The sequence below is a fragment of the Melitaea cinxia genome, chromosome 2 (assembly GCF_905220565.1).
Source record: "Melitaea cinxia chromosome 2, ilMelCinx1.1, whole genome shotgun sequence".
Lineage (NCBI taxonomy): Eukaryota > Metazoa > Arthropoda > Insecta > Lepidoptera > Nymphalidae > Melitaea > Melitaea cinxia.
The window spans coordinates 15,792,773-16,041,501 of NC_059395.1; the positions used below are offsets into that span (position 1 = coordinate 15,792,773).

The 248,729-nt window shown below is 33.1% G+C and overlaps 9 protein-coding genes and 1 long non-coding RNA gene across 11 annotated transcripts; 4 read left to right on the forward strand and 6 right to left on the reverse strand.

Moving 5' to 3' along the window:
* The first annotated feature begins 1,434 nt into the window (after nucleotides 1–1,434).
* Nucleotides 1,435–96,636, forward strand: LOC123662111 (GTPase-activating Rap/Ran-GAP domain-like protein 3). Its single transcript, XM_045596998.1, has 24 exons — nucleotides 1,435–1,598; nucleotides 49,230–49,299; nucleotides 62,187–62,279; nucleotides 64,260–64,341; nucleotides 76,881–76,984; nucleotides 81,580–81,711; nucleotides 82,180–82,306; nucleotides 86,443–86,541; nucleotides 86,785–86,888; nucleotides 88,498–88,603; nucleotides 89,256–89,398; nucleotides 90,214–90,336; nucleotides 90,532–90,691; nucleotides 91,247–91,387; nucleotides 91,733–91,999; nucleotides 92,551–92,660; nucleotides 92,743–92,856; nucleotides 92,947–93,058; nucleotides 93,267–93,356; nucleotides 93,438–93,559; nucleotides 94,440–94,588; nucleotides 95,059–95,198; nucleotides 95,901–96,027; nucleotides 96,531–96,636. The coding sequence occupies exons 1-24, from the start codon at nucleotides 1,435–1,437 to the stop codon at nucleotides 96,634–96,636; spliced, it is 2,985 nt and encodes a 994-aa protein (XP_045452954.1).
* An 8,053-nt stretch (nucleotides 96,637–104,689) lies between these two features.
* On the reverse strand, nucleotides 104,690–109,364 carry LOC123662118. Its single transcript, XM_045597006.1, has 5 exons — nucleotides 107,815–109,364; nucleotides 107,608–107,668; nucleotides 107,258–107,382; nucleotides 106,144–106,352; nucleotides 104,690–104,945 (listed from the first exon to the last, which is right to left on the reverse strand). The coding sequence occupies exons 1-5, from the start codon at nucleotides 109,362–109,364 to the stop codon at nucleotides 104,860–104,862; spliced, it is 2,031 nt and encodes a 676-aa protein (XP_045452962.1). The 3' UTR covers nucleotides 104,690–104,859.
* Nucleotides 109,365–112,312: 2,948 nt separating this feature from the next.
* LOC123665881 (39S ribosomal protein L30, mitochondrial) lies at nucleotides 112,313–113,718 on the forward strand. The gene is made up of 3 exons (XM_045600115.1): nucleotides 112,313–112,581; nucleotides 112,990–113,116; nucleotides 113,358–113,718. Exons 1-3 carry the CDS (start codon nucleotides 112,469–112,471, stop codon nucleotides 113,652–113,654), a joined length of 537 nt encoding a protein of 178 aa, XP_045456071.1. The 5' UTR covers nucleotides 112,313–112,468; the 3' UTR covers nucleotides 113,655–113,718.
* A 36-nt stretch (nucleotides 113,719–113,754) lies between these two features.
* On the reverse strand, nucleotides 113,755–114,601 carry LOC123665860. Its single transcript, XM_045600097.1, has one exon. It carries the CDS (start codon nucleotides 114,415–114,417, stop codon nucleotides 113,785–113,787), a length of 633 nt encoding a protein of 210 aa, XP_045456053.1. The 5' UTR covers nucleotides 114,418–114,601; the 3' UTR covers nucleotides 113,755–113,784.
* A 6,132-nt stretch (nucleotides 114,602–120,733) lies between these two features.
* On the reverse strand, nucleotides 120,734–128,073 carry LOC123665889 (cyclic AMP-dependent transcription factor ATF-6 alpha). The gene is made up of 13 exons (XM_045600123.1): nucleotides 127,982–128,073; nucleotides 127,675–127,858; nucleotides 126,512–126,630; nucleotides 126,158–126,252; nucleotides 126,010–126,073; nucleotides 125,657–125,919; nucleotides 124,797–124,972; nucleotides 123,685–123,835; nucleotides 122,637–122,734; nucleotides 122,440–122,534; nucleotides 122,005–122,205; nucleotides 121,534–121,926; nucleotides 120,734–121,132 (listed from the first exon to the last, which is right to left on the reverse strand). The coding sequence occupies exons 1-13, from the start codon at nucleotides 128,061–128,063 to the stop codon at nucleotides 120,753–120,755; spliced, it is 2,301 nt and encodes a 766-aa protein (XP_045456079.1). The 5' UTR covers nucleotides 128,064–128,073; the 3' UTR covers nucleotides 120,734–120,752.
* Nucleotides 128,074–128,605: 532 nt separating this feature from the next.
* On the forward strand, nucleotides 128,606–186,626 carry LOC123665765 (probable E3 ubiquitin-protein ligase HERC2). Its single transcript, XM_045600029.1, has 89 exons — nucleotides 128,606–129,020; nucleotides 129,099–129,273; nucleotides 129,634–129,778; nucleotides 129,962–130,129; nucleotides 130,521–130,790; nucleotides 131,033–131,188; nucleotides 131,413–131,541; nucleotides 131,628–131,748; nucleotides 131,857–132,025; nucleotides 133,396–133,606; nucleotides 134,022–134,170; nucleotides 134,491–134,650; nucleotides 134,904–135,001; nucleotides 135,084–135,239; nucleotides 135,501–135,606; nucleotides 135,697–135,802; nucleotides 136,564–136,786; nucleotides 137,165–137,309; nucleotides 137,735–137,828; nucleotides 138,772–138,837; nucleotides 138,920–139,062; nucleotides 139,263–139,459; nucleotides 140,206–140,422; nucleotides 140,671–140,908; nucleotides 141,001–141,171; nucleotides 141,837–142,070; nucleotides 142,493–142,655; nucleotides 142,771–142,889; nucleotides 143,537–143,709; nucleotides 144,116–144,696; nucleotides 144,818–144,942; nucleotides 145,021–145,388; nucleotides 145,468–145,634; nucleotides 145,725–145,864; nucleotides 145,947–146,130; nucleotides 146,740–146,967; nucleotides 147,315–147,433; nucleotides 147,510–147,708; nucleotides 148,390–148,541; nucleotides 149,003–149,096; nucleotides 150,194–150,345; nucleotides 150,872–151,013; nucleotides 151,712–151,837; nucleotides 152,259–152,423; nucleotides 152,920–153,021; nucleotides 153,107–153,208; nucleotides 154,943–155,175; nucleotides 155,257–155,325; nucleotides 155,616–155,787; nucleotides 156,121–156,216; nucleotides 156,627–156,781; nucleotides 157,177–157,404; nucleotides 158,003–158,122; nucleotides 158,211–158,312; nucleotides 158,383–158,538; nucleotides 158,651–158,812; nucleotides 159,208–159,438; nucleotides 160,750–160,873; nucleotides 160,959–161,077; nucleotides 161,265–161,420; nucleotides 161,717–161,945; nucleotides 162,203–162,342; nucleotides 163,820–163,969; nucleotides 164,475–164,594; nucleotides 164,829–164,964; nucleotides 165,310–165,462; nucleotides 165,795–165,962; nucleotides 168,379–168,476; nucleotides 168,582–168,738; nucleotides 168,961–169,142; nucleotides 170,011–170,300; nucleotides 172,331–172,551; nucleotides 173,303–173,397; nucleotides 173,475–173,581; nucleotides 174,040–174,217; nucleotides 174,494–174,617; nucleotides 174,847–174,976; nucleotides 175,159–175,265; nucleotides 175,545–175,672; nucleotides 176,128–176,277; nucleotides 176,709–176,831; nucleotides 177,595–177,805; nucleotides 178,493–178,687; nucleotides 180,361–180,533; nucleotides 180,935–181,065; nucleotides 181,610–181,773; nucleotides 183,867–184,021; nucleotides 184,965–185,077; nucleotides 185,701–186,626. The coding sequence occupies exons 1-89, from the start codon at nucleotides 128,784–128,786 to the stop codon at nucleotides 185,858–185,860; spliced, it is 14,496 nt and encodes a 4,831-aa protein (XP_045455985.1). The 5' UTR covers nucleotides 128,606–128,783; the 3' UTR covers nucleotides 185,861–186,626.
* Nucleotides 186,627–188,081: 1,455 nt separating this feature from the next.
* Nucleotides 188,082–188,812, reverse strand: LOC123665898 (ATP synthase membrane subunit K, mitochondrial-like). Its single transcript, XM_045600132.1, has 3 exons — nucleotides 188,698–188,812; nucleotides 188,491–188,578; nucleotides 188,082–188,264 (listed from the first exon to the last, which is right to left on the reverse strand). Exons 2-3 carry the CDS (start codon nucleotides 188,575–188,577, stop codon nucleotides 188,190–188,192), a joined length of 162 nt encoding a protein of 53 aa, XP_045456088.1. The 5' UTR covers nucleotide 188,578; nucleotides 188,698–188,812; the 3' UTR covers nucleotides 188,082–188,189.
* A 4,241-nt stretch (nucleotides 188,813–193,053) lies between these two features.
* LOC123665850 (leucine-rich repeat-containing protein 57) lies at nucleotides 193,054–206,202 on the reverse strand. Its single transcript, XM_045600088.1, has 4 exons — nucleotides 205,827–206,202; nucleotides 194,630–194,773; nucleotides 194,304–194,471; nucleotides 193,054–194,112 (listed from the first exon to the last, which is right to left on the reverse strand). Exons 1-4 carry the CDS (start codon nucleotides 205,984–205,986, stop codon nucleotides 193,946–193,948), a joined length of 639 nt encoding a protein of 212 aa, XP_045456044.1. The 5' UTR covers nucleotides 205,987–206,202; the 3' UTR covers nucleotides 193,054–193,945.
* Nucleotides 206,203–212,206: 6,004 nt separating this feature from the next.
* On the reverse strand, nucleotides 212,207–235,489 carry LOC123665776 (PDZ domain-containing protein 8). Its single transcript, XM_045600040.1, has 14 exons — nucleotides 235,337–235,489; nucleotides 227,511–227,693; nucleotides 226,520–226,712; nucleotides 226,150–226,360; nucleotides 225,546–225,711; nucleotides 224,979–225,179; nucleotides 222,363–222,560; nucleotides 221,598–222,229; nucleotides 221,191–221,416; nucleotides 220,429–220,554; nucleotides 215,449–215,572; nucleotides 213,571–213,694; nucleotides 213,096–213,285; nucleotides 212,207–212,383 (listed from the first exon to the last, which is right to left on the reverse strand). Exons 1-14 carry the CDS (start codon nucleotides 235,487–235,489, stop codon nucleotides 212,231–212,233), a joined length of 2,880 nt encoding a protein of 959 aa, XP_045455996.1. The 3' UTR covers nucleotides 212,207–212,230.
* On the forward strand, nucleotides 213,191–215,970 carry LOC123665914. Of its 2 annotated transcripts, none has more exons than XR_006745122.1 (2): nucleotides 213,191–213,307; nucleotides 215,485–215,970. It is a non-coding gene; the product is annotated as an uncharacterized LOC123665914 (long non-coding RNA). The 2 variants fall into 2 exon arrangements; XR_006745121.1 differs by lacking the exon at nucleotides 213,191–213,307 and adding an exon at nucleotides 213,406–213,711.
* Nucleotides 235,490–248,729: the final 13,240 nt, after the last annotated feature.

Below are 248,729 nucleotides of genomic sequence, written 5' to 3' on the forward strand. Positions count from 1 at the left end.
TTATATGCAAGAATCAAAAAAAAACAGAAGTGTGTGGTTACGGCATCGAAGAATATAGCCACCCCCTCTCTTCCTGTGGGTGGCGTAAGAGGCGACAAAAGGATAACACAGTTCCACTACTACCTTGGAACTTAAAAAGCCGACCGATGGCGGGATAACCATCCAACTGCTGGCTTTAAAATACACGGGCCGAAGACGGGCAGCAGCGTTTTCGGTGCCACAAATCCAGCCCTGCGGTCACCAACCCGCCTGCCCAGCATGGTGACTATGGGCAAAACACATGAGTTCACGCCACTTTTGGCGTGAAATTTGGAGGCCTATGTCCAGTAGTGGACTGCGAAAGGCTGCTGTAATGATGATGATGATGTTGATGATTATGTGTGCAGTGTGCAGTGTATAATATGCAGTGTATAATATGTAGCGTATAAATAAATGAAATTACCCTGAAATTATTTTATAACAAATTTTAAATTATTTTGCATACCCCTATTTATTCTTTCTCTTGAATTAATAAACACTGATAAAATTTTATGTATGTTAAAAATATTTAATTTATGGATTCCTATTTAGAATAACAACACTACTGTAACTTTTCTAGTTACCAACTCATATGCTAAAGACAAAACTTGCGTCCATAATATATGAAACCTTACTAACAGATATGTAACACAATAGTAGTTTCCTAACAAGGCTTAGTAAGCTCCATCCATCATACTGAGTTCAAAGAAACCTGACATTGACATAAAAATGCTCGCTGAATAATACGGTGTAGTAAGGGCAGCTTGAGGGGTGTCATAAGGTTAGGTGTTTGTAGCGCTGACGATACGGCAGTTTTCAGTCGCGAAGGAGCAGTCGGCTGAGTCACATCTCGGCTCGATCCAGCCGAATTCGAAAACGCGGGAAACAAACTATAAAAATTCTACTAAACTATATTTCTCTTTAATATTGTTTTCTTGGTTCTTCGTCAGGAAGTAAAGACGTGTATTGAGAGTTTGTTTGACTGGTAGTTGAATTTTAGGATCATATGTGATGTAATGAGTTAGTTCTGTTTTCAAATACGATTGTTTTTCACGGTGATTTACAAACCTAGTTGTGAAATATATGTTTAAGTGATACCTAAGTTGCTAATGGTGTTTTTTATAGCTTTGATCGAAAATTTTCATGTTTTGATGATCAGAAAAAAACAAATATCTTAATATACTAGTACAACTTGTGTTGCAAATATTATTCCTATATTAACCATAAATCTTAACTTATAAATAACTTATAAAATAAAAATAAATATCAACAAATTGTATTAGGCATCCATACTGATTCTTCTGAAATCTGATGTCAAAAAAAGTACAAAAAGTGTTTGGCAATCGAATGACAGTCAGAAGTTAGGGATTGGTAATCCTTGACTAAGCAATCTGAGATTCTATCGAAGCCGATCGGATGGTGTGCGATGGTGGCGCCATGCTTTGCCTGGAGTCGCTGATGACGCGATGGCGTGAAAGAGGGGAGCGCGAAGGGCAGCGCGCGCGCTCCCACAGCCTCTGCTCCTCTGCAGCAGATGGAAGTCTCTTACAACTGCTGCACAGAAGAGCCAGTAGTGCTATGTAAGTTAAATAAAAAGGAATGTCAATATCCTAATATAATAAAAATTCTCTTATTTTATAGGATACGAATAGTGTAAATTAGTCCACAACACCGCTCCTATAAAGATTAGTGAATAAAAGTAAAAGTAAGTAGTTTTTATCAACGATTTTATCATGCGTTGCGCAACATTATAAATTCATCTGAATTTCCATTTGAATACATACAAAAATTCATTTTTATTGAAATAAAATGGAGAAATATTTGAAACATTGAATGTTATATAATAACATTTTTTGTTTCGTAAAATAAAAGAAAAAATATTGCAATTTTTTATAGTAGTATACCACAAAGAAAAAATAATAATTTAAGATAATATAGCAAATCTTTTTTGTAATAAAAAACAAATATATTCACATTTCTGTTAGAAACCGCATGGGTTCCAAACACATATATCACGGCTGTATCTCTTTCGACTGTCGAGATAGGAAAGGAACCTAAACATATATATTTTCTTTAAATAAAGAGATAAGTATTTGTAATTGTACTAATAAACAGTGAGTGCTCCATAAATTATTTAAAGATAGATTTTTGATTAAAATTTTAATTTAAATCTATACTTGATGAAAAATTGCATACTTTTATGATTTGAATTCAATTATGATCACTGAATTATTTCAAACTGCTAGCTCTGATGTCAAGTGAGAAGAATAACTGTGTCACAAGCCAACGCTTGGGCCGATCGTGCCTCTCTATCGCTTGTTTCGTGCTCTCGCTTGCAAGCTTAGGCTCAGGCGGAACGTGACACTTTTTCGGGCGTGCAGCTGGTGTTCATCGATTTATAAGACGTTATCACATCAAAAACATATTTGATTTTATCATATCCAATATTTTCACTAACTTTTCACGTATTCCGACCAATAACCAATTCGTTAAAACATCATTAAATAAATTGAAAAAGATGTTTTGTGTGTACAATAAACAAAATAAAACAATAGTTTGTTCAAAAACAAGTGAAACATCTATTGTGCCCATGAACTGCATTTTTGGATCGATGCGGTATCCGTGGTGCATCGCATCATTCTTTGCCATTTTATGAGTTGACCGTAAAATGATATTATACGTAGCATACAATCCTTATGCTATTCATGACTGGAACTGCAATATACGTTAACGATTCGATACTTTTTAGTGAGCAAAAGATTTTGTAAATAACATTTTTATTGAAGTTAACAAACAAAGCTCTCAAATACTCAAGGAATGTTTGAAAAGTTTTAAAATAATCCAGTATATGTGCACGCTGTTCTTATATAGTACCTAAGTATTTTTTTTCTTATACATGCAATCTAACTGGGACAAAATTCTGCCGTTACAATCATGTGACGGCAGTAGATCAAAAGTCGATTAATCACAAAATTTTCGATAAGTTCAAATGAGTGTATGAAATCATAATATCCAAAACAAGACATAATTTTTAATTGTCTACTAGGAAAACTAACTACTTACAACGAAAAACTTGGCCTAAAAGTCAACCATCAGTTATTGGAACACGTTCGAAACTACAGAGTTGCGGTCCTGCAAAGTTTTATGAAAAACGATCGAATAATACTTTTTGTTAACCGACTTCCAAAAAAGGAGGAGGTTCTCAATTCGACTGTATTTTTTTTTTATGTATGTTACATCAGAACTTATGACCGTGTGGACCGATTTCGACAATTTTTATTTTAATCGAAAGGTGGTGTGTGTCAATTGGTCCCATTTAAATTTATTTGAGATCTAACAACTACTTTTCGAGTTATATCTAATAATGCGTTTTTACTTGACGCTTTTTTCGTTGACCTACGTTGTATTATACCGCATAACTTTCTACTGGATGTACCGATTATAATGATTCTTTTTTTGTTGGAAAGGAGATATCCCGTTTAGTACCATGATAAGGAAACCAGGATCTGATGATGGGATCCTGGAGAAATCGTGGAAAACTCTTGAAAATCCGCAACAACTTTTTACTGGGTGTATCGATTTTAATAATTTTTAATTTAATCGAAAGCTGATGTTTGTCATGTGGTCACAGATAAATTTTATTGAGATGTAATAACTAATTTTTGAGTAATCTTTGATAACGCGTAGTTACTTGACTATTTTTTCGTCGATCTACGTTGTATTACTCGTCAATGTAATTGAAGTCGGTTTTTTTCGTTTGTGAGCAAACACGATTATTTATTTAAATGTCGACTACATTTGCTTCTGAGTCGGAGTAGCAAGGGCTAAGAGGTTTCACTTGATTTATGACAGTGATAATTTAGACTACGCTCAGCAGCATTTTATTAATCATCAACATGTAGCCATTATAAAAACATCTGTTGAAGTCGTGGAAAATGAGTTTACAAGCTGTTAACATTAATTAAAATAGACTCGTAATGTAATAACTGTAATGTATTCATAAAATTTCAATAGCCATACTTGTAAGACTATTTATTTTATTTTATTTTTGTGCTTCGTCACTTTTTTAACAAACCTAAAAATAATTTAATAATATATATATTTATTACTGCAATATATTAAAACATGTATGAGAGGTAGGCTGAAGTGAGAGGTATTCATGATTACTGGAAAATGCGATGTAACCTCTAAAGCCTTCAAAAGGTGAACTAAACACAAAAACAAACTAAAGGTAGACGGACTAACATGAAATTTCATTAATGCGAAAACTTTACTAAAAGATTATAAATTTTTCTCATAAAACTGAAACATATGTAAAGGTCGATAAAGTAAACGTATCTTCTAGAACAGTTATACAAACAATGTTGTAGCAAAACTCGTGTTTTCTTAGGAAAGATTGACACTGCGGTTTTTAATAGGTGCTTGGCCTACAAACGGATCATTCAATTGGAAATGTTGTTTTTAACTTTCTAGTAGGTTACTTACTATGTGTCACAACTTGTATGAGCAGATTTATTTACTGAACTTATTTTGAGGTATGTTTTAAATGTTTTTGAAGTAATGGTCATACATTATTATATATTAAATACATACATAAGTATTTCTTACTGGCTCCACTCTTGTGACTTCGACACAACGGTAACACAATTTTAGATCTTCGGATTTATTTCCCCTGGAAACAATTCTTAAGTTGACCCAGTAGTTTTTGATCCAAACATTATAAACTTTAAAAATATAAAAATACAAATGACTTCCTCCTTATAATATTATCGTATATAACATTTTTTACTATGTAAGCCTTTTGTACTTAGTAAGTAGTTAGTAAGTAGTAACTTACTTTTTTGGAAACACAAGCAATCGTAAAAAGTAATATATGTTACGTTACCACGCAAGTTTAATGTTTTGCGACGGGAATATTACAATTTTATACGTATTAATTTACATTCATACAATGGCTAAAAAGTCTACGGAAAAACAAAGGAAAGTAACGACATGTCACAATTGTGGCCTACTTTTGAATAAGGACAAATTAGGTCAGTCCCAAGAGATAGCCAATAAGATGCAACGGACACTAAACCCATACAAATCGAGAACATTCTCTTGGATTGTTACTTTGGCGCTCGCATAATGCGATAGGCGTCTAAATTATTGTTTTTTGAATACACTACTGCAGTATTTAAAGGATCTTTTGTAAAATTTAAAATTCTACCTCAATTTATGAAGATTTTCTATTATTTTTGTGATTTCAAAGACTTTTTTTTGGGTTCCGTACCTCAAAAGGAAAAAATGGAACCCTCATATGATCACTTTGTTGTCCGTCTGTCTGTCAAGACCTTTTTTTCAGGAAAGCGTGGAGGTATAAATGGACATATATGGATGGTGGACAGAAATTTAATTTAAAAATGCTGCAGCTAAAATACGTAAAGGGAAAAAATTTAAAGTAAGATAATTTTAAACCATATTTAAAACGCTTAGTTTTGAGTAATTTCATATATGAAGTTGGATCATCGAAAAAATAAATCCCTAAAAGTGTTCCTACTGGTGAATAATGTGTTACCTTTACACCGCTATCTCTGCACTCATAATTCACAAGTATTCTTAGCTTTATAATAACGAACATTTTGCAGGTTTTAATAAAAAAATCTAAAACATGTACATCCGGATGCAGGATCGCTTGGTAAATTAAATTCTAATTTTTTCTCGTTAAATAGCAACTATTTTTTTACATCAAATTTATTACTTTCCTTTACTTTTATCGGTTCTTCGAAAATTTCAAGATAGCCTTACAGCCTTAAATTTCAATTAAATTGTCCAATTACAATATTTAAATCTATTCAAATTGAAATATTTTTTTCCAACTTTCCTAAATTTCCATTTAATTTAACAGACCGTTTCAAAATGAATTATTTAAATGAGTTTATCTACATATAAACCACAACCTAAAAATCAGATATCTTTGACAACAGTTAAGCTAATTGGACAAAAGTGTTTTCTTTTTCTTACCTTTCCTAAAATAACTTTACACCTCAACGTTTTGTATTAATAATAAATCTTAAGTTATTTCAATATTATTATTCAATGTTGATATAATTTCAATAATTTAAAGTTATTTTAGTATAACCTGGGTTAGCTATTTTGGGTAAGTCAGTTTTTAAATATTTTTAATAATTTTCTCATTAAAAGTTATCTATTACGGTTTTGTCTAAAACTGGCGCGTCATCGACTTTTGCAGTGAAAAGGTTAAATGAAACTAAAATAAATATTTCAATAACAAAATACATTTACTTAAGTATACTAATCATAACACTACAACCGCATAACCCCTTAAGAGAATACCTCTATATCATAGAATCTCAATGATTAATATATCATATGACCTTAATTTAGTTATTCATGTGTACAAGTTTAGTAGCCCACCACTTAAACTCTAATTTAATCTTATACCTTTACCTTTCTTGTGACACGGTCTGTATTTAACAATAATTGTGTTTGGTAGCAAACGAAAAAAAAACCGTAACCTTAAAATATATTATAAAGATTAGCTTCATATTTTATGGACATCTCGTTCAGCTACGAGTTTTAACTAGTTTAATATTTTGTATGGTCTCTGATATTTTTGAATGAAATAAATCTTTCATTTTACAATACAAATACGCTGTACCGTTATTAAACGCATTATAACACTTTTGAGTAAATTCAGATAAGGGCGAAGAATAAATAAGAAATGTTATAATATGCTTATGACTAGCCTGTTGGTGCAGTTCGTAGTGATTCCGCTTTCTGCTCCGATGGTTGTGGGTTCGATTCCCACCCCGAGTCTGGGTGTAATATAAATATTTATTTATATATGAAACCCGTATAATATAATTCATATACCCGTATCTTTATCTTTAGACCTACTTACGTGCAAAATATTTTGACAAGCTATACTATAAGAAATAATAAGTACTATTGTTAATTACATTATTAAATCAAAACTAAAATAAAGCGATTATATAAATTTTTCTTTCTTATTATAAAATATTCTATAATAACGAAAACCGTTTTCCACCCTGAAAGACAAAAAATTCATTTGATTTAGTTTATGTCTAAAAGATAGGATATTTTTACAGAATTCTGTGAAATATGAAATTTGAGTGCGATCTGGTTACAAACTTTCGAGTATGTATACAATAGAACTGCTTAATCATCATTATTGAACATCGCTCTGGTGTAGTTTTGCGTGCACCGTGTGAGCACTTACACACCGCCGATTACGCGTTTGATTCCCGGTCATGATGGATATTTGTATTTGTTGTTGTATCCTTGCGGGTCTCCCCACCGTGCCTCGGAGAGCACGTTAAGCCGTCGGTCCCGGTTGTTATCATGTACACCTGATAGCGATCGTTACCATAGTAGGGAATATATCCGCCAACCCGCATTGGAGCAGCGTGGTGGATTAAGCTCTGATCCTTCTCCTACATGGGGAAAGAGGCCTATGCCCAGTAGTGGGATATTACAGGCTGAAACTAAAAGATACATTGTACACAAAAATATCTCTATCATTTTTTGTTTCTAATATTGTAAAATGTAATATTTTTGGAAAAAACAACTTAATTATTCAATAAAATTTATTGAATACATACATATTTGAAATAAGAAAAAAATACATCATAAATAATTCTGAGAAAGTTGCAAATGAAGAAAAATTATGTAATATCGCAAGACCATTAAATATAAAAATTATACATAAGAAGTGTAAAAGACTCCAAAAAACTTTTGAAACAATTTGACTGAAAAAAAAGTAAACGGAAAACTTCATTGTTAAATGTGATACTGCTACTGCGTCTGGATAACGTAACAGACGCAATCATATTATATAAACTCTGTATAACCAGAGTACGGACATTGTGCATTTTCTTGCGAAGTACAAAGTGTAGACGATCTATATCTATCTAGATTGGTCTATAGTCAATATAAATTAGTGCAATCGTCTATTGCTTTAACACAAATCCATCTAAGATTGAAGTTTGAATTTAAGTAGTTCGTAATGCAATTAATTAATCGAACGAACAATGACGTAGTTGACTTCTTTGAACAAGAATAACTTAATTTATAAGCCACTCTCATAACATACAGTGCTTAAAATGGTTGGTAAATCTAAACTTTAATTATAAAATACTATCTCACCGAAATATTTAAAATAAACATTAATTTAATCATAAATTGAGAATACTATTTAATTCAACGCTATATTCCTGGTTCAAATTATGAGATTGTTGTATGAAACATTTTATAAGGAAATAACATTTTACAAATGTTTGAAGATTAAGTTAAGTGACGACACGATATTTAAAGATAATTGTATTTGCTCGCAAACGAAAAAAAAACGACTTCAATTACATCGACAAGTAATACAACGTAGGTAGACGAAAATATAGTCAAGTAAATACGCGTTATCAAAGATTACTCAAAAAGTTGTTATCAGATCTCGATAAAATTTAAATGTGACCCGAAGATAAACATCAGCTTTCGAATAAATTAAAAATCATCAAAATCGGTACATTTTGTAAAAAGTTATGCGGTATAATACAACGTAGGTCGACAAAAAAATAGTCAAGTAAAAACGCATTATTAGATATAACTCGAAAAGTTGTTATTAGATCTCAAATAAATTTAAGTGGAACCAAATAACACACACCACCTTTCGATTAAAAATATTTTTGTCGTAATCGGTCCACCCAGTCAAAAGTTCTGAAATAACATACATTTTTTGGAAGTCGGTTAATAATCTCCACGAAACTGGGTTTAATGGAGCAAGTATATATAGCGCAAAATCCGGATATTGCAGCGTAAATTAAAATTTGGGAGCGTGGCGTATAAGCTTCGTTATTAGGTTTATAGATTTTTTTAACTAAACGCTTATTAAACGACGCTCTGGTGCTATTAGTTAGGTTTTATATAATTAAATATATTTGATGAAAGAAAGATACAAATATAATATTAATTGGCTATTGCTTATATATCTGGATTGAAATTGTTTATCAACAACTAATATAGATAAAGTTTTATCAAAATGAATCAGAATCTGAAAACTATATTGAATGCGTATTTTTATAGATAATAATAATAATAATAATATATTCTTTATTGTACACAAAAATATAAGCAAACAGTAGTAACTAAAAAAAAAGATCTACAAAGGCGATCTTATCGCTGAAGAGCGATTTCTTCCAGATAACCTTTGGGCACAGGACATGATATAGTAGTGACGGATAGGAAGTGTACAATATTCTTAAGAATGAATAAAAATAGTGTATGATAGATTCATTAATTCATACGCATAAACATATACAAATATCCACACATAAATAATCACAAATCACAAATACATAAAAGATAGATATAATTATGTTTCTCAAAATCACAAAACAAAAACCCGTCCTGACATTATAACTATCTTCAACTTAAAGGTAGCCCTATCTTTGTCTCGCCTTTAGTTACTCGTACTATAGGAGCCAGATATAAAGTTCAAGTTGTTGACCCAAATGTTTAAGCGGTTAGATCGTAAGATAACAAAGGTGAACCTATAACCTTAACATTTTTTTCGAAGTTTAGTTTTTAGTAAATTACTTAGTATTTTTGTTTATAGTTTTATATATGTAAGTGTATAAACACTGATGACTGTATGAAACACTTTAACTGAGGTAGGGCACAGCAGGAATTTCCTGCTCAAAATATGGAGAAGCCCGACTGGGGTAGTACCTCGACCTTACAGAAGATCACAGCAAAATAATACTTTTTCAAGCAGTATTGTATTCCTGTTGGTGAGTAAGGTGACCAGAGCTCCTGGGGGGATTGGGGATTGGGTCGGCAACGCGCTTGCGATGCTTCTGGTGTTAGAGGTGTCTATAAGCTACGGTAATCGCTTACCATCAGGTGAGCCGTACGCTTGTTTGCCAACCTAGTGACATAAAAAAAACACTATTTTATAAATTTAGTATTTCTATTGTGTTTCATATGAATGGTTCTCGTTCTAGAAAATTAGTACTAGTCCTATTGGTATTATTAGTAATGCGAGTTTGTGACGTTGAATGGTTGCATATTTTTTACTATTTTATGCAAAAAACACTGAACTAATTGTAATGGAATTTCGTACGTTACGTATTTCTCGTTAAATATCGAAGGTCAGTTAAATCAACAGATTTGAATTTTACCGTAAAATGTTAATATGATAAAGTAATATTTTAAAATCATCATTAATTTTTATGTAATCGCAAGTATTCCTTACTTTACTTTAAACTGTTGTAAATTATTATCAACACTGCGTTATTTTATTATAATATTGTTGAGCACTTTAATTTGATCGAAACCACTCTGACGATGATATTCATAAGTCTTCGGTCTTTAAAACTTTAATTATTTCGTATAGAATTTCGATAACTTGAAAACGTTACCTACAACAAAGGAGAAGATAAAGTAGACCCCAGCTTGTATTGACAGTTGTGAAATGATAAAATTAAATAAAATTAAATTAGATAATACGTTTATAACGACTAATATTTGTACTGCTACATAATAAGTAGTAATAAAGTCATAAATACGACACGCAAAAGTATTAGCTGTAAAATTTAAATAAAGCTCATATCCGTATAAACGCTTCAAGTCATCTATGAGTATGAGTAAGTCATATTGTGAGGCTAATGAAATGCAAAGGCTTGAAAAAAATAATAGCCGTTGTAATAAAATATGTCCTAGCGAATTTGCATTCGTAGCGCGGAAAACCACAATTAACACTAGTGTTATAAATCCTAAATCAAAAACTAGGTTAATTATACCTCTATACGAAGCCTTGGCGTTGGTATGTTTACGATTTTTGTAAGGTAAATTTGTTTCATTAATTGCGACCGAATACCGGTGATACAGTAAGAATATTAAGTTAAACAGTGTTAAAATTGCATAACATTATATTATAATTAATCAATAGCGTTTTTATACACATTTTTCATCGTTACATAGTATGTAAGTACACAAATGTCATAATTTTCAATTAAAACAAATAAAACATAGTTCAAAAACACAAATTATGTCTACTTTCTATTTTTTTACTGCATTTTTCTCAATATTGATAGATAATATAAGATAAGACTCTTCCATAAATTTGTATACGGTTAACATATAACGTAAATCATTAAAAAGCAATAAGTGATTAAAACAGACGTGACAAAAATAAGTATTAAGACGTGACTAATTTAGTATTTAAACTTGTTTTTTTAGACCATTTAAGATGTTATTGAATAAGAAAATCAATCAAACAGATATTATTGAAACGCATTAGAGCAGCGGTCACGGCACTATATGTTTCGTTAGCGTTCGCGGGTTCGATCCCCGTACATGTATGGGTATTGGGCATATAGATGTTTGTCACGGTCTGGGCATTAGTGCTTGTGTATTGTGTGTGTTTCCAGACCCCTGACACACTAGAGAAACACTAAAGAAATCTTACTGACGGCCGTTGAGTTGGAAGCGTTTATTTTATTTATCAAACACCAAAGATCAATATTTAAAACAACTTCATTTCTAATAAATAACGTTTAAATTACAAATGCATTAAGAATGAGAAAATCGAATATGATACATAAATCGTTACCTGCTAAGAAGTTCCTTTATCACAACCTAAATCTTCAATAAAAGAAATTACACTTTTATATTGAAATACATAATAATAATTCTATCCAATAATCTATTGCCTAATGCTAGCGGAACACTCAGACTTGATTACATCTGAATTCCATAAAAATAACGCTAATAGAGTCTTCGGTATACTGTTTTCAAATTAAGAGACATTAACATAATTACCTACAGATCCGCTATATATTCGGAACAATATTTTTGTTTACTTACAATACTTGAACTTACTTGTGCGAAGTTTGTTATGAAGAAAAAGTTGTATTATCAAACTTGACGTTTTGACAATCAACCCTGAACACGTTTTGACTAATGTCACTGTGCCAATGCTTGTGTACTCGTAGATGTACATAATATATAATTATTTGTATGAACACAAATATTTTGCCTTAACACTATAATTACACAGTTATAATATCATTATATAACCGTATAATGTGTGTACAATAGTGTACATATTATGAATACACAAAACACACGTAGTACACACAGTAATTTTTCGCATTAATATATTTAAGCTATTTCCATAGCCATGCTATGCCTTACGGTCTGTTACTGTGGAGTAATGTTACAGATATTGATGATGTATTTATTTTGCAAAAAAAGGGGCTATATTCGCGGCATTTATAATCTTGTACGATGCTCGAACTTCCTACTATTCCCTTTCCTTTCCAATCTCATAACAATCACCATTTCCTTTAATTATAGCTATTGTTACACTGAACGTTTTATTATTAAAAGATGTAAATTTGTCAAACGCGTTCCGAATTGGTAAACTCTAATCATATTCGATTAATATTTTCAAGCAATATATGACAAGCAATATATTTTATGTATGACTCTTTGTGTAGTATGTCTAATTGTCTATATTATATTTGTGTTGTACCTTGTAGTTCGTGGACGTGAAGTATTCTTGTAGAAGTCACTGCTTTTGAATGATCGCTTTTGCAACCTTTATAATTAAATTACTTATTTTTGCTTTTTATATACTTATGTATGTTCATGACAATTAATTTTAGTTTATATATAACATCCTCAAAAACTTTGGGCATATTGATGCCTAACTTATTAGAGTCATTATTTATATATTGCTCTTTAAATATTATGTCTCACTTCAAAGCAAATATTTTCTTCTAAACTTTCGTTAAATCTGTTCGAATAAGTTTAGAGACGCGCTTGTTCTCGAATGATCGCAACTATTATGTCTTATTAAGTGTTTATTACTCAATGGCTGACACGTATTCGTCCATAAGTTTAATCTTCTACAAGTTACTTTAGTATCATACTAAAGTTTAAAAATCTTTTATATTATTAAGTACTAGTCGACGTGCATAAACATGCGTGACTAATGCTTTTTCTTTGTAATTTATATAAATTTTTTCTGTTCAATCATCCTTGAAAAGTCATTTATGATAAGGTTCACTTTTTAATAATTGACCTTTTTTTTATAAATGTAACAACAATGTTATGACAGATTGAAAAGATATGGATAAGTAAGAAGCGATTTTAGCCTATACTTATTTATATTTTTTTGACCACGCGTTAGCGGCACGGTCTCAGCCGGCGCCTCCCCGACCAAAATGCCGCGCTAGCCGTTTTTTGTGCACTTTTTTGGAGCTATCTACTTGTTAATGGAAAAAAGAATCAAACTAATAAAAACACAGTTAAATTCTGCATAATTTTGATTATACAATGGTAGATTTTTTTTTTTTTTTTGAAGGAATAGATGTTAAATAATCTCCTTACAACGATACCACAAAAATGAGAAATAGTGATTGATAATATGCATCTCCTCGTAAAGTAAACATTATTTTATTTTGCAACCGACACCAATTGATAGACAATTGAATACTGAACAATACGTAAGAATTTTTTTTTTCAAAAGACCCAAATTTGAATTTTTATAGATTTTTTTCTAAAATCTGGGCGTATTCACTACTGTAACTCAAGCACAGGGTATCGGAATTCAGTCTGCCGCAAGGTTTGGAGGGAGAAGCTTGTGTTGTTTGTCACCGTGTCGGGTAGCGCACGCTCAATTCACAATATCAATTAACAATAATAAATTTATTAGCATCTTGTTAGCATTTATTGTTGAAGTTTATTTTAATTAGTTTTTATCTATGATATCTTGATGATTATCTATGATAATAAAATTTACTTTGTTTTTATTTTATTTCTCTACTTACACTGTCTGAATAATAAAGATAGATTGCTTTTTAACCGACTTCTAAAAAAGGAGGAGGTTCTCAATTCGACTGTATTTTGTTTTAACTGACTTCCAAAAAAGGAGGAGGTTCTCAATTCAACTGTATTTTGTTTTAACCGACTTCCAAAAAAGGAGGAGGTTCTCAATTCGACTGTATTTTTTTATGTATGTGGATATCAGAACTTTTGATTGGGTGGACCGATTTCGATAAAAAAATTTTAATCGAAAAGAGGTGTGTGTCATTTGGTCTCATTTAAATTTATTTGAGATCTAACAATTACTTTTCGAGTTATATCTAATAATGCGTGTGCTGTGTGACTACGGCACTAAGGGATAACAAGGTTCCACAACCACCTTGGAACTTAAGAAGCCAACCGATGGCGGGATAACCATCCGACTGCTGGCTTTGAAATACACAGCCTGAAGACGGGCAGCAGCGTCTTCGGTGCGACAAAGCCAGTACTGCGGTCACCAACCCGCCTGCCCAGCGTGGTGACTATGGGCAAAACACATGAGCTCACGTTATTTTTGGCATAAACTTGTGGAGGCCTATGTCCAGCAGTGGACTGTATAGGCTGTAATGATGATAATAATGCTTTTTACTTGACGCTTTTTTCGTTGACCTACGTTGTATTATAACTTTTTACTGGATGTACCGATTTTGATAATCCTTTTTTTTTTGGAAAGGTGATATCCCTAGTTTTGTACCATGATAAGGAAACCAGGATTTGATGATGGGATCCCAGATAAATTAAGGGGAACTCTCGAAAATCCGCATAACTTTTTACGGAGTGTACCGATTTTGATAATTTTTTATTTAATCGAATCTGATGTTTATCATGACATTTGATATCATCATATTTAAATTTTATCGAGATCTGATAACTACTTTTTGAGTAATTTTTGATAACGCTTAGTTACTTGACTATTTTGTCGTCGATCTACGTTGTATTACTTGTTGATGTAATTGAATTTTCGTTTGCGAGCAAATACAATTATTAGCAATAAGATCGCCTGGTTGAACAATTTGTTACCATAATTGCTTGTTATGTAAATTTTGTTCTTTATTTACATGTGCAATAAAGTATATTATTATTATTATTATTATTATAGATCTCGCCTTCAATCCAAAAAGTCAACACCAAACGAGTATCATGAATACTTATACTTCACTACATAGTATAAAACAAAGTCGCTTTCCGCAGTCTGTATGCTAAGATCTTTAAACCTACGCAACGGTAATATAATAATGTACTAATATATAATATATACATAATAATGAAATACAATATATTTTTTATATATTAGTATCTTTTCATCTATATATATTTTATATTTAGTATCAGCATTGCACCCGTGCGACGCCGGTACGAGTCGCTAGTATTAGAATATAATTGTGTTTGCTCACAAACGAAAAAAAAACCCACTTCAATTACATCGACAAGTAATACAACGTAGATCGACGAAAAAATAGTCAAGCAACTACGCGTTATGAAAGATCACTCAAAAAGTAGTTATCAGATCTCGATAAAATTTATATGTGACCACATGATAAACATCAGCTTTCGATTAAATTAAAAATTATCAAAATCGGTACACCCAGTAAAAAGTTATTACGGATTTTCGAGAGTTTCCCTCGATTTCTCTGTGATCCCATCATCAGATCCTGGTTTCCTTATCACGGTACCAAACTAGGGATATCCCCTTTCCAACAAAAAAAGAATTATCAAAAGCGGTACATCCAGTAGAAAGTTATGCGGTATAATACAACGTAGGTCGACGAAAAAAGCGTCAAGTCAAAACGCAATATTAGATATAACTCGAAAAGTAGTTGTTAGATCTCAAATAAATTTAAATGGGACCAATTGGCACACACCACCTTTCGATTAAAATAAAATTTGTCGGAATCGGTCTACCCGGTCAAAAGTTCTGATGTAACGTACATTAAAAAAAATACAGTCGAATTAAGAACCTCCTCCTTTTTTGGAAGTCGGTTAAAAAGTTGAAAGTATTCATTATGAACGTAAGTGTAGTGACTGAATTCATTACTAAAATTATTTACGCACCAAAAAAATAAATTTAATTTACTTTTTATTGTACACAGCAATATATTATATATTATACTAATATTAAATAAAACATATTATATATATATATATATATATATATATATATTAAAAAAAAATTTAATGAATGCCATGTCTACGGATTCCAAGATCTATATTTTTTACGCATATTCGTAAGTTGTTTACCAAATGGCGCTAGTAGTGTTTTACGAAGTATTGTAGAGGTGGGGTGCGGCAAAGAGGGAACGAATGCTCAAGGTTATTTGGTCAGGGTAGCGCCTTAAAGCCGTTGCGCTGGTGGTTGCGGGTTTGATCCCCGCACATTGCATACATTTATATTGGATGTATTAGCCTTGGTCTTTGGGAGCTGTTGAGTGTGAATCTTTTATTTATTCATTTATATTATAATTTTAAATGTATAACTAAACTAGACACCATGTATGAAAATAATAGATAAAATCATCCAGGTTTGTATTAAAAATACCGGCCAAATATGCGAGTTGGACTCGCGGGTTCCGTACAAGCAAAATTAATTAAAATATTTTTATGTAACTAAAAATTTATGCTTTTCGCAGAATTTCCTTTGTCTGTACTATAAGACGTTGCTTCGTACTAAATTTTAAGATTCTGAGTTCACGGGAAGTACCCTGTAGATTTTCATTCCATTGCGAGTGTCGAAAATTTGCAGTATAAACGGCTGTAACTTTTGATTGCGTTGGCTTTGAAGTTTGATTTTTTCACAGCTCCAAGGGACAGTAGATTTGAGCACTTGATATGAATTTCAGTTTGATACCTCTACGTGTTCTTGAGAAAAACGGTCTTGACAGACAGACAGAACACAAAATGATCCTATAAGGGTCCCGGAAACTTTAAAAATTGTTCAAAATATAATTTATTCATTGTTGCACACTTTATTCTTGATGCTCATAATTAAATCATTCAATCTCATTCAACTCGCATTGTTATACTGTTTACATTGAAAGGGTTCTAACGTGACAACGCCCAAATGTGATGGCGGCAATTTGACGCCACGCGGCAAAATGATAAATTCGTTTGACCCACTTGCTGATTCCATTTTCTACATTATTATTTGTAGCTGCACGCACGTTTATAAATAAAATATAACAAAACCACAATAGCCTATAACTTATTTAAAGCTGATCCTGCAAATAAACAATAACAAATAATATATTTATTTAAAAAATAATTACAAAATCGTTCCAAGTTTCAAGGCATTTAGGGCAAATGGCAGTAGGGAGAAAGATTATAGAGGAAAAGAAGGGAAGGGAGGTTTGCTGGCATCCGACCCTCTCATTAACCGTAAAGGACGGAGTATTATCTCATATACTTTGTCTTTTTACTTTTCGATGTATTTTTATGAAAGTTAAGCTACCTAACCGTTACACTAAAGTTTCCTTTGTCATTTTTTTAAAGTTGTTATTACACAAAAATAGACATTATCTGCTGCCGTGTCAGCTTGCTATTCAATTTCTACCGAAATTAAGTTGAAATAAACGCTTATAAACGCTTAACACTCAACGGCCCCCAGTAGGTTACCTCCTGTGTCGGGGGTCCGGAAACACACACAATACACAAGAACAAACGCCCAGACCACGACAAACATCTGCATGGCCAATACAGAGGTTTGTCACATTGTATATTGTTTTATAAAATATATATATGCTGTGTGGTTACGCCATTAAAGAATATCCATCCCCTCTCTTCCCGTAGGTATCGTTAGAGGCGATTAAGGGATAACACAGTTCCACTACCACCTTGGAACTTAAAAAGCCGACTGATGGCGGGATAATCATCTAACCATGCTGGCTTTGAAATACGCAGGCCGAAGACGGGCAGCAGCGTCTTTGGCGCGACAAAGCCAAGATAAAATTACTGTTGAAAAGGATTATATTTATTATTAACATGATTTTAATCTATAGAATGTAACTACTATTTTCGTAAGTAATCTTTTCATTTATTTATTGTTTATATATATATATATATATATATATATATATATTCGCCTAAAAAAAAGATTCTTTGATGTTTTGAAGGCGAAGAAAATTCATGAAATATTGTACTCTGCTAAGCACTAGAAAGAAATCGCCTGTTTTTGCCGAAAGCAAGAGCAAAACACTTATGCAACCACTTTACAAGTTCTTGTATAGGACAGAAGGATCACTTGTGTACAATTTCTTGCTCCAAATAATTTCGATATATTTCTTAGGCGAAACATATGACTATTATACTCCTACATTAGAAAGTAACAAAAACACACAACTACACAAGTGGCTTATATTTTTTTTTTATTGAATTTATTTTTTAATATTATATGATACTCTTTTTCTTAAAAACCGCTCTGGTTTGGTGGTTCGAATAGTCACTTAAAACACCGACGACTTCCGGGTTCGATTCCCGCTCGGAATTGTATTTGTAGAAATATTTCTTTCCGGTTTAGATGTCTGTCCTAACTGTGCCTCGGAGAGCACGTTAGGTCGTCTGTCTAGGTTGTTATCATAAATACCTGATAGCGACCATTACTCATAGTAGGGAACATATCCGCCAACCCGCAGTGGAGCAGCATGGCGGATTAAGCTCCAATCCTTCTCCTACGTGGAGAAAAAGGCCTATAGCAACAGTCTGAAAACATTTACCATAATATTATATATATATTTTGTTTACACCATCAGAAAGTAGTGATTTCAACAAACAAAAAGCCCACTGACTTTTTTTAAAAAAAGCTGATATTTTGACGTGAGAATTTTCGATTGAATATGAGGATGCTTTTTCGATATTGAGGTCAAAATAAGGTAAAAAAAAAATTAAATCAAAATAATTATAGTGTGTTTTGGACATGAATAATTGTGTTTGCTCGCAAACGAAAAAAAAAACCGACTTCAATTACATCGACGAGTAATACAACGTAGATCAGCGAAAAAATACTCAAGTAACTGCGCGTTATCAAAGATTACTCAAAAAAAAAGTTATCAGATCTCAATGAAATTTATATGTGACCACATGACAAACATCAGCTTTCGATTAATTTAAAAATTATTAAAATCGGTACACCCAGTAAAAAGTTATTGCGGATTTTCAAGAAGTTCCCTCGATTTCTCTGGGATCCCATTATCAGATCCTAGTTTCCTTATCATGGTACTAAACTAAGGATATCTTCTTTCCAACAAAAAAAGAATTATCAAAATCGGTACTTCCAGTAAAAAGTTATTGCGGATTTTCAAGAATTTCCATCAATTTCTCTGGGATCCCATCATCAGATCCTGGTTTCCTTATCATGATACCAAACTAGGGATATTTCTTTTCCAACAAAAAAAAGAATTATCAAAATCGGTACATCCAGTAGAAAGTTATGCGGTATAATACAACGTAGGTCGACGAAAAAAGCGTCAAGTAAAAACGCATTATTAGATATAGCTCGAAAAGTAGTTGTTAGATCTCAAATATATTTAAATGGGACCAATTGGCACACACCACCTTTCGATTAAAAGAAAATTTGTCGAAATCCTTCCCCCCTCAAAAGTTCTGATGTAACATACATTAAAAAAAAATATAGTCGAATTGAGAACCTCCTCCTTTTTTGGAAGGCGGTTAAAAAGTAAGTTTACATCAAATTTAGAAAAAAAGTTTTTTTCTTTTAAAAGATAATAATAAATAACCAAAAACTTGGGTTTTTTAATTTTTCACATTAATTTTGAGGTTATATGAAACAATTGTAAAGTTAAACGTTGTAGATCTTTTTAGTACTTACAACTTTGCCATTGAACTTTCTTTCATAGGACTTGTGGTTTAGCCGGAAATCGAGATAAACCGTTTTTTACCCTTAAACCCTACCATTTCCCGGCCTCAGATCGCCCGTAATTTATTTTTCCTTTCATTTTGGTTGTTTTCACTTTCTTTTACAATGGGTTTCATCCTACTATAATTTTTTTTGGATTCAAAAGCTAAATGCACTACTACGGTCTATACAAGTAGGTAAAGAGGATATAAATAACCGACTTAACTGTACAACAGTTTTTTTTAATTTTTCAAACTAACGTATTTTGAGTTTCGCGTCAGTGATTGAGTCACCTGTTACCTAAATTATGGTAACTCCTCACAGGGTGGGAGGCTTGATGGGGTAGACAAAAAGTATTCAATTTAAAACAGTAGTCGACGAACAGGACATTGGTCAATGGCAATACTTTTCGGTTGTCAAACCTATGCGCCATAAATACCAGTATTTTGTATATCTCATAGTCGCATAAAAAATAGAAGTCAGATCTGCCTAGATAGCTAGATCTCTAGTCATTTTTCACACATGTAGCGCCAGTATATGAATAAGCATCTACCAAGAGAATTGCGCGTCTCAATAAATCTTAATAATAATTTAATCTCGAGAAAGAAAAGATAATAAAAGGAGGATATCAAACCAGAAATCTCTGTCACATCGGTCCTTTAAAACTAATGCGCAAGACTGCTTGCAAATGTGACTCTTGTATGAAATATGTGTGCCTTAAATTCAACAAGCCTGTATGCAAAGAGTGTTTGTAAACCTTGATAATTCCTACAATTTGGTCCCTTGTGATTTAAAACTAAATAATTGATTGTGTGTTAAATTTTGCTTTTGATATTAATATTTAATGTTTTGTTTAATACTATAATCGTCATTAAGATAAATGTGATTTTTGCTGATTGTAATATAAATATTTATAATCAGTGATATTTGTTAAATTTACTATATTTTGTTTGATTTATGTTATAAATATCTAGTTTATAACATATCAACAATGTATAAAATCGTTTTTGATAAGAATATGAAGAAAAGTAAAAATGTTCGTTACTAACTCTATGGTGATCTACGTCACACCTCACGTCGGCACTTATGTAACTAAAATAGCACGTCGGTAATTAAAAGTTAAGTACATTAAATGCATTTAATTTCGACTGAAATTACAATTGTATAACTTGATTAAATATTTTAAAATTTATGCATACTGTGAACGAAATACAAACAAGTGTTTTAGTGAGTTTCGGAACATTGCTGATGAAATACAAAAACATATGTTAAAAAATGCACGACAAAAAGGAAATTATAAAATATAATAATTATAACGTTGAACAGATTTAATTCATTGTTGTAACAACTGTCTATGTAAATTACTTTTATGTCACTTTAACAGTATTCACATTTATTTATTTATTTATTGACAGAAAAAAAAATAGATACAATCTATGTGATAAACAGTGCAGCAAATACAATTAACAGTTTAACAGTGCACTGTGTTTCTAAAGTGATAATACTAAAGTACACACAATATTATATACTAATATAAAAATATGATATAAAGCTATACAAATAATAGATTATACATGTAAATATAATTGGAAAGAAAAAAAAATAACATCAAGTAGAGAATAATAATAATTATAACAAAAATAATAAATGCGGCCATTTCATTCTCTCTCTATATTTTGATCTAAAAAGAATTTTTAAATATATTTTTATAGTTGTTTTTTTTTTAATTTTTTCTTTTAAATTCGATAGCAGATTATTTATTAAGAAAGGACTAATATATTCAAGCGTACGTTTTCCATAAAAAATACTATGTCTAGGTATTTTTAATGTGTGATTTGTAATATTTCTTGTTAGTTTATAGTGACTCATTTTTATTTGAATGTTTGAATTAAAATATTGTGCTATTAATAATGTATATTTTATTTTAGTATGTTAGCATTACTTTGCAGTAGTTAAATAATTTCAAGGAGTTGGTTTTGTATTTATTTCTTATGTATATGGGTACAATCACAAGGGGGGTCAATTGGGTACAAGATTCGTAATTGGAGATGATAGATTCTATCGACTCATAAGTGACATGGTGAGTTATTGATTTTATCGAAAAATTTATTTTAAATATAATTATGTCATGTCATTCAGCTGTTGACGCGTTTTCACATGCCAACGAGAATTTTTAACCGACTTCAAAAAAGTAGGAGGTTACTCAATTCGACCGAATATATATATATATATATATATATATATATATATATATATATATATATATATATATTAATGTATGTTAGGGCATAACTTTGTCGTTTATGAACTTATTTTGATAATTCTTTTTTGTTGGAAAGGAGATATCCCAGGAGGATTTTAGAGAAATCGAGGGAATCCCTCGAAAATCTTAGTGACCACTGGTGCGTTTGTAAATTTTTTTCGTCTACTTACGTTGTATTACTTGTCGTTTCCGAGCAGACACAATTATATACAATGCGATAACTATACTATATTCAACAATATGTTTATGTATTTTTTATTACAATTACGTGCGTTAAGTTTGACGTAAATTTGTAACGATTATAACTTGACTGTTATGTATACGTAGAACCGAACTGTCTTATTGTTGGACAGGGACAAAGAGACAAAGTCCTATTAATTTAACCGCCACGATGCTTCTCTGCGGAATCGCTAATTTTTTAAAATACTCTCGAGACCTGTATAAGTTTTCAGGATGTTTTCCTCCGCCGAACACGAGATGAATTTCAAATAAAAATAAATGTTTCGCTTATTTTACTTACTTATTTTGACTGACGGCCGGGTCAGTGGTCACAACAATAGATAGCTATGTTATGACAGCTATGGGATTAGATCCCCACTTGTGAGGAATGTTTGTACAAACTAAAAAAAGAATTTATAAAGTGTCCGGTCCAAATAAAGAAAAAAAAGTATTTTATTGGTAACAAATATAGGTACAATTCACACATTTACAATTAAGGTGATATAAAGAAATGTATTCACAAATTAAAGTGCACCTGTTATCTGAACTAGTAAGATAACTGTATCTCAGAATAACAGGGTAGCTTATAGGGTACTAACTTATTACAATTATTTATTTAAAAAAAATATGTTTGTCGTGAAATCGTGATTTAAGCATTTTTGTTGTGTGTGTGCGTGTGTGTGCGCATGTGTGTGTGCGTGTGTTTGCGTGTGTGTGCGCGTGTGTATTTTTCAAAACGGTGGTTGTTGAGGGTGATGCATTTATTACTTAAAACTCTACGATGTTAGCCCAAATTTGATACTGATTGGAAATCATCAGATATTATCTATAAACTCGTATTCTATCCATATCCATTAAGGGGCTCCCAGACAAAATCGGCCGTTTTCATGTGCTATAAAGTATACGTTAAAGTTACGTTAAAAATATCAAATAAATATATGTTGTAACTCGGATTCAGCTTATTAATGTGACTGTAAGATAATTGTATAAAATTCTCTAAATAAAGAGAAATAATTGTTTATCTGAACCACCTTTCGCGTACAAAAATCGTATAGGCTTTCTAATTTTACTACTTACAATAGTGAATATTTTTTTTATTAATTAAGAATCCTGTACTTAATATTTCTACAGAAGGGTTTTTTATTAAGTGCAGTATTTTATTAGAAAATCGTAAAAATATAATTTTTGGTTATTTGCCGGGCGACAGGCGGCCCGCGGCAGACGGCCAGAGGCCTTTGTACGGGGAACTTGTGTCGCTCGTCATCGCACGCTGCTCTTGCTTACGCGCAAATCTATTTACTTTTTTTAATCCAAGATAGGCATCAAAATGTAACAGGTAGACAAACTTACTGTTGAATTTTGCAATTGTATTTACTTCAAATAAAAAAATAATTTAAATTATTAATTTTGAGCTGTGTAAATGTAAAGCTGCTTAGCTTGTGGTCTAAGATCCGAACCTAAAGTCGATCTTCACCGAGCCGATAATAGAATAAAATATAAATTTAGTATATCTATACAAATAAAATTGGAGCGGCTGCTTTTAATATTAAAATAACCGCTTTTTACTAAATTCATATGGATGTATACACGATACATACACAAAAATAGCATTTTGACAATTTTTGTCTGTCTGTATGTCTGTTTGTTCCGCCTAATCTCTGAAACGGCTAGACCAATTCTGACGGAACTTTCACTGGCAGATAGCCGATATAGTAAGGAATAACTTAGGCTACTTTTATTTTAGAAATTTATTTATTTTATAACTGCGAACTGAACAACAAGTAACAACTAGTAATTAATATAATTTTATAGCCTAAATGATCGACACGACAAGAAGAAAATTAAATAATAATTATGGATGATCACAACTTGTACGCAAGCTCTTGGTCTAGAAAACGGATCAATCGCATGTCCTAAGTAGTACAAGCTAGAGCCGGTAGATGGCCGAGTTTAATAACCTTTACGTAATACTGATCAGGTGAAGTGCGGGTGGGTGGGGTGTGGCAAAGTCTAAATGCTCAAGGTCATTGAGAAGGGGGAGCCTCTTAAGGTTTAATAAAAAAAAAAAAACAAATAACAAATTTATAAATATACCAACTAACAAAATTTCTCTGGATGTTTTTTCTTAGGTATTCCCCTGTTATTAACATTTGCACGCTAAAATGTTTTTTAAAATTAGTTTAAGCACTCTTTCTAATATATAACATATTTATGGCTTGATTATTATTCTATTTTAATAAGCAAATTTAAATATAAGTATATCTATTTCTGTTATTATTAGAGTTTTATTTAAATCGAAAAAATAAGGCTATATTAATGTGTTCTTACTAAAATTATATATTAGAAACCTGATGATAACGAATGATGAGGCTTTTGTACGGGATATATGTTATCTCACATGACTTTTTATCTTACATTTTGAGACAACTAAACACAAACTTCAACACGTACACGCTGTAGTTCCGCCAACCCGCATTGGAGCAGCGTGGTGGATTAAGCTCTGATCCTTCCCCTACATGGGGAAAGAGGCCTATGCCCAGTAATAGGATATTACAGGCTGAACCGCTGTAGTTGTAAATCATATTTTCCACACTTAAAACTGTAAATTTAGCCACAATCAAGTCACTTGTTATATGTTTTCAGAATAATTTTTTAGGTCTCAGATTCATGTGAGCCAACAGTCTAGCGATTTGAATCGTCGCAAACAGAAATACACAAATAATACTTTTACTTTTTAACTGACTTCAAAAAAGGAGGATGTTACTCAATTCAACCGATTCGTAAATATATATTTTTTTATGTATGTTCGGAGATAACTTCGTCATTTATGGACCGATTTTGATATATTTTTTTTTTTGTTGGAAAGGAGATATCCTAAGTGCGGTACCATGATAAGAAAACCAGGATCTGATGACGTGATCCCAGAGAAATTGAGGAAAACCCTCGAAAATCCGCATAATTTTTTACTGTGTACCGATTTTGATGATTTTTATTTAATCGAAAGCCGATGTTTATCATGTGGTCACATGTAAATTTCATCGAGATCTGATTACAACTTTTGTAGCAATCTTTCATAATGTGAATTTACTTAACTATTTTTTCGTCTACCTACGTTGTATTACTTGTCGATGTAATGGAAGTCGTTTTTTTTTTGTTTGCGAGCAAACACAATTATTATTGTTTTACTTTGAAGCTTTTGTTTAAAAAAATATATAAATAAATGCTTTACACTCTACGAGTAGGATTTTCTTCTGTATCGGTGGTCCGAAAACACACACAACACACAAACACAAACGCCCAGATCAAGACAAACATCTAAATGGCATCAACACAAATGTTTGTCATGTGCTGGGATCGAACCCACGAACGCTAGCGCAACAGACAATGCTGTGAACGTTGTGCGTAACGTATCGTCAAAGCCGCATTTAGTCTGTTAATGATTATAAACAGATATGCGACCTTAATTAGTTAATTTAATTTAAAATGTTAAATTAATGAAGTTTTCCTATTTTCCGAGACGCTATAGCCATATATTATACTAGAACAACCTCCAGTTAATCAGTTCGTTCCCCTTCATTTTTATTAGTGTGACCTCTTTCTCATTTACTATGAAAAGCAACGCATACAACTGAATGGTTAATTACACGGAAATTGGTGTAATATGCGGTCACGCACGTCCCGACAATAAACTTAGGACTCCGTACAAGTGAACGTTGTGTTCATTAAATCTTCCGCCCGACCTATTCAATTGTACTCATTTTAATAAGACATCGCTCTTGTTTGGTACGAGCGTCGTGCGACATCACGAATTGGCCATTGTGGGTTCGATTCCCGCTTAGGATGGATATTAGTATTTGTACAAATATTTCTTTCCGTTCTGGTTGTTTAGTCCTCGTCGAGGACGCGATGAACCTAATTACCGGGTTATTAATATAACAGAAGTAATTTATCGTGTAATTGCTGAATAATTTTTACACGTGTGCATAATATATGCTACTGAACGTACGTTATAGCATTTCTTGAACCACCCAGTCAAATATAATAAAACTTTTATGGTTGTCATGATAATGATTACAGTGGAGTATTATTTTCGAAAAGGACATCTCTGTGGACTCGAATTTTTTTTTATGAACCCTAATTTGAATTTTATACCTTAAACAAATATTCTAAAAAAGCAACGCTTTCCTGTAAAACAAATAAAAAAAAAAACATTCTTATGCTCGAAACGATTCCAATACGATGCTAAAAATAGGATTTAATTTGTTACACCTTTTGCTTGTATTTACTCGACCCAATGTTTATGGCGGAAAAAAACGACGCTAGACATTGTGGTTTTAGAATTGTTATATATATTTAATTAGGTAATAAGTATTGTGAAAATGTGCTATTTCCTAATTAAACAATAGTAATCTTACACTGACAAATTTTACTTCTACTTAGGTAGGTGTAAAAGAATACGTAATATTCGTGAAGGATAGAATAAAATTTATATTTTGGTTTATTCTTTATAATCTTATATTAATATCTTACTATTATAAGATATTTTTCAATAAGGATTAAAAGATGCATTATTTCATCATTAGTAAAATTAGACGCCCTGGATTTCTTCATTGTTATGTTACAAACGGAAAACCAGAAAACTCGAACAACACATAATTGTGTTTGCTCGCAAACGAAAAAAAAACCGACTTCAATTACATCGACAAGTAATACAACGTAGATCGACGAAAAAATAGTCAAGCAACTACGCGTTATCAAAGATTACTCAAAAAGTAGTTATCAGATCTCAATAAAATTTATATGTGACCATATGATAAACATCAGCTTTCGATTAAATTAAAAATTATTAAAATCGGTACACCCAGTAAAAATTTATTACGGATTTTCGAGAGTTTCCCTCGATTTCTCTGGGATCCCATCATCAGATCCTGGGGTCAAACTAGGGATATCCCCTTTCCAACAAAAAAAGAATTATCAAAATCAGTACATCCAGTAGAAAGTTATGCGGTATAATACAACGTAGGTCGACGAAAAAAGCGTCAAGTAAAAACGCATTATTAGATATAACTCGAAAAGTAGTTCTTAGATCTCTAATAAATTTAAATGGGACCAATTGGCACACACCACCTTTCGATTAAAACAAAATTTGTCGAAATCAGTCTACCTGGTCAAAAGTTCTGATGTAACATACATAAAAAAAAAAAAAAAAATACAGTCGAATTGAGACCCTCCTCCTTTTTTGGAAGTCGGTTAAAAATCAACTGTGACAAAAATACAACACTAAACATAACTGATTGACTTAAAATATGCGCGATAACATAACAAATTAACAGTTGACACTGACAAATATACGTTTCTGTGTACGCGATATTGTTTTGGTGTACATTATTGTATCTAAAACGGAACGTAAAGAACGAATGGCGACTGAATGATACGCAAAATCTCAATTTAGTTAAATTGGACATAATTTTATTATGAGCAACGCAACTTCGATGAGACTTAAGTTAAACTGAGTTTAGGGTAAAATCTAGTTTTAATAAAATCAAGGTTTTTGTAATTTTGCTGCAAGTGGCCCTTAAACTAAAATTCAATTTCTTTTACTTTTACTTTTATTGCAACAGACGTTTCGGGTCAGTTAATGGTTCATTATGGTTAGGCGTAGTTTCTAATAGTTTCTATAAATTCTCCTCGCTGCTGACAACGCACATTAAGAATAGGTGTTCGATAAATTGAATTCTGATAACAATTGCTGATTTGATGACTAGCCTTTGTTTTGACTCTAAATCTAAAGCTTTATTATGATGCTACGCTACTTTCACTATTTTGCTTATTTTTTTTTTCATTGGTATTAAATATAGAATAAAGTTTTTGAGTACAAAAAACGTGTCAGCTTTACATACTATTTAATTAAATAATTATTTATTAATTAAACGGACAATCAAACCAGAAATGCACGGATAGACCTCGACTCACTGGACTAGTCGCCTTGTTATTAAAATATACTTACTTTTTAATATTTTTTAATACAAGATTTGTAAAAATGTTAGAACTATCACAATATAGAATATAGTTTGTCATTTATTACATGGTAAAGCGTCGACGTACAAACATAAACATGGGCACGAAGTTGATTATGTAGGTCACTAAAGTACATACAATTGGATATTAAAATCATTAACTGCTTTTTTTGGAAATTTGCTCAATAGCATTCTATAGAATTTCTTCTTTTACAGAATCGGTAATATGGAAATTATATTTTTTTACGAATAAATAACTGTTTGATTTGATTGAACTAGAAAGAAAATATATTTTGAATGTACCGTTCATAATATAGGTGCTAGGTTAAATGTTGAAGGAAATGTTATTGTATATTAAATCGAATTATATAATACAAATGCGAATAGAACCGATTTCAGTGCAATCTGCAATGGAACGTCTAATCGTGTTTGCCATTAGCAACTAATCACTTTTAAGACGCGACGGTTTTTGTTTTAGGTTTTAATCTCAATCATCGCAAACAAATGTTAACGTCACTTAATGTGCTTATAGTTTTTTAAACAATAAAATAATGCCTGTATAACAAATGAGACAATCATTTTTCAAACACATTTTATGATTGTTACCGTATGGTGTGTTTTTAGTCGTGTGTTGTCTAGTCAATCACACGTTGCATATAGATTTGAAATTAAAAAAATAATGGTTATTTGTAAATTACGCCTGTATATTTAACTCCCGATGTTTTATTTCCTAAATAACAGAGCAGCATTTATATAACATATATCTTATTTAATTTTACAATTTAATTCAGTCATTAACAACACTGCTGACACATAGGCGTAGGTTCGAATAACTATCGTTAGATCGAGGTTGAATGGATTCACTGATTGAGTGCTTTGATATGTCAACTGCAAATGATATGAGGGCGATTTGTTTGTATTGATTCGATTTGTCATTTTATCGATTTTTAACCCATTTATGTCAAAAGACCTACCTAGTTGTAGATGTAATTTTATTGTTGTGAGTCGAAAACGTATACATTTTTTCGATGTTTCTATGATTCTAACTCTAGAGTGAAGATACACACGGGTAACACTTTCGGTAAACGCAGTAAAAGTACCGAAATTAATTCAGTTCGATTGTGTGTTACTAGATTACACAAATTGTATTTTTATTTCTTATCCTAATATTTACAAAATTGCATAAGTATGATTTCTATTATATAAATAAGAAGTTGACACTAAAATTTAGCCAGATAATCGTTACTGCGTACTAAATTAAAACTACTGTTCTTCCTTTAATTGAAATGTGTTTGCCAGTGAACTGTAAATAAATAATTTACTGTCGCTTTTCACGGAATTACGTACCAAAATTTAATTTATGGGAACGCAGGTCGATAACAGCTAAATGATGTTCCTAGTTTACAATAATCTCTAGAAATGTAAGGTAATTTACTGATGGGTAAAATCGATGCTAATGTTTTATACACAAGCTTGTTGAAGGTAGAGTCTATAAAATACCAGTTCGTTTTAGTTAGTCAATGTACAATTAATTTAAAAACATATTCATGCGATAAAAGGACTAAAAATATGTTAGGGCTATATTTAGTTTGAAGGTTAAATTTATATTTATTTCTCTACTAGCAGCGCAACCTGGCGTTGCTTGGGTAAAATATATCGAATGTTCAGTGGCACGAGGAGTTCATAATAGACACTTTTTTCATTTATTTAGATACTACAAATTTCTTATATACACACACACACACACACACATATATATATATATATATATATATATATATATATATATACAGAGATCTATATGCCATTAAATAATTATGGTGAGTATAAAGCACATAAATACAATTAATCAACAATCAAAATTTCCAGTACCAGAACACACTCGAACAATCAGAAAGTTTTTTCTTTAATATGTTCCAGAAAACACTCGACTTTGTTCACTTTTCACTTTTGATGTCGGCTGATCTTCGTTCGATTTATCCCAGAATTAAAGTGAAAAAAAAACGGAAAAAATAGAGAGTTTCTGCTTATAAAAAAATAAAGAAAAAAAGCTTATATGACCATGCTAGATTTGATCTTATTTACTATTATTATAACGCTTATTAGTTGCTATATATATATTTCACTTTTACTATTACTAAATTAGGTACTTGATATATTAAGCAAGGTCAAGGTTAGGTAAAAGCCTCCTCCAATTCACCCCATCACAGTGTTGTATGACGACAAGGTTCTAACATTGTAAGTTACTATATGTTTTTGTTGTGTTTTTTCTTTGTTCCTGCTCTTCGTTTCTATGGTATTTATTTTCGGGGGGGTATGGTCGTACTCTTCCACAGTGACCACTGGCTGGAAAATCATTCTGTTTGTTTCTTGTTTTTAGTTTTCTGTTTGTTTGAGTTTCTGCTTATTTACCATCAAAAATTGAAATTCGATTTCGGAAATCAAAAAAATTTCACGAAATTAAAAACGGTTTGTATATTCTGGATCATTTTGGATTAGTATAGAATATTCTAAAACGTTTGGGTTTATTCTAAATGATGGTCGACTATTTTAAATCATTTTAAAGTCTTTGAATTAAATTTATTTATTTATTTATTTGTACAAAAATCCACAGCTACATTTTATGTTTCTTAAACCAATACAGAACATCTAAACAAAAAAGCCAATTTCGGATTTTACATTATTTAAATTACGCAGTTAAGGTAGACAAAGTTAAATTAAGGTAGTAAAACACATTATAATAAAATAAGAAAAATGTAAAATATTCATGGTCAATAATGTATGGATGTGTATGTGTAATTTTGTGAGTGTGTATGCCTGTGTATTTGTATGTAAGTGGGTGTGGGTATGCATAAGTGACTGTGTAGATTATTCATACGTGCTAGTAAGTTTCTCTATTACTGCCCTTTTAAAGGAACTTCTAGATGTGGAAAAAAGGTCAATCTCAAAAACAACTTGTGATACTGTCGTGACAGTCGACATCTTATTGAATTCCTACTATAGTTTGAGCCCAAAGGGGAACATGAAAGAGATTAGTGTGCCTGGTACGTCTGCTAGGAGTATAAAACTGTAACATATCTGATGTTAACTGAATGCAAGTAATAGAATTAGAACAGATTTCATGTAAAAACATCATATCCGCTACGTTACGGCGATCTTCTAATGTGATAATTTTATAATGAGCACACGAGGTATCATATTTCGAATCCCTATGTCCAATGAGAAAATATAAATATTGAACAAATTTACGTTGAATTTTTTCCAAAACCTGAACATAGTTACATAGTGGGGATTCTATACGGAAGAACAATATTCCAGGAGACTTCGAACATATCAAAAATAAATTTGATTATTCTACATTATTTCAAAATATTTGAGAACATTTTAGAACGTTTAAGAGCATTATGGAAGATGAGCGACCATTCTGAAGTATTTTAGGGTCTCTGAATTAAATTCGATTATTGTAGACCATTCTAGAGAATCCTAGAACATTTTGGTAAAATCTAAGATTTCTTAGAAGTTCTCTTAAAAGTTCTTAGGTGATAGAAAAGGATAGACATATAAGTTTCAAAACTTTCTACCCAGACTCCTTTACTCACAGCAGGAGACCAAGGAATATCTACCCTCACAAAAGGGAGTAAATTCCAGTTGGTGGTGTATGAAGAAAACCCTATATGAACGTACATACTCTTACTATATATATGTAATGGTCAAAATATACGACTTCCTTTTATAAAATTTTATGGTAATTGTGTTGGAAACAATTTATGCAATGGAGCACCGTATCCGTTAACTGTTATGTAGTCTGCGAACTAACTTCAAGTTGTTTGTAACTCAATATGGCAGCACTCAGTCGGAACAACAGTCACCGAGTCCTTGATCGAAGCTTAATTCTTTGATTCAATACAAGCTTTTAAAATCTTAAGCCACTGTGCAGCAATTCCATTTGCATTCTACTTGTTTTTGATTGAACATATAAGTTTAATGTTTTTGACAGTTTTGACTGTTGTAATTCATACGACAATATTTAAAGTTAAAAAAATTGTAAGAAAATTGTCAGAAAAAAATACTAATATATAAAGTATTTCGTTGTTCGTATTTTAGCAATGTGGCAAATATACCTCAAACCCTTTTCTATCATAAAAGAAAATTCATTTCCCAGTAGAAGATCATTCTTTTGGAAATATTTCAGGCGCACGGTTATGTAGATGTACCTTGCCAGAGCACCTCTTATATTAAGACAAAGTAAAATTTAAAAATGAAACTTGGATTTTTTCTATGTGGAAAGTGATATGTAACACCTACAGAACCCCTCGTTTGAAGGAACGTAGTTATTAGTCCAACATTAATGGCAAAAAAAAGTTTGCAAATATAAAAACTACCTCTAGCAACAGTATCGAATTTGATTTACTAACAAAAATCAGTATTTATATCGAATACCATAAAAAGTAGAATATAAATAGTTACGCTATTAAATTTTATAGAATTACTAGCTGACCCCGCAAACGTTTTTTGCCATATATGTTACCTACCCCCCCCCCCCCCCCTTATAGCTTAGGAGTATGAAAAACAGACGTTGGCTGATTCTCAGACCTACCCGATATGCACACAAAAATTCATAAAAATCTGTCCAGCCGTTTCGGAGGAGTATTGTAACTAACATTGTGACACGTGAATTTTATATATAAGATTATTTATAAGTGTAAGTACGAATATTGATTAGAGCGAATTCAATAACAAACTTCTTAACTTCATGTAGTTATAAAATAAATTAGAGTTGATTAACATTTAATTAAAACCAAATTAAAACACTTTCTTTGATATTTTTTTAAATTCTCAACGATTTCTTAATTATAACAGATTAACTTAATCATGAGATGTGTGTCTTTTGTAAACTCAACTTTGTAACTAATGTATTATTATGACGTTTATTTACTAGAACTATTAGATACCTTAGATACAAAATTAAAAATCAAGATAGAGCTCTGTGATTTATTACAGGAATATTTTTTGCTATAATATTCCGTAGGAATTTGTCCCATTTTTAGTTATGCTGCGTTGCTGTAGCAATACGTGATATTATCCGAGCATAAAACCTACTTAAAAATATGTAACGCTTATTTCAGTTTTCTTACAATAGATCTTGAAATAGTACAAGTATAAAAATGGTATGATATATAAAAATATTATAATAAAATAAAGTAGAGATCGCGATTTCTAACGTCCTGTGTTGTGTGGAAAAATTGTTTTTAATTACTCCTACATTTACCTTCTTCATTATATTTTCCTGCTTCTAAAAATATACTTTATTTCCCTTTACAAAACCGCCAATTAATGAAATAATATTTTTTTATTGCTTTCGTGGTACTTATATATATATATTTATATATATATATATATTTTTATTAATTCAATAACAAACAACGAGCACTTTTTTCTGTATTGTGACGTTTTATTTTATTTTTATTATTAAATTTAAATCAGTTTTTTCTGATTTTTTTAAGAAAGCAGATGCCAAATTTCCCCTATACAAACTGTAGTATCACCATACCAGCCTTTAACATCCCACTTCTGGACGTACGCCTCTTTCTCCATATTGGAGAAGGATTGGAGCTCAATCCACCACACTTCTATACTGCGGGTTGGCGGATATATTCCCTACTGTGAGTAACGATCGCTATCAAGTATTTATGATAATAATTTGGACCGACTGTTTAACGTGTTCTCTGAGGCACGATGGGGAGACCCACAAGGACAAACATCCATTTGGAAAGAAATATTTGTCCAAAAACAAATATCGATTCCGAATGGGAATTAAGCCCGAAAACCGATGGTATTAAGGCGCCTACCTGCACCACTACACCAGAGCGGTGGTCTACTACACTGTAATTTTTTTTATACAACTAGTTGGGCAAACAAACGTAAAGCTTACCTGATAGTAAGCGATTACTGTAGTCTAGAGACGCCTTAAACAACAAAGCATCGTAAGCGCGTTGTCATGAAAATAATGTCAAAAATTATTTCACAATTTTAATTTTTTTTATCGGAAAGCTTGTATTTCCTGAAGTATTTTTATTTTTTATTTTAAGCCTAGGTATATTGCTAAAAGTAAATCAATAAACATATAATTCATAAGCTCGGTAATCCAGGTGCTTTAGTATAATGACCTAAATTCGTGGTACTTATACGTCGACCCTACGCATATAAATGATAACTCGTAACACTACCAACTTCTATGATATAAACTTTCATAGGATCAACCCTATACAGTATTTGTATGCTTGAGAAGATTAACCCATCTCATTTTAGACGAATAATGCCACATTTAATGGAGTGACACATTATCAGCACGTAATTAAAACCTAATCTGTTATAAAGCAGTAGTTAAAATACTTTTCTTAAGTTATTAGAAAACTAATAGTCATAAATTAATTTATTTATATAAAAATAAAAAGGTAAAATATTTAAAATTTAATTGAAAATCTCCTCCTTTTTTGAAGTCGGCCAACAAGATGTAACGGAAAAAAATGTTTTCTCTTACTAAAATGATAACTTTAATAGTTTTTCTATTACGATCACCATTCAGCCTGTAACATTCCACTGCTGAACATAGGCCTCTTTTCCAAAGTAGGAGAAGGATCGGAGCTTAATCCACTACGCTACTATAGTGTGAGTTGACGGAAGTTGCAGCTGATGTATATCTACCTAAAAAAGAAACACGAAAATCACAATATTAACTACAGTTTTCCATATAAATGTTTTCCCTGCAAACGACCTCAGTTATTTATACATCTATACATACATATAAATGAAATTAAACTATCTGTCTCTGATTTCAAAATAAAAAAAAAATGTATTTTTCCAAGTTTATACGACGGATTAATACGATACTAAAACACAAACAAATAATGCTTGCCTCTCTGTTTATCTGTCCAGGCTAATCTTCGGAACGGCTAAACCGTTTTTTATGCTACTTTCACTAGAAAATAGAAAAAGTTGTTCAACACATATAAGCTACTTTTTTCGGTAATTCCGCGAAATCTGTATTTACGCGGAAAAACCACGTTTAACACCCGAATACCTGCCATAATAGATATGAAATAACCAAACGTCTTTTATAAAAACGACAATTTTTGCGAGCAAATCCATACTTGTATACCAATATTATAAAAATGTAAAGTTTTTATGTTTCTTTAAACGCGCTAATCTTTAGAACTACTGGTTCGAATTTAAAAATTATTTTTATGTTTGATAGCCCATATATATCTCGATAATGGCTATAGGCTCCTCAAATTACCACCTTAGGGGTGAAACCGCGGGGAATAGCTGACTCATTAAATACAATTATTTATTTCAGGCTAAGCCCAGGTAGTGTTTTACTCATAATCTTTTTTAAAAAACTACTCTTAGTACACGACATTATTAATCAATTAAAACAGAAATAACTTTTCAAATACATGTAGAGAGGGATCTCTCTTCAGTATTTCAGAGTTCAATTATAAGATTGTGTAAGTAGAAAAAGGTAATGATTATACTTATTTATATAGAGCGAGTCCATATAAAATAAGAGCAATCATAAGGACTCGGTAATCACTGAAATTCAGTCCACGAACATCAGACTAAAAAATCTCACGACAGGTCAAACGAAGAACCTAACAGATAGGTATCGAAATTAAATGCGAGTAAAGCTGCAAGAAACGTTTACTATAATAGTATTTACTTTTTTACCATATATAATTGTTGGAATTGTTTTTGATAGTCGAATGTTATATCTATCGGACATATCGATTTGTATTTCCATAGAAATTTATGGCATCGCAGTTTTTAGTTCGAAATATAAGTAGAAACTTAAATACAATTAACAAATTAACATTTATTTTTACACGGTTCTTTTTTAAAATTCGTGTGAAGTAAATATGCACGAATAATAAATAATCTTTCAATTTTATAGTTATAAAAGTTTATAAATTATTTCTATATTCATTTGGAACACAATTTTTTTTCCATTACACTTATTGCAATCCATATAAATACTACAGACGACGACGACATTAATAGTATTTTGTTTCAGAACTTTAAACACATTTTAGCAGATTGTAATATCATTACAATTAATAATTCTGCTTTACTATTTATGAATATATAAAATATAGAATACAATTATGTACACATAGTACGTACATGTTTTGTCTTAACAGAACTAGAAACTAAAAAAACTGTTAATTTTAATAAATATTATATTATTAGGAAAAACCTTTATAACAGTATTTTTTTAAATAGCATTTAAGGATATTTTTAGTAGCGATACTTACAACCTTTACACGTGACGTGGGCAATGTTAAAATAAGACAGCCACCTTTAATCACCTTTAAATATGGATGACTATTTTAAGGCCAGTGCTTATAAAAATACCTCAATGAATATTTTTATCCTTTTGTATTCCAAACATAAGCTTTGTTAAGTCAATAACGACTACGTGACTGAAAAAACATAGATTGCGTCATTTTAATAGGCGATCAATAAAACACTCCCTAAGTTTTTTTTTCTTCGGTTTGGTAGAAAATTTTGGATATGAAAAGACAAGACTACACATATATATTTCTCAAAGTTATTAATGAAAAATATGAGTTTTCTTCAAAGAAAATAAGCCTTAAAAATTAAGCTCTAAATTGATTATAACGATAATATAATATAAGTTAAAATATATATTTTAAAGAAAAAATTCCTTGTCTAGTGCGTGCATGGGCGTATTACCCTAGGGCCAAAAAGGCCATGGCCCGGGGCGGCCATCTGCGAGGGGCGGCGCAAGCTGAGCATACGTACTAGGGATGTGAAAAATTAATCGATCCTTTATAAAAACGCATAAGAATTAAAAGGTCAACCGAAATATATAAAATTTCACCGAAAATATTCGATTATTTATTAACACGTCCTTAATGCATACGCTGCTTTTACCCTTTACCTTAATTTATGGGGTGGCAAATTAAAATGGCCTGGGGCGCTGAATCTTAAAATACGCCATGGATGTGTGCCATAAATATGCTATATTTTGTCTAAGAATTCTTTATGTTTTTAAATTCTATTTACGAAAAACTTTGATATTTTGTAAAAAAATAGCAGCATTTTGAACGAACGAATTTTCTTGGCGAAACTCTTATTTATTTATCTTTTTATTTATTTATTTTCTGTTGGATCATCACGCGATTCTAAGTCACCGCTTCTGTATTATAATCTGCGGTGTTTCATGCATGGTACGTGTGTGCATCTGTGCGTATGTATATATGAGTGATGTGACTGAACTCTAATACTGTGGTTCGAAATTTAAAAAGACAGAAAATCGTTAAAGAAAGGTCGTCACAAAATCCTCCTGTATTAAACATCGTCCGCGGTCTTATTTTTTGTTGAAGACTCTTAAAACAACAAATAAGCAAATACTTGCAAACCCTGATAAAACAAACAAGTCAAAAGGTACTAAAACCTTTAGATTTGAATAAATTTGCACCTACAAAGGCAAAAACCTACTTATACCAATTAATTAGTCATTCATAGCTTAAGTCTAATAAAACTACATCCTTGATAATAAACTTACTCCCAACAGAATAGACCCTATACATTGATCTACGGCAGTGTCTGGGTTCAAGGGTAATCAAAAGTTTCCGTTCATTAAACAACAAGCTCGTTACCAGCTGTGATTCCGACTAGCTTGGCGAGGATGTCAAACATTCGGGTTCAAACGGTGATGCGGTCGTACGCAGCCCAGTGGCTCGGAATACAAGAATTCGACGTACGAGTAAATTCCTTTGTGTGTCGTATCCTGTTCACTTGAACGAATGAATGTGTTAATTAGTGGAATACTTAATCTGAAACTGCTTTTAATATGGATGAGTGACAAAAGTTTTTGTTTCAATGTTATTTTAATTAAAAATTATACATATTTACAATTCACAATTTAAGAACTAAATATTTACAGATAGTTTTGGCACAAATCATGTCAGCCTGGAATTGTACCAAGAATGCTGGCACTATTTCCTCGTTGAATCGCTATACCGATTCTCTGGGCAAAAAATGCACCAGCCCTCTTATCACCAGTGGAGACAATAAGGAAAGAAGAAGAAAGAAAGAAAGAAAAATATTTTATTGTTCACAATAAAAAGATCAAAACAATACAAATACGGTTTACACACCGATATTACGAACAATACAGGAATTCACTCAGCATTTGCCACACCATTGCAAACAATGGTGAGACGCTGATTTTCAGTAACTCCTCATTGTCACTCGCTTGGAGCGACATCACGACGGAGCAAGTCAACGCACAGTGTGTCAACGCAGGTTGCGTCCCAAAAAAGTGTCCGTCCCCTTTCCCAGGGAACCAACATCAATCCATCAGGTCTTTTGCCATCATTACGACTAATACCAATAGGCTCGATAAGAGCAGGAACGTTGATGGTTGCAAGAGCTCTTTCTATGGTATCATTTAGGGAACCGTGGCGGGAAAACCTACCTGAACTCTTGTTGCAGGAAAGACCGTGTAGTCCGAAATAATTAACAACTTTTCCGCACGGACATCTGTGTTCAAAGCACAGTGGAGCTCCTAACCGGAGACCGAGAGCAATTCTAAAACTTTCATTGTCTAAAAGTGTCCCAAGATTTCGTGACGGCATTACGTATAACCAGTAACCTGACCCTTTATTTGACACAGCTAGAACCCATGGTTTTTGTCACTTGTAAGATTTTTCGTCAAATTTATATGAGTATTGAGAACTATTGGCACATCCCAAAGTTTTTGTTTTGTAACGTCCTTCGGGATATCGCCATTAGGACACCTTAAAATCCAGTTTTCTATTGCATCGGTAGCATCTGTAATTTAAACTGAATTAGATTTTAAGATGTCAGAACATAGACCCTTGATACTATGCACAGAAGCAAGAAACGCAGGATGAGCGACACTAGAAATTTTTCTCACGCCGATGCCACTATCTCTAATTGGTAAAGTAGATTGGGTCCACGAATTTTCATCAAAAGATAAATTTAGAATTTTTTAAAGTGGCATCAAGTTTTTCGGTCAGTCCGGGGAATTTCCAAATTGGGCTTGCGCGTAAATTTTTTTTTCTTTTATTTAGGAACAAACAGTTGTATACAATGTAAAAAAATACATATATGATAATAATTTTAAACCTATAGTTCCCTGAATTACCATACAAAATAAAAAAATTAAAATATGAAACTTGTACAGCTAGATTGTTACATTTTTAAAAGAAGAAAATATTTTATTCATTCAATGCTCTAATTAGATCTCTTTTAAAGATTTTTTTACTCATACCAAATATATCTATATCACTTAATCTATCATTATACAATTTACATGTACGTTGTTTGAAATTATTGGCGATGTAGCGTGCCCTACTTTTAGGTATTGTAAACAAATCCTTTTTGCCGACACTTCTTTCTTGCCTGCGAGGAACGCGGAAGTAGATATTAGAAAGCTGGAAAGGGGCATCAACCATATTATTCAGAATCTTAAATAGATAAACTGTATCGTTACAGTCTCGCCTTTTAGCAAGGCCTGACAGCTTGTGTACTTTTAATGAATCTATATAACTATTGCCAACTCTATACTCTAACGACTTAAGAACATTTTTTTATGCAATCTCTCTATTTTCTCTACATGTACTTTTTGATAAGGAATCCAGACGCAGCTAGCAAATTCTAAACGACTTCGGACATAGCTATTATATAGAATCTTATAGGTGAAAGCACTTTTAAATGGTTTACCTACACGTAATATGGAACCTAAAAATTTATATGCCTTATTTAAAATATTTTCAATATGAGATATCTAACTTAATTTAGAATCTAAAATAACGCCAAGATCCCGGATTTCATTAACTTTTGACAAAAATATATATTAATTTTGGGACAAATAGACAATATTTTAATATAGTGTAGGCAATATGAGAATTTATATTACCCGATTTGTCAGTGTTTTTAACGAATATTTTAATTTTATTATCCAAAAACGGCCTTCATCAAAAAGTGATGCGCCTAGAAGACATAGTGTACTTCTTAAGTATTTTTAAACTAGTAGCAATTTTATTAAACAATTTCGTAGCCAAATTAATTTTGAAAAGTGATAGAAGATGTGTGAAAAAAATTCACATTTCGAAAAATTTAATTTGAGACCAATTCTATTAAACTCGTTTTTAATTTTGATTAAGTCTTCAACGACATCATCCACTTTACCTCCTATAGTTCCATTATCTAGGTACCATATGTTCAATTTTGATTTGAAATTTTTGATGCATTTGTGCATGCACCTAGACTGAAAAGAGCGTGACATAGTGGTGATATAGTCTCCTTGCTGAACGCCGACATTAGAAAAAGTATTATTTTCGCCAAAAAGTAGGTCAGATGGTGAACTGTAACATTGCCAAATACAAGGGTAAATTTTAGGAAAATATAATTAAACTTCGTTAAGAAAGGTTGCTCTTTTTAAAGAATTAAAAACATTCTTTACGTCAACTTTCAGCAGAACTTCAGCCTCATTACATTAAAAAAAACTACGAGCCGCGTGAACTGCTGCTTCACAGCCTCCTTTGCTTCCATCTGTATTGGTTGAAATTTTGTTTTTTAGGCTGGAGACTATGTATCTACATGCCAATTTAGACGCCAGGCGGCAAAATGTGGTCAAAATAGCAATTGGACGTATATTACCGTCTTTTTCGTTAAAGGCAGTCTTGCACCGTAAATATTAGACAAAAAAGATGAAATTACAAAGATTGGTTATGTCATTCAAGAGAGCCCTGCCAGCGTCACCGGCTAAGACACTCACAAGATCTTTAAGATGTTGTGGTGTAATGTCGTCTATGCCGCTAGTAGAGCCAGTTGTGAACAACATAATTGCAGCATAGGTGTCTTCATCTAAAACATTATTGGAAATAGGTGGGAGCAAGGATACCGGATTCGGTTAGGGATGCTTTTCGCGTAAGGCTTCTAGCGTTATTATAAAAAGTGCGAGGGTATCACTAGAGAAAAGAATGCGAGCTGCATTCTTAAGATCTCCATCCATTGCTTTATTTTCAATATTTTTACTTGAATCAAAATATTGTGTTCGAGGGTTTTTAAGAATGATAATTGGAATGTCTAAAAAGCTATTCTGTTTTAATATGGTTAATAAAGAACCATTTTTGGTTTTGTCAACATGTAAAAATTTGTAGGAAAACAAAAAAAGATTTTTCCAGGCCGAATCAGCGTCCGAAATACATTTTTTAATCATAGCTGATAGAGATCTAGCTAGAGACATCATTGTCATCACATATTATCAGAATTATTTTATTCAATTTAATAAAGAAATATGATCGAAATAATAAAATATAAAAATAGAAGTTGACATCATATTGTCCTATATCTATTTTAATATACTATAATATATATATATATATATATATATATATATATATATATATATATATATTAATTCAATATAAAATACGCTACAGTATTTTCTTAAAGAATATTATTATACGGTTTATTGTCATAAAAAAACATGAATTACATATTAAAAACTATAGAAAGAATTAAAATATTTTTAAAAATTATACAAAGTATGTAGATGATTGATAAAAAATACATATAGGTATAGATTTATAAAAAAAATATTCTCTTAAAATAAAGATACAAAATTATGAGTACGAAATTGTTCGGAAAGAGAGACAGTTTTTTTTTTTGTAACTAAGCTCAAGGTACTTATGATAAAGTTGCGAGTAACTTTAAATTAATGTTACGAAGGAAATTATTTACTTAACGATTATTAGCATAAATTGTTATATCAAATTTCAGATAAACCTACTTTTCTGTGTATATTTTAATATAAATTTCTGATTTTTATAATCAAATAATTGTATTTTAATTAATTGTAGTTCTTTACAGAAACCCGTAACTATTCAAAGTTTTCATATTACAATGAAAATTTCAATACGATCAATTTTTGATATGATATTTAAAAATTGTTTAATTTAATTTTAAGAAAATACTTAACGTCCACCTTTATTTGCTCGATTTACGTTATAAGGTTATGGTTTAAAAAAAATTTTCACCGTTTCAACGTTTAATTTACACATATGAAAACAAACGAATTAAATGTCTAATGTGTTCATGTATTCTACAATGACCATGTTTTAAACCTGACTTTATCGGGTATATCGGGGAAGGCTGAGAATCGGCCAACGTCTATTTTTCATACCCCTAAGTTATAAAGGAGGGGGATTAAGGGGGTATATATATATATATAATACAAATAGCAAAACAACGTTTGTGGGGTCACCTAGTCTAATATATAAAATTCTCGTGTCGCGGTGTTTGTAGTTAAACTCCTCCGAAATGGCTTGACCGATTCTCATGAAATTTTGTGTGCATATTGGGTAGGTCTGAGCATCGAACAACATCTATTTTTCATCCCCCTAAATGTTAAGGCCCTTAATTTTTTTAAATGTTTAAATAAATATTTATTATTTATTTTATTATGATTTGACGTTGAAAAATACATACAACCCTAAATTTTCACTCTTCTACCACCAACCCCTATTTTTAAATAGCGTTTAGCGGCAAGACAAAGTTTGCCGAGTCAGCTAGTATCATTTGAGATAAATAAGAAAGTGCATTCTGAAGCAAGTTTTTGTTCAAAATTATTATAGTACTATGATTTTGACGCCTCATGTAACTGCTACCGAGGTTCACCCTCGATTTCGTGCCTTGTAAATTCAGAACTACATATCTGTATCTTTCTCGTTCTGTGTATTCGTATGTATAATATTGTATTACAAACGTTCTTGCGTGCGTGATAGATACCCTTTTTGTGTCTAGTATGTCCTTCAGGTTTAGTTTTCCGCTCATAAACAGGACGTAAACTAACCTGTTTAACGCGTTTTAATTCCTTTTCAAAAAATATTTAACAAAACAGCAATCATAAACTAAGGGAATAACATTTTTTTGAATAATATGTATTTATTATTTATACGGGTCTTTAACTCAAAGATATATAAGTGGTGTATGATTTTGTAACCAAAATAACTTAAGTCATTTAATGTGTTCTATCTTTACCTTTGTCGACGGTGTACCTTAACAGTATTCTTTTTTATTCATAAAGGTGTTATTTGTGGTTAAACATTTTATTTCCTATACTCTATCTTACCTACTGAAGCAGAGTATATACAGTATTTGCTGTATAGAAATAAGTAAATAAAAGATAACGATCTTGTTTTATGTAATGTATCATATCAAATCATCAGTAGATATAAAAGTTTTGAATATACTTTTGATTATTATTTGAATGGTCTCAGACGTTTCCAAACTGTTTTACTTCACGCTCCTCGTTGAAATCCTTGTAACATTTAAAACGTCTTGGCATTTTTTTGTCAGTACTTCTAGAAGTCCATAAAATTAAATCTTATTTTTTTTTTGTAGTAAACATGATAAGTTCTTATAACAATATATTTTTATTTATTGCTATAACTTAGCTTTTTCATAGTTACTGTAGCAGAAATTCCTTCAGCGAATAAAAGAAGTACCTCAAGATCCCTCTAAAATATATGAAAGAGTATATATGTTCTATCTTCAGTTTCACGGATTCTAGTTTATTATTTGTCTATTTTTGTCTTGTGGTGCTCCACAGTGTAGTTTTTTATTTAGTTTTAGACACAACAATTCAACGATTGTTATTTTTTATTATTTTGTTTAATAAATTTATTTTAAAGTGTAATTAGTAAAATTATATTTCTGTATCCAAACGGTATATTGGCCGTGTGGCTACAGAGTCTAGAATGCGGCAAGGCAGAGGCCACTAAGGGATAACAAAGTTCCATTACCACCTTGGAACTGTTAAAGCCGACCGATGGCAGAGAAAATGAAAGTAACCAACATAACCGACAGAATTAGAAAGTTGAAGTGGCAGTGGGCTTATCATCTCTGTCGCAGGACCGATGGCCGTTGGAGTAGACGTTGGAAACCACGTCTTGGCAAACGCAGTATGGGACGTCCTCCTGCCCGCTGGACCGAAGATCTACGAAAGATTTCCGGTGTAGACTGGATGAGAATTGCCTTGCCGAACTTGAAGAGGCCTATGTTAAACAGTGGATTGCAATAGGCTGAACTGACTGACTGACTGATACGAAATATGCATACTTATTATATTATTTATAAATATTGTATCTGTACAAATTTACGGACCGATATAAATAGTCGATTTGAAACTTTAAAAGTCGAAATTTAACCTTTCATTCTGAATTAATTTATTTATTCTTCTATAGCAAATTATAATAAACTAAATATATCCCATGATTTCAGGCACTAAAAAATATACTAAAATAGTATATAGCCTATATATAGGCTTCTTCGGTAAACGGACTACACAATACAAAAAGAAGTTTTCAATTCAAACCAGTTCTACCTGAGATTAGCGCGTTCAAACAAACTAACAAACAAACGCTTCAGTTTTATAATATTAGTGTCATCATCATCATCATTGCTCTTAGCCCTTCTATTTCAGATGACTTAGACAGTGTCAGACAGACCACTCTTCAGGAAAACACAGAGTTGCCTAATCTCTGTGCCACCCCCTCGACCTCACTGGCTAGGCCCTCAGGAACGACGAGTCGATACGTGTGGCGCCAGTTCGGCTGCAGGAGTCTTTCGCATTTTAGAGCTATGCTAGCTATATATTTCACGAATGCTTGACGAAGACCCCATTCCGGATTTCAAATAAAGTTTTCCTTCTCCAGGACCCTAATGATTTTGAGCCAGATTTATCCCTCGGTCGCCTTTTACGACTCCCACAGAAAGAAAGGGATGGTGCTATTCTACTCGGCCGACACCACACGGCATAATATTAGTGTAGGTAGATTAATTATACTGTATGAATTTCTTATTTTATGAAGAAAATGAAACATAATTTTACTGCCATAAAAACGGTATGCCATTTTTTTATCTTTAATTAATTCTTAACATTATTTAGGCAGAATATACTTCAGGTTTACAACTAGAATAAAATTTCAAGACAGAAAATTATTATTGTAAGCAAGTCCTATTACCATCTTCCTCGTTACATCGTTGTTTCAGTGCTTTTATGCTCGATAGTAATTTAACTTATTTTTAATTTTCACGGCGTAATCGTGGATAACTGGGTAAAGCTGAACACCGCGAATTATTGACATAAAATATGCCATCTTAACTTGTTTAGTAATCTACATGTATCTGAATCTAATCTAACTATACAGATTGATGTGGGGGCATTTTTGTAAAGCAAGTGGCAACAAGATATCTACAACTTCTAATATACAGTTGTTTGTTGATAGATGACCACAGAATAGAAGCCTCAGTACCACTCAATATTGTATCAAACGGAAAGCTCATCGTCTAAAAACGCTAACAGCGTACAAAGCTAATACACTTTCGGCTTATTTGTTATGTATGATTATTATAATGCTATGATATTAAATTTGAAAAAAATGTGTACACTTTTTTGAAGACACTTAGCATGCTAGAAGTATCTATCTGGTTTTAAGATTACATAAAACACCAATGTTCACATAACGGTTCATTATTATGTTTGTCTTTGAAGATCATTCTAAACAAAATATTTATAGCAATCAACCTAGAACATACATAATATGCGAAAACCTAAGATAAACACTACGTTCTTAAATCATATAAGTGATAATATAAGTGTGAATTTTTAGATTTAGGTTACTCACAATCACTTACAGATATCAATGATGACGCTAACATACTCGTCAGTAGGTCCTCCGAACTTCTCATTTTTAGAAACATACATTAGCTTTTTACGATTTTCGTAAAGAATTATTAATTTCGCTCGACTGAAACCCACCTGACCTGAATAAAGTATGTCAAAACAAAAATTCGAAATGTTATCCGAAGTTATTATGAAAAATTTATTAAGCTATGAGAAGTAAAATATCGTGAAACGTACAAAAAAGTTACCTGCAGACTGGGAACGAGGAGTGGTGTTCATATTGAATCAAGTAGTGTAGAGAGCTCCGGCAACTAAGGACCGCATTGAACGATATCTCAAAAGCGCCACACTCGAAAAGGTCACCGGGAACGTTCGCATTGACAGATTTTTGAATAATAACGCTTACAATGAAACGGTATTTATTTGTATTGATTCAAGTAACTGATATTGTTGAATATCAAATAATTAACACATAATAGAAATTAAAAAGTGTTAACTTTAATTTAAAAAAAAAAAATTAGTATAAAAAGAGGGCTAGTTGATCATCGGCGAGTTGGATACTCCAAATGTTTCAGAAATTTCCATGACCACTTATTTATCAGTTTGCAACATTTTTTTGATTTTCTGCTTATGGTAACATTAAAGTATAAGGTTCAATATTATTTATGATATAATAATGTAGTTGTACTGGTAGTAATAATAGAAGGAGTATTGGGTGCAGTACACATTAATTTTATTCCTTACTACAAAAGTAATATTAATTATCACAATAACGTTTATTATGCTTATTTTATACTAGCTGCTGCCCGCGACGTCGTCTGCGTGAACGCTATACAGCACCAAAAATACCTACGAAACAAATAATAACGAATTAAACAGTAATAGGATATTTATACAATAAATAAGGTACGCAACAAATTATTGGCGTTAAATATTTATGAGGTACCTAAATCAATAAATGAGATAGTAGGGGTCGATAATAACTCTTAAACCTGCCAGGTAAATACTGTGCAGCGAACGTGCCCACAATACACTCGTACATTTTTAGAAGGCAGTGCTATTTCATAAATCTAATATATAAAATTCTCGTGTCGCGTCGTTTGTAGTTAAACTCCTCCGAAACGGCTTGACCGATTCTCATGAAATTTTGTGTGCATATTGGGTAGGTCTGAAAATCGAACAACATCTATTTTTTATACCCCTAAGTTATGGGGGGGGATAAACGGGTTTAAAAACATATATAGCAAAACAATGTTTGCGGGGTCAGCGAGTTTTGATATAAAATAATTTGCTATTAATATGTTCAGTTGTTTCTTGTTACGTACTCGTATTTTCTTAGGGATGACGAAGTTGGTAATTAATTAATGAAAATTAAGCTTCTATATTATGTTTTTATTTATTTGTAAAATACAGTCAAGAACAAAAATTGTGACTATCTGCATATATACATAACGTACTTAGACTTACTCCAGTATACAAATATGTATTAAATTATAAATTTGTTTATGTATAATACTATTTTACTCTTATTTACAACAACCAAAATAAGTAAGAGTTAACAGGAGTGAGTGAATTTCTTAAGCGTTTGAATGATGTTTTTTTAATACTTAATAACAATAAACTTATTACAATATAGAGCAAACTTACAACAATAAACAATAACAAATAGCCATATTGTAATAGCTAATATTAGAATAAAAATTCGAAATGTTAGTCTTCTCTTGAAGAAATATTTTAAATATTATAATTAAAGTAATACCATCAAAACCACAGTTCGTCCCAATTAAAATAAAGGTCTTTATCCTTATCATTAAAAAATACTTTTTCGCACGAAATACACTTAATAAATAAATTATAAGTATAGCATAGCAGAATGTAATCTAAATATGTCGTATATGTGTTACATAACATGAAGATAATTTCCATATTAAGTAAGGTGTCGTAGCGAATCACAAATATATTTAATTAATCAGTTTATATACTGAGTTTATTCCAGGATAAAAATATGTATATACAAATGTAACACAATTTAATTTTAATTACATTTAAAATTTACCATGAATCCAGTTACGTCACAGGTAACCCAATTAATATTGTAATTATAAGAGGCTTACGTTTACACTTATTACACTGGAAGTAAAATATAACAGTTTGTTTAAAAGAGTAACTGTGGAGTATTTTGCCGATTCCTCTCTGCAGAATCTACATTTTGAATCGGTCGTAGCTTCACTCTAACTATAATGAAGTAGATAATAAATTTATTAGAACAAAAACAATTTTATTTGTAAAATAACAATTAAATAATGCTTTTCTAGCCTCCTTGAATAAATATATAATTCTAGCCTACTTGAATAATACTATAGTAAATTAATGTCCTTAGTGGGACATCCGCTATTAGGAAATAACGAAAAGTATGATAACTAAACTCATATTTCAAAAGAAGCTCTGAAATATATACATATATCCTCCAAATCGAAGAGATTCAGTGTCATGAATTAAGTTACAACTCTCGTCCTTCACATAAAAGACTTAGCTCTCTGTACTTAAACTTTTTTTATACAACTACGTCGGCAAAAAAAAACATAGGGCTCATCTGATGGTAAACGATTACCGTAGCTTATAGACGTCTGCAAAACCAGACTCGTCGCAAGTGCGTTGCCGACCCTATCCTAATTCCCCCAAAAACTCTTGGTCACCTTACTCACCACAGGAACACAACACTGCTTGAAAGCAGTATTATTTAGCTGTGATCTTCTGTAAGGTCAAGGTACTTCCCCAGTCGGGCTGCTCCAGATTTTGAGCAGGAAATCCTGCTGTGCCCTACCTCAGTTGACTACAAATTACAGTTTGGGTAGGTTAGGTTATAGATGACTCTCTAATTTTTAATGAAACCTCGTTTCATGACACCTTTTATACATTATCAAATGATTAATCTATTAACACTTACGTACATACAAATAATGACGTAACCAAAAACCAGCCTTTTATCTAAGTTCTGTAAAATAAATGACTCTGTCATTAATAGCGCGCAATCGCTTATGGAAGGTCATCGGTGATAACAATGTACCAAAACTTTTTCATTACCTGAAAACGGAATTACTAACTTAAAATAAAATATTTAACAACTAAAGCAACAAAACTATATAAATATATTAAATGCTACTACTTTATTAAAATAATTTAATAATGTTTTATTTATTTTTAATAACAAATTACTTCTCTTTTTGTCCGCAGCTCGTCAGCCAGTGAGCTTATATCAAGGCGTGGCGTATTCTCCCGCAGACAGTACGGCTCCGTTGAACAGGTAAAAATGTCGAGGCGTGTTTATCCTCTGTATTTTTATATATTATTCCGAAGCATCACAACGTATTAATTTTTCCATTTTATTTATTTGTATAGATAGGAATGTTGGTATCTATTGAAATCAAAATCAATTTCTTAAGAATATTTACGCAATCGAAAACCAACTTTTCAAAGCACTAAATGGCGAACTATATTTATGTGTAGTCAAATAATTTGTAAACACCGACGCCACCGTGTATAGTAATTAAAAGCTACTTTTCAAATAATTTGTTATGTGTATCTATAGTAATTTAGATTACTGTGTCTAGTATTGTATAATGTTCGGTGGTAATAAGCAGAGGCGGCTCATCCTAAAGAGCGCTGATGCAGTGCACTCCCACGAAAATTACATTCTTTTTATTCTCTATACCTATACAATGTATCTTAACATTACGTTCTTTCTATTTTATTATCCCTATACAATTGTTTATTATATTATCTATCGCATAGGTATGCGTAGATTTGACGTCAAGTTGTAACGAGTGGAGCGCCAGCGATTGCGCTAGTATGAAATAAAGTTTAATACGATTCTTAGCACTGTATTCAATGAGTGCGAAAGAGAAACATCGACTAAGGCCGGCGCGTGAAAGAAAATATTCGGCAAGTATGAAAAATTAGCTTAATCTGGAGCGCCGCTCACGCGCGACTTTTCCAAACTGCGATTTCGGCAGCGCCGCGCGCCTCGTGAATAAGAATTCCCTTTTTTGTCATTTACAAAAATCATTTGGATTCAACATACATTTTTTTAATTGTAGATGTAATTTTTGTATAAACATGAATGTACTGTTGGTTACCTTCTCATATACATAATTATTTTACGAAAGCTAACAATAAAAGTAAGTCAAGTAAATACGCATTATCAAAGATTACTCCAAAAGATGTAATCAGATCTTGATGAAATTTAAATGTGACTACATGATAAACATCGACTTTCGATTAAATTAAAAATCATCAAAATCGGTACACCCAGTAAAAAGTTATGCGGATTTTCGAGAGTTTCCCTCGATTTCTCTGGAATCCCATCATCAGATCCTGGTTTCCTTATCATGGTACCAAACTAGGGCTATCTCCTTTCCAACAAAAAAGAATTATCAAAATCGGTTCATAAACGACGGAGTCATCCCCGAACATACAAATATATACATATATACGGTCGAATTGAGTAACCTTCTCCTTTTTTTGAAGGCGGTTAAAAATAATGTGCCTTCGTGCAAAGTTAATTTACTTTCATTTTCATTTTTGTCCTTTCAAATATTAATTATCATTTCTCACGTTATACTTGAAATTAATAATTAAACAATAGAATTTAATTCATTTTTTAAAATGAAAAGTAACTATAAACTTTGTAATAAGAGATAAACAATCAAAACTCTTATAGCTCTTATTACTACTAAATGCTTTTATAATATTGTTATATTGATTAAATCAGCACATCGTAAATGAAAACATGAAGTCGACCTTATCTTCATGTTTGTGATAATTCAATGTCTACCACTAAATCTGATTGCAAGTCCTAACACTAACCTCCAACTGTTTTTATGTCATCAGTCCATTAGCGGAATTGGATTAACACACTAAAAAATTTCATTATGTGTGTATACTAACATATACGCTTCAGCCTGTAATATCCCACTACATAGCCTCTTTCCCCATGTAGGAGAAGGATCAGAGCTTAATCCACCACGCTGCTCCAATGCGGGTTGGCGGATATATTCCCTACTATGAGTAACGATCGCTATCAGGTATCCATGATAGGTTTTCGTTCCCGCTTGAGCTATGGGATAGCTTTTATTTGTGTAAGAAGATGACATTTTAAGGAAATTTATATTAGTGAGGGACAAATGTTAGGCCAATGCCCAATGGTGGACTTATACTTGCTGAATCTTAATCGTATCGTTATAATCATATTTAGTTAATATTCTTCCATAAAAACCTGAGAAAGAAGTAACATTACATTACATATAATATGTAATAGTTAGTCTCCCATGTTCGAGTCAAGTTGTGGACAAAATCCAAAAGAAAATGAGGAAAACGTCTCGGCCTCTCCCTTACCAAAACTCTACGCTGTATAATCATTGATATATGTATCTGGGCCAGCAATTTCCATTGATATCATACCGCTTTTTGCATATTCATATATGTGTAAATGTTATCCATTTTATTGCGCCTATTCAATAAGTACGAGTACGAAAGTTTTATAATTAAAATTCCACCTATTAAGATCTTTTGTAATTTGCCTTGTGACAATTTTTTTATGTGGAAAAAAGTAATTTTTTATTTTATTTTTATAACTGACACGCCAGTGATCTTGGAATATTGACGGAATAATCTTTAAAATATGTTCCCGTAATCCGAGTTTAATGAAAAAACCCTTCCTAATATTATAATATCTCCTCTTCCTAAATGTGTCACATGATTCTTTTTCATCAACTTTATCAAACAATTTCATGACATATTAAAATTTATTTCGTTCTATATTAGTGATAACTTTAAAAATATTGAGAGTTGTTTCTTTATTCAAAAGTAATACAATTCTATGTTATACTTTACCCATAACACGTTACCTTATAAAAGATTTCATCCTCACCAAATACAAAGGTATCATTGTAATCATCTGAATGTGACAGTGTAGAACAATTTCAAAATACGCTTTTATATAAACCCAGAAAAGGTTTATTATTTTTAGCGACATCGTGAAATGACATGTCGCTGACTGTTTAGTGATACATATACAAAATAAAACACAAACGCAATTCCACGTAATCCCTACTAATATTATAAATGTGAATGTAAGTTTGTTTGTTACGCTTTCACACGAAAACTAGTCAACCGATCATCATGAAACTTTGTACACATATTCTTGGAGGTATTAGAAGTAACATACGATACTTTTTATGAAAAAAAAATATTTTTTACGAAAAATAAAAAAATGTTTGTCAAAAATCTCAAAATCTAACTACTTTAACGCCATCTAGCAGTCCAGTAAAGAAGTTCCAACCCTGAGTACTGTAATATTGTGCACTGTATTATTGACGGTCACGTCAATATCCAATCCAATTGACTATAGTTTCAGCTGTTTGGGATTTTTCTATATTGTTATTTTTCTCTGTCATTATATATATAATATTATTATTATAAATTATAAATGTGAGTATAAGTTTGTTTGCTACGCTTTCACGCGAAAACTACTTAACCGATCATCACGAAACTTTGTACACATATTCTTGGAGGTTATTATAAGTAGCATAGGATACTTTTTATTAAAAAAACAATGCGAGCGGAGCCACGGGTAAAAGCTTGTATTTTAGATGTTGAGCTATTTTGTTTCCGAGAATACGAAGATGACAGAATACATTTATTGATACGAATGATGTTTCTATTAAGCCCGATGTCTACTTTTAATATTCGTAGGTATTTACAATTTTGTACCAAAATGTTTTAATATCGTAGTTTTGTTTGATGTTATTTAAGAAAAACAAAAATATTAACTCACATAAAACCAATAAAATTAATTACCAGGAAATGATGAAAATAACATGTTAAATCGTAAAGCATACGTCGGGGTAATATGATATAATCATGATTTCGAATCTTATATTTTCCTATAATATCAATCATGCTTACATGCTTCATGTTTAACAAGGCGTGAAGACAGTGAAGTATACTAATTACTTCATTAGCGAATATATCAATCAACGATGTAGGAACACCTCTGCTAGCAACAATGGAACACCGCAATTCTGTGGGCACACGTTGACACACGTGGACATTAATGTGTTGACAATCAATCACGGGTCAGAGACGGCAAGTGCATTAAATGTAGGTTAATCGACCTTAAACTAAATTTATAAACCTCTCTCAAGGTCTAGACAAATAAAATAAAGTTTTTTTACTAATTTATTTATTAGTTTAACACTGCTCTCGAGTAACGTTGTGTTTATGTGGTGAGTAAGGCACCCAGACCTGCTGGGGTGGGTCGGGGGTGGAGTCGGTAGCGCGCTTGGGATGCTTTTGGTGTTGCAGACGTTTATAGGCTACGGTATTCACTTACTAACATGCCGACCGAACGTTCGTTTGCCACCTTTGTTATAAATAAATTAATATAAAAAAACTTATTAAAAAGCAATATTTTATTTTAAATGCGCTAAATATAATAAAATAAACTTTTCCTTTAAAACGTATACTATCAATATAAATGTCTTTAATTACTGTACTGTCGCTGGACAAATGTCTCAGTCTGGTATTCTCTGCAAATCTTTTCATTTGATATGCGTAATGTAGGAAAATATAAAAAACTTTGTCCGACATCTTTAGAAGTCCACAGTATGGGGTTTAGAATAACTACACATTGTTTTTCAAGTTACTATCAGCAAGCCTTTTCATTTAATACCACAAAATTGGTATTAAGGAAAGTAAAAGTTATTCGCCATCTTTACGATGAAAATTAAATCCGCAGACGAACGAAGGTCACCGATATAGCTGTCAAAATCTGTAAGCTAAAGTGGCAAATGGGCAGGCCATATTGTTAGAAGAACCGACAACCGATGGAGAAGAAAGGTTCTCGAATAGCGACTACGTCTCCAACCAGGTGGACTGATGACCTAAAGAAAACAGCGGGAAGTCGCAGGATTCAGAGAGTACAGGACCGAACGGAATTGTGAGCATTAGGAAAGGCCTACGTCGAGCAGTGAACTTCTAAAGGCTGATGGATGGATGGATGGATAGGGAGGTCTAAGTCCGGCAGTGGACTGTGATAGGCTGAAGTAGTAACTATTTGAAATACTTATTCAATATTCCATAGAATGACAATTACTATTTAAATTAAAAAATGTTACTTATTAATATTTAAAAAATTTGACTTGACGTATTAGTATTGCAAATATATAACAAAATTCCTTTCTACTATATATATTTTTTATGAATGGTAAAAGATATTTTTAAAAACTCATTTCCGTGCAACTACTGATTAAAAAAATTATGTGGTGCCATGGTAACAGCAGGTAGGAATGAAGTTCCTTCGGATAGTATAGAAGCAACACAATTTGAAAAACAATAACAAAAAAAAAACCGACTTCAAAAAGGAAACTAAAAAGTGAAAAATAAATTTACTTAGTACAAAGTAATTCGTATTTTGATTTAGTTAATCAGAAATGATTAAATAAATATTTTATAATTTTGAAGTCGGTGCCAAGTAAAACAATAACTACTCTAGTATCTACTCATAAGTTGTATTCAGTTTTCTTTCATAATTTGTTTCATTGACTATTAGGTTGAATACTGTTATTATTCTGTTATTGTTTTGACATATCTAATAATATTTTTGTACTTGTTTGTTGTGTGTGTGTTGTTTGTATTTGTACTACAACAACCTGGCTACAATAGCCAGGTTGTTGTAGTATTTACTTGGCACCAACTTCAAAATTATAAAATATTTATTTAATCATTTCTGATTAACTAAATCAAAATACGAATTACTTTGTACTAAGTAAATTTATTTTTCACTTTTTAGTTTCCTTTTTGAAGTCGGTTTTTTTTTGTTAAAAATTATTTTATTTTACAATTTTTAGTGATAGGTAGACCTAACAAGGATGCTTTTTCTCTTATGTCGGGGGTTCGGAAACATACACAATACACAAGCACAAACACCCAGATCATGACAAATATCTATATGGCCAATACAAATGTCTGTCGTGCGTGGGGATTGAACCCACTAACGCCAGCGCAACAGCCGGTGCTGTGACCGCTGCGCTAACACGTCAACATACTATGAGTAAAGTTCGCTATCAGGTGTACGTAATAACAACCGGGACTGACAGCCTAGCGTGTTCTCCGAGGCTAGGTTGGGAGAACCACAAGGATTAACAACTAGACCAAAAATAAATATTTATTAAACATAAATATCCACTCCGAGCTGGAATAGAACCCGCGACCGTCGGTGTTTAGGCGCCGCCGACACGGCAAATGCACCATTATATCAAAGCGGTCGTCAAACAGCAAAAGGTAACTGCTGTAAATTGTTGAGAAATTCCCTCGAGTGTTTATGGGCTCCATCATCAAATCTGGTCCTGCGACACAGATGATCACACAGCAGGTAATTGCTATAAATCGTTGAAAAGGTCCCTCGACTATCTTTCGTCTCCATCATCAGACTGAAATGGCACTTATAACTCATATATATGCAAAGTTCTCATCAATAGAAATGAATTAGGTTCAAACAGCAGGTAATTGCTATAAGTCGTTGAAGAGTACCCTCGACGATCTTTCGTCTCCATCATCAGACTGAAATGGCACTTATAACTCATATATATGCAAAGTTCTCATCAATAGAAACGAATTAACTTCAAACAGCAGGTAATTGCTATAAATCGTTAAAGAGTTCCCTCGACTATCTTTTGTCTCCATCATCAGATTTTAATGGCACTTGTAACTCATATAGGTGCAAAGTTCTCATCAATAGAAACGAATTAAGTTCAAAAAGCAGGTAATTGCTATAATTCGTTGAAGAGTTCCCTCGACTATCTTTCGTCTCCATCATTAGACTAAATTGGCACTTATAACTCATATATATGCAAAGTTCTCATCAATAGAAGCGAATTAAGTTCAAACAGCAGGTAATTGCTATAAATCGTTAAAGAGTTCCCTCGACTAACTTTTGTCTCCATCATCAGACTGTAATGGCACTTATAACTCATACAGGTGCAAAGTTCTCATCAATAGAAACGAATTAAGTTCAAAAAGCACGTAATTGCTATAAATCGTTGAAGAGTTCCCTCGACTATCTTTCTTCTCCATCATCAGATCGACTTCAGACCTTTATTAAATAGTAGTGCTTTATAGTACTTAATAAAAACATGATTAAATTTACTAGTCACCCTTACGATTTTTGAAAGTTTCCCTCGATTTCTCTGGGATCCCATCATCAGATCCTGGTTTCCTTATCATGGTACCAAACTATGAATATCTCCTTTCCAACAAAAAAAGAATTATCAAAATCGGTTCATAAACGAAGAAGTTATCTCCGAACATACATAAAAATATATATATATATATATATATACGGTCGAATTGAGTAACCTCCTCCTTTTTTTGAAGTCGGTTAAAAATGTTAAATTTTTTATATATTTTCTAGTTCTTGATTTTTTTTAATTTTGTTGATTGGTTTTTAATTAAGTACATAAAAGTATTTACGAAATTTATTATTTTAGAAAATAACAAATACCGTAAAATAAAATAAACCAAGCAAAATAATAATAATTCAAACTATTAAGTGAAATAAAAAAAACATGTTTTTATTTATTTTTCTCGACAGTATAAAATTACATAAATAATTTAAAAAAAAGTTTACTAGTAATATTTTAGTTTTACAAACGTCATATTATACAGTCGTGTGACTGATATTACGTCACTTCCGTTATATATTTTTCTTACGGTTCTAGTATCACATTTTTTTCAGTTCGGTCGTCCAGCCAAATGTCAAGCCTGCCCTGCTGCCGTAAGGAACTTCGTTCCAAAAACAAAATATTTTTCCTCTACTAACTGTACACAGAAATGATTGATGTTGGTTATTAAAAATCTATTTATGACGATGATGTGGTCGATATAACGCATAAAAGATATGTACATATATGAAAATCGTTAATTTATTTTCGTATGAGTAATATAGCCGAATACTAACATTCAAATATTGGTAAGTATTAATTATGCGTCGCTGAATTTGCATGGCTAACATACAGTCTTGATTAAATATAATGTACGACCTCTTTAATACAGGCCTATTGTCCCATGACGAAAAAGGTTGGGCACTTCGGAAATGCTCGAACAATAGAGATATTTTTTGTTGTGTTCGTAATTGTCGAAATATTTTAATTTTTGTATGAATCTTTCGATAGATATCTAATGTTATTTTTTTTATTTTTTCTTGTAAACTGCAATAATGTGAAGCCGAGACAGATCACTCGTTTTTCATAAAAATAAAGGAATGCATGACTTTACTGAAATAATAAATACTTAATTGTTCTTTTTTATAAAGTTTTACCACTTTTCAATCTTTTATTGCGAGTGGTCAGTACTTTCTAAGTTTCTAAATAAGTAACGGTAAACTTTACCCGCAGTTCAAAACTAACAAAGTGTACGATTGACTTTTGTTTGTCCACTATTACAGTTAAGTACAGACCTTTATTGTTATAGGAGTCAAATAAAAAAGTATTATATACTAGCTGCTGCCCGCAACGTCGTCTGCGTGAACGCTATACAGCACCAAAAATACCTACGATTATACCTTTTACAACAACATTCATTTACCCGTTTCTACTTTACATTTCATATCTACAGAAAAATCTCATAGATTGCTTAAAAATTGTCTTGTATACTTATATTCATTTAATTATTTTTATCGGCTTAGTTACTTATATTGAGTGATTTTTACAGTGTGAAGCTAGCTTATAATATAGCATGAATATTAACATAATAACAACAACATTCAAATACGCTTTGTTAAATTACACGTTGTTACAGAATGCGTTGAGGAAATAAAGGTTCACTGCTCGTTCCCGGTAGGTGATAGCATAATAATATGTAGCCTATATGTTGACCTGACTTCTTAATAATATTCGTGCCAAATTTGAAGTAAATCCATGCGGTACTTTTTGAGTTTATCCCGGACATACATACAGACAAACAGACAAAAATTCTAAAAACTATATTTTTGGCTTCGGTATCGATTGTAGATTACACCCAGATATTCAATGTACAGTTTTGACTTTCCTACCATTTTATTATATTATGTAAAGATAGTGTGTAACTTACTTTCCCTACTTATCTTTTTCCATGAGTGCTCTTTGAGCGGGAAGCGATTTGTTTTTGCTGTTCAGCGTACGACAGTAGCGTTGTAACTACGTCAAACGGTCTATATTTTCCTTGCTACGGTGTTTTGTATCAATATGAATTGAATGATGCTTTAATATAATATTTAAACAAGCCATCTGATATGAAAACTCTGATATGGAGATTGTAATATTATTATATAATATATGAAATATCGGCACAGTTCGAGCCAAGCCCTCACAGTTCGAATTATTTATACACCTCATTTATATTTAAATAATTGTGTTTGCTGGCAAACGAAAAAAAAACGACTTTAATTACATCGACAAGTAATACCTACCTACGTGTAGACGAAAAAATAGTCAAGTAAATATGCATTATCAAAGATTACTCCAAAAGTTGTAATCAGATCTCAATGATATTTAAATGTGACTACATGATTAACATAGGCTTTCGATTAAATTAAAAATCATCAAAATCGGTACACCTAGTAAAAAGGTGATGCGGATTTTTGAAGATTTCCCTCGATTTCTCTGGGATCCCATCATCAGTGGTTGCATCATGGTTTCTTTATCATGGTAGTACACTTAGGTTATCACCTTTCTAGCAAAAAAAGAATTATCAAAATCGGTTCATAAACGAAGAAGTTATCCCCGAACATACATAATATATATATATATATATATATATATATATATATATATATATACGGTCGAATTGAGTAACCTCCTCCTTTTTTAAAGTCGGTTAAAAAAGATTCATAAACTCTTACTTATCAAAAGCTTAAAGTTAATAGTTACTGATTTACCTATCATACTTACTATGATGAAATTTTATAAATTCATAAAATAATTGATTTTAGTAGTTTAGTTCTTAATTTATTACATTATACACACACACACACACATATTATATATATATATATATATATATATATATATATATATATATATATATATATATATATATATATAATTCAAATATTATAAAATCAAATATTCTATTAATCATAATTCACATTTTTATTCTAAAGCAAAATACAGTACAATTTCTGTAATACTATGTGTATTACTACATTCTGTTTGTATACATGCTAAAAAAATAGAGTGTCTCTGACACACGAATCACGAAGAAACCAGTGAATGGATATAATCAAGCAAGTCACATCAATGCTTGTTTCCTTCCTCTATGTAATTTTATATCCTTGTTATTAATACATAAAGAAAGTAATAATTACATAACATATGAAAATAAACTTATAAACAAATTACTACTCTTAGTAGTATACTTTTAAGATTAAATATTTGACTTACGAAATTCAAGATTAAACTTGTACGAAATATTTTACAGTTGACATAGTTGTTACTCTATAGAGTCTCTTAGATGTGATGTCGCTTGATTCTTAATATTATGTAATGTAAAAATTAGATAAATGTAAAAATTAGGTTATTGAAAAGTTTGCAACTTTCTTTAAATTATGATGGGGGAAATTTTGTCCCAACCGATATAGAAGTGAAAGTTTAAACCCCAAAAATACGTACGACTATTAAAATTTAAACTGACCTTTGTGGCTGTCCATCGATAGTTGTTAAACTTTTTGATACATATGTAAACGAGTATTTAACTCATTATTGATATCCACAATAAATGTGAAAAAAAACTACTAATTTTTTGTTATTGTTATCGAGTAATCTCTATTAAGTCAGAAAGATTTTTTCATTGAAAGTAATTACCGATTTCTTATACAATTTTCGTCACATTTAAGGAGTTGTAAAGGTCAGTAGAAATTGCTTTTAAGTAAAAATTTTAATTAGCCATCAGTCAAATCAAAATTTTAACAACCGCTTACGTAAACGATTTTTTTTTTTATAATTGTTATTAATATGAAATAAGTTTTCTTTTCAATTTAACAGTATATTTATTTAGCCAAACATACTTCGCTTCTGTAACAAAGTCTATAGGTTCTAGGTTCTATAGTTGTACTGTTCATTACTTTTTCGATACGTAATAAGACTAATAGTTCTTGTTGTAACAAAACGACCATGCCACGCATTTTTAAATAAGGTATAGAGTTTGTAGAGTTAAGGCATGTGGAGTAACAAACCTCTAAGTAAGAAAGCTCCACATAAAACCTGATAACTCTTTGACAGTGCGAGCCATATGTTCTCCTCATCTTGGCAACATTTTACATGAAAATGTTTTTCGCTTCAAAAGCACTTACAAATCGTCATTTTACAAAGTCTAATTATATTAGTCTTTCATAAATTAATTATAGTTAATGTGAAGCTCCCACCCAATCGGAATAGATGATATGCTGGAAAGAATCAAAAATTTAATTTCACTTACATGATGTACCTACCAAACATTTCATTACACATGAATCTACTGACGAAACCCTCCATAAATAATAAAGATGAAAAAAAACACATGAATCTATGATCCTAATATCAACGAGGTGACATTATTGATCGATTTTAATATCGGCGTCATTAAATGACGAAAAATTATTTCTTTAGACAAGAGATTAAACTTCTTTAATTAAGCTTGATGACTAGAGGAAGAACTTTGATTAAGATGTCTATTACCCAATATCTTTTAGATATCTCTTTTTAAGAGTTTCATTATTTATTGTACGATAATATTTAATTTTGTGTTGTCTGATAATTAATTACTGCCAGACTTTGAAGTGTTTATTATTTGCTTGATTCAGTAATCCTAGGATTACTGAATGCAGTCTCACAAGACTTAGAACCAGACTAGATCTTGCACGATTAAGTATTTAAAGCAAGAATGTTATGAACATTCTTTAACTTACCAACTGCTAAGAAACTTTGTTGAAGTTGGTAAGTTCGTTTAAGAAAGGAATTTAAAAATTCTCATAAATATTTATTAAATATAAAGTTGTTAACATTTTACGAACAGCTCCTACTTTTTACTTTTAATTTTTATATAAAAAAAAAAAATCTTTTTTTAAACTATATTTAGTTGTTAAGAAAGCTTTTTTTCAATAATATATACGAATAACAATATAATGATACCTTAGACGTATAAAATACGAAAATTATGTCTATATAAAGAAATTCTTATTACCTACATCATTCTCCTCAAATAAACGAATAATCGTGTTCATCACATTAAGAATTTATTTCCGTATTTGCACACTACGTTACATCCAATTATAAAAAAATTACACAATTTACTCTGTGAAAAGTATTTTGCAAGGAAATAAAACATTTACAAATATTACGGAGGCAAATTGAATTTCAGTTCAGAAAATGAGATCCTTAGACGATGATTCATATAATCCAAATAACCTGAAGATACACGTGTGATTTCGTAATTTATAAATGTTGAAATTATTTATTAAAATAATTGCGTGGTTATTAATATTTTTCGCAAAGAATAGAAACAGATAAGCGCGTAAAAATTATCTTTCATATTTAAATTAAGACGATAATATTTATTATTTTTAGAATTAAATGTGAGAATCATTATAATAACAAATATATGTTTTTAAAATAAATGAAGCGAAAACTAGTTAAGATAGTTTTCATGAAAGTCGCACTGAGTGCTTCTAGAGTTCACCCTCATAATATCACGGATTTATCGAGAATTAACTTCGAAGTGTCTGATACTATACGGACCTTTATTATCCTACCGTTAATACAACACTATCTGGTCCTCTTAATGTGATATCCTGAAAAGTTGTAATTTTTTTCACGCCAACTTAATTACTTGCTACTTTTATCGATGTTTTAAAGAAAAAATATAAATATACCGTTTTATTATCTCTATAATTGCAATTTCATTATAAGTTAAAAATTAAATGATAAACAATTATCTTATTACCGCATTTGGTAATGAAAACTTATCTTAGATGATTTACTGATACCTTGATAACTGAAACTTTGATAAATTAAAATACTATTGAATCTAGACAATTAATAACAACATACAGGAGTAGAGTAATATGACTATAAACGAGAAAATTGAGATTTAAAGGAATAATAACAACATTGTTTGCAGTTGTCAGCGTCAGGAGACGGAGGCGGCACAGCGGATACAATTATTCGACGATACCGCCTTGAAAATGGCAACTCACTCGGCGAAAAAGACGAAGTAAGCCTTTTTTGCATAATTATTTATTTCATGTGTATACAAACAAACCCACAAACGTATATATTGACATAATAGATATTTAAGTTCGACTGGCCCGTTGGCGCAATTTGTGGTGACCCTGCTTTCTGCTCTGAGGGTTGTGGGTTCGCTTCCCACCCCGAGTCTGGGTGTAACATAAATATTTATTTATATCTTTATAAATGTATTATTTATAAGTATGTTTATCGAAAAACAGATATGTAGCTATACCAGTCGGCTGTTACCTATAACATAAGCATTAAGTTGCTTACTTTAGGAACAAACGACCTTGTATGTACGGTGTAGATATTTATTTGTTATTATTTATTATAATTAATGTAATTATTGTGTCAGGTCTTCTGACCAGTCTCTGCGAGAAAAAGGACGCATTATTTGTAGTATTAATATCGTTGTGTATATTATATCATCCGCTTCCAATTTCGACGCTTATCCAAACTATTAATTACGTTGAATGCGGCTAATTTAAATGTAGTTTAAGATGTTGATGTTGGTACGTAGCTTTCACTGTAGCTTTCAATATTGTATTTATAAAATAAAAACAATTTATATACTTTATAGTAAATAAAATTAAGATCAATCTCGACACCATCCATTACAGTTTTATAGAAAAAATAAAGAATATAAAAATTTAATAAAAAGTTGATAAGAGTATAAGACCTATATAATGAGTATATAAACATACAAAAACCAATTTTAGAAGAATATGTCAATCCTTCCACAAGAAAAATTTAATAACCATTTCGTAAAAAATATTTCTGTTTGAGCTGTATACCTTAAGAGTTACATATGCACACAAAGGGAAGTCGGGGGAAATCCACGTATAACATAGGCTCTTTCTTACTGGTTTTATATTAAAGAAGAGAAGATAGATCTAAAATATTTTATTGCTTTACTTTTTCACTTCCAAGTGTATCGAATGGGAGTGACGTAGTTGAGGATTGCTTATTTTGATTTGCTTGTTCTCCTGGTGATAAACTAAATAGGTATTCTACAATAAGGAGGTAACCAAATTCATTAATATTAAATTACAATAATTTTAATAAGAACAGTTAGATAATATAACCAAATACAATGTATTTTTAGAAGTTATCTTACGTTGGTAATTCAATATTCCAATAATTAAAATAATTTAAAATCTAATTCTTGGACAGGGTTTCAATCAAAAGGAGTGAATCAAGGAGAAGCTTATACCTATTGTAATATCACCAATAAATACAATAATTATCAAAGAATAAAATATTTAAAAACTTTTTACATGCTCCTTATTGTTAGCGTAATTTTACAAAAAATTTATGGCCCATTTAGCAAATCAAATTACCGACTCTGCAATTTATGTTAGAGACGGATGACCACAATCTTTTAAATACAACGATTTAAAGCTTATCCTTTATTTATATCTATAAAAGTTTATAATAATTAGCGGATTTTAAAAATATACGGAAGTATTTGACTAACCCGTTGACGCAGTGTGCACTGACCCTGCTTCCTGCTCCTGGGTTGTGGGTTCTATTCCTGCTTCGAGTCATACTGTAATATGTGTTTTATTATTTATATATGCATTAGTTATATTTTTATTTTTGTCACAAAAATATGTAGCTACATAGTCTGATGTTACTTGTAAAACAAATATTTATTAAGTTGCTTACCTAAAGAACAGGCGACAGTTTGTGTATATGAAAGATATTTATTATATTATTATTGTTACCATATTTTAAATCAAAATCATCATCTTAATTAATTAAATACTTGGCCATATAAACAATTTAAGTTTGATTTTATGGAGGATATCAAAAAGATATACATTTAACAACTGGTAAACTTAATATGAGAGACATTTAAATAATCAACATTCAAATACGGTACATACTTAGAGCATTTCCTTAATTTATTCTCTTGGGACTTCCTACGTATATTATGTCAAAATTGCGTCTTTTCTTTCAGCTGTTCGGGCCTCCCAGCGCACCGGTACTTGAAAATCCGGAATTTCAAACTCGGTGGTACTTCAAATACTTCCTTGGAAAAAGTAAGTATTATATACTATAATGATTATTATAGTAGTAAGCTTTATATATAGTTTTGTATAAAAATATTCACATAATAAATTTAATAATTTGGAAACGTTGTGCTGAGACAAAAAGTTTTTTTTCAAAAACGAAATACTTCAAAAATCCAATTTCAATAGGCCATAATAAGTAGACATGTTATTTATTACCGTTCGTTATCTAGTAGTATTATTAAGTGTATACGATAACAAGGACCCTCTTTATATATCTCTTCATGTGTATTATGATAATTACATAAATGTTACATACCACATATTACACACCTTAAAATACCTTTTTATAAAATTAATTAAACATATTGCTCCAATTCACTTATAAATCTATATCTGTCAGCTGTAATTCATTCGGGTTTAAGCCCAGCAGCCGTATCACATGAGTCTTATTTTAAGGTAATTAATTATTTTTACAGCCTTTGTGAATTATACGTGAACCAATATTCGAAGGCTAATGGTTTTATTATATATGAATATTCATATTTAGACTATCATAAAAACGTCCATTTAAAACATTTATGTTGCTCTCAAAATACATTCATCCTTTTAGATTTTGATCAGTCGTAAACTCTATTTCAAGGTTGTCAATCAATTATCGGAATACCTCTAAGGCAAACACCTATGTAACATTGTAGTCTTAAATTCGGATCAAAACTCCTAAGACTTTAAGACAGAACTTGAAATTTAAATTTATCTTAGGGCTTTGGGCTCATATATACATAAGTATGTGTGGCTATATTAATCCTTAATCAGTGAATATAAATATATAAATTAACACTCATACATTAACAGCATGTTACAGTATGTATGATTTTCACATTAGGTTGTGTAACAGCTCTACGTGTATAAACTCGTGCGTGTAATTAAATTCTAAACACGTTAATTAAACATCTATTAGGGGGACATTAATACCAGCGTATAGTGTGTAATAATATACGAGTGTCAATTATTGGCTAACAAAGCCATTTCTACACATTTTTTCTTTATATACGTCATACGTCGTATGGAAATCTTGTAGAAACTATAAAATATATCAATAATATTTCCACCAAGTAAAATGTCTTGTTAACGATATTGACATGGCAAGTGATGTGACAAGCATTATCATAATATACAATAACGTGACGTGTCCATCTAAATATTTATATAGATCACAATGAAAATAACACAAGAGTTGAGAGAGAGACCTTTGGCGTAATTTGTAGTGACCCTGCTTTCTGCTCCGCGGGTTGTGTGTTCGATTCCCGCCTGAATCTTGGTGTAATATTTTTATTTATGTATTTCTGTGTAAATTTATTAAAAAAAATACATTTTTGTTAAACAGGCTGTTACTTATTATACAAGCATTAAGTTGCTTACCTTAGGAACAGATGACCACGTGTGTATGTTATAAGATATTATATGTTAATAAAGGTAAGTAAAAGTTATTGTGTTTACTTTAAAAAGCAGCCACGTGATTAACATTTTAAAATAAAATGTATAGATATTAGACATTACAAATTTGAGTATGTCTTTATAGTAACGTTCAGTACTATTTGCCAAAAGGGTAAACATAGACGTACTGAAATAGAAAATTGATGTGAGCAAAAACTTCGGAAAGTACGCCTTTACATTTCGATAAGATCATGTCAAACGCAGATCAGATTCGGTTTTTCTTACAAAAAAAAATAATATATAATATATATATAATTTTTTTTGTATATACGAACATCTTGCGATGTATATCTAGAAATTTTTGATGACAATATATATATATACATACATACAGATCAACTGTAAAGATACTGTGAATAATTTGAGATTAAAAAAACTGAAGCATTGCTATGAAAGTTGTTCATTTTCGTAATTGAGGTAGGGCACAGCACGAAATTTCCTGCTAAACATCTAGAGCAATCCGACTGCGGAAATAGCTAGACCTTACAGAAGATCACAGCTGAATAATACTGCTTTCAAGCAGTGTTGTGTTCCTTCGGTGAGTAAGGTTTGGTGAGTAAGAGCTCCTGGGGGGAATTGGAGGCAACGCACTCGTGATGCTTGTAGTATTGCAGGCGTCTATAGGCTACGATAATCGCTTACCATCAGGTGAGCCGTACGCTTGTTTGCCGACCTAGTTGTATAAATAAAAAGTTTGTACAAACTATAACGAAATCTGATTCATAAATTATAATTTGATTAAAAAAATAAATATTTAATATTTAGTTTGTTTTAGTAACGTAACGAGATACTATAATTGAGTTGCGTTTAGTTTCAATTGCGATATCGAATCATGATTATGAATTGATATTAAAACTTCGCCATGCACTTACATCGTACAATTTAATAATGCTCATTTCTAAATAAAATATTGAGCTGTTTCCAAAAAAATATTTAATTGATTTACTAAGAATTTAATTATTGTGACCTCAATTAAGAAGAATGATAAGAATCTTAAGAATTTTTTTCATAAAGCGAAGATGGACAATTAAATATTATAAATGAGTAATATATTTTTAAATTAACTTCAGGCATCTACGAATATTTTTTTCTTTTTATTTTAATTAAACTCTTAATTATCTCAGATAATGGTATATTCAACAATATTATAAAACACTTCACAACGATTGTTGTTGACAACATATAATAATTATCCTCGATATAGTTTTGTTTACAAAATGTCAACCTTAAACAATAACATGCGTGTATATCCGATACACAGGTAAACGTAAAGTGTTACGAACAACTTTGAGTACGTACCCAATATTTCTGGCATGACCTTAAATGTTATCGCCTACGTAATGTACCTAGTCTAGCTATAAGTTTTGTTACAAATGAAAATGCATTTTTTTTAAATGAAGTAATGTAATATTATTAAAAGTCTCAGCAAAAAATAAAAAAATATTCTATTCGAAATGGCTACCTTTAATCTGTTTGGCCACGAATCTATGGATATACGCACTGTTTCCAAGGGAATTTTCACCACTGTTTGCTCCAAAGATTTTTTAAGAGACTAAATGTCGTCGTGTCGTTTAGAGCAGGCCATGTCCTCTAAAACTGACCATAATTTAAAGTCTAAAGGGTTGAGGTCTGGGCTAGATAAGGGCCAGTCTTCAACACTTATAAAGTCCGGAACGTTGGTTTCAAACCAGGCTTGGGTAGTTCGTGCCTTGTGACCAGGTGCAGAGTCTTGCTGGAAGGTCCACGGTATATTTTTAAAAAATGTATTGCTGAGAGGTTTCACCACATGATCCAAGACTGTATCTTACACTTTGGATGAAGTTTTCACTGCTTTTTCACAAAAATGTAGTTTTGTGACTGCTTGATAAGACACGCCCCACCAAACCATCACTGATGTAGGATGATGACCACGTTGTACCTTTCCGACAACTTGAGCAGCTTCTTTAGAACTTTGAGCGCACAATTTATCATTTTGCTTATTGTAGTGTTCTTCAATCGTGAAAATTTTTTCATCGGTAAAGAGGATATTTCTGTGCCTTTCACCTGCGTATCGCGACAGAAGGCGTTTTGATCGATTCACTCTCTTTAATTATAAAGATTAACTTAGGGCATGTCCTTATATCGGCGATAAGCTACGAGCTTCAGATCTTGTTTTATAATACGCGACAGAGTCCTAGCGGAATCTTCATTTCTCGCGATAAGATTTTTTGCTTCCTACTTTTTTGGTTTCAACGAATTCTGGCTTTAACAGCATTAACAGCCTTTGTATTTCTAACAACACGCGGCCGCCCCGATCTTTTCTGGTCTTCGACAGACGAAGTATTGCTGTATCTGTTGATAGTACGATATACGAACATACGGCTGATACCAAACTTTTGTAGTGTCTGGAATACGATCGACGGTTCCATACCCACTTTGTGCAAGGCGATCACTGCAATCCTATTTTCTTTAACACCCCATTCCATATTGTAATTTGATAATTAACACGAAAAAATATGTGAAATGGCGCAAAATCGACATAAGTTTTTAAAATAATATATGTGTTCCAATTTCAAAATAATTAAAAAGTTGAAAAACAAAAGCTTTTATGTAACAGTATTTATGGCCAGACTAGTTATATTAAGACAGATTTATTTTTTCATAAAAATCATTTTACTAAATTTTGTAAGAAGTGTCAGGGTAAGAGCTTTCTTAATTAAATTTAAAGCATGGAATAACTAGCTGTCCTTCTAAGAAATCTCTCTCGAAGTTCGAGATAAGTTAAGTGGTAATATTGCGGAATTTTTGTATTACTTGAGAAGGTCTCGACTGCGGGTGTTGCTGACACGATTTTTCTAAATAGCCTCTTTGGAGCTTACGCAAATCGTGCCTAAGACGCTTACTCAATTTATACGTATATTTTCATCTTATTGCTATATTACGTCATTGTTTCTTTTTCCTCACTCCCTTAAGCCTATCGCAGTTCACTGCTGGACATAGGCCTCCCCATGTCATGTGTTTTGCCCATAGTTACCACGCTGGGCAGGCGGGTTGGTGACCGCAGAGCTGGCTTAGTCACACCGAAGACGCTGCTGCCCGTCTTCGGCCTCTGTATTTCAAAGATAGCAGTTGGTTATCCCGCCATCGGTCGGCTTTTAAGTTCCAAAACGGTAGTGGAATTGTATTATCCTTTAGTCGCCTCTTTCGACACCCAAAGAAAGAGAGGGGGGGGCTACATTCTTTACTGCTATAACCACACAGCATTTGTTTCTTTTAATATATTTATATCACTTATAATGTTATAAATTTTAATAAAAGTCTGTCTGCTACTTAATTTTTAACTGTAAATATGTTTCTCAGAATCATTAAATTTCTGGCAATATAAATCTATATTAAATTTGAACAAAACTGACGCTGTATCTGCTAACCCAATGAACGTTTCAATGACAAAGCTACTGTGTACTAATAATAATAATAATAACGATAAACGTAATATTTCAATAATTTTTATTAATTTGTAAAATAACGAATTTAAAATAAGTTTAAACGAATTCTTGACAAAAATATTTTTTCATATACAACATTATACCAATTCGCTACCTTCTCAATATCTATTGTAACAACTTAGCGATTTTACAAAAATTAGGCTAAATTGGTATTTCGCGATGGAACGAAATAGTCGCATTTATTATTATATATCTTATGGTAGCATTACAATTTTCTGTTTCGACTTATTTGTATCGTTATATGACGACAATTTTTGTTTCTTATATTTCGAGAATTGGACAAGCAATATAATTCGTTTTCATCAAGTATATGTACGAGTAGGTAACATAAATATTACATTTGTTCGATAAATATTTATTTTTTTTACTAAGGTAATAAGAAATACACATTTTGGAACGAAGTTCCTTACGGCAGGCTTGACATTTGGCTGGGCGACCGAACTGAAAAAAATGTGATACTAAAACCGTAAGAAAAATATATAACGGAATTGACGTAACATCAGTCACACGACTGTATAATATGACGTTTGTAAAACTAAAATATTACTAGTAAACTTTTTTTTTTTAATTATTTATGTAATTTTATACTATCGACAAAAATTAATAAAGACATATGTTTTTTTATATCACTTAATAGTTAGCATTATTATTTTTATTATTATTTTGTTAGATTTATTTTATTTTACGTTATTTGTTATTTTCTAAAATACTAAATTTCCTAAATACTTTTATGTACTTAATTAAAAACCAATCAACAAAATTAAAAAAAAATCAAGAACTAGGAAATAAATATAAAATTCAACAAATTTTTTTTCAAATTGTGTTGCTTCTATACTATCCGAAGGAACGAATTTTCTACCTGGTGTCCCATGACACCACATAATTTTTTATGTAAGTGATGTTGCGTTTAAAAAATCCTTAAAATAAATTTAAATCTTAATAAAAAATACTATTTATAATTTTAAGTAATTGCTTTATTCTTTATATAGTCTTTACATAATGCTACTAAATCATAAGAAAATTCACTGAACCTTATTGGAAATATATATCATGAGCTTAGAATACCTAACAGCTCCAAAACTCCATAATTCTACTTACAATACAAAAGAAGGGATGCGATATTACTCCTAAGTTCGTTTAGGTGTACTGTTCCCAGCCCTTTGAAAATATCCTCATAAAGTATGATACTAACTGTTAGTATGTAATAGTAGAAAACGTTTTATTATTTCCTACAAGACTTATATAACAAGTTGCTAGCTTTTTCGTTGCTTTGATCGAGCGACACGGGAATATTTCCTTTCAATTACAATGGGAACGGTAAGGTTTGATCGTTTGGCCTCCCACTTGATTTATCAAAAGTTATCACAAAGGTAAAAAAAGGCTTCAGTTATTGTAAAATACTATACGCATTTCTATAATAAACATTTATTATTCGTTAAAATTAGTGAAAAGTTAGCTAATATTTCAATTCAATTAAACTTGGTATGATTGATAGTAGCAGCAGTAGGTACAACATTACACAGATAAAATAAGGATTAAGATAAGGATAAGATAACGATTATGTCGTAAAAATCATAATAAGGATAATGTAATATTATTTCAGACCTTTTATTACATGCTCACATAAGAAATATCTTCTTATGTCGTAACTTTCCTGTTAATCTGAGTGACGGCACTCGTAAGGCTCAAACTTCTACGAACAGATTTAATAAGAGCGCCGAAGCGAATATATATATAACTGGTAGAGCAATAAATTTACATATTTGTAATGTGTATGTTATTAGTGTTTGTAGCTATTATTACACAGGTTCTTAAATATAACATGTTCTTCTGAATAATTGCTAATTTATTTCAGAATTTACAGACGAATTCCAAGAGACGGGAATGAGCTTTTTTTAACTTAGATAAAATATATAATTTAGAATACAATTTAATATAGTCTGAAAATCTTAATCTAGACAACAATTTTCCTAATCGGATGTCTTCAAAGTACAAGTAAAATATCGTTTCAATAATAAGATTATAAAATGGAAGTGCTTGTTTGTTTACACAATAAGGAGAACATGGCTGACATGTTAAATACAGGTAACACCGCGCTCGAACTCTAGTAAATATAATTAAGTTTAAATACATGTTTGTATTAGTCTAAGATCCGTCTGTGAAATCAGTATATTTAATACGTAGGTAATCAAACTCAAATTTTAACATACATTTATGGATAGTACGAATAGTGAGAACATAATATAAAAAATTCATTCAATTGTTTTTAAAATAAAATATCATCCGCATCACAGCAATGTATGTAGAAATTTTGAAAAGCCACTGGTGCTGTTGCCTCTTGGCCGCGACTACTCCGCAGCCGGGAGGAAACAGCTAATACATATTTTTACGCTCATGACATACATACATTCATGTGTTATGTATAAAAATAAAGCTCACTTTTTAAAATCATAAAAAAATGACGGCAAATTAGGACTAGCTAACCTTTTAAAACACTGATTAAATTTATATAAATCATTGAACTTGATATATTTTATGTTTTAAATAATTACGACTACATAAGGCATTTAAGAATTTGTTAGTCTCTCATATTACCCACCACATTCGAGTATAATTACTCGATATGGTGTTGTAATTACTAGTTAAAAAAATTCAAATTGCAATATAAATCTATAATACCAGTAGTAAAAAATAAATTAAAAATTAAAAGTCTTAAGCTTCATAGTCGTGAGACTATGATTTAACAAGCGCTAACTTATTTAGGCTAATATATCGTAATCAGTAACAATGAGTAACCTTTATAATGGTTACTATACCAACAGTAAACGTATCTTTTAGTTAGTGCTGCTCAATGCATTGTACCGCCTTAAAGTTACTATTTGAACGATATTTGGGGACTCTAAAATAAATATCTGCTCAACATTTGAAATATGTTTCAATTTGTAGGACATATTCTCATATGACCCTCGTTACCCTGCTCATATGTTCAGTTCTATTCGGATGATACATTCCATATATTCGTAGGAATTTTTCAACTGAGAACAAATCTAAAACTTAAAAAAAAGGACAACATCAAAAGAAGTTCCTTGATACAAACTAAATATATTAAACACGAGAAAATTTTATCAATTCGACCAAAACATTTTCAAGTCTTTTCATCGTTTAACATCAAAATTTAACCAATCACACAATAAAAGTTTTTATTTTTTTTTGCAAAAATCACATCATAAATTTTAGAATGTTGCTTGTTGTAGATTTTTATTTTTGTGGGTACGATTGCTTTGTTGGAAAATGTATATTAAAAACATGTTTTCGATTATGAAACTTAAAAACAAATGTTATTTATTTTTATTATAAATTTCTATGTTCCACTTCATGTACAACATTCATTTGTTGTTGATTAACTAGAAGATTCAAAACCCATTAAAGGGTACGTGGTTACAGTTGACAAATCAAAATGCCTAAAAATTTGTTCTGTTATTTTGCAATAATGTTAATTTCCGCTCACTGGTCACAGGTGTTTTTTTCTAGCTTTTGGTTATTCTTACCTTACTGTTTTACCGCTAATTAGTGTTAATTGTTTATTGAAAGATCTTTTGTTAAGTTTTTTTTACAATGATTTCCTTGACCGTCATGCTGAACATGAGTTTTGAAACAATCTCATTCGACATAAAAAAAATAACATTCCCTATAATTACATTTAGCAATAAAATAAAATGTACCGACTACAGAAAGAATGTTGTCGCAAAACAAATAGTGGCAGTGGAGAAGAAAAAAAAGTAGTCAAAAAATATTCTGTCAAAAATTTTATGGCGCATTACTCATATTGCTTTACGTAACATGCTACGATGTTTTTATATACTATTAATATAATGTGTTAACAAGAATTTTCGTGCTTTAAATAATTCCGGAAAGTTTGTAGCAAACTAATAATATAAGATACAACTTATCAAATATGTTTGCTACAGTATGCATAGTTTGGATGCAGCGCGTATTCCAAAACTTTAGAGTACTTTAGTGCAAAAAGTTACAAAAGACATATTATTTATCTAAACGAATGAAATTGATGAATTTTGATAACTTGCATAGGCTACCAGAATGATAGCAGGAAAATTTCTGTTCAATCTTAATTATTTAACATTACATGCATCTAGTAAAAAACGGTTATTTTAATATTACAAACAGACAATTCAATTTTATTTATTTGTATAGAGTACAACTTGTAGAGTACAATTACTTCCATTTTTATAGATTGTAGGAAACCGAAGTTTTAGCACTCTTTCCACCTTGACACAGCAGTTCCTTGTAACGTGAGTACCTTACACGAACATAAGTATAAGTGCACAACTAATAATTGTGTTTGCTGGCAAACGAAAAAAAACCGACTTCAATTACATCGACAAGTAATACAACGTAGGTAGACGAAAAAATAGTCAAGTAAATACGCATTATTAAAGATTTTACATCATAAGCAGCGGCTTTCGATTAAATTAAAAAGCATCAAAATTGGTACACCCAGTAAAAAGTTATGCAAATTTTCGAGGGTTTCCCTCGATTTCTATGGGATCCCATCATCAGATCCTGGTTTCTTTATTATGGTACCAAACTTAGGATATGTCCTTTCCAACAAAAAAAGAATGATCAAAATCGGTTCATAAACGACGAAGTTATCCCCCATAACCTCCTCCTTTTTAAGTCAGTTAAAAAAACAGAAAAGTTTTTACCATTTCTTGCCATAATTCGAATAACTAGTAAATTAAGTTTTACAACTATTAATTAATAAGTTCAGTAACTAATTTAGTAACTGGTGCGCTGATTAATAGTCAATTTAGCCACTACTTGAAACGGTTTATATAATAAATGAAGTTTGTAATCCAGAAACTAATCAGAACTTGTTGAAAAACTAGGTGAACTTTAAGTCGTGCCATTAGCTAGGCAAAACCCAAAAAACAAGTCTGAATCATTTGACAAGACATTGTTGTAAGGAATCTTGTTTAAGTACATCTTATAATTAGAAGTGAAAATGTTTATCTATTGCGGACATAATTTTGGTGTATGTGAATTTATCAAAAAATCCCCTAAACTTCTGAGATATTAAGTTATATTAAGTTTTTTGTGTGTGTATTCAGTAAGCCACACAAGTGTCACACAATAATTTAATGCAAAAAATTCCCTTAGCGTCACGAATACCTAACTAAAATAAGTACTGGGTATGGCTCTTGCTAAATATATATATTTTTTTCAATTTATAATATATAGCGTAAACTTTTAGCAATATAGATTCTTGTAAATAAATTGCCATATGAAGCAGGACAGTTATGCTCTATTAAAGATATAAATTTTAACATTGTGTATTTATACTTCCTTAACAAGTGGTCCATTGCGGTTTTTAGACGCGATGGCATTTGTTGCGACTGATGGGCTAACTATGATTTTTATGACGTTAACGGACGTGAATTAAATACCTTGGACCGCCTAGTTTGTATGCTGTTTATAAAATACTGAATATATCACCTGAGTTTATGTGTCCTTTTGATACGTATCTAATTTTAAATTTCTATGGTTTGGCACTATGGTTACACCAATCACCTATAGCACTAGCGGGTTCGATCCCAGCTCATAACAAATGTTTGTATTTTATGGTCTGGATATTTAAGTTGAATGCACCGGGTTTAAACGCTGAAACTATAAGCGTAGTTATAAAATCTCAGAAACTGCTTCTTAGTCAAAAGAAAACTTGAGATTCAATATATACACTCGACCAAATTGCCTGTGAAAGAGCAAACAGTTACGCTAAATTTTTTGCAAAGCTCAAGGCCTCAAAGGCTTGGTGAAGATAGAATTGACGCTGTACTCTAGCTTCAGTATAAGAAATAAAGCTTCAGCCTACATTAAGGCTAAAGCTTTAGTATATTTGATTATGAAAGAAATTATATATTATATAACTAACATAATATTATACAAGCTGGAACTCCAAACATACGGTGAGCATGTTTGGAGACCTTTTGCAGTCACCTCGCTAGCAAATATAGGCTTAAAATTACTCATTACGTCTTTTTTCATGTGGTCTCGTAAGCACTAAGGTTTTTATTATAGGTATAACTCAACTTGCTCATATATTGTTTGTTCTACTATGATTGGTATGTCGTCTTCCAATAAATCTGATGTAATAAGAGATCTATCAGTGTACAAAGCAATTTTTGTCAACGATATGTTTCTAAATAAAGAAATTTATATGTAACTTTATTGCACTCACGAATTTGATCGAACAAACTGATATCCATAAAAAGGTGCACTTCGTTACCTAGACCCATTCAAATTTAGAGCGGTACTTCTTATCAAGGTCGATCAAAATATACTCGTAATGCAGAATCAACCAATGTACATTGTACAGGTATATTGGTCTATATACCTACAACGGTTAAGACTAATGCAAACTGGAAGTATTGAAAAATAACTATAAGAACGTTAATGGTGTTATAGATAATTATTCAGTTTTTACTGCAATATATAAAAATAAAAATCCTACTTTACAAAAATTATGTGGTGTCACGGGACACCAGGTAGGAACGAAGTTCCTTCGGATAGTATAGAAGCAACACAATTTGAAAAAAAATGTTGAATTTTATATATATTTTCTTGTTCTTGATTTTTTTTAATTTAGTTGATTGGTTTTTATTAAGTACATAAATGTAGGAAGGAAGGTAATTTAGGAAATTTAGTATTTTAGAAAATAACAAATACCGTAAAATAAAATAAATCAAACAAAACACTAATAATAATAATAATTCAAACTATTCAATGAAATAAAAAAACATGTCTTTATTTATTTTTGTCGACAGTATAAAATGACATAAATAATTTTAAAAATCTTTACTAGTAATATTTTAGTTTTACAAACGTCATATTATACAGTCGTATGACTGATATTACGTCACTTCTGTTATATATTTTTCTTACGGTTTTAGTCTCACATTTTTCTCAGTTCGGTCGCCCACCCAATTGTCAAGCCTGCCGTAAGGAACTTCGTTCCAAAAACACACATTAAAAATTAACCTATCTCTACACCTTCAGCAATAACTGGCGTCTTCATTAACAAGTCGTCCGCGTAAAAATAAAAAGTAAGAAGCTTTTTAATATATTGACTATGGTAGAATACAAAAGAGGAATGAATACAATTCTCCATTCACATTGAAGCGAATTGTTTCCTTGAGTTTCCGTTTCTCTACCAAGCTTTAATTGCAATGTATAATATTAAAAAAACTTCTTTGAATTATTTTCTAATTGTTTTTATATCTTATGAAAATTCGTTGAGTTTTGCGTCTTTTATTTTATATATATGTAATGATAGCTTAATTAAATTGACTTGTCAACTATTGTTTTATATACAGGAAAATTCGTCAGCGTCAGACCACGTCCTAACCTTTCTATTATCAGTAATCTTAGGATTGCTGATTACAAGTGAATAAGCAAAAATACATTATGTGTAAAAAAAGCACGGGACATTCAGAGACCATCCATGTTTTATCTCTTAACAGAAAAAATAACCCATTCGATTTATTAACATCACATGATATTTTTCTTTAGTGCATCAGAACTACATCGGTGTGGATGGCGCGAGGGAACCATACCTCCTTAGCGTGGTGCAGGAGGGCGCGGGTCTTTTACGAGCAATTCTCTTCAATAAAATGGTAAGTGCTCGTTATTACAACTTGTATATACATTACTTTAAATATAGAATGTTCTTAGAATCTTTTCTTTTTATATTATAGCTCAGAATATTGCTTGGTAACGTAGCAACATAAGCAGAACAGAGAAGGTTATGATTCTAAAATATGATAAATGTTATTATTTTTATTTGAAACGTAAGAAATGTATTTATTCCTTAAAACATTTAAGGCTCTTTGTTTTATTTTTAATTAATGGTTGTTATGAATTTAATACAATATAACTCAAACAAACCAAGTCGAATTTTTAGACTCTTAAAAATTTATACAAATACTAGCTGACCCCGCAAACGTTTCTTTGCCATATATGTTATTAACCCGCTTAATCCCCCCCTCCTTATAACTTAGGGGTATGAAAAATAGATGTTGGCCGATTCTCAGACCTACCCGATACGCCCACAAAATTTTATTAAAATCGGTCGAGCCGTTTCGGAGGTGTTCAATGTTTAGCACCATGACACGAGAATTTTATATATTAGATTTACAAATAATGAAAAGAAAAAAATATATATTTGTTATTAATTTTATATAACTTGACTTCTACAGTAACCCGTTGGAACAAACCGAATTTATAACATTGTATACATGAGTCTTTTTTACCCAATTAAAAATACAATATTGCAAAAGTGTTATGAACTGTATAACGTGTACTAGTATGTACCATTCTTATATGTACTAGTATATGCTATATTTTGAAGCTTTAGTTATTTACTGATAACACCTGCAAAAATTTTCCACTCCTGGATGAGGATTGCGGAAAACTGGATTGTCAAACACGAACTTGGAGAGGCCTATGTCCAGCAGTGGGCTGCAATAGGCTAAACTGACTAACTGACTGATTTGCAACGATTCTTTATTTAAATCACATAAATGTATCTTAGTTGCACTATACTAGCGGCATCCACTTTAAGTTAACACCTGATGTGATTGGTCACTTTCATGAAATTTATATGTATATTTTTATAATATCCTATACTTGAATATACGGAATCCGAGGAGTAGTCCGAAAAGCTTAAAAGAACCTAAGCCAAAGGACCAAAAGCAGCTTTATTATTTGTTGGACCAAATCCTTTTTGGCAGATACGTGTGAAATTCTCAAGTTAAAATTAATATTAAATACTTTGGTTTACAATCCCATATAACTTTAGAAATCAAATTTAATACAAACACTTCAAAAACTGTTACATAATATTAATTCAAATAATATAAACACATACAAATAAAATAAAATCGCTAATAAACCTACAAAGACTAGTTTTTGATGAATGATCATTAAATTTAAGAAATGTAAAAAATCTTTATTTTATCGTTAAATGAGACAGATATTTCTGAGTTATTCCTTTTCAAAGTAACACAATGCACCGCAACTAAGATATTTACAATCAATTTCTCTTTACGCTACTTTACCTTAAGTAAGCCGTTGTTCTGCTCAGCTCAGTGACATCGCATAACGTTAGATTTTATGCACGTCTTCTTTATTTTATATATGTGTTAAGCTGAAAATGTTTGGGTATAATAATGTCATGGATATATATTGATAGCGCTATTTTCACGAGTGATATGGCCCAAATTCCTGTGAATGGGAAGTGAAATCGTAATCTGAAATAAATTGCCTCTACGTGGTGCAAAGACTCTTAGACAGTACGATGCAATTTCAAGAAGAACGGAGCTACGTTATCCATTATTTATTATTATATATTATTTCAAGTTTAATTGAAAACACGCCTCACGCCTAATTAGATCGTTTCCATATACACACTATGTAGAGGTACAAACACAGTATATGTGAACGTCAAAACTATATTAAAAAAACTAACAATTTAAACTATGACCGCTTGTACATTATCAAATATTCTCTGAAGAGTAATGTTCTAAAACCGCATATTATACAGCAACTAACATACATTATGTGGAATTTTTGTGCAGCACATTTGACTAATATAATAAATTTCGTATATACTCGTATGACGATTTTGCGGAAGTTGTGAGTAAAACAATTTCAACATGACAATATCCGGAATACTTTACGACATTACTTATGTTCGAATTTCATTGTGCATTGGAACTAATGTTACCTACAGATATTTTGTGTAGCTACGGGAAAAAGTCACTCTGTGATGAAATATGTTAATGTTTAGTCATATTCCTCTGATCAAAACATATCCAAAACCAGGAATTGATATATAAGTGAAATATAAGTATTTAAGAGCTAGTGGAGTACTAGTTAACGTTATTAAAGGCATATATACATGGCAAATATAATAAACAAAATTGAGATTACCTACGAAATACAGAAAGACAAACGTTTTATTTTTCTGGATGTAAGATTTCATGCGACTGAACAAAATTGTAGGTCAGTCTTTGTTACGAAAGCATATACTTATCATCCGGTACTCGCATGATTCATCTTACTAGCATCCACGTTACTTTATATCAGTGAGTATGTTATCCTAATTTGCCTCATCAATTACTATGTGATGAGCATAGGAGATGTAACAAATCACAGAACATAGCTCATAGAATATCAGTTTAAGTATATTAGCATGCTCTATGTTTAAAAATAGTCAACCTTTCTTTCGCTTGTGAATACAGTAATGCACAATATATTTTATGACGATAACCCTGAAAACAATTTAAAAATCAAGACTGGTTATGTTTACAATTGGGAAATTTTACGTTCCTTGTAAAAAAGTATTTTATAACTAAACTGATTAAGAAACAGAGTTATGAAGGCAGTAAAAATGTTTCAGCAATCGCTAAATACCGTTTCAATCCACTGAACACTTTATAATCCCGGAATTTACATACATTTACATATATTAAAGCTCTTAAAGAACTAAGTTAAGAATTTCAGAGAAGCTGAAATTTTAAAATTGTAATTCGACGTCAATAAAAACAATTAAGTGACGTTGCGCAATCTGCCGCCAATTGGAGCCCAAATTAAACTACGAGGTTAACCCAAAAAGAAATAGATGGGGTAGATAGGTACTGCCCATGACAGCTGACAAATGACACGCCTCATCATCACAGTCCCGAAGCCTCCCCGAAGCGAATATAATCTATGTAACTGAATATCGACATCTATGCAACAATATATTGTATACCCGTGTAATTGTTGTAGAAAAAAGGTTTATGCATCACAAATGTAAAAGTTAAAAATATTTAATTTATTTTAATTTCTATAGGGTTACAAATAATGCAAAAATTTTCATCCAATTGTCTGTCGACTTTTTTAATTTGGTAGATAAATTATATTATTCAATAATACTGCATAATTGAAGGCTAGAAACTCTCAAGTATACGGTGTTCTAATGAAATTGACTTACAAATTAAGTCACTTTACTTAAGCGCATGTGTCACTAATTTGTAAATAAAGCTACAGACAAAATTTCACATTATAAACATGGGCCTAGGTCTAAACTCTAAAGATCTAAAAAGAAAAAAGTGGGAACTCAGAATGAAAAGAAAGCTAGCCTTCTCAAGTCGCCGTATTAACGCAACTATTAATTATAATCTATACTTGTTATACGTACGAATATAATAGAATCTACACAATATACGAAGTTTTAGTCACTAAACTTTTTTTAGAATCAGAATCAATTATAAAGAATGAATCTAGTATAGTATAAATTTTAAGCTAATTTTATTTTAAAAATTTATTTATAACTCTGCGAACTGAAAAATAACTTTTTCGTTAAATTCCACGCGGGCGAAGTCGCGGAAACAGCTAGTTCCATATAAATATCGTTGATTGACGACGCGTTGCGCGTTGGTTTAACGATATTTTGTGTCACAGCGATATTTTGTGGCTGTTGCGCTGGCGGTTGTAGGTTCGATCCCCGCACATGACAAACATTTGTATTGGCCCTACAGATGTTTGCCGTGGTCTGGGTCTGGTGCAGTCCTTGTCGGTCTCTCCACGGTGCCTCGGAGAGCACGTTAAGCTGACTTGATAGCGATCGTTACTCATAGTAGGGAAGATATCCGCCAAGCTGCATTGAAACAGCGTGGTGGATTAAGCTCTAATTCGTCTCGTACATGGGGAAAAAGGCCTATGCCCAGCAGTGAGATATTACAGGCTGAAACGTAAAATATCGTTAATCCTGTTTGTATAGTATTCACTTCTTCACTACTTCATGAAATAAACATCCACACATCTTATCCAAAACCTTTTACATCTATGTTAAATCAAAACTTGCTATCAAGGATTACAACTTAAGAAGTATAAGTTGCGGAGTTTTTTAAAAATAAGAGAGGTGTTAACAAAAGCTTCTTATGACTCCTATATGTATTTTTAATTAATGTATATATATATATTATGCAGCAGTAAATAATAAATAATAATAAATAAATAAATATTTACACAATCGACTGCTTTTAATTTTTATACATACAACCAATAGTGTATAATATCTAATCAAAGTAAGAAGCTTCAATAAAAGTATGTTAATTTGCACATTTTTTTTGATGTTTCCAATATAGTGAATGGTGAAAAAGTAACTGAACCCTTTTAAAACTGTCATACTTTGTGACATAAAGGAGTCGATGTATTGTTACAGGGAGCTCATAAGATATATCTCCCGGCGAGCGCATGGAGCGGCGGCGGAGGCCAAGCTCCTACGAGGCCCACCCTCAAACAGATATTAGCTCAGTTCACAGCCATCGAGCGAATTGACAAAATGCCTAGGGAGGTAAGATTATTAAAATATGTTAAACATATATACTATATTACATTAATTGATTTTTCTGCAAAATAGTTAATGTAACTGTTTTCCGTTAAATTTTACCAATCAAAAGTATGGCATTTAATCCGTAACTACTGTCAAGCATTGTGGTGTTTTATACATAAATACTGTCTGTATAGATTTATTACTTTATTTTGCTTTCTATTAATAATATTTTTGTGTATATTCGTTTAATATAAAACACGGCACGTATAAACATGTCAGTTTTTGTTGAAAGATTTCTTTAAAGAAGAATAAAAGTATAATTATTATCTAGCAATTTGGAGTTGGACGTTGCTAACTTTTCAATTAGAAGTTATAAGTGGATAATAAAAAAAATTCAAAAAGTAGTAAAGATTTATTATTAAGGATATATGTATAATATGCCTTTTAAAATTATTATAATAAAAGTTTATAACTTTTCCTATAATTAAGATTGCGTGTCCGGAATTACAAAAAGATGTTTTGCTGCTCGAAGAACAAGAGGGCTCCGTGAATTTCAAAATAGGTGTTATGATAATGAAACCAGGCCAAAGAACCGACGATGAAATGCTTTCAAATGGTAAAGTATTTACTATAGTACTTACATTTTATATCTTATTAACATCTATATCTATTCTTTGTGTTAAAAAAAATATAGTAAAAGAACATGAGTTTAACAACATATTAAAAGAAACTATTCACATTAAACGGCCGCTAGTCCAATAAAATCATGAATCGGGCATCCGGAAACATTTACGTCTAAGCCTTGTCATATAATATATATATATATAGAATCTAAATCTCGGAAATTTTCATAAAATTTAGTATATAGTAGGTTTCGGGGGAGATAAGTCCATCTAGCTAGGATTCATTTTTAGAAAATGTCGTTTTATCCCTGTTTTTAGGGAGTGAAAAAATAGCTACAATATCTTTAGAATATGAAGGTAAATTTCGCAACTGTCAATAAAGTTGTAATAGCTCAGGTGGGAAATCGGCCGGTCGCGATCGACCGAAAAGACCACGGTTCAAATCCTCAACTTTCCAGATCGATTATTATTTTTTCTTTTTTTTCTAATTGCACTCGTTATTTTTTATTTAAATAGCCAGTTCTTATTTTTTAACCGACTTCAAAAAAAGGAGGAGGTTACTCAATTCGACCATATATATAAAAAAAATTATGTATTATGTAATTACGCACCGATTTTGATAATTCTTTTTTTGTTGAAAATGAGATATCCCTAGTTTGGTACCATGATAAGGAAACCAGGATCCGATGATGGGATCCCAGAGAAATCGAGGGAAACTCTCGAAAATCCGCATAACTTTTTACTGGGTGTCATGTGGTCACATTTAAATTTAATCGAAATCTGATTACAACTTTTGGAGTAATCTTTGATAATGCGTATTTATTTGAATATTTTTCATCTACCTACGTTGTATTTCTTGTTGATATAATTGAAGTCGGTTTTTCTTCGTTTGCGTGCAAACACAATTATTTATTATTATCTTGGTAAAATCGAAAAATATTATTCATATTTTATCATTATTATTTTTTTATTTTTAATTTTTTATATTTGTATATATTATTAACAACAGTAATAATTATATTATATATAAAAAATATAATATATTATATAAAAAATATAATTATTACTGTCACTAAAAAAAATATTATTTATATTTTATTTATTAGCATTAAAGTTAGCATTACATACGATATGGATGAAAGGGACGAAGAGTGAAAAGAGCAATGATTGATATTGATTAATTTGATATATATATTTTAATGACTATTTTGTATTTTATGTTTTAATTTTTTGTATTTAACTCCTTAATTACAAATTGTTAATAATGATGATGAAATGGTAAATAAATGAATAAAGTAATAATTAAAATATAATTTACATTAATATAATAAAATTATTATTATTAATAATAAACATTATTATAGTAATTGTTATTTTAAAATTTGTTAGAATGCAATTATTTAAGGTTTGTAATTGTACTAACATTAGATTATAAGCAACATTGTTACTAACACTATATGGGCTATTTCCGAAATAAAGATTATTATTATTATTATAAATAGATATGTAATTCGTATTTCGACGGGTGCAAAGTAAAAAGAGTTATATACAAAACAGCAACATTTCAGGAGAGCGCAAAATAGGAAAAAGTGCTCCCATTTTGTCAATTTTAAACCAAATTTGTTGAATTTTTCATCACTGCTATATTTTTTATAAAGACAAACAATTGTATATTTCATTTCTTCTAATTATGTTTAATTTACGAGATATTGCAGTTATCTGCCTCTACATTGTGCTTAAAAATATGACAACTGAATTAACTACCACTTGGTCGTTTCTACATGGGAATTAATAAATCTGGATTTAATAAAGATGTTCCATATATTTCAGTAAGTGTAAAAAGTATGACTTTTCCAATTCCAAAAATTTCCAAAAACGTCTTGCCATGTCTATTGTGATGTCTTAAAATGGTTTATTATTATGATAATACTTTCACACAAACCTTAATACGTAAAATCAAAAACAAACAAACATTGTTGCCGGCCGGTGAAGCGCATGACATCTGACTGATGACACAATAGGAATGAACGTGCGCCCCTCGCGCGGACTGCGTAAAAGCGGCCAAGCGGTAGTTGAACGCATGTACGTCGTGTAATTTTACAAAACAGCAGTAGTTGTCTTCTTTTACTTGACAAAAGTACATGAAATGAGGCGATATTTGTATTTTTTATTTTGCCATGTTGTAAAATATAAAGTTTTTAGTTAGTTACTGCAATAAAAAAAATCTCAAAATTGTAGTTAACTTTTTTTACTTTGCACCCGTCGATTTAACTATTATTTCCAAAAAACACGATTTACTAAAAATACCGAGCTAAGCTCGGTCACCCAGGTACTGTGTTTTATATCAATAAAATATTTGATTTAATTTCTTAATAATTTTTGCAGGAGATATTATTATTACATTAGTGATTCCAAATAACAATAGGTTTACTTTCATTTCGCGTATTTTAAATAGTAGATTATTAACCAAGGGGATTCGCTCGTGATTTAAGACGAGTCCTGAGTGAAGCGAGGGATTTAAGTTCCCCCAAGACTAAGACAGCTTTATCACCAAGGAAAATACTCTACTTTTTGTACCATTTGCGAAAAAATTAACACAATAATAATATGAGATAAGCATTTATTAAAAATAATGACAATTAAAAGTAAAAGTTAAGAATATTAACTTATTTATAAAAATAAATTAAAATAAACTTAACGTTTATGCATTTGAAGAAAACAAAAACGCGGCAAATTCCTAGACTAATATTTTTTTGTCGGAAAGCTTATACGGCCTCGTCGATTTTCTTAATTTTATTTAATAATCATAACTGCATAATAAATGCGTATTCCTTTTTCAAAAAGATGTATAATGCTTTATATACAAACTCAATGGTGTAAACACAGCTGATGTAGTTCAGTATATATTTCAGTAAGTATTCCAAATTTAAATCACATTCTCCCCCTAGAGGATGAATGAAATTCAGTACAATATTTTTTCCCCTTTTTTTTAACAGATTAAAAATGACTATTGTTATGTTCGCTTTTTATGGCATAGAATGTCACTTTTTTGAGCAAGTGGTACGAAAAATATATTTTCTTGCAAGGTATTTTATATAACTCATATACAATTTATTATTTATTTTATCAATAACTTAAGCTTTAAGATTTAAATATGATAGTTTAAAATCAAGGTTACATGTCTAAAAAATTAATCATTCCTTACAAAAAATATAAAGTAACTATAATATAATTATATATACAAATAATGAAGCCGCCCCATTGGTACAAGGGGTATCTTTACTGAACTCCCGTCTACATTATACTGGATGTCTGTATGTGTTGTTATATTTAGTCCCCATCTGTTGTTCCATTCAATCAATCTAATTTACTCTCGCCATTGTCTTTAATAAAGTAGACCTCTCAATTTATGTATTAGCTTATAGATATTACACTTCGAGAAAAAAAAACATAACAAATGAAAAAAAATGACTGAATATAATTTAATATAATCCATATTACTCTTACAAAAAATAACTTGTATGTACTCTGGTCTATTTATTCGGCCTCCGACACTCCTGCTGATCATAGGCCTGTTTCTCCATGTACGAGATGGATATGAGCTAAAGTATTAAGCATAAACGGGTAAAGCTGCCGTTAACTACGATTATAATAAAACAATTGAACCAAGATAAATTCGGAAATTTTATGAATCAGAAGTCGCAATAAAACGTAATTTATACCGTTGACTTTATTGCCATCATTTATTCAAGTTATCTTAAGTTTGAAGATTGTAATAAATGTGCTGCGTCTACTCTAACCGTAACTTTTTCACGTTACCTTTCCATAGCATTTCATACAATAATATTTTATGGTTATACGTATCCTTCGTATGTAGTTGAAAACAGCCTAATCAGATAAGAATGTCGGTGTACAATCAACTTTGTATTAACATTTATATAGATGTGTAATACATGCGTAATTAAAGTATATAATATAATACAAATAGGAAATTAATACTTGTCGGTAAAAACTAATTCATGTTAATCAAATGTCGAAACATATAAAATAAATCAAATTTATTTATAGAATATTTAAATCAATTTGAAAAACTTTTATTCCAATAATTATATAAAGCCTTACCTTTCAGAGAAGGGCAACGAGAAATGGGACCGATTTATTTCACTTTTGGGGGACAAGATTCGATTAAGAGGTTGGAACCGCTTTCGAGGTGGCCTTGATGTTAAAGGTGAGATTTCTAGACTGGACTGAATATTGAGTTAAATAAAATTATGGCCATGATTTCTAGAAATAGAAATAAACGTTATCTGACAAATTCCTTGAAATAACGAATTAAAATCTTTCTATGTTTTTTTTTTTCAGTTTCGTTTAACATTACATTTAAATCAATTTCTTACCGTTTAGCCGTTACAAAACATATCAAGCAAAACAAGATCATTCCCAACGTTATAGACATTGTATTTGTTTACAGGTGACATGACCGGTAGCCATTCCATTTACACGATGCACCAAGGACACGAAATAATGTTCCATGTCTCCACAATGTTGCCCTTCTCGAAAGACAACAAACAACAGGTTTGTACTAAAATATCCCCAAATATTCACATTATGATATTCTTACTAAACTTTAAAAGGCACCTTTATAATTTTTAATTATAACTTATAATATATTTAACATTTTAATTTAAACGTACTAGTTATCAATATGATCATTATAATATCAAAATAAAAAGAAAATAATTAGTAAAACAAACCGTATATAGCGCATTTGTAATAAGCGACTGCGCATTTAATCCCAAGCAAAATGTGTTCCTACTCTAAATTGGATTATAACCAATTTTATCTGAATGTTTTTGCTGAAAACAAAGTTCTCTCCGAAACAATTTAGGTCATTTAGCCACTTTGCGAATAAAAAGACAAGTTAAAAGCTTCGTATAGATTTAAAAAAGCTTTGTACAGATGGAAAAGAAGGCTCAGCAGTTACATAACTTTCAAAAAATCAGCATCGTAAATCCTCTTCCTTACGATGTCTTCATTAACTTTATTTACTAAATGTTCGTTAAAAGTAGAGATCGTTATTTACGAGAGCATGATCAATCCTTCTTCTTATTTCTTTCGCATTACACTTACAAATTTAAAACTGTCTTTTCGTAATAAATAAATGGAAAATAAGTGTTCATTTATGGCTGTCAGATAAACTCACTTTTATATTTTCATTTCGATAGATAACATTATATGTCAGATAAGTTTCTCAGCAACCGGCAAAACAAGCACTTTGAATGTTATATCCATTATTCCAATAAAATCGTCGATAATATCCTGAAATTGATATCACACATTTAATCATCAAATGCATCACTTGCACAAAGTACCTATCCACTTAATTTTGGAAATTACATTTGGCCAACAGCCATTTCGCAATATATTTTGTGATGTACTTTAGGAAGTGATCAAATAATTAGAATTGTTTAATACCTGGTAAGAAATCTGACCTAATCTCTTCATAAATATAGCGTTTTGAACGCTTGAATACATTTAGATACTAAATAGCTTATGTCTGAGCGTCTAGAATCTGGTACAGTAAGTAGAATTTTTTGGGCAAACTTTGACCTTTTTTAACCGACTTAAAAAAGGGAGGAGGTTCTCAATTCATGTATTTTTAACCGACTTCCAAAAAAGGAGGAAATTCATAATTCGACTGTATTTTTTTAACCAGGTGGACCGATTTTAATGATTTTTTAACGAAAGATGGTGCGTGTCATCTGGTCTCATTTAAATTTAATTGCGATCTGAAAAGTACGTTTTGAGCTATCGCTGATAATGCGTATTTTACTTGACTATTTTTTCGGCGATCAACGTTGTATTATACGTCACAACTTTTTACTGGGTAGACCGATTTCTATAATTCTTTTTTTGTCAGCCTACGTTGTATTACTAGTTCATGTAATTGAAATCGTTTTTTTTTTCATTTGCAAGCAAACACAATTATCTCACCACAAGTACCTAAAAAGTTCTTTGTGGCTGAAGACCTGACATAAAGACACTCATAAAAATAGCTTTTGAAACTATGAAAGATATTGAAGTACTCTTGTATAATATGTACTACATTATGTTCAGTTCTTCTTATAAAAGTACTAATTTAATAAAATTAGTAGTTTGTAATATATGTGTAACCTGTATACAGCTGGAGAGGAAGCGTCACATCGGCAACGACATCGTCAACATAGTGTTCACGGAAGACGCCGCTCATAATACATTCAATCCCCAGTGTGTTAAAAGTCATTTCACTCGTATCCTTTACATAATCAAATGTTTTCATTTAGTTATTAAGTGAAATTAACAACATATCATTCGACTTAAGCTAATAGCGAATAGCGATATAATAATCGTTTTTTAAGCTAACGAAAAAATACCTCCTTCGATCCTTTGAGGAAACAAAATTAACAAGGCAGAAAGGATTACGTTGGATTACATGGATGTTGTCATGAATTGTAACAATGATTAAAAACAAAAGTAAAAAATAAAAAGAAATAAAAATAAAGTAAACGGAAAATCGAACCAAATTTTCACGAATAAACCTTGCGTTGACTCACCACTGGACTAGTCGCCATGTTATTTAGGCGGTCAAATTAAGGGTACCTAGCGCTACGCAATGAGCTTAGCGTAAGCGGATTGCTAAACTTTAACAGGCTTATATCTCGAAAACAAAGCTGAACTAGCACATAGTATTTTGGGGTTTGATTAGTACCTAGCCACCCTACAACTACCATTTTCTATACTAAAAAAAATGATTTAGTTTTGACCCAGTAGTTTTTTAATATAATATTTTTTAGACCCATTGGACTAAGATTAGTGAACAAAAAATCTTGAGAGATAGGAAATTAACTTTTGTCGTATGTGAAATACTGTTTAATTTGCATAAGTCTCCTAAATTGTAATCAGATATATTTGCCGTGGTATCTGAAGTGGAAGGTGAAGGATACAGGCTAAGCGTGTATACGGACGACACTGTACCGCCATTTGGTCCATCATTGCCCTGCCCACCGATCTTCAGTGATCCACAATTATTTAGGGAATTTTTGCTTGTGAGTATTATAGTACCAATTATTTAATTTTTCGAAACAATACATCTCTAATCAATTTTCGTGAAATGTCTAAAATCTGTGTACTCTGCATTCATATTTTAATTTTAAAGTTATACTTCTTTTGGCGTGTTAGGAAAAAATGGTAAGAGTAAATTTTTTCTAATGCGCGCAATCACTAAAAAAAACCGACACTCTGAAGTTAGCTAGTCAACGAAGAAGAAGTTAGCAACGTGAAATTAGCTAGCCAATGAAATATAACTTCTTACTTCTTTCATAACTTCCTGTGAAATAACGCAACATTTTGAATGTAGAATGCAAGAAACTAATATTTTATATGGTATTGTCATAATATGCTGAAATATTATTCGTTTAAACTTTATTCACGTTTTAACTTGCAAACTTTTGTACTTAAAAGTGAATAGCTGAGTAACTTCAACGTGCAAGTTCAATTCTTATTTAGAACATACAAATACAAACTATGGATATAGTTTTTAATACTTAATAAATTAATATATTTTAAGCACTTTTAATATATTATCTTAAATTTTGTGATCACAAAAATAACTACATATCGGATGGGTAAGAGGTCTGGAGGCCTTTAAACAATTACTTTAATGACCCAAGTTGCGTGGGGACTTAGTAACGGTAATTTTATTATCCGGGAAGGAAAATTACATCATTAAAGAGCGATTGGGAGCGTTGAGTTATTCGTTTAGGGAATTACAGAGATTTCACGTTTCATTAGGCAGTTTGTATACAAATGATTAAAATTAAAAGGAAATAACAAGAATCTAAAAGTACTTAAAATGTTACAGGTTAAACTTATGAACGGCGAAAAAGCTGCTTTCCAAACTCCAACATTTGCACTAAAGAGGCAGCGAACTCTGGATACACTGATAAGAGATATATACGCTGAACATTGTTCCGATCACAAAGTGGTATGATTTAAATTTTATCAAAAATTGTTATTCCTTAGCAATAATAATTGCAATATGATATAAAAGTATAATTAAATATTATCCAAGCTAAGATTAGCTATACAGATATCGAAAATACTGAAAAACTCGTGTTAATAGTTTAACACCATATAATACTTGACACTACAATATAAATTTTTAAACACTTTTTTGCAGCCAATGCTCTCACGTCGCGCTTTATCAGACGTATGGTCAGGCGGGGCGGGTGCGGGCGGAGCGGGGGCGGCACGCACTGAGCGGTTCCTACACGTGGGTCAGGCGCTGAAGCTTGATGCGGTTCTACGTGGAGATGCACCGACGAGTTTGGTTTCCACTGGTAAACTTTTTAACACAATTATTATTTTCTTAAAGGATCATCTATATAGTATTTAGTTAGCACACTCTACCTGTCTAGCGCTCAGTTCTAATACTTTTTTTTACCTTTTTTTTATAGAGGGTTTGTTCACAGGTTGAACATGTCACCCTCATAGTTACACACTAAATCTTACACACGACGTTTAAGATATATCTGTACAATTTTATATATTTTTTCTAATACTTTCCAGTGGAGCTTGTAGCCTACAACCATCACCCCAAAATCCTCATCAAAACATCACAAAATATCTAAATAATTTTATATTTAGGGTGATATAGCTACGGTAGTTGTAAATGTTACAGAAGGTTAAAATCACTAAATTGAACCTCGGTAGCTACATACCATTTTTAAGCTATAACAAACAAAAACTGGTTAAAAAGTTTAAATTCAGTTGTAAACCTTTTTGTGACTAAAAATGGTTGTTCCAAACATTGCGTTACTTTCATAAAGTCTTTGTTTTTCGCTATGAAAATTGCGTACTGAATAATAACCAGCTAAAAATGTTGCTGTTATCAGGTTCTGGAGGATCTCGGCGCGCTCCGTGGGAGGGAAAGTTATGGCGTGCAGCACCTCTACCTGCTACGCCTGTGTGTGCGGAACAACTGGCAGAAGGACGTTTATTGTTATCTACTACTTCAAATACATATATTTTAGAAGGTGAGCTTATAAAATAATAAACTGACATAAATTTCTACTTTATAACATATAATAACTACGTAACGCTCTCGTCACGCATTCACCAGTTTTACTTCAAAAATATGTTTTTCAATAAGAAATCGTATATTTGGGAACCTTAGATTAGAGAATATTCTCATTGTTTCTCAATGTGTCTAGAAAACAGTTACACAATCACCAATTGAAAATTGACATGAAAATTGCTCGGAGACAACGTGCTCCGGTGAGGGAAACCCGGCAAATGTCGTGTATCCTGTCAAGACCCGTACCCCAGATAAATACCTCGAGTCTGCCTTGACGAACCAATTTAAAAACTAAAATTTGCAGAGAGCGGTACAACAAAGGTCGTCTTACGTTGGGAGGGCTGCGTGCGGTCGGCGCGCGTGACGGAGCGCGCGGGGCTGTTCCGCGTGGGCGCGCGCGTGTCCGCGGGCGGCGGTTCCACGACGGGCGGCGCGGGCGGCGCGGGCGTGTACGCGCTGCCGCTGGCCGCGCTCGCCGCCGGCGCCTGGGCCATGCGCCCGCTGCCGGACTGCAAGCACGCTCGCCTGCCGCGCACCAAGACCGCGCACTTCTTTGACATACTCGAACAAAGTAACCGCTCTCTTACTTCCCATGCTCATTACTGGTTAAAAAGGGATGTTTTTCACATGGTGATAGCGAATTTCTTGTAAATTTTTAAATATCCCCACATAAAATTGAACGGAACCACGACCACCAAACTGCAGCTGTAACACGTATGCTCACGTTTTGTAATTTTTATTTATTAATTTTTGTATTTATAACTAGGTCGGTAACAAGCATACGGCTCACCTGATGGTCAGCGATTACCGTAGCTTATAGACGTCTGCAACACTAGAAGAATCGCAAGTGCGTGGGAATTTGGGAATAGGGTTCGCAACCCAATTCCATCCATAAGATCTTGTCACGTTACTCACCAACAGGTACACAACACTGCTTGAAAACAGTATTATTTAGCCGTGATCTAGCTGTGATTCTGTAAGCTCAAGATACTATCCCAGTCGGGCTGCTCTATATTTTGAGCAGGAAATTTCCTGCTGTGCTCTACCTTACTTTAAGATTTAGATTCCTCTTAGAATAAGAACGAAAAACAAGCACATACAAAAATACGTTTTTATTTTCAGGAGAAAGCGGGAAAACCTTACTAGCAGTAGCAATTGGAAGAAGAGTTCTTTTACTATCTGAAGAACCAAACGCAGATAATGAAATGGGCTTCGAGTATATGCATATCAAGGTAAAGTTTTTAGCAAATGTTTTTTTCTTCCTGAACTGACAATCGTTATTTTTTATTAATTCTTCTTGTTTCTAAATTTTAGGACATCCAACTAAGTGAGTCCCCTATATTAATAAAACTTATGGATGGCGATTTTGGGGTAATGGTCGTAGGCTACAAGCACCACTGGGAACTATTAGAATTGAGCGCTGGACAGGTAGAGGCTGCTAACGAAATACTATATAGAAATAGTACCAAGAAAAAAATAATAATAGCATCTATCTAAAAAAATTACTATTTATTTTAGACCATCAAGAGAGCCGATGGATCTGATGATAATATTCCTCGTCGAGGTGCACTAGTCAATGCATTACGTATCGGTGATGATAGGGACGGACAAATCATACTGTGCTATAACCGTAAGAAACATCGAAGATATCTTATTTATTTAATAGACCAAAAATAATGTTTGTCATTAAAATTTATATCATGGAATTATCTTTTTCAAAAATTTCCTCTGAATAAATTTTAATAGTCTCGTTCTATGAATCATAGTACATAGAGTAGATTATATCAGTAAATGTACTTGTAATTCGTAGGAATCACACATTAAAATATTTTTTCCAGATACTTGTCACTTTGAAAGACTTACAAACAAAGGCCTAGAAAGCGATAGTGAATATGATTTTCATTGGACAACTGTTCCCACGGCTGTCGGTAAGATTTCAATATATTAGTAAAAAAATAACAAAAAGTCAAAATTACTTCTGTAGTAATAACTAAGCTTTTTATTTGCAGTGTGTGCGTTTCCTTACATCATGGCGTTTGCAGAAGACTTGTTAGAAATAAGATTAGTAGCCAACGGATCGTTAGTTCACGCCGCTTGTATACCAGGACTGAAAATTCTATGTGGACGAAGAGTAAGTTAACATTGTTCTATTTGAATATAGTAAAACATTAAAAATTTATTTTATCCGTTGCAACGCTTACCTATTCGAAAAAATACTCAAACAAGTGAATTGTAAAGTTGTAACAAAGTTGGTATATTTTTTTTTTTACTTTTATAAAACAAGGTCGGCAAACAAGCGTACGGCTCACCTGGTGGTAAACAATTACCGTAGCTTATAGACGCCTGCAACACCGGAAGAATCGCAAGCGCATTGCCGACCCTACCCACAATCCCTCCCAGGAGCTCTGGTTACCTTACTCACCAACAGGAACATAATATAGCTTGAAAACAGTATTATTTAGCTGTGATCTACTGTAAGAAAGAGGTACTTCCCCAATCGGGCTAGTCTAGATTTGAACAGTATAAGAAAATTGCATATTCAGTTGTGCAATTAGCGAAAACATAATAATTGTGTTTGTTCGCAAAAACACCGACTTCAATTACATCGACCAGTAATGGGACGCAGGTAGTCGAGGAAGTGTATAGCGTCTTCGTGATCCCACTCTAGGCAAGAAGAAAGAGAAAATTCGTTATGGATGGCTCGAGCTCCCCCGGGCTGAAGGTATCCATACCGGATTTCAACGAGTCAACAAAAAAAAATATAGTCGATTAAATAGTCAATAAAATACGCATAATAAAGGATAACTCAAAAAGTACTCGCCAGATCTCGATCAAATTTAAAAGGGATACATGATAAGCATCAAAAATCATAAAAAAGAATCATGAAAATCGGTATACCCTGTAAAAAGTTATGATACAACAAACAAAAAAAAAACCTGAAGAATTTGGAACAGCCTTCTTTATTTTGAAATCACTTATAAAGTATAGCTAACCGAATTTATTCTTGTCAGGACATATTCTACGTAGCGTGCGCACCTGAATACATTCCTCTATCGCGCGAGGTGGACCCGTGCCTTGCGCTGCACGACAACTACGAGCTCGTACGCCAAATGAGCAAGGCCGGGCCTTACTCTATTGATGACGACGATGCTGATAACAAGTACGGCTGAGCTCAAAATTTAAAATTATTTTCATCATTTTTTTTTAAATTGCTGCTTTTCAATGTACATAGAGCATTTAGAAAAAAAGCAATGATTGCTTTTTTCCTAAATGCTATGTTCCATTTCTAAGCTATATACAAAAACCAGTCAAATAGCATCAGTAGCTTAGGCACAATATATTAGTTATTTAGCGTAAAACATCCGATAGAAGCCTAAAACCATATTGCTATGAAATAAAAAACGACTTCGTATCAAAACTTTATATATTGCGCCAACTAGTTTACGCGTCAACTGCAACTGAAAAAAGGTGCCTTAACTTTTTTAGAAATACAGTATTTTGAATAAATTAATTTCACCCGTAAGTACGAGTACTAGATTTAAAAAGCTTTATCCAGATTCTTCAAAATCAGTAACGAAGGCTTTAGGTGGAAAGCTGTTAACAAACTTTTTGACCTATCTTTTTATTAAGATCTGACCCGGCTCACAACAGCCGAACTTCTGAAAACAACTCGGCGTCTAGTCGCAGCAGCTCGATATCGTCTGAACAGGAGAATATTCGCCCTCCGCTGCAGAGAATGACACCCATCTCACCACCCACTTCACCTCAAGGTAGAAATATTGTTTATTTCTCATTGTTAGACTCATCAAATGTATTATGTTTTGTTTTTTACACGATACTTAGGTATAAAAAAAGTAAAAAAAAAAAACGTACGTAACGAATAAATATTGCAAAATACATATTACAATATAAAGTTCTCGATGCACCTAGACACTTGCAAAACTCGATCGAGACTGAATGCTGATTTTCTTTGTTTTTATTATAGTGAGAAAAGACATAAGTATAAAAATTACTAATTAGAACTTTTCATTTGTACAATAGGTAATAATTTAAAATCGTTCGATTCCCGCTCGGGATGAATATTTGTATTAGTACAAATATTTCTTACCGGTTTTGATGTCTGTCCTTGTGGTCTCCCCAACGTGCATCGGAGAGCACGCTAAGCCGTCGGTCCCGGTTGTTATCATAAATACCTCATAGCGATCGTTATCATACTAGAGAACATATCCGCTAATCCACAGTGGAGCACCGTGGTGTAGTGTGGACCTATACCCAGCAGTGGGATGTTACAGGCTGAATGCGATACGATGCGAAATTCATAAATAATAAGACATCTGTACAATTTATACTTCGTTTCAAGTACTACTATAACTTGACGTAAATATGTAATAAATTTCATCAACAAAAAGTTGCAATTGATAAAACTAGTTAATTAAGTCTTACAAAAGCTAAAATATAAATTTTCCATCTAGTGCTACCAGAGAACAGCGGTCGCTGCGTACGCATCTACAAAATCCCGCAAAGCAACCTCAGCGCCGCTACTTACCAGCGACAATCTGTCTCCGCGGACCATGTCGTCACTTCGTATTTTTCTGATAGGTACTGATATATTAAATATCTCGATTAAGATATAAAATATGTTTCCATACATAAACATAGGTGTCTGTAGAGCTCGTTTGTTTGTTTTTACAATACAATCACCTCTTTATATAACCCGCTCTGGCTTCGCACGGGTGCCAAAACTATCAGTGTTCCTCTTCTATATTATGCACGTATTATACATATAAACCTTCCTCTGGAATCATTATATTTACTAAAGAAAACCGCATCAAAATCCGTTGCGTAGTTTTAAATATCTAAGCATACAGACAAGCGGGAAGCGACTTTGTTTTATACTATGTAATGATTTCCGATAATATGATATTTCCGATGAGATTTGTCAATTTTTTATTAAATACTTTTTATAATAGCTTCGTCACGGACAAAACAAGATCATTATTGTGTGCAATTTTTAAAATAATTTTTAGTTAACTGATAAGTCATCTGAAAAGTATTGTTTTACATTATATTATTTAATTAATGTCATTTTTTATATGTTACAGACCAAACAGTATTAAACAGAGACTAGCAGAATTAAGATTAGATAGTAAATCCCGAGGAGGCGACGAAGAGTCTTTTGAAAATTCCAATTATACACCGATACCATAAGCAGATACAGATTATAAATATAACTGATAAGGGGCCATCCATAAATTTACAACACACGTTATCCCTAAAAGGGAGTCCGAAACGTTTGGTTTGGTTTGTTTTCACGTTAAGGAGGTCGGCGAAGTGTGACTGAACACAATGTCACAACATTGTGTTCAGTCACATTTCAAAATATATTTAATTGTTAGTATTGAACTACATACCTATTAACGTTTAACTTAAATTACTTACTACTAGTAACTTTAATTACTTATTGGCGAATTGACTTGACCTGATTGACTGACACTCGCTGCACTATATCTATGTTTGATCGATCTTGATTTTATTGAAAAATAATTTAAATGCAAATAAAAATTGCAAAATATGTCATGTCACATTACATAAAGGAGGCTTATAAATGTGTCCAACTGCCCCAAGGACGAGGGGTCAAAAAATTATGAAATTCGTTTGAAATACTTAATTTATGGATGGCCCTTTATGATTACGAAACAAAATTTCCATTGGAAATAGGTAAACTTAAAAAAATAACGTTAGCCAATTATTGACTGTATAACTAAATAAGATGATATTTATCTTTAGTACTATTTTGACTGATACTTCTATGAAAAAAAAAAACATGTCCAGAGACGGTATTGTAAGTGCTTTGATCCTCGTTTAGGACTTTATATTAACTATTATATTTTATGGCAAATAATATTGTATAATCTTTTAAATTAACAGAGAGCCTATCAAGACAAATTCAAACGATTATAATTGTTATTATCTTAGGAAAATTTTTATTAGCTATTTTGTATATAAATAAGACTAAATTAAGACTATACCTAGGTAGTTATAGTAAGATATGGTATATATGTATATCATAAATCAATCATAAGAGATGTGTTTAAAAATAAATAAAATTAATTACAATAATTGAATGTGAGATGAAATATGAATATTTTAAAAGTTTTTAAATTGGGTATACTATATTAAATATAATAAAATATTATAAACAATTATAAAATAAATATTTATTTTATTACATGATAAGAAATTAAAATGCATATTTTATGACAGATTAGAATTATATTTTATTAATATATGCCTTCACTGCGATTTTTAGTACAAAACAAAATATTATGACAAATATTTTATTATACAAACATTATACGTCATCGAAAAAAATCGCTTAAAGAATTTATTTTTTTCACTTTTAAAGGAAAATATGAATCTTTAAGTTATATAGTTTATGTTAAGAAAATACAATATTTAACTAGGTACTTAATAAGCATCATTTTATTTCTATTTAAACTTTAAGGGGTCGTCCATTAATCGCGTACCTAACGTTTTTAAGCAACTTTTTAACCCCCCTAAAGGGATCCTTGGTGATATGTGGTGAAGTTTCAGACTACCTCTCATACCCAAAAATCGCGTGAATATTTTTTGTTTGAATTATATTGAAATGTTCAAAATACTATCTTACAATACAGATGTAATTCGATTAAAAATTGCAAAATTAAGCATCGCGATACAAATTTTCAGACAGACATCAAGATTGCTACGTGTTTGTGGCTGTTTTTTGGTTTATAAATCGTACGTTCAACGAAAACTAAATACACGTGATATCTCACTACCCCTCTGCCCCTTATGATATTTTGTGATTATATTCGAGCCTTACGTGATTAATGGACGACTTCTAATTAGTTACAATCTAATTAATTCAATCAAATTGTACTTATTTGTTGTTGTTACATTACAATTAAATACACTTTTAAAACTACATATTTTATGTTAGGCATTGGTTAAAATTTAGTATCTTCCTATATTAGTCTGTGATAAGAACCAGACGTGATTTCACCCAGCTCACTCACTCACTTCAGCCTTTCGCAGTCCACTGCTGGACATAGGACTCCCCAAGTTTGGACCAGATATCCCGGTTTTTCGCAATCCTCATCCAGCCTACACCGGTAATCTTACGTGGTTCGTCGGTCCAGCGGGCCGGAGGACGTCCCACGCGCTCTCCACTCCAGGAAACGTCGTATGCTCCAACGGCCATCGGTCCTGCGATACAGATGACCAGCCCACTGCCACTTCAACTTGCTAATTCTGTGGACTATGTCGGTTACTTTCGTTCTCTCGCAGATAATCTCATTCCTAATCCTACCTTTGAGATAAAACCCAAGTACAGCCCATTCCATTGCACGTTGAGCGACTTTAAACTTGTGGACCTATCCCTTCGTCAGTGTCCACGTCTCGGTTCCATATGTTAACACAGGCAGGACGCATTGTTTGAAGACTTTGTCTTCAAGCATTGCGGAACCTTCGTAGTGAAGACTCGATGAAACCTGCCAAACGCCGCCCAGCCCTACCGGATCCTCCTATCGGCCTCCTTCTCGAAGTTGTTGCGGCCTAGTTGGATGGTATGGCCTAGGTAAACATATACCGATACCAGTCTCGGTATGACTTGGTTATTAAACATAACTTTCGTTTTGTTTAAATTCATACCGAAAACGACTCGTTGGGAGGACTCGTTTAGGCCGCTCAGCATTTCGCCTAGCTCATCCAACGTCTCCGCAAAGAACGATATCGTTGACGAAACGAAGGTGCAAGATGTATTCGCCGTTGATGTTGTAATGAGTCTCGCCAAGGCTTTTAGGACAGGTCGCTCTGCAGTCTTAAGCAGTTCAGTCGTAACTCCGTCATCCCCCGGGGCCCTCCCATTTTAAAACTGCTTGAGCGCCGCACTAATCTTATCCCCTTCGATATCCCGGATGTCCTCCAAAAATGGCGCAATATTTGTGCACGTGGATCTTCGGTGCCCCGAATGTCAGGCTGTCAGGAGTTTGAGTCTCACCCATCTGCTTAGTGGATAAAAACTAAATAATTATCTTCTTTAGGATTTTAAAGATAAATCGCGAAAAATTTGACTGAAAAATTTCTAGCTGGGCTATATTATATTCGACCTCCATTCAATCCAGAATTTTAACAGGCAATCCTATGTAATATAATATAACATATATAAAACAGCGCTCATTTTGATGTAAGATTTATTTATAAAATATGTGGGTGAAAGTAACTAGAACAATATAATAATATACCTGATTATAATCTACCACCCAGTAGTTACGCCAGAAAAATAAGAGGCAACCCAACGTTTGCATTTTCTACAGGCTAATTAAATATAGCCTGGCCAGCATATCTCAGGCAACCCTTTCGCGATTACATTTATAACTAGCTGTGCCCGCGACTTCGTCCGCATGAAATTTAAAAAAAAATATATTGCTCAGGTCGCATTTGTTGTTCAGTTACAAAATAAATAAATTCCTAAAATAAAAGTAACCTAAGTTACTCCTTATTACATCAGCTATCTGTCAGTGAACATACCGTAAAAATCGGTACAGCCGTTTTAGAGATTAGCCGGAACAAACAGACAGACAGACAAAAATTGTAAAAATGATATTTTGGTATATGTACCGTGTCCATATGCATTTAGTTAAAAAGCGCTTATTTCAATATTACAAACAGACACTCAAATTTTATTTATTTGTATAGGTATACTAAAATAAATATAAGTAAAATAATTTTCATCCATTAAGCAGTTTGGTGAAGTTCGTCTCTTGTTCCTGTCTTCTGCTATATAATAGATTGGTGAAGTTCGTCTCTTATAATATATAATATATTATATAGCAGAAGACACGAACAAGAGACGAACTTCACCAAATATTCATAATTTTTGACAGATTCTACTTCTTATATCTTCTTCTTCTTCTTATTTTATTTTTGGCATACGAACTTCTTATATCATCTTCTGACAATGGTCATATATTTTTAACTGACTTCAGAAAAAGGAATAGGATTCTCAATTCGACCGTTTATATTTTTTTATATGTTTGCGGATAACTTCGTCGTTTATAAATCGATTTTTGATGATTTTTTTTTTTTTTGTTGGGAAGAAGATATCCCAAGGGTGGTACCGTAATAAGGAAAGCAGGATCTGATGATGAGATCCCAGAGAAATTAAGGGAAACCTTCGAAAATCGTAGTGGCGACTTGTGCGTTTGTTAATTTTTTTCGTTTATTTACGTTGTTTTTCGTTTGCTAGCAAACACAATTATATTTAGGTACCTAGATTTTACGCCGCGTTGGCGCAACGGTCTCAGTCATGGATTGCGCCTGTTGCGCTGGCGGTCGTGGGTTCGATCCCCGCACATGACAAACATTTGTATTGGCCATACAGGTGTTTGCCATGGTCTGGGTGTTTGTGCAGTCCTTGTGGGTCTCCCCACCGTGCCTCGGAGAGCACGTTAAGCCGTCGGTCCCGGTTGTTATCATCTTCGCCTGATAGCGATCGTTACTCATAGTAGGGAATATATCCGCCAACCCGCATTGGAGCAGCGTGGTGGATTAAGCTCTGATCCTTCCCCAACATGGGGAAAGAGGCCTATGCCCAGTAGTGGGACATTACAGGCTGAAGCGCGCACCTAGATTTTAACCTTAGTAATACTTAATTATTCTGGACGCCTTTATTATTAGTCCCGAGTGATATTCAATTTCAAAAATTTGACAACTCTGGAAATACATTAGTACGAGATAAAAATTATAGATATTACTAATTAATTAATAATTATATATATTATATTATATATCTGTCATAGAATTAAGCTAGTCAAATACGTGAAAAACATGCAAGACATAAAGTGATGTAAAATAGATTTTCTAGACTTAATGATAAAATCATTATTGCATTGTTTTCTAATTACTTTATGGTTATTGTGCCATCTGATCATTTTTAAATTATTATCATTTAGATTTAATGTTAAACTAACATGCGATGCAAGAGAATTGAACTATTATTTAAGTGATGCAAAAAAATGTGTAAATAAAATAATTGGCGTAGCTTAAGTAACGTCGTATAACTGTTTAAAAGAAAGTTGACAAACGTTGTATTTGTGTGTTAGTTAGCAGTTGTAGAAAATGTTCAATGTTTTAGATGTTGTTGTGGAAAAGTAACACCATTACCAATGACGGAACCAAATCTGATAGTTTTTAAGTGTAGCTATATATATAAAAATTTAATAATATAAGGAAATTTTAAAATTTCAGATAAAACGCACTATAGAATTAATACAACGTTTTACAAATTTAAACTAATAGGTATTAGTTGCTTGTAGCTGTTTCAATTGACTAATAATGTTTTATTTTTATTTTAATATCATAATTGTATTTGCATAATTCACCCTTTAGTTGTACCTTATCACAAGATATTTGTTTCATTAGAAGTTTTGTATTACTTTTGATAGAAAGTGTATAAAATCTTGCATACATTTTTAGAAGCCATTAAATATGTTTGAGATTCATGTGTGACCGAATTGTTATAACGCATAAAATAATAACTCTTACATGCAGGCATGCAATGTATATATATATATATATACATATTTTATGTAATATATATATATACATATTATACTTTAATTAACACACCTAAAGGCTTAATGAGGTAATGTATCCTGAACCATTCGTTTTCGGGACTTCGGAAATAAGAGGCATCGATTTGATTGACCGATACTAATTTTTTAACATTTCATTCATTTTTAGGAAGCTATCATCGAAACGTACCTTAGGCTATAAAGACTGTGCAACTTATTAAGGTAACAAAACAAATAATATTATTAACATGGATGATGAAACCACCGTTACCACGAAAGATTTCCGGTATTAAATAACACGTAGATGGAGTACCACGTAATGGAGTACCTACTCCTAGTCTACTTAGTGTTATTTTATATACATAGGAATTGGTATATAAACTAATCCCTATCATTAATATGAGCATCATTGTGTTAAGAACTTAAGACTTACGTAATAATTAGAACAAGACGTAGATACCCGCATTACTAACTGAAAAAAATGTGTTTCCGATATAATCGCAATAATCGCCATCTTATGTAAAACATTTATTACAAATTATTATATTGTGTCAATTCCAAAAATATCGAAACTAGCTATGTTTTAAGCCACGCATTTTTCTATTGCCGTGATATTAAATTTCGATTTTCGTAAAAAAGATGGTGTCTGAATTTTTTTTTTTTTATATTTGCGGTGTCATTCATTGATGTTAGTAAAAAGTTAATGAGATAACTATTTCGTCATAGCATAATTTTTTTTTATATAGTATTATTTGAAACGCCGCCGACTACTTCTTATAACGAAGTTCTTTTTAAAAGATTGTTTGTTATAAATTGACTTTAAGACAAAAAATCGCTAGCGAAAATTTATTAGCTAAAATTAAAAAAAAAAGTGCGTGTGTACAAAGTACGCATATCAGAAGTGAAATTTCTTTGGCAAACTAATTTTTAAGTCTCATTTATATTTATACAAATCTAAAGCTTTAGACTTTCGTTCCAGCGCCATCGACGTTGCCGTTTCATCCGTAAAAATTTTACCCTTATGCGCCTAAAGAAGTTTCACTTCAAAAAACCAGTTTATGTGTTAAAATTAGACAGTTTATTAGTAAGGGGCGATATCTTTCACCTATTTTAGTTATTACGGTATACTGTCGATGTGTATTACTGTCGATGTCGAAAATTGGTAAGTGAAGTTTACTGTAACAAATGTTAGTAACAATTACTTTAAGTTTACCATGTATTGTAGGATAAGCAACCTTACTACTTTAAAGTAACAAAATGAAGGCTATGCAGAACATCCACAAGCAAAATTAATTATGCTTAATTATGAGAAGCAAAATTTGCGTTCTCTTAAAACTTAACTTCGGCTATCTCTTATGAACATTTCTAGTCTATTTGTTACTTGTGTTATTGTTGTTCACAAATAGGTAAGCCTATTTGTTAGTTGTGCGTGAGATTTATAATCAGTTGTAATTATGTCACCATTGGCAGTATGTAGGATGCCAATGATTGTCAGAGCCACGATGATATATCTACCTATAATTATGAATGTATGAATCTTGTCCATTACACATTCATTTGACATTGACAGTAAGATTATATGTAACAAGACGCTCAAAATAATAAAAATGTTAATAAAATGTAGGATTATATGTAATTAAAAAAATTAAATGTTATAAAAACTATGCACACAAATAATTAAATTTTAATAAAATTCCGTGTAAAATACAAATGAAAAATTTAGTTAAAAAACATTCCTATTGTCTTACTAATAAAATGTTACACATAATATTACATTAAACTTAGCAGTTTTTTCTAAAAAAAAAGTTGATTGTGTAAGATTTTATTAGTAATAGCAATACTTTTAAATATAAGAATATTGTTAGCAAATATTATCATGTTATAATCAGCTGTTCCAAAAAATAGGTATGGTACCAAATATATTAAGGGAATTACCTGTTGTTTCCAGTAAAGTTTAAATAAATAAATGTCTGTTCAATAAAATAGTTTAATTCCTTTGTAAATGTTAAGGTAATACACATTAAAGAATATAGTCTAACATAAAAAATAATAACAACAACCTACTTCAAAATACAATACTGTCTGGTATAATACATAATCAAATTATAATACCTTTAAGTTATTTAATAAACAATTACTAACTAATCTAAACTGAAACAGCTTCAGGTAAGTTCCCTACCTAGTGGTAGTAAGTGTTATCACATATTTATAATAATAAAAACAGGTGGTAACACCAATATTGTGTTGTCCGAGGCACGGCAGAGACAACAAGGATACATATGTATTACCAAAACTAATTCTTCATCTATCATCTACCTTCATGAAATTTTGGTCACCACTGTATTAGAATGATTGTCTGTTGTTTTACTACTTAAATTTTAGAGTACAATGGGCCGGTTTCACCGTTTGTGCGTAAAGTTAAGGTAGGAGGTAGAATACGCCATTTGAACCTGTTTTCCTCAATTAATAAACTACAACTTTAAATTGTTATTTGCGAATAGAAATATTTTATAAATATTCTGAAATAAATGTAAATAACGTATCAATACATATGTCAGAAGTGAAACTTCTTGGCAAACTAAGTTTTAAGTCTCTTTTATATTTCTACAAATCTAAAGCTTTAGACTTCCGTTCCGCACTTCAAAAACTTTTATACCATCATCTATCAAAAAGCGTTATCTACAAACGGTGAAACATACCAATAAAGAGATTACATTTGTGAATATGTAGGGGTTAATTTCATCAACTTTAGCTCAATCAACTTTGAAAATTCTTCACACAAAAGGTGTTACATGTATAAAAGTTAAAAGTAAATCTATAAAAATTTTGGTTGTTGTTTTAAAGCTGTTATATCTAAAAATTTTGGTATTGCCATTTGTGGTTGTCCATTTTGATTAGTACCTATAAAACAAAAGTTAAGAATTAGTGAGTATACATACATGTTTATTATTTTAATTTTTTTTTATTGTGCATTTAATTTATTGATTTTGCTCAGTTTTTAACCGACTTCCGAAAAAGAAGGACTTCATCCTTCGACATCAGAACTTTTGACCGGGTGGACCGATTTCGAAAAATTTTTTTTTAATCGAAAGGTGGTGTGTGTCAATTGGTCCCATTTAAATTTATTTGAGATCTAACAACTACTTTTCGAGTTATATCTAATAATGCGTTTTTACTTGACGCTTTTTTCGTCGACCTACGTTGTATTATACCGCATAACTTTCTACTGGATGTACCGATTTTGATATTTCTTTTTTTGTTGGAAAGGTGATATCCCTAGTTTGCTACCATGATAAGGAAATCAGGATCTGATGATGGAATCCCAGAGAAATCGAGGGAAACTCTCGAAAATCCGCAATAACTTTTTACTGAGTGTACCGATTTTGATAATTTTTAATTTTATCGAAAGCGGATGTTTATCATGTGGTCACATTTAAATTTTATCGAGATCTGATATAACTACTTTTTGAGTAATCTTTGATAACGCGTAGTTTACTTGACTATTTTTTCGTCGATCTACGTTGTATTACACGTCGATGTAATTGAAGTCGGTTTTTTTTTCGTTTGCGAGCAAACACAATAATCTATTTTGTTTTGGCTGGTGTAGAACCGTTCTGGTGTAGTTTTGCGTGTCGTCGCCTAAAACACCGACGGTTTGTGCTTTCGATTCTCGCTCGGGATGATTATTTGTAATTATACAAGTATTTCTTTCTCGTTAGGATGTCTGTCTTTGTGGGTCTCCCCACCAATCCTCGGAGAGCATAGTGAGCCTTTGGTCCCGGTTGTTGTCATAAATATCTGATAGCGATTGCTACTCAGAGTAGAGAATATATCCACTAACCACCAGTGGAGCAGTGTTGTGGACTAAGCTTACATCCTTCTCCTACCTGGAGAAAGAGGTTGATGCCCAGCCGTGAGATGTTTTACTAGCTGAATTGTATTGTACCGTTCTCTGGTAGAGAACAGTACAATACAATTCACAACAACACATGTATTATATTAATTCTTCCTTTTTTAAAAGTTAACAATATATTGTACAATAAAGTACATTTATAAATAAACAATGTTCAAAAATATTTAAGTAAGAAATGTAACTGACCTTGTAACAGTTTATGTTTTTCCATATAATTTCTTGTCGCTAGAGACATATCCACAGTCACAGGTTTAGGTGACGGAGTTTTTGGCAAAGGTGGAGCATTTTTTAAATATTTAGCTGCAAGCTGATTCATTTTCAAGCTTGTGTCAGTTGTAGGAACTTGTAAATGAGGCTGCTCATTAAATCCTAATGGTTGATCACCAAATGTCACTCTAAAATCATTATCATTATTATATAATAAAACTAGGTTGATAAAATGTGCGTGCCGAAAAAACTTAAAAAGGAGTCCCGGCACGATAAAGGGACTTATATCGTGTATGCCCTTTATCCCCCCTCGAACAAGAAAGTTCCTGTTTTAACCTAAAGGGCGTGTGGGCAACTTGGAAATTAAGTGTAGCGACGCCATCTGTTGTCGAATATTTGAACTTCATTCAGGACAACGATTATTTGGGTTGCATTTCGAAAGGTGCTGCGAGCAATTGCAGCGTGTGTAGTAATGGCGCAAAATTTATAATTCCAATTTCAATATCTTAAATTGCATTTGTTACTATAATAAAGTTATTAAATTTTATATATTTATGCAGCAGTAGCTAATTTATATTTTGGAGTTAAAGCGACATAATTTTAGTTATTCAAATTAGTTCTGAAAACATTTTAAAATTTAAGTTTTTAGATTTCGCGCCTTTACTACGTATGCTATAGCTGCAGAACCTATTGTTACGGCGGACGATAATGTCGAGAACATTCTAGAAGGTGTGAGAAAGAAAATATTCTCAAACTTTCTCGAATATCCTAGAGCCTAGCTCTCTGAATATATAAGAGCCCGGTGTCGCCCACCAGAGTTAGTTCGATTTGAACAGCGAAACAAGCGATTTCGAAACGAAAAGGAAAGAAGGTATTTAAAAAAAATTAGGGATTGGAAATTTTTGTTAAATACCCGAGCGAAGACAGGGCGGGAAGCTATTTTTTATAAAACAGATAATTAGATATGGTAAAAAGTTGTAAAAAATTCTTAAGAATTTTTATTAATGACTAAAAAGTTTACATTTTTACCACATAACAGTTTGATTCTCATGTTTTATATTCCTTTTAAAAATATTTTACAGAAACAACTAACCTTTTGGCTACACTAACATTAGTCTTGTCAATCTGTACCTGCAGACATTTCTGTTTACTATTCCTATAAAGGGCACTAGCTGAAGATGGCATATCAGATTCTTGTAACATGCCATTTACATGTGTCTGTAAAAACAGAAAATATAGAATTTTTTTTGTAGTTTATTTATTTATTACCAGACACACCAACAGCATTACAAACATTACATTACAATAAGCTATACTCTACAATATTAAGATAGTATGCATGCCAATTACAGGTATGTACATCACTCTTAATTAATTAATTTGATCTTTATGCAATCAAAATTGTTGTAAACAAATTGTCTTAATCGGACAGTAAATACCTACCATAACTTTGTTATAATATGTCCATCCAACGTTGGATTGGTCATCACCACTGCTATCAGAACTGAGAATAAAATTCACATTAATTTTATCATACCGATAACATTTTCATTTTTGCTAAAGTAATATACCAATTAAGTATTAAATATATGAAAAAATAATGAATAAATAGATAATATTTAGATATTATTTAGACTTTTAGACACTTACTCGCTATAGTCTCTAATGTCTAGATATAAACTCTGTTCAGGAGACATTAATGGTGTTATTGCATTGTCAACTTGTACATTATATAAACTTATTTCATTCAGTGTTTTATCTACCATTGCATCATCAGTATTTCTTGTCAAATCTCCAGCTGCTTCTTCAGCACTTATATTTTTTTGAGGCACAGTTGGGTTTGCAGCAGGAGTTATACCATCAAGGAAATTTAGATTTGCCGAAGGAGTTTTTGACACTATCTCCTTAATACTGATTTGGGATCTGTTACATTGAATCTGTGCTTCACTTTTCTTGACTATTTCTTTATTAATAATAGTCGATGTTCGAAACATTTCAAAACTTGTCATTACTCCAATTGATATCTTTTCTTCAGTTCCAATGGATTGTACTTCTACATGTTCTCCAACAATTTTCGGGATTGGTTTTTTAACATTCTGTGGGTCATGTGTATTATTCGATATGAATTTATCTACTTTCTCTTGTAGCAGTTGTAACTGTTCATTTTGTAATTTTATTATTTTAAACAAATCTGCGACAGTTGGCTCTCTTTTATCTTTGAAAACATTATTTTGTACCTCTACATCTAAAGAATCAGAACTTTTATTTTGTTCATATTTTTCAATAGCCCAGTTCTTTTTATCAACTGCATTTTGTGGGATGTGCATTGATGTTTTACTGCAGTTGCAAGGCGAAACATAATTATTTATAGGTCTACAATAACAGTAACAAACTGAATATCTCTTGTCTGTTACAGCCCTACAGTGACATACTTCAGAATTATTTTTAGGCATATTTTGTTCAAGGATCACATTGCTTCTGGATTGTTTTACATTATGCTGTATATTAAAAACATGAACACAATTATGACAATTACACACATGATCAATTCCATTGGAAAATTTACGAGAATCAATGGTTTTAGTATCTATCTCTTCTAAACGAGGAACTCCTAATTTCATTATTTCTGTTTTTTTTAAAAGAGGATTGTTTTCTTTATCCAGTTGTAAGCCATTAAATTGACTACCAATATTTATGTAGTCATTAAAATTTTCTTTTCTTATAAAAAAATTGTCCTTTTTGCTTAGCATATTTGGCGGGCTACAGACATTTTTATTTTCCATGGAGGATAACACTCGTAATGGTGAATTTTCTTGTGAGGATGTCACATGTCCTTTAATAGTTTTCATTTCATTTGAGCACTCAATATTATGCCTTAGACTAGCGTTCTTCGCATTACTATAATTACAGTCAAGGATACTTAAATCCAAATCATTTGAAGGCGAACAGTTGTTGTTCTTGAGTTGCGGTGTACGCGATAAGTATGTTTTACTAACGATTGGATATGGACTGGAATCTGCTGACTCAAATCTCTGTACAGGATCATTAGTAAAAGGTAGAGGGCGATATTCTAAGTAATTTATAGAAGGGACTGATTGCACTTGTTTCTCAATAAATGGTCTTGGAGAGTGGCATTCCGAATTGTTCAATGTGCTCATTCTTGTCGCTTTCACTGGAGATTCAAATCGTACCTTCTTCATGAAAACACTTTTAAGAATAATTTTTCAAATTATTATCCGTATATCAATAAATTATATGGAATACACAATCAGTTCATACACTGTACAAAATGTATACCTACACAATATAAGCTTCAAAGTTGTCAAATCGTTCGTTAAAATTCAAATTTGAAATTAGGGATGCGTTTATTGTTTAAAAATTTTAATAATATTTTTATTGAATTTAATTTAAAAAACGGTATAAAAAAATTCGAAAACAAAATATCTTTTCTGTCTTTTATTTTTAGGACTTTTTTTACTTTAGAATACTATACTAAAAAATGCCTCACAAGAAATTGTAAATTATTAATAACATCCGTTAAAAATTTTAATTATGGGAATAGAAATATCTCATACATAATTATATTAAATTCGATAGCAAAAAAGAATAAATCAAAAACTTTTTACTGTCGGATACTGTCATTCGTCAAATAGCGTTATCCACAACTGGTGAAACTGTCACTGTGACTGTTAGTCTTTGAAAGTCCTAACTTTAGCACTAGTATTTTACTAATTAAAAACCTTAACTTCATTAAAGTTAAGTTTTTTAACTTTTATGTAATGGCAATAAAAAATGTTTGTTAGAGGTCGTCCATTAATCACCTGAGGATGCTGGACCGATGATCTAGTAAGAACGTAGATCATCGGTCCAGCAGACCGAAGGGTGTCCCACACTGCGTTATGCATCCATATGGTCTCCACTCAATGACACATCTGCTCCAAATTCCAACGGCCATCGGTCCTTAGACATAGTTGAATTGCCACGTCAACTTGCCTATTGTACAGACTATGTTTAATGGTCTCACTATTTTGATGATACCTTATTTTTTGTTTATTTATTTTTATAATAAGCTAACTGTTACATTAACTACTAAATAATTATGATATTTCGATTTAATGGCATCGGTTCGTTGGAACAGAAAGAAAGAACCCTTAATGGTCTCCATTCATAATAATCTGAGAAACACCACTATTAATATTAGTTCACACTCGGAAATTTTTTCTTTAAACATATAGATAAGCGGAATTAATTTACGAATTTTATCAAATCAAATGTCAAATATATCCATAATCCTAAACGTACTTTCTCTAATTTACAATTAAATAATTTATTTTACCGTAAGATGTGTTCAGAGAGTTACGATGGGTTCTATAAGGTTTTCATGGATGGGTCCAAAGATAGTTACGGGGTTGGGGCGGCGTTTTACGATTATCAAATAAATTTTAAAGCTAAATTTCAAATTAACCATGCTCTATAATGCATATAGAATTAATAGCTACAGCAGAGCCTTTGTCTTATCTTAAATCTGTTAATGGGAATAATTTTGTCATATTTACATATGCTAAAAGCGCATTGCAATATTTAGCTCGGTGTACGAAATCCTATAACTTACGATATAGTAAGTTAATTTCGGAACTAAACGCCTCGACTAAATGTGTATATCTTCAACGAATCCCTTCTCATAATGATATTGTAGAAAATAATATTGTAGATGAGCTTGCAAAACAAGCATGTACAGAAGGCGTTTTAGTCAATACAAAACCATTTTATAGCGAGTGCTTATTTACCTATAAAAACGTTGTTTGGAATTGTGGAAGGAATACTTTAATGAAAGATTTTCCGAAAGGGGTATTTGGTACAAAACCATACAGCCTGAACCGATAAGTACTCCTTGGATCAGGAATAGTTTAAGCAGATTAGATATAATAATAATCTTAAAAATGCACTCCGGACACATTCCATTGAACCAGTTTGCTTATTTGATGAATAAGACTAATACTACCGAGGGCGTTTATCATAATTATTATTATGGAATGTATCCGTAATGAACAATTGTGGAATGAAATATTTATGTCTAATAGTATTATAAGAGAAGTCGGTGGAATAAACTGCGTCTTGGCGTTCCCTTTATCCAAGGAGGCCAGGGCTCTGTATAAACTGGTTAGACTGGGTTTGAGAGTGAGATGATCGGTCATCTTCTCTCAAGCCCAGTTTCTAGTTTAGGAAGACGTATAGAGTCTCAAAGTCCCTTTTTTGTGACAAAGCGTTTTAGTCAGTCAGAAAACAAATACTAAATTGCATATTTATTATACTTTTATATTTGACAGCAAGTTATCGCAGTTTTATGTGTTATACAGACTCTTGTAGAGACTGTGCTCTAGTGCCTTTAGTGATTCTCGTTCGTTAGTGATCCCAAACGTACGATAAGTATCGTACGTGTACGATCCGTACCTTAGGATCGTAGATCGTACGTGATTTGTACGATAATTCTGTCTGAAGCAACGACCTTTTTTTGACTGTTTGAAATTTAAAAACAGTTGTTTAATATTTTTACGATAATTTGAAGCAACGACCTTTTTTTGGCAGACTAAAATTTTAAATCAGTTGTTTCATGTAATTTACTTAAAAACTTGAATTTGAAATTTTTTGTTAAGTGTACGGTAATTGTTCCGAAAGTACGATAATTTCACAGCACTTGTCGACCAGATGGGTAAAAATTTCTGTTAACTTATTATTCTTGGTCTTAATGGCTTTTAGTTGTGCCAGGGGGCAGGTATAGTCGAATTCGCCAATGTCACGTGGGATAGAAAAGACATGAAGGAGAATGATCAGTGTTTGTTGAGATTGTATACAGGTCATGCAACGCAGCCCAATTTCAATTTGGGCAATCTGAAATTATTTTTTATAATTAAATCTTAAGTTGGCGAAGCTAGTCAGTTTTTTATTATTTATTTATTTTTTGCATATTTCAATTATTCGGCAATTGTTCTTCAGCTAAGGAATAGTTAGTTCATTTAAGGTAAAACAGAAAAAATCGAATGTCAATTTTCAAGGGTAAAATATCGATTTACTGAATCGATTAAGTACAGAGAGTCGGAGGAATCGATTCTTCGATTAATCGATTTCATATCGCCATGTAATAAGGTTGGGCCGATCCATAGATTTATTATGTCATTGGTTTTACTTTTATGTCATTTATTGACAAAATCACGGTCTTGACAAAATAATATTTGAATCACGATCTTTTTAGCTGTTTTAAATAATTTGAATAATACGCACTACAAAATAAACAAATATTTTCAATATGAATAAACAATTATTAAAAGCAAGTACACCTTTAACATCATTAATTCGTTGGAAAGGTTATAAATATCCAGGAGGTATCCGATACCCAGGAGGAATAACTTATTATCCACGGTATTTATCAACTCATTATTAATAATTTTATTTATAATGAATCAAATAATAGCCATGAAGTAAAGCTGTATATTCGTGTATCTTCTATATTTAAAAAGTATATACATATCATATGAAGTTAAGAAAATTCATGAGGTGACTGTTCAATTTCAAAGATGAGTGTATAAAATATGCAAATAACAAGTAGAATAGCTTTTTTTGAAGCCCCTTATTTCAAAAAATTTATTTCGTAATATTTAACTATTTTATAATTAATTTCAGTAATATTCATTAATCCTTGTCTATCCTTCTTTAAATTGCTTTTATTTTATGTAAAAAAATAACTTGTAAAGAAACCTGTAATAAAATATAACTTCATAAATCCAGTTACTAATCAAAAACAATAAATTACAATTAAATGATTTTTAGACACCCAAATCACAAGGATCCCGAGTGCACTCCATCAAAGTTATTTAGAGTAGAGCAAATTAAAAGCAGTAGGCATCATCCATGGTGGGAAAAAAAAGTTTTAAGTGAACTTAAGCTTGAAGGACTTGTAAGTTATATGAAAATAATTAAAATAATTATCATACATGTGTATTTAAATGCTGTTTATATAAGAATAGTTATTTTTAAAAATGTGTAGATTTCATAATCATAGGAAATATTTATTTCCTCAATATAAATCTAAGAATTATTTTAATGATGTGAAAGTTACATATTTAATTTTAGTATATAATTGATCTAGAAGATTAAAAATGAATTTTATATTAACATAGTTTGTTAAACACTTTTAGAGCCAAGTTGCAATTGTCAAGAATATACCCGAAATGAACGCGAAGTTATGGACAATTAAACACCTTATTAAGGTTACCCCTATTACCTTTCCTTATGGTGAACCAACAGAAGAAGATATTAAGTACACAATTCTTAAGGAAAATGGGCAGTGTATAGTCACAAAAACTTTACAACCAGAACTGCAGAAATTAGAAGCTCTAGAAAAATTTGAAAATGATCCTAAAAAGATGGATTCAACAACAATTAAAAAAGATTCAAGACATAAATGGAACAATGCTTTCACAGGAGGATTTTAATATATATATTTTATTTTAATCTAGATGTAATAATTAGATAATAAAATAATACAAACTGCATAAACAAGTTTTTTAATAACTTAATACTAAACTAAACAATTTAAATATTTACAAACTTTAATATTAAAAATTATGCAGATTTCTTCTTATTTAATAAATAATTAAAATGTTCTGGAGTTCTAAAATATTTGTCCAGTAGTATTCCATGTTTCTTTCCAAGTCCAAACCTTGAATCACCCCAAGACACAACAAATGTAGGATTCAATTTCTTAAATTCTTCTAAGTGGAATTTGTGTTTTACAATTGAATTATACCAGCTTCCTCTAAATATAGCTAAATACTCGTCTCCATTTTTGTATAGACGGATAACAAATTTTGATAGTAACACTTTGAGTGCTACATGGAAAATTATAAAGGCTCCAAGGTATATCAAATATTCTGTAGTATTATTGGCAATGACAACTTGATCTCCTAGAACTATTGGGTCATTTATAGTAGTCATATCAAATTTGAATGCAGTATAGTAAATAGCTGCAGCGCCAATTATAGCCGTAGAAGATGTTAAATATGTAACCGCATAATTGAGAATGTTACCCATAGGTGCTTTATATATTAATTGCCAATTTTTTGTTAATCCATCTTTTTCTTGCCATTTTCCTTGACTCTCCAAAAATTTCAACGGATGCTGCGATATACACTTAACTGATGTAATATTATACAGTGATCGAAAAGTATTTGGTTTAAATAAACGTATACAATTCATTTTAACGCTTTTCTATTTAATTTCTAATAACTTGTTCATAAGTTGTACTGCATTTAATTCATTTTATAATCTCTAAAGAGTATATAAAGGTAATATCAATAAACAAGTAGAAATAGGTATATTTTCTTCTTTTCAGTTTGAGGTTATAACTTTATAAGTAATGTCAAATTGAAAAGCAAATGTCAAAAACAAGAAGATAATCGGGTCGGGCGCGTTCCGATGAAGTTGCCGTTCCATTAACGTAAAAAACGCCGCGGGCGTTACGGGCGAATTTTATAAGTGGAACTACGAATTATAGATATACTATACTTCATCAGCCGCTGCGTTGGCGCAACGGTCATAGTCATGGATTGTGCCTGTTGCGCTGGCGGTTGCGGGTTCGATCCCCGCACATGACAAATATTTGTATGGCCATACAGGTTTTTGCCGTGGTCTGAGTGTTTTGTGCAGTCCTGTGGGTCTCCCCACCGTGCCTCGGAGAGCACGTTAAGCCGTCGGTCCCGGTTGTTATTGTTACGTGTTAGGGTTCGAAGGATTTGGAGAGAAAGACCTGCTCTTTTTTTGGAGACTTTATTTACTAGCACTAGGTTCAACCACTAAGCACTAGGTTCAAACACTAAGCACTAATGATGTCCTATGTCGTAGCCAATGTCGTAGGTTTCGCTGGTATCACTCGTGATCACTAGTTTTCACTTTGAAGGCGCCTCGAAGATCGCTCAAACTCAACTGAACTCGCTCGCCTCCCTGCGGCTATTTATATCGACCGAGACGAAGCCCAGACCATTCTGGAAAGTTCGCGCATGTACCCGGTTTTCGAGACTATACTTCTATATAGTTCCACCGTAGTTCCCCTAACGCCATCTAGTATTGAGAAGAGAGTTTCATGCTGTCTCTGTCTTTGTGTGGTTTCAATGGTTGCACAAAAGTTTTAAATTGCGAAATAATTTTACATAGAGAAGTGAGAAAAATTATTTATAACGTATAATTCGCGTCTTGTAAAAAGAACGCTGGCTGTCAAGATGCGCAAAGGTTTTGGAACAAAGAATATATTGCAATTACTTTGTAAAAAGACAAAGTTTTAAAATACAGGTAACTTTTAATCATGAGTTGATTTTTAAATAAATTCAACAAAATGAATAAATTAATAAGTAATAAAAATACCTGATAATAGCTAATGTTTATGATTGTAGTATTTCAGCTCCATTTCACTTGAGGCCTTTTTTTGCTTCACATCACTGTCTGTACACAATTGCGCATGCAAAGTGCTCACCTGTCTATTATACATATAGGTAAACGTTAAATTTGTCCAAACTATTTATATTTATTTAAAAATTAAGGAAAGTGGAGCTGTTCCAAACTATACTTGAGCAATTATAAATGCATATTGAGCAGTTTTTTAACACTTTGAGCAATTTTAAATATTGTATACATCAAAAGATATAGTAGTTTGAAATTATTGATAAATGAATTTTTTTCAACGAATTTTTTGATTTTTTATTAAATAGTTTAAGAGCAATTTAAAAGGACAACGTAGTTGAATTGAGCTATTTAAAATCTATCGATTAGTATTTTTTTTTTATTACAAATATCATTATTTTGCAGACTGGGGTGGGGTAGGTATTTATCACTCACTTTCACAACACATTAGCTTACGGACATTTATAAAACTCCATTTTCTATTTATTTAACTAAAAACAAATATCAATTTACCATTATAAATACATAAAAACTAAACATTTTTGAATATCATATCAAAAATTGACCGCTCCAGCGGGGTTCGAACCCGCGTCTCCGACGTACCGTGTCGGCGCTCTAGCCAATTAAGCTATGGAACGATGCACCCGCTCGAGCGAAATTTTCGATATGATAATTTTTAATTTCGGCTTAAGCGAACCGTGGCGCCGTCTATAGTGAGCTCTTTACAGAAACCCGTAACTATTCAAAGTTTCATATTACAATGAAAATCTTTGACAGGAGACGACACCGTGCTATTTTTAATATCAAAGATTTTATTTTTGTGTTACCCACATTAGGAATTCTAAACATTTTTGAATATCATATCAAAAATTGACCGCTCCAGCGGGGTTCGAACCCGCGTCTCCGACGTACCGTGTCGGCGCTCTAGCCAATTAAGCTATGGAACGATGCACTCGCTCGAGCGAAATTTTCGATATGATAATTTTTAATTTCGGCTTAAGCGAACCGTGGCGCCGTCTATAGTGAGCTCTTTACAGAAACCCGTAACTATTCAAAGTTTCATATTACAATGAAAATCTTTGACAGGAGACGACACCGTGCTATTTTTAATATCTAAGATTTTATTTTTGTGTTACCCACATTAGGAATTCTAAACATTTTTGAATATCATATCAAAAATTGACCGCTCCAGCGGGGTTCGAACCCGCGTCTCCGACGTACCGTGTCGGCGCTCTAGCCAATTAAGCTATGGAACGATGCACCCGCTCGAGCGAAATTTTCGATATGATAATTTTTAATTTCGGCTTAAGCGAACCGTGGCGCCGTCTATAGTGAGCTCTTTACAGAAACCCGTAACTATTCAAAGTTTCATATTACAATGAAAATCTTTGACAGGAGACGACACCGTGCTATTTTTAATATCTAAGATTTTATTTTTGTGTTACCCACATTAGGAATTCTAAACATTTTTGAATATCATATCAAAAATTGACCGCTCCAGCGGGGTTCGAACCCGCGTCTCCGACGTACCGTGTCGGCGCTCTAGCCAATTAAGCTATGGAACGATGCACCCGCTCGAGCGAAATTTTCGATATGATAATTTTTAATTTCGGCTTAAGCGAACCGAAATTTGATATGATATTCAAAAATGTTTAGAATTCCTAATGTGGGTAACACAAAAATAAAATCTTAGATACATAAAAACTATTAAAATACGAATATCGAGAGTACAGATAATTAATATTTTTGAATATGACATTTCAATAACAAAAAAAGTTATTGCTTTTGTTTAAAAAAAGTTATAATTTTGTTACACTTATTTAGTGCGAATTATTCGCACAGGTATTTTTTTAATGTACCTACCAATAACCATTACAGCCGCGAGTAAAAGCCTAATTAAAAAATAAAACAGTAGTACTTTCGTGCGCGAGTGTACCCATGCGCTCCAGTTTCTACCAGCGTTCTTTTTACATGACGCGAGTTATAAACATTTTGTCGTTTTAAAAAGCCTTTTTTAATTTTTCTTATTTAGTATCGTTACAAGTCTGTTTGTATAATAATCTTGAGTTGTTAATGCAGATGATAAAAATAGATAGATAGATAACTGCAGAGCAGTTTAATATGTATTATATATGTATATTATAAGTTTAATGCATAAAACTCAAAAATTACATTTAAATTTTAAAGGAACATATAACTATTTGGCAGATCTTTCCCAAAATTAATTTCTTACCTTGTAGCTCATCTTTGTTATACTCTTTTGTGGTTTACTCATGACAGTATTTTTAGATTAATTTGATATTGCCTACTATAAAATCTATATATTTTTGTCATTTGATCTAATCGTAAGGTCTCTTGTGAATTTTCACTTCTTTCTTTCGAAAAAATAAAGTAGGTAGACCAATTTATATTATATAAATTGTGGTCTGTGTGCCGTGCTCACACCGCGGGTTTCCGGGTTCATTCCCGTTCAATCAATTAATCACTTCAGCCTATCGCAGTCCACTGCTGGACATGGGCCTCCACAAGTTCGCGTCAAAAATGGCGTGAACTCATGTGCGTCGCCCATAGTTAACACGCTGGACAGGCGGGTTAGTGACCGCAGGGCTGGCTTTGTCGCACCCGTCTTCGGCCTGTGTATTTGAAAACTAGCAGTTGGATAGTTATCCGGCTATCGGTCGGTTCTTTAACTTCTAAGGTGGTAGTGGAACTGTGTAATCTCTTAGTCGCCTTTTACGACACCCACGGAAAGAAAGGGGTGGCTATATTCTTTACTGCCGTAACCACGCAGCAGGATGGATATTTCGCTAAATATTCTCCACTGTGCCTTAATGAGCACGTTAAGCAGTCGATCTCGACACCTGATAGCCTTCGTTACGCTGACAGGGAAAATATCCTCCAACACTCATAGGAGCAGCGTGATGTATTAGGCTTCGACTCTTTCTCCTATATTGAGAAAGAAGCCTATGTCCAGTAGTTGGACGTTACATGCTTAATCAATCAATCATTGATAGTTTATTTTCATAGGCAGATTGAATCACCTCTTCCCTCTTCAAATATTATTTTTATATGTATGTTTTTTATTTATAGAACCTGTGGTTAAATAAAACAAAACAAAAAAATACATACTGTAACACCGAGGAAATGTTTATTTCACACTAGTACAATTTTACATACTTTGAAACAAAAACATTATCTACTGAAAAGTATAAAATATTTGTGATAAACTTATATGAATACTATAAAATCTATTATATAGATATTATTTAACAGAAACATAACAATTACATAGCCTTATAGCGTAGATACAAAACTTAGTGATTTTATTTTTTCTGTATAATTATGACTTATGGATTATTAAAAATAAAAGTAGAAAAATATAGATTACATTTTGAAATCTCTAATATGTTTACATAATTATTTAGTAAAGTAACAATATATAAATTAAAATACATATTTGAGTACTAAATATATTTTCGTAGAAGTGTTATTATAAGAGCATTTAGACCCCGGTAAAAGTACATAAAAATGATATATAATTGCACACTTTTTATTATACCACAGTTCATTATTCTTATAATTAACATAAAAGATTTTGAAACAATAAACAATATTGCCCAATAAACATTTGAAAATCAAAATAAAAACTGTTATATAATATACATACATATTTTAACAAAAATATTAAAATAGTTATTTAAAAAAAATGATTACTTATAAAAGTATTAAATTTATATTTCAGTCGCGACAACTTAATTTTAAGCAAAATAAAAATTGTTAATAATATAACAAACCTACGTACAAAAATTTCTACATGAAATCTGTGACATTTGATGCCTGCTATAAGCAGATGTTTAGTTTATAAATGTATTTTTGTTTCTTTCGTAGTTGTCAGTTTCAGTTGTTATTATAAACAATTTATGTCATATTATGAAAATATCAGCTAAATTGCGGAGAGGTGAGGCGCCCGTAGGAGCCCGAGCTGCAATAACCGCTGCTGCCTGAATTAGTACCTCGGGACAAGACTTTTAGGGTTGACGCATGTTTGTTTTAATTTATAAGCAGTTAAAATGTTTCATACTACCTGTGCTGTGAGAGATTGCAGATCGTCATACCGCATAGAGATCTGCGATTTTATCAATTTCCGCAAAAGGAAGAAAGATAAATATTTTTAATATTATTTGATACAGCTTAAAAATTTGTCATATTTTTAATTAACTAATTGCCAACGTAAACAAAATAGTTCACGTAAAAGACAAACGTTGAACAAAACATAACTCAAAATATATCAGACGAAACATTACCTATTTCTATTTTTTTAAAATATGTATTTAACTTGCAATGTACATAATAACGTACGATGTTTGTTTGTTAGGGTAGAATCCTTAATAATGAATTTCAATAAAATAAATTTCAAATCCAGAAAATCTAGAAACCGAAAATATTTGTCCGTCGCCCATTTATAACAGGTGATTAGGAAATTCATTTATTATTCATTAATTAATATGATTATTTTACATAATATTATATAAAAGATTGTAAAGCTCTATTTGAATTTATCTCCGCTAAATGCCTTATTGTATTCGTTGCTATGAAGAACGTCAATAAATGCCTAAATAATAATATTATATCTATACAAATAAATAAAATTGGAGTCTGTTTGTAATATTAAAAGAACAGCTTTTTACAAAATGCATATGGATGTATACACGGTACATATACCAAAATAACATTTTTTACAATATTTGTCGGTCTGTTTGTTCCCGACTAATCTCTGAAACGGCTGGACAGATTTTGACGGGATTTTCACTGGCACATAGCTGATGTAATAATAATTATTTTAGAAATTTATTTATTTTATAACTCTGTAAACTGAACAATAACTTTTTTGTCAAATTCCACGCGAAGTCGCGAGCACAGCTAGTTTTAATTAAATTATAAAATCAAACTGTGACAATCCCTCGTGCTTACATAATAAATATCAAAGGCGTTGGACTACTGTATGTATTAGTACACTGTGCATAGGCACAGTGTACTACGTAACATGCCCTTAGTATTAGGACCTTCAAGTGACCTTTAAGTTCATTTTTAAGTTTTAAAAACAAAAGTAAGTACATAATAGATTGTCAGTATGTTTATTAGAGCGAACTATTAGAAGGTTTTTTTAATACTTTATTATTTAAATAATTTTTTATACTATCACTTGATTTGGGGATCAAATACTGTGTGAAGAAATCATTTTTATTTAGTTCATCATTGCTATTCACGTCATTATTCTTCTTAAAATTATTGGAAAAATTATTGTTTGTATTGTAAATTATCTCATTTAGACTAGTGTCAACTTTGAATCTTTTTAACTTTCTATTTTCCGGAGTCATATTGACTTGTGTGGATTTACTGTCGTCTTTCGAGTTTCGAAAGCTCTCTGGTAAGGCATCCGACTTTAACTTGACTAGAGTAGTATTGACGACGGAACAGTCGATTTGCATGAGGGTAACGTGATCATTCATTATAGAATCTGAAAAAAGGAAAGTTCAAATAAAAAGATTAATACAATGATTTGATGAGAATGTTCCATAAAAATTAGAGATGTTTTTATCAACTACGAACTCTCCTAAAACATTACAGTATAAACACTACTTACATACTATATATAGTGTAGTTTTATTTAAAAGAATTTCGTCTTTTTTATTATTTAGTAAATTTAGAGCTTGATTTTCGATATAATAGACACATTTTTGTTGAAATAGAGTATGGTAATAGATAATATCAGTGGCGTAGCTGGGCGTGTGAAAAATGGGTCTGCACCCACGGCCATGGATTTAAGGGGACCTCGCGATGATCCCAGACTTGACCACTAATTCATTTGATCACGGAGTGGTCGTATAGAAATATTAAATTTAAATTTGTAAAACTTACCATTGCTTGATCGAGCTGGTAAAATCAATGCCATTTTTGGCGGTCTCGTCACATTATGCGTTACAGCTGGTAACAGTAAGTGTTCTCCCTTCCCAACACCCACCACATAGAACGTATCATCTCTTCTATGTAGAGCTTGAAGTAATGCATTCCATTCACCAAAGTCATCGACATTAAACTTATTTGCCGATTTCCGTAGAGGTTTGTCATAAAGATTTTCGTAATACATGTCACTCTTTGCGAATATATTTTTTTCAGCTACTGTCTGACGTCGTAATCTCCTTAAACCCGATTTATCTCGTACGCCTTTCCCATGTTTTTGTTGAGAAATATCAATAAGGTTGCTGTCGAGGTTCAGTTTATTGAAAAGTCTGTAGGTTTCTAGTAGTCCACCTACAAATAAATCGTTTTTTTTTTTTTGGAAATCAATTGTAATATTTTCATACTTATCAAATTACCATGTGAACATACCTGTTATTTGTTTCTCGTCCAAATAAACTTTATGCTTTTTTTGAGTGTTAGTCCAATTCAATGTTTTTCCACCTCCTATCCATCGTTTTAATTCTCCCACTATTCTTATACTTTCTGTTTGGTTTATGTTTGCAAAGTCACTTATAATTGTATTTTGACAGTCTATTCCCTCAGCGCTACGATTGGTAAATGAGTCGTAGTCTGTAATTGAATTAAAATTTAAAAACAATTTAAAAACATAATTATTAAATTAAAACAAATTCATTAATGTTTCTAGTATTTCGTATAGGCTGTAAGTTAAATTAACTGGCACGATCTATGTCCAGTGACAAAGGTAAACGTGATAGGCGACATAGGTAATAGGATAAGATTGGAATTATTATAATAATCATATGGACAATAACATGCTGTATTTCAACATTAAATGTAAGTTACCTGAAGAAGGCATGTCCTTGTTTTCTTCAGCCCACAAAAGATGTCGCGAATTCACATGAGAAGAAGTAGGTCCAGAAAATGATTTCGTATTCCACCTTAAATAATAAGACAAGTACATAAAACATATAGCCAAAGGTAAAAATAGCTAAAGGATATAGAAATATTCAGAAATTAATAAAGTAGAAGTCGAAACTTACCCTAAAACATTCCAATTTAAAGAAACCATAAAAACCATGGCGAAAATTACAGCAATGTTCTTTTTGGGTATCAATATCGATGAGTCTATCCGGGGGATCTGTAAGCACATGCAGTCACTCTCATGCATGGACAATATGGCAAAAAAACAGGGCCATTCCTAAATTATGTCACAGGATTTCTGAAGCATATGTACAGTCACAATGTGTCATATAAAGCAATATCGATTTATTAAAACTTGTACCAATGCTCATTGAGTGGATAACAAAGCTACGTATTTAAATTAAGGGATTTACGTGATATCAAGAACGAATCATCTTCTCTCCACATGTTTGGAGTGCTTGTGGACCCATTGCTTTTATCTTATGACGTAATCAACATTATCAATAAATCACGTAAAACAAACGATATTATTGCGCATTTTGTAATGCCGTTCTTAAAATATATCACAATACAATAGAACTATTATTTTCATAATAGTCGTAAATTATGAATGGAACTTTTAACAATATTTTTATAAATTAAGTTTACTAATAATATATGTAAGTTTTAACAACTGAAAATTTGAAATTGTTTTGTATTTTTTACCTGGGCCTTTTTACCTTTTACCCACCCGGCTTCGCAACGAGTGTAATATTGATACTAAATATAAAATATAATAAATATTTGCAATGTAAGCGCAAAAAAATGTGTTTATTTACCACATCACATTAGAAACCTCTAAAACTATCAGTGTTCCTCTACTATATTATGCACGTATTATATAACACTTCCTCTGGAATCACTAGAGAAAACCGCATCAAAACCCGTTGCGTAGTTTTAAATATCTATATATACAGCGGGGCATACAGACAGCGGGAAGCGACTTAGTTTTATAGTATGTAGTGATTTAAAATGCATAGTCATTACTTTTTTTTCTCGAGTAAAAATTGTTATGTTCATATGATAAAAATTACAATAAAAAACTAATTTGTCTTGAATAGGAGAGACGACAAAGAATTATAAGGAAATTAACATCAGTTTAATATTCTTTCTTATCAGAAAACCAACCTTTCGACTGCGTCCATTTGATTCTAATTGGTCCTTTAGCAATTTATTTTCTAATCGTAGACGGGCAATCTCTTGATGTGCTTCTAATAGCTGCTGTTCTAAAGCAGTTACATATTCTTTCTTCTTTTGACGTGATTGACATGCAGATTCCCTGTTTTATACATTATCATTAAACAAAGAAAGAACAGTAACAGACTCTTGGGGATAGAACCAAATCAAATGCTGATTAAAATGTCCAATAAGGAACAAAAATTGAAAATTTAATTTCCACATGGCTGAAATAAGGTACTATGGTATAAAAATCTGCTAGTTTGAAGTCTTCTAGGTTTTTTTTAATTTATTTATATATATATATATATATATATATATATATATATATATATATATGTATATATATGTTTTTTCTAATTAAAAATTATATATATATCTGCCGTTGAATGTGAAGCATTTATATTTTTTATTATTCTTTGTCTGGTTTTTTAATTAGAAAAAAATATATAATTAATTGTTGCTTTACATTTAAAGAGGAAGAGGGGAGTAAAATAGGAGATGAAAGTTAATACAGAAACTCTGTATTATTGAAAGTAGTCGAACATCTTTAGTCTGGGCTTTTGATTAGAAAAAAAATTGTTTTCGGAACAATTGTTCCCGGCAAGAATCTTGATTGCTCGACGTCAGAATGGACATCGCTTTGCGCATCGCACGAAGGGCAGAATAGACACACTGGTTTTCAGTTATGTTTTATATTAAGGCATATTTTGAGCAGGAAATTTCCTGCTCAAAATATGGAGCAGCCTGACTGGCTAGTACCTCGACCTTACAGAAGATCACAGCAAAATAATATTGTTTTCAAACAGTGTTGTGTTCCTATTCGTTACTAAGGTGACCAGAGCTCTTGGGGGGAATTGGGGGATAGGGTCGTAAGCGCGCTTGCGATGCTCCTGGTGTTGCAGACATCTATAAGCTACGTTAATCGCTTACCATCAGGTGAGCTGCACGCTTGTTTGCCGATCTAGTTATATATATATATATATATATATAAATGTACTTTTCTTTTTGTTGCATCAAAAATGTTTTTGGTTTAATGTATGAGAAGAAAATTACAAACTTACCTATTCTTAATCATCCTCTGTTGCTTTTTCAAAGCTCTTATTTCAGCTTCACTGAACTGAGATATTTCTACAATGGGGGGACTCTTTGGTTCTTCTTTTATACTTTGGTTTATGGAAGTGGGTGTGTGTATTTCGGGTTTCGGATTTATCACTACATTATTTGGTGGTGGAAGTTTCTAAAATCATTTTAGTATTGTTACTAAATGAAAAAAAGGTGTAAAATCTTAATAAAAGAATAATCTAGTTTATTATAAATGTAAAAATCTGCCATACAGGTGCAGGTTTTTGAATGTCTTCCGAAACATTCAAGTTAGTATCATAATATATCAAGATATATTTCAACACATAGAGAACAAGTCAAATTTAACTAAAAACTAGTTCGGATTTGAAAATATAACAGTCGGATGTTGTATGTTTCATCTAATGGTTAGTACATTTATTCTTTCTTGTTTTATAATTAAATTTATATATTAACTAGCTGACCCCGCAAACTGTTTTGCCATATATTTTATTAACCTTCTCAATCCCCCCCCCCCCCTTTTTATATCTTACGGGAATGAAAAATAGATGTTAACCGATTCTCAGACCTACCCGATATGCACACAAAATTTCATAATATTTTATTAACCCTCTTAACCCCCCTCCCCCTAAAACTTAGGGGTATGAAAAATAGATGTTGTTCGATTCTCAGACCTACCCGATATGCACACAAAATTTCATGAGAATCGGTCAAACCGTTTCAGAGGAGTTTAACTACAAACACTGTGACACGAGAATTTTATATATCAGAATACGTGAAGCAAAAACTTTGTTGGAAATGTGAAATATGATACATGACAACAATTTTAACTAATCCTTACCTTAACGTGGTAACCATTACTACTTGTAACTTGAACTGGTCTACTTTGAGTAAGCGGAGTGATGGAAATCATACCATCCTTGGTACTCTCATCTGGTATCACAACACTTGTAGGCTTCATTATTAAGCTATTTGTTGTTCTTAATATTCTTGGTGCCTTCTTTTCAACTACTACATGAACCTTATTGTCCTCTGTCTTAATCATATTTTGTGAATTTTCATTTATCACTTTATAAATGGAATTTTGACAATGTATACTTGTAACTAAAAAAAAAAAAAAAAAAAAAAACAATATGATCAATTGGGAGTACACTTTAAATAAAATTTATATATTACATGTCATATAGTATTTACCATTACAGGGGTTAGATATAGGCTTAATAATATTTTGTTCACAATCAATTTCTTTTTTAACAACCTGAAAATAAAAATTATTAATATTCTTTGATAAATATAGATATACTATAGTGTAGATTACATTTAAAATATGACTTTATATTACCTTTATCATACCGTTTTCAATTGCCATAATAGGACTAGTCTTTTCTGTAACTGTATAGCTAATTGATGATTCTTCAGAACTTGTTCTAGTTGGCACTAAAACAAAACCATGTAAATCAAAAATATCTAAACATACAATCATATAAACCTATGTTGATTATTTAATATCTAATAAATCTTCCTATTCTTTATAGTCATTTACATTTCTCTATTAGAATAATATTACAAGAGACATTTCAATAGTTGTCGTACAAACAATTTGGAGCCCTTCAACACACATAAGTTTAGCAAAAATATATTTCGCCTATGTCTAGCAGCGGACTGTTAAAAGCTGATGGATGCATGGATATTTCACCTGATTTTTGAAGAAATAAATCAACATCCTCTGGCTTTAGCTGATTAGTAGGTTCATTTTGAAATGACCAATCAAATGGCGATTGGGATGACTGCCTGACAGATGAAGTAGAAGATCCACTGGAAAATAATAAACTTTTATACAAAAACAATATTTATATTAAAATAATATTATATTATGATGAAAAATATTTAACAATACATATTTTAAAGGCACTGATAAAAACACATTATATAGAAGAATATAATTTTTTTTATTTTTTTGTTCTTATTGTAACTCCTCATCACTTCATCACTTCAGCCTATCTCAGTCCACAGCTAGATATAGGCCTCTACAAGTTCGCGCCAAAAATGGAGTGAACTGATGTGTGTTGCCCATAGTCACTATGCTGGGCAGGCAGGTTGGTAATATTGGGATTGTAGCTCCTACCAAAGAATATTATGTGAAATTATCAATAATTATTTTATCCTTTTAAACATCTTATGTACTAATTAATTTAAAAATACCAGTGTTGTATATTGATTGTACTTTAGACAAAGATAATTACATGTATGTAACATGTATTTTTTTGTGCCATCCTTGTGGGTCTCCCCACCGTGCCATGGAGAGCACGTTAAGCCGTCGGTCCCGGTTGTTATCATGTACACCTGATAGCAATCGTTACTCATAGTAGGCAATATATCCGCCAACCCGCATTGGAACAGCGTGGTGGATTAAGCTATGATCGTTCTCCTACATTGGGAAAGAGGCCTATGCCCAGTAGTGGGATATTACAGCCTGAAGTGTAAGCGTAACATGTATTAAACATACAGTATGTTAAAAATAATTATAATTTTATTTATATAAAACTAGCTGACCTGGCAAACTTTGTATTGCCTTTTTCTTTTTAAATTTAATAATTACAGATAATAAAATAAAGCGTATCTTTTAAGTTTGATGAAACTGCACACGGTGTGCAAATTTGATAAAAATCAGTTAAGTAGTGTAGGAATTTATTGCAGACAAACAATGTGACGCTTAGTTTATATATATATAAACAAGATTAACTGACTTATGCCAAGTAAGTAGCAATATCTTAACACGAGGATTCGAATAAGTAGGGAAGCTTAAAAACAATGTTTTTATGTACTCATTTTGTAAAGGGATTTAATTCTCATTCTAACATTTTGGAATCATCTTCACTGCCCGAGTCTGAGTTACTACTTTCATTTGGAGAAGATTTTATACTTTGTACTGGTGATATAGCTGGAACCAGCCCAGCATCAGCTAAAATTTCACTTGGAGATACATCATTTACGTCTAACCATGACAATTCAGTATACTCCTTAGTAAACTGGTCTAAAAAATCTGAAAAAAATTAAATGAAACACTAAGCAAAGTTTTTGCGTAGATACATAATAATAATAAGCATGTATTAAATACAGACGACCTTGTAGGTTGCAATAAAAAAAGAAGTATAAAAAAACTTACTGAAATGTGACAAACAGAAAGTGTATTCAAGGATTAAATTAAGTCTTGCTTCAAAATTAGTAAAGCGAAAGGTCAGTAACATCTATTGTTTCGTGAAATAGTCGTAAGCGTGCACATTGCACTTTGTTTTGTAATTGACCGGATCTAACAATGTAAGTGATAGAAATGTTTTATTTACCGTACAGACCCTCCTTATTCTCAACTAGAATATCTGTATCCATGGAAATATTTGAATACAGAAGTTATTAAATATAAAATTTAATTAAATTTATAACAATACGCCTCATCAACGCGCAGATTTATTTATAATTTATATGTTTTGATTATCTGTGAAGTGTGATAGTGTCAATGTAAGTCAAAATTTTTTTTATTGTTATTGTAAGATAGATGATTATGATAATTGAGAGATAGTTATTTACTTATTTTATTCTTATTGGCAACAACACTACTATTATTCACAATTATATTATTAGAATTTTAATAATGAAAAATTAAATAAAACGACGTTATTCTGCAAAAGTTAATAATAAATGCACAAAATGTTGTCAAAAAATGTGATTAGGACCAACGCATAAAGTAACGGAACGTTGCTTTACTTTTGACATAAGACTGATTGTTTCTGATTGTTTCAGAGTTCGATTGATTGAATCAATCAAGCTTAATTTCTCAAAAAATTAACTCCAAGAGTGCAACGATGTAATGTTTACAGATTTCTAAAAGCAGTAGTATGATTTCAATGTTTTGAAATTATTCTTAATGCTATTATGTTTCTACCCTTGTATTAAACGGACCGGCCGCGAAAATGTCTGTCTCTGAAGAACAGGACGACTTCATATTTCGTCCACAACAACATTTAGATTCTAAATGGCTTAATCCTAACTTACAAGAGGCTCTTCACGATCCTGAGGCACTGTGTTCTATGTTCAATAGTTTGTTACAAGACAGGGAAATATATTTTGACGCAAGGAATGGATTGGTCAATGGTGCTGGAATTACGGCTAAACTTGGTGATAGTGGAAAATATTATTGCGGCTTACGAGTAAGTTTGAGCTGTAAATTTCGATATACACTTCTTTTTAATACCATTAAACTTCGGGTAACTAAGCACTTCTTTTAGATCTTAACATGTACTTGTTGTGATGGTCTCTGTGGGCCTCATTCTGGATGTGCATGCATACCTTGCACCGCTCTTTCTGCTGAGGAAGAACTGCGTGCCGCAATCCAATCTAAAATAGTTGCACCACCACCTTCTGTTCAAGTTATTGATGATATCAAATGGAAACTAGACCCAGGTGATAAATAATAAATAATTTTTTCTTTGATAAATGGATCAAAATAAAAACTAATAGGTTTTTCAAATTATTATATTCAATTAATTTATTAACTTTCACACCTCAGTTACTGTTTGTAGTTCTATGATTTCTTATCTAAAATATTTTTCAAGTGATGGAATCTTTAAGTTTTAAGGTGGGATACACTTATGTGTATATGTGTATAATATATATTTGAATATTTGTGTAAAAAGCAAATATTTTGTTATTCTGTTTTTTTTTTTTTTTTGTTAAACTGAGTAGTTTATGATAAAAAATAAAAAGTCTGTAAATTAAAATTGCAAACATTAACAATCTTATATTACCTATTTTTTATAAAAGGACCTGAATGTCTTCAAAATTTAATGGAAGCACTTGTATGGGAACAGCGTGTTAGAGCCATAAACACTGCTGTAAGCTGCCCCTTTATATCTCAGATCCGGCGTTTGATTGTTCTTTGTCATAGACACCTTGTAGCTGTAATAAGGTAATTCAAGCAAAACATTAAAAATGACCTCAAAATGTTTTATCAAGGAACTAACAAATGAATAAAAAAAAATTTTTTTTTTCATCTAGTCATTGTAGATTTTCTTTTCACATACATAATTCTATTGAACCATTAATATAGTGAAGTTTTACTGCTAAGTATTTGTTAACTGTTATTTTTCAGAGATCAAAATATTCATAAAGATGTTAAAAGAATAAAACTTGAAAAGAAGCCAAATCATGGTGTCAGCAATAGAGCACTTAGCAATGTTGTGAGCACATTAAACAAACCCGTTGAACTAACATCTGAATCTCAAGAAGAAAGTGAAGAACCAACTGATGATTCTGAGAGGTAGGTCATTAAGCATGTTAACAACTTTAGGTTTAAATAGTTAACTTTTATTTGGTTCACATGCTATGATACTAATATAACTTTGACACAAAGAATGCACGAGTCTGTTTAATGCTACATGCTCTGTTAAAATATAGGTAAAATTAATGTTTGTAATGTAAGGTATGTAAGGTATGTAATGTTTTGAGCAACTTTTTAACCCCTCAATGGTTATGTGGTTTGGTTTAAGACTACTTTACCTGCCATACCAAAAAATCACGTGTATTTAACTTAAACCATTTTACTACTACAAATATTTGATTGTTACAAATATTTTAGCTTTTAATAATACATGTACTGTAATAAAAAAATTATAAAAATAAAATGAAATATTTATATATTTTTTTTTAAGTGCATTCGGCCTAGCTCGAGTAGGCGCTCGTGCGGCCTTACGCCTAGCGTTATCTCTCGTACGTCGGGCTTGGCGCTGCGGCGAAGACGCAGATGTTTGCTCAGCGCTACTACGCGATGCACTTGATGCTGTACGGGCTTTACCGGACGCCGCTCTGTATGCCGGAAGTGGACAACTAAATTCAATTGCTCAACAGGCACCTCGATCGCAGAAGATATGGGCGGAAGTAGTTGACAGTGCCGCGAAATTCTTACATCAAGTTGTTGCTGGGTATTTACCTTTTTACATTACAATGTAAATTGTAGTTAAATTATAAAAATGAAATTAAACTTTTTAGCACTAGACAAAAATTTAGGTATGTATGGTTGTGCCTGCATTTAATTTGAACTTTTAGCAAAAAATAGACATACAGAGCGGTCTCGTAAAACTCACGATTAATATGGTCTAACCGACTTTTTAATATTATTTAAACTTTTATCTGTATGTTTTTTTTTTTTTGTCTTAAATTGCAGTGAATTAGGTTGCAATGTCCCTCAAGGCGACTGGCGCACGTCATTGTGCGTGTGGGTTGAGCTTTGCGCGCGACGCGCCGAGCTGCCAGCACTTTTAAAAGCTGCTGATGTCCTCGTAACCTTACCGCCGAAACAGAAGAGACAAGTAGATAATAGGTGCTGATTATTAAATTAATTTTATTAAAACTTTTTCAATGCTTGCTCTTGCAATGCTTTTTCAATGCAACTACGAATATAAAATGAACAATTTACATTCTTAGTAATTTTTATTGTTTAAAGTTTTTAGTGAATATGTTATAGAATAGAAGAGTGATAAATTTTTTTGATGATATTCTCTATATTATATATAATCATTTCTTTAATAGATTTCATTATTTCAGAATTGTTTTAGAAGAACGCACAGCACCATTAGGGCCATTCTTGAGACGTATGGCGAAAGTGTTAGCTCCAAATCCTATTGTTAATTCTGAACCTAGTACTGAAAGTAACCTAACAGAAGCATATCTGAAGTGAGTTTAAGCTGAATAAGTTTAAAATTTATAAATATTATGTATATTGTAATGACTTTTTATTTAATAATTAAAATACATTTTAGAGATTTGAATATTCCAAGTGGCGATGGACTGATGAGTGTGAGAAAGGCCGGTATTGCATTGCTCTGTCATATAGACAGATTAGGTGCTCCTTTACTGCCTCCCTTGAAAGGATTTGTGACAGTAAGTTGTTCTTTTTTAAAGTAAATTGTAACTTCTTGTAGAATATTTATTTTTCTTTAAGTACAAATACCACAAAAAGATGATAAATTTGTATTTTTATGTTTGCAGTGTACAGAATCTGCGCAAGAAGTAGTTTCCATAGGAACAGGACTATTACAGTTGGGAAGTCTAAGAGTCCAACAAATTGCCTGTGCTGAAAAATTAGCTCTTTTGTTGACTCATGATGGTGCAGTTTATACTTTGCCATATGACACTATGACACCTCATCTAGTACCAGGTAAAAGTAATCTAATTAAACTATTTCAAGATCAAGAGACTGATTATAATATATGATATAATATATCAGCCTATTGCAGTCCACTGTTGGACATATGCCTACACAAGTTTGCGCAAAAAATGGGGTGAACTCATGTGTGTGGCCCATAGTCATCACACTGGGCAGGCAGGTTGGTTGGACCGCAGGGCTATCTTTGTCGCACGAAGATGTTGCTGCCCGTCTTCGGCCTGTGTATTTCAAAGCCAGCAGTTGGATGGTTATCCCGCCATCAGTCGGCTTTATTAGTTCCTAGATGGTAGTGGAACTGTGTTATAAGATAAATAAATATTTTTTTTATTTATTTCTAAATTCTTCAAGACGTCGCTAGTAATATAGTTAACATTTTTTTATGTCTATTTTAAATTTTTATTCTCATCCAATTCTTAGCTAAGAAACATCTTTTGAATGTTGTCTATTATCTATAGAATGAAATTTGATTTTACTTAAATGAAATGTTGTTTTGCACGGGCTATTTTCCGCAACTCGACGTCTTAGTGCGCCTTTTTTAACCGACTTCCAAAAAAGGAGGAGGTTCTCAATTCGACTGTATTTTTTTACATCAGAACTTTTGACCGGGTGGACCGATTTCGACAAATTTTGTTATAATCGAAAGGTGGTGTGTGCCAATTGGTCCCATTTAAATTTATTTGAGATCTAACAACTACTTTTCGAGTTATATCTAATAATGCGTTTTTACTTGACGCTTTTTTTGTCGACCTACGTTGTATTATACCGCATAACTTTCTACTAGATGTACCGACTTTAATAATTCTTTTTTTGTTGGAAAGGGGATATCCCTAGTTTGGTACCATGATAAGGAAACCAGGATCTGATGATGGGATCCTAGAGAAATCGAGGGAAACTCTCGAAAATCCGCAATAACTTTTTACTGGGTATACCGATTTTGATAATTTTTGATTTAATGAAAAGCTGGTGTTCATCATGTGGTCACATATAAATTTTATCGAGATCTGATAACTACTTTTTGAGTAATCTTTGATAACGCGTAGTTACTCGACTATGATTTCGTCGATCTACGTTGTATTACTCGTCGATGTAATTGAAGTCGGTTTTTTTTTCGTTTGCGAGCAAACACAATTATTGCGTGTAATTAAATGAAATATAACACGTAGTTTTTTTATTCAGTATCTCTTAATACTGCAGATAATAAAGAATTCATTACTTTGAGTACTTTAGTCAGGTTATAATAGATTGGAAAAAATATTTTGCCTTAGATACCATGTTTATAGGGAACATAGAAGTGGTAATAAATATCAAACAATAAATTCAGAATTGGGAGGGACAGTCATAACCTGGTAACTACTCCACAGGCTTGGAGAACAAGAGCATCACGCAAGTGGCGTGCCACCCGGCGGGGCGGCACTACCTGTGCCGCTCGGCGTGCGGCGGCGCGTGGTCGTGGGGCGCGGGCGAGGACGGGCGGCTCGGCCACGGCGACACGGCGGCGCGCGACCTGCCGCAGCCGCTGCACCACCTCGCGCACCACGACGTCGTGCGCGTGGCCGCCGGGCCCGCCTGCAGGTCCTGTCTAAAATACCTTCATACGGCTAAATATCTACATGTGGCAGAGTAAGCATTGCATTGAAAAAAAAAACAATATATTATTGATAAAGCAACCACAGATGTACGATTTTCTTCAAAATGAGGTGAGGTTAGTGACGCTCTCTGTTCCCACCGAATGTGGTATTTTTTTTTTTTGACAAAATTCGCAAATATTATTTAACAGGTCGAATTTGGCAAAAATGGAACATTTTAAAAAACAATTAATAAATTGATAAAACAATGTGAACTTCTAGGCGCTTGTGATGCTATTATGATTCAGGTGACCTTTTAAACTGCTGCCAGGGGTAGGTGTTCCGGTTTGTCTCTTCCAAGATCCAGGAATGTTATTCGATGGGCTGATACTTAATTATAATTAGTAACTATTTATTTACAGTGCAGTAATAACATCCCGCGGGGCTCTGTACACGTGGGGCCGCGGTGCTCAAGGCCGCCTCGGTCACGGCACTATTGAAAACTGCCTAACACCGCAACCTGTTGCATTCAATGCTCATAACATTGAACGGATCATCGATGTTGCACTTGGTATGTATTATAAAAAATCTTCATATCTTTTTTACATTACATATAATAATAAAATGGTTATAATATAATGAAGTGACTAATTGTATAATTCAGTGTGTCATTCAGTATAGAGTTACTGAAATACAAGAGTAGATATTTTAATACAGTTATCTCACTTTAACGTTTACAAACAAAAATATATATGTAAATTTAAAATGCTTTTTTGTGCAAAAAATTGTTAGTCAAAGAATCGCGCCAAAATTATTTAAATTTGTTGTAATATAAGATACTATCAGTTCTATAATTGTAACAATTGACATAATTTAATTCATTAATCATAGGTTGGGGAGAAGGACAGACCCTCTGTTGTACTTGGGAGGGGGCGGTGCAAGTATTCGGTGACAGCGAGGGGGGGACTCCCCGGGCGTTAACAGCTCTCTCTACGTTCCGAGTCACTCGCGTCTACACGGGCGAGCATTGGCACGCTGCTCTAACAGACGGGTAAGCTACTTGTAACTTATAACACACGATAAAAATTACTTGATAGAAAAATATTTGTAGGGTATTCTTAAATCTACCCAGCTACTCATCATATTACTTAGCTTGATATTTAAACAAAGGCTTTTTTCCTGCATAAACTCCAGTTTTCAAGTCGAGTGGTAGAATCATTTACTTCTGCAAATTTCCGGACATCAGAAATGTAGAATTATCTCAGTTTATTTAAAAAAAAAAACTTACATGTTAATTTTTACAGAGGACAAGTTTACACATGGGGAAAAGGCGATGGGTATCGATTAGGACATGGAGACACTGAATCCATTAAGATACCAAAACATGTTGAAGCACTTGAAGGTGTGCATGGATTTTTAACAACTTTAACTTATTACTTTGAAACACGATTTTCTAAATTTTTAAATATAAATTTTGATTTTAGGGATAAAAATAATCGATCTATCACTTGGCGTATCGCACGCCATCGCGCTTTCGTCCGAAGGAGTCTTGTATGCATGGGGAACACAGGAAAAAGCGCAGATTTCGAACTCAGTTCCTCAGCCGCTAAATGTATTTAATCCTTCATTCAAAGCCAATGGTAAGTCTATTGTTATTAGGAAATTATTATCTACTGACTGACTCGCTGATCTTCATACCGCCAAATTTTTTACATTACATATACATTTTTCTTGTATATATAAACCTTGTCTTGACTGAATAACACACCAGAAAAAAAAATATATCCAATTTGCTTTAGTCTTTCGGAAGTTAGGCGCGTTCATACATTTCGGCGATTAATTTTTATTTATACAGATAAACTATGTGTCTTAAATAATACTGATGTTTTTGAAAATTAAAGGTGTGGCAAGTGGGCTAACTCAAATATTAGCTTGGAGCGAGGAAAACCCTAGAGATCTTCCTTCATCTCTTCCTTTTGTTATTGATTTATCTGAAAATACTTTTAAGTGAGTATATTATTGATTATTGTTTTTACTATAAATCATAGTTAAACGTATATACGTCAAATATATATTTGATGGCCATCATTGTTTCAGATATTTAGAACGGCTTTTAAGAATAGTTGTGGAACAAAGCGGTACGGCTGATATAAATGATAATGAATGTTTAGCAATCTCCTGTTTGAATCTCTTTAGGTTACAAGTAAGTTATTTTGTTTATTTTACTTATTTCAAATAATCTATATATACCTTTTTGGTGTATAATATAGGCATTTTAATGAAGCAGATTTTATTCATTAGATTTTACTCATATTATGAAAATATGAGCTGTGTGGTAAGAGGCAACTTGGAGCTTATAAACCCGACCGATGGCGGGATAACCATCCAACTGCTGGCTTTGAAATACACAGGCCGAAGACGGGCAGCAGCGTCTTCGGTGGAACAAAGCCAGCCCTGTGGTCACCAACCCGCCTGCCCAGCATGGTGACTATGGGCAAAACACACGAGTTCACGCTATTTTTGGCGCGAAATTGTGGAGGCCTATGTCCAGCAGTGGACTGCTGAAATTATGATGATGATCATGAGAGAAAATATATGAATCTTATCTGAGGATAATGTTTTTATTTGAATGTTGTCTTATCCATAAGTAAATATTAAACATATAGTATTCTTCTACTTTCCTACTATTTAACTAGTCTTTTTTCTGAATGGATTATACAGTCTCAGTAGAGTAACACGACGATATACAAATTTACTTTGTACAGCTGTGTGCCACGGTTTTACCCGCGTTCATTAAAAAACTACTAATATATTATATGTATATATACTGTCCTATAGTTATCCTCAGGAAATAGATTATCCAACATACGAATAATTTTCAATTCGAGCCAGCAGTTCCTAAAATTAGTGCGTTCAAACAAACAGACTCTTCAGCTTTATGATAATAGTATTGGTCAATATTAGGTACACGCATGGCAATGCGCACGAGATAACGAATCTGTGGACTTAGACTCTGAAAGTCGGTCGTGGTGTGCCGGGGTGCACTCGGCTTTAGTGGCCTTAGTGGAGGGGAGGGTGGGACCCTCGGCCGCGGCGGCGGCGAGGAAGGCTCTGGCCGCCGCCTGGCCTATTTTACTACCGACGCCGCGGATACGGGCGCAGCATTTGATTTCTTTACTACCGCAAGGTAATTATTAATTAGATGATGATTTGTACTTAATTTCTTATATTTAATTAAATAAATATAATAATTTAAGTGTGTGTGGGAGTTCTCGAAACAAAATGTAAACAAATGCCCAAACCACAAAGTTGCAATATATTTTTATGTGCATTATGTTACATACACTGTTCTAGTGATAACATTACATTGGGCTTACATGTCTTTCGATAAAGTTTTATAGATATCTTTTCATTCCTTTGAATTATTTTTAAATAATTGATTCAGACTGTTATACCCCACTGCTGGACATCGACTACATTCTCCATGGAGGAAAAGGCCAATATAAAAAATAAATCACATATTGTATTAAGTGAATCTAATTAATTTTTGGTTTCATAATAATAGGTTCAGTGCCCGCCAGCACAGGGGCTCGGTTCATGACGGAGCTCCTTGTTTGGTCGCTCTTGGGAGGCGGCGGTCTACGCGATGCTTTAAGAAACGCTCTTCAAACGCATCAATCTGATTCTTACAATCATTTACAACTGGATGAGTATGTATCGTCATTAATTAGTTGTGAATTTAAAGTTTTGTTACAATGTCAGGTCAAATAAAATATTATTGAAGTAAAACTTCTTTACGCACGCTTGACTTGGGGAGCAAGTTGACGTGACGATAGCGTTACGAAAAGTGCGATCGGGCGAGGTGAATGAAAGTTGAGAGGCATATATTAGTTAGTGAAGATTGAAACAGAGAGAGAGAAAGGGAGCGAGAGAAAGAGAGAGAGAGAAAGAGAGAGAGAGGGAAAAAAAAGAGAGAAAAAGAGAGCGAGAGAGAGAGAGAGAGAAAGGGAGCGAGAGAGAGAAAGAGAGCAAGAGAGCGAAAGAGAGAGAGAGTTACGTTTCGTATATCACTGTAGGGGCAAATAAAGAAGTTTTACTTCAGTCGTGTGGTATAAAGAGCATTTGTTATTTTTAGCGAGTACGATCAAATAGACATAGTTACGGGACAGCGCGGTTCACCTGCGACGACGATGTCGGATGACAGTGAAAATGTTCAAGGTATATTACATATAATCATTTATAAAATGATTTACCTTATTGTGGCGTGCGGGACTATGTGTTCGATGTGCTTGTATGAATTACGACAAATTAAAAATTAATATAGTAATATTACATGCTTATAAAAAGATCGTTGTATTAAATAATTGTTTGCTGGCAAACGAAAAAAAAGAAACGACTTCAATTGTATCGACTAGTAATACAACGTAGGTAGACGAAAAAATAGTCAAGTAAATAAGCATAATCAAAGATTAGTCCAAAAGTTGTAATCATATCTCGATGAAATTTAAATGTTACCACATGATAAACATCAGCTTTCGATTAAATTAAAAATCATCAAAATCGGTACACCCAGTAAAAAGTTATGCGGATTTTCGAGAGTTTCCCTCGATTTCTCTGGGATCCCATCATCAAATCCTGGTTTCCTTATCATGGTACCAAAGGGATATCTCCTTTCCAACGAAAAAAAGAATTATCAAAATCGGTACATCCAGTAAAAAGTTATGTGGTATAATACAACGTAGGTCGACGAAAAAAGCGTCAAGTAAAAACGCATTATTAGATATAACTCGAAAAGTAGTTGTTAGATCTCAAATAAATTTAAATGGGACCAAATGACACACACCACCTTTCGATTAAAAAAAAATGTTGAAATCGGTCCACCCAGTCAAAAGTTCTGTCGAATTGAGAACCTCCTCCTTTTTTGGAAGTCGGTTAAAAATACATATCAAGTTTATATATTTTTATAGTTATTATACCGACGTTGCTCGAACATCGGCAAATGTTTCACTGTCAAATAAAGTATGATAAATATTCCCAATCATATAAAGTCCGAAATGCGCCGAGTTTTGTTTATATATCTATACTGATAATATTTTTGAACGTATAAATGTACTGTCCATCTGTACATCTATAATTTTATATAAACGTTTCGTTTCAGCGACATGTACTGACGAGTATCAAATAAGCAACAATGCGACAGTCTGCGAAAACGGTGCTTCCGTTCCTCTGATGCATTTAGTATGTGCTTTATATCTACTCTTTATGTAATACAAATATTTTTTTCTAATCAAATCCTTTTCTAATCTTCCAATATTTTTAGGTGAAACATTTAATACGCAACACCACTTGTCAGACTCAAATGCATATAAACTCTGTCATGAATGGGGATACTACTAAAACAGATGATCTTAAAGGACAAGATACCGTCAGTCCAAGTTGTGATCTTCTCATACGATTTCAAAGGTATGTTTTGAATAATAAAATAATAAAAATAGGAACTTTAATATTAGATAAGAAACCAGTACCATATACTTTCAAATAAATTATCGATTGCTGAAGTGACCTGAGTGAATGTGAAGATGGGTAAATTAAAATACATTCCTAGTACTCTATGAGCATAAAAAAATTCTGATTATACTTGTATAAATATATAATGTTTGTAGGCTTCTGTTAAGTGAAGCGATGTGGTCCCGCGGGGGCCGCAGCAGCCGCGGCGGCGCGCGCGCCCTGCTGACCCAGTATGCGGCGCTGCTGTCCGAGCACGTGCGCTCCGCACTGGGCCACTTCTCGCGCGCCGTGCGCACGGCGGACAGCACGCAACTTGTCGCTTTGTGCGACTTAATCAGCGCCGATATTGTTGGTTAGTATATATTTAATAAAAAAAACGTCATAAATATTTGGCGCTATGAGGATAACGACTTGTATTTTAAAATACTTTGTGTAGTAAAACATTATCTATACATATAATAAAATGGTAGGAAAGTCAAAACTGTACATTGAATATTTTTTTTAAAGAATACTTGGGGTGTGATCTACAATCGATACCGAAGCCAAAAATATAGTTTTTAGAATTTTTGTCTGTTTGTCTGTATGTATGTCCGGGATAAACTCAAAAAGTACTGCATGGATTTACTTTAAATTTGGCCCGAATATTATTAAGAAGTCGGGTCAACATATAGGCTACAAATTATCACGCTATCACCTACGGGGAACGCGCAGTGAACCTTTATTTCTTCAACGCATTCTGTAACAACGTGTAATCTAACAACGCATATTTGAATGTTGTTGTTATTGTGTTAATAACCATGTCATAAGCTAGCTTCACACTATAAAGAAAGACATTCTGTAGTATATTTAGTATCAGCATTGCACCCGTGTGAAGCCGGGGCGGGTCACTAGTCAAATATAATTATCGTAGGAAATATCATATTCAGTCTCATTTTTTTAAATCATTTTTAAGGATTTTCTTTTACTTTTCCTGTGGCCCAAATGGTCTTCATATGGCTTGGTCTTGCTTTTCTCTAGTTAATCTTCTCAATTTGTATTCGTAATAATTTTTTTTTTTTATTTACTATTTAATTGTGACATTTAAAATTAATCAACCAGGTCGTGTAATGAGCGAGTTAGCAGTATGGGTGGTTGCATGCGCAGCTAGATCTGCTATCGCACTCGCCGACTGTACGACTTCCCTCGTGAAGATTGTACGCGCGTGCGACGAAGCGGCTCGTACCTTACCCTCTGCAGCTAAGTTAGACTCAGACCTGTTAGGATGGCCTGGACTCGTATCTAGGAGACATCAGCTGAATAACAGTATTATACGCAAGTAAGTCCATATCGCACCCTTCCCCCTATATTCTCTTGACCCATACATTCAAAGCAGCTTTGACGCTGCACACATTTACTTAGGACGACCCAATTTACTAGTTGTATTCGATATTGCGAAATAGTAATAGATCGATTTCTTGTTTGAGCAAATTAAAAAGAAATCCAAAACACTTGATTCTTAGATGATGGTATATAATATCGGATGGTTTCATAATATTCGAAGTCCATGTTATATAATATTTACAGGTGTGATCTACAAAACCATACCAAAGAGGGCGGATCTTGGATAGTAATATCCGGGCACGTATTCGACGTTGAAAATTTCGAATGTGAGAACGCTAGTACGGTGGAACTGGTCCGCAAGTTGCGCGGGTGCGACGCGACCGCAGCTCTAAGTGTCGAGCCTCACGCGGCTTTCTTGTCGCGGATCACGGAGAAGTGTGTGGGGATGTTCACTAGTCAAATACACAGTCACAAGTGCAATGTAAGCGTATTTAATTGTATCGATTCTAGTTTATAGTTGAATTGAAATATTTTGTTCGATTAATTTTCCTTTATATTTTGTGTACTAAATAGGAAAGTACATCAAGCCTACGCGCACACCACATACTTTCCTCGTGCGCGTTCCACTTGGCCCTTGGTTTGTCTCAGTGCGGACTACGATTAGCCCGCTCTCTGCCCGTGCAGCAAGCAGAGCGAGAAGCTGCGCCCTATGTAGCCGCTGTGTTTCTTCGAGGCGGTCTTTTGGTAAGCTAATAGTAATTATTGTAACTTATAATAAGTTGTCATGTGTTTTTTAAAGTATAATAAATTGAATGGTAGATTGATTCATATAATAATATATTTACAACACATACACACATGGTCGTCTGATCCTAAAGTAAGCAACTAAATCCTTGTGTTATAGGTAACAGCCGACTGGTATAGCTACATATATATTTTTTTCGATAAACATATATACAAATATGTATATATATATTACACACAGACTCAGACAGATATATATATATATATATATATATATATATATTACACACAGACTCGGGTTTGGAAATCGAACCCACTACCCCCGGAGCAGAAAGCAGGGTCACTACAAACTGCGTCAACGGGCTAGTCAAAGTCAGCTTGTAACATCCTGATTCCCAATTCAATATTTTGATTTTGATCTGATTTATACAGATCATTTATATATGTCACCAAAACTTGATTCATTTTGGGAAACATTTCTAAATTTCAATAAAAATAAAAATATTGTACAAAAAGTTTCACCTAAGACTAGTTTACCCACTCTTCAAATTAGACTTTATTGAGATAATAGTTGCTTAAACCTGTAATTAATGGAATGGCAGTAAAAAGAAACAATAAATCGCAATATAAACAAATATTCTCAAAAACTTACAATATTGTCACAGACGTCACAACCAGCAAACCCCTTCGAGGAAGAGAAGGCAGAAGCTCGTAGCGGTTCTTCGACAGGCGGCAACAGCCCCGCCAGCGACACTCCGCACGCGTCGTACTCCACACTCCTGTCCAACGCCTTGCACCCGCCCCAAGCTCGCGCCACACGTGTGCCAAAAATTAATGTGACGATTTCAACCGCTCGAGCCGATTCTTTGTTGTTTGCTCTGGCAGAACCTAAGTTACACGTGAGTAGATAGATATTTTGAACAACTGTAACAGAGTTTGAAAGGAGACATTAGAGAGTAATAGTAATTTTAAGAGTTGAGAGGGTACTTAGCTTTTACAGGGCTTGTTGATAAAATTTACAGTATACAGTCAATGATTTTTTTTAATCAAAATGTACTGTATGTATGTGTATGTAGCGAACTTTATTTACACATACAAGAATTACAAGTTTTGATTTTCTCCAAAGAAATCCATACTGAATTTAAATATAGAATACCCGCCTAAGACAACAGACGAATTAAAAAAAAGAAAGAATTTGGGCTTCAGAAGTTATTACAGATAGATTATTGAGTGATCGTTCAAACGAAATTCTTAAAATATCTTACTAACTTGATTTTTTTTTTATTACATGCAAAACACCCTTATTTTCATAAAATTTTAGGATCCATTAGCATTACATCTATGGTGGGCTTGTGAACGTCGCGAAGGTTGTGCTCCACACTTTCCTCCAGAACATCCGCTGGAGGAATTACGTCGAGCTTTACTGGCAGCATTATTGTACCATGCAGGCTTAAAAGAGCACGCTTTAGCCACTGCTACTGCAGGTACAGTTGTATAATTAACTATAGCAATTTATTTAATAATAAATTAAAGAATAAGGTCCCTAACTAATAAGTTTAACTAGGTATCTTATTCGTATGTGTATGTTTTGTATTATAGAGATGGAAAAAGGTGAGGTTAAATTATCTCCAGCAATGTCGGAAATAGTAAAAGCTGTGCAACAAAGTAAATGGACTTTGATGCGTACACGGCAACAATTGTCGAGAGGCTATAAGGAGGTAATGATATTTTATATTAAACTAGCTGTGCCCGCGACTTCGTCCGCGTGGGTTAAAAAAAATATTGTTCAGTTCGCGAAATAAATAAATTTATAAAATAAAAGTAGCTCCTGTAAGTTACTCCTTATTATACATCATCTATCTGCCAGTGAAAGCCCCGTCAAAATCGGTGCAGTATTTTCAGAGATTAGCCGGAACAAACAGACAGACCGACAAAAATTGTAAAAAATGTTATTTTGGTACATATGCATTAGTAAAAAGCGGTTATTTTAATATTAGAAACAAACACTCCAATTTTATTTATTTGTATAGATGATACATTCATTATGTAATTTACATAATTAGTCACGACCGATTTTCCTCAATTCCACCTACGCCGACTTTAAAAGTAAATATTTTGCAATAGCCTATTTCTAAAATAGAGACAAAATTAAAATCGTTTTTAAGAACTTTACATTATATTAGACTAATTGTCAGGAATTAAATAGTTTCAATTATAGCAGAAGATTTGAAAAGTATTGTACGATTTATTTTTAAATTTGGATATGAACAACTTTGAAAATGACCTATTACTACCTACTACCTAGTATACTATATGCACTATTTTACCGTCAATGTATTTATTATAATTGAACATATTTTATCAGGTATGCGCAGCTCCATTAGAAAGGGCGAGATTTCTCTTACATGAAGTGCGCGCCGCGATATCGCCGGCGGTGTCGGCGCTGCTGGCGAGACCACCGTCGAAACGCGCTCCCACTGCTAAGAGAGTATTCCAGAGAGTCATGAAAATGGCAAAATCCCCTACGTTTAATAAATGGCAAGTATAAATAAAAATTTGATCGATTACATTTTTTTTTATGTTACTAGGTCGGCAAACAAGCGTACGGCTCACCTGATGGTAAGCGATTACCATAGCTTATAGACGCCTACAATACCAGAAGCATCGAAAGCGCGTTGCGGACCCAATCCCCAATCCCCCCCAGGAGCTCTGGTCACCTTACTCACCAACAGAAATACAATACTGCTAGAAAACAGTGTAATTTAGCTGTGGTCTTCTGTAAGGTCGAGGTACTACTACCCCAGTCGGGCTGCTCCATATTTTGAGCAGGAAATTCCTGCTGTGCCCTACCTCAGTTAATCATCATCTGATCGATTACATGTAATTAATTATACCTATTTAACAGAATAAACAATAAACATACGTGTATCATTTTTTCCATTAGCTTTGAAACGACAAAAGACTTGAGAAATAGACAAAATAGCTTGAGCAAGAGTATGCTTAAAGCGACGGGCAGCTTATTACAAGGAGATGCGCTTCTAATCAAATCTACGATTGGCAGTCAAAGTAAGCCAGATGAAGTACAACCAATAATTGTTGAACCGCCGAAAGCTAGTCTTACGTTGGAATGTACAAGTGATCCCGCTTCAAAAGACATTTATATACAAACCAAAACTAAACTGAAATTAAAAGATAAACCACTTGAAAAAGATTTGAAAAATGCTTCTAATTATGACGACATGAGACACGAAGGTCGCAGTGATTTAAAGCTTACAGAGAGGGATGATCCTCTAGACAAAGACGATGACAAAACTCCTACAAACGAAATATCGATAAGTTCGATAAATGAAATGACGGATAATTCATTACTCAAAGAATCATTGGAAAGTGAGAAACAAGTTATGCTTATGGCAGACGATTTAAAGAATGAACTAATAGTTGCTGATGAAGAAAAAGATGACGACAATTCGGAGAGAAATAAATTCGTTAATGCTTGGGTAGCAAAGCTTAATTGCCAAGAGAAAGGTATTACTTTTTGATATTGCTTTCATGTATGTAACTTATGCATATATTTCTTTATATAACATAGTCCAGTTCAGGATCTTCACGTGTCACAATCACGACTAATATATATCCCGTGTTTTAGATTTATATTGGATGTTAGAACAAGTGACACCGGAACAACAAAGTTTGACAGCTGCTATTATTGACTTTGTTATGACTGAAGAGCCTTGTGATATTGATAATCTTAGGCGAGCTATGTACTGTCAGGTATACAATATGGTCCATACATACATGAAATATAACTAAACAAGTGTAGATAAAATAAGTTTAAATTTTAATTTGCAGGTACAAAGGGCAGAAATCAGAAGAACTGGTTATTCTATTATTAACAACATTCTTCATTCTTCTCAAACAATGTCAGAAAGTATCAAATATGCAGCTCTATCTGGTATGTTGGGAGCATCAATCGCAGATTCGGTACCGAATGCTATTCTAAAACCATCGATACCGTTAACAATGCCGATGCAAGGCATCGAATCTGTTATACCGTATATAAAATACATGGTTTTGTTAGAAAGGTCCAAGTTAATGGATTTTGTTCTCATAGAACTTAAAGCGAGAGTCTTAGAAGGTGAGCAAAACCAGACCTTACCTTTAAAAATGAGTGCTAATTATGGCGCGCATGCTTTGCTGAATAGACCCTCAAGAGCAAGGTAGGCAAAATAAATACATTTCGTAAAATTTACATCTACTCAAAACATAACAGGTTTATAATATATTGTTTTATTTAAGGTTTTTAATAACGCTTCTATCATTACTCATTGAAGGATGTCAAGGTCCAGAATTGGAACAACTAATCAATGGTGGGGCATTGAGTTCTTGTTTGACTTTATTGAAACAAATTGGTGGCGACACTTCTCAACATTCTTCTATTATATGTAATGGTCTTAAATCTAAATGTAAGTACTATACTAGTACAATTAGGAGTATAGTACTAAATTGTTTGAGGTAATATAAAATGTTAGTTCATTGTATTTTTATTTATATAGCGGAATGTTTGATCATATATGAGGACGAAAGACTTGGGGCTAGAGCAAGAGGAGCCTCATTGTCAGGACCGGAACTAGCTTCAATTTTGAAAATCGGGACACGAGTAGTGCGCGGAAAAGACTGGAAATGGGGTGACCAGGTTAGATTTTATATATGTATATATGACTTTTGCAATAAGTAAAATGTATGTACTTTCGTTTTTTCACTATAAATTTTAATAGGACGGTGTACCTGGAGGAGAAGGTCGCGTGATTGGGGAACTAGGTGAAGACGGGTGGATACGCGTCGCTTGGGACGCAGGAGGTACAAACTCGTACCGAATGGGCAAGGAGGGCAAATATGATCTAAAACTTGCACGTTCCCCATCACCGCCGCCGTCTGTTGACGAAACTGTGCAAGGAAACGGTAATTTGCGATTTTTTTTTCACTAAATTTATTTTTTATATGTTTTATTTAAATTTACTACAAAGAAAAAATATATTTTGATATTTTCTTCATTTTAATTATTAAAATACGTATTTTAGTAATGACAATCCGAAAGCGGTTTTGTATTGTATTCGAATAAAAAAATTTTGTTTTGAATAATTTCGTTTAAAAATAATAAATAAAGTAGTAGCAAAATTGCTCCAGAAGCAGACCAGCATCAGTAAATGCAATTCTGTTACCAATAAAAAATTTGTAATTTTTCATCTTATATTCTATAGCTTCGTAAGTTCAACCTGGATTCATAAAATTACTTCTAGGAGTTGCGGCCCAATACTTTAATCTTATAAATAAGTTAGGGGTCTTAGGTTACATTTAATCTAAAAAGTCTTATTTAATTTACTATTTAGAAAAAAAAAATTACTAACGTATTTTCAATTTGCTTTGTTCTAATATTATATTGAGATTACACAAAAGAATTAAAAAGTAAAGTTGGTTCGTATTTTAAATACCAATGGCGAACATTTTGCCATCCCCGTCTATATAGATAAAAAAAAAAATAGATAAAGGCATGACACGAGCGTTCCTCAGTGGAGAGCAGCGTGGAGTGGTGGCCGGTGAGCGAGGTGCGCTCGGCGTGCACGGGCGCGGTGCGCGCGCTGTGCGCGGGCGCGGGCCGCGCGCCGGCGCCGGGCGCGGCGGCGCGCCGCAACGTGGCCGCGCTGCAGCGCCGTCTGCTGGCGCTCGCGCATGCGCACGTTTACGCGCCGCCCACCGCCTTCGCGGCGCAAACGCACACCGCGCTCGCGCTCTTGAGGAGTACGTTTTTTTTTGTTCCTCACTGTCGCTATTTATTTTGCAACTACATTATTTCTGTAGCCTCCTTTTCTTTACCGTGAAAATTTAATTTCTGACTGTCATGCAAAGTACTGAGGTACTCGCTTACTTATTAGGCTACTACTGCATAATAGTAATAATGCTGTAATAATAGTTTTAAAGTAAAATTAAGATTCAAATAAATATCCACACAGCTCATAAATATTTTAGATGCAATTATACCAATATTCTGTTTTATTACAACATAAACAAAAAGTTTTTTGTTATTTCTAAACATTTTTTTTAAATTTTGTGTTTCCAAAGTTAAACCAAATCTAAATTTGTTTCAGCGAGTGCTCAAAGTCCAGAAATACGGGTTTCACTATGCACTGATTCATGGTTCGAGCTCTGTTACAGCATTATCTCTTCTACAGATAGACCAATTTCCCAGGATCTTGTATACTTACAGGTAAATTTTGTCATTTGTTACTATTGTTACATTAAACTTTATTACATTTTCAATAATTTTAAATTTCGGTTAATAGATCCAAGCACTTTGGCTTTTACGTCGAGTGTTGACTGAACATACTGGTACCGCTGAGTGGCGTCGAACAGTGACCGCACAGCTTATAGCGTTAGCGGGAAGGCTGTGGCTGGAAACCCATGTAACTGATCCGGCTCTGAGAGCTAATATACACACTTTTACAGCTGCTTATGTGGCATCTATTGATGAAGAAGAAGTAGGTAAGTACTAGGTAAAATTCTATATAATATTTAAATTATATTTTCTTCATCTGTCGCTGTCCGATAGAACCATTACTTACATATGGCTTCCAATATAATTAATTTAAAACCGATCGCCATATACATTATATAATTATATTTGTATATTGAAGTCCACTAAGCATTCACCAGATTTACATCTATAAAAGATCCTTCTCAATTAAAAAAAAGCTTGAAAACAAAAGTCTTCGAGCGTCGAAGGAACTGGTCCACAAGTTTAAAGTCACTCAATGTGTAATGGAACGGGTTATGCTTGGGGTTTCTCTGAAAGATAGGATTAAAAATGAGATTATCCGCGAAAGAACGAAAGTAACCGACATAGCTCACAGAATTAATAAATTGAAGTGGCAGTGAACTGGTCACCTGTGTCGCAGGACCGATGATCGTTGGAGTAGACGTGTCCTTGAGTGGATACCGCGTCTTGGCAAACGCAGTGTGGGACGTCCTCCGGCCCGTTTGACCGACAATCTACGTAAGATTGCCGGTGTGGATTGATGAAGATTGCGAAAACCGGGATCTCTGGCGCGAACTTGGGGAGGCCTATGTCCAGCAGTGGACTGCAATAGGCTGGACTGACTGACTGACTGAAACATATTCACGCCGATAGGGATATTTTGAATACAAAAAGTTTGCTCTGATCAGACAACAGATGGCGCGCGCCCGCGACCGCGAGCTACACGGGCGCGACGTGCGCGGCGATCGCTGCGCTGGTGCGGCAGCTGCACGCCGCGCCGCCGTGGCACGGGCCCGTCACCGCCCTGCTGCTGGAGAAACTGCAGCTAGCTGCACAGACGGTAACTAGAAGAGCTTACTTTACACTAGCCCAAAAAATTAGGCCAATAATTTACTCTCAAAATTTTGTTTAATAAAACGTAATTTTCTAGCTTAATGTATCACTATACATAGTATAGAACAAAGTCGCTTCCTTCTGTCTGTTGTTCTGTAGGTTTATATGTATAATACATGCACAATATAGTAGAGGAACACTGATAGTTTTTGCACCCGTGCGATGCCGGGGCGGGTCGCTAGTATGGAATATTTTATGCACTAAATTATTAATCAAGCGACTGATTACTACAGCTCTAGAAATAACTAGCCTAGCTTGCTAGTTGGCTTAAATGACTTGAATGAATTTTTTCACCTAAAATCTTTTTTTTTTATTTTGATGTACTTAAAATTAAATTAAAAATGTACACTATTTTCATACAATTAAAAGTGTTAAAAAAACTCACTGTTTTTACAACTCTTGTTACAGATAACAAATGATTGGCATTGGTGGCCACACACGAGTCAAGACTTAACACAAACTATAAAACCATCGCCACCCTCTCTTAACAGTTGTCTTATAGGTATGCATTATTCTTTAATTCGTACTCAATTTTTATATTTTTTAATAGTTTGCTAATTGTACCGCAGTGTAACAACATAAGAAAGATTTCAATACTATTCAGATGGTGACACTTAAGCTTACTATTTTACTCTTATAAATTACAAACCTAATTTCTATAAAGTAAAACTATTTCAATTTTTTTAAGTCTAACTTCTTTAGGATCTTTGTGATTTGTAACTCGATGAAACGAAAATGCGTCAAGATAATTGTATTTGCTCGTAAACGAAAAAAAAAACGACTTCAATTATATCGACAAGTAATACAACGTAGACGAAAATATAGTCAAGTAAATACACGTTATCAAAGATTACCCCAAAAGTTGTAATCAGATCTCGCTGAAATTTAAATGTGACCACATGATAACCATTATCAAAATCGGTACACCTAGTAAAAAGTTATGGGGTATAATACAACGTAGGTCGACGAAAAAATAGTTAAGTAAAAACGCAATATTGGATATAACTCGAAAAGTAGTTGTTAGATCTCAAATAACTTTAAATGAGACCAAGTTCACACAAAAGTTTTGAAGTAACATTCATAAAAAAAAAGTCTAATTGAGAACCTCCTCCTTTTTTGGAACTCGGTTAATAAAGAAACAGACACATAAATGTATAGGAGAGATGAGATAGAATTCATTACAGCTCAAAACGCGTAAGCGACGCGTATTGCAGGATGCCTACGACCTTTCTCACAAAACCGTGGTCATCGTCGACAGAATAAATCGCAACGGCCTACCTTGCTGAGACTTTCCAGGAGTTTCATTTCTGCCGTGTTCAATTGCACACACACACACTTTTTTCATTAACGGATAATATGGATAATGGATATGAACACGCCACAATTAATAAAGAGTTTTTTAAATTTTTTTGTAATTTCTTGCGCTTAAAGCGTTAAAAAAAAACTTTAAACATTTTCACGCTTTTAACTCCTGTGTCATGTACATATGTATAAAAGTCCCTAATAAAGATAATAAAAACTCCCGTGTTTTAATCGTTTTCTCAAGAGCAGCGGTCACCACAGCTACCAAAACGATCTCATATATATGTTAATTTCCAGCCGGAGCGCTAGGAGTTGTAGGCGGCATGGACTGGCGGATCAGACTCGGACAGAGAGTGTTCACGGGCTCGCCCCCGCGGAACGCTATCGTCACTCAACTGTCGCCGAGAGCGAAAGTCACTTTGGTGTATGACGATAACACTGTTACGAAGGTTATACATTGTTATAATATATGTACATATATTTATATCTGCTACGCTGTGTGGTAACGGCAATGAAGAATATAACCACCCCCTCTTATCCCGTGGGTATCGTAAGAGGCGACTAAGGAATAACACAGTTCCACTATCACCTTGGAAGTTATAAAGCCGACCGATGGCGGGATAACCATCCAACTGCTGGCTTTGAAATACAAAGCCCGAAGACGGGCAGCAGCGTCTTCGGTGCCACAAAGCCATGCCCTGCGGTCACCAATCCGCCTGCCCAGCGTGGTGACTATGGACAAAACAACAGTTCACGCCATTTTCGGCGCGAACTTGTGGAGGCCATGTCCAGCAGTGGACTGCGATAGGCTGAAGTGATGATGATGATGAGGGATATTTATGTCTAAGACTAACTGGATAGCGAAAATTGCTAAAAATATAATATTAATCTAAATCTATAATAATTAAACTAAAATAATAAAAATAGTGTAGTACATTAAATAACATAAAAACATTTCATTTTTTTGTTCTGTAGACTGATCTGAGTAGCATTCAAAGCGCGGAGTGTGAACGTTTACCCCAAGCGCTGGGCGGCGGGGAGAGCGCGCTGCGTGTGTGCGCTGCCTTACTGGGGGCCGGTCCGCAAGCCTCGCCCTTGCATCCCCACCATTTACCTGGTAGGATGACACATACTCTCTTTGTGTAAAAATATACTGAAAACATTAAGCTAAGGAAAAACAATTCACTATAGTGAACTATTTTGAGTTTAATATTATATATAAAATATTATAAAGAGGAAAGCTTTGATTGTTTGTTTGTTGAATTGAATAGGTTCCGAAACTACTGAACCGATTTGAAAAATTCTCTCACTGTTGGTTTGTTGGTTTGTCAAAGCTAAACTATCCGCAGGTGACATAGGCTATATTATATTTTCATTAAAAAAAACCGTTAAATGCCCGTGCGAAGCCGGGGCGGGATGCTAGTGTGGCGGCATGTATCTCGCGACATACAAACTAGAGAAAACTGACGTATCCTACATCGCGATATCAAAGTTATCCGAAGATTTAACATATAACCTGACAACAACTGTCGAGGCAGTAGCCCATCAGACACAACACTCTCTGGACACATCTGGTCGGAGGATCTTTCCTTTGCTATGACAGACGAGGAACTCAACACCCCGTTCCTCGCAACCCCCCAAACTACTATAAAATATTTGTCAAAAGTAGTGTGAATTTGTGTAAGACATATTTTGAAATCAACGTTCTACTAGAATTAGCTGACATCGAATTCGACACAATTTTTGTTTTATCCTACACTGTCACAGGTTTTTCGTTTAATTTATCTATCGGATTAATATGGATATTTTTTTCAGCTGACATAGACGTTTATGGACTTCGACGGCAGCAGATGGAATTGCTAACGTTGTGTGCAGTTCGAGGCTTGTTAACAACGCGAACTCGACTACGCAAAGTTTTAATGCAACCACCGGATAACAGCGGTCAGTGTTTAGTTTAAATTTATTATATAGGTTTTTATAAATATATTATCTCTAATATTTATATAAAAAATATTAATAAAGGATATGAAACTAAATAATAATTGTCACTTCTCTGTGTACACTTCCCTACCGCTTTTCCACTACGCTGTGTCCTATATGCCCAAAGGTTGTCTGGAAGAGATCGCTACTCTAGCGATAAGACCGCCTTTGTACACTGTTTTTTTTTTATTTGTAATATGTTATTGTGTTGATTGTTGTTGTGTACAATAAAGAGTATCTAAATAATATACGTTAATTATAATGACTATCTATTCTCCTTGTACTACATCTTTTATTATTTAACATAAGAAGCTATCGCCAACCAGTATTTCCATAATTGTTATTTAAAAATAATTCCATGCATTGTATATCTACATTACAGGATCAGTTGATAGAAGTTCACACGTACTAGGTACAGAAGGAACTTTGTTACGACGTTTACTCGCGCTTGCAACTCGCCCAAGTCCACTCGCTGCGTCTCATACGTCAAAAGATCTAGCAGCCGCTGCTATGACGATCGTCCAGCAATTAGCTGCTCACGTTGCAGGTTAACAGATAAATGTCTTTAAAAATATTTAAAAACTATTCAACATCTTTGGTTAATTCTGCAATGTTTGTAATTAACACTATGATTTTACACTTGCAAATTAAAACCTTAGTATCTACATGAATATGGTCAATTAATAATACATCCACTACAAATAATAAAATTTGAAAACAAAAAACGGTATTCAGTCCTTGAGTTATAGGTCTTAGTGCATTTTTTTTAAAGTAACGCTTGTGAGTAAGCTGGTGAATGCGTGACGAGGGCGTTGAGAAATGTGTGATCGGGCGAGGTGGACAGAAGTTGACAGGGAGATATAAGTTAGTGAAGATAGAAAGAGACAGAGTTACGTTTCGTATATTAATGTAGGAGCTAAACAAGTTTTTTTTGTCCCAATCTTTAGTTTCAGAAGTTGTAATAGATTGAGTGCAAACTAAGTATGTTCACAATAACACAGATAAAATATGAGTATATTTTTCCATTTGTCTAAATATTCCAGGAGACGAAAAAGATTACGACTCTCCACCGGAAATACCTATCATAGATAAGAGTAACGTTTTGCAGCTATCTATGGGACTCTCGAGTAGCACAGCATCTCTCTGTAAGTAAAGATAATGCTCGAAAAATTTGTTACTGGTAATTGACGGAAAAAATAATTTAAATGTATTTTTTATGTTTATTTTCAGCGCGTAAAGATCTCAACACGTGGGCAAATTCAGCCCAAGTTCAGCAAGTAATGGAAATGGGATTTTCAAGACACGCTGTCTATGCAGCTATACAGAATTTAGGTGAACTCTTGTAAAAATAATATTGATTTAAACTATTATAAATATTATGTATGTTAAAGTTACAAAGAACAATTGAAATATGGATAGTTACTTAATGATGTGTTTTGCGACTTTTACTGCGTATTTTGCTATTGACATTGCTTTTGTTGTGAAGATGTCCCCTCCATAAAGAACTTGTGCCAAAATTTTATATTGTATTATGTGGGAGGTTGGCTGATCATCCTTAACACAGATTATACTAATAATCCATATATTTATATATGTAATATTTCTATGTATATATTTATTTCAAAAAAAAAATATTTAGCTCTTTCAGCCGGCTGTTACCTATAACACAAGCATAAAGTTGCTTACCGTAGGAACAGACGACCGTGTGTGTAAAAGATATTTATTTATTATTTATTATTTATTATTTATTATTTATTATTTATTATTTATTATTTATTATTTATTATTCATTATTTATTATTTATTTAGGATGTTCAGTCTGAACTCATTTTTTTTTTGTAATTAAACCTTTTACAGAAGTAAAGTAATTGATATAGTTCGCGTCATGTAAAAAGAACGCTGAAAGAAACTGGAGGGGGTGCGTTTGCGCATGGCTATACACGCGCACAAAAGTACTACTGTTTTATTTTTTAATTAGGCTTTCACTCGCTGCTTCGTATAATAGTTATTGGTAGGTACATTAAAAAATACTAGAAATGTCAGTGTGAATAATTCGGACTAAATAAGTATAATAATTATCACTTTACAAAATTACAATTTTTTTTCAAACAAAAGCAATAACAAATTTTTTAGTTATTGAAATGTCGTATTCAAAAATATTAATTATCTGAACTCTCGATATTAGTATCTTAATAGTTTTTTATGTGTTTAAAATGATAAATTAATATTTGTTTTTTAGTGAAATAAATAGTAAATGGAGTTTTACAAGTGTCCGTATGCTAATGTGTTGTGAAAGTGAGTGATAAATGCGGAAAAAACGTGAATTACGATTGACAGTGGTTTGTTTACCAAATAAGACTGTTCCAAAAAATGGACAGTACGAAAAAGTTTTTTCAAGAGTTGGCAACACTGTAAATCACCTTTGCGCATTTTGACAACCAGCATTCTTTTAACATGACGCGAATTATATGTCATAAATAATTTTTCTCACTTTTCTATGTAAAACTATTTCGTAATTTAAAACTTTTGTGCGCGATAGTATTTTGTGTCGACATTTATCACGTGTCGCATGCTTGCCGGTGTGCTATTGGTTGGACACAACTGTCCAACCAATAGCACACCGGCAAGCATGCGACATGTGATAAACACTCTCGTCCCGCTACCCCATACCACCAAATAGACCGATAAATCGCTTCTGCGCAGCTTCTATACTATACCACTTATAGCGGGCGCCACTTCAGAACTATACCACTTGTTTAAAAATGTTTATTGAAACAATGATATATCTATATATATCTGCAGTAGTCTACAGACCGCTGTAAAGGCCAGTAGGGCCAACAGTTCAAACTCATTTCTAAGTAATCCACATACTGAATTACATTTGAGACAATTGATTCAATAGACTTCTAGCAAATACAACGTAAAGTCAATAGTTACAAAGATAAAACCATGCAGCAATTGATTGTTAAAAAAATTCCGCATTCATTTATTAGTAGCGTACTCGTGTTTATCGAATGGCCTGTTTTAATTTAGAATACTAATTAAACTGCTTTGTTAAATTTCAAGGTGGCACCAGCTTACCATCAGTGGAATCTCTAGTGGCGTATTTACTAGAGTTGCCTCAACAAGGTATGGATGACACAGTGTTCGAGATAAAATCTACGTCGTTGAAGCAAGAGAAGAAACAGACGCCCTACCGTTGGCGCAGTTGCTTTGCATCTGAAGATGAATATGCACAATACCTATCTGATATTATAACGCCTGGTATGACTGTGAGGTGTTGCAAGGCCTATGAAAATGTAAGCAATTTTTATACTAAGTGTATCTATAATATATAGAATTAATCAGTTTTGTCACTGATATTTTTTTTTCTATTTCAGATTGCGTTGGGAGATGTTGGACAAGTTCAGAAGGTTGAACGTGATATCAAGCAGAATGTGTTTTTACTCGTAAGTATCTCAGTAGTAATAATAGCGTGGTAACTTGATTGCAAATGTAAATAATAAATAGGCGTTAAATTATTTTTTGAAAGTATTGCACTAATTATAAGAATAGCAAATTTTAGAAAAAAAAATTGGATATTTATTTTTACTTTGTAATACTGTACGTCTGTTTCTTCTACTAATAATTTTACCCTACTTTTTTAGTAGTTACTCGATAGCTACATGTAGATCGAGATTAGCACAAACAAGACCATCAGGTATAAAAACGTGTTTTAAATGAGTGTGACGATGGTCAGGTGGAGTGGCGCGGCTTGAGTCGCGTGGTGGGGATACGCGCGCTGCACGCGGAGGTGGTGTCGGGCGCGCCGCCCTTCGCGCCCGGCGACCGCGTGCGCGTGCGCGCCGCCGTCACGCAGCCGCGCTACAAGTGGGGCTGCATCGACCACACCAGCGTCGGGACTGTTACCGGTATGAACTGAAATTTTGTATGACGTCGTTGTTTCCTTGCCCTAGTCAAAATATTAGTAACCTGTATGATAAAGGTTTTTGGCCTATCTAAGAAGACTTAATAGTAACTGCGGAGTTTCTTGCGCACTCTTTTCTGCAAAATCTACTTTCCGAATTGGTTAAAAGTATTTTTGAAATTCTACTATATACTAAAGATTTTTTTTTTTTTTTGATTAAACTGTAACTTGTTTTCTAATTCTTTTCTTTTCCATATCACGTTAAATTACTGGTCTTCAGTTCAGATGTTTAATTTGTGCTGAAATAAAAGATACATATTTGTGCATTAATTTCCAGCTATATCCAGTAATGGGCGCGATTTGACAGTGGACTTCCCTCAACAACCCGGCTGGACGGGACAAGTCAGTGAAATGGAATTAGTAACTGATCAGTGTATGTTTTATTTAATATTATATTAACTCTTATCAATTTCAATGTGAAGTATTAAAATAGTATTATGTACGAGTATATAATAATCGCTTTGTAGCCTGAAAACGTACATACAAAGAACCAGACCACTATAAGTTATATAGTATTTATAGACATATATTTATCATGAGTGGAGATTAACTTTAAATTTATTATTATTTTGATGACGCGTTATGGCTGTTGCGCGGCAGTTACGGGTTCGATCCCTGCACATGGCATACTTTTATAATGGACATGCAGATATTTAGTTGCGTCTGTGCTTGTATATTGGGTGTGTTTCCGGACCCCTCGATACAGGAGTAAATTCTCGTAGGGCCGTTGAGTGTGAGACGTTTATCATTAAATTGCCAAGTTGTCTGTAATGTAACTGACAGCGGAGTGGGGCGAGACGGCGGGCGGGAGCGCGGTGGGCTGGCGCGGCGCGGTGCGCGCGGTACGCGTGTCGTCGTGCCGGCCCGGCGCCGGCGCGCGCCGTCTGCTGGACTCGCAGCCGCACACCTACTGGCAGAGCTCCAGCGGCACCGGCCAGGTTGGCTACCGTACACTAATTAGGTATCAAGGTGAACTCTAGCTCTTTTGGTTAATTGATCCTCCAGGAGTTAGTCCTTTTTGTTATATTTGTGACGTGAAGGTCCCACTTTAGGTTATGTGTAATGTTCACTCCAAGATATTTTTGGTAGTTCACGGGTTTAAGTTGTACAGGTCCTATTTTGTATTTTGTGCTACCTGTGTGTAAAACTGTACACTTTGCTGCATTTAATGACATGAGCCGGTCTTGTGTCCATTGTACAATGCGGTCTAGGTCTTGCTGTATAACATTGTGACTGGTGAGAGGGTTTCCCATTATTTTAGTGTCATCAGCAAAAATGGACAGATATGATTTGACAACACTTTTTAGGTCAGTAATATAAACTACTATTATAGCACTGGATCCGTATCGAAATGCGGTGCGGCGTCCGCGTGCGGCGGCTGGGGCTGGGCGTGGCGGGCGGCGCGCACGGGCCGGCCGCGCTGTCCGTGCGCGTGGGCTCCAGCTTCGAGGACGCCGCGCTGGCGCCGCTCGCCGCCGTGCCCTGCGCGCCCGCGCCGGCCTCGCGCGAGCGCCCGCCCGCGCACCTCGCGCAGATACAGCTCTTGTCCGACTGTAAACTGGTATGTCGGCCTGTTGTTTGACTTCCATATGGCGCTGCACTCAAAAGAACATAGCAATATGTATGTAGCATACCACTTGTTGTCTACTGCAAACTGGTATGTTGAGTTATTCGTTATGTCTCATATGGCCTTGAATTTGATGGGACGTAGTATTTAAAAGATTGATAGTGAATTTTGGATTTTACCTCTAAGACTTTTTAAATATGAATAGGTCGAGAAACAATCGTACGTTTCACGTGATGGTAAACGACCACCGTAGCTTATAGACGTCTGCAACAGCAGAAGCATCGCAAGCGCGTTGCCGATCCTATCCCGAATTCTTCCAGGAGCTCTGCTTACCTTACTCACCAACACTGCTTGAAAACAGTTTTATTTAGCTGTGATCTTCTGTAAGATGCACTACTTCTGTCGAACTGCATCATATTTTGAGCACGAAATTTCCTGCTTTGCCCTACCTCAGTTGAAAATAATAACTTTGAAGTCAGGATATATGCCAATAACCATACTTATTAGAACTCTAACATGTTTGGGTTTCAACTTAATAATGTAGTATTAATAGTTGATGGAAAATTATTTAATTTGCTGACATCTTCCACAGTATTATCCATGCATCGAAATCGGGATTAAACAAAACCGAAATGTAAATGCTGATTGCCGAGTACACGGCTTATACATAACAGGATTCCGACCGAACCCGATGTATACAGAGATATTAGCTGTAAGTTATATTTTTTTGTAAAACTTGCATGTTTCAGTCATATACAGCTATAAAAACATACGAATGTTAATCAAATTTTCTCTTTTAGAGTATGAATTTTATAGCAGAAGATTGGATGGATAAAGATAACACAACGACTGCCGTTTCTTCCGACAACAATCCCCCAACTCTTCCGAATGACTGTCCTAAGGTAAAAACAGAAAATATATATTCATTAATTGAAATAAATTTTACCATTTGTACATATTGTTTTATTTTAGGTGTACGTATGGGGTTTAAATGATAAAGACCAACTGGGTGGAGTAAAAGGATCTAAAGTTAAAGTACCAGTTTTCTCACCGGTTCTGAGTGCTTTGCGACCAGTTCATATCGCTGGCGGTTCGAAGACACTGTTTATTGTATCACATGATGGAAAGGTAAGTTTAGTAACATACTCATTATAAGAAAGAGGTAATTTTGAGTACATGTTAAGTCTCCTCTTAACATTATGTTACAAAACAGACATATAATTTCTTGTAAAAATTTTAGCTCTACGTTTGCGGTGAAGGTACAAACGGTCGGTTAGGTCTCGGACACAGTAACAACGTGTCGACACCAAGAGCTAACCCTTACTTATCTCATGTGTTGGTACGTCGCGTCGCCGTGCACTCTGGTGGAAAACATGCCTTAGCGCTCACTGCTGATGGCAAGGTATTTAGTTTTTTATGATACCATTGAAATAATAGTGTTTGTTATCAAACAAAAAAAAAAGAAAAAAAAAACAACTTCAAACTCCATCCACTTGTAATAAAATGAGAACATTATCAACGTAGCTCCTCGAAAACATTGTCAATTATATACGTATTATTAAGGATAAATCAAAAAGTACTTGTCAGACTTCGTCAATTTTTTTTATCTCATACTTGAATTCGAACAAATTACATTCAATACAGTTTCAATTTATAATTACTCTTCGATATCGATATTCGAAATCGTGTGTTGGTAATCTGTAAAAATAAAAATCCCATAAACCACGACAAACATCTGCGTAGCCTGTTTAAAATATTTGCCATCAAATTAACTTCATATTTTATTTATATTAATAGGTATATTCATGGGGTGAAGGCGAAGACGGTAAATTGGGTCATGGTAACCGTATCACGTTGGAAGCGCCTCGCCTCATAGAGTCGCTGGCGGGTGAGCGGGTGGTGGGCATCGCTTGCGGGTCCGCGCACAGCGCCTGCGTCACCGCGCGCGGCCACCTGTACACCTGGGGCCTGGGGGAGTATGGCAGATTGGGGCATGGGGACGACACCACACAGTTGTCGCCTAAAATGGTCAGTCTTGTTTATTTATATTATCGAAGTAAAACTTCTTTACGCTCGCTTGACTTGGGGAGTAATCGGGTGATCAAGTGAGGCGAACGGAGCCAGAGAGAGGTGCGAGCACACATTTTCTATCTCTCTCTCATATTCATTTGTTTCATATAGCAGGCCTATTGCTAAAGAAGTTTTACTTCAGTCGTGTAGTACAAGGGGAGGTCCAAAAGTTCGTGGAATGGAAGGGTTTGAAATAAAATTAACCAATAAATCTATTTTTCCTTTTCAATATAGTCACCCTTAAGCTGAATACATTTATTAGATCTATGAATTAATCTTTCTAAGCCATCGTAAAAATATTTTTTATCTTTTGCGACAAAATGAGCCAAAATTGCCTTCTTTAACCCATTGTCGTCGGAAAATTTCCTTCTCCTTAAGTCTTTTTTTAAATTAGGAAACAAATAAAAATCACTTGGGGCCAGATCTGGAGTGTAGGGTGGGTGAACTAGTGATTCGAAGCCATGTGTGTGCAGAGAAGCCATTGCAACTCTGCTCTTGTGAACCGGCGCGTTGTCTTGCAAGAACAACACACCCTTAGTCAATTTTCCTCGACGTTTTTCCTTGATGGCCTCCTTCAATTTTTCTAATATCGTTGCGTAGTATTCTCCGGTTATGGTCCTTTTCTTTGTAATCCCCTCAAAATCCCAAAACACAAGAGTCATCACTTTCCAGCCGACTCCGACACTTTGAATTTCTTTGGCGGTGGTGTCCCCTTTTTATGCCATTGCATGGACTCTTGTTTAGACTCGGGCTCAAAGTGATGAACCCATGTTTCATCTCCAGTAACAATCCGCTCCACCACTTCTTCTTCTTCTTCTTCTTCTTCTTCTTCTTCTTCTTCTTCTTCTTCTTCTTCTTCTTCTTCTTCTTCTTCTTCTTCTTCTTCTTCTTCTTCTTCTTCGCAATAGGGCTGAAACTCATCATTATGAGTCCCCAATTACAACGAACTTTTGGACCTCCCCTCATACCTATAAAGCACACTCGTTACTATCTTTGTTATTGTAATCACACAAACTTGGTTTAATTTGGTTTTTTAATTAAGTAATTTAAATTTGTATTTTTAAAAGTTTTATTTTTGTTGTTAATCGTGGTGGATATTATAAATAGTGGAAATATAAAAAATTTAAATAAACAAAGTGTTCTTTGCTCACAAATTTATAAACATCTAATGATTTTGTATTGGTTAGTTTGTGTTTGAGTCTTCTATAAAGGTTAATATTTCCCAGCAAAATAATTGGTATCAAAAAATTGATACTCTTTTATTTTTAGGTGGAGGCTTTAGCCAGTTTCCGAGTAATTCAGGTGGCGTGTGGATCTCGTGACGCTCAAACTTTAGCCCTCACTGCCTGTGGCAAAGTATTCTCATGGGGTGACGGCGACTTTGGTAAATTAGGTAAAGGTACTCCTCTACACACAAAATGAAAACTATAAATGAATCCAAAAAGGCTTTATTTGACATATATTTTTTTTTATTTTAGGACGAGGAGGATCTGACGGATGTGCAGTTCCAATGAATATCGAGAGATTGAATACACTTGGTGTGATTCAAGTTGAATGTGGTGCACAATTTAGCTTGGCCTTGACTAGAGATGGTGAGGTAAATATTCATATCATATATTAATAATATTGATAATCATTTTTCAAGAATAGCATATACAATTAATGAATTAATTTTTGGTATATAAAGTTTTTATAAAGAATACATTTTTCTTAATTTCGATTTATTTAATATATTGACTTATCTTCTAAATTAAAACTAATTATATCGTATTAAATTTACTTAGGTATGGACGTGGGGCAAAGGAGACTATTTTCGGCTCGGTCATGGCTGTGATTCTCACGTGCGCCGCCCGACTATCGTGGAAGCCCTGCGAGATCGCCGCGTCATACATGTCGCTGTGGGCGCCCTGCACTGTCTAGCCGTCACTAGTGACAACCAGGTAGAATTTACGATTTTTAAAAGTATTATTCGTATTAGACTTTAATGTGCGTTAATAATCAAATATAATTAAATATGTAAAAAAAATTAAAAGAGTCGTCCGAGTGTTTTTTCCTCACATTCACTGGCCTACGACATTTTCACACTAACTATTTTTACTAAGTCTTTTTTGGTATCGAGGTATTTTATTGAGTATTGTACAAATCTTTTGACTCATACTGTTGAAAATTTTTAAATTAGATAGATATTTTAGATTAGATTCAAATAGATCTTTTTAGTGGAGACAATTCTTCGCAGGTGTGGGCGTGGGGCGACAACGACCACGGGCAGCAGGGCAACGGCACGACGTGCGTGAACCGGCGGCCGGCGCTGGTGGCGGGCGTGGAGGGCGTCCACCGCGCCGCGGCTGGCTCCTCGCACTCCGCCGCCTGGGCGCTGCGCCCCACCGCGCCGCACGCGCCCGCGCCGCACGCCACGCCGCTGCCCTTCCCCGCGCTCAAGGACCCGCTGGGCGCGCACAGCCTCGGTGAGCGACACCGCACACACGGACACACACATGGCGCTGTGGCCCCGATCACCCCATCATCGATCTCCGCCACCATTAATCATAAATATTATTCTATTTGATGTGTCACTGTAAAACTATCTATAAATAATAAAAATGCTATGTTTAGTTTTGTTAAATAATATTTTTCATTTGATTCTCACATTTACAGATAAAGTAGACATCACATTTTAAGATAAGTTAACCAAGACGTAATCGATAAATTATTAATTGCGTAGGTCTCTACTCAGACGAAGCAATGGTGGAAGAACCTCAAGGTCCACGACCGTCGCTCGCGGCGGCTGCGCTCGCACTCGAGCCACCAGTTGCCGTACAACACGCGTTGTCTCTCATACTACTTGCTTTACATATTACGCAGGTAATAACATAACCAAAAAATAATTGATGATAGTTTAAAAATGCATATCAATTAATTAAGTGTATTGAAATTTCAAATTTCAAACTTGTACCCATTATAATGAAGTTTCTTTTTTAATGTTTTTTTCTGGTATATCGCAAAAAATAGGTTCACGGTAAGTTAAAAGTAGGACTGTTACAATTTGCGTAAATACATAAGTTCATTAATTTATCTATATCTATAATCTATAATATAATATATATAAAAGCGAAAGGTCACTCACTCATCACGAAATCTCCGAAACTATAACATATACAAACTTGAAATTTGGCAGGTAGGCTCCTTACAAGACGTAGGCATCCGCTAAGAACGGATTTTACGAAACTCGACTCCTAAGGGGGTAAAACGGGGGTTGGAAGTTTGTACGAAAGTCCTATGTTTTTAAAGTAAGAGACTTGAAATTTAAAATGTATGCTCTATAGGTGGTGGAAAGGTGTCCAAATAATGTATCTTTAGAAATAAACTCCCTTTTGGGGTTAAAACGGGGGATGGTAGGTTGACTCACTTATCACGAAATCTCCGAAACTATAACACCTACAAGCTTAAAATTTGGCAAATAGGCTTCTTATAGGGCATAAACATCTACTAAGAACAGATTTAATAAAACTCGACCCCTAAGGGGATAAAACGGGGGTTGGAAGTTTGTATGAAAGTCCTATGTTTTTGAAGTAAGAGACTTGAAATTTAAAATGTATGCTCTATAGATGGTGAGAAGGTGTCCAAATAATCTATTTTTAGAAATAAACTCCCTTTTGGGGTTAAAACGGGGGATGGTAGGTTGACTCACTCATCACGAAATCTCCGAAACTATAACACCTACAAACTTGAAATTTGGCAGAAAGGCTCCTTATAGGGCGTAGACATCCGCTAAGAGCAGATTTTACTAAATTCGACCCCTAAGGGGGTACAACGGGGATTGGAAGTTTGATGAATTTTCATGCGGTTTTACCATAGGAGAGAGGGCTCCACCATTGGCAAGAGGAAGGTTTAAGAAACGGCTAAGCCGATTTTTCATTGGAAGTTTTCCGGGAAAACTTTGTGACACACTAATTTCAACGCGGGCGAAGCCGCGGGCACAGCTAGTCTTTCTATAATTTTAAAATGTTTATAGATATAAATTATTGAAGTATTTAATAAAAATAAATTCTATTACCTTACAGCCGACACATTCAGTGAACACATACAACATTTTGTAAAGATGAACGAATGATGAAATTTTTATAAAAGCAGACGTAAATTGTTTTTACGTAATCGAATACGTAAAAATCTCAGTGTGTGTTACTGGCTGAATTGTATGAGATTTTTCGTGTATATTTGGTAGATTTGAGAATAGATCGGCTATTTTTTATACGCCTAGGTGGAAAGGTTGTTTTTAAAATGTATCCGGTAGAACAACGTTTGCCGGGTCAGCTAGTATCATATAATGATTGAACACCAGGCTCGCAGTCTCCTGGTGGAGGCGCTGCGAGCGCACGAGACGTGCTTGACGGCCGCGCCCGTGGTCGCGCTGGACTCGGAGGACGACGACGCGGAGGGGGACGCGCGCACCGGCGGCGGGGAGGCGCCCGCGGACAGGGCCACGCTACCGGTACGTTGGCATTATTATTATTATTATTATTATTTTATACTAGCTTTTACCCAAACGTATTGATTTTTATTATAAAAAGTATCCTATGTTACTTATAATGTTTTCAACAACCAGCAAAGTTTCATGATGATCGGTTTAGTAGTTTTCGCGTGAAAGATCGTGATCAGAGCTTAATCCACAACGTTGCTCCACTGCGGGTTGGTGGAAATATTCCTTACCATGAGTAACGATCGCTATTAGATTTACATGATAGCAACCGAGATCGATGGCTTAACGTGCTCTCCGAGGCACGGTGGGGAGACCCACCAGGACTAATAACCAGACCGGAAATAAATATTACAAATATCCACACCGAGCGGAAACCCGCCATCATCGGTGTTTAGGCGCCGCCGACACGGCACACGCGCCATTATACCAGACCGGTCGTCAATCAATTAAAATAATGTCTATCTGTCTATAAGTCTATCAATTTAAATGATATTGTAATTATGATTTCGTATAACAGAGCGGTGCCAGCAGTCCCCTCAGCGGGTCCATGTCGTCCCGTCATTCAGCCGTCATGTCCTCCAGCGCGGTGTCCGTAGCCGCCGCCACTATGACTGTGCAGCAAGCTGAAGCGCCCAAAGTAATTATCATTTTAATCACGCATGTAAAATTGTATGAAGTAAACATTTCTGAATATCATATCAAAAATTGACCGCTCCAGCGGGATTCGATATAGCTTAATTGGCTAGAGCGCTGACACGGTCAGTCGGAGACGCGGGTTCGAACTAAAATAAAAAAGTCCTTTTTTGTATTCAAATTTCATTATTTTATATCAAATGTTAATTTTATTTTAAAAAATTTGTGTAATCGTTAGTTGGCATTGGACGATTTCACATCTCAACTGGGCGAGTCCGACGCGAGAGCACTTGTGGATCTTCTGAAGCTGGCCGCGGCGGGACGTGTACCCGATGCTAATAATGCGGTCAAAGTTATCACTGACGTATTAATGGGTGAGCAATATACAAATAAAATAATAATTCCGTTTTGCTTAGAATAAAATTATAGTAAAAAAACGGAGTCTTGATTATTAATCAATAAGTAAACAGCATTATCATCTGTTTTTTTTTATTTAGAATAAAAATTATCAGTTGGAGTTTTTGTTTGTGTCTTTATCATAACCGTGCATCTTTTGCCATTTCAATAAAACTTGTTTATGTTTAAGTTCAAGCTAGGTAGGATAATGTTTGAACACGTGACTTATTCAAATTTCCTTGAGAGAAGGAAAGAAACTCAAAACAGGTAACAAACGATATCATGGATACAGCTCATATAAAGAATTTTTGGTATGTTCCCAGCTCTTTGCGCCAGTAAGCCGGCAGTGGCGGATATGGTGGTAGAAGTGTGCGTGTGCGAGCTGGAGGAGGCGGCGGCGGGCGGCTCGCGCGCGCCGCCGCACCCCGTCACCGTCGACAGCCCGCACCCCTACGCCGACGACACCGATATATCTGGTACGTAACTATATGAATGTCAGAAAGAACTTTTATAAGGGTAGATACTCATTGCTATTTCTTTCGTGGTTAAAGAATAGTTCGCAATGAAATATAGGTTTTTTTTATAGCTTTCTCTGTGAAAAAAAATAATACATTAACTTCATAATAAAAAGCAAGATAATTTTGTTGCATAGGTTTCTCTTTAGAAAATATTATCACAGCTACTTATCCTGTCGATGTTAAAAAATATTGAAATATCGAATTTTCAAATATCTAATATTCAATAATTATTTGTTTCTATGAATAAATAATTATATACAAGATATAATTCAAGGGTCATAATTTCACAGGCGTCGTAAAGATCCCAGGCGCTTCATCTCTGCGAGTGTCATTCGAGCAAAGCTGTTCCACTGAAAGAAGGAATGATCCGCTAACGATATCGGACAGCGCGGGAAGAGTGCTTGCTACGAGATCTGGTAGAGAGCCAGCGGACTGGGCGCAAGAGATTGTCGTTAATGGTATGTTCGATAAGCCTTTGCCATTTTTTCGTTCACAACTGTTTGTTCGTACGTTTTTTCCTTAGATTAACATTCAACACCAACTTCGTTTGTAGTAAAAAAAAAACTATAGGAAAACAATATTAAAGTTATTGTTTTGGTCTAAGATACGAACCTGAGTCGATCTTCACCGAGCTGATAATACAATGAAACATACTTTATAATAAATTTAGTATATTAGATAATATATTAAAAATGGGTTGCCTAAAAAAATCCTGGACCGACTATTTTTAATTACTTGTTAAAAAAAAATCTGACTTGATCGTATGAAACATATAGAATATGCAGCCATTGGGTTGCCTATTATTTTATTGGGTTGCCAGGTTTGTAGAAGATAACTGGCATCGACAGACCTGTTTATAACTAAAGGCCCGCAACGTTATCGACTACAACCAGTGAAATTACCGGAAGGTTGACGTACAGCAGGGGGAGGTAGATTACTACTTAACACATTTCTTGTCAGGACATGGACAGTTTAACGAGTACTTGTATAGTATGGGGATTCGAAGCGATCCATACTGTCAGTACTGTCCGGGACACGTAGATTCCGCCGGACGCACCATTGATTGTCAGCGCTGGTCTGAAATACAGCTACATAATCAAAATAAGAAGGAAGTGCCCGATAGGTAGGCATTCCATGGATGATGGCGACGAGGGACAATTGGCTAAAAATGTCGGGAGTATGTGAGAGTGGTCCTGCAGGAGAAAAAAGAGGATTTAAAAGTCGTATATTTTAATCTGTATATCACGTGACCTAAAAAAAAACACGACCCGCCATGGTATGACGTCATACGGGTAAAAATAAAATTCTGTCAGTGCTGTAAACAGACTACATACTTATCTATCAACTTTAACTTCAAGGAGTAATAGTTGTGCTCTTTCGTTAGTGCATTTCATTTGTAGCTATTTATTTATTAAAATGTGAAAAGGTTTTGTAAAAACAGATAGTACGAATCTGCCAAAAATTGATTCAATTTGATTCAAAAGTTGCAAAGTTTTTTGCACGTAACCCAGACTTCTGTTCTATCGAATTTCGGAATGTTAAAACATCTTTGTAAGTATTACTTGTTATATTATTGTTTTTTTATGTAAGTGCCATGAATACCTAATTTAAAAAATAATGTTAGAAAGTATTAGGTTACGTTTTTTTTTCCTCATGTTACTGCCAAATTAAGAATTAATAGTTTTTTTTAATGCTAATATTTGTACAGCTAGACACTACACACTAACGATATGCTATTGTAATTCATTATTTTACACAAAAACACCAAATATTTGTAGCTGTTAATGTTGAACGACAAAGAGTATATGTATAAGGTATTGAACTTTTGACGTATTGAACGAGTTCGGTCTTACATACGTTATACACGACTTTTGTTATTAACCATATTATATCACCAAAATGGCTGATAGCGTTTTTGCAAAAATAAAAAAGGTTTAAAATGTAATTTAATTTTATGGCATGAAAGCGTGTTAATTTTGCCGAAATATATATTTTTTGTGGCTTTTTATTGGACAATCAACATTTTCAAGTACTTTTTCAAATACAGTGGATTACCGTTCCATAAACAAATATTCCAATAAACGCCTCGGCCGTTGTAAGCGAATTTTATAAGTGTAACACATATTTGAGCGCTTATCAGGTGTCAGCTGTGTGCTCGTAATGTGGCAGCATAGTGAAAACATGCAGCTGTGGGGTTTGTAAGTAAATATTTCGCATGGAGTAAAACTTAATTCAACGTGGATTCCCGGGAATTTATTGTTGCGTTTTTGCCGAATCGAATGAAAGGTAACATTGACAATTTGACATTGACAGTTGTTTTTTTAAAATTCCCGCCACGTTTTGCGAAAGGCAACTCTGACCCAACCATATTTTGTGGGCGAAGTGGCCGCAATGTAGTCGTGAACAGTGACGTCATCTATGACGTCTAGTGATCGCTCGCGACGACCACGGGCCATAGGTTGAACGATGAAAAGGGCGTTGCGATCGTTGCGTTTCTTTAGTGGAACGCACCCGATCTATACTTGTCATACTGTCAAGACAGATTAAAAATTTCTTATTATCTTGATGTTGCAATTTTCAATTATTATTATTTTTTTAATTTATTATAAAGTATGTTTCATTCTATTATCAGATCGGTGAAGATCGAGTTAGGTTCGGATCTTCTACTATTTGTAAAATAAAACTCTTCCTACTAGCTCATAGGAAAGAAGCAGTAAAAATTATGATTATTCAAATTTACGCTGTTGTAGGAAATCGCTGAAACATTACCGTACGGTGTTATTGAAGAAATAATAAAGTTATCTATTTCATTTTAATAAGCTAATATGCGATGATAATATTATTTATTTGAGTTTATATCTACTTTTATTTCAGGCGATGAGTTACGTTGGAGATTCACAAGTGATAGCTCCGTAAATGGATGGGGATGGCGGTTTACAGTTCATCCTATTCTTCCATCACATACCATAATTGTAAGTCAAATAAATTTTATTAAAATGTTTTAAAAAATTAGCTATATTTTAAATATTTATTGTATATTATTAATATACTAATAAATTATAATTTAATTTATGCAGGAAAGTGGTACAGACAGATATGTTTTGTCACGTCCATCTGTGGAGCTCGCATGGAGATTGCTGGATGGACCCTTACTAAGAGCCATATCAAATGATCACCAGCTGGCACCTCGGTTAGCACAGGCTTTGGCTATTTGTGCTCAAATGCCTACACTGTGTGAGTAACATTGATTTGTTAAACTTTTGATTTGCTTACCAGAGGTAATATTTTGATACCATTTTTCTTGACTTTATTATCATTTTACTTACTATATCTCTATCGAGCAAAATTACATGTAAAGTGTTAAAAACCAGCTAGTCAGTAAATCAGTTGTGATGACCTAACCATCTGATACGAATATGCGAATGTATAATATATAAAATATGCATGTGTATGTAGCGTGGCGGGGGCGCGTGTGGTGTGTGCGTCGATTGCGCGGCGTGGTGTGCGGCGCAGCGGGCGAGGGCGTGGCTCCGCCCGCCGCGCTGCAGGCGCTGCCGCAGCTGCTGCTGGCGCAGTACGAGCACGAGGAGCCCGCGCTGCGCATCGGCACGCACCTGCTGCACACGCACTACCTCAAGGTACTGCTACACTAGACACGACTACATGTATGTGGTGCGAGGGCGTGGCGCCGCTATCGGTCGGATTATCCCGTCATCTGTCGCCTTTATAAGTTCCAGGGTGGTAGTGGAACTGTGTTATGCCTTAGTCGCCTCTTACGGAAAGAGAGAAGCGGCTATATTCATTACTGCCGCAACCACACAGCAGCTAAAAGCTCTAATAAAAAATAATTATTTAAGAAAACAAAAACCCAACTGTGATATAAAACCACTAAAAAGGGAAAAACAAGTGTTCGAGCGACATCTAGTGAGCAGTAGCGCTTCGAATGCTATTAAGTTACCGGTCATCGGCGAATGAGAGGGCGACGGGCGGGGAGACCTCGTCTAACTTCATATGATTCGTTTTCTTTGTTTAAAAATTTAAATTGTAACGTTCATCATTAATTATTATTTGGTCAGACAATACACGAAATTCTTATGCTACGAGTTGTCTTTTATTTCAAACTAAAAGTAAACGTTAAATAGTTTTAATATCGATTGATCTTGAAATCACATACAACATGAGCAATCTGAATACGAAAAACAAGCTTTACAATTAAGTGTGTATTCAGTGAACCGTTTATTATGCTCTATTTGTTGCTTTCATAAACTAATAATATAATAAATAATACCAACTAACTATAATATAATTATATACTTCGAATTATTGCAGGCGGGAACAAGTTATAACCCAAATAAATTCAATTGATAGGATTTACTTAGATTTTGTTGATGTTGCCTTGATAGTAGTGGTGTTTTGTAGAAGGTTTATTCCCACGTGCAAGTTATATGGCTGTAACCAACTATATTATAAACGGTCTGGTTAGTTAATTTCCGTCCTATATTATAGGAGCTAGCGTGGTTAGCATGCAGTCTCCGCATCGACTCCCGCGTTTGCAACGGCCCGGACGCGGCGCGCTGGGCGTGGTTCAAGCGCTACTGCTTGTGCATGCGCACTGCGGACGCGTTGATCCGCCGCACGCCCCTCCCTGCGCCCTTCCTTGGGATCGTCCGCAAGCGACTCGTGGACCTGGGCGTGTACAATACGGATGAAGGCACCTCTGAGGCACAGAACCCTTGGGAAGATAACACCAAGTTTACGAGACAGCATGATGAGCAACTATTGCATTGGGTTAATAAGTGAGTATGTCATTTCGAGGCACTATACAATGAAGTGTTGTTATGAGATTTAACTTTATTCCTTAAAGTCATCAGTCAAAAACTTAAAACTATTATCAACATAATAAGAATAAACTATAATAACTGTTTGCCAAAACAGCGTTGTTGTAAAGGTGATCTGTCCAAAGATAGTCGGAATTATGGCGATTCTAAAAATTGTCTTGTACTTCGATGAACATAATTATGTGATTTAATTGAACATACACACACATATGATAGAGCTCAATTATAATAACACGTGGTTCAATAAGTCCCGAGACTAAGTACTAAAAAAAGGTCTTTTTTATAAAATTAATTTTTATTCATCAACATAGTCTCCTCCAAGAGCGATACAGTCCCTCCAACGCTTTTCTAACTTTTCTATCCCATGTGTGTAGAACATGTATTTGTCTTTGGCTTCAAAATAAGCCTCCGTTGCTGCGATAACTTCACTATTTGAGTCAAATTTCTTACCCTGAAGCATTTTTTTGAGGTCTGCAAACAGCCAGTAATCGCTGGGGGCCAAGTCTGGCGAATAAGGGGGATGAGGAAGCAATTCGAAGCCCAATTCGTTAATTTTGGCCATCGTTCTCACGGACTTGTGACAAGGCGCGTTGTCCTGGTGAAACACCACTTTCTTTTTGTTCATGTGAGGCCGTTTATCCGCAATTTCGTACTTCAATCGCTCCAATAAGCACATGTAATAGTCACTATTTATATTTTGCCCCTTTTCAAGGTAGTCGATGAAAAGTATTCCATGCGCATCCCAAAATATAGACGCCATAACCTTACCGGCCGATTTCTGAGTCTTTGGACGCTTCGGGCGGCTTTCACCAGCCGCTCTCCACTCCGCTGCCTGCCGATTGGATTCCGGAGTGAAATGGTATATCCAGGTTTCATCCATTGTTACATACCGACGTAAAAAATCCTTTTTATTATGATTCATCAGCGCCAAACAGCGCTCTGAATCATTGATACGTTGTTCCTTTTGATTAGTTGTAAGCAAACGCGGCACCCACTTAGAAAAAAGCTTTTTCATGGCCAAATTTTTATGTAAAATAGTGAAAACACTACCAGCTGAAATCGTCACTATCTCGGCTATCTCTCGCACTTTTACCTTCCGATTTTCCAATACGATTTTGAGGACTTGGTTAATATTTTGTTGAGTCACTGCTTCATTTGGACGACCTGAGCGTTCCCCGTCATTGGTGTCCATGCGACCGCGTTTGAAGTCGGCATACCACCGACAAATGGTTGCTTTAGAGGGAGCTGATTCTGCATAACATTTTATAAGCCATTGCTGTGCTTCAACGGTATTTTTTCCCATTAAAAAACAATGTTTTATCAACACGCGAAACTCGTTTTTTTCCATTGTATCGAAATTACAACCGTAGCGTCACTTAAATGTTTCAAAATCAATAATTTTATTGTTCCATTTTTAAAAATTTGACACATATTCTTGTATTGATAGCCAGTACTTTTTAAAAATCAAAAGAGTTTTTAATATATGCGCCATTTCCAGGTTAGTCTCGGGACTTATTGAACGATCTAGTATATGTATCAACAATGTAAAAAATATCAGCTGTGATCCAATGTCTCATTAAATGAACATCGTTGCACATGTGATTCGTCCAAAGACAGATGGAATGTTGGTGATCTTTAATATTTAATTCAATGAGCACGTAGTTACACACGGGTAGAGGTTCCTGGCTCCGGATAAAGCCGGCCATAGTTAGTAAGTTAGGCTTTTTGATTGAGTCCCGCCAAATTAAATGGTGTCCGGCTTTTGTTACACATTTTAATTTTTATCAGTCGTTTCGCAATTAAAGTTTAATATCCATTGTAAAAAAAAATTGTCGTATGCTATAATAATACAAACAATAAGACACAAATTACTTAATAATTTAGGGTGTCCGGTTTTTTAAACAAAATGTCTGGCTAAACTGGCCAGTCGGTTCGGCTACAAGTTTTGACGACCTGGCAACCCTACCCACGGGTGTTTCGGTGCGCAGGCGGCCGGACGAGTGGTCGGGCTGGTGGGTGAGCGGGCCGCGCGGCTGCGCCGTGTACGGCTGGGGACACAACCACCGCGGCCAGCTGGGCGGCGTGGACGGCGGCAAGGTGCGCGCGCCGGAGCCCTGCCACGCGCTCGCCGCGCTCAGCCCCGTGCAGCTGGTGGGCGGCGAGCAGACGCTCTTCGCGGTCACTCCTGACGGAAAGGTGTATGCCACCGGTATGCTTACCAGTTGATACCATCTTTGATCATTCTTTTATACTAGCCGACAGGCTTCCTGCTATAAAGTTTTTTTTTTTTTAATTATGCCGATGTATTTTAAGCTTAATATATTCTATTCTTACAAGATTATAAAAAAATATAATATATATTCTATTCTAACATAGCATAAGAAACTTATTGGTTTTTAATTTTATGGTGTAAAGAAAAAACAAAACGTAGATAAAATTAAAACACAACTAGTTGACTTCGCCTCGACAAGTGTATTTGTATTTTGAAGTTATTTCACAATTAAGTATAGTATATCAGCGTAAAGAAAGTAGTGACACAACGCGTACGCTTGGCTTGGCCACGCCCCTTGACCAATTAAATCGTAGTAAATAAGAACGCCCTGTTTAAATAGACCAGCGTTAACCAGTATAAAGCCCTTCAGTCAGGCGTTCATGAGGCGTGGCTAAGCTTAGTGACAGCGATGTATCACTATTTCGTTACGCGGAAAAAATGTAATATCAAAATATTCTGCATTTGGTGGAATATCATGACACTATCACAATTAAATTTAAAAAAATACAAGAATTATACTACATTGCGTTTTATTTACTACTTACTCATATTTATTATCAGTTGAAATCTTTGTCATCTACAGTTTTTCTCGCAGACTTTTGACAAATTTAACTTAAAATAGTACTTTCCGAGCAAGAAATATTTTGTAAAAATCAAAAGCTAAATCGTAAAAACATTGTCACCTTAGGTTATGGTGCCGGTGGCCGGTTAGGTATTGGCGGAATTGATTCCGTCTCACAGCCGACGTTATTATCGTCCATTCAACACATATTTATTACTAAGGTAAGATCGATAAAGTTTAGTTGAATTTATTAGGTACATTAAAATTTTGCGACAATAATTTAATGAATTATTTGTAGGTTGCTTGCAACTCTGGCGGCAAGCACTGTTTAGCTTTGTCAGCTGATGGTGAGGTTTATAGCTGGGGTGAAGGAGAGGACGGAAAGCTTGGTCATGGCAATAGAGTGTGAGTTCAAAAAGCATTATTGATTTCATAATTTTTCTTAAAATAAAAATGTAACGATTGTCATGATACGGTGTTTATAATAACAATCAAGTACGAGAGGTTTATTTTTTATTTATTTATATAAAGTAGTTATAGCACATTGAGAACTATGACTTCTGAATGAGTTCTTTAAATAATTAAAATAATACAAAGTACAAATTCTAGGAAAAATGAAATGTGTTAACCTTTTGATATGTTTACGTTTTCATCAAAAAAAAAAAAAATTATGAAATATTAATTATAATTAATTAATATTAATTTATGGTACAGCAATGATTTTCAAAAATAGATGTAATAACAAATGAAAGCACCTAATAGTATACATTCTGAGTACAATAGGAAATGCTATAATAAATTAGTCTGTTCAAATTACCTGAATAATTTAAACGAGCCGGGTTTAATTGCAACGTGCTGTTTAGGAGCTACGATCGTCCCAAGCTCATCACGGCGCTATCAGGTCTCGAAGTGGTGGCGATAGCTTGCGGTGGCGCGCACTCGGCCTGCCTCACGGCGCGCGGCCGCATCTACACGTGGGGCAAGGGGCGGTACGGGCGGCTGGGCCACGGCGACTCGGAGGACCAACTCGTTCCGAAACTGGTAAAAAAAATATTTTTTATTGTTGTTACCAACTTTATATTTTTTGCATATTGTTTTATTGCAAATAAATTAATTTCACAACGTAATAATTTAAAAAGTAAATATTGTCGAAAAGTTATGGTGTAGATTTTTTTTAATATTAATAGTAGCAGATGAGTAGCAGTAACTTGACAGATCGATATCGCTATGATATGCACAGTAGTAGTGTGTAACATTACGCGATATTTCAATGATTTATTAAATGATAAAATAACAGATATATAATGTTCTGTGTAGGTGGAGGCATTATCATCATACAGAGTGATAGATGTGGCTTGCGGTTCAGGCGACGCTCAGACCCTCTGTATCACGGACGATGACAATGTTTGGTCTTGGGGCGACGGCGATTATGGAAAATTGGGTACAAAACATAAATAACATTTCAACTCATATTTATATTGTATTTTTATGCTCCTTTACATAATATTATAATAATTATCCGTCATTATCATTATTTATGTTATAAAGTATAAAAAAAAAAAATTTTTATATTCCGTAAAAAATAAAAAGTAATGATATTTTTTGAATAACATAGTTTAAACATAAACGAGTTGTTATATGATTGTTGATATGGATATTATGTTTTATAGGGCGTGGAGGTTCCGAAGGGTGTAAATTGCCGATGAGAATTGACTACCTGAAAGGTCTACGAGTTATAAAAGTGGAATGCGGCTCTCAGTTTTCAGTTGCATTGTGTCAATGCGGCAGTGTTTACACTTGGTAAGACTATAATTGATATTAAATAAATTAAACTTAAAATTCTTCAAAATTAAATTATGTAATATATAATAATTATGTAAAATAAAATAAAAAATAAAATAAAAATAAAAAATAACTAGGACACACGTTTTAACTTCTTTAATATTACTTATTATATAATTTTGTGTAACGTATTTTTGCAGGGGTAAAGGTGATTACCATAGATTAGGTCACGGTAGCTACGATCACGTTCGTCGCCCGATGCTTGTCACTGGTATGCAGGGGAAGATGATAGTTTCGATAGCAACAGGTAGGTAATATATTAAGTAGTAATGTTAATTATCGTTCATAATAATCTGTACTAAATTATTAGTATAATTAAGCTATAAATAAGGATATACAGATTTTAAAAATTACTTTTAAATAAGAAAGCCTGATTATGAAAATTTAAGGCTATAAATTCGTAATCTGTGCGAGCTATGACACATAAAAACAGATTAGTAAATGGTAAATCGCGCGGTTGTAATAAAAAAAAAAGATTGATGATTAAAAGTTAATTTGTTGTCTATTAATGTTACGGTATTTTTAGGTAGTCTACATTGTGTGGCTTGTACTGATACCGGTGAAGTTTACACTTGGGGTGACAACGATGAAGGGCAGCTAGGTGACGGAACTACATTAGCAGCGCAGAGACCTAGGCTGCTTCTAGCTTTGCAGGTAAGAAAAATATTTGTAAATCAAAATTAAGATATAGTTCTATTTTTTTTTTGTATGTTCCTTAAGGCCCTCGGAAGGATTTAAAAGAAAAAAAAATTTAAAAAATAAAATTTTTACTATTAACTTGACAGAACGAATTTTGTCCGGGCAGCTAGTATGGAATAAATTTGTCATAACTGAAATAAATAACATCGTAATTTTATATATGATTTCCATAAATTTGATTTTTTTAATAATAATATATATAATTTTATAATTAATTAATTAATTAATATATATATAATTTTCTTTCTGATATTCTTTCAAAATAAACTTTTTTCCTTGTAATGTGATCGTTTATTGATTTAAAAAGTAAAAAAAGACAAATTTTATCACTCCAAAAGTAACACCGTCCGTCGTCTAAAACAGCCTTTTACCTAAGCACGGCACAATATCAATATTATGTTCTTGTGTAGGGCAAGCGAGTGACGCGCGTGGCGTGCGGCAGCGCTCACACGGTGGCGCTGTGCGTGGAAGCGCCGCGTGCGCCACGCGCCCCGCCCGCACCGCCGCTCGAGTGCCACCTGCTGCGCGACCTGCCGCTGCAGATGCTCTGTAACCGACTGGTGAGTCGCCCTACCCCACCCCACCCCACCCTACCTGCACGCACACGGTGGCGCAACGCCTAATTGTTTGATTAGTTTGTGTAGTTTTCTGGACACTTAACAATATTTGGTTACTTATATATTATTATAAGAATTGTATTGTAGCTTTATTATATTCATTAAAAATTGTATTATGTAAGTGTATAAAAAACATACATTTATGTAAATAAAGCATATAAATATGTCTAATATCTATATGTCTACGGTGGTTAACCTTTCGATTCTAGAGGGAATATATTATATTTTATATTTGGTACCATTGTATATTTTTTCATTATTAGTGGTAAAATGTAGGTTATGTATGTTATATCATTTTTGTAGCAGTGTAATTTACAAATATAATTTTTGTCGATCTTAATTGAATAGTTAAGTTAAATGTTATGTTGTTTCAGGTACTTTTACACCAATTTTCGGAACTGGTGTGTCCAAACTTGCCGTTGATTGCCTTAGACGAACCTTTGGATCAACTGAGGAGCTTACTCTTCTACAGTGTAAAGGAAGCTGCTTTTAGAAAAGTAAGTTGGTGTAAAATTATAACAATTATTGTATAAAGTTGCTAATGTAATACATGTAAAAATATGATCTGATAATCTCCATACAAATTCTTAATTATTCTCTTTAATATTTTTGAGCACACAATTGTTTACCAGCAGTGATTTCATTTTCGTTGCATTATAATTAAGCTGGCAAACAATGTGTTATTATAACGTCTTTTAAACTGTTTATTTTTGTATTGATGAACTAGCAATAAAACTGTAATTAATGATAATATATTTAACAACGTTTCAACTTAAAAATAAACTACTTACAAAATTCACCAGGTAGTCAAAAATCTTGTTCGCAAGATCTCGCCTTACACAGAGCATATACCAATTACAAAATTTTACAAGGTTAACATAGGAATTAATCTTAATATATAAATTACGCGTCATGTTGTTTGTCCGCGATGGATTTCTAAGCTACTCAACCGATTTTAATTAAATTTGCACACCGTGTGCAGTTTAATCCAACTTGAAAGATAGGCTATATAGAAGTAGTAGAATAGAGATATTTCGGTATATATATAATTATTATATTTAAGAAAAAAAAAAAAATAAGGCTGTGCGAAGTTCGCTAGTTCGGCTAGTATACATATATATATGACTGGTCACTGTACTAGAAAAACTGTATTACAGATCGCCGGTCTCTTTCCATTCGGACTGGATGGAAATTAGTACAAAAATGAGTATATAAAAAGTACTTACACTAGGTATAATACGTTCGTGTACGGTCGTGCAGGTGATAATGGCGACGATGGTGCGCGAGCGGCAGCACGGGCCGGTGGTGGAGCTGTCGCGCGTGGGCGCGCGGCGCGCGCGGCGCGGCGGCAGCGGGCTGGCGGGCGCGGCGGGCATGCGCTCCGTGTTCGGCCAGATGGTGGCGCGCCTGCCCGCGCTCTCGCAGGACGCGCTCGCGCTGCCGCACCGCGTCTGGAAGGTCAAGTTCGTGGGTGAGTGCGCGCCGCACGCTGCACGCTACCCGCTACACGCCACACGCTACACGCCACACGCTACACGCCACACGCTACACGCCACACGCTACACGCTACACGCCACACGCTACACCCTACACGCTACACACTACACGCGCTACTGCCCCGTACAAAACTTATTGTAATAAAACAAATTCTATTGATTCCACTATGCTGCTTTTGTAATTTTTTTAAAGCACTGATTAAATTTAATTAATATATTTTATGTGTATGTATGTATAATATGTGCTCGGTTGTCATTGAAACATATTAAAAAATGTGTATTACGTTGTAACCGTACCAAAAAAAGTGTACGCGTGAAAAAAAAATATTATAAAAATGTGTTTGTATGTTTTCAAATAATATTTCATTAAACGAAAGAAGATCATTGTTTAATTGAAAAAATAAATATGAAAAGCAAATTAACTTCTAAAATAATCCAACAATTTTCTCAATAAAAATTAAAAATATAAGATATTGTTAACAAAAATACAATATAGCATTAGCTTTAAGCTAGAAATGGTTATTTCTAAATAACTTAGTGGGTGCAACACCAGCAATCGTTCTTACGATAACACTACGTAACTAATCTGCGTACTTCATCGATAAAGTGTCATCCGACCTGTATAAAGCTTAAATATTATATATCCTTGTGAATTTACACAGGTGAAAGCGTAGATGACTGCGGCGGTGGTTATAGCGAGAGTATCGCGGAGATGTGTGAAGAATTACAAAACGGTTCCTTGCCGTTACTTATGGCGACGCCCAACGGTCGCGGCGACGCTGGAGCCTCAAGAGACGCTTTCCTTCTCAATCCCGTAGCGAATACTCCGCTACACCTTAATTGCTTCCGATTTTTAGGTAAATTTGTCTAACTTAGCTTTAACCTCATTACCTAATCCTAGCAGACACAGACACACCAACACCTGTGTCTATTACACCGACGACAGGGACGACGCAATTGGTCGCTTTGTGGCGAGGGCAGTGGAGACCACGGACAAGGAAATACTCGAGCACAGTCTCAAGATGGCGATTCATCACAGAGACGCAGCCGTCACTGAGAGTGTGCTCGATATGTTGAAAACTTTTGGCGTGTGAAGAAATTAGTTTCAGTAAAGAAATAGGGTGTACATAAACATATAAAGTTAGTGTTAAATTAAATAGTATTAATTACATATTACAAAACGTGTGCAAAATAATTTTACATGTGTACCAAATTAATTAGGATAAATTATATAATATTGACTACAAAAAAAAAAAAAAAAAAAAAAAAAAAATCTTACTAACAGTAACCTAGGCTAAGTGTATATTGTAAGTAGGCCAGCAGGCCATAAGTGTATATATAAGGTAACTAGGACATAAGTGTACATATACGGTAACTAGTATATAAGTGTAAATATAAACTTAGATAATAAAACTGACAGTAGGAATACAAAAAATATATAATATATAGTAATTAATATATATAGAAGTAAATTTAGTATAACTTTAAATTTTTGGTCGGTGGACTCACGTAGGATTAGAGATACTAAGTCTAGTTTAATTAGTCCTCTAAGTTGCATGTGTAAGTACCAAGTTATAGAAACTAACAAACTAATATTGGAATAATAAAAGCACGGGCATTATGAGCCCGTGGATATATATTGTTATATAAAAAAAAAAAAAAAATCCTAGCAGACACGGAGGCAGAGGAAAATTGTATCAAATCGCAATCTCTCTGCCTCCATCCAATTTTCTACTCTAACTAGCCTCTTCCCGAGGCCTATAACTAATCAATCATCGTAATTATTACAAAAGCGACATTAAAATACCAAACTATGTACCAAATTTATTAAAAAAAAAAAATCCTAGCAGACGTGGGAGAAGACACAATTGTATCGCCAAGTCTCCACCCCCCTCGCAGCTGCAGGGACTTATGAAACTTACGACTTACTAATTGTCTCATTCTACTTAATTACTTTGACTTAATCATATCTTTCTTATTCAAAAGCTAGCCACAGCGTATTATTTCGACTTCTCATCTCAAATTGTCTCATTCCAATTTGTCCATTTCGAATTTAAATAAAAAATTCATTGGAACAACGTTATTCAAGAAAAAAATCCTAGCAGGCTAGTTAGTCAAAAAAACTGTATTAGTGATTTTACTAACTATAGATTTCAACTATTTTTAATGCTTATTGTTTTTTCATATCTCATAACTATAATATGAGTAATCTAAGTATATATATATATTTATTTATAAATGAATCAGCGCTAAAAAAAAACCTAGCCCCTTTTAAATTTTATTTGGTTTAAATAAACCAGTTACTTTGATAATCTCGTTCTGCATGATATCTTTCGTGAGCTCGTATACACGTCCTTAAAAGGAAAATTATTATTAACTGACGAATACGAGTAAAGAACTGCGTATTGGAAACAATTCTTTTCCTCGTAGAATGTTATTTATTGCAAATTATAGCCGAACTTACTTTATATATTTTATAATATTATTATTTATAAGATTTTGACAATACTAATAAAAATTTCATTCGCAGGCGTATTAATGGGAATCGCAATAAGAACGGGCTCGCCCCTCTCCTTATCTCTGGCGGAGGGAGTATGGAGACAGTTAGCTGGACAGCCGCTTAGACCTCAGGACTTAGCAGAGGTCGATAAGGACTTTCTACCCGCACTGCTTTGTATACGAGATATGACCCCGCATAATAAGGTACGTACTACATAACGTGCCACATAATTTACCTAAGCTCGACTTCTGTGACATTTATTTATGTGCTATGAAGTCAAATATTGGCTTCATGTTCATGTTGTTGTGAAATCCGTGTCAATCTTACAATTATTAGGAAATTTCTGTTCCTTGGCTCGTCATAAATAAATCTATGAAACCAACATCGGAAATTATGTAATAGCTATAATAAAATCACAGTTACCGTTTCGTGATTTCTTACGCCTTATAGAATTTAAATATTTTTTTTATTTGATAGAACAGCACTTAAATTATTACTGTTTGAAAATATCTTGTTCAATATTTCTTAGGTTTTTAAAATATGTTTTTAATAAACTATTTATTGTATTATTTAAGTGAAATTGAAAATGAGTAAATATTTTTAGGAACTTCAAAATCTCGAACTGCCGTTTTCGATTCCATCAGCGGCTGGACACGAAGTGCCGCTGTCGACTCGACACAAACGCGTTACGCCTGATAATAAAGACGAATATGTGCAATTAGCGCTTCATTACAGGTCAGTTAAATTATAACTTACTAAGATTTTAATTTTTACTCATCAAATCATTTTATGTTATGGTTTGTTTCAAGTTTTAACTTATAAATTTAATAATTAATAATATTTTACGTAGATATTAATACTGCTGCCTATATATTCTCTATACTAGAGAAGGCATAAATATATTTTGGTGAAATGATAAGGGAAGTGTGTAAGAGCTAAAGAAAGGAAAAGGAGGTTGCTATTACACTGATTTCCTGTGACTTTGATTAAAAGGTTAATTTTATTGAGAGCACAGCAGAAAATCTTGTTCAAAATTTAGAGCCAGCTACTGAACGTCTGGGGAAGTGCATCAACCTGCTCTCAAGCAGTGCTGTGTTCCTTTCGAGTATAAGATCACTATAACTGCTGGGCGGTAATGCGCTTGCAACGCAAGGAGCACGTAGCAAGCTTCCATAGGTTACGGGTGTCCGCTCACCACCGTGGCAAACATGCCTACTAGTATATAAACACGCCAGCCAGCCCCGTGCGATCAGTATCCGTACACGAGCCGTGCCCGCAGGCTGCACGAGTTCGACGAGCAGGTGCGCGCGGTGCGCGACGGGCTGTCGCGCGTGGTGCCCGCGCCGCTGCTGGCGCTGTTCCACGCCGCCGAGCTCGAGACGCTGGTGTGCGGCTCGCCCGACATCCCCGTGCACGCGCTCCGGGCCTCCGCCACTTACAAAGGTACTACACTTACACTCTTCGCTGCGTGTTTCATTTACAATCACTTAAACATACTCAGTACTGTGTGGCTACGGTACTAAAGAATATAGCCACCCCCTCTCTTCCAATGGGTGTCGTAAGAGGCGACTAAGGGATAACACAGTTCCGCTACCACCTTGGAACTTAAAAAGCCGACCGGTGGCGGGATAAACATCCAACTGCTGGCTTTGAAATACACAGGCCGAAGACGGGCAGCAGCGTCTTCGGTGCGATAAAGCCAGGCCTGCGGTCACCCACCCGCCTGCCCATCGTGGTGACTATGGGCAAAACACATGAGTTCACGTTATTTTTGGCGTAAACTTGTGGAGGTCTATGTCCAGCAGTGGACTGTATAGGCTGTAATGATGATGATGATAAAATATACTCAGTTAAACTTGCGTTGTTGATTGCGCACTATTGCCGACATTTTCATATACTCGTACTATTTTAATAAAGGTTGCCTGGATGAGATCGCTATAAACGATAAGGCCGCCGTTGCATTACATTGTTTTTGTATCTAATCGTTCTAAAATGTATTTCTTTTTTGTGTGTGCAATAATGTTTATTAAATAAGTTAGTTGTAATAGCAATAATTATACTAAATTATTTAATTTAAGAGAAAAACGAAACTACTTGATGAATGAGATAGTTTAAATTCGGTAACAAAGATCGAGGGTTTTTAAACTTAATGTTTTATCCTATAAAATAATGGTGCTTTTATTAAACAAGTGCTCGAGTTCTAACCACATAATCGATCACGATCCGTGTGAAAAAAAAATACTAGTCCATTTTTAAGTTTGACCTTTTTAATATACGAGCTACTTTTATAGACTCGTTTCGCATGATACCTTTCGTGAGTGCGTAAGCGTAATCTATATAATTAAAAATGAATGTTACTAAGCGCATAACTCGTGAATGGCTCGACCAGTTCGGCTAGTTAATTTTTTGTGTGTTCCGTCCCACGAAAGATTTTAATACTAAAAAAAATAAAAATGAAATACTATTAACTTTTGACAGAACAAAGTCTGTACGAGCAGCTAGTTTACAATAAAAACATTTTATAAGAAAAAGAATTCGTTTCCATTTGCGGTTCTTTAGTTGTATTCGGCAGTTAGTTCACTTTATCGATATTTTTAGGACTAAGAAAAATAGAATTGGACGGTTATGTTATTACGTTGCCAGAGTAGCTCATATATTAAGACAAAGTAAAGTTTTAAAAAGGGTAAGGTTTTTTTTTATCAAGGGAAACGTGATCTATAACACCTACAAAACTCCCCATTCGAAGCAACGCAGTTAGGATACGTGAGTAGTTTTTTCTAAGTTTTCAGATAATTGATATCACAGTTGTTTTTATTTTAAATGAGAAAAAAACCAACACGTAATATTGTTGTACCCCCTACAAAAAGTTTTGTGCTATAACTTAGGAGTTAAACGTACAAGAGTTGGGAAATGCAGCAATCGTGTATAATCAGTCTCTATTTAATTAAAGACATTCCGATACACGCTTTTTGAATATCAATTTATCATTATCATAATATTATTATTGCAACTGCTAAGCTTAAGATATTTTTTAAAAACCTATGTCCAGATTGTTAAAGTATCACGCTTATTTACACTTTTTAATATATTATTGAGTTCGAATAAAAGGTTATGTAATTTATTTTAGTATCAATTATAATATTTACTTGTAAACAGGATGGGCATCATGTTTTATAAGGCAGTTTACGCTTCAGCCTGTAATATCCCACAATTGGGCATAGGCCTCTTTCCTCGTGTAGGAGAAGGATCAGAGCTTAATCCACCACGCTGCTCCAATGCGGGTTGGCGGATATATATATCCCTACTATGAGTAACGATCGCTATCAGGCAATTAATTATAAGGCAGTTTAGGGTATAGCCAATTTAATGACGGTTAAGGCAAATTTATTCATAAACAAGTATTTTATTTTAACTTCCTCAAAATTCCAAATTTATAAAAATCCCTACACGCACACACCTAATACCCTATATTTTTATGTCAAAGTATTTTAACATTATTAAATGAATATGAATTTAACCAATTAATGACAATGTAGGCGTGGAGCCGAGCGCGCCGCTCGTGCAGTGGTTCTGGGAGGTGATGGAGGAGCTGTCGGGCAGCGAGCGCGCGCTGTTCCTGCGCTTCGTGTGGGGCCGCACGCGCCTGCCGCGCGCGCCGCAGGACCCGCGCCAGAGGGACTTTGTGCTGCAGGTGGGCTTTGAACCCACTTTTTGACACATAGACTTTGAACTGTATGTCGACCACACGCACGTGCCTTTTTTATTTCTTTACTAGCGACCCGCCCCGGCTTCGCACGGGTGCAATGCTGATACTAAATATACTACAGAATGTCTTTATTTATAGTATGCAGCTAGCTTATTGCATGGTTATTAACATACTAACAACATTCAAATATGCGTCGTTAGATTACACGTTGTTACAGAATGCGTTGAAGAAATAAAGGTTCACTGCTCGTTCCCCGTAGGTGATAGCGTGATATTTTGTAGCCTATATGTTGACTTCTTAATAATATTCTTACTACATACTTCTTAATACATACATACAGACAAACAGACAAAAATTCTAAAAACTATATTTTTGGCTTCGGTATCGATTGTAGATCACACTCCAAGTATTCTTTTAAAAAAATATTCAATGTACAGTTTTGACTTTCCTACCATTTTATTATATGTATAGATAAACGTTTATTTTCATTATATGTACCAGTACAAAGCCAAAGCGTAATTTATGTATAACTTGCTGTGCCAGCGACTTCGTCCGCGTGGTATTTAAAAAAAAAAATGTTCAGTTCGTAGAGTTACAAAAGAAATAAATTTCTAAAATAAAAGTAGCCTAAGTTACGCCTTATTACATCAGCTATCTACCAGTGAAAGTCCAGTCACAATCGATTCAGTCGTTTCAGAGATTAGCCGGAAAGACAGACAGACAAAAATTGTAAAAAATGTTATTTTGGAATATGTACCGTGTATAAATCCATATGCATTTAGTAAAAAGCGGTTATTTTCATATTACAAGAAAACACTCCAAATTTATTTATTTGTTTAGATGAAAAGGTTTTGCAAATGTATATTTTGCTACATAAAATTAATAAAAGGAAAATTTTTACTTTAATAAATTGTTTGTGTTTTAACAGGTGCTCGACAAGTACCAACCACCAGACCACTTCTTGCCAGAAAGCTATACTTGTTTCTTCCTACTGAAAATGCCAAGATATTCGTGTAAGGCTGTCCTAAGGGAGAAACTAAGGTACGAAAATTAAAATCATTAGGTATAATACCTTCAATTGTAGTCAGGCATGATGTGACTTAGTTATTATAAATTTGTATTAATTTAAACATTTTTGTTAAAAAATTCGCATTATTATGACTAGCATAAAGTTAATTAAAAAACTAATTGTAAAGTTAATTAATGGACTCCACATGTAAAACATACCTTATCAATAACAAAATACGGTATTAAAAAGTTTCTTAAATAAAAACAACAAAACGTATGTACTATATATATATTATATATATATATATATATATATATATATATATATATATATATTATTATCATTTTTATATTATATAAATATATATATAATATAAAAATGAGTCGCTGAATGTGTTGCTAAGCGCAAAGCTCGAGAACGGTTGGACCGATTTCGCTAATTCTTTTTTTAAAATATTCCTTGAAGTACGAGGATGGTTCTTACGGAGAGAAAAAAGTCTAAAAAAAAAAAGAAAAAGTCTAAAAACAACACTTTTCTATACTCCCATATAAAAGATTTGTGATAATACTTAAAAGTCACTGTTAGGCGATACGAAGTTCGCCGGGTCAGCTAGTATATATATATATATATATATATATGTAACTTCCGCTCCCAGGTACGCGATCCACTTCTGCAAGAGCATCGACACGGACGAGTACGCACGCGTGGCGCTTAGTGCAGCGGAGCGCGTGTCCTCCGAGGAGTCGGACTCGGAGGACGCGCCAGCGCCGCCGCCCGCGCCCTACTCACTGCCGCGCGCGCCCACCTGGCTCTGAACACACTCCAGTACACCACCACTGGCGCCAACCCTACGATTTTAAAATATACACGCACGCATATTCATAGATCACAAATTGAGAAAAAAAAATAGATTACATGACTGTAATTATTAGTCTAACGACGAAAATAATTGTGGGTGTTTACAGGCTGTTGTCTAAAAAACGTTTTAATAGAATTCAGAGATATTAATATGATGAATAAGTCTAATCTTAAAACAATAGGGTTGATAAACACAAAACTTGTGGCGTAAGGTATCAAGACACTATTAAGAGCCGAATCTACTGTGACATAAGATGTTAAATAGTTTGGAAGGATTTAGTAAACACGAAATCAAGACAAGATATGGGCCTGCGGGTCGATGCAAAAACATCAAGCAAATTCGTTTGTCAACAAGTACAAATAAACGAAACGGAAATTTTATATATATATTTGATGAGTCACATTATGATTTTTTCACCGTCTCATAAGTTTTGATTTGTTGATAAACAAATTTGTTAATATAACTTATGTATAAATTATTACAACTTCTTTAAATACTTCTAAAACTAAAATACACAAAAATAATAAATATACAATTACTTTTTGAAAAAAAAAAACCAGTGATAGCAGAAGAAATGTAAATATAGGTACATTATAGTGTGACGCATAGACGGCAGTCTGAAATATTTTGTTGGCTTCACTATAATTATTAACTGGAATATATTTGATTCAATTCATTTTTAGAAATCGTCAAATTACATAAATAAAATACAAATACTTAGGTAACTAGTATCACATACTTTGTGCACTTTAGTATTCTAAAATAATTAACGTGCAGAATTGCTTATGCTTTAAGCTTACATCAGGTTTGTTTAAAAAATAGCACAAATGTTATACTGAAAACCATTCCATGGCATTAAAATTATTATATAATAAAAATACTCACTACGGCATTGATATTTTCAATAGTGATATTTTTTTTTAAATAATGTCATACCATAATTATCATTTTATACAAATGTTATGTTAACCACATTACTGGCATTACATAAACATTACGTTTTCTTATGTCGCTTAAATAAAATAAGCTGTGACGTCTCATAACAGTAAATCATGAGGATATGACCAGTGTATCAGTCATCAGTGTATGTAAGTCGATCGAGTAAATGCGCTTTTCTTATATAAGCATTCCATCCATAACATAGAAGAATATGATGCTTGAGTTGTGTCACTGAAGTAGACTTGTGATTCTAGTATACGCTTTCATGTAATGTAACAACAATAAAGTAATGCCTGATCTTCCCTTTATTTTAACAGTTGAACAATCTCATCAAGCTTAACATTTTATTCCTAATTGTTTTTAATTATATTATAAATAAATGATGAAATATATTTTAATAAAACTGTTGTTAAATATATAATTTTGTAACTGTACATTTTCTAATCACAATAGTGTTTTCCTTTATCTCTTTTGGGAATTTTTACATGATTACAGTTTTAAATTGACTGTTTAAGTAAGCACATTGAAAATTTAATGATAGTTAATATAAATCGTTTAGATTTATTTCCTTAACTTCTTTAACTAATACATTATTAATTAAGATATTTTATATGTCAGAGCTTTTAATGCTGTGATGAAGGGAAAGTGATTGTTCAAAAGATTTGTAAGAAGAATCAACAAGTTAATTTTAAAAGGTGTATGTATACCTTTTAACAATTGACTAATATTGATAATGAGACTGGCGTTTTGATAGTTAGGAATAAAGAATGGTGCATTATGTAGAGCAAACAATACTAGTCATGGTTAGGAATGGGCCTGATATTATTAATCATATTTATATAATCATAAATAGTATTATCAGCTTGAACAATTGCCTTTCAACAATCCCTAAAAATTTATTTTAAGAATCTATATATTGTCTTTGTATCATTAGAATCTGTTCTGTATATGAAAATACTTTTGGTTCTAGGGCTTACATTTAATAAAATAATCAGCAAGCACAAAAAATCTCTGCATAAAAACTGTAGTAGATTGATGTTACTAAACTTTCATGAATAAAAATTTTAGCATCACCAAATATGAACCAATCAATTTTTGTTAAAGCTGTTACAGTTGATGATCTTTAAATATTGTTTTATGCTACATTATTTTATATATTCATAATTTAATTAAAAGTATTATTTATGATGTATGTGGTTTTATTTCTAAACTTCTCGACCAGGAAATAATAACATTTCTACATTTCACATGATTTATTATTTGCACTAAATAATTAAAACTTGCACTGATGAAACCATAATTACAAGGCTTAACTTAAATTAAGAAGGTATTCCATAGATGAAATTTTACTTCTTGGATTTTGGCTTTAAAGTATAATATAATATAACAGCTCCGAAGAATGCATATGTAGCCTTTGCCGTCTGAAAAACAAAAACATAATTTTAAACACTCATTCATAAACAAAAAAGAGGGGTACTACTTACTGCTTTTAAACATAGGAGGTTTGCGATATTTTTGGTTTCTACATATTCTATTATAACTACATAAAATCAATATGATGAATATGAAATTTCATACAATATTTTATGTAACAAAAAAAATATATTTTAAACTATGAATATCTATTCACGTAAGTTTTGTACTTACGTTTGCTCTGCCTCTGTTAGTAGTACTGTTAAAGTACTTGGAGAGACCCTTGAATTGGGATTCATCAACTGATTCTCCTCCAGCCATTCTATAAATTAAGCAACACAATAATACTTAATAAAGATTAAAATTGAAATTTGATCCTTTAAAAAGTTTAATTTAATACAGTGACATAAAATAACTACTTTTGTAATGTTTAAAATATACCTTCTTGCAAAATTCGGTCCTTATGTAATTACAACCTCTAAAAAATATTCAGTCGCAATCGGCTGATTGTCTGACAGATGTAAAGACGTTTCGTTTCATCTTTTTATGTGTATACATTTTATAAATTTAAGCATTGCGTATGAATTTTTTGACAATCAATTTGAAAATATTTCACGCGTCAATGATTTAACAAATTATTAAAAACAAAAATTGTACATTTTGATATTAAGAAAATTACAAATTCTTTTTCTTCTTTTTACTCTTGAATAACTTGTAATAAACATAATATAATGCTACGCTACCCATAGTTACTTTTGAAACCTAGAAAAAAAAATATTAAGAGTCAATATTAGTAGGTAATTAAAATAATATTATGCCTCGGCCACACATCTTGCAATGATTTCAGTGACGTAGCAAGCTTAACTCGCGCCCGGGGCACAATACCTTTTTAGCACCCACTTCCAAAAAGGAAGAGGTTCTCAATTCGACTGTATTTTTTTTATGTATGTTATATCAGAACTTTTGTCCGTGTCGACCGATTTCGATAAATTTTTTTTTAATCAAAAGGTAGTGTGTGTCAATTGGTCCCATTTAAATTTATTTGAGATCTAACAACTACTTTTCGAGCTATATCTATTAATGCGTTTTTACTTGACGCTTTTTTCGTCGACCTACGTTGTATTATACCGCATAACTTTCTACTGGATGTACCGATTTTGATAATTCTTTTTTTGTTGGAAAGGGGATATCCCTAGTTTAGTACCATGATAAGGAAACCAAAATCTGATGATGGGATCCCAGAGAAATCGAGGGAAACTCCCGAAAATCCGCAATAACTTTTTACTGGGTTTACCGATTTTGATAATTTTTAATTTAATCGAAAGCTGATGTTTGTCATGTGGTCACATATAAATTTTATCGAGATCTGATAACTACTTTTTGAGTAATCTTTGATAACGCGTAGTTGCTTGACTATTTTTTCGTCGATCTACGTTGTATTACTCGTCGATGTAATTGAAGTCGGTTTTTTTTTTCGTTTGCGAGCAAACACAATTATTGTTTTGTGGACCATTTGACCCCTTTTCCTCAATACGTCACTGAATGACTTTATTCCATATAGTTTATGTAAATAGAGAAAGATTACCTTAAAACTACTTAATAAGGCTCTAGAATTTGTACGTGATAAATAATTAAAAAAGATTATAAACTTTTAAATTCAAAACACACTTTGACGATAAATATTGCGGACCACTCAAAGAAAGAATACAACAAATATATTTTTTATTGTGCATTTTATTTACCTATGTGCAGATTATTTTTGACGACCGCTATGGTGTAATAGTGCTTGTGCCATGTCGGCGGTGCCGTAAAACCGACAGTCACGTGTTCGATTCCTACTCGGTGTGGATATTTGTGTTTATACAATTTTATTTCCGGTCTGGTTGGTAGTCTTTGTGGGTCTCCCCACTTGTGTCTCGGAGAGCACGTTTAGACGTCGGTTCCGATTTTATCATGTACACCTGATAGCGATCGTGACTCATAGTAGGGAATATATCCCCCAACCCCCATTGGAGTAGCGTGGTGGATTTTTTTTTATGTCACTAGGGCGGCAAACAAGCGTACGGCTCACCTGATGGTAAGAGATTACCGTAGCTTATAGAAGCCAGCAACACCAGAAGCATCGCAAGCGCGTTGCCGACCCAATCCCCAATCCCCCCGGTCACCTTACTCACCAACAGGAACAGAATACTGCTTGAAAACAGTATTATTTTGCTGTGATCTTCTGTAAGGTCGAGGTACTACCCCAGTCGGGCTGCTCCATATTTTGAGCAGGAAATTCCTGCTGTGCCCTACCTCAGTTAAAGATTAAGCTCTGATCCTTCTCCTACACGGGGAAAGAGGCCTATGCCCAACAGTGGGATATTACAGGCCGAAGCGTAGCATTTTATTCAAGATTACTAACTACAACTTCGAACACATAATTATGTTGCATTAGAGGCCAGTCTTAAATTAGGTCAAACGTCAAGGGAGGAGGGGGAGGGGTCTACAAAGTGTGACATCGTATGAAAACGGGTGGGAAAGGGTCCAAAATTATTGACATCATATTTCAAATACTATACCTATCTAATCTAATTGTTTGTTAAATGGAAATAAAAATAATGTCAAAATGATATTTTAATTTAATAAATGAGAATTTATAGATGTAAAGTTGCGAAATGTGTGACGTCTCACCTATGCGTCTCACTATGTAAATGTGGCCATCTGTGATATGGATGCCGAGGTACAAAAATTGTGAAATTCGTCTGACGTATATAATGGATGGCCCCTTAGTAGTTTTACATATTTTTAAAAATGTGTCAAACAACTTACATTTGCTCGGCCTCTATTTGTTTGACTGTTAAAATATCGACTTAGCCCTTTTAAATTGGGATCATCTTCTACGCCACCTGCCATTATTATTTAAAGCAAATGATTTTCAGAAGGAGGTTGACAATAACATTTTTTTTGGTAAGTAATCATAATTATTACATTAAAAAAAATTAAGTTGTCAATATCAACAAAGCAAGAAACATTACAAACTATTTTTTGACAAACTTACACGATATTTTTATTAAAAACTTTTTACTGTATTTTTTACCTCAGAACTTTTTACTGGATTGGCCGATTTCGATTCTTCTTTTAAATCAAAAGGAGGTGCGTGTCATGAGGCCATTTAAATTTAATTGAAATCTAACAAGTACTTTTCAAGCTATATCTAATAATTCGTATTTGCTTGACTATTTTTTCGTTGATCTACCTACGTTGTATTATAACCGCATAACTATACCGCATAGCATGATTGTCTTGTAGTTCCTTTTGACCATTTCATTTAACTTTGATTGTTAAGCTCAATGCTGGTAAGTTTTATTGTACTTTTTGAGTAATCTTTCAAGGAGCGTATTTATGTGACGGTGCATATGCGTCGTTGTCGTAATGCCATCTATCGGAAATATAACTAGTTCGGTTCGGACAATCGATCAAATGTTGTTACATTTACACGACCACATCTATAACGTAGTGATTTATATTATCCACCAGAGGGCAATAGCAGCTTGTTTATTTTTTTATAAATAATTTTGATGATTCTTGTTGCTGATGCTTGTCTTGTGATCCCATTTTAAATTGATCGAGATCTGATAACTACTTTGTAATTGAAGTCGTTTTGTTTTTCGTTTGCGAGCAAACAATTATTTATGTATTATAGGGATCTTTTTTAGCTGAGTAATTCAAATATTTACATTATGTTACCTACCCTACTTAGTTTAAAAATGGAGAAAAAAAAAAACACTTCAAAATTTAGATATTTCTTTTTGAAAATAATTATTCTGGGGGTATCTATTCAAGGCCTCGGACCTGTAATCCCATTTATTTTTGAGCTCTTTTTGTAATTGGTAGTAATTTTTACCCTAAGGTGGTAAGAATGGTACTTAACACGTTGGATGCCATGACGGACACCATATGTCCGACAGCATACTTTCGCCTGGGGCCACACCAATAAATCGAAAATCGTAAAAAAATTGTTAAGGTGTTTTTCTGCAAATATTGCCAGCGAAAACCTCAAAAATAATGGGCGACTGACGGAAACAGTTATTTACCCATTATTTTCCAAGATCTCAAGTGGCAGACACCAGCTATAACATTTTTGGAAACAACTTGTTAAAAAGCCTATAAATTCAAAGTGTTTTCGATTTTTTTTTGTGCTATGTGGCCTTATTGCACTGTGAGGCCGCGCGGGTCACTTGCCTTAGTAAAAACAGTCGAAACACTGTCCGTCGGCTCCCTAGAGGCTTCTGAAGTGATCGAGGGCATGCGGACACATGGTGTCTGACGCGGCCTCTTGGACCCAATATAATGGCAGTCACATGGTGTCATTCGCGGCCCACTGGACTAAACATGGTTTTTGGTCTGGCGTTCAACGTGTTAATTAGAAAAAATTAATCTGCCAATATCGAATAACATGCTGCAGGCATGCTGCGGGAGGCCCTTATAGTATTGGACCCGATTGTTTGGATAACTTCCACTAGCGCCTTTTTATATTGTCCACAGAAGGCTGCTCTAAATGCAATTGAAACGACAATACAATATAAGTAAAAATATTATTTAGGGAGGCAAACATTCATAATGTCCGCTTGATGGTAAGCGGGCACCATAGCATTTGGACGCCTGCAACACCAAGTGCACTGCAAGCATAGGTGATTACAAGCACCACTACCTAGCAGGTTTATTAATAATAATAATTGTATCATTTAAGTGTTAGCTATCGTGTTAACAAGCAGATGAAGAGGATTTACTTAATTAAATATAAAAATAACAAAATTATTTTAGAATTTTTTATTGCTTTTTTAAAGTGCATTATTATTTATTATCGGCTGTTGAAATAACATAGATCCACATTTTTAAAATATAATGTTTAAGGGCATTTTTTAAGCAAAACTCCTCAATTAACATTTTTATAATATAAAGTGCTCTGTATAAAAGTATTGAAAAAGTTAAATTTATAACGTTTTTAAAAATACAAAAAATATACTTGCATAATATAATGACTAAAAATATTTTTGCATTTAGAAATATATTTTCATATTAAGTACCAATCCAATATAGCTAAAATTAGGTACATTTTATAATATCAATACAATCTTCAATTTGACATTATCTCTATACTTCAGTATATTGTCATCATACTTAGAATAGTAACTTGTTAGAATAATACAAAACATTATTTACCTAATTATTATTAACGACTAGTATTCAATAAAATGAAAAGGATCTATCTACACAGTACCTTAGTACTTTTATCAAAAAAATAAAATTATATTATTAAAATTTATAAAATAATCACAATTTTTATTTAAAAAATAGCATTAAAATTATATAAAAATATGAATAATTACAGACATGTTGTACAACCATGTCTATAGTGCCTCTCTCATTGTAGTTTTACTGAGTACTAATTCTTGAGCACATAGTGTAACATTTATATTTTGTGATTTACTCTATGCATAAAATCATTTCACATCACTATACGCTTAAATCACTATATGCCTAAGTAATATAATAATATTCATTTTGCACAAGGCTAAATCACAGTTGAGTTAGGACCAGTTTGTCAAATTCATCTTGGAGATGACATATTTCTCCAGTCCCTAGATTTTGCTTATCAAAATCTATAATGATGAATGCAAGTCTTGTACACGGGAAGTCAAATCGCTTATAAAATGAGATCTTCTTCCCAGTCTTCTTTTTGTCGTTCTGAAATAGATATAGAAGGCCTGCTCAGCTGCTTCAGTGCTTCGTGTGTCCGAGGTGGAATAGGATTGTCACTTAAATCTACATATTCAAGAGCTCGAGATCTTGCTAATCTGTCCACATCTACTTCTGCAAATAGAAATATTTATATTTTAAAACATATGAACTTTCGATTTTTAGTAAAATATTAAGATTTAAGTACTATTGTAATTATATATTTTATTTGACATGGGTATAATTATACTTTTGTACTAGTTTACAGTAAATTTGATACAAAAATTTACCTTTATACAATTAAAATGAAAAATTAATTCAAGTACCAATGATTTGATTATGGTGAGCTAATAATGTGTGCAAGCTGGGACACTGGAACGCAATGGCAGGCAGCGAAACAAAAGTGTTGTGCGAAATGTCTAGGCGTTGCAGACACGCTAGTGTGCAGAGCTCATCCGGAAGCTTGGCCATTTGGTTATTCGATAGATTTAAGTCTGAAAAGAATATACATTAGAATTTTTTGTAATTATTGCTTATTACACTTATTTTTATTTTATAATTAAATAGTGATCAAAGTAAATTTATTAGAAAAATTGAAAAAATAATATTGTTGAACAGGAACTAAGGTATTAGTTATTTTTGAAAATCTCACCTGTGATTAAACTAAATTTAACAGTGAACTTTGGTGGAATCTTAGTGATAACATTCCCACTAAGGTCACAGCTTTTAAGCTCTGTGTGCCTCATGAGGTGGTATACAGCATCAGGTACTTGCATAAGTTGACATTCCGACAAATCTGTAATGAGCAAATAAATTAACATTAATGGCTAATACAGAATATTTGTTATACTAAGAATATATAAGAGAACTTCTCTAAAATAAATAACTACATATTCTTATAAACAAGACAAAAATATCATAGTTGAACAAAAATTTACAACATATATTCTTGGTCTTTTTAATGTTTAGTGTTTTAAAATTAACTTGTAAATTGATTAACATAAGAGTTGTAATAGCTATTATGGCTTCGCCTGGTTCAATGTAATGAGCCTAGAAATGAGGTTACAAGATTACCTAATTCCTGGGTCTCCTGTGCATTTTCACACCTTAAAATCACTCGCGTAACTGCTAGGGCCATTTCTAAAGCTTATTATAGTTATCAAGAACAGTTAACTACTTTTTAGTTTATTTCTATTGGGTATAGTTCAATCCGTGATGATACTTGACACGGAATGAGTACCTAACTGTGTATTTTTAACGCCTAACTGTAACGTATTAGCAGCCTTGAGAATTTCTATTTATAATAAATGTGTACGACTTGACTTAATTTTTCTAGTTCTTGAATAAATAGTAGGTGTTTATAACACCAGGATCGGCATATTATAAGTTTAACATTTTAAATATTAAAGTTTTTACCAGTCTTGGGTAGCACATGTAGGTTAGTTGTCATGTTACGTAGTTATTTGAGTTAAAGAGCAATAAAACTTTTAGTTTTATTACATCGTATTTTATTATTATACTCTTTGCTATTTTTTACCACATATTTTATGGTTTTACGTGGTTTTAGATTAGGAGTGGACGATATACATCGATGTTTTAAAAATACTCGATGTATAGTAATGATGCATCGAATCAAACCGATGTATTGTTAAGTTTTAAACATCGAGTATACATCGATGTTTTTTTTTTCGATGCATCGAAAAGACAAACAATCAAACCTACCTCATTTTTTAACCGACTTCCAAAAAAGGAGGAGGTTCTCAATTCGACTGTATTTTTTTTTTCACTTCTTCTCTCACATTGTTTTGTCTTTTCCAATTACATTATTTAGCACTCGCAAGGTGTTTCGTGTAAAAGTGATATCACTGGTTGAAAAAGCAGCCAATATTATAGAAGTCAGTGCAAGCAACCTATAAAAAATATAAATGCAAATGGCCGACTGAATGACTGAATTCACCCGCCATCTCTCTCTTACTTACAGTTGCAGTCTTTGGCTTCAAAAATCATATAATTTTTGTATTAATTAATTACCTACTCAACTTGATTCAAAATTCATTTTAAAATTTGCTGTGTCGTGTTAGCAATAATATTTATAAATCGAAGTGTTAAACTGAAAACACGTTATATGTAATATGAATATCATAATAAGTCTGTGAACAATCCTCTAGAAATTTGGAAAGATTACAAAATACAGTTTCCAATATTGCATAAAATTACCTTTAAATATCTAACAATGGTGGGCACATCAGTGCCATCAGAGAGACTGTTTTCACAACCGGCGCAGGTAATGACTCAACAAAGGAATAGATTAAAGGGTAAAAGATTGGGTAAAATTTTGTTTTTACAAAGTATAGATAAAAACTATTGGGATATGTATTAAAAATAAATGTAAAGGTAATAAAGTTTTTTTAATAGATGCTTGCTTTTTATTTCTAAACCACATACATATTTAACTTATAGAAAAACAATCGATGTATAGAAAACATCGATGTATTTTTTGATACATCGATATTACATCGATGCAACAATCCGATGCATTCAATCGAAAAAAACATCGATGTTTTTTTTAATGTTCATCACTATTTTAGATTTTTCAACTTTGACATTTAACATCTTTTTTCTTTTTTTTTATGGACTGCATTGCCAATGACGAGCGGGAATTAACAATGTCCTAACTGAACAACAGACACTCACCGAACATTGAAGCATCTACTCTGATACTGGCAATTCCGCAAGGGTGCTAAAGCCAAAGAAGAAGAAGAAGTTAATGTTCAAAAATTGTGGATAACGGACAAGAGGAATTTATGACAGGATTTAGAACAGGATAGGAAGAAACAAAATAATATATTTTATGATGAATAGGAAAATAAAAAATTATTATTAAATGTCTATATTATTAAGAAATATATAATCAAATACAATTTTATGCATATCATACTTTCTAGAAGATAATAAACCATTTATAGATGTAGGAAAAGGAATTTTATACTCAATCAGTGACTCCAGGAAACGGGAGCGGTTGAAAAGTGGACGAGAGAATATAAGATTATTAATATCCTCCATTTCATAACCACAAAAACAGGACGAACTGGATATAATTCTAAATCTAGCCAGATGGTGTGGAGAACAAGTGTGATCAAGCCTTAGTCTCGATATTATGCTACAGCCTTTTCTATTAAAATCCATATTTATCCACATTTATAATAATAACACCATGGTTTTACAAAAATTTCAGATTGTAGACTATAATAATAAGTTTCTTTTTAACCGACTTCAAAAAAAGGAGAAGGTTACTCAATTCGACCATATATATAATATATATATTTATGTATGTTCGGGGATAACTCCGTCGTTTCTTTTTTTTGTTGGAAAGGAGATATTTCTAGTTTGGTACCATTATAAGGAAACCAGGATCTGCTGATGGGATTCCAGAGAAATCGAGAGAAACTCGAAAATCCGCATAACTTTTTACTGGATGTACCGATTTTGATAATTTTTAATTTAATCGAAAGCCGATGTTTATCATGTGGTCACATTTAAATTTCATCGAGATCTGATTACAACTTTTGGAGTAATCTTTGATAATGCTAACTAATAATAATAACGTTGTATTACTTATCGATATAATTGAAGTCGGTTTTTTTCGTTTGCCTGCAAACACAATTATTGCCTACTACTATGATCATAGGGCACTTGCCACGACTTATCCATACAAAGTTTGGGCAAAGTAATAAATCTGGGTAGGAATAACATCATTTTAACATGATGTATATTTGACAGTTTGGACTTTGGACACTGGTTTTACTGTTTTGAAATTGGCCTTAATTAAAAAAATATATGTTGTGAAATTGAAAAGTTGAATTATTAATATTTATTACTACTGAACTTTATTACAACTTTATTGTCTTGTTCATAAATATATATTATTTTACAATTAATAAATTCAAATATCATATATATCTTTTACAGTGTTAACTTCTTTTATTGTATTAATGTCCTATTTATGCATTTTTTGTGTCAGTTTATCTTAGGGTCGGTTTCACTGGTTATGGATAAAGTTATCCTTCACATAAGTTACGAATAGACTTAAGCAGCAGGAGGTAAAATAGGCAATAAGCTCCTTTATCTAAAGTAACATGTGAAAAAATCCAAGATCTCAAAAAATCTCTTCGTTATTTAATCGTTGGTTCACTGTAATGTATAAAACTAAGAATTTATGCTCAGATTTGTGGTATATATTTCTTATAACCAAATTCCATCCTAATCTATTCTATAATACACATATCAGGGTTTGTTATAGTTAAAATACAAATAGCTTTACTAATTTTGTTGCATTTTTAAACAAATAAAAAAACTATACTATAAGTTTATACTAGTTTTGATTAACTTGTTAAGTAACTAGTTTGTGTAGTACCAAAAATATTGTATGAGTACATAATGCTAATCGTAAAATCCTGCACAATTGTACACAAACTTTAAACGAAGAAAGCTAAACAAGAGTGGTGTGTGTTTTTTAGCTCTGTCTTGTGTCTGTCTTTCAGAACCATAAATAAAATATACCTAGATCGATTACGCTTAAAATGGTTTCAGTTAGTGATACAAATTTACAGTTTAATAAATAAATTGGTGTAATATTCGTAATATATAGTTTAATACAAAAATATAGGCTATTTTAAAACTATTTGGTGTCTTTATTCATTGAACCATAAAACTAACTATAAACGATTATCCAACAGGGAAGTATATTTAACGAGCAGTGACCTCAAACAGACAGTTCGGCTCTATATGGCAAAAATTGTTCCTCTAAGGTCAACGCGTTCTCTACAAGAGATTGTGTGTGTACGTTGCGCACTGGTCCGAGGATGTTCTAAATCTATCACTTCACGTGTATAGGCTATTAACCTTTTGACCGCCGTAGTCATCTATACTTGACAAGGGCTCGCGAGTCCTGTGCGCCAGCGACGTCTATAGGTGACAAAAAACACGGACCACAAAAATATTAAATAAAATTATTAAAAAAATATTTCTAGTATTTTAATTCAACATTTATGAAAATAGAATATTCCCGCAACATTTGAGTATAAAAAACAAGTCTTTTAGAGCTACACGTACTGAGAAACATTGAAATAAAAACATGCATTTTTATTCCACGTAAATGATATGTCCAGAACGCCGAAGTCGTCTATAGTTGACCGCTAGGGATGTGACGCAAGAGGTATAAATAAATAATAAATAAATAAATATTTACAACATACACACACGGTCATCTGTTCCTAAAGTAAGCAACTTAATGCTTGTGTTATAGGTAACAGCTGACTGGTATAGCTATTTTTTTTTATAAGCATACATATAAATATAAATAAATATATATTATACCCAGACTCGGGGTGGGAATCAAACCCATAACCTCCGGAGCAGAAAGCACCGCTGACCTGTAGTCACTACAAACTGCGCCAACGGGCTAGTCAAAATGGTATAGATGATTTATATATTCTTTATTGCACTTTAAAAAAATCATAATTACAAGTCATTTTTGCAATTAGCTATTCAAAATTCAACTCAAACGTGTTATATTTTCTATAAATAATGTAATATTTGAATAAAACAAAAGGTAAAAAACATAAAACTATCATCAGCTAACACATAAATAGCAAATGAATAAAAAATCAAATCAACTAAAATCAATCAAATCGCCATAATAAATCTGATATCTCAAATCTGGCGCATCTCTAGCGCGTAGTCATTAATCCGTTCTCTACACGCCGTTGTCAAGTATAGACGACACGCTGATGACGTCATAAGCGAATAGCGAGAAAACTAGTGAAGTGCAAGACGAGCGATACCTTAGAACATCGTCGCATTTTGGAAGGCGTCGATGATTTTAATAATATACAATAAAAAAATATATATTTATTTTCATTTTTTTTTTATCTAAGGTTAAGAGCGAAATTACGATTTTCTTTCTCATTCTCAAAATCATCTGGCAGCATCAATATCATCTCTAACCCCCATTCTCATAAAAGCTTTTTTTCTAAGACCCATGTCATGTCGTGTGTCGTGAAATATTTGATTTGAAATATTGCTACTTACTCAGTACTGTTTTAGTACTATTTGCTACCTAAGCAAAAAAATATTTAACGCATGTAAATATTTCTTTTAAACTAAGGCTGGCATCGACCGCACCGATTATATTAATTTGCTTCATCGGATCAACTACTGAGTTGGGGAACAATGGAACACGGGGCACTATGGAACAGTGTCGATAAAAATTTGAATTCTAAACTAATTCGTGTGGTAACGCTTCGACCAATTACAGCGCGTAGGGACTCTTGAAAATCCGTAATAACTTTTTACTGGGTGTACCGATTTTGATAATTTTTAATTTTATCGAAAGCTAATATTTATCATGTGGTCACATATAAATTTCATTGATATCTACTTTTTGAGTAATCTTTGATAACGCGTAGTTACTTGACTATTTTTTCGTCGATCTACGTTGTATTCGAGCAAACACAATTATTCTTGTTCAAAAGTTGAGATTTCTTTTCAAAGTACTTTCTTTTTAGTAAAAAAGTTTAAAGAATAGGTCAATGATATTTTTTTTCATTAATTTTAATCATTTGAGACAATTGTGTGGAAAGTTCAAAAAATAACCTAAGTTTTTATAAAACTCGCTTAAAACGTTGGCCTTATGGGGTACTATGGAATGGGGCACAGTGGAATACTGTTCTAATGAACTTTAAATAATAAACTATTATGTAATAAGACAATAATTGTATTTGCAGGCAAACGAAAAAACTAACTTCAATTATATTGACAAGTAATACAACGTAGGTAGACAAAAAAAAAAGTCCAGTAAATACGTATTATCAAAGATCAATCAAAAAGTTGTAATCAGGTTTGGATGAAATTTAAATATGACTACATGATAAACATCGGCTTTCGATTAAATTAAAAATCATCAAAATCGGTGCACCCAGTAAAAAAAGTTATGCAGATTTTCGAGATCTCATTATAAAATCCTGGTTTCCTTAGCATGGTACTATACTGGGGTTATCTCCTTTCCAACAAAAAAAGAATTATCAAAATCGTTTCATAAACGACAAAGTTATCCCCGAACATAAATAAAAAAAAATATAAAATATATATCGAATCGGTCGAATTGAGTAACCTCCTCCTTTTTTGAAGTCGGTTAAAAAATAACAAATTTGAATTCGGTTAATTTTTTTCTAAATTACTTTTCATGTATATATCGATTCGATTCGAAATCGATATATAGCCTGCGGCTTCCTTTCGTGCGACACAGCACGTCTCTAAAGAGAGTTTCATAACCGTAGGTCAGCTGCGCCGTAGTCGTCCAGTCGTGACAATGACGTCATGGCGATAGAAAAGAGTGTTGTGCTTTACTACGATTATTTTTGTAATGTTTGTTTTTTATTTATGTTGTTGTAAGTATATATAACGAGTGCAAGATAACACAAGAAAAATATTAAAAAATAAACCTTCCTAGATTATATAAGTAGTCATTTATTGCATAAAAACCAACAAAAACAAGTCACTGTGTGGTACTCGATAACGACTCTTGGCAGCACTATTTTTTTCGTAGGTATTTTTGTTTATTTTATGCCTTGGCGTACAGGGCACGGGAATGGTTTTGAGGCGTGGCGGTCAAAAGGTTAAGAAATATTCGTATACAACACGCAATAAATCCATGTGACGGCACGTCTTCCGCATGTTAGAACATTCATTGTGCTCGTACACTTTGTCTTCCGGGAGTCGATATGGATGTAATATGGAATGAGGAAAACTAAAAGAAATCGCTATTAACTTAGCTTACATGTAATGAGCCTGAGTATATTATAGTTTGTGAGAAGAATAATCTAATTAAATATAAAAATAAAGAATTAGTCTATCAATTTAGTTATTATTTTTTTCTATGACGACTATTGTGTTCATTAAAGATTATACATACGAATTTAAAACAAAAATTGCAATTATCATATACGAAATAAATCGGCGAGTCGCGTGGCTTTTAAAAGAACGCACGCGCACGAGTTACTGCGCACTAAACTCCCTAAAGTAGGTACTTCAATACTAATATTAGAAATTACGATTGTAGCTATGCCAAGTAATTGGGCTTAGTTTATGTTTAGAATTTATTAGGTGTTTTCCCTCGCATATAACATACATTATTTTATTTAAAACATTGAATACTGTAATATGAGTTTTTAATCTTCTCTTTTAATATGACATATAAAATCTTATTTTGCCAAAGTGGCGTCTTCTTTTTTAATTTACTGAAAATGATATAATAAAATGTTAGATAATTGAAATGTCCGTAACGTCGGTATTTAAAGTTTTCAACATATGAACTATGAAGCCTCTATTAAGAGCATGTTAGAGCTAAAAAACGCAGTTTTATCAATAAGGCGTACTCATAGTATCTAATGCAGTTACAAACACGTTTTTTGCCATGAAATTACTATTTGTTTTTAACCGACTTCAACAAAGTGGGAGGTTCTCAATTCGACTGTAATTTCCTTTATGTGAATTACCTAAGAACTTTTTACTTGGTGAAGCTTTTTCGATAATTCTTATTTAATCCATTATTTAGTCCCAATAAAATTTATTCGAGACCTGACAAGTACTTTTTGAGATATCTGTAATAATGCGTATTTGCTTGACTATTTTATCGCCGACCGTCGTTGTACTATACTTCATAACTCTTTGTTTGGTGGATCGATTTAAATGATTCTTTTTTTAATCAAAAGCTGGTGCTGGTTACATGGTTCCATTTAAATTTGATTAAGATCTGACTAGTACTTTTTAGGTTATCTCTATTAATGCGTATTGTTGTTTTTTTTATGCGTATTTACTTGATCATTTTTTGTCTGCCTTCGTTATATTACTAGGCGATGTAATTGGACTCGCTTTTTTTAACCGACGTCCAAAAAAGGAGGAGGTTCTCAATTCGACTGTATGTTTTTTTTTTTTTTTTTTTATGTACCATATATACCATTATGTTACATCAGAACTTTTGACCGGGTAGACCGATTTCGACAAATTATGTTTTAATCGAAAGGTGGTGTGTGTCAATTGGTCCCATTTAAATTTATTTGAGATCTAACAACTACTTTTCGAGTTATACCTATCTAATAATGCGTTTTTACTTGACGCTTTTTTCGTCGACCTACGTTGTATTATACCGCATAACTTTCTACTGGATGTACCGATTTTGATAATTGTTTTTTTTTTGTTGGAAAGGAGATATCCCTAGTTTGGTACCATGATAAGAAAACCAGGATCTGATGATGGGATCCCAGAGAAATCGAGGGAAACTCTCGAAAATCCGCAATAACTTTTTACTGGGTATACCGATTTTGATAATTTTTAATTTAATCGAAAGCTGATGTTTATCATGTGGTCACATCTAAATTTTATCGAGATCTGATAACTACTTTTTGAGTAATCTTTGATAACGCGTAGTTGCTCGACTATTTTTTCGTCGATCTACGTTGTATTACTTGTCGATGTAATTGAAGTCGGTTTTTTTTTTCGTTTGCGAGCAAACACAATTATTTTCGTTTGCAAGCATACACAGTAGGTATTTATTAATTTCTTTTCAGTTAAGAAATACAGAAATATAAAATACATACTAACTAAACAAAAGACTGAAATCACCCACCTATGTTTCATAAATTAATGGTGGTCATTTATTCTCATGGTTTCTTAACGACGCGATGTCGTATTAAAGAACGTATAAAAAGTTTCGCTCGTGGAAAGCTGTTACGTGATCGTTAGTTTGTTAAGAGTCATTATGACGCAAAATACGGTAGTTTAGCTAATGTTTATAATGACGGAGGGGATGTCACGGTCTTTACTATGATTTATTTTAAAATGGAAAATAACTGTCTTTTTTTTCATAGCTTTCACCATAAAAGCTATTTTATAATGGACGTACAATTGGTATTTTCGTTTTCACTTTAGGTACCCCAAGGATATAAATATTAAAATAATAATATAATAAATGAATAAATTATCAAACAATTTGTAATTAATAATAGTCAAACTTAAGGTATACATAATATCTTTAATATAAGATATCATTTTTAGTTAGCAACGCTGTTTACAACTTTGAAATTCTTTTTTTTTTCAACACACACCGCTAGTCATTAATTACTAAGGTAGGTAACTTGACTAACTAGGTCTGTCTTTTTGTTCAAAGCTTAATATTTATTTTTATGAATTAGATTAGTATAGAATTTACAAAGTATTCGTATAATAAATTAAAAAATAATAATATTTCACATTACATTATTGCTTCTTACTTTGTTAACCTTGGAATTAATTTTTAATGTATATTACAAAAAACTGGCACAAAATTTAAATTTTAATCCAAGCGAATGATTTTGCATCACAATTCACGACTCATGAGCGATTACACGGTTATTGCATTAAGCTCTAATTTAACATAATATTACAACATTATACAGTTCAGATATATGTTACTATGAAATATAAATAAGATGTGCTAGTTACGTGTAAGTTTTAACGGTGAGAAAGAGAGCAAGTAATATAGATATTATTTTTTCATCTTAATAATAGTAATAGTATGTACAATTAAAAGAAAAGAGAAATATAACTCTATCTTACTAGACAAAAATATATTAAAACTAGTGCAACATTATATTTATTTATCGATAAAATCTTAGTTCAACGACATAGTAGGTAAATAGTCAACAAGATAAGTATTATAATAACGCTACCTAATTTTCCGTATCTTATGATACTTTCGATCGATATCATTATTAACACAAACAATTTATTTTAATGTACAACCTACGCATCTACATATTACTAATTAGGAAATTATTCAATTAAACGCATTTTTAATGAACATATTTTTTTGATTTTGTTGAACGACCTTATAATAAAAAAGTATTATGATCTGTGTATAATAATAGATAGTGGGTCAAGGTTGTATCGGTTCATTGACAAAATGATTGCTTAATGTATCCTTAATTATTTCTTATGTAACCTACAAAGCCTAACCTAGTTCAATAACGATAAGTTTCGCTATAATGGCATATAACAGGAACATATGATTCTGATTTTAATACGACGTAGTTGACAAGATAAGATAATCGAACTCGTAGACGAAGCAGGCGAACAAAGCGATTAGTCAAAAAAAACTGTGTTTTTGGGATATTCTAATGATTGTTATCAAAGCGACGAATTTATATTTTTTTCTAATGTTATTGTTTATTGTTCTTTGTTAATAAGCGATCAAAATGTAATTATAGAAATATTAAACAGCAAAATCACGCAGCTATAAGTGCTCATAGTACCTATGTACCTATTTTTTTATACATTACACATATATTTTTTTCGTTTAAACGCTCATCCTCTATGTCGAAATAAATACAAACAAATAAGTATTAACTTTTATTATCTTTTTAGGAATTTGACCGTGGCGCTACACTTTGAAATTTTTATGCAATGTAAAGTATAATTCCTTAATGTTTTGTTAATAAAATAGTTTTTCACGCTTATTGTTAATAATATCATTATATTTATTTACGGTTAAAAATAATTAATGCTTACTATTTGCAAAAAAATTGATATTTTATTTAAACGCACGTTATTTGGTGTCGTATTTAATACATGAGTTAAATTTAAAAAGTTAGACTAAGTCATAAACTGTTTTATACTGGTACATAGTAAGAGTTAATTGTATGTCTTTATTAATTATGTCACTAGTTAATATAGACACAACATGCACTTGCTTATGTTAAGCAATTATAAATATCTATCGTAGAAAAAATATTTAAACAAAGAGAGTAACTAACCTAATTGACTATTCTCTTGCGCATCTTCGCACCTGCCTACAACTCTGATAATGGCTCGTCCAGCCAGCCTTGCGCAGATCATCATCGCTGGAGCTCTCGGGTCACCTTGTTCCGCCTCCGCGGGCATCCTCGTACCGTCGTAGTCTGTGGGTGGCCTCATCACTGCACTTGTATACACTGCACTCCTCAGTTTCAGTGATCACTGCTAGATATCACAAACGTCTGTCGTGAACCTAATTTCAAGTCACACGTATTTATATTTTATTTAATACACCGCTCCGAAACGCAAAAGCGCCTGGGTGAACGGCAATACTTGTAAATTCGAGCGCCGCGTTTCTTGCCAGCCTTTATATCGTCGCCAAAACAAAGAAGCGTGGCGCGTGAGGGAGACAGCAACAACAACAAATCCCTCTCTCCTTTCCACCGTCTGCGCAGTTGACGCAAGTTCGCTTTCCTCGCGGAAACACGTGGAAAATGTATGGGAGAAGAGATTTATAAATAAATGGACCCTATAAACAAATTAAACAAAGGAAACCGTTCTTGAAGCTGCGTAAACATAATTTTGTTCCGGAACAATTAAGAAATAATTGATAAGGACGTTTAATACTTGATTTGAAAATGATTCGCCTTTCTTGGTGTCAAATTTAGTTCAAACATTAATGAAAACAGAAAATTTAGTAAAATATTAATATATTTTTTTATATGTTTATTGCAATATATCCAATTCAAACAAACACGACATTAATAATATTCAAATTTGAGTAATAGATCTATTCTTTAATTAACGCGTTTTTCAAAAGTCACCGGTTCAATGAAATAGAGAGTGAATTAGTTATCTACCCAGCATAGCAATAGCGTTACTATAACTTTAAGTATGAGATTATGTAAAACATATTATTGTTTCTCATTATTGATACAAAGTTAGTTGAGAAATAACAGATACTGGTCATATGTCGCTCTCATTTTCAGTTGGCTACGTTGTCATGATTCCAATCGCATTGTGATCTCAAAACTCCGTTATCAAATGGCCTTATTGTAATAATGTAATAATTGACGATTGTTTGCAATTGTTTGTGAGTTCAATGTGAAAAAACTCGGGCTCGGTCGAATAAAAGTTTCCAGCCCAATTCTTTGTGACATCGTGTGCATAGCGAACATTGTCGTAATTAATTGCTGAACTAAATAGCATTTGTTTTACTTTGTGTGTGATTCATTCTATAATAAAAATTAAACAGGTGATATACTTATTTGAAATAAATTTTCATTCTTACATTATTACTTGAAAAGTTAATATTTAATGAAATATAGACATAATAATGAATGAATACCGATCTTGATTTATCAACGGTCATAGAACGTGATTAAAAAAACTCGTCGAAAGTTGATTTTTAACGTTTTATTTTGGATTATAATGGTTTGATGATGAAACTTTTTTTCATTTTTTGTTAACTGTTTTTTTAAATATTTATAAAAAATAAATCAATGAAAAGTTTTTAAATTTTACACTATTTGCTAATTTGTAAACAACACATTGACAAATAATAAAAAGTAGAGTCTGTAGTAGAGATTTAGAATTTAATGTTTTAATTCAAAAAATATATTCGTTTTCCAAAAAACAAAATCTTTGAACCAACTAGGAGTATAATAAAATGAGAAAGATGTTGTTTTATATTTATTTATTAATAGTTGTATAAATGGAGTATGAAAAAATTTGTAAAAGTTTAGTTTCGTAGCATGTTTAACATTAAATATTTGGGGGCCGTCTCTAAATTATTTTTTATTTCTTACAAATAACATTAGTTTCAAGTATATATTGTAAGAGAGTCAAATATGACTGTCAAATATGCTTTTATTTAATTTACAATACAGAAACCCTTTGCTTTAAAAATATTATTCATCTTTAGATCGCTATATTAATTTGCGTCAGTTCGTCTGACGTCGTTCCGGCGTCCGTTCAACGCACTGTTTTCATGTCTTGGCCAAACAGAGACGCAAATTTTCAACTTTAGCAACCTTGAATATCTGCCAAAAGTTACATTACCTAGACCCGTGCTCCGAATAATATCTGATTCGATTTGTTTTTTGCAAAAATAAACAAGGAAACGCAAATTATATCTGAAATTCGTTGGTTATGAAGTGAAATCCATTCAAGAATTTACGTATCATTTATTTTTGTAGGAATAAATATTTTGTTAAGTAGGTGACATACTGGTAGTTTTTTTAGCAAAGAAACTTCGCAATACTGTAATCAATCAATGTTTGTATTTTGCGTGAATAAAAAATAATAATAAGCTCGTATGGGTTGTAATTCTAGTTATTTGTACAATTCAAAACACTATCAACTGTATGGCATATAGAAGGTTGCAGGACATTACCAGTAATATACATATATGTCATATGACCTTATAGCTCAATGATTTATATGCCTCTACCGGGTTTCAATTTGTTGTAGTGTAACGCCCTAACAGTAATTGTCGATGATATATTGATTCATTGTTTGTTGACCTTTTACATGAAAGATTATATTTGGAACATATAACTTCATTAAAATGTGCTGTAAAAATGCTGTTGCGTTAAAATTTTAAGTTTTCAGAACTTGTAACCTTGTGTTTATGAAAGTAGCTTCCTCCTCTCGCGACCTAGTTCAAGACGAGTGTTTGTTATTTATTAAGAACGTAAATATGTTCATCGCGGAGTCGTTTCGCCACTGCGAAAAGCAGAGCGAAGAGGAATATTTCTTGTTGAAATTTCCGCATTAGATTATATTTATTGTTGCAAAAATGATTACTTACTTAAAATTTGTATGAGTAAAACAAAATTACTAGATACGAGCTACGTATTTGAACCTCTACGTTTAGAGACGTATTGTTGATGTGTAAATTGTTTTCCTAGAACATTAATTCTCAAAGTGGTCCAGTTGGACTCCCAGGCGTCCACGGGAGACTCTTGTTTGTGGGACTCTGTTTGTTGGAAGTTGTCGTGACCAAAAAATGGGGGTTCACTATTCGCAAGCGAGGTTCACGAAAATTTATCTCAGTATAACGTGTCGACAGGGTGGATCCACCGTTGTTGGTACGGTGGGCGTGTCCACAACCTTCAACCGAAACATATTTTCCCCCGGTTATTTTATGGAATGAACAGCTGGCCACAACAAAAAAAAGGTCAGCAGAAAATATTCATTCTTTTTCTTTTAATTCATGGGGCTGCAAAGCAAAATGGCCCAATGTAGCTGTGGGGGTTCGCCGGAACCAGCAAATTTTTGAAAGTGGTCTATGAGAAAAAAGTTTCGGAACCTCTGTCAAAGAATAATTCTTTAAGAACTTTAAAAAGTATTTTAGCTAAAAGATTTGTAGTGTAGTAAGTCGTATCGTCATTCTTCAGTTCTTCAGTTTCAAAAAGTAAGTTGAAAAAAAATTCTTTTGTCACTTTGTAATATTTCTTTCTGGACTGTTATGAAAGCACGTATCAAAACAACTGTGATTTTTTTTTATTATCATCATTGTTTTTTTTTAATTTGTCATTAAACGAGAACTAAATATTTCATAATGTTCAATAAAAATCATCAACATTATTAGCACCACGAGATTCATCATAATTATATCCCGTCCCTATGACCACGCACATGAGCGTGACGCACCAAATTTTCCGCCATAAAAACGCGACCGCTGACATTTCGCAGAAGTTTTTTTCATCGCAAAATGTTGAGGTCGATCCTTTGTTCTATTTCAGGAAAAACTGGAAAAGAGCCAATTCCCTCTCCAAACGGATTTTCGACGCAGTTCAATATGCGCAAGGGTCTTTGCTCTGAAGCATTGCTACACGAAAATAGTACTTACAACTTTGTGTTAGATATCAAAATTCGGGATTTATTTTGATGTATATATAAATCTAAGAATACTCTTTGTTTAGACGAACTACAGATAGGATTATTAACTCTGTTCGTCGTATATTAAGTTTTATTTCCAGTACTTTCAGAAAAAATAATATATGTATATATGTGTTTATATAAAGTGTCTACGTTATGAAAATCGTATGTTACAGCATGGTTTTCTTTTTAAATGTTTAAATCTTACATATAAATGCGACGAAAATTTAAGCAGTACGACGTTGTTTGTTGTTTTTGATGTTTTTTAACCGACTTCAAAAAAAGGAGGAGGTTACTCAATTCGACCGTATATATATATATATTTTTTTTTTTATGTATGTTCGGAGATAACTTCTTCGTTTATGAACCGATTTTGATAATTCTTTTTTTGTTGGAAAGGAGATATTCATAGTTTGGTACCATGATAAGGAAACCAGGATCTGATGATGGGATCCCAGAGAAATCGAGGGAAACTTTCACAAATCGTAAGGGTGACTAGTAAATTTAATCATGTTTTCATTAAGTACTATAAAGCACTACTATTTAGTAAAGATCTGGAGTCGATCTGATGATGGAGAAGAAAGATAGTCGAGGGAACTCTTCAACAATTTATAGCAATTACCTGCCTTTTGAACTGAATTAGTTTCTATTGATGAGAACTTTGCACCTGTATGAGTTATAAGTGCCATTAAAGTCTGATGATGGAGACAAAAGATAGTCGAGGGAACTTTTCAACGATTTATAGCAATTATCTGCTGTGTGATCATCTGTGTCGCAGGACCAGGTTTGATGATGGAGCCCATAAACACTCGAGGGAATTTCTCAACAATTTACAGCAGTTACCTTTTGCTGTTTGACGACCGCTTTGATATAATGGTGCATGTGCCGTGTCGGCGGCGCCTAAACACCGACGGTCGCGGGTTCTATTCCCGCTCGGAGTGGATATTTATGTTTATACAAATATTTATTTTCGGTCTAGTTGTTAATCCTTGTGGTTCTCCCAACCTAGCCTCGGAGAACACGCTAGCCTGTCAGTCCTGGTTACGTACACCTAATAGCGAACTTTACTCATAGTATGTCGACGCGTTAGCGCAGCGATCACAGCACTGGATGTTGCCCTGGCGTTAGTGGGTTCAATCCCCGCGCACGACAGACATTTGTAATGGCCATATAAATGTTTGTTATGATCTGGGTGTTTGTGCTTGTGTATTGTGTATGTTTCCGAACCCCCGACATAAGAGAAAAAGCATCCTTGTTAGGTCTACCCATCACTAAAAATTGTAAAATAAAATAATTTTTAACAAAAAAAAAACCGACTTCAAAAAGGACACTAAAAAGTGAAAAATAAATTTACTTAGTACAAAGTAATTCGTATTTTGATTTAGTTAATCAGAAATGATTAAATAAATATTTTATAATTTTGAAGTTGGTGCCAAGTAAATACTACAACAACCTGGCTACAATAACAAATACAAACAACACACACACAACAAACAAGTACAAAAAATATTATTAGATATGTCAAAACAATAACAGAATAATAACAGTATTCAACCTAATAGTCAATGAAACAAGTTATGAAAGAAAACTGAATACAAGTTATGAGTAGATACTAGAGTAGTTATTGTTTTACATTTTACTTACTATATATATATATATATATATATTGAGAACTCGTAGTATATAGATAGATAGATAGAATATACTTTATTGCACACCACTCGGAAAAAAAACATTACATAAAACAGTTATTTACACATAGAGATAGTAATGTACAAAGGCGGTCTTATCGCTTAGTAGCGATCTCTTCCAGACAACCTTTAGATATAGGATAATATGCATTGAAAAGGTAGCAGCGCAATTATCTGTATTTTGTAAATTCAACATTATGCATGCAAACATGATGCATTTTCGTTCCCTACTCAAAAAATATAGAAAAAAAAAATACTTCATACATAGACATATATACATAAAATATCTACATACATACAAAGCATACGTACTTACATGCAAACACATATACATACATACATACATACATACATACATCCATACATATATACATACATACATACATACATACATACATACATACATAACATGTCGTCACAATTTAACAAAGTTAATAGAAATAGAAGATAAAATAAGTAAAAGTGATGCAAATTGGAAAAAGCTAAACTGATTAATTAATCATAGTGAGATAGTAGGCTTTAACTAACTTTTTAAATACTATGAACTTACCATAACTGTGTTTACAAACAATATTATTCAGATATATACTATGTTACTATGGATACGTTTTTTATTTATGTATGCATAATATGCATAAATAGCATTTAAAATACAGATGTATATTATACGTAGATATTAAAAGTCAAAAGTAGGTAAAAATATAAAAATAAAGCATACATACTTGTAGTTACCACTACCAGTACAATATTTGTGGTTTTTAATGTTTTGAATAATTTCAACATTTTGATAGTAGATTTTAGAAATTGAAATAAAAATCACATGATAATGAACAATACATTTAATGGTATCAAGTGTTGAGGCCGTCGACGGCGTGTTGCTGTGCTAGTTGTGCTGCTGCGCAGCAGTGCAGCATGAGCGCCGTCAGCGCGCATGCGCGGCCCTCGCCACCCTCTTCGCCGCCGGCATCCACCGACGATAATTCTTCACGGACCGCTTGTAGCTACAATTATCGTGATATGTGATATTTAAATAATCGTAAATGAGTGACATTGTTTCAAGATTATATTGAAATATGTATTTTTTTTTCATATTAGTCATTTTATGATTTTACAAACAAGCAGTGGATAAGTTTATTTCTTAATTAACATAGTGAGTAAGTTAGTGCCGAAATAGACAAAGAGGAAAATTGTGTTTGCACGCAAAAGAAAAAAAAACGACTTTAATTACATCGACAAGTATAATAAATACAACGTAGGTATACGAAAAAATGGTCAAGTACCTAAATACGCATTATTAGATATAATTCGAAAAGTACTCAGTCATCAGTCTCTATAGTCAGATCTCTATTCAATTCAAATGGGACCATATGCACGCACCACCTTTCGATTAGTTAACATACATAGAAAAACAATCAAATTGAGATCCTTCTCCTTTCTTGGATGTCGGGTAAAAACGCGTGGATTTGGTTTAAATTCTGAGTCAAATAATCATATAATTATATCCGCCAAGTGTAATTTATTATCGGGTCATCCATTCGCTAGCTTTTAAAAGGCGGTCCTGCGCCCTCTGAATCAAGCGGCTTCCTATTTTCTTCTTCAGGTCTTCAGTCGACCTGGTTGGAGTGCGGCCTGTGTTCGTCTTACCAAGGCGTGGTCAACATATACTATTGATTAATTGGGCAAATTGTTTAATTGATATAATTTGATATATACCATTTCATGTATCTGTGTCGGGGTGAGCTTAGCAGCTAGGTCTGGCGCGGAGTCGCGCGCAGCGGCGAGCAGCGCGTCGGGCGGCAGCGCGCTGCGCAGCGCCGGCTGCAACATCGCCGCGACGCCGCCGCGGGCCAGCCACGTCGCGCCGCAACCGCTGAACGGATTGCCCGATTCTAGCGATTGTTTCCTATGACGAACAAATATCTTTGGTTACTATTACCGAATACTATTACTGCGATCAAATTCTGAATTCATACATTTAGTGAATACTCGTTAGATAGGCAATTAATAGGTAGGTATTATTGTTGAATTTACTTTTGTTAACATAAATCTCAAATAGACGGACGGAAATTAGTTTAATTTCCAACATAGACATCATTTGTGTCATGTTCATCGTTAAGATTAAATAATTAAGATATATTTGATTTGATTATAATTTTAAAATAAAATATTTAAAAGTAGTTTTTAATACCGAGGAGTATGACTGGGCGAGGGGGGCAAGGAGCGTGAAGACGCGTTGCTCTTGGGGGCAGACAGGGAGTGCGCAGAGCCCGCGCGTCGCAGACCCGCCACCAACGCACTCATTGCACCCCCGCCTTTATATCACAAAAAAGTAAATTATATTTTTTTAAAACATTTTTCATATAAGTAACGTAAAAGGGAAGTTTTATGGTTTGAGGTTTATAATTATAATTGGTAAGTAACTTTATGCAACTTTTTTTACACATACCATACGAAATATTTTTAGTTTGGGCATTAATACTGACACAGTTAGGCGTTACGTCTAGTTTCGACAGTATTTAAAGCAATTACGCACATTTCCTTTATTTCGATATCAAATTAAATTAAAAATAATTGCTCTCTTTTCCTAGTATCGGACTTATATAGATTAAACATTTTATTAACTTTTTATTTGTACTAATTGAGCAATTAACAATAAAACGTTAAATGATAAGTTTTTTTTTTATATTTTATTAAACTTTTCCTTTATGTAATAAGTATCACTTCAAATTGTTATATTACAGTAGTAAATGTGTACAATCATTCCTCAGTCTAAAAAACACAATTAACTCATTGTACTGTGAATCACATTGCACATACAAACAACGACTATTTTCATACGAAGCTGTTATTAATTGGTCGGCTCATCTGGGAGCTCGGTAACCTCAACAAGATCGTAGATAACACACAAGAACTTGTTGCATTGTCTTCCAATTACTCAACGTTAGTCATTATCCTTGAAAATAAATTAAAACTGACTGTACGTTCTATGATTGTAATTTCTTAATTTACAAAGAATTTAGAAAAACTTGTGATTGCACAAAACACGATGTTGGGTAAAATGGTAACGAAAATATCTAGAGTGGTTAGCTAGAGGGTTTTTTTTAATTGGATGCGCTCGATAAAACAGGCAACTACGGGTAATGTTGTTTCGAAGTAATTTCGCTTCATTTCCTAATAATATTATAAAGGCGAACATAAGTCAATTATATTTATGTTTATTTATTGCTTACAGTAGCGAATTAATGTTCCTAGTTTTTGGTTTAACTATAAGCGTCTTATTCTATAGACATGCTTTTTCTTTGTTCTCATATTTTAATTTACCAAAGATGTTTTAAATTGTTGTGCTATATTGGTAGTCTTTAAAGTATTTTTAATATGTGCCAATAATAAACACTACGCTAAACTCAGACATAACAAAACAATAAGGAACAATAATTATGTATCGAGTAAATTAAACAAAGAAAAATGAATTAAATGCGAAAATAAAAACTGTTTACGAAGCGAAAAACCCCAAACATTCTGATAGGAACTAAATTTTCTAAATGGTGAACTATCAAGGCAACCATCTAGGACTCACAGATGATTGGAGGGGCAAATTGTTCGTTAAAAGGCGTTAATCACAAATAAATGTTTCTCGGAACTTTCGGCGAAATCACAAAGATCTGGGGCAACACTGACAGTGAGAAAAACCTGAATATATTTGTGTTGGAACGTGTCAGAAGAGTCCGGATGTGTTAATAATGTTTTCGTCAGCATTCAAGAAGCTCGTCTGTATAAAGAGAAATAAAATTTAAAATTCATTGCTTTGTAAAAACCTATGAATTAATAACATTTAAAAAAATATTTACTAACTTTTGGTATGCGAGAAATGTACGACTAAAATGTACCTATCTAAGAAAGTATATTCATGAATATCGGAAGCATATCTACACAATGTTTAGCAGTAGCGTGATTATCTATGTTTTTTTTCTCTAACACATAAATGTTTCTGTAGTTTTTGATAACTTAATATGTTGTTTAAAAATGCTCTAATAAAAATTGTTTGACGGATCTTAATAATGATTACCTTCCTCTTGAACGTCCAATGAATCTTTTCTTTCAGATTTCTCGTCGTCATCGGAATCAGGGTCTATTACGATGTCTGGTTCAGTCATAATTAACTCTGGAGGAGAAAAATTTCCGCTGACAGTCTGATCTGGAAGAAATTATGAATATTGGACTAAGAATTAACTAAAAATTGGTCGCAAATCGTATGTTTATCAGATTATCAGATATTGTTTAAAAGTCTATCATAAAATTTTATATATATATATATAAGATTTTGTATATTCAGCGGAAACTTGTGTCTCTATAGTAAATAAAGTATTAAATTAATATTTAATTTACTTTATTTCAAGTTATATTTTAATAAAAAAAAAATCCTGAATTTTAGTTGAGTTTTTAATACTCAACTTTAAAATTTGTTTTGCTTTAACAATCATTAACATGCGACCGAAAAATGACTTGTTTACGTGAAATGGTTTCAGTTATTATTAGATTCAATAACTTCAATTCACATTATACTGAAATTAAATTATTTACATCTAAAGATGTTAGATGTAATCAATATAAAACAAGCCTGTAGAGAGCGATGTTCTAAGTTTATTCATCATTAGCTAAGCACGAGGGTTTTCTACATATCTTTAACTTTTTTAACTATACCTTCTCAAATAACTATAAAAATATTCACAACGTTGACCGATTTTAATTAAAAAAGAGTATGTTACTTATATATGTCTTTAAAACTGCAGTATCATCCCCTAGTCATCGAAGGCTAAGACGAATGTCAATTGCGAAAGCAAGCACGGATACAGTATGCGTCCTTATATTGCCTTAATGCGAAAAGGCTGCCATCTCGAAAAATACCATCACAAGACTTACCAATATGTCTGAATCTCAAAGATTTATTAAAAATTTCAAATTGTTATTATTGCAACAAGTGAGATTTATTGTGTATCGCTTTCTTAGTCAATTGTTTCACCGATAAGAATTAGGTAAATCTGTCAATTCCCGTCACCCTCACACAATTTGGTAAATTTCGTCTATACATATATCGTATGTACAAGTATGTCATAACTAAGCCTACAAAATAATAGTTATTCAAACGCTTATCGTTCTAATAATTACAGTAATGTAACAATTACAATTAATAATAGACGAATACTAGCACACAAGGAAACGCAGTATCCGTGTTGCTCGCATCTCGCTTGTGCCGTCACGCAATAATCTAAACTTTTATTTTTTTCGTGTCTTTTCGACACAATAATTACATGTTATGTAGTAAATTTTACTGTATATAACGTTTCAATGAATGTCGTTGTTACGGTAATCTTTAATTAAAAAATTAATCCTAGATACATATATATACTCGTATTTTTCCTTATATTGAATCAATAAGAAATAATTGTGTTTGCTCACAAACGAAAAAAAACCGACTTCAATTACATCGACAAGTAATACAACATAGATCGACGAAAAAATAGTCAAGCAACTACGCGTTATCAAAGATTACTCAAAAAGTAGTTATCAGATCTCGATAAAATTTATATGTGACCACATGATATATATCAGCTTTCGATTAAATTAAAAATTATCAAAATCGGTACACCCAGTAAAAAGTTATTGCGGATTTTCGAGAGTTTCCCTCGATTTATCTGGGATCCCATCATCAGATCCTGGTTTCCTTATCATGGTACCAAACCTGGGATATCCCCTTTCCAACAAAAAAAGAATTATCAAAATTGGTACATCCAGTAGAAAGTTATGCGGTATAATACAACGTAGGTCGACGAAAAAAGCGTCAAGTAAAAACGCATTATTATATATAACTCGAAAAGTAGTTGTTAGATCTCAAATAAATTTAAATGGGACCAATTGGCACACACCACCTTTCGATTAAAACAAAATTTGTCGAAATCGGTCTACCCGGTCAAAAGTTCTGAGGTAACATACATAAAAAAAAAAAAAAAAAAAAAAAAAAAAATACAGTCGAATTGAGAACCTCCTCCTTTTTTGGAAGTCGGTTAATAAATAAAATTTGTGGTATAAGTATTAGCTTAAAAGGCTTGACCAAAAGTTTACCGAGGGTAAACGACAATTAAATGTATAACAACCAGTTTCATATAGTTTGTTACTAAAGTATGAGTCACGGATGTTTCGGATTATTAAAATCGAGTTTATTACCATAAACGAAAGTTTTTGTATTATAATAGGTAGCAATATCCCTTCTCCATTTATGTATGATATCATACAAGGAAACTGTAACGTTTAAATAAATAAATAAATATCTTATAACATTCACACACAGTATAGTCTGTTCCTAAGGTGAGTCACTTAATGCTTGCGTTATAGGTAACAGCCGGCTGATATAGCTACATATTTTTTTTTATTTATACATGGAGATAATCTATAATAATATATATAAAAGCGAAAGGTCACTCACTCATCACGAAATTTCCGAAACTATAACACCTACAAACTTAAAATTTGGCAGATAGGCTCCTTATAAGACTTAGACATCCGCTAAGAACGGAATTTACGAAACTCGACCCCTAAGGGGTTAAAACGGGGGTTGCAAGTTTGTATGAAAGTTCTATGTTTTTGAAGTAAGAGATTTGAAATTTAAAATGTATGCTCTATAGATGATGAAAAGGTGTCCAAATAATATATCTTTAGAAATCAACTCCCTTTTGGGGTTAAAACGGGGGATGGTAGGTTGACTCACTCATCGCGAAATCTCCGAACCTATAACAGCTACAAACTTGAAATTTGGCAAGAAGGTTCTTTATAAGGCGTACACATCCGCTAAGAACGGATTTTACGAAATTCGACCCCTAAGGGGGTAAAACGGGGGTTGGAAGTTTGTGTGAAAGTCCCGTGTTTTTGAATTAAGAGACTTGAAATTTAAAATGTATAGATGATGAGAAGGTGTCCAAATAATGCATTGTAATCTATATATATATATAAAAGAAAGGTCACTAACTCACTCATCACGAGAACTCAAAAACCGCTGGATGGTCTATCCATCCAGGTTGGACAAAGATAAAATTTGGAAGGGAGGTAGATTATAGTTAGCAGACGTCCGCTAAGAACGGATTTTACGATATTCCACCGCTAAGGGGGTTTAATTGGGGTTGATAGTTTGTATGAAACATACATATACAGCCTGAAAATAAAACTAAAAATTTGGTGTATAGAGAGGTTTTATAAAAATAACTATTAAATTATACTAAATTGTGCTTTTTAAAAAGTTACTCAGTTTGATAAGCAGTTCAAGTGACTGAAATAAAAAAATAATTTGCGTTAAACATCTTAATAGTAATGTTTATCTTCATAACCACGTAATCGCGGGCAACAGTTAGTGTATTATAAAACAAAGTCCCCAAAAGTGTATATGATCGATTCGCTCAAAATCTACTGAACGGATTTTCATGTGGTTTCACCATTGGAGAGAGGGCTCCACCATTGGCAAGAGAAAGGTTTACGGAACGGCTAAGCCGATTTTGATGAGAGTTTCACTAGAAGTTTGCCGAGAAAACTTTGTGACACACTAATTTCAACGCGGGCGAAGCCGCGGGCACAGCTAGTACATAATATAAATATCTAAACACAAATATTACACCCAAACTCAGGTGGGAACCGAACCTACTACCCACGGAGCAGAAAACCGGGCCACTACAATCTGCGCCAACGGGCTAGTCAAAATGCCAGTTAAAATGATGAGTAAGAATTCAAACGGTAAATCAGATCCTCAGAACGTGATGATGTATAATCTAAGATTAATAATTTAATAGACGTATCGACTTAAAACGATGATAATTGTACCCTTATATAGAAATTACCCTTAATATCTAGATATTATGTTTAAAGTTTTTATAATATTTAATAATTCACTGTCAATTTTATAACTTAGAATCCGCAAAGATTAATAATTTATTAACGTCATATGTTTTCCTATTGTTTGCTATTATTAGAATTAGTTTACTTACTTCTATAAAATGCATATTTTAGGCACATCTAAAAGGAAACATAATGAGGTCATCGACCGTAATTCTGCGCCTTTCTTCTCGTTTAATGTTTTTGGCGTAATGTCAATAGTGGTATTTAAAAACGAATAAGGCCAAGTAGTATCCTTTACACTCATGCCAGGAAAAGAATTTTGTTTATATTTATGACAATTATTTTAGGCTACAGAAAGACTGACCTTTCGTTGCAAGTATAAAGAAAAATTAAAATAAATATAAACATATTAGTTTGACACGATATTTTGTATGTGTTTTAGCAAAACTTTTTAACCTTCTGTTTATTTTTTAAAACCCAATAAACTACATTAACAAGGAAGTTTTTATTATATTCATTTCTCATAGACTATCACTAAGATATGTATAAGTTTTGCAAATAAAAGACATAACAACAAGGTAGACTGATGATTCTTGAATGGTACAACGTGACTGTTATATTTCAATTTGAGTTTAAAACGTTTGTCAGTTTTTTTTTAAATCATCACTTTAAGAAAGATCATTACTTTAAGAAAGAAAAATGGTTACTTGTGTGTATATACGTATTGGATCTTTTTTCGCTTCAAGAATTCTTGGGGAAGTAATTAGTGTCTAAACGTGTCTGACGATTAACAAAGAGAGTGCTGACATGAAGAACCACAATTCTTTCCTTTGAAACATTTTTATTAAAACTTCCTTGAAAGTATTATATTATATTTTAAAAGAAAATTTCATTTGAAATAATTTATTATTCTTTCCGTTTGTTTCCTTATAAAAGAAAGTGATGGCATAGATAGCATTTTCGGCCTTGCTTGCAGTATCCGTGTGATTGTATGTACAGTAAAAAGCAATATTTGGTATTAAATCTGAGCCTGCAAAATCCTAAAGATATTAGCATCGCTGTAGGATGAGTTGTTTGTTATTTTTAGATACGCCAATGCTACATAATTATAAAAAATTGTAAAACATTTATAAACAAAAAACAAACGATAAATAAAGCAACAAAGTACTAATATAATATGTCTACCTCGATCTTGTTTTGCGATACAAGGGGAAGTTTCCTGACACTTTGTGACACATTTCTTGTGACAGCATAATCCACAGTTTCGACACTGCATCGCATCTTTGAGCCATATCTAGGAACAAATAACGTAAATTACTTTCAGATAAGTGTATTGTATTGTACGGATTGTGCGGATGGCATTAAGCCATTTAAGGATGATATTGTTTCCGTGTAATACGAAGATATGCCGTGTGGTGTCGGCCGAATAGATTTGCACCACCCCCTTTCTTCCCGTGGGGGTCGTATAAGGCGACCGAGGGCCATACCTGGCTCAAAATTATTAGGGTCCTGGAAAAGGAAAACTTCATTTGAAAACCGGAATGGGATCTTTGTCAAGCATTCGTGGTATACGAGTAGCTTTCTGTGAAAGACTCCTGCAGCCGAACTGGCTCCAGACGTATCGACCCGTCGTTCCTGTAGGCCAAGTCAGTGAAGTCGAGAGGGTGGCGCAGAGTTTGGCAACTCTGCGTTTTTCTGAAGAGTGTCCTAGGCAACACAGTGTCTTTCTGACACTGTCTACATCGTCTGCAATAGACGGATTAAGGCCAATGATGATTACGAAGATGTACAATTCTGTTTAATAGAAAATTGGACAAATGTAGTCCTATATGTTAGAGAGTAAGCGACCTGTAAAAATAATCGAGTCAGCCTTTACGAACAATCGATAGTTCAATACAGGTAGGCATTACCTTATCTATATTGTGAGTACCTTTTTATTACAGAAGTCACACTGCGTGGATCTGTGGAAGTGTGTCCGTACAAAGTCGTGCACGGTGCGTGTGGGTTGTACGGGCTGAGTGGCGCGGGGCGGCGTAGGGCGGGCAGATGGTCTTGTTGTACGAACGCCGGCGTCCTCCCACTCCCACCACACCAGCGCGTCCCCGAAACACAGGCACGGCTCGAAGCCTGCGTGCGAGGCCAGCTTGTGGCTCTTGCTTTAATCATTTATTTAAATTTCATTGTGTATTCAAATAGAAGAAAAGAATGGAAGAAATGTTTTTATGAAAAACTCTGATGCGATGAAAATTGCACTTTGGTCAAATTAATGTTATGGGTAAATGTATATTACATTACGTATTTAAAAGTATTGAATTTCTAATAGTGTTAGAATATTACCTAAATTTAATATCTACATCTGGCGGTAAAAACTGATAACGTTTCATATGATGAGGAACAGTTGAATCTTGACACTCGCTAAGTAATGCCGCTAATGGTATGTTAAGATATCCTAATAAAACTTCGTCTTTCTCGCCCGGCACTGTCGCCCAAACGTTTATATTTAGGTACTTGTGATTCTCGTTCAGTTTAAATTCGGTTTCTTCGTCAAATCGTATTATGGGCTTAATCGGTACAATCTTTGTCCAAAACATTTGACATATTTCAACATGCTCGCACTGCCTTGGTCCCCCGGTTTCGTACATTTCTTCCTCTTCCAATGTACTTTCAATCTTTTCTGATACCTTGCATTCTGACGTGTCTGTTTTTATTATTGGAATATCTGGATGCTTTACAGTTTTGTTCGTGGTTACTTGTCGTAATGGCGTACTTGCACCTGATGCTGGGGGTGTACTACCGGCTGAGCTATCCGAGGACTTATTTTCAACGGAACATCTGCGTTTACGTAGACCAAAGTTAGCGGGACCGAGGTCTGGAGCTTTGGGTATTTGGCGTACTGGCTCAGTTTTTTGTTTTACGTGTGCTTCAGTATCATTTTGTGGTTCTGCCATTTTAGATGGAGAATCCGTTTCCTACAAATAAATAAGATTTTTGACATTTTCTATCATTTGAGCAAAGAATTCAATAAAAATCAAAAGTAACTCAAATCGTTCCTACAGCATTACTAGGGCACAAAGCTATTGGAATATTAATAACTCAACTTACGGTTAAATTTGTCTTAGATACAGCTGTTCGCATGCCTTGAAGCCGGACTCCCTCCATGACTTCAGAAACTCTTCGGAAGGAAAAGTTTGTACGTAGTCTCTTCGGCTCGTCTTCCCTCCGTGTTGCACCGCCAGCACCCCCTCGTCTCACCCGCACTGTCACCGCACGACGCTCTACGCTACGTAAAAGCTTGCCGACCTAGGTAGAAAATATAAATAAACATATCAATAACTAAATCATACGTTTACTGGTTTTGTCCAATTTTTACAGTACCTATTAACTATTCTTCTTTCTTTGCATGAAGAAAGAGGCCTATATACCTAGCAGTGGATGTTACAGGCTGAATCGTTCGTTTCGTTTATAAAGTACTAGTTTTTACCCGCGGCTTCACTCGTAATGAATTTTTTTTAAATAAAAAGTATCTTATGTTACTTCTAGTACCTCCAAGAATATGTGTACAGAGTTACATGATGATCGGTCAAGCAGTATTTGCGTGAAAGCGTTACAAACAAAGTTATATTTACATTTATAATAATAGTAGGGATTGGTCTAGAAAGACCGACAACTTCAAAAGCTATATTCAAATATCCTTAAAAAATATACTGTATGTATATTTTATGTGTGTATATATATTTTTTACAGTAGGTGGTATAAAGAGTTAAGCGTAGAATGATTCAATCGAAAATAACACAAAATAATGGTATTTTCTTATATCTTATAAACTATAAAGCTATTTTATTATTTATAATTCTATTGTTTATCATGCATAGTGTTTCTAAAACATTAAAAATATCATTATTTATCATTGTGTCCATTTATTATAAGTATTCTTTGACGGTTCGCAGGAAAGTGGACATCCCACGAAGAATAATTAAAAATATCCGTTATTAAATATTGACTCACACACATAATGAATCTAACGCAACAAGTATGGACGTACCTATATGTCAAAGTTATAAGTCTATTGATTTTTTATTTATTTATTTATAATTTTATAGTTCTAAAGATAACGAGGTAAGAACGAGCTTGCATAAATTAAATCTATACATATTTGTAAATGAATGAATCATCGACATGGTAATTGATGCGGTTTCGATCCCCGCTGGAGCGGTCAATTTTTGATATGATATTCAAAAATGTTTAGAATTCCTAATGTGTGGGTAGCACAAAAATAAAATCGTACATATGTTAATTGATGTTTATGATTTTGTTATCAGTGCAGTAATAATATTAACGACAATATAAAGAACAAAATACTAAAATATTATGAAATAATAGATTTTTCATGTCAAAATATTATGTATATGTGTGCTATGTATTAATTAAATATCAAAGCAATTCGCACTTTAAGGGAATATAATACTATTAGGTATATCCTTTTTGTGATTTTTATATGATTTTAAATTAAAAGTTTGACAAGATAAGCGAAGTTTTCTTCTTATTATTTGCGTTATAATTATCATGATTGCTCAAAAGATTTCGATCTAACCCAACGATTTTACGTCATAATTTACGAGTCTTGTATAATCATGCTATTATTGCGTTAAGTGCTAATTCAACATAGATTGTACATTTCAACGTAACATCACTATGAAAGTAGAAAAAATGTAAACGACTTCGAAAGTGTTACCTACATGATTTTTAACATTCTTTGCCAAACGTTGACTTACAATTAGAGTTTTGAATTAGAGCAGAGTTACAGAACTTTTACAAAATAAAAACCGTTTCTTTAAAACCCGTATTTTTTGTGTACTTAGATTGGACAGAAGCCACCATGAATTATCTCTGGACATATCTAACCTTTATCTAAAACGTAATACACCAATATTTTTCGAAATTCATTCAAATATACATTTTTAACCGACTTCCAAAAAAGGAGGAGGTTCTCAATTTGACTGTATATTTTTTTTTTATGTATGTTACTTCAGAACCTTTGACTTGGTGGAGCGATTTCGACAAATTTTCTTTTAATCGAAAGGTGGTGTGTGCCAATTGGTCCCATTTAAATTTATTTGAGATCTAACAACTACTTTTCGAGCTATATCTAATAATGCGTTTTTACTTGACGCTTTTTTCGTCGACCTACGTTGTATTATACTACACAACTTTCTACTGGATGTACCGATTTTGATAATTCTTTTTTTGTTGGAAAGGAGATATTCCTAGTTTATTACCATGATAAGGAAACCAGGATCTGATGATGGGATCCTAGAGAAATTGATGGAAATTCTTGAAAATCCGCAATAACTTTTTACTGGGTGTACCGATTTTGATAATTCTTTTTTTGTTGGAAAGAAGATATTCCTAGTTTAGTACCATGATAAGGAAACCAGGATCTGAAGATGGGATCTCAGAGAAATCGAGGGAACTTCTTGAAAATCCGCAATAACTTTTTACTGGGTGTACCGATTTTAATAATTATTAATTTAATCGAAAGCTGATGTTTGTCATGTGGTCACATATAAATTTTATTGAGATCTGATAACTACTTTTTGAGTAATCTTTGATAAAGCGTAGTTACTTGACTATTTTTTCGTCGATCTACGTTGTATTACTCGTTGATGTAATTGAAGTCGGTTTTTTTTCGTTTGCGAGCAAACACAATTATTTCATTACCTGCGCAACATTGTTTACAGGTTTATTGTCGATAGCCAGTACGACATCATCTCGTCTAAGATCAGCTCTGTATGCTGGTGACATTGGTACTACTGTGTCTACGAGGACTACTCCCACTCCTTGACAGCATACAAGACCAAGGGATCCAGTAACTGCTGGTAGAACAACATCAAGGACTAATATTCCGCGACGGAGGGATACCTGGAGGAAAAAACCACTTGTTTACTCATTTAAATTTACGGCAGAGAATATCTTGCCCAAAATCTGAAGCAACCCTAATTGGGAAGTTCCTCAACGTTACAGAAGAGCACAGTTAAATTTAACTGTTCTTAACTTAAGTAATGTGATATTCCCATGATGAGTAACGTAGCCACAGCTCCTATAGATACACTGTGTTCTCGAGCTTAGCGTTAAAGGAAAACATCAATAAGAAATCTGCATATCTTTTGTGAATTTCTGAATAATTTACGCATATTTGCCAAGCTGTTGTAGAACAGTATGAGAAATACTGCTACTTTTAATTTACTTTAAAGAAATAGAAGGTATATGCTGTTAAAGTGTAGTTACCCATCCATGTGAGTCTACAGCTAAAGCTGCGCGGACGCTGCCAATGCTTCCGGACCAGTGCAGACGAGTGACTTCAACTAGCCGAACTGTTAGCCGCCCATGTGGTGTAGGCCCATCTTCTCCTTCCGTACTTCCTGGTTCCGATTTTGGGAAAAATGGCTTATATCTGAATAAATAACAAAAATACGTATTTAGAAGCTGACCCAACGTTAGACAGCACGACTAAGCAATTGTTGTGTAAATGTGCTTTTTATTTACTTTTTCTAGACCAAGGTTTTTTAACAAATTAACAGTTTCTGTTATTATGAACATTATAAAATAGTCGAAAGAATAATGTTTATTTTTTTTATTAAATTGATAGATTCTGAAGGTAATAATTTATATATGTAGTTTCAGGAATGCAACATTTTTATTTATCGAGGATGGCTTTTATTACAATTAGGGTAATTAGGAAGTAGGGGTAGTAGTAGTAAGGTATAAAGTATTTTGTGATATATATAATAAAGGCCTTAAGGTTTCCTCATTCCGTTCAAAATTCATTAAAATTATTCTTATATAAATTTACTTGGTATTGTGTAATTGGAAGAATATGAGAAATTCCTACCGAATTTTATAATTAGGTAATGTATGTCTTTGAGCTACAGCTCGCCGTATGTGTGCAGCGACTAGCGCGGCTAGCCTCGGTTTGAGCTGTCTCCCTTGGAAACGGCCTCGAACTCGTAGCTCTAAGCGAGGTGGCGCCTCGAAAGCGAGCGCCCAATGCGTGTAAGGAGTACGCCGAAACATTACGCGAACATTACCGCTTATACTTTCCACTGAAAAAGGCAAAGTATCACCATTGATTTGTAGCAACAAAAACTGTTATAAAATTTATAAAGTACCTATAATGGGTGTAAAACTTTTGCGTTATCGTTAAATAGAGATAACAAAAGGTATACAATACAGCAAGATAGCATAATAAATATATGAAATACCAGTTATAGAAATGTTTGCTATTTTTCCTAATAACATAACAGCGTCGACTTCTATTCTGAAGCTGCCGTCATACGAGAGATCGAACTTAAGGTCTAGCGAGTGTAGTCTGGCACCATCCTCTTCTAAATCTCCGTTAGCTAGACGAAGATTGGTGATGCTAGGGAACTCAGTTCCCACTTCCAATGATCGGAGCTGTGAAAATAAATTTAAAAATTAGTATTATACCAATCTAAATGTAAAAAATTATTTTAAAATAATATTACAGATTCAGTCAGTTTGAAAATGTTGTCGGTTGGTTTACAATAAATATCGAAAGACCGATTTTGTACATATAATTCCATCGTCATATTTTTGATTACTAACATCTCTAGCTTATCTATTATCCAATCTTATCAAGATCCTTTTGGTTTTGACAAAATGTGAATTCGCGGCAATACCTCTGTGGTAGAGAAACATTAATTATAACAATTAAATTAGAAATTTTTATAAAAAAAAGGGCGATCTTAATACATAATTAAACATTGAACTGTGCTTATCAAAATTAGAACAAAATTTTCCTTTGTGTGTATGCTATTTACTTTTGAGTTTAAAACTCAGCTTCACGATTTGAGATAAACATCGCGAAACAACTTGTTTGTTTTGATAGAAATGTTGAGATATAAATATTTTCCGTTTTGTGATGAACCATCGTCGTGTATTGAACATTTACTTATTTTTTCCGCCTTTTTTAAGGGCGAGGATAATTTATTCGAGTATAAAATGTTTAAATTTACACGTAATATGTAGATACATTTTCTGTCACGTTATGTTAAAATTTGGTTTGATAATTTCTTTAGATAAAGTTATAGTTAAATGCATATTCATTATGTGGGCTATTTTTTGATTTGCTTTATATAGTGTATTTGAATTTTTAAATTTGTTTACTGAATCTTATAAATTTCATAAAACATAAAAAGATTTAAATAAAAAATAAGCGTAAATAAATAATACCGTAAGAGATTCAAAGATCTTTCCAGACGACGTCTTCGCCAGTAGCTCCGCCAGTTCATTGGCCATGCGCCTGCGCAACCAGCGCGTATCTGCGGTACTCTGTTGGAAGATGAACTGCAGCATCGCGTTGAGAGCCCCTTCAGGTGTGCTTCCAGCACCTCTGCTTAGCTCATTGAGTATTTCCTGCACAATAACATTTATGACTGTAAAATAATATTTGGACCAAACATAAGCGTAGAAAAGGTTATAATGGTGACAGTGATAGGACGACTTTTGTTTCATTAAAAGCGAGACATCAATCTGCAAACGTTAGCCATTAATACTCGAGGCGTTTTGTAGAGCAGCGTACAACGATGACGCCGTTACGAATCTAATTTTTATTTTTATTTTTGTTTTTCCACGTTTTAATTTTAACATCACACAGCCATACATTTTATATATCTTCTAACTTGAGATATTTCCTAGAAGACACGTAGCCGATGACATTTATCTATACAAATAAATAAAATGGGAGTGTCTGTTTATAATAATAAAATAACCGCTTTTTACTAAATGTATATGGATGTATACACGGAACATATACCAAAGAAACATTTTTTACAATTTTTGTCCGTCTGTCTTTTTGTTGTTTATTCCGGCTAATCTCTGAAACGGCTGGACTGATTTTGTTGACCGGTTGTTTTTTAATAATTCCTGAATACTAATTTATTAACGATATAAATTATTAATAATTCAAATTGTTAATGACTGATTTTTTAAATAAAATTAAGTCATTATATTGTCGTTATCCTACAAGAAGTCGCGGGCACAGCTAGTGATAAAAATATAAAACCGGAAAATACGAAATCGGCCCTTAGGCAGTAAATCGGGCATTTATTTAAAATTTTATAGTGTGTATACGTTAGTAAGATTTATTATGTTAATTATATAAAAGTGAATCTTAGAGTGCCGATCTTTTAGTTAGACTTTTTCTATTACCAATCTACAATTGAATAACAAAGTAGTTCAATAACAATTTGTGCCTTTGAAGCTATCATCTTTATTAAGCACCTTTGTTCTCTTAATTTAGAAAATAAAAGTAAAAAATTACTCTTGCCAATTGAAGAGAAACCTTTGAAAATACAGAAAAAACTTTTATAGATAAAATGTATAAAAAGACTTTTGCATAAAATATAATAAGTAGTTACATTGCTGAATCTTATAGGGTTGCCAACTATGAGATTAATTTAAAACTTTTTTAACTACTTCTTCCCTAACCTTCTTATTTTATCAATATACTTTATATACTTACTCGTATATCTTTGTTTTATAACTTTGTCTTAGTAATTCAGTAATGTATAATTAATGTATATAAATTTTGTGTGTGTCTTCGAAGCAGCTAAAACGATTTCAAGGTACCCACTTAATGGTAAATAGCTGCGGTTGAGAAGATAGATGGAATAATTTAAAGTAGAATATTTTTAGAAGGAAAACTAGGATTTTTAATTATTGTTATCATAAAAACTATGTTGTCTTATATGTAACTATTATATATTAAATGGGTGAAGTTACATCTTGCATAATAATAATTATTTTTTATTTCTCCTTACAAATATAAGACAAAAAATTTACATATTTAATTCAAACAACAATAAAAAAACAGTCTTGCGTATGTGAGGAGTTGATGTCCTCATTATTATATTAAATATGCCAATATTTGTCTGATGGTTTGCTAGTAGTAGTGTGTGCTTCTAGTTTAGTCAAACCACCTTCAATAATTTATCAAAAGTCACTAAGTGTCGGACAGATTCCAAATTTTTGGGAAAAAGCACGAGTACTTCCTGTATTTAAAAGTGATGACAAAAATGATATTTTAATTATAGACTTTTTTATCGGTGTTTTCAAAGATATTCCAAACATTAATAAGTCCTTTTCTCAATTGGCAAGTACAATCAAAAATATCGGAAAATCAACTTGGTTTCATAAATAATAGATCTATAATATCAAATGTAACAGTTTTCTTTGATAACATTTCAAAGTCATTGGATAGTAATACCCAAGTAGGTTGTATTTATATTAATTTAGTCATAGCTTTTGACCACGTGGATCACAATAATCAGAAGAGTAAACTTTTTGACTACGGGTTCAATGGGAACTTTCTTATAATTTTATATTCTTATTCGCAAAATAGTGAAACAAAAGTAGTTTTGGGGGTTTACATTTGCGACAACATTTGGGGTTCCACAAGGTTCTTGTCTGAGTCCCATTTTATTAAATATTTTCGTTAATGATGCTGCTAATCAATTTAAAAATAGCAAATTTAATTTTTATGTTGATGATTTACAAATTTAGACGAATAAATACAATTAAAGATTCCAAATGATTTCAAAATGATCTGAATAATTTTGCACAATTGTGTAGTGAAAATCACATGAGATCAAATGCCGCAAAATGTTGTAACAGAGTATGATTACGTTAGTTAGTTATGAATAAATTTTGATTATGATATAAATGATTATATTCACACTTACAACACACTTACAACTCACAACTGACACTTGCTATCTTGATCTTAAAGAGGAGCAGGTAAATAAGCTTGAGGGCCTCCAGAATCTTTTCATACATTTCATATTTGGTCTTTGAAAATATCATCATGTTTCCGAATTTTGTAATCGTCTCAAGTGGCTCCCGATTCGCTTTCGCAAGAATACTCATATAGTCTCGTTACTATATTGAGAACTTTTTCACTCGGATACACCTCTTAACCTCAAGGAGCGTTTCAAGTATCCTATGTAATACGCACGAACGCACCCTTAGATCCGAACACACTTTAATACTCGAAACTCCTGCTAACACTACTTATTTTTAACCGACTTTCAAAAAAGGAAGAGGTTCTCAATTCGACTGTAATGACTGTAACTTTTTCTTTTATGTATGTTACTTCAGAACTTTTGACTGGGTGGAGCGATTTCGACAAATTTTCTTTTAATCGAAAGGTGGTGTTTGTCATTTGGTTCCATTTAAATTTATTTGAGATCTAACAACTAATTTTCGAGTTATATCTAATAATGCATTTTTACTTGACCCTTATTTCGTCTACCTACGTTGTATTTATACCGCATAACTTTCTACTGGATGTACCGATTTTGATAATTCTTTTTTTGTTGGAAAGGGGATATCCTTAGTTTGGTATTTTTTCATCTACCTACGTTGTATTACTTGTCGATATAATTGAAGTCGGTTTTTTTTTTCGTTTTGTTATATAAGTTACATCCTTGATAACAGAAGAATCGATTTACAAAGAAGTTGTAAAAGAATATTCGATACATACGATATCCTTTCTACGACTGTTTTCAATAAACCTAGGTTCATATTTATGTTCATAACGTATGTTGTTTTGTGACTGTTTATAGTATGTAGAGCTGACGAACTGTTAACACAGAACATCTAATAAATTTTTTGTTAATGGCACCCTCTTGATATATTGTTAAAGTTTGTAGTATGAAAATAATTCCATTTTATGCCGAAAAATCTTTACATAACTTAGAAAAAAAGCTTATAATCTTAAAACAGCGGAATCATTTTATACTAAGCTTGTTGGGTAAAAACCACCGCAAGAAAACTCGCTTCCACGTAAAAAATCGCATCGAAATCGATCATCCATTCGAGATCTACGATGTCATAGGTTTTTGCACCAAAGGTTAATTAAAGGCAATGTCCTGACAGAAATCAATGCTAAGCCTAGACCACTAAGGTTAGAACTTTGAAAGAGCCCTTTAGCTATAACATTATACACAACTTCATTATGTCGTATAACAAAAGAGAGTAAACATAAGTATATACATAAGGTTAAGTTCGCTTTATTGAACTTTATTGCTGCAAACGATACGCCATCGCCCGCAGTCGTTCCGCAATGACTGCATTTTGGAAGTGTTAATCCATGCAACAGTCAGTATCTATCGTAACCAGAATTATCCGTGATCGTAACAATAAAAATAATTTATTTTTCGAAATGAAATATGCTTTGCGTGTGCTCATAAACTTTATTAAATGCGTTTACGAAATTACGCAAATGTATTTTTTTTTCTACTTTAGTAACTGTTACTTAATGATAAAGTTAAAGTATGGGTCTTATTGACCTCAATACAGATGTATTGTTTGTTATGTTTAAGTATATTTCATTAAAAAATTAGAAAATCCACATTGCGATGGTCGGTGTCCTTTTAGATACGGGCTGGTTTATAGTGTTGTCTTTCTCCCACACTATTATTTTACTACCGACCCATAATATAGACGTTATGATGAAGCTTTATTCAAAAGATGATTCAAAGTATGGCGGTGACGATTTTTAGAATGCAGCAAGTGAGGTAGATGGTAGGTATGATTACTGATACATTTTCCATCACTATCTATAATCTTACGAAAAAAAAGTTACTAACTAATGATTAAATAATAATACTTATTTCATGTTACCTTTGTACCTAAATACGGATTAGAATAAAGCTACTCTCAATTATTTTTCTTTTGAAAACTGTGGTAAGTTATGTATACGACGTTCCAACCTCTGTCAAATATATAAATATTTCCGTCAAAACCTTCATAAAGGATATCTTCGACTAGAATTTCATTTTGATAACAAATTGTAACATTGTTAAAACTTTGTAAAGCTAAAAGAATCTTATTATATTGTAAATTAATGAGAAACGTGATCACTACTAAAACATATAAATAGATTTGGTAGACGATTTCTTTGTATCTATTTTTAAAATAGCTAACATGGGTAACCATGGGTCGAGATGTTATTTTTTTTTTGTGTATAATTTTAAGGTTTAAAGTGAAAAAGATTTCCTTACTTTTCGTGAATATTTAAAAGTAGGTACACAATTCATTAATAATAAACGTACGTGTCTGCTCGTACCAATCCTTAAATATCCCAGTGTCGGGCTATACATATTGTATAAGCCGGAACAAATAAACATTCTAAACAATATTGTATTAGCATTCATATACTATGTATTACGTAAAACGATTTAGGTTAGGTACGTACCTATATGTATGTTAAGCTGTTGTTGTTTGTATACACGTTACCTTGAAAACAAAATTATCAGTATTTCATTTTGAATAAATTTTGCTCTGGTTATCACATTTTAGTAAGATCGTCACGAAAACATGCGATTTATCTTCATTCTTGTTAATAACTTAAACATCTACTTCTAAGTATTGCTAGCAATATACTTTATTTTGCGAGATATCGTAAAGCTTGAGAATAAATTTTATTTTTATGTGTAACATAAACTGGCTGACAATATAAACTAGAATTAAATAGAATTTCCTTATGTATAGGGACTATAACCTTTTTTACGTTTCTAGACAATAGACAATCGAAGTCAATTATTCAAATGGAGAACGATTATCTAAAGTTGTAGGTTTAACAATGGGGACTTAATTATTTTAATTCATTTGGAAGTATGTGTTCAAAAGATTTTGCCACAGATACGTACAATTTCATATAAGTACGTTTACCTATGGGTTTTCTCATATTACTTTTTTAATTTCTATATATGCAAACGAAAACCTTTAGAATTTTGTTTTGCCTCTTTTTTAAATTGTAAAAGTCGGGTGGATTATTTAGATGAAATACTTCGTCAAAATTTCAGTGAAAAGATTCAATAATGACACAATATTAAAGGTTAAGAATAAAATCGAACAATATTTTTTTCCATTCACTTAAAATGTAGTAAGTAGGTAGTTGTCTTACAAACTGGGTTTTCAGTATACATATTATCCCAAATTTCTATGTCTTATTAAACAACGTAGCAACGATTATATCCCTTATAGCTTTGTCTAAGGTCACGATTTGCTGGGACGGTTAAAAAAACTTTTAGTTGAAACCGCACTGATCGTTTTAATATATAAAAAGAAATCTTACATAAAAAGTAATGACCTGATACGGAAAGAATCTTCTCATATTTTTCCTTAATATAAAGCAATACGTAGAATTACGGTTGGTGGGAAAGCTGACTCAATACCCTGCGGGTAAAACCACTCCATCTACTACGGTTGGTATATTATTTCGTTTGTACGAGTATATTAAAGATTGAATCTTTCACGAGTCTTCCAATTATATTATTGATTATTTATATACAATGCGTAACACAAAATATTGTTTTCTTGTGCTGATGATATACCTTAATGAAAATTACGAATTAAATTAATCTATACATATAATAAAATGGTAGGAAAGTCAAAACTGTACATTGAATTTTTTAAAAGAATACTTGGGGTGTGATCTCCAATCGATACCGAAGCCAAAAATATAGTTTTTAGAATTTTTGTCTGTTTGTCTGTATGTATGTCCGGGATAAACTCAAAAAGTACCGCATGGATTTACTTCAAATTTGGCACGAATATTATTAAGAAGTTGGGTCAACATATAGGCTACATATTATCATGCTATCACCTACCGGGAACGAGCAGTGAACCTTTATTTCCTCAACGCATTCTGTAACAACGTGTAATCTAACGACGCATATTTGAATGTTGTTGTTATTATGTTTATAACCATGCTATATATGCTAGCTTCACACTATAAAAATCACGCAATATAAGTAACTAAGCCGATAAACATAATTAAATGAATATAAGTAGACAAGACAATTTTAAAGCAGCGCCATCTATGAGATTTTTCTGTAGATATGAAATGTAAAGAAGAAAAGGGTAAATGAATGTTATTTTAAAAGGTATAATCGTAGGTATTTTTGGTGCTGTATAGCGTTAACGCAGACCACGTCGCGGGCAGCAGCTAGTTTAAAATAATTGTGTTTGCTGGCAAACGAAAAAAAACCGACTCCAAATACATCGACAAGTAATAAATACAACGTAGGTAGACGAAAAAATAGTCAAGTAAATACGCATTATCAAAGATTACTCCAAAAGTTGTAATCAGATCTCGACGAAATTTGAATGCGACCACATGATAAACACCGGCTTTCGATTAGGTTAAAAATTATCAAAATCGGTATACCCAGTAAAAAGTTATGCGGATTTTCGATGGTTTCCCTCGATTTCTCTGGGATCCCATCATCAAATCCTGGTTTTCTTATCATGGTACAAAACTAGAGATATCACCTTTCAAACAAAAAAAAATAATTATCAAAATCGGTACATCCAGTAGAAAGTTATGTGGTATAATACAACGTAGGTCGACGAAAAAAGCGTTAAGTAAAAACCCTATATTAGATATAACTCGAAAAGTAGTTGTTAGATCTCAAATAAATTTAAATGGGACCAAATGACACAAACCACCTTTCGATTAAAAAAAAAATTGTCGAAATCGGTCCACCCGGTCAAAAGTTCTGATGTAACATACATAAAAAAAAATTCAGTCGAATTGAGAACCTCCTCCTTTTTTGGAAGTCGGTTAAAAAGACGACGCGGTAAGGCAACGGGCAAAGCACTGGTTTGTTGCTGTTGCGCTGGCGTTTGCGGGTTCGATCCCCGCCCACGAAAATAATTTGTATTGGCCATACAGATGTTTGCCGTGGTTTGGGTGTTTGTGCAGTCCTTGTGAGTATCACCACCGTGCCTCGGAGGGTTACTCATAGTGAGGAATATATCCGCCAACCCGCATTGGAGCAGCGTGGTGGATTAAGCTCTAATCCTTCTCCTACATGGAGACAATGCCTATGCCCAGCAGTGGGATATTACATGCTGAAGCGTATGTATAAATATAATTTTTATATGTATGTATATGTTAAGACTTGATTGTATGTGACCTAATGTATTCAACGTTCAAATGTTTAATCTACATATTATTAAATTTTATATATAATTATACTATAACTTACCAGAGGCAAGGTAACAGGTATGCTAAAGTCCTCTTCAGTAGGTGTTTTCTTTTCAAAAGGACGAAAGTAGTACAGTAGGAACACTAATGGAACGATCATCGCCGAGGCTGCTCCGAAGAGCGCCGCCATTAGAAGCCACGTCCAGTCCGGCATTGTTATTAAATAACTGGAAATGTAATAGTTTTAATATTACAGTAATATAAAATATACTTACAATATTACAGTAAGAGCAAAATACGTAAGAAAAATACGTAATAGGTATATGTAAGTGTAATGTGTCATGTCAAAGGACAAAAAAATAATCAAGTAGCAAGGAGACGTACATACATATACATAAACGTATATACACATAAATATATATACACATATATATATATATGTACTGTGTGGCTACGGTACTAAAGAATATAGCCACCCCCTCTCTTCCCGTGGGTGTCGTAAGAGGCGACTAAGGGATAACATAGTTCCGCTACCACCTTGGAACTTGAAAAGCCGACCGAGTGCGGGATAACCATCCAACTGCTGGCTTTGAAATATATAGGCCGAAGACGGGCAGCAGCGTCTTCGGTGCGACAAAGCCAGCCCTGCGGTCACCAACCCGCCTGCCCAGCGTGGTGACTATGGGCAAAACACATGAGTTCACGTTATTTTTGGCGTAAACTTGTGGAGGCCTATGTCCAGCAGTGGACTGTAAAGGCTGTAATGATGATGATGATGATAAATATATATACATATATATACACACATGTATGAAGTTACATATGGAGAAGATTTGTTTGGTTACTCTTAAATAACTCTTTATGAAACCATTTCAATTGTTTCAACTTTAAAAAATATTATTTAAAATTACAATAAGGTAAAACGTCACGAAACGATTCATGGAAGAACCAATCAGCCGAATATCATAAAGTAACGATACGATAAAGAAGAAACTACATTGAAATGAATACTCTGTAGGTATGTACTTTTTAATTATTTTAATGGTAAGTAATGAAATAAGTTTGTTATTTTGTATCATATTCCTATAAATTTATCGAATCTCATATAAAATATGTTTAAAAAAAAATTCCCCACCAGCCAACCACCAGGCTTAGCCACCACCAGCCCAGTACCACCAGCCAGCCAGCTTTAGTTGATACCTTTTTAAATACAAAACATTACATAACAACTATTTTAACAGTTATTCACCCAAAAAGCACAATAAAGACCGCTAAAAGATGTCATCAGTGCAAATTGCGAATTATTTTGCATAAAAAACCAAGGAATTTAAAACAAAGTGGAAACGTTTAGCGGTCTGTTACATTGTTTTTAACAATTTTTCTTTTCAGTTTTTAATTTTGTTAGTAGCCATCTACTCTACAAAAGTGCTTTAGAGATTCTCTTTGTTACTAGTATTATTACCGAGTTGAAGAGATGTTCGTTTTCTTTGTAGTCACATCCGATTTTACTGTGACTTTTTGATAGTTTATTAATGAACAAGACAATCGTTATGCACAGACATACGTTACATCAAGTATACGAATTCGGAACAGTGATACAAAAGGTTACGATTGAAATTAAAAGAGCTGATTAAGGGCGAAATCATTCATCATTAATCGATTATAGTTTCAAATAAAAATTAGAACCGTAACGTTGCAAAAATTAGCGACAAGTACCAACAGAAGATGCGGGTAAAAAGGCCGGTCAGCTAACAGATTTAGGTGTTATCACCTAATATTAAAATGTAAATACCATTTAAAATGGTCGATGGTGTTCGTTTAAGATTATACTTGTTAGTTCCTAACATTCATAAAATAGCACATAAAACCTATCGCGATGGTTGAGCGTGGCGATTGGGGGGCTCGTACAATAGGAAAGGGTCGAATTCAATCATACGAGTATCTTTTATTATTTAGTTTTCTTTTATTTCATGTTTCTACGAGGTTCGATGTTTGAATAATATATCTTAGTGTAAATGATGTATTTTTATTTAATTATAAAGGTCTTGTTAACCTTTTTTTTGTACTGACTGAGGTCTGTCTTACAAATTATTTCATTTCTTTGTCAAAAGTTTAAGAATGTAAATAAATAGATAAGTAATTATTTATTTATTTATTTTTATTTATACTTTTGTTACACTAGCCTAACCCCACGGTATCAGTGTGCCTCCGACTTAACTTCATACGAAGATAATTAAACAATATATTTGAATATAAGAAACCCAGGTGTGCCCACAACCTTATTTTCTCTGTACGGCACACGTGCAAGATTTCAACATCATTTCGGACGAAGATGGCAAGCAACGGAAAGCGACCACCGCAGAGACCACCGCAGCGACGGCCACACCGTGGAAACCTTTCTTCAACTTCGTTTTATTAAATCATTCTTTTACTTAACATCAGTAGGGAATCACCTCTCTTTAGTTATAAGTTTAATTGTAATTTAAATTAATAAATTATGATAAGTAAATTGCTTTTTTTTGGCATCTGCGGCTGCAACAATCGTAACTGGCGCAGTCGGTAGGATAGTACTCGCGGGCCGGTTCGCGAGATTCGGGATCAAAAATCATCACGACGCGTGCCACCCGTGTGGTTTTCGAACTACGATCGAGTACTATACGAAGAATCTACAGAAGTTGCAGCCAAAGAGAATCTAGAAATCGATTCGGCTAAGAAAAATGCAAAGGTAGGTACCTTGAATCTTTCAAGTTCCTTACCCAAACCTATCCTATAAGCCTTTTATTATAATTAAATAATCCATAAAAATTATATCGCATAATTTTTATGTCTGAATTTTAGTCGTATTATACATATTTTATATAATAATATATCTGTGTGTTAATTTTAATTCACTTATTATATTTAGGTGAACCGTAAAAATTATATCGCATAATTTTTATGTGTGAATTTTAGGAATATTATACATATTTTATAATTATAATTTATATAACTGTGTTAATTTATAATTTCCAAAATTTTTCATCCGCGAGAAATTAGGAATAGTAGGTTAAGTAATATTAGGTTAAATTCAAATAGAAGTAATTTATTTGACGAGAACAGGCATTTTTCAGAAAATATGGCTCAATACGAGTTAGACGCGATTTATAAATCACTGAGGATGTTACCCGAATTCGATGGGAACCCTCACATTTTGACTCGTTTTATAAATCTTTGCGATCAGATAGTCTTAACACATATAGGCACTGAACCGGAACATCAGTTAGGGAATTTGGCATTAATTAACGGTATTCTAAATAAAATTACGGGTCCAGCAGCTAGATTAATAAATGCCAGCGGCATACCAGAGAATTGGCAGGGCATAAAAAATGCACTTATTAATAATTTCGCTGATCATCGTGATGAGACAGCGCTCTATAGTGACCTTTCGATGCAGACCCAAGGTTCCAGCACACCACAGGAATTTTATGAGAGGTGTCAAAACCTTTTTAGCACGATTATGACCTATATATCGTTACACGAAACTATCCCTACAACTATTATAGCTAAGCGAACATTATATCAAAAGCTAACACTGCAAGCTTATTTGCGAGGCCTTAAAGACCCCCTAGGTTATAGAATTAGATGCATGCGACCGGAATCAATGGAGAAGGCATTAGAATATGTACAGGAGGAATTGAATACGTTATATATGCAACAGAGAAATGATAGTGGTCATTCAAATAAAAAAGAAATTAATAATGTAAATCAGAATAATCATAATCATTATCTACCGCTTAACAATTTTGTACCTAAATCATTCAATTTCCCGATAAAACCATCTAATTTAAATATGCCTGGTCCATCACGACCATATGGTAACCATAATTTTCAAGGTTTTAAACCAAATGTTCCACCCCAAACGCAGCAGCAACGCGGACTCACACGTACCCAACAAATTATGCGCGCTATGCCTCCGAATTATAGCCCCCAGAGTAATATGTTTAGATTAAATAGACCTTACCAGCAGCAGCATTCTAATCATTTTAATAACCAGCCACGTCCAATGAGCGGCGTCAGCCATTTTAGTCCAAGAGTCTTACCACCGACAAACTATTCAAAATTACGCGAAGTAAATTACAATGAGTTTGACTATGACGATAACGACATATACGACTATGACTATAATGACTATTCAAATTACGATCCAAACTATTTTATACACGAACAAACCGACTACTTACCCTATGATAATTATGAGCCTTGTCCAGAGTCAGTGTCAGTGGAGGAAAGTGAAAATCTACAAAGTGCTGATAACGTAAATTTTCAGAAGGACCGGAAATCAGAAAAGCCAAGATAGAGGTTAATTTTCATATTCAAAGACAGCTAGGTTATATTCAAATATCTAACCCACCACTCAAATTTTTAATAGATACGGGCGCTAATCAGTCTTTCATTAGCCCCGAGGCTGTGCAAAAATATTTTAGCCACATACCGTTAAACTATGATCCTTTTGAAGTTACAAATGTGCACACTACTAGTAAAAACGACTACTCTATTACTCTTCCTTGCTTTCAAGAATTTTGCGAAAAAGATGATATAACTTTATTCGTATACAAATTTCATAACTACTTTGACGGACTATTAGGCTTTGACTTATTAGACACTTACGGATCGAATATTGACCTTAGAAATAAAATGTTAATTACTCGCAATGCTAAAATACCTATTCACATGTATGACTCACGTAACGCGAATTTGTATGAAGAAATTATTCCGGCTAACTCATCAAAATTAGTTAGATTACCTATTAATAGTTTAAATGGCGATGTTTTAATTGAAAATCAGGTAATTTGTAATTGTCATATATCCGAATGTTTAACAAAAGTAATTAATTATCGTGGATGGGTCGAAATAACCAATCCCACCTGTAACGATATCATATTTTCAATGGATAAACCGGTAGAAGCAGAATTATTTAATATTGAAAGCGCCGATATTGAAATTTTACCCAAACGCACGAAAGAAGTAATTTCTCGTTTAAGAACCCAGCATTTAAATCCAGAAGAACGTGCTAACTTAATTAATTTATGCGCTAACTACGCAGATATATTTTACCTCGAAGGTGAACCATTAACATTCACCAACAAAATAAAACACAAAATTCGAACTACAGACGAAATCCCGGTACACACAAAAACTTATAGATATCCCTATATCCATCGGCAAGAAGTAAGAGACCAAATTCAGAAAATGCTCGATCAAAACATAATTAGGCCATCCGATTCCGCTTGGAGCTCGCCAATATGGGTAGTACCTAAGAAAGCAGATGCTTCAGGTAAAGTTAAGTGGCGTCTGGTTGTAGATTTTAGGAAAGTTAATGAAAAAACCATAGATGACAAATACCCCATACCCAATATAACTGACGTACTAGACAAACTAGGGAAATGTCAATACTTCACAACTCTCGATTTAGCTAGTGGCTTTTATCAAGTTGAAATGGATCCCCATGATATTCATAAAACCGCGTTCAATGTAGAAAACGGGCATTACGAATTTTTGCGTATGCCTATGGGCTTAAAGAACTCACCTTCAACTTTTCAGCGTGTCATGGACAATGTTCTAAAAGATCTACAGAACCAAGTATGTCTCGTGTATTTAGATGATATCATAGTCTTTAGTACCTCCCTTCAGGAGCATATAGTGAATTTAGAAAAAGTTTTCAAAAAATTGCGTGAATCTAATTTCAAAATCCAGATGGATAAGTCGGAATTTCTAAAATATGAAACTGAATTTTTAGGCCATGTAATAAGTAACGAGGGTGTTAAACCTAACCCTAATAAAATTCATGCTATTCAAAATTATCCATTGCCAAAAACTCCAACTGAAATTAAGCGTTTTCTAGGATTACTCGGGTATTACAGAAAGTTCATTCCCGATTTTGCACGTATAACAAAACCGCTAACTCAATGTCTGAAAAAAGGTTCAAAAATTAATTTAGATAAAAAATACACGGATTGTTTTGAACATTGTAAAACGCTTTTGACAAACGATCCAATCTTACAGTATCCTGATTTCTCAAAGGAATTTATACTCACAACTGATGCGTCGAACGTTGCCATAGGCGCAGTTTTGTCTCAAGGAACGATAGGTTCCGATAAGCCAATAGCCTATGCCTCGAGAACCCTTAATTCAAGTGAATGTAATTATAGTACGATAGAAAAAGAGTTGCTTGCAATAGTTTGGGCCACAAAATACTTTCGACCGTATCTGTTTGGCAGCAAATTTAAAATTATCACGGATCATAAGCCCCTACAGTGGGTTATGAACCTAAAAGAACCCAGCTCGCGTCTTACGAGATGGCGTCTTAAGCTTTCTGAATACGATTTCACCGTTATCTATAAACAGGGAAAAAGTAATACTAATGCCGATGCTCTTTCTAGAATTGAACTCCACAATGATGAAACGAATTCCATAGCTGTAAACGTGTCAGAAAAATCTTACAGTTCATTCGATGACTCTAGAACAATAACGGCAAGCGAATCCTCTTCAAGGACTGCAACTGCACATACTAGCGACGAAGAACCTATATTAAATATTCCTATCTCAGAAGATCCATTAAATAAATTTACTAGGCAGATCGTTTTTACTATTGTAGGTGATATTAAAAGCCGCACCGTCATTACAAAACCCTTTGAAAACCATACGCGAATATCGATACAATTATCAGAATCTAAGCTAGAGGAAGACGTTATTAATTCCGTAAAAGAGTACGTAAACCCTAAAATTAAAACCGGCTTATTAGTTAATCCATGTGACGCCATGTACAAAATTATTCCTATAATACAGAGAACCTTTAAAAATTCATCTATGTTCCTAACCTTCACTAAACGTGAGGTTGAAAATGTACGTGAATATATTAAACAGCAAGATATAATTAACAAATACCACGAAGGTAAAACGAACCATCGAGGTATTAATGAAACTTATTTGGCATTATCTAATAGATACTTTTGGCCAAAAATGAAAGAAAGTATTGCAAAAGTTATAAATTTATGTATTGTATGCGGAAAAGCCAAATATGACCGTAATCCTATAAGACAACAGTTTAGATTAGTCCCTTCCGCTTCCAAACCGTTAGAATTAGTACATGTTGACTTACTTACTATTCAAAATGAAAAATTTCTTACTATTGTAGATGCGTTTTCTAAATATGCGCAAGCGTACCATCTGCGCGACTCAACCGCTATCAGCGTTTTACAAGGATTGCTTAGTTTTTGTACTCACCATGGTATACCGATGACAATAGTTAGTGACAATGGTACCGAATTCACAAACCAGTTACTTGCAGAATTCTTAAAACTACATAAAATAGAACACCATAGAGTAGCGCCTCACGCACCTAATGAGAACGGGATAGTCGAACGTTTTCATTCCACTATACTCGAGCATCTTCGAATTCTTAAACTAAGTCAAAAATCGGAATCAGTAGTCAATTTAATGATGTATGCAATTTTAGCCTATAATAATAGTATCCATAGTTTAACTAAATGTAAGCCTATTGAAGTAATAACTGGACACTTCGATCCTCGAGACTCTTTTGACATAGATATTTCTACTCAGCTACTACAGCAATATATGGTTAATCATAAAGAAAAAATGACTTTAGCATATAAAACTATACAAGATCTATCTGACGAATCACGTGAAAATATAATTAGTAATCGAAATAGAGATAGAGAACCAGAAACAAACTACTTACCTGAACAGACAGTTTTTATCCAAAATCCATGTGCATCCCGACAAAAACTAGCCCCACGATACACCCATGACGTAGTTATGACTGATTTACCTATTCACATATACACAAAAAGAAAAAGAAATCCTATTGCCAAAAACAGGCTTAAAAGAGTTCCTAAATCAGCGCAATTGTTACAGGACACTGCTGATCCTCTTTCTTCTCCCGAGCGTGACCCGACTACAAGAAATAAAACTTGAAAGCTTAAATGACGGACCTGGAATTTTGCCATTCAAACTAGGACCCGCTAGAATTATATCCCACTACCATATCTTTTTATATAATATTAGCCTTAAAGATTTGGAAAATCAAATTAAGTCTATTGATACTCAGTTAGATACCATCAGCCCAGAATTACACAATAAAACGAGTTCTCTTTTCGAACCCCATATATCATACCTTAGAAATAAGCTTACTGGTGTTTTAAATCAATTAGAGACATTTGTTTCGAACCGTGCTAAAAGAGGTCTTATAAATATTCTTGGTTCAGCGATCAAAAGTGTCACTGGTAACCTAGATTACACTGACGCTATTCATTATAACGAAGCTATTAAAAATCTGCAGCAAAATGAAAATAGTTTAGTTACGGAATTAAATAGTCACATAAGTCTATCTAAAAATTGGACCATTCAATATACTAAAATCATAAATACCATCATAAGTAATCAGGATAGAATGACGGCTATAATGAATAAAATTAGTCAAAGCGATGCGAAGCATGACCTTGATCTAATGAAATATGCTCATCTTGCTCAAACACTACTGATATTGAGTGACAATGTAGATTATATTTCACAGGAGATAATTAAATTACAGAATATTCTAGCGTTTGTTAAAACTTCTACTTTACATCATTCGGCTTTAGATCAAAACACCTTACGCTCTATTATAGATAAGCTGTCATTATTATACGGCAGCGAGCATATAATTAATTTAGACATAAGAGAATACTATGACATAATTAAGGTAGGATCATTTTATGTAGGTAATGAGATAGTTTTAGTTTTTAAATTCCCAATAGTTATATCTTATATCTATAATTTATATAAGCTATCTATGGTTCCCAATAAATATCATCAGATCCTATCACCCACCTTTCCATTCCTAGTTATCCATGAGAAAGAATTCAGGTACATAGAGGCTGAATGCCCGAAGGCCAACAAGTGGCATTTATGTATAGAAAAGCCGAACCCCCTTAATCAATCAGAGGACTGCATACAACGACTTATAACAACGCAGGAGCGCAGCCCCTTGTGTCAGCCTATGACTGTCACTTTGAGCCACGCAGCATATGAAGAATTGGATGACAAGCATTACACGGTCAGTTTTCCTGAATCAACAAAGGTCCACTTGTTCTGCGAGCGACACTCCTATGAAACTCTTCACGGCAGCTATCTCGTCATAATCCCTAAGCAATGTTATATGGAGACACCACAATTCACTATTTCTAATTCCAAGGATCGCTTAAAAGGACAGGCGCTGAAATTATTGAATATGCCTAATTACACCACTGCCGATCAAAGCTTACAGCCTGCACTCACCCTTAACTCTGTAAGCTTAAAAAACCTTCAAGAAATTAATACTAGAATCTCTATGCAGCAACCTATAAAGTTAAAAACCGAAGAAAACTATGGTATCTATCACACTACGATACCTATGTATGTAATCATACTATTAAGTATATGCGCCCTTCTAAGCGTGTGCTATTGGAAGCGTCGTACCAGACCACCAGTTAAAACAACGAAAGAAAATGAAGGAAATAATCCGGAAATGCAAGCTGTCTACACTGTCCCAGGTACCAGAAGGGTGGATCCTGATAATCTTCCAGCGCAGTTTACGACATCAGTCTTCAACAGTCGCTGTTCTACGGGGGGAGGTGTTACACTAGCCTAACCCCACGGTATCAGTGTGCCTCCGACTTAACTTCATACGAAGATAATTAAACAATATATTTGAATATAAGAAACCCAGGTGTGCCCACAACCTTATTTTCTCTGTACGGCACACGTGCAAGATTTCAACATCATTTCGGACGAAGATGGCAAGCAACGGAAAGCGACCACCGCAGAGACCACCGCAGCGACGGCCACACCGTGGAAACCTTTCTTCAACTTCGTTTTATTAAATCATTCTTTTACTTAACATCAGTAGGGAATCACCTCTCTTTAGTTATAAGTTTAATTGTAATTTAAATTAATAAATTATGATAAGTAAATTGCTTTTTTTTGGCATCTGCGGCTGCAACAATCGTAACTCTTTATTGTACACCACAACTACATTTTAAACAATAAACACATTTAAAAAACCTTTACAGACTGTGAAGTACAATGGGCGGACTTATGGCTATTTAGCCATTTCTTCCAGACAACCCAAATTCAACTCAAAAATTACAAATCAAAAATTACAATGCTCAATGACAATTTTAGTCCAAAAAATTACATAGTGTTGGCCTATTCAAATAGTACAAAGTGGAAAGTTAGTGACTCCCTGTGATTCGCAAACGTTTGATCTATAAATTTTACGACCTCAATAATATAAAGCATAAATTGCAACCAACCTCTATAGTATAATGAGTCCTACTTGTTGTTTATGGAATTATCATTTTCATTTAAATTTAATTGTTCTTTACCGTAGGTAAAAATGTAGAGTCGAAAATGTAGAGTCCAGTACGTGGTTTTTATTTTATCTCAAATCTTCTATAGCTAGGCCTTATTATATTATTATGGGTAAACCTACCTTAACTATGGATTTTTTTGAGTATGACAATGGTGATTGGCTGATACCTATATATATATATATATAAAAACGAATCTCTATTTCCCTTGGTCACGCCATTATGTGTGAACGGCTGGACCGATTTTGCTAATCTTTTTTGTTGTTGTTTGTTATTGTCAGGATAAGGTTCTTATGAAAGAAAAATTAAGAAAATTGCGCAGAAAATTAGAAAATTTAGGAATACTTAATCACCATCATCACTCATCATCATCACTTCGACCTATCGCAGTTCACTGTTGGATATAGACCTGCACTAGTTCACGCCAAAAATGGCGTGAACTCATGTGTTTTGCCCATAGTCACCACGCTGGGTAGGCGGATTAGTGTGTTAGTGGTAGTTGAACTGTGTTATCCCTTAGTCGCCTCTCACGACACCACGGGAAGAGGGTGGTTATATTTCCCATGCATATTAGGTACTTTCGAAGTTGTAACAGATCGATTAGCATATTCCTATCTGAATGTAAGGGTGTCACTACATGTAAACAACATTTGAGAAATTAGAGCATGATGTTAACTAATTGTAATCGTAGAACATTTTAGTTTACATTTTAGAGGATAGGCAGATACTAAAAATATTAAAGTTTTTGTAAATAAATAGCGGTCTTTTTGTTATTTGTTTACTCTCTACACAAATAGTAGGGTTTTTTATTATTATTATCTAATTGTTGTCATTTTTATCACTTCAGCCTATCGCAGTCCACTGCTGGACATAGGCCTCCCCAAGTTCGCGCCACACTTCCCGGTCTTCCGCAATCCTCATCCAGCCTACACCGGCAATCTTACGTAGATCGTCGGTCCAACGGGCCGGAGGACGTCCCACACTTGTCATTGTGTCATTTTTAATTTGTCGTCTATTACATTGATATTTACAATTGGTTGTTTATTAATATAAAAAAATATATATTATAATAACTAAAAATAGTTTTTCAATAAATATTCTAAATTTTTATGTGAAGTATTGAATGTACTGTTCATTATTTATATTTTACAGTAGAAATAACTTAAGGTAAATTAATTTTCACTTAACATTATCTCATTTACATCTTGTAAAAGAGGGGTAAAATAATAAAAAAATCTTAAATATTTTGTCACGAATTCACAACATCACAAACTAGTACCAGCACAGTAATTTTATTTTATATATTTACACTATTTGTGTTCATGGTCAAATTTAATTACTAAACAGAATTACTTTGAGTAGGTGTATTTCAGCGACATAGTAAATGCTCTCTATTATAGAGCCTTTAAAAAAACATTTTTCGTAATAAGGCAAGGCAAGAGTTTCTGAAAAAATATATCGAAAGAAAAATGTAATGACAATTTAAGAAAATATTAATATTAGATCAATCTGTAGGGTACAAAAATATTTTTATGAAATACTTTTCTATCTACATTTGATATAAATAGGTCAATTATGATCAAAGCTGTGTTATATATATAGAATCAATAAAAATATCTGGAAGTTCTGGAACAGATTAATCGCTCATTAATCGCTGATTTTTAAATAGGTACAGAAAATGTAAAAGAAACCGCGTTGTTTCATCAGAAGTCATTTATAGTATTTTTTTAAAATCGTTATTAATATTATCAAAAAACTTTTTCAACAAACAGGCTTTGCAACGTAAAAAGACCGATCAAACATACAACCTCTTTGTATCACACAAAACAAACATTAGTTGGCATTAGAATAAACTTCTTCACTAATTTAGACAAATTTTCAAGAACAGATTTTCACCTATAATCACACTTACGCGTAATAAGCTGGCAGTTAAACTGTTAAGGATTTGATTAGTAAAGTGAGAGCTAATGCGATTAAAACAGAATTATCTTAATTCTTAAACTTATTGTTAGAGTAGGTAGGGTTCCATCGCCAACGAGTCGAGTTACAGTATTTTTAAAACTCCTAGGAAACCTTTGATTACCCCGGGGAACGAGCAATCATCGTATCGAATTTCGTTATATTGCGAGTCGTTTTTGACAAAAACTCGTAAAGATTGTTACGGAGTTCTGATATCATTATTTTTAATCTTGTTTATGAGTTTATATTATTCATATCGACGTAGGTATTAAAGATGACTATTTTTGAGTGCCCATTTATTGTATCATGATAATTACTATGCACAAAATATGAGTTCGCAATAATATTAAAGTATAGATACATAAAATTGTTCGAGATATTTTATTTTTAAAAGTTGTAAATTTCGACGGATTGATTGCTTGAATGAAAGGAGGACGAATAAAGGTGATTAATGAAAGATATGAACATGAAATTGTCTATATATATATATATATATATATATATATATATATATATATATATATATTTAATTTATGTGAAGATTTTTTGAAAATTTCGTAAATATTAACAACTGTTTTTAACGTTGAAGTATAATGATTTAAATAAGAAACTGTTGTGATGATTCTTATTCGTATGCACTTTCCACCCCAATAAGTCAACCCTTTCATATTACGTCCAAACCAATTTATCTTTTTAAGTGTATGTATCTGATGTTATTAACACCTGTTAAGGTAATGAGTAATAGAGGTTCTACAGAGCGGATGGTCAAAGAAAATAACAAGCTTATTAAGAAAACTCACCTTAAGATTTGTCTGAAATAGCTAGTCCTATGTGAAAATCATATTCACTAAACAACAATTGACATTAAGCAACTAACTTTGTTTATCTTACATAAATTTTAATCTAACGGAAACGCGCTATTTAGATAATAATAATAAATAAATGCATGTTAGCGCCTGCCGGTAAACCGGCAGCAAGCGGTGTCTTTTGCGTCACTGACACTTTGCTGGGAAAAGTATATTACGAAGAGACGCGGTGAGCATGCGCTAATATTGGCCAATTGAACCAAAGTTCACACAAGGCATTGGGTCCCACTACCGTCTGATA

Bases quoted from the DNA above. Each gene is read 5' to 3' on its own strand.
- LOC123665860 (XM_045600097.1), bottom strand. From the start codon at position 114,417: ATGAATTGTATACGTTTATTTAAACCAAATACTTTTCGATCACTGTAT.
- LOC123665898 (XM_045600132.1), bottom strand. From the start codon at position 188,577: ATGGCTGGAGGAGAATCAGTTGATGAATCCCAATTCAAGGGTCTCTCC. The intron at 188,265-188,490 runs GTAAGTACAAAA...TTTGTTTTTCAG, and splicing joins CTAACAGAGGCAGAGCAAAC to ACGGCAAAGGCTACATATGC.
- LOC123665850 (XM_045600088.1), bottom strand. From the start codon at position 205,986: ATGAGGCCACCCACAGACTACGACGGTACGAGGATGCCCGCGGAGGCG. The intron at 194,774-205,826 runs GTTAGTTACTCT...TGCTCATTACAG, and splicing joins GCAAGAGAATAGTCAATTAG to ATTTGTCGGAATGTCAACTT. The intron at 194,472-194,629 runs GTGAGATTTTCA...TATTCTTTTCAG, and splicing joins TAAATTTAGTTTAATCACAG to ACTTAAATCTATCGAATAAC.
- LOC123662118 (XM_045597006.1), bottom strand. From the start codon at position 109,364: ATGAAGAAGGTACGATTTGAATCTCCAGTGAAAGCGACAAGAATGAGC. The intron at 107,383-107,607 runs GTAGGTATTTAC...CTGTTTTTACAG, and splicing joins CATATTATAACAAAGTTATG to ACACATGTAAATGGCATGTT. The intron at 106,353-107,257 runs GTTAGTTGTTTC...TAATGATTTTAG, and splicing joins AATGTTAGTGTAGCCAAAAG to AGTGACATTTGGTGATCAAC.
- LOC123662111 (XM_045596998.1), top strand. From the start codon at position 1,435: ATGGTGTGCGATGGTGGCGCCATGCTTTGCCTGGAGTCGCTGATGACG. The intron at 93,059-93,266 runs GTAAGAAACATC...TATTTTTTCCAG, and splicing joins AATCATACTGTGCTATAACC to ATACTTGTCACTTTGAAAGA. The intron at 94,589-95,058 runs GTACGGCTGAGC...CTTTTTATTAAG, and splicing joins GACGACGATGCTGATAACAA to ATCTGACCCGGCTCACAACA.
- LOC123665881 (XM_045600115.1), top strand. From the start codon at position 112,469: ATGAATAAACAATTATTAAAAGCAAGTACACCTTTAACATCATTAATT. The intron at 112,582-112,989 runs GTATTTATCAAC...AATGATTTTTAG, and splicing joins GGAATAACTTATTATCCACG to ACACCCAAATCACAAGGATC. The intron at 113,117-113,357 runs GTAAGTTATATG...AAACACTTTTAG, and splicing joins AACTTAAGCTTGAAGGACTT to AGCCAAGTTGCAATTGTCAA.
- LOC123665765 (XM_045600029.1), top strand. From the start codon at position 128,784: ATGTCTGTCTCTGAAGAACAGGACGACTTCATATTTCGTCCACAACAA. The intron at 130,791-131,032 runs GTATTTACCTTT...CTTAAATTGCAG, and splicing joins TTACATCAAGTTGTTGCTGG to TGAATTAGGTTGCAATGTCC. The intron at 158,813-159,207 runs GTATTTAGTTTT...TTATATTAATAG, and splicing joins CGCTCACTGCTGATGGCAAG to GTATATTCATGGGGTGAAGG.
- LOC123665776 (XM_045600040.1), bottom strand. From the start codon at position 235,489: ATGCCGGACTGGACGTGGCTTCTAATGGCGGCGCTCTTCGGAGCAGCC. The intron at 215,573-220,428 runs GTACTTTGTTGC...CTTCCAGATCAG, and splicing joins GAGGTAGACATATTATATTA to ACTGTCAGCGGAAATTTTTC. The intron at 212,384-213,095 runs GTATATATCAAA...CGATAATTGTAG, and splicing joins CGACACAGATACATGAAATG to CTACAAGCGGTCCGTGAAGA.
- LOC123665889 (XM_045600123.1), bottom strand. From the start codon at position 128,063: ATGTTACTGACCTTTCGCTTTACTAATTTTGAAGCAAGACTTAATTTA. The intron at 127,859-127,981 runs GTAAGTTTTTTT...AATTTTTTTCAG, and splicing joins TTTCTGTTTGTCACATTTCA to ATTTTTTAGACCAGTTTACT. The intron at 126,631-127,674 runs GTTAGAATGAGA...ATTATTTTCCAG, and splicing joins AGTGAAGATGATTCCAAAAT to TGGATCTTCTACTTCATCTG.